The sequence below is a fragment of the Trichoplusia ni genome, chromosome 14, assembly GCF_003590095.1.
Source record: "Trichoplusia ni isolate ovarian cell line Hi5 chromosome 14, tn1, whole genome shotgun sequence".
Taxonomy (NCBI): domain Eukaryota; kingdom Metazoa; phylum Arthropoda; class Insecta; order Lepidoptera; family Noctuidae; genus Trichoplusia; species Trichoplusia ni.
In genome coordinates this window covers 4,708,524-4,944,013 of record NC_039491.1, presented here as the reverse complement: position 1 = coordinate 4,944,013, position 235,490 = coordinate 4,708,524, and the positions used below count along the sequence as shown (strand labels likewise).

The window sequence follows — 235,490 nt, the reverse complement described above, 5'->3', positions numbered from 1 at the left end:
GCAAAACAGTTTTCCGATAGCTTAGGTCTAAGTGTGGCCTCAGCTTAAGCATTAAGCTCGTATTATCTGGAAACAAAAGAAGACTGGTAGAAAAGTTATAAAAGGGATTCATCGGATTCCCGTTGGACACGAATTCACAAAAGCTGGTCTGTTAGTTCTAGGCCGGCCTTTGTCTGGCACGTTGAATTTGAATAGTTACGTGCCTACTGTAGGTACACCATAATTTAGGATCTGACTATGATATTTTATGATCATTCATCTCTTTCATTTTTGTCTACTGGGTACAGATTTCCATTTGGAAGCAAGACAAGTATTTTTTTTATAACTGATTTACTTAGGTCAACGGATCTGTTAATAAAAAAAAAAAACATTTTTTCAGACCTTGATGCATATTATGATGTTAGTAGTACACACAACTTATAATCTACGTTAGTAACAATCTTAAATGAAAACTGCTAATAAGTGGAATAAGAAGAAAATTTTATATAACTTATATTTTATGCATAACTTGCAGAACCAGGACAGTCCATTGTTAGTCAAAAGCCTTTGCTTTTCAAATCTTCTTTGCCCGGCAAATTTGCTATGCAGCCACAGCGCACATACCTTACAGAAAAAGTACAGTACTACTTACAGTATTAAACTTTCATAATGATTTAAGTATTAACCAACGTTAGCAATCAACATTGTCATAAACCATGATAGCCGAGTGGTTGAGGTCACCAAGCCAAACCCACTGCGCGCATCGTGTCGCGGGTTGGATCCCCGCGTAGGACAAGTAGTTGTGAGATCCACGAATGCTTGTTCTGGGTGTCATTGTGCATGTGATTTGTATGTTTGTGAAAGCCCCCGCGACACACGGATTAAATTCATTAGTGCGGGAGTCGTGTTTAAACAAAAACAAATAATTTGTCTTAAGCAATCAGCATCTACCCCAACATCAAGAATGCCAATAATTTACTGTTTATAATTTAACTAACTCAAACGACGGACCACTGATCTGTAACAGAATGCAGTTAAACCTTGAGTCTACAATCAGTTTACAAACAGAACGAATGAGATAATTAAACAAATTCTACTACAATTACTTACATGTATTTCCATCATAACTACGTATATCTTTATTGACATGTCAAACAATAACCGGCTTGTCGTAATTTCAATACATAATGAGTTGTTTATTACAAAAATAATCAACATTATTTTCATATCTGGCACCTATAAGTAGTTCATTAATAAAATAAATAATTCCATTATCATTGTGATTTGAGTAAATTCTTGTTTAACAAAACTAAAGACTCAAAGTATTAAAAGTATATGTTCCATTGTTGAACCAAAGCATAATTCCCATTTCTGGCATACCTCTACATTTTGTTACACTACATTTCTCGCACTAAGGGATTTAATCCTAGTGTCGCTAGGCTTTCACAAACAAAGACACCAAGACTGAGGGCAACTTTTTTTTGATCACACAAATGCTTGTGCCACGCGGGAATCGAAACCGCGATACGTTGCGTCTCAGTGCTTTTGGCGTAGTGACCCCAACCACTCGGCTGACCGTGCAGTCTGAGTTTCATATGTGGCTGATTCGTATATTTATTGGATTGGGTTGCATTGGCTTCTGATGCAGTAACGCTTGGTTGATATTATCTCCTAATATATGTAAGTGAATGATGTAAAGAAATCAAACTAAGAGTGAGTTACAGTTTATAGACAAGGGTCGATAATTTTTAAAACCAAAAAAAATAATAGTAGGATGAAACCCATTAGAAAAGGAGGGGAATATTATAAAAATGAAAGGAAAAATAAATTACGGACGATCTGAGGTCGGGAAGGGGGGTGACGTTTGATGGGTAAAAAACGGTTTATCTCGATTTCCGGCAAAACTAAAAGTCGTATCGAAAAACGTCAAATAGCAAAGTTGTAGGTAATAAAAAGATCTAAAACTTTTGTATTTACACTTTTTCACATAACCTCAAAATTTATGTAAAAAATAAAAAAAAAACTAGTTTTTGTTTTTTTTTATTTTGATCTTATACAAAAAAAAAAAATTTACCTACTCACCTTTTTGTGTCCCAAAAACGCTGTAATTTATTTGATTAAAAATATTTACTTTTTCACTTTATTTTGAATTAAAATAAATAAAAAAACACCCTAATTTTCAATCGAAAATTCACCCGTCAAAATATCAGCTTTTTTCAAAAAGTTGGTATGGTTTCTGTTCGTTGAAATCTCTACTTTCCGATGGTGAAAAAAAAATGAATATGTTACTACAGTAAATATTTATATAAATACACGTGCACGCTGAGTTTCTTGAATATAATTGTGACAAGTTTACCTAAAGAAACAAAAAGCTTTTCGAATCTGCATAGGAAGGTAAATACTATCTCTATTTTTATCTGTATCAATCAACTCAAACATAAAAAACGTAATATTCGTCTATTAAGCCGTTCAGGAGTTCGAATCAAACATAGAGGTCGCAATGCTGGCAAGAAAGTTTAGAAAACGGAAACCTATACATAGGTAGACAGGCAAAGATCTAAAATGTCATTAAGTTCATAATTTGGTATACTCACGGTTGCGAAACATTTTTAAATGAATTTATCAAAGGGAGACATGTGCCAGACAGACGGCTTTAATTTAAACGTAGGTGTTTTATACATTGAATAAAACGTGTAGTTAATGAGGATGCAGCGAAATTGTTGATAATGAGGTAGGAATGTTTTTAGAGTAGTTGACATACCTGCACGATTTATATGGTATTTACAGTGGTATATGACTTGCAAGCCAGAGCGTCATATGACGATTCAAGGTGTAGCTAGCTCTGAGGTGCCGGTTTCGATCCCCGGTCGGGTCAATGTAAAACATTTCACATTTTCTACATTGTCTCGGGTCTGGGTGTTTGTGCCACCTTCGTTGTATCTGAATTCCATAGTACAAGTGCTTCAGCAACTTACTTTGCGTTCACACAAGTATTAAAGACCTCGTATTTCGATTTGGTTAAGTATTGTTTGTTTACCTGGTCTACGGGTGTAAAAGCAAAACTGTGGTTAATAGCTATACTTAGTCAATAATGATAAACATGTGCAATTTGTGTTAAGTCATTTTTTTTTGTCAGTCTAGTCACGCGGATTAACAATTTTTGGCGGTTAAGACTCACGTGATTTTAGATTAAGCTTAAATATTTTAGTTTTATTAACATCCACGATGTAAATAAACGTAAGGGTCATGTGACAGTGACACTTGCGGTAATTATTGTCAATTAGGTGATAATCCTTTACACCTTATTAACAAACTCAATCTGGTAGATACCTAACCTTGATAGAGTTCAAGTTTTTTCTTCTTCCAAGTATAACATTTAGATTTAGTAAAGCTTAAGTACCCAATTTATAGGCATTTAGGTGACGAAGTCTTTATGAGAGTTTTAGTTATGTCTGTATAACAATGAGTACCATACTCGGTGTGTTAAGCGCTGGGGTGGATAAGACAAACAAGTTCCTCACAGTAACGGTTCCTCTATGCGAAAGTAGTTAATACGAAGTAGATAACTGAAATTCATTCAAATAAATATGAGATTTATATTAACAAATTTATTATTTTAAAATTGATCATTTGTGAATAAAGTGCTAAGTGCTAGTTAAGTTATCTTGAGTTTATTGAAGTATTTTTTGTAACTAAATAATAGTTTACTAATGAAAAAGGTGTTACTAAAAACAGTTTTCTAAAATATGAGAATACAACTCCAGCAAATACAAGCACAAATTATGTTCATACATTTTGTTATCATTTCTATTCCAATTTATAACACTTTTACTCAACACACAAAAGCGACATCTCTTAACAATACGTGGTACTATTTTAAAGTTATTCCATCTGCTAACTATCAAGTCTCCACAATAGATGGCGCTGTTACTAGTTTACTAATATTTTGACAAATCCCTTCGGCCACACGCGTACCGCCAGTTCGGTAATGGCCGCCGCCGGGGTGGTTGACTCGTGCCGCTGTCATTGCAACACGCGTTGATTGGTTGTTTACTTTATTTACATCACAATCATAACCAATACAATCACTGTGTGTAGTGTTTATTGTGTACCAAGCTTGTTGAATGCTCGTTGGTAAACGCAAAAGTGATTTTTGGTAAAGTTTTTGTACAGCGCGATGAGCGACGGGTCGCTAAGTAAGCGTTGGTAGAATGCATCGTCCAGTGTAGTGTTGTGTTTACCGAGGTTTGAGGTTCGCTGGCCCAATGCTGGGCTACAGAGGCACGATGTGCAGCAGGCAACACACCCAGGCGTGTCTCAACACGTCCCTGTCCATACGACAGGAGATACAGAGATTCGAAAGCGTGCATCCTTCTATCTACGCTCTATATGACCTTGTGGAGTTGGTACCTGATCCATTGCTGGCCCAGCAGATAAGGGACCACGTCGTGGCTATAGAAGGTTGGTACTGGTTGATTGTTTACATGTTATCGTACGGTTTCTACGGGCGGCTGAGTTGTTTATACTTAGATAAATCACGTTGGATAACCTAATAAAGCACCGCTTGTGTTTACGATTAATACGAGTGTGTTTTGCTTGCTGTACTGCGTAACTTATTCGTTTGATTTATTGTTTAGTTCTTGTAACAAATACAAGCAACCACAAGAATTGGTTTTACGTGAGTAGCTACTTAACTAACCCAATATGATAAATAAAATTATGATACGAAATAAAATAATAAACACCATAACAATTTTGTGCAAAACTCGCTTCCGTATTTATTTTTGTAGAAGGTCTTTGGATACTGGTAATACCGTTAAACTTAATCAGAAAGTAGGAGCTTAATGTGAGCCGAAATAAACAAGTTTCATTTTTAATTTATTACACGTACCTAAGTATACTTATCGAGTAATAACGGAGGCATCTATGAAAACAATATCCTCGCTAATGATATATGTATAGGACAAGTAAGTATGTATATCATAAGAATGTGATACTTTCTCCAGTTAAACAATACTGACTCGTGCGCCCTTGTCCCAGTCTATATTGTCCGGTTATTATACGTTTTCCTTAGTTAATTCGCTAAGAAACTACAAGGCTGTTTGTTCGTACCAATGCCAAGGTTTGTAGGTTATGATCTAGTTAGTAATTGCAATGTCGAGGCACTTATCGTGACTACACATTGCATTACCTATTACGGCAGTAACGTGTCATAATTTAATTGTACCACTGGCTAGGCGTTACGACTTACGGCCACATGAAAACTCGTTTTATTTTTCCTACAAGAAACCTTTTTCGTCTTATGATAACCTTGTGTTCTTTATAGTAAACATAAGTTCTCATAACTGCTCTACATTTTAAATAACTATCTATGGGGAAGTCCTGACTACCTGTTTAAGCCCTTTTATTGTTATCCCTAAAGCTTTGTACTTTTAATATTTATTACTAAGCAGTGCCCCTACAGTGTTACCCGCGCTTAAACGGGGAATTTCTTATTATAAAAGACAACAATACCCAAAGGCAAAAATACGGAAATAAATAGTAATTTACTCAACAAACTATTCTGAACAACGCAATTCTGAGTTGCTATGGTAAAATTTTTAGCCCGCTAAAATTATTTGCTGCCTGCGAGCGCCCGCCCGCTGCAAATGTTCCGACAGGAATACAAAATCGAGATAAAAACTAAAAATGTGTTTATCCAGGTTACAAACTATCTGTGCACCAAGTTTCTTATAAATCCGTTCAGTGGTTTTAAAGCGCTATGTCGCTTTAGAAGAAACCGAGATAATGTTTGTTCTACCAGCATTCAAACCAAAAAGTCAAAGAGATTGTAACTGTACCCGTGAACAGTGTTAATAAACATAGAAAAGACTAGAACAGCTTCAAACACCTAAATGTATGTTGCAATTAAGGTAACAGCTACAGAAGTAAAGGAAATTAATCGTCTGCAACAAGATCACGATACAGTACAGCTCATTGCCAAAATGGCACTTTAATTACTACAGTACGCCTTTGAAACCTCTCTTATATCAGCCGTCGTAAACTAAAAATCGGTTACTGCACTTCCCTTAATTAATGTCTCTTTGATCAAAGAAGATACGAATAGGAGGTTATATTGTACAGACATTACCAAAATTTCTTACATTAACTTGGATGAGTCAAGGCTCATACTCGATCTTCGACAGTCATGAGGTTGTTATGCTGGTTCATGCTCAGCTGTTAAGAGATTGAAGGCTCATACGTTTTTCTCATTGCCGAAAGAAATAGGAATCATCGAATAACAATTCAAATCATAGCATCTCACTAAATATGTTTGGGATAATAATGCAGTGAAATGGAAAAAAAAGAATAAATCAATACTCTGACTTTCTAAGGAAGATGAGAAACCATTAATTACTTAATTCATTTCATCACACACAATATTTTTAACAGTAACGGGCAATAAAGTATGTTCCAAATTAAATGTTAATGTGTCGATCGATATTTGTAATTAATGATCATTAGTGCGCGTGACCGCCGGACCTAGCTATCTCCGAGCTACTAGCAAAACAGTTTATTTCTAGGTTAACGATTTATGAGCAATGTGCCACTCTACTTGTCTGTTATGACCAGTTATTATACGTTTATTTCAAATCAATAAAGTGGCAATCAGTGTGTCGTTTCTCTGATTTATTTTCTTGCCTCTAATGACTTTCGTATCTCAGTGAAATATAGTTATTTGTAAGGTAAGTTACTTTGTCAAGCCCATTGACGGCATTGAGACTTTTCGAAATGGGCTGTTATACCCGCTATTCAAGCAAAGTATCTGAAACTTAATGTTGTCCAATCGGTAGGCGAACATTCATCAATCCATCCATAAACATTTTTACTAAGATGGTCATACCGAGAACAGCAAATGACTTAAAATTTCAGGAAGTGAAGATTAAGAACGCAAATTATTTAATACAAATAGGTAGAAAGGATATGTATTATTATTGGTGACAAATAAGTTCATTAAAAGTTTGTTTAATAATGAACCACCAAAGCATCACGGAACCTTATTTTGTTACCCCAAATTTGCAAAATTCAAAGCATTTACAAAATATTCTGTATCAAATTAAGGTCAAAATACACTAAATAAGGAATCGTGTAACCATTTTCATTTTGCATAGTTTGATACCTCGCATATCTTGAAGTTATGCCAAGAATTACAAACGTTTAAAATATGTAATTTAATTTGTTATGAGAATACTTACGTCTGTTTGAGATCGTATGAATTAATGTTTTATTAAATTGTTACTTGTTTAATGTTATTTGTCGTATCTTACATTCTCAACATACTTGCTAGGTTAACTGATCTGGTAACAGGCGTTTTTAGATTGGTTTTAAAATTACCAGCTCCATTCGTTCTTTTTTGGCCAGTGTCAAAGTTAAGATTAAACCGTCAGCTTCGTTGAAATCAATTCAATACAATGGAAAACCGCAGTTGCAATTCTTTAAATGTAGGTCAGGAAATGCAATCTATTCGTGACAATATAAAATTGATGAATCTATTTGCCCACCTGAGAATAAAAATGAATCTTTTATGTTTGAATGACAAGGAAACTGAGCGAAATAGGTCGTCGGAAAATGAATGTGGTTTCTAACTTTAACTTCCCAAATATTGAGTCGAACACAGTTGCATTGACTTTGCGGTCTGTTGATACAGGTGCTGGTGCACAAACTGGATTCTTTCATACATTTGTGAATTTTAGCTTGATCAATATGCCATAAATTTCCGAAGAATCCCTATTTTCCAGACGAAAATCCGCTTTATGCAAACGTGAAAGCAATCCGCGCTGTCCTCCTGTAATTTAGCAATCTAATCAGCTGCAGCTCCCTGTGTTTTATGGCTACAGTGCAGAGCATAAAAAATTCAACGTTTCTCAGACCAATTTGGACTTGGAATTTGTGAGTTCTAAACATGTTTCGTAAGAAATGTTGTTACCCAAACGCGAAGCGTTTACGATTCCATTTTTGAAACGCACAATAAATTCTGGCTAGCAACTATTGCAAGGTCTCGAAAATTCGCCTTGGCAATCACGATCTTGACATTTAACTTGGCAAACTGCGTTTCGTTGCGGTAGTGTGTTATGGCAGTTAAGTAAGCATCGTCTGATAAGTCGGCAGCCTGCCAGCGCACCCTTAAAAATTTGAATAATGCACTCAACGTTGACGATGAGCCAATTGTGCTTAGGCCCGGGGCTTGCTCTCAAGTCCTGAGTGGGTAGGGATTTTGTTATACGAGTGTTATCTTGGATCGTTGACTCGATAGGCCCTTGAAATTGTATTAATTACGTATCGGTCCGTTGTTTTATGATCCTATCTACTTCAAGATTTTGTGTTCTAACTCTAAGGAAAGACTAAAGCCCGACACGAGAACAATTTTCATTATCACGGGTTTATTATTAGCATTACTTATTAGATTGTTAAGTAGATAAGATTAGTTACCGGTCCCATGCTCCCTCCTTTACTCAAAACGTGACAAATAGACATTAGAAAACGCGAGAAAGTGTTGAAATTTTCAATGTTAGTATTTAGAACTTTTCACACAACTATAACGTTCTCTAAATGTAGTACTGTCAGAAACGATTTGTCAACCAAATACAATTCGCCTAAACCAGACAGTATTTGTTTTACCTAATCCAGAATGATTCACAATGTATACAGTATTCATATAATTTCACAGCGTATATAAGCAAACATCTGCATTATCGATAAAGCCATAAACTCAGATAACGTTTGTTTTGCATCGACAACTCATCCATGCGTCGATGTCACTGTGGGAATATTGGGCGAGTTATATCTAATCAAATCAATAGAAATAATATGAGTTGTACTTTTGAAAGACAGCTTAAGAAAGAAGTAAGTAAATTGTGAAAAGACTAGGAAACTTTGGATTTTAACGAAGAGTTCATCAAGATTATGGTATTAGTCTGAATTTCGATCAAATACTTGAAGAACAGAAAAGCTGCAAGCGTCTATGGCGATTTCCATAATATCAAAAATACCAACAGATTTGCACATGTATTTCAACGCGTATCTTGTTTATTAGGCAATAAAGTCGACTCTAATTGCAACTCAATGTGCCGTTTTGAAACAGACACCAAAGTCATCATTTCTGAAAATATAACTAACTAAACTTAGTTCAATTTTAAAACCGTTTTATGTGTAATATTCCCGTTACACGCACCATTACTCTTATCCCTCAAACACGTAGTTTGTTTGAAAAAGACATCAAACAGAGCACTCTTTGATTTTGCTTTGGTTTACACAGGGTTTACGTGCAATTAGATACACATTTTATTTTCTTAGCATTATTTATTTTCACTTACTCTAAAATGGTTTTCTAATGTGTGCGTATGTATTTTTTCTTTCATTGGACTGCATCAGGTACTTTTAAACTAACTAGATATAGCTAAACACAATATAGTCGTTTTTTTTTTTCAATTCATATCAATAGACTCGCCTTACCAGCACTACATAGCTGTGTAAGTATTGATGTATCTTAAATAACTGCAAATTATAGAACAAAAATGGTATAAAACCTTATGAAAAGCACTCTATTGTTGAGCAATAAACATCTTGAAGCAACTGTGGCCGGGAACTTTCCAACAAGTGCACTATGGAGCCAATAGGCTGACGTTAAGTTGATCTCGAAGTATCTAAGTGCACTGATGTTGCATGGCGATTAGCTCAGATCAAAAGGCCGGCTCTAACTAGCTTTACCCACTAACGTATGTGCATATTGTGCATACATCAGTTTGATGATAAACGCTTTGTACTCTGACACAGGTGTAGTAGGTAACTGGGAATAGATAGTACCTTAAATTGGTTTTAGTCTGACTACCACTGGCCATGAAACGGGTAAACTACTGAAGAAGTCATAGTATTTGATGTAATTTAAAGTAGTACAGATTGTTTATTTTGTAAGTGATTGAAACGGAAATAATAAGTAAGTGATAGTGGCGTGATGTGACTATAAAGAAGATCTCTCCGTTTCTTCTTTGCATTGCATTTCTAACATTTTGTTGTACGCCTGACCTGTTGACCCTTCAAATCTAACGCAGGTATAATGATGATTGGAACTCACCTTTGTTCTTTCCCATTGATTTGCCATAAAAGAGGCCTAAATATAATAATTATTATTATTATTTAATTTTCATATAAAAGTACACATTACAAACAAAACACTATGCATACACCATAGACATTACCTTATTATTTAGATTTCTATGGCATACAATAATACACACATTTTTTTTGAACACTGGGATTCAAGGTAAGATTTAACTTGAGTTTTGAGTACCAGGGTCCTCGCAATACACATTATTCAGACAGTAGGTACTTAGATCATTATGAATTAGGTATTTCAAGACGAATGAGTTTTCACATTTTGATATCAAATATAAAAATGTAAAAAATAAATCATACTAATGTTTCACGTGTAACTTGTTCGTTCCCGCCGAAAAATACGAAATGTTCTATACGATATTCCATTAGAGGTTTATGTCGGTAAGTACCCACTCTACACCAACACTTACATACGAAACAGATTTTTTAATTAAATAAACGCTTGGCTGAGAGCCAGCAAGAGAATTCACTTCGAAAACTTTGATACAAAAGTAGGTCATGTAAGTAAGGTAATTTTTGCACGAGAGCTGTTTTAATATTTAAAATAGAAAACCCGTATTCCAATATCACTTGTTTCTTTTAGCTTAAAGTAACAATATGATTTTGTTACAAATTATCTGTCCGTTTATGTTAGCAAGAATTTATGATATTAAATTCTCTGAAAATATAAATCTCGAATAGTGTGCTCAGAATAAAATATCAGCAAATTCTTGATTTTGAGATTGCCTGTTCCCAATTCCATTCAGTTAATATCATAGCCAGTGAGATCCGCCCTATTCAATTTTGATTTAATATTGAACATTCCGTTGCATCATTAATCTCCTGAGCCAAGGTGAATACGAATCAACCCTCCGGTGGCTGACGTGCAAATAACTAATTAATGTCAAATGTCACAGAATACAATAAATTTTGATTCTAAATACGTTTTAGCTGAAGTAATTAATATTAATTAAATAAACGTTACGCTCACCCTTACACCTACCCAATGCGATGTTATAATGCTATTTTACGAGTTGTTCTTGAAAAATCTGTTCTTCATGACGGTACTATGTATGAGGATAAGCAACTGCGTCTTTTGCTCTAATAACGTTATATGTACTTACAACGCGTACATTAATCCACCCGTATGATGAATATTATCGTATTATGAGGACGCATTACAGGAATTTATGCAAATGTACCTTAATATTGCCTGACGTTTTAAGTATCACCTGCTCGAATTATGTATTACTTAAGTTTATTTAGTATCGTAATAATATGGTTCTTGCGTATTCTTTCCTGGTTAGAAGAAGATTGTCCATCTTTAGGAGGACGACACAGAGTTATTTTGGAGCGTCATAAAATTTTGGTATGAAAAACATTATGGAGTGTTTTATTAAACAAGAATAGAGTTGAAGGGAAAATTAAATTAACTTCAAGTGAACTCTTTTGAAGTTATTAATACCTAGATTGTTGTTTGACGTTTACCTGTCCGTTAAATTTGTTTCGGGGAAGTTCATAACTTATGAAAATATTTTGATTTCCTAATTTAAGTTTTTTTTTCAATATAATTTCCTATCAAACACCATGATTTTCTGTTGTTTTCTATGTAACTTTGAAGGAAGTTTCGAAGTATTGGGGAAATAAATTTTATATTTTTTCAACATAATGGTAAAATATCTTAAACTAACTCTACTAAACTAGAGGAATTTGAAACAAGTAGCAAAAAATTGTATCGCAGAAGCTGTGTGTATGGTACAATGAATCAAATTAAATATGATTACATTATAAATAATACTGGCACGTGGTTCTAAAGTTGACGACTTAAACCGGTTTTTGTTAAAAACTTTAGTACTGACGAATTTCAAGGCCATGTTATATCACCTTTAATACAATAACCTCTTTACTTTGTACTTGTTACATTTGACAAAAGAGGATTTATGCATTGTTTTATAAACGTGGCATTTGATCGGGTCAATGTGATAGTACTAGAATTATTACCTACGTTATAAATATTGTACTAATCCTGAGAGCGATATTCTGCGTGTACAGCAAAACGATTTATATTATTCCGGGGTGATAGCACAAAAAATATGTTACGGTTTGTGCCAAATAATTTTCAAATAAATGTTACTGTACTATGAAATTCTGTTCTAGATACAATTGGCTCTTTTTGCCAGAAAATGTTAACGACAGCTCAAAGGCCGAAGAACGCATTAACTAAGAATTAAGTACAACACAAGTTTGTACTAATATGAAAGGGTATATATAGAAGGGTGATACCTTTACCTTTATACCTTGTACCTTTATAATCCACGTACAAAAGGGATTCAAAAGACTTAACAAAACGTAGCTTTGTACAGATTTCCAGTTCATAGTTTACAAAGTAGAAATAACGACAGCTTATGTGGCATTAATATTTACAGGCTTGGTATAAATATGTGAAATAATAAAATTAAAAAAAGAGTTGACGTGAATATCCGACTTTTATCGGAAACATGAGAATCGTATTGCAGATGTTTTTTTATGCATGGCAGTTAAAAAAAAAACCATTCCGACGCCAGATATCAACGAATCAATACTACTGTCGCACGTCCGTAGCATGAAATACAAAATTAGCACTGACATTCGTAAAATGGAAGTAATATAACAGAAAAAAAAAACAAAATGTAGACTACAGGACATACTTTTTAGTCGTTGCGAAACGGGAGTGGAAACAATAAAAGATCAAATCAAAAATTCCAAGCACAAAACGAACTTCGATTGCAATGTGTATTGAATTTTATTTTTCCCTTCTGTGTTCAAGTAGTTCGCAGGCTTAGAGGCAAAACAAAAGCCGACGCTATACTTTAAATAATCCAATTATTTCCCTACACTAATCGCCTTAGGAAACCACTATAGAAATTTATCTTATAGACCGGCGGTGTAATCCGAAATGCTCTTGATGCAATACGTAACATTCATGTAGGTAAGGATAGACAATAGTGAGAGGTTACTCGTTCGTTGCCAACGCAAACCATAAAATATCTATTACCTTGAAGGTTTAAGCAACTTTTTTCATTTGGAAATATATGAGTTCTGCACTGGTACTGCATCGTATACCGCATTGTGATACGTTTTTGTGAAAGATAAGCGCTATTTTATTTAATATTATTACTTCCTAACTGTTATTGCGAACAAAGGGCTCACAAACAAGCTACAATGTTCCGTGTGCAGACACGTTCAGTAATACAGGGAATACTAAACTTTAATTGATTGACGTTCCTGAATATGGTACTGGCGTATAGTAAAGTTATTTCGTGTCGGACATGTACTGACGTTCGTCTCTGTAATCAATGAAATCGGATCAGACTGGACTGATCCTGAGTGTACTTGTGGAATTTTCGGATTTTCTCTCGTACACTTACAAGTACCCGTGTGGTAGTTACACAGACTTTGTTATTTAGGCACCTTAGTACGTACTTGAAGTACTTTGACTGCACGGATAGCTAAGTTGCGAGCATCACGACGAACCCACAGCGCGACCTGCTGAGGGTTCGAACCACGAAGAAAATTTTTTTTGTGATCCACGAACTCTGGTTCTGAATCTGGGAGTCTTTGTGCATGTGATTTAAACGTTTGGGAACACTAGAAATGCATTTCTTAATGGCCAAGAGGTTTCTTTAAAAGAAATAAAAGTACAGATTATACTGTGATTTATGTGAAATCTATAATTAGAAACAAATATCCGATATAAGTCTGTACTAAATGCCAGATAAACTTGAAAATATTCAGTGTCTGACGCACCAGACGATATAAATATTGATCGTTGTGTGCGGTCCTATAAAATAAATCCTCTTTTCATGTGGAACTCTTTTAGTCGTTATTATATCACCTCACACAATTCGTTTCAGCAAAACTCGAGACCTATCTCGTCATTCAGTGTAACGAACTCGTCGTGTTGAATTATTAACCAATTTGTACTTTTTGCTGCGTCTGATTGACTGTTATGCACACAGACCGTTTTTAATGGAAACAAGATGAACTAAATTACAGTTTACACGTTCACGCATCATATGAGGTGTTGATTATGATTGTGTAGTAGAAAACATGTATTTTTTACCAGAATCTCCGAATGACTTTGATATTAATTAAGATTCGCTGTCAAAGGAATTTGCTGTTAGTTTTCTTGGCTTCTATTTCTCTATACATTTATTGGACTATATTATATACCTACTAACAAACCCGTCGATCGTAGTAACCCATAATATTATCGAATTTGATTCGGATGTCCATCCTTATGACTCAATCACTATCACGTTTATGACGCTCCAGAGTAGTGCAATAAAGTCTGAATCACTGAGATTATTCTCTATGTTTTTATGCTATTTTTCCTATATTATATTAATGATATTTGTTGTCGTGTCAGCGAGTGTTTTAAAATCGAATCCTTTCAGTACATAACCTACCTCTTAAGAGTTTAATTAATGCGAAATCTTATCACTGCTTTGATAAAATACTTAAGCTATTCATTCTCTTTACAATTACAAATTGCCGGGTGAAAGTAAGGGAATGGCGGCAATTAGCTAAGAATATTTGTTTCAAGTATTGTTAAATCGTTTCACATTTATTTAATTGTCAGTGAAAATGCTTTTCGAGATTTTGTTAGGATAAACGTCGTATATTTTTATTTGTTTTAGTGTTTCGATTTAATGGCGACGCAATACTGGTCTAGACAATTTTATTCGTTACACTTCTGCACGCATTCCGTTCTAAACGTGTCTGACAGACAACCGATTCTTCTAAATGTTTCAATGAAATAAGAAAACGGTAGCATTGACACTAGCAAAAAATCTTATAACTACCTAGTTATAAATTGGCATCATTGCTTGCCTCCCATAAAAATTGCAATTTGCAAATGTTCATCCTTGGGGTCTTCAAACATGTTTTCGAAGCCAATTATCGCTTCTTTAAATAAAAACTTATATGTTTTTGTTCAAGGCAACAATAGAAACATGCGTGGATAATTCGTTCCTCCTCCCACTTTAATTAACCATAACTCCTCATTTGGACGCACGAGGTAAACGGTATATTAGCCTACTAATTATAATGTTATTGTTATTCATTAACTTGTTCTTCTGTTACTTAATTTAATTTGGCTTAAACTGATTATGTATTACTCGCTTTTCGCCCGCGGCTTCGCCCGCGTCGAGGACGGTTATATCGCATTTCCAAGAGAACTCTTCAAAAGTCCTTGATAAAAACTATCCTATGTTCTTTCTCAACGCAACTCTATCTCTGTACCAAATTTCATTAAAATCAGTTCAGTGGTTTAGACGTGAAAGCGTAACAGACAGGCATCCAGAGTTACTTTCGCATTTATAATATTAGTAGGGATGTATGTTTGAATACAATTACTCCTGTGAACGAAAACACTGGTGCTTAAGCTTATGTATTACGATTTCAATGTAATGGTTAATTGAATAAATTTCAATGGTTTTATTTTATTAACACCTTTATTTTTTTCTATACACACAACTTTATTTTATCATTTTTAGGTATTGGAAATATGAAGAGCTTAGGACAGCTAAAGCGCTCTAGGAGAGCTGACGATTATGCAGTCGTTAAAGACGAACTCTCAATAAAAATTCCAGCAGGCTAATAACCATGACAGGATAAACCATACATTATTGTTTGCATCTTAAAGGTCTTCAACACGTAGGCGTGTCCCTACAAACATAACACCAGAAAATATGAATACATCTGTTAACAAAAACTGACACAAGCTAATTTCTTCTTTGCAACGACATTCCAAGGTATATTTTAGCATGACACGGATTTCTAACGAAACTAACTTAAGGACACAATTCCGGTTCTGCCCACGTGTTTCAGACTTTCTTGTAAGGACGACCACACAAGTTTATATCCAAATATAGCTTAATTTGTTTCTGTCTTGGCAGTACTATTTTAGCGTACATCACTAGTGTACCTTGAACACTTCTACGGTTTCTGCGTATGCAGTAAGAAGACGGATATTGTTGTTGAACCAACCAATTGAATATTGAACCACCAGTAGTGGCAAGTCTTCTTTTCACTTTATAGGTAAGTACTAGATGACCATTGCCTTCTTTGATGGGAAGTACCACCCCTTTTTCGGTTTAATAAGTAGTCTGTGGCACTCAAAAATAACTTAGTCTGCTATTGGTGATAGTATTTTAAGAATTTACGTTACGATAGCGATTACTACACCGTCACTAGCACACTTTATCTTTTCAGAATGTATCTTTAAAATTTGTCGTATTTCATCAATAATCACATGATTGATTGTAAGCGAATTTAATAGATTTTCTCCCAAAGTGGTGTTATTCCGGGACATTTATTATTACCGTTTTAGCCTTTAATTACTGTTTAATGTTCACCTTCTGTAGAGTTCTAATTAATGAGTGATGGCTCAGTGTTGTCTCGCCTTGCTCAATTTATTTTTAAATGCCTAACTGAAAAGTAGGTAAATGGAAGACTTTGATTAATTTCCTACTACTATTATAAAGGCGAAAGTTTGTAAGTATGGATGTATGGATGTTTGTTACTCTTTCACGTAAAAATACTGAATGGATTTGAATTAAACTTTACCACAATATAGCTTATACATCAGAATAACACATAGGCTACAATTTTTGAGGTTTCTAATGCGAGGTCGTAAAAAAACACATTTTTTGCGCTTACTTTGCAAACGCTGACTGAATCCTACAAGATAGATAGAAGGCAGGTATGAATTATAACTTATATCTTCTAACCACGCGGACGAAGTCGCGGGCAACAGCTAGTATTAAATATATCATCGTCATCATCATCAGCATTATAATCAACTATTGTACTGGGCTGACTTATATGAAAATTATAGTTGTAGTGATTTACCAGACTCGTATGAAATCAACAATTGTTTACGTAACAACTTACATCCAATTAAAGAAAAACAGGAATATATTGTAATATATGTGTGTTGTTTTGTGCGTGTATAATTATTACGCCACTGAAAAATAATTTCAATAATATCAGATGTTTTATCAGCTGCGGTACATCTAAATGTATGGCTGGAAACACAATATGAATCTTCGTTTTGTGGATGCCTGTGTGTTAATACATGATATTAATAAAACCTTGGTCATCACAAATTTAGGTTCTTATATTAGAAACGCCTACGAGCGCCTCAATGACCAGTTGACTCCTTTGACTGGCGTGGGCAGGACAGACCGGCCCAAGCGACTTTTCATTGCCATTATTGTTCTTGCAAAAAAATCTGACAGCCGATCTGTTATAATTAAGATTTAAAAAGCAAACTACTTATGTTGTGATGTAAGTTATCATGAGCATTTATGTATGCTTTAGTTTAATACAAAAAAAAATATGTAAAACTGAAATTTATGTCAATATCAAATAGCCAATATTATCATTTATCACTGGAACTAATGAGACTTATGTAGCATTAAAATGAAAACGCAAATAGAATTAGAATGTATTGGTAGGTGGTATCCATAAACGGGAAAACTTTGTTTATATAAAATTCTGCAGGTAACCTACATAGCGAGCAGGGCTGCAAGCAGCTTTACTTATGCACCATTACCCTCACAACAGTCGCAACACCCAATATGTTGCTGGCTGTTTCAAAATCCCACGTAATTTATGTTAGGACCCCTATTCTGTTCAAAATGCACTTTCTGTTTTCAAAGATAATACTACAATTGAAACAAAATTGTTCGAAACAAAAAAGCATCATTTATTGTAATCGTAGTTGTAAAGCGTAACAATAAAAATAACAAAATATTATGATTCACTTAAGTATAAAATAATATTTCTGCATTGCCAATTAAATCACGAATTTGAAGAAACAATACGTCAGTGCGTACTCTACATAACACAATGAGATTTATAAGTTCGCTATACCGTAATAGCTATGTGCAGTAGTTTTTAGACTTCTTTTATTTAATCGTTTATCACCGTTACATCTGCTGGCGCAACGGTACCACGCCATTTCACACTTGGCGGATCACCGAGGCAAGATCATAACAGATGGTAAGGCACCGTGCTTTATGCGCTTAAACAATTGGTGTGAGGCATTGTGATTAAATACGCTCTTTAAACAATACTACGCCAGAAGGATATTGCCTAAAGATCTGGATCAATATAAAATCAATACAATCAATATAAGTGCGATCCACAAAATACTTCAGTTCAGGAATATCGAACAAGAATGTTGCATTGTGAGGTGAAATAAATGCTCTTCCCGTACGCTATAAAGTATTTTATTCTTGTAAAGGTTCAAGCTGGTGCAAGATACAATGTAATTTAACTTCAATATAAAATCTTGAACAAATACACCGTAATGTGCGATACATAATGATGTGAGTACTTTAATTCAATGCCCTGCAATATAGGTAGTTCAATTACGGTCCTTTACGCCTACCAGAACTAATCTTTCGCCATCTTTACGGCTTTACACAAGTGTAGGTGTAAGTGCTGGTACTTGGTGTACAGTTTAAGATTACCTAGCAAAATGATACGCGTTGAAGAACACCAATGGTTGTAGGCAGGCCGGATGAGAACGGAAGAGCGATGGCTGTTGTTTAATTTGAGATGAACGAGCCAGCTGTTTAACTGATTTGGGTAAGTAAGTTAAAGTATATAAGGCGGCGGATTTGTTTGATTAAAAGGACGATAAATGTTTTGTTATTTGTATAAGGCTCTACATGAACAATATATGCAATGTATTCCATACGATAACCGCTACATTTACTAAAGAAAATAAACCATTAATTTAGAATACCGATCTCTTAAAAACTATGAAGTTATTGAAGCATCAGAATTTGCGATTGTTTAATGAATGCAACTTTAAAACCATGCTTCGCTAAATACATTAGTATGTTTTGTTTTACACAAAACTTATGCTAATAAAATTAGTAAAATAAAAATAACTCACTCAAACTAAAGTATTACGAAGCTCCATAACTTCAGTGCTTTATATTGCAGTGGCTTTTATTTATGAAATGCTTGTATGTGAACAGTCTGACCATAAAATCTTCGCCGACCCGCTAATTACATAGCACTTTCACTAAACATATTGTGTATTTTTTCACAGGACTCTCATTTTCGTTTTCTCGACCTCTATCTTAACTTTCAATGTTAACTGCGATTCGTATTGTTTTATTATTCTCAATGTTAAAGGGTATATGATAGAAACAATTAAATGTTTTCGTTATTGTGTGAAACTTCTCTTTGGGCGCCATTGTTCTACGATTTACTCTCATTTTTAGAACAATAGTTGAATTTTAAATTCAATATTTTGCTCGGTTTGTTAAATATTGTTATTGTTTTTGCACGAAACCCTCATCACGCTGTAAAAATAAACCTCGTTATTGATTGTAAAATAATATCTACGTTATGTGTGTTCAATTTTTGGTTATAAATTGACTAACCGGAGAATAGTCCTTATAAAAAGAGCAAAAGTAGGTTAATTGGCTTTATTTTTCAAACAGGTCGATCGGATAAATTGCCTAGTTACAAAAGTACCTAAAACCTTTTACAAATTTACTGAAGGAATAATAACTTATTCCGAGAATTTTATATTTTACAAGTACTTTGACTGGAGAACTCTGTACAGGAGCTCTTTACGAACATTGTTACAAGAATTTTTATTACAGATGAACAAGCAACGTAACTTCTTAGTCTTTGGACTCCTAGGAATTTTCCAAGCACATTCATTTAATAATATCAACTCTACAAGTCTCAATTTTCGTTAAAAGTTCATATCCTTAGGTACATGTAATACCTAATCCGTACAAGACGGTATAAAAATATCAAAATTTTTGTATGAAAATGTCTCGGTGTACAGTATATTCAACCCGGAGTACCAATTTCTAAAATTTATTGTGTATCTGCCTCTTAATGTAGCAAGATTGCCCAGATTTGATGGGAGTTTCGTTGTTGGCTTCTAATAACATCTGCGGTATATCCCTTAAACAAAAAAGTTTATCATAAGTAAAATAAAAGCCGAATTTTTATGTATGACTGAGACGTGCTGTTCTGTTATGTAATGTATTGATCTGGCAATAAGGTGGTATTTACTCTGACGTGTACATTGTCTTAGATATATCCGAAATAGAATATGTGGCTTGGCCGTTCGTTACTACAAAAGTAATGAACAGTGAATTAATTTTTCACCTATGTGACTGTAGCGAAATGGCCAAGCCACATATTTTGGCTAAGGTGTAGAGTTTGTGAAGTCAGGCCTTGTAGTGTTAGAAGCTTGGCTCTACATGAGATCTGATAACTTTTTGACAGTGCGAGTCATATGGGCTCGTCTTGGCAACATTTTACATGAAAATGTTTTTGTTGGGATCGATTATACTTAAATTAATGTCTTTAATAAACACCATAAAAAAGTGATCGTTAAGTACTTTCCGAAATCATTTATGTTTCCTAAAAATATGCTGATCTTATAAAATTTCACTAGTACAGGTAATATTTTAGTTTAAAAAGTATTTAGTTGTGATAGTTATTTCTCTCTTTGAAATCAGAATCGGTCACCTAGATAACTGTATCTATTTATAGACTAAACTTGTCGTGCGGCAATCGTGGCTAATTTATTACGTAGCTATTTAGGTCATATTTAAAACGATCGAAGATATTTATAGATTCTGAATATATTTTGATACAAGTATGAATCTGGATTTGTTGCTTGATTTGAAAATGTCTTACGTTTTGTTGCGATTTCGACGCATATACATTTTTAAACAAGAAAATAGAGACCTACCAGCATGATTACGGCGTATTTGACTACGGTTTTAAAGATCTTACTTAATTAGAAGTATATTATTTTAAAAAGCTTATAGGTGGTCGTTTATTGTCGTTATTGTGTTTAACGAGCTTTCTCATAAGTTATGTAACATTGTACCAATAGATTACAAATTTGTTTAGCTTTCTTATCGTATGTTTACCTAATAGAAGTTATTTATGACTGGAGATTACCTCGTTGAAATTTATCTGCGTTCAATGAACCGTGCGTTGATAAGCTTTAGTTCAATGAGATTTTAATGCTTTCATAATAAGATGCCTAGTTATTCGAAAATACAAAACAGTTAATAACAATTAAAATTACATGAGCTTGTGACTCTCAGTAGAAAATTACATTGTGTACGTCAATTAGGCTAAAGTTAGAGCCTTATAAAGCTCCCGAGCCTCTTTGATCATACAAAAAGGAATTGGATAATTGAATAAAGCCTTCATTGAAGTATATGCTTAATATACATTAGGTTTGTAGGCCTTTATAAATCATTGCCTAATTTTCTAATAGCGGCCTTTTCTCATTTCATTCGCCACCTTCGCCACCCTGCCCTCTTCGATGGGCGGTATTTTTCGAATTAATAAATACTTTGTTACTTATTTCCTATTCAATTGCGCCCCACTGCTAGAACAGAACCCCTAACCGCCTTTCTTTTCGTAAAATAATTTTCAAAGACCTAAAGACTCTACATTCACGCAAAGCCACGAATTTTACTTTTTACTATACAATGAAAACTAATAGTAAACACGTGTTCGATATCAAATCGTCCATATTAATACTATTAATTCATTACATTTTCTTTTTTTATTTCAGTCTCTCTAACTTGTGTTTTGCACTTTAATTACAGAACAATGGTTGATATTGTAGCTTTGTTTTTATAGCCTCGGGAGGAAAGTTGGTTTGTTATATTATTTTTACACATAAATTGTTTACAAGCGAGTTTCTCATTTCGCTAATTGAACAAAAGTTATGATTGCGATTTACAGTTATGCTTCTTTATATTAACTACATGTTTGCAAGTTTGTATCTAATAAATGTTTGTTTAGTAATATTTTAGTAGGAATTAGACAGTTATAACTTTAACAATAATTTTTAGAAGTATGTAAGGTTATTTTGTCGGCTTCAGAGGTATTCGACATCACTCCTGGACAAGGCTTCTTTTTCTATTTTTGTTTTTTGGAACCCGTACTTTAAACAATCAGTAACCGTTAAAGGGTTACTTGTATGTTATAGATGTTGCTCTGTAATTTTTTAAATTATGAATTATTACTTTTGCGTGATGTTTGAAACTCCCGTAAGGTTTACAGTTACCTGTGCGTCTTAATGATAATGATACCTGTCAACCATTTTACCTATGACTAATTTTATAGAGTACCCATTGAAATAGTACTGCAATAAAAATGCGGAATTCCGGTTCTAGTTTCCGACCGCAGAACTGGCAACGTTTTTGTAACTATTGCAATCAAATCATTCTTCTGTTATCTACAAACCAATAACTTTAAACTTTTGTAATATACGTTTGTATAACGACATTTTTATACAAAAGTAGATCTGATATGAAACTTTTCCGTAATAATGCTTTTTCGTAGAATAATAACGTCAAATATTCAATGTTTTAACTACATCACGACTGCAGTGCTTTTAAGATATTAGTATTCTAACTGTACTTTAAAAGAGTAATGCCTGTCTCCCATGATGCTAGCTTGTAGATAAGAAATTATACAAATTGCGAAAAATACTCAACTCTTTATCTCGAAATGCATATTTCAAAAGCTTATCTTTTTGAGTCATCCGTTTCGAAGTAGGTATCTCGTGAGAATAATAATTTTAAATTAAGCACGCAAAAAATGTCACGGATTAGACATTTCCTGCATTATTTATTCAAGTTTGTCAAAACATCTTTCTTTTGCATTAGGACAAAGAAGACTGGTCACACGATTTATTTATAGAATCATTCACTTGAACTGTAAAGCTTAGCAAAAATTAAAAAGGCTAACTTCTTGGCAATTTTACCAAAATTTTGGTCTACTATATAGTTTTTCAGCTCAAGCTGAAAAAAATATGTTGCTCAAGCACAGAGATCTGCTTATTAGAGTAGTCTGTCCTATTCATATCTCATATATTATGAAGTTTATTTCAAGACAGCTCTTAGCATAATATGGAATACGATCCACGAATTACGGTCCTTTCCTCATAGAGTTGACATTATAAATAGACAAGAACTTTTAGCAATGACATCACTTCGTATTTACCCGTTTAACCCTAATTTGACGGGACTTCAATTAGAGGAAAAACGTCATATTGAATTCTTAGACGTTGAGTCAGTTTAAATATAGGTGGCGTCCAGATGATGACTCCCGATTTTTTTATAGTAAGAATTTATTTTAGTCGTGATAAACGTACTTGAGGTGTTTTTAGTAATATAGTTTTATCTTATAAAAAATGGTAGTGATCAATTATTGTTCTTGCTTAAGGCATATTTATGCTATAGGGGCTATTATATAACGTGCACAATTTTTAATGTTTTTGAATTTACGAATACATTTTTTTTAACAATCCTTTTCAAATAACATAATTTAAACTTTGAGCGATACCTGCACAATGTCTGGCTTGTTCTACGTCTAAAATATACATTTGCTTCACCTAAGCTAACAAGAGTACAAAAGATAGATCTCATAGCCGGGGGCGCCATGTTAATGCTGCCCCAAATTTAGAGGAAGCTTAATTAAATACCGCTGTGCAAGTTGCGTCGAATAATGTGTGTATCATCTCGCTTTTAAATGAAGCGAGTAGAAATAACTGAGGGTGTTGTCACACCCAGCTCTTCTTCTAGAATACACGATGCTTTAAAGATTGTTATGCATAAGCTATGAACGCTGTAGCTCGAATGAAACTAGGCCATCCTCTCTCTTCCCATGGGTGTCGTAAGAGGCGACTGGTGTTGGAAACCTACGTTTGGAATATATCCGGTATTTAGGTATATATGCGGTAATATGGGTTCATATGAATGCTAAACAAGATTTTAAGCATGTCAATCAATCAAATGCACACGCAGGTGGCATTAAAGATTAAAACTTGTCTCATTGCCTTAGGGTTGCATATATTATGTTTACATGTATCCTGTAGACGAATCCGACGAGGAAACGAGTTCTCTATGACATTTACATGCATGCAAAAAAGTTAACACATGTGTTCTAACACTAGCACTTCTACAGTCTAAAATCGTTGTTCCATGGCGTCTTTTTCAACTAGCATGGCAACTTGGCTTAAGAACAGACGATTTTGCCCACCGTTGCCAAACTGTTGCAATTGAGACCATGTTTATAGCTCAAGTTGGATCGTAACTTAACGCTTGTTCACTTGACGGTAAAGCTAGCACCCAAAATAAGGCTAAATAAAAGAAAACTTTTTTGTCTTATAAAAGTTTACTAAATGGTGACAGATTGGGTATTTCATTAATACCATGACCTACTTAAGTAACTCGACAAACGTATTTGATCTATTTTTGCTCTTAAATAGTTCAACCAACCCTCAAGAATATGGAAACGATCGACTTAACAAGTTTCTAGCACTAAAATGAGAAAGTTCCGTTGGACTAATTAAAAGATTTTCAAGTTTTAAAATAGTTACGGCTCTAAGTTAATTAATTCACGCCTTCAACACTCAAGTTAACGAGCTTAAAAATATTATCTCGAAGAGCTGTAAATGTTTATTCGTTTTGAAAAAAACTGAGTAAGAACTACGGTATTTAAAGGAGGTATTTATGTTGTTACTGTTATCTGTCATTAAGTTAAGTTAACATTACTTTGCTTGAAAAATAGATGTGCTTTTTATCGATACAACGTGTTATGACAGCTTCGAAGTAAGTACTCAATTCAAATTTAAGTTCAAATCATTTATTCTCAAAAAAGACATTGTCACTTACATGAGAATACAATTTAAAGTTTATCATTATTATAGGTATAAGTACCCATCACCAGATAATAACAATCGAAATATTTTTATTTACCAGTAATATAATAAAATAACAGAATTAATATTTTTCCCGCAAAATGATGCTAAGTATTTCAAGGTAAATCTTTTGTGGGTAGTGACACTGTAGTTATTAATTAAAGCATTAAAACCTTCTCCTGAATGTAACAAATACATTCCTGAAAACCGCACTTTTAAGATTACGCTACAAAACTGACATACTAATCATTTTGGATTCAGTGCTATGTGACCTTAAGTCTATTTATAAAAAGTTAACCCATTGACCTGCCATTATGCATTTAATTGAACGCGTTCTCTTCATCCACGCATAATGATGTGCAGTATACGCAGTACCTCATAGTAAGATGTTATTCTATCGTCATTGCACACAGTGCGGTTCTGACCTTTAACCTGTCACGTTGCTTTATTGTTAGCTTTTATTTATATCACTTCGAGGCTCACAGCGTTGGTAATAATGCGTTTATCTACCTTTACTATATGAAAAAAAGGAAATGTGATTTCAGTAACACTGTAATTGTTTGTTTCCTATCTCCGTCTTGTGCAACACCATGTGCAAGTTCATGAAGATATATTTAGACATTCTATTATTTCCGTGATGTTGTTTGTTGTTTCTACTTGTGTATTCATTTTCACTACTTTGTAAATTGCAGTTTCTGCTTCAGTCTATGGAACTAGTTCTAAATCATTATGAGAACTCTCAAACTTATATCAAAGACAAAACAAAACCAAGTCACGGGCGAAACTACGGACGTGTGACAGAAGTTTGCAAACAAAAACACACAAGGCAGCGGCTTAAAGCTAGCTATCGTTTCACACTCGATTTGTCGCATGAAATGTGTGAAGCGCTGTACCGCTTGAAGGTCGGAAATTGGCACTGTTCCAACTGACTCTTAGCGCCAATTCTGACGAGTGGAGAGGAGTTATTATTTTTAGTGCGAAGTTCAATAACATCGTGTTAATTTTTTATTGCTTGTTTGTATCTATCTATGTATTGTAGGTACCGGAATATTATTACTGAATAACGAGTATGAGTGAAATTTGGCTTATGTAATGAAAGTGATTCGGTATCTTTAATTGTAATTAATCAGTTTTCTTTATCTTTAACTTCATACTACTAAAAAGAAGAGGACTTAACACCAGGACTGTCATAGCATGGCTGAAAGCTTGCTGCCGACTGTATATACCGAATCCAGTCAATACGTAAATTTTGTTTTCTTTCTAGATCTATTTCAATAGATATTCCTTACGTCATAATAGTCTGTTAAATTCGAAGTTTCCATGAGATGCAGAACGAGCTTAACAAGGTCTTTTGCGAAATAAGAGCATGCCCTAACAAGCACACGAACACTACGAATAGTTCTCTAGCAAAGGAAACAGAAAGCCACGAAGCATAAAATACAGTGGAAAGAAATAAGTTCACATTTTCTAACACTAAAATGTGAATTACTCGACAGATAATGAACATTATTACTTTGTGTGCAGTTTCCCTTTTAAATGTACAGTTTAAGTTAAACGCAGTTGCAGCTTTAAATGTACTTATTTTACTTGCAAATCACAAACTGAAAAAGAGTTTTGTAGAAGTTTTGTCTTGTAAAACTGCACTGCCATTTTAATGTTTCTTTCCACGTAAAATGTCGCTCGGAACATTCTTTCTTCACGAAACATATTTTGTTTTCCACTTATGAATGTCATATCAATCGTCATTTGTGATAACAGTGTTACGAAACTCTAAAAAGTATAATTTTCTTCACAAAAACAAGACTTCATTCAAGGTTTTTCGGCTGCAGACGTGTTTATGACTCTAAATTTACAGGATTCTTGCCAAATCGTCGGTCTTGAAACAAATTTACTTCATTATTATTCTGAGCTTTGCGCCACTGGACCATAAAGATGTGTTTAGAGTTTTATTTGCTTGTCGTTTATCCTGTTCTAATCCAATCCTAGCGTAACCTACATTCTTTATCAATTTCGCCGCTCCACATCCCGCTCTGAATTCTCACGCACGTTGACTACTATCCTGCCAATTAAACGTTACATCATTGTGAAAAAGCCTCAGAACATATTAGAACTTCGTAGGTATCTTTTTTTGGCTTTTATCAAGCTTCACGAGATTAAATATAGAAACGGTTGTCATACAATGTGCAAATCTATTAAGCATCTACATAATTCAAGGTGTTACATTAAACGTAACAAGCTATAGTGAGCAAAAACAGTCTTAAACAATGTAGTCGTAGGCAATTCAGAGCATTCCCGGTTCAAATGCTAGTTGCCAACATGCTTCACGTATCAGATCAGAGTTCCACTGCACAACACACGAATTAGCTCGTCGACATGCCTCGCAGACCTCGCAGTTGAGCTGTTATTGTTTGTTTTGTTAACTGAATACCAATTCTAACCTTGTCAGTTTATGAACATGTAAGTTAATTCTGTTTACAATTTCAAATATAGAATAATGGTCAAAAAATAGTTTCAATTTTCGTAGAACACGTAGTTTCTAAGGTTAACAAGTTTTCTATTTTCTTTTAGCTTAAACCTGTTATTTACAAGTAGCCTTTTTTCTGACCAGAAATACTATTCTGAAATTTTATTTATGCAGGATTTTCTAGAAACATAAAGTGCCTGTTTTGGTGCAGTAGCGCAACAAAATCAGCTGAACGTAAACTCCTCAACGCAGTTCCAACGAATTCTAGTATTTTGGCGAATCGTTGTAGCGGAGTTAGTCCAGATTTCTTTTCTGGACTTGTAGGTAGCAATAGGCAGCCAATATATGCATGACTTGCTGGTACAAGTGTTTATTCACAGACTGGAGGCGTGTGTACGTGACCTGTGCGTGTAATGACATCCATACCAAGTAGTTTGTAAGTGGAGCTATGAGTGATAAACTGCTGTAACTTATTGTATGAGACCTTATGTTATTTGAGTTGAATTTATATGTTAATCACAGGCGACAATTACCGACTGGTAAATGACTGCCAAATGGTGACTAACACATCTTAAAACGGCCCAAGATATTACGTTTTCTTCTGTATGTACTTCTGTACTTCTGTATATACTTCTGTGTGTAATTTCATGAATTAGATTTTATAAATCTGTTGTTGTCCATTTTGCGTGTGCGGTTATTCGACCTTTATTTACTAAACTTTTGGGTTAAGAATAGGAAGATTGATGTTTCTTTACTCTGTATCATATTCCCTGTAGGGTTGGCCACGATTTTAGCAAAACAAACATGTGTTACCAGCGCCAATAGGTATGATCTACGAAATAGCAGTTATTAAAAGGTGTACACCACAATTACAAAATCACTCGATTTTACTGTGTTAAAATGAAAGCTTAAAATCGATAGGTATTGATCATATAATATTAATAACAAAAAGTATCGTGGGTGGAGGAAATCAAAAATTGAAAAGTAAGCTCTCATCATTAAAAGTTTGGTAAAAATGTTGTCGTCATTGGCGTAGCGACTGAAACGGAAACAAATTTTATTCCAACCTTAATTGGATACTACAAACCTTAAGTTTTTTTTTTAACCAATACTAAGGCCCCACGACCCTCACGTTTTCACGGTAACCAGTAAACTAGCTCGACTCCCAAGGGACATCATTCCTCTACATCTAGGTCAAGAAATGTTTCCAGAAAATTTATATTGCAGGATGTACGAGTACATATAATGTACCGCAAGTAATGCAGACATTGAAATTTTCTTGAACTAGACAGTTATTTAGATATGTAAAGCTATACCTCCGAATATAAAAAGTCTGATGTTATGTCTAGTATTTCGTAGACAAAACATTATCAATGACCTCGTGAAAGAAAAGATACGCGATTTTTATAAACAACACAGACGGTAAATCCGGAAGCATCGAAAAGCGCTTTTTCTCTTCCATTTATTGATACCGATAACTGAAGTTATAGACATAATCATAGATTTCCTGTCCCGTTGAAATGGTAGAGAACATTGGAAAAGATATTTCTCAAGACCTTTGCGAGCAAACTTTGACACAAATGTCAGCCGCTAACCTTTTGTGTCTATTAACCCAATTCCAACCAGTTACCTGCTTTAACATTTAATTGTTATTTTGCTTAGATACGCAGCAGGTTGAATGCACAAATTGACAGTTTAGTTTTGTGTCTAGATGTTTACTATTTTTATGTAACGGGGTTCTTTTTGTGAGGTTATAAAGTCACTCTGAATATAAGATTTAGTAAAGAGTATTTACAAATAACATAAAACATATATTATGTTACGCATAGTAAAAAGTAATTACAAGTTGACATTCACAACAAAAAAAAAACGACTCAGATCGCGTGTAAGCTATTTCACAACAAAGAATTCGCAATTTCACGTTAAGTAAACTCAATACGGCCGAAAAATGTGGGTACAAAAAAGATTGATCACGAGCCTATCAATCACGAGGTCTACCGAGATAATAGTCGATAACCTACGATCACTGTATCTCGACGAAAACAGTGGCCACTTCACCATACACATTATAGGACAGTAATAAACACTTAAATTAGTTTTACGATTTAACGTCTCATAAACTAAGCTCATAAACGACAAATTTCGACGATTGAAAACGCTTGAAAAGTTAAGGCACATTTTGGAAGGGGTAAAAACTGGATGTTTCCAACCGAGACTGCCGTTTGGGCCATCGTAAAACGTTTGTCATTTAAGTGCAAAAGTATTAGTGTTGTATAAACGCACTTTTATAACGCGTTTTATTTAATTTGAATTTTTGTAATGTGGTATTTAATAAATTTTGAATTAATTACCGTCATTGTTTTATGATTAAATGCATGTTTTCACGCAATTTATAATCGATGATGGCATGTTTTTACAAAGCTGAAATTTTTTGACAATAGATTTAAACTCGTACTAAGTACTAAATTTTACAAAAATTATGTTTCGTCGTTAATTTTGCGTTTTCCTAATAGAACAATATTTAACTTCTAATATTCATCAGCAACGTTTGACAAGAACATCATTCAAGGAAACTTACTTTTGTTTGCCAAATCCATCGGCTTTAATGTCTGGAGAAATGGGCCAAAATTGATCGATGACTCAAGAAACTTTTGCAAGTCTTTAACGAAGTTTTGCTTTTGTGGTGATCCATTTAATAATGAAATATGGATGTTTGGCAAAAATAAAATTTGAACTAAGTGTGAAAGTTCAAGATTTTCTTCGAAATCTTTTATTTCCTCAATTGTAATATAATGTCGAAATTATCCCTTATAAAGTGCAGTGAAATTATATTTAATAAATACTTAAAATAACTTGTTGCAAATCTCTTGGAAGATCTTCTTTGAGTTTTCAGAGGAAAATAACTTCTCAAACTCGCAATGAAGTTAATGTTTTGTGAAATTAAAATTATAATTTTAGAATGCATAAAACTTATTCATAACTTAAATAATGTTATGAATGATGGTCTAAGTATTATGGACATTAAGAACTAGGTCAGTTATGCTATGAGTGCCAATTTCAACATTTTCCTAGCTCGTGAAAATACGGGTTGTAGACAGCTACGGAAAAACAGAAACGAGAAAATTAAAAATACATCTGCGCTGCTATTTATTGCACTGTGGAATATTTTTTGCCTCACTAGTAACTAGGCAAGACACGTGTAAGTAAAAAAGTTATGAAGATCTATATTCTATTTAGTGTTAAGTATTAACTCACTGACATGACAGGTTCAACAAAAGATAAAAACAGTTTTTTTTAAGAATATCCCATATAAAACGCGGTCCGAAGCTTCGCGGTATTATCCTACCTCAATGTCATATTAGCATATTAAGTATGAAACCAAATCACGGAGGTATTGGAGTAAAAATACCGTAAATCTGATTTAATTCAACTTTTTGTTACTATGGAATTCTAAAGCTACCTTCATTCCGTTGTATCACAAGGCATTCTCTTTAAAACTATTGCAAAAGCAGCTTATACAGAAATATCGATCTTATTAATCTCTGGTTTAGAAGGTAAAGCTCAGATTCAAAATACATCAATTATATCAATCCATAATTTACTAGGATTAATGCTGTGCCTATATTTAGTATTCCCAACAGTCGATATCGATTGTATTACCGTTGTCTAAACATACTGCTTTGGATTATTGTATGCAGTAGGCATGTAGAGACATGTAGACATGGTATTGATAGAATCCATTATCTCGTCTACCTGTCAGTGTGCTTGCAATGAAAAATTACTAATAATGTTATGACTGAAACTTGTATCTCACTTTTTAAACTGTTTTAGAGTTTTTATATCTACTTTTATGAAATGTTTTGAATGATTCATCTGTAACTAGTCATTATTTTATGAATCGTACTAAACGATGTTTCGAAATGTTGAAAATAATACCTTTAATTAAGATAGTTTGAAATAGACAAAAGGCGAATACGTTAGCAATAAATAGAGCTAGCACGATTGATCAATACAGCGACAAAAGAATATCGTAAATCATGCATTATTTAGGGCGATAGTCGTCTACCTTGTCTACTATTACAAAATCGTAATTTTCATACACAAAGCGCCATAGTATCGATCCATCATATTGCCGTTTACCTAATAAAAGTATGTTATAGAAATGTAAGGGATGATGAATCTTTTCTTAAACTCTTGTGATAAAGTGAATTATTTTACAGCCGGCACTAAACTAAGTATTCTCTAAAGCCCTCCTTTTCCCCACTTATTCCCTTGCTCCTTTTAAAGGGCCCGATCAGTTCGGAAGTCGTTTAGTATGCTCTCCACGTCCGGATAAAATATCTGAAAGCTGGATCAGATACGATTGGTAGCGAATAAAGAGGTTTTTAATTTATGTACTGCGTAAGAGGAATGTTTTGTTTATCGCTTCAAGTGGTTTTGAATGTTGAAAGAAGGTTTTACGAGTTTAGTATTCGATCTGGTTTTAATACTGTAGAGTTTTGGTGAGTGTTTTACAATCATTTACTTTTGCTATCGTTGGTAGGGTGTTAAGATTGATTGTATTATTTTTTTACTTTGATTAAGTAAATTGTAGTTTCTTCCTACTGTATATCCTTCTAGCCTGTAGATTTTTTTGACTTACTAGTCATTTGATGAATAAAGGAGGGATTTCCTAATTATCATCTAATCAAAATCTACTAGCTTATTGGCTTTACTAATAAACTCATACTAAACGAAACATTTCAGTTTGCTAATTATCCTTTCATTCGGTCCGGTGCAGCTGAATTTCGAATATTTGTACCGTGTTCAAATAGCATGAATGTTTGAATATAGTGTACATATGTTTATTGTAAATATACTCGTTATTATTCATTCCACGTGCATTCCATGTTGTGGTTATATACTTTGTTTGGTGCGATACCAGTTAAATGCATGAACGGACATATTACCAATAGTGCGTGTTTGTTTATCGATCTGATTTATGATAAAACTAAGTACGATGTTAACAGATTGCATTTAACATATAACTTTGTAGTATGATGTGACGATTGAAACTGAAAGATAACAATTGGCAAAGAAAGATAATTTTGCCAATAACCCAAGGATCATGTACTAGATTGTGTTTTTAAAGTACATTTTATTATTTTCTTAATGTTTTTAATTCTAAGTGTTAACACCATGAGATTTGTCAACAAATATTTTTGCTATGGTTTTGTATTGTGTAATATGTAGTTAAAAAAGATTGAAAACAAAAAGATTAGATGCAGTAGCCGGTCCACACCCCAAAATTTTTGAAGTTCGCACTATGTTTATATTGATTCCATCCATCTTTTTTATTTGCAGTCAAGTCACACGCATCCCACTTATCATTCGTCACACCACTCTACCCTTTTAATATAATAACCAAATATCGATAAATCATAAATATCGATACAGAAACTGATATAGCACCGAGTGAATCGAGCTACCGAACGAGGGCACTCCATAAGTTACCGGACGCAAAGTGTGAACTTTTTAATTTACGTTCAGGCGAATGTGTCGACGCCCTGACAGTTAAACTTTTTTTCTACAACCAAGTTTATGACCGACACGTTAATGAAACAACAATAAATTCAGAATGACTGACGTGTTTATTAGTTATTATTTTTTATCAAATTTTGTTATGAAACAAATAATTTATACACACGCGAGCGGATTTCCTATTTTTTGTAACTGTATAATCGTTTCATAACATGTTAGATTTTCGATATAGAAAACGGCCGTTTGAATGATGAAAAATGTAGGTTGACGTAATTGCTACTTAACACTTAACTATTCGCATTTGAATTAATTTTATGGCCTGTTATCAGAGCTAACTTATTTCTTTCTTAGTTCTACTACAGTCAATATTACAAAAATACACAACACATTTGAACTACTCAAATGTAAAAAGGCATTGTCCGTTGTTTGTGGTATGTAGTAGAACATCGGGTTAACCGCAGTGCTAGGTCACTCGCACCAATGGCGCTATTGCTCGTCACCGGATTGAGTACACCTCGGCCTTTCTATCTTACGTTAAAAGCTTCAAAGTGTACTAAAAAACCTTATAAAAGAAACCTGTTCTTTTAATATTTAATAAAGTAAAACAGGCTGATGATGATTGACATGTTAATAATGTCTATTAAATAATGTAAATATCAGTTATTAGGTTTTGCTCGCTGCTTGGATCGCCTGAATGTCGTCTATCACTGCAAAATGCAAAATATACGTCCACTTCGCGTACTGAACATCAGTCAGATGGAATTGTTCAATTGAAAGTCCTACCTAATATCCTACTAACGATTCTGATAACATGAATTAGGTATATTACTCTCAAAATTACTAGTACCTCAATGTTCAGATCAGCGACAAAGATAATATATTGCCTAAGCTTTACATGTGTGGCTTTGTATAGACTCTAGGCACTTAATCAGTATTTAACGCGGAGCGACCACACCCCACTTAACGGTAATCCCTGCGATATTCTAAGGTAGAACATTTTTACAGATTTCCAGGATTCTGTTTGTGGCTTACTCCTGTGGTAATTTACAACGTAGATGATGTGAGTGAAAATTTCTTCCTATTACTAAGTCTACGCTAGCAAATCTCAGGGCAGTAAATTTTTGCGCGTCTGCCAAGCGAAGTGCTAATTAGCACTTAACGAGATCATCATATGGTACCTATAAAGCTTTCAGTACCTACATACCAATTTAACGTTTTTGCCGGCCATCTAAAATTAGAATCACAATCAAATTCCAAGTCACAATGTGATCATAGGTACTGTGTTTAACTCATTGTTATTTCAATGCTTACAATTGCGCATTCCCCGACATGTTAATATTGTGAACGGTGCCAGTGCTAATTTAGGTGCGTAAGCTGGCCGCATGCATGTGTAATCCCATCAGCTTTAGAATTTCAATGAATTCCGTTACAATTTCCGAAAACACGAAACAATTGATTTGTAAAACCATATTGTACCTATTTACCTGACCATATTGCTCCTGAATCAACCAAATAGTCGTGCAAAAGAAAAAAGGATTTACACGTCAAAGAGAAAAGTATTCATTATGATTCGCTCATTGTTTGATTAAAAAATTCGTTTGAACACCCTTCACATCGGCATTCGAATGACAATGTAGTCCTGTTCTTTTTTATTTTTAATTAAAACTTGTTATTACCCACGCGAACGAGGTGCCATGCAAGAGCAGTTTATTTATTTATTTTAGTGCTTCTCCGTTTGGATTGCACGTGTACACCGTTATTTTTTTAACGACATTTATGCCATTTTATTCGGCACCTCTTATTCGGAGGTAACCGTGTAATTTCATTACCTTCCGGAAGACATTTCAGGAGATAAGATCTCAATATACAAAGTTCAGCCACAGACCTTCATTAGGTATACGCTTTTTTCTCGCTAGGAAACCGTTAGATACATGTAAATGTATCCTGCGCGATTTCTCCTGAAAAGTCTTACTGAATCTTGACCGCGATGTAAAATATGATAAGACTATTGGTATATGCTATGCAATGGTTATTTTCTGATTACAAAAAGGGTCTTATAAGTATGAAAGATCTAATATTCTAAAGTATTATCGCATCGCTAATTTTCTGTCCAAAACGTCTATTCCTTTACCTTAATTAACAATGGCAACGATTCAACGTAAACTCCACGCTTCACAAAGGTAATAGAGACAAAAGCGTTTGACAGTAATCCTATCAAAGGGCACGCGAACAATACACTGACCTATTCTTGACAGACTTTGCTTTTTGATCCACACTATTGTTTAGGTATATTTTTATTTTATTGTAGAAAAAATTTTCTTTTTTATGACGAATTTTTATTATTGGACAGCAAGCTCAGATTTTTTGAAGTTTGCACGTCACTAAAACTCTGCCACATTATGTCACTCTTTTGATTGTTTTTTTTATTAACTGTAGTCTAGCAGACTAGGAAAACTTCACTCAATAATTAAAATATTTTTATGGTACATTTTAGTTGAGCATAATTGATTGAAACTGGCTCTGAAGCTTCATATTCTCGCTTCTAAAATAAAATGCTCGAAATGCCATAGCTGTCGCAAAAAGCGGATCTTGGATGTTAACGGAACACTTTTCATACCTCTTTGTCAGCGTATAAAGTTACCGCATATTTGTGACAAATTAAATTTTACGACAAACGTGACGTGAAACTGACGCAGACAGGCGAGGTAATAAAATATCTAAAATGATACAAAATGGAAACGATGCTAGAGATGGAGGTAGAACTACGGGTTTGGTGTCAGCCGACTATTATTTTTCAGATGAGTGATGTTAAATTTCTACGGCATTAAACTGGGTATGAATAAAGCTTCAAAATAATACCTAATTTTTAGACATTATCTTGTGATTGCTAAAATTGCCTTGAATGATTAAAAACCATTAGAATAAACTCACCACTAGGATGAATAACAGATTGACGAAGGGTCCTGCAAAAATCAATGACCCAATATTTTAAGTTCTTGTTGATTAAAAACGTGAGCTCAAAAACATATTTCATACTTAAGAAATGCTTGCCACGATGAAACTTGGAAAGCCATAATATATTTATTTGGTAAATAAGGTTTACTTGCAATCCTATTTAAGTCGGGACCAGTGATATTGCTCAAACTACAGAACATGATAGATTAGTGCAATCTGAAGTAATCTAAATCAGCTCTGAGACGCATCAGTTACAATCAACTAGGGTTTATGTATTCCTAACTGCCAACCTCGGTCGAAAGGGATCTATCGCTTGACTTTGTTTTATGTCCCACGTCCATCAGGATTTTACGAGCAATAAAATAATTACAGTTTCATGTCACTAGAGACCCAAGTTTTTGCTGAAAATTACCTATTGGAACTACTAGCTTGGTGATTACGTGGTGGATTAGTGGTTGGGTTTTTAGAAATGCAAATGTTTATGTGATGTCATTAAATCTCTACTGTTGATATGTTACAAGATAAAACTTGGTATTACACTGTTATCTTTCTTAGCATCTGACCTTTTTTGCCAGTTCGAAATTTATTTTCTCTTTTTAAAACATTCTAGCCGTCTTGTAGCATGGAAAATCACAGTGCCTTCCTGCCAGAGTAGGGTAGAAAATAAATAAAATAGACATCACGATGCAAAAGTCGCGGTACGCCAGTGCGGTCCAATCCAATTTGTGGCGGATTCGACCAGATATTACTGGTTTGCACCGACATGTATTGAAGTAGAAATGGCAAATATGTTTACCAGGTTCAGGGCGAAATAAGGAAGTCCAAGACGTTTTTAATGCGATACTAAATCATTTGTCGCACCATCACGGGATTGAGCATAAAACATTTTGCATTACCTTAATTTAATAAAACTGTCTTATACTACGAAAAAGAATAGTAGAAAATAAGGGACAATACTCCACATGACGAAACAAAGTTTACGACTGTCGTAGATAATTCAGGGACCCGACTCATAAGGTTTAGTGTCACGAGACGGTTTATTGGCGTGCTGAAGCAATATGGGTTTCCATTACAGTAATAGATGTATAGATAAGCTGTAGCAAAATGGACTCATAATATTATTAAGGGACTGTACTTTGAGTTTGCAAGATCATATAACGTACGCCGATTAATAAACGCTTACGAACAATTTAATCAATTACCTACAACCTAGTTATGTAATTAAATTTGTATGGCACGAGGATTATAGGACCAACCATGCCTACAGTAACGAAATCTTTTGATTTTGCGAGTCGAACTTTATTGATAAATTCTAAACTAATCATGTTCTGAAAGGAAATATAATTTAATATTCCCGTGAATCTTCAAAAGAATTCATTTCTAAATAAATGATTAAATTGTTTTCTTCTTTTTCCAGGTAAATTGGATTTATAACTAAACAAAGAGAGGAATCAACCTGAAGGTAAATAATGCAAAGAATACAAAACGAATAATAAAGGAACGAAAGTTATTTATGAAAAAAATATCCTGAACAGTTTTTAAAACTTTACGCTGCGTATTTCTAGAGATCCATAAAAACTTCGTCCTTTCTAGCAAAGTTGGTTTTTCAAAGTAGTATTTTCCATATATTAGCGTGTAGTATAAGCTGCTGTTACAAGTCTTGGTATTAATAGTATCTAATACATGGTTGCGAATATCTTTCAATCTCTAAGGACGCAAACCATTTAATTAGCTTTAAGAGGGGTAGTAAGTGTGCTGTCGTAATGCGGGAAGCCCACAATAAGCCTTTAATGTTAACGTAACGTATGCTCAACCACATGATATAGGCAACTGGGAATCACGAATATCGACTCTATTACTTTCAAAATAAAGACACCGTAACCTTTAAGTGTTACCACTGGTGTGTAGTCGACTATACGCTGTGCCCCCGTGAGTGAAATTGTGGTTTGCTATCAAACGGATAGCGCTTTGTTTGGAGCCGGTGTAGTCAGATATTGGCCCAGATTACCTACTGACATTCAGTAGTCTATCTCATACATTCTGTTATTGTCATGGATCGAAAATAATAAATAGACCTTACGATAATAAAACTACCACAAACCACTTCCAATATTCCACAATTTTAACACAACGCCATCTAGTCACACAAATCACACAGCATGTAATCATATAGCACAAACGTTAATGTGTGAGATTTACCTTATTTGACCCCCAGGGTATTGAAATATTAGCTAGCCAGTAACTTTATTTTGCTTTCACCTTTGTTCTACAATATACATGATAATCACATTCAACTAGTTACCTCGCGCGTCCTCGGTCAATACTGCGAGTCGTTCGATATTAAACTGCTACTCATTCCCTTAATTTTTCACTACGATCGATCGAAACACTCTTTAGATAAAATGGAAACAGTAATAGCCCTTTCGCAGATCGTTTTAAAAACAAACAATTTAAGCTAGGAGTTTTCGACAGGAACAAATGAAGTGCGAGCTCCAACTGAAGGCAGACATTGAAACATAAGTCGTGTTCCAGACGAGAATAATTGTGTGCAAAACGAAGATTTATTGGTGTTTAGTTTTGTTCTTTGTTAGTTTGTGTTTAATAAATGAAGTATGTATTCAGAACATAAGTTTCCAAGCAGAGGCGAGGCGTCCAAACTGTAAATAGATGCCGACATATTTTCCTATAGAACCATATTTGAATCCAAATATGTAATTCCTCAGGCTTAGGTCAAATAATAGATCCTTCTCGAACTCCAAACAATATATTGTATATTCGTAACGTGATGTGGTCAAAACAGTTAACGAAACTATCATAGATTGAGCCCCTGTCAACTAATTTCCATTTGCAAATGGAACTAAAAGCCGGTATTAGCATTGGTAAGTGGCTCAAGTGGAGACGGGCTTTCGAAAGCCATTTTCAATGCTATTTGATTTGATATTCAGGATTAATTATGTTATAGATTTGAGTTAATTGATTTTTAATGTAGAAACGGTTTATAAATTGTATTCGAGCAAGTAAAGTATTCGCTTTACTTAATATCACTTCTGGAACTCTTTTTAATTTGCCGTGAATCGTCAATAGGTATTGGTCTTTTTCCAAAATTCTTTATTTTCCTGCCACATACATTTTAATCAAACTTCCATCGAAAAATCTCTTTGACGCGCCATCACCGGGTATTGGGAAATGTAGGGAAAAGTTTTTTATTTTATTTTATTAACACACAAAGGTGCGTCGCGTCTAAATTAAACAAGTTGCGCGATCAACAGCACTGTTGACATGTTAAAACAAACATTAAAGGATCGAGATTAAAATTCAAATTGGCTCAGCAGGCCGGGCCTTTTAAAATTTAACAAAGTCTTTCAATATCAATATTTTGTAAAGGGTAAAATGGGTTACGTTATTTGCATGGTTGAATTCAATGATGTGCTCAAACACTTTGTTGGTTTTCATTTTATACTTTGCTTAAATGCTTTAAAAGGTAGGTATTTTACTTTATTTCGGGCTCTTTAGCTGGTTATTTACTTATAAGGTTAGAGTATATAATTATAATATCACTTACAAAATATTCCATGGTATCCGCATTGATAAGTGATCAAAAAAATGTTATCTGTCAAATTAATAAATATAATAATAATTGAAAAAAAAAATACAAAAGTTTTACCTTAAGGAAAGGCCAAAGAATTTCTTTTTGTTTGATGTTGGGGAATGACTAAATAATAAAATAACAAATTCGTAAACAACCGATGAACGTATTTATTCACGAACCTGACTGTACCAACTAATAATTATTTCTAAGAATTCCTTCCCTCCTTAGCTTTGAATATTTTATAAAGGGAGGTCATTTTGCTGGAGATATGGGCTTTCAGGCCTTGAGATGTTACTTTCTAGAAAAACGGTAAAAGTAGCTTACTTATGCATGTTGTGTAATCAAACTGTTGCTATCTTTAGTTTGAGGGTTTATTGGAGCTCGACAATACCTATCTACTTGTTCAAGAGATGTGCGGCGAAATGGGTTGTGAAAAAAAAAAACAATAAAATCGTTTCATTCACCTCGCGTCTGTCAGATCTGGTAGAAATAGTTTAAAACGAAGCTAGATTTTCGCATCTAAAAACAAGCGAGGAATGTGTGCTAGAAAAGTGTTCAGAAGTTCAGAAAAACTTTACCAGTCATTCCATGGCAAAAGAGTTTGTCGCAACGCATCCTTACACCACTCATTATTGCTCATCTTTATAGCTCCGCTATCGACACATCACCAACTTGGTGGAAAACTCAAACATTTTCAAAGCACAGCTAGCCATCCTCGCATGACGTAGAAACGTAGCCTAAAATAATTATAAATCGAATCTTACTTATTAGACGTACCATACTACATTAAGCACTATAAAGTTTTACTTTAATTGAAGTGTTAAGAAAGAAATTCGATGACTTCTTTTATAATCTACGTATTATTGTGAGTATTAAGCGCAATTATGGTTGCGCAACAATAAAATGATTACCTATAAAGATGTCTGAACTTGAAAAATGAATAAATTTAATAGGTCTCGATAAGAGATTATATAAGTAATGGTTCGCTGGATGACGTAAAAGTCTGCTCTAGGTATATTTGTGATAGCCAACGTCAGTTATATTTGAAACAATATGTAAGTAAACGAACATTCTGTACAGTCATTCTTTCTATCTAATACTCGTACCAGGCTCTTGGAAGCGGGCGTGTTTTGCATTATTCTTATATACAAAGCCTTTTAACGTCAATATTTGTACCGTAAAATCAGAATTTTCCTTTCATATTTACTCTTTGAGGCCTGTACTGAATTGCATCGTCGAAATGCTTTCTCAAAAATGCCAGTTATTCGATTTACACAAATTCACGTATACATGAGCTTGTGTTCTCAAGGAAATATTTGAAAAGTTCCTGAGTCCTCTGATTATATTGAAATTCATATTTTCAACACACAAATAACTTAGAACGTACTCGTAGGTACACAGTAAGTATGAAAATAGCTCAAATATCACCAACATGAAATTGTGCACAAAATGAGAATTAAAAGTGCTATGATGAAATTGTAGGGAGCGTAGCGCTTAACATTCACAGCAGCTTCCATCAGGCAGTTGATTACTGCTCTTGTTGACTACCCCTGCTAATTGTGGTACTGAGCTATTGTGACTATTGCAATTCAAACTTCATTACGATTCCACCCGTGTATTTATAGAACCTGCATTCTGGAATAATTTGGTTGCCAGCAATAATACATTTAGAAAGATTTTGGAGTATTCGGTCCTATAGCTGAAAAGTATTTTGTATGCAACAGTTGAACCTGTTGCATGAACTATTCAAGTTAACTTGTGCGAATATACTCGTACTATACGATCGTCATATGTTTAGGGAATATGTCGTTCGCCTACACAAGCCGAGACTGACCAGTTATGCTAATGCGCGTATGTTATGCATTACAATACGTCTTGACATTGTTGTTAAAAAGCATCCATCGAAAAATTTGTTCATTTTAACTTATTAATGCATAACATACGCGCACTTCGAATGCCGTATATGAAAATACCAAACCACAAAAATAACTTTCATTAAAAATATTTCGTGTTGAATCGGGCCACTGAATGGCGGGATTAAAAATAATACGCCTTTCATATCTTCTCGTAATGCGCCGCTGAAATGCTCGTACTTACCGCCGTTTTCAGATTATGAAAAATGTTTTTTAGCTGAAAACTGTTTATATCCTGTGTTCCTCGTATTGCGGGATACAAGACCCTCTTTACCCGACTGCTAAAAGGACTGTTATTTAATATTCCGTTATAGAGTTACCCTGTTTCCGGATTTAGAATAGGTGTGTCTGTTGATTCGATGATGTGTTAGGGTTGTCAAATAGGCAGTGACAGCTTTTCTCCAGTGAGGTATTAAAAAAAATAGAATCTGTCATTTTGATAAAAATCATGACTCAGATCTAAGCTACCCTACCCTATCTACTACTACCCTTTTCCTACGTTTTCTTTATCATTGACCAGTGCCTAGATAATTAATTTAAAAAGAAAGTATACAAAGATATTTTTCAGACGTTCTTTTAAGTGTTTCTCAATGGGTATTATAGAGAGGTCAAAGTATTCTCTGACCCCTAACCAGACCTTCAAAGTTTGAAACCGTTGAGAGCCTAAAAAAGCTAAAAATTCAAAACTTAAATCATTAGTCAGACTACACCAGGCGCGCTCTGTTAGCTTTACAAAACAATTTACATTGAGTTTCAGTTTCGTGTAGGTCTGTGAAATATTTCGATGTAAAAAATGAACTGTACCTACTGCAGGCAGTCGATAAAAAGTTTGAAAAGGGTAATAACATTTAGTTATACAGTGAATGTTGATGGAATAATATCAGCTGATCTTATATAATATACATACGTTTGTCCAATAGCCTTTTTTGAAAATATCTTTTAACAAAAACATCACATGATATTAAAGCGTGAAAAAATCAAAAATAACACACTGTTAAATTATAAAAGCCTTCCACACGTTTTAATATCACTGTTATCGTTGATCGTTTTTTTTCCTCCCTTCCTTTCATTCCAAAACGCAAATGATCTTGAATAAACACAAATCAGATATACTCTGTATATTTGAAGCCTCGATTTCCTTCACAATATGTGCGTTTACCTAACAAAGCCAATGTCTACCCTCCCTCAGAGCTCAGTCTAATGGAAACACGCGGTGTTTCGCTATTGCTATTTTTAATGGTGAAGGGCTGTGATATTTGGGTATAATGATTTAGATCACTCGTGCGAGAAAAAATATTGAATAAATCAGTTTGTGTTGGGTAAACGTAATGTTGGACGGCTACATACAGATACAGCACAGTTATGAAATAGTAATATTTTCTTTTAACCATTATTCCAATATTAATTTTTTTTTTCGAATTTTTCATTTATTTGTCAACCCTATAAATACAATGTAAACTCTAATAAATATATAATCGTACAAACGTGAATAGATACGATTGAAAGATGATTGAAGGGTGTGGGTGCGCCGCTGACACGGCGACGAAAAAATATCGGCTACGAGAAAAGCGAGTAAAGGCATTTTTACAAACATTGGTTGCCTTTGTACTTGAAAATTGTGAGTTGTTTTTACCAATTTGGTAAATAATATACAGAGCAAATCAAAAATCTTCGCTTTATTTACCGTATAAATACAGGCGTACCATTTTCTATATACCGTATAGGAAAGTTCTATTTTTAGTTTTGCTATAGAAAATCGATAGTTTAATCCCACACCTCGTCCCTAGACTAGAAAGGCTAACGACACGGCCACCCGAAAATTTCGTTATTCATTGCGAAATATTGGTCTATTAGAGTTTGTTAGCTTTATTGTTACTAAAAGAAGGAGTTGGACACTTAAGAAGCTAATCAAGGAAACCTATATAAAGAAAATTATTGCTACCAATCAACTTAGAAGAATATCGCTGTTTTAACAGCTCCAAAGTTATCTTTCCCGCGACGCGGAACGCCAATTGATTCGATGCGTTTGGATAATAAACATGTCCTTTCGTGTTCAATCGAACTGTGACTGTAAACATTCCCATTCCGCTCCCATCTCCTGTTCTTGATTTTTTTTTTATGTACACATGTATACAATTTGACAGGTATACATGAATGTAACTTCTTAACTTTTTGGGAAAGTGACTTACAACACGAAGCTAATTCTAACTTTACGTCGACTCGTCCCACTACTGGGCAAAGGCCTCTTCTCGTAAGGTTTGAGCACTGATCACCACGCTGGTTCACTACGTAATTTAATATTTAAGTTTATAGTACTATGCCAAGTCATTTTATAAGACGTTGTTAAGCTCACGGGTGGCAATAAATAATGAATTTAAGTACAGAAGTTCAAAAAGAATCCATAATTCATTTCCTCACGATTTAGAAAGAAATACTTCCCCTTAATCCGAACGTTATCTTATAGTTTAGTGGTAATTCAACGAAAACTGATAGAGCAGTTTTTGATAAACCAGCAATGAATCATAGAACCCTCCTCTATGATTGAATACAACCGACCTTCACGTTCTGGCAACGTCATTGGCGATAAATTAGTTTACAGCCAGTTTTACGGTATAGTAACATTAAAACTAATTTTACGAGCGATTTCGGATTCTTAATAAAATATTACGAGGGGCGAAGTCTAATGAGTTCTTGGTAAATTATAGGGGTTGTAATTTTACTGTTAACCTAAAATATTGTTTGCAAATGGTTACATATTGCCATAAAGGACGTAAAGATATTATTTATGTTCATTTTCCATTACAATTATGTTTAATTTGGTAGTAAGTGCGACGCTATTCTTTTAGGCATAGGCAGTATCTTTTGTTTTCTTTTTCCTCAACATTAAACATTGTTTTAATATCAACAATAATATATGAAAGATGGCATAACTGTATTATTTATTTTTATTTGTCGTAACCTATAAATACAGTTGCTACAACTCGCGGAAACTGTCGTCAGTTAGAACTATCTTGTCCGTCGTGGAAAGTGTCATTTTCTATTAATAGTCCGTATCTTTACTTTGAAAACTTACCCACAGGAAATGAAACTTATGTACTGAAATAAAACCTTTCGCATTTAATAAATATTCAGTTTTTCATGTTCAGATTTTTAACGCTTAACCATGTAAAAGTAGTCGATTAGGTTGAATTTAGACACGATTAATTGAGAGAGCTTCTGAGTTTGATAAAATGATAAAATAAAAACTACATCGGGCAATGTGCGGGAGTTACTAGTCTAACAAAATGTAAGTATCGATGACTGACAACATTAATCGAAAATCTAATTTGAATATTTAATTTCTGCCAGCAAAAATAAAGAATTTAAATGAAAATCAAAACTTTGATTAAACGTAAAAGTTAATATTGTAATGAGAAACATAAAGTAGGGATTACCTTAAATAGCTGGTAGGCACATTAAGCAAATATAATAAAATATTTAACGCGACTTGGGGCCTTTGTCATGAGGTAAACAGCGAACAACCATTAGGATCCCCGTGTTTCGGGTGGTCGCAAACGGGGTGATGAAACGGTACGATTTTATTGTCTTAGGGGCTGCTTTACCTTTATTTAGGTTTGAGACACGTAAATTATAATTTAATCTGAAAGCTCCAGTCTGTTTAAATAGCTACTATCATGATCATTACTTTATTGAAATCGTATTTCAAATACGAGTACATAACATACGAGTCGTAAAAATACACAGTGTGTTAGCGTCTACGTATTTTGCTACGCGGCACGCGATGCTTTAGTGCTACGCGCGCTTGTAAACGTTAGTTTAGTTAGACAGATCCAAAAGATGTGAAGTGAGTGAAGTTGATAAACTTACGTCATTGTATCTTTTACTCAGAGATGTGTAGAGTTTTTGTTGCAATATTTGTCTGCTGAAAATACAAATTGCACAATGTGGAATTTCACTCGTACTTCGAACTTTTCAATAGCGACTGTGCTTGAAGCTATCGTATTTTCTAAATTTGTGCGCTCTAGTCGCAGCTTGCAAGTTGCCTAACAGAACGTTAGGAAGTCGTTCTCACAACAGAAACTCGCCGAGTTTACAATTACAGGTGTTTTTGTTTGCCAAATGTTTAGCAAAGTTGTTGTTTTGTTTCTGCTTTATTTCACTAGCGTTGAGAGCCTGGTGTTAGCGAGGTGACAAAGTTACTTCCCAGACCGCTCCAAATTCATACCATTTATGCCAAAGCAAGAATATTAAATAGGGAGTTGACGACCTGGATTAAATATGAGCCCCAAGATTTTATTTGCAAGTATTTGTTACTGTTAATTTTGGTTTATTTTTCACGTTCATTACTCATTTTTTTTCTACAATGCTATTTCAACATATAGCTCGAGACTTTAATAACCTTCAAGTATGCATTTACTGTCGCATAATTTTACGCTTTGATAAAAAATGAATAAACCGCACGGGTTGTGGTCACCCGGCGATACCCACTCAAAGCCCAAAAACGTCCCACATTAATAACCTAGTTAACGATACGAGAGGTGCAAACACAGCCTTAATATAAGTTTAGTGTCCCGCAGAATATTGGCTGTCGTCTGCAATATCCTGTTTTACTGAATATCTCGTTTATAGCGCGGTAATTCTCGTCCAATGTGCCTGAAGGTATCGTGCTGTTTACTTTGTCAACGGGAATGTAAATACGGTGCATTTCAGCTTTGTTAGTAAGAGAGGTTTTGGTACATTCCCTTAGAGTAATTAATCCACGTGCAGTGTATTTTCTCGATTTTGGACCGATTGATACGAGAAGTACATTGATTCAAAATTTCTGTGGGTCAGAACTTCGATGGCTATATGTTATAAAGGCGAACTGTAATCAGTAAAATATGCAGACAAAGCTACAAAGCCCATACAAGTCTAGTCATTTATAGGTTCTATCTAAAGTATCTAATCATCGATGTTTGCGCGTAAAATACACGTTAAAATAATTTTCGCAATATTCCTGTAATATGCAATTACCAATATAATACAATTTCGGTCTGCGCTAGGTGCACACGTGAAATACGTTATTATACTTTAATAAATAAAGTTATGCCGTTATTATGTTAGCGGCATCCTCGCTGCGTTAACTTAAATTAACTTCAGCAATATTTAACTAGTTTGAAATAAAACATGTTAACCTACTTCGTTGGGATACGGCGGAGTATGTACTTGAGTTTGTAAGCGGTGAGCTTTTAGACTAGAACATAGAAGCTGTCTTAGACGGACTTTAAAATTTCTTAAACTATTAATTTCATCATAATTTTGCACAGAAAACGAAATGAAATGTGTCTTGATAAGTTTAATTGAATGTCAGAACTCGGGCGTCAACCAAGATTTGAATAAACTGGCCGTGACTCGAAAATACTTCTTGAGTAAATAACTATTGAAAAGTCACTAGAATGTACATACCACAGCTGTAATAACATATTTTAAGTATCGCTGTGACCACACTAATCATCACACAACAGATGTTGCGGAGGGTTGGCTTATATTTTTCGTGTAAAATAATAAATAGGAACCACTACAGTACATTTTATGGCGTCTGTTGCACTATTATACCACTTAAAACGGTATCTCGCAGTTGTGGACACTGTTTCTATCTTCACAATTTAATGTTCTGTGAGTTATTTGACAACATGTTTTGCATGGCCACTTACCTGCTTGAATGTTGGGTAAACGGTGCATATATTACCCATATTCACTTCTCTTACTAAAACTGTATATTGTTTTAGTAAATTGCACTCTTCGTGTACACTACTTTAATATTTCCAGGTGTGTTGATAAAATGTGAAGACTTAATTTTAAAACTGCTGGCATTGATTTAACCATAATTTTCCAAACCTGTAATTATGGTATTCTAATATGTAACATTTTGTGCACACTCGTGTTGCTGCGAAAAATAAAACAATTTTCTCTCATTGTATTTTCCTTAATTAAATTCTGAGAAAGGTACACAGCACTACCAATTAGCTGATATTATAAACAATTCGCACGAGAGTTTATTGTGAGAATTTCAAGATGAGTTTCCATTGTGTTATAAAATATGGAGGATGCACTTTTATGTTAATTACTAAAGATACGTATCCACTTGTGAACTACAACTGGTTTGATTAATGAATGCAGATTATCAGGTCCTGAGAATTAATTTTATTTCAAAATACAACTTTTATCAATGTAACATAAATTTATACAGGTATAAAAACTTAGAAAAACTGTAGTTCCTTCTTGTGAAGCTATATATGGTACGTGAAAAGTCCGCGAAGAAATTGTTGGAGATTTAAAACGACGAGTATTGGTACATGCGCTTCTATCATACCATGATGAAAGGTGCAAAGATTTAGTTTGTACTATCATTACTAATATTCCTGCAATATCTGGTATCCAACAGGGAATTACCTGTCATTCCCTTTGTATGTCAGATACATCGGATCTAATACACATAGAATAATAACAGAATACCTACCAATCAATCACATAAGCATACTAATTCCGAGTAATAATAATTTGTTCAATTATAAATACGTCCCTTACCTCATAAAATATTCATCAAAACATTTCATAAGGAGTGACGTCACAGGGGCTCAAGCCCCTTTCCCGCCCTCGTGAATAAGCCTCGGGCGTTTTGGGAAATAACTAAGGATTAGAGCTGTTTTACCCATTACTAGCTTTGCTGCTAGTGATGTTACAATATGATTTTTTTGTGTTTCAGAGTTTTGTAATTTATTATTAAATATATAAATAAGTCAAAAAATCCAAGTTCTTTCTGGGCTATTTCTAGGCTTTCTTTTAATGATTATCGCTCAAGGTAGTTTTTAGTTGCCACTAGCTATCATTGACTAGAACCCAGAATCTTAACATAATTATAATTAAACCGTTCTGATTTAATTTTAGGGAAAATTCACAAAATATCCCTATAACATGGAGTTAAACTGAATTCTCCACTTTAAAACATTCTAAATCAAATTTTGTACCTATCTACAAAGGATTTCCCTTCATTGTAAATGTAAGGATTATTTCCCCCGTTTAGTAAGCACACCATCCGATTCCAGCCTCAAACGCACCGCAAACAGAAACATTTGGCATCCCTAACCTCTACCTTCAACGATTCCCATTTCAGATCGGCAATAAGGGTCTGTTTTGACTGTTATTTATAGGTAAGTCTATTATTGTTTCTTTGATGACCTCTCCCTCCCCTTTGTTGTCAGTTACAGGTGAATTGGACGAAATATTATATTTTTTTCCTTTGTTAATGATTTTAGAGGGATCAACGTGGTTTATTTTAGATGTTCTGTTGAAATTACAAGTATTTGTTTTTGTTTTTGCTTTTAGTGATTGAATGAGTTTTTTTGCCGACGCGCGACGTTGTTCTGGGCACCAAATTGTTTATATTCGAAACTGTAAGCAATTCGATTACAATGATTTAAATTGATAACTGCCAATGACGTGCGTCTACTAATATGATTAATATGTTAACAATAAATATGTAGAATAATATTTCCAAAGGGCAAAACCAAACTCGGAGCTTCCACTTCTTGACCGTATAAGTTTAGCTGCTAGCTATTGTAGTTGACCATGTGTTAGCTGTGTGTGCATAGTTTCCTCTAGTTGCGAAACTTTGATGGATTACTAACAAATTAAGTGGGCAATACGTAATTAGTCCGTTCTAATTTCATCGCAATTAGATTTGCTTACTTACCATAAAGATAAAGTGAATTGGCTTGATGTGCAGTATACTGTAATGTGTTATGTCCAAGTTATAAGTCTATTTAACAAGGAGTTTAATAGGAACAAATATATATAGGAAGATAGAAGTTAATAAAACTGTTCTTTACCTTGTTACCTTTGTAACAACTAACAAGCAATCTAGCAACTAACGTAACGTAACGTAACTTAGCAATCCCCATAACGGCGAATTCAAAGTAAATACCCTAAGTGTGTACAGGCAGCCCTAAGTGTACCCAATCTATTTACCTATCTATAAATGTTATTGTGGCCGAAGTTCGCCGTCTGCGACAAGCCCTATCTGTGATATTAATTAACGCGTATAGTCGTACAGCGTCTGTATCGAACAGTGCAACAATGTCCAACTTGGGAAATTAGTTACTGTAGACCGTCGATGTTGTGTGCACATAAATAATACTTTCGCTATACACACACATGTGATAAAGTTATTCTTGTTGCTTCAGGTACACTAACATATTAACTACTTATACTATCAGCTATTGCGCAAAGTTGATTATTTAATAGCTATAAAGTAATTACGTTGCAAATAATATTAGTGGCAATGAAAACATGTCTCGTCATAATAGTTTCTTTTTTCTTGTAAATTTTACGTATACTAAATAATGATGTTAATATTTTCTAGGTACCAAGTCAGTCTAAAGAAAGATAAATAGATGTTAATCTAAGGTAAGCACAAACTTCCAGACAGTCCAAATATTTGTTACTTGCGCTGGACTTGATCCCGCTCTTGGCAGTCTAAGCTCAAACATATTTAGTTCAGCTTAGTCCGGACGTCCAGACCGGAATACTATTAACGTGCAACTTAGTATTTCTGTATTCTAAGTGAGGATTACTTAACTATTAAGCGTCTAGTAATACCTAAGTCATTATAACTTTGGTTTCAGGAGCGTCTAACTGTCGAGTGAAGCTTTTGTTAACGTTAGACACATTGCTTGGAGCGGAGTTTCAGACCTGTGTACAACGAAACTGGTAGTGAGGCTACTTACGTGATTAATTATGTACAAGTTTGGCCAAAGCTGTGCTCAATTTGTTTTGTCATTGGAAGCGATCGGGGCATTAGGGCTTCAAGTACTTTGTAATTTATGCAGTATTGTGTGCTCCGAATAGAGTACGGTGGTTAATTTAAATAGGTAATGAACTTTATAAGATTTCTTTACAGGAATGTTATTTATTCCTTTTTATTAGTATTTTTTAACTGTAGACATGCCTCACCTTAGGCATTTTTTCCCAATCTGTGTTTCAAACGAGCAGTCTTATTAAAGTCGTTAAAATGCCTTTTTCGAACCAACCTCGAAAGGTCAATAATACTGTACTAACAACACCAGTGATTACCAACTAAAGTAGCACGTACTCCGCTAGTCCAGTATTTACTAAACGGATCTATGTGACTCCGGGGGAGAGGAAATATACTGAGTTGTGTAATGCCACAGTTTGTTTGCTAGAATGACGAACATTGTTGCTGCAATCGTGCGACATGTCAACAATTCAACAGACCATGTTTCAATACAATCTGAGTAGCATCCTGTCACATCTGATTTTAGTTTGAGAATCTTATTCTTGACTTAGACGATGACAGCTGTGGGAATGAATGATTTTGGCCTGATCGCCTCAAAACATTTATTTTGTTCATCAAACAGTAGCTGTCCTAGCTTGATAGTAATGACCGGTCCAATAGATGAACCCGAATCTAAAAGTAGTTTGTTAAGTTGATTCTTAAAAGAAAGATGCATGCTCAAAATCTTTTTGAAATTTCTGTCGCATGACGCATATAACATACTGCAGTGTCACGTGTTGCCCATCGTCCTGCAATCTTTTAAGCCTCGCCCGCGATGTTGTTTATTCTTATTTAATCCTCAAAGGATTTCCACATTAAAAACTCTCATGAAATATTAAGGGATGCGCCTATACGTTACTGGGGATTTGTGGGGATTTGTAGCAATTCTGGCGCATGAAGTACAAAACGTTTATTTATTTATATTTAATAAAAAAACTCACATTATTGAACCTTGTATATCTTAAGTTTAGAAGATTTATTTACCTACTAACCACTGTATAAAAGACGTTCTGAATCAATGTAATTTCTCAAGTGCCTCTTGCAAGTTTTCAACAGTGTACCAACCCACTTCAAGTTCTTCAAAATCCATTGGATACTTAAAAGTTGAACAAGACGAGAAGGATGATACCATTTTAGGTAAAATAAATGCACACGTAGCAGTAAAAATAAGCCCGCGTTTGTTTATTCTCCAGATACTTGAAATAATGAAACAAGCAATTCATTATAGATGGTGAAGTTCATCAATTAGGTTCTCCAACTTTCAGACTGTCCTTGTGAACACTCTTTTATAAATAGTCCATGATTAAGTAACACAGTTCTCTAAAACCTAACATTTCAGTGCCACTAGTCACCCTAATCACCTTGCCCTGCTCACCCCGTGTAAAAGCCTTATATAAATGATACAGACTATTATTAACACAGTGTACGTCAGTCCTGAGCCAAAGACCGTGAGAATCGATGATAAGGTCGAGTGGTCGTGGCGATCGGGTTACGCGGTCAACGCTCGATACGTATTGATATTATGAAAAAAGTATGGTAATTATTACCTAATTATTGTCTGTATCTAAATAATATTATTTTTTTAAAGGATTTATTTATGGGAAAAAATGACAGCTATTTCACGAAAAATCAAGGGATCAAAGAAATCGGCTCATCCAGTCCGAAGTTAAAAAAGAAAAAAAACATACGAATTGAGAACCTTGTCGTTTTTTAAGTCGGCTAAACCTTTTGCTTGATTTTGACTTCGTGCTTTAAATATTGATCTGAAATCTACGTTGATCATACGTATGAACGAAAGTGCACTTTTATATTCGGGACCAAAAAAAAAACTATAGTGTAACATCCAGAGTTTACCCGATGACCCTTTCGTGAAGCTGCAACCCAACGCCAGCCTACAGCGACAAGTTTCTGAGATGTACTTCGACCGCAATATTAGCATCCGACCGCATTATAATATTGACATCTCCTACCAAGTAGCGTAATTTAAAAGCCTAATAGCAAATACATAAACTCTACTAACACACTATTACGGTCATTCACCGTGAGATACGATGATAAGGTCGAATGACTAGATAGGGTTACGGTCATCGGCCCATTCGATTATGTAATCGGATCCACCCGATATTGATGCACGTAATTATGGTAATAGCAATTATGGTAATGACTCGTATCGACTCACCATGAATTTTCGATGGGACCAGTAATTAAGTTGTTGGGTACGGTTAATGAGAAATCATTTTACTCTGACAAGCTGACAAGTCACTTGGAAGTTTGTTCAATGATATCGCATACGATTGGTTTTAATGAGACACATTTCAAAACGCTACAAAATAATAGAATTTAAATAGACTTGTTCAACAAAACTCCCTTGAACGTTTTTACAAAAAATTCTAATCGAAATAGGTGTGTTCTAACAATAATAATACGAAACAGGATTACTCCTTTTTCTAATTTTCTCGAAAAATTTAATCACATAATACTATATCATTGGTGCAAAATGATACTTCAAAACGTGTTACAAAAATGCTCACGAAATGCCTTACGATTATTGCCAAAGAACTGCTCAATATATTTCAGAAATTGCTATTCGATAACCTTATCTTTTATTCTCATACTAGTCCCGAACTTTTACTGTAAACAAGCTTAGGTAACATAAATCGTTCTACAAAAATCCCTATTAATAGGGTATTATCACAAAGTTAGCCAATAGTTTTCGTTTTGGCATTAATACCAAAGAACTCATTACTTAAAACTGTATACATGACTGAGTTTAATACAAACTTAACAAACAAAAATACTTTCACTTTCGTTTTCATTCATCACCATCATCATCATCATCAGCCTATCGCAGTCCACTGCTGGACATAGGCCTCTCCAAGTGCACGCCACTGAGATCGATTTTCGGCTTCTCGTTTAACGTTTTCATTATTCGATACCATTTAAGATACTCTTGAATGACTTTTAAAGCTCACAGTTACAAATCAGCGCACATATACAAATGATCATGTTACAACACTACGATTATGACTCACAACCGTGCAAATGTACTATCATTAAGGCGTACGTTGAAACGTTATGGCTGCACAATTAGGCCTGATCGCAGTAATCAGCCGGTAATGGTGGCGATTGTATTATCATCTGTTTGATTTGTTAATAGCCCAGTTAATTTAACGGCTATAAGTCAGCGATGAATCCGCTCGAGAATTTACTCAATTCGTTATTCGGGAGCAATTGGTATACTTGTCATTGAGTGAGCGTACAATAGTAGGCCATTCAATCTTTCATTGACTACTTCCACCTCTTTGGAACTGATATAAATATCTTATAGTGGGCACTGAAACGTTTTTAGACCCTCGTGACTTTCTAATAACGTAAATCTATTTAAGGCTCTCTTCCAAATTCGGTTTGCTGTCAAAAGTATTTCTTAGTAATGAGCGAAGTTTTAATTCTGAAAGTTAGTCTATCTCGATTTTATTTTCTAGCCTTCGATTTCATCATGTAGAATGTAATCTACTCAATACAGTGCATGGAGTAATCTCGGCACAAGTGCGACATTTGCTGCGGAACCGATCTAACTTGCTTAATGCCCCGTACTTGCTACAGTCTTGCTTCAATTGAGTTCGATTTTACGTTTCCTTGCCGCGAGCGTTTTGCAGGAATGTTGCCATTGTTTGCGATAGAACTTATCTTTTTTATCATAGCTATTTTAATGATAGTTCTTAAGATTACTTTGCGTCAGAGAACGTTTCTTCTAAGGGTTGAAGGTTACTCGTTCTTTGACTCTTGATTTTACTTTGCTCCGTGCTATGAAAAACCTCTCAAAATTGTAATAAAATTCAACATCGGACAATTGCAAACTTGTATCTTCAAGAATTTCAGTTGCATTTCATGAAAACAACTGAGAAGTATTTTAGTTTTATGTGGTTTCGATATTAGGGGCCAACAATTTTACAAAGTTAGAATTTGTTATAATATCGCTACTCGTAGTGACAGTACTACGAGTAGCCGCCGACTCCCCACTCCGTCATAAATCCGCAAAGTTTGAATAACGACTGTTCATTTCAAGCGCTTCCTACTTAGAAAGGCAGCTTGAACCTCATCCAGTACAAATTACAAGAGCCCAGTCACCCCATTAAACCTTAAACGTAGACTCGGTTTAATCTGACGAAATTAGTTATTCAAAAGTAATTTACATGCAGTGTCCGTCGTCCCGTATTAATAGTAATGTTTGTTACAGAACTGGTTTATTGCTAAATGGCAGGTAAATTATTACACGAAGTATTTATGCCTTGTTACTTTCAGCCGTGTGGTTCTTCAATAAACATGTGCCTCGACTTAAGTGCCGCTGTGAGGAGTTTTAAGAAGACGGGATCTGCATACAGTTCAAGTATCTTGACACTAGTAAAATTTTAACAGCACTACCGTTAGTAGAATATTGATGTTGTCAGTTTTCTGCACAGTCATGTTGTACTCTATCTAATACGTTCAGGTATTTATTTCGGAATTTATGTATTGTCTGAATTAGATACAATAGACTTTCTGTATGATAATAGTTTTTCATCCAATTTCCTATTTTTTGGTACAATACCATTAATTCACCAGTCTCCCTGCAATTAAACTGAAGCAAATAAAATAATTATTCTTTTGATTACCTTTCTAAAAAGAAGAAAGAAAAGCAAGTTGTAATAATAAATTTTACGAGTAGTGCTTAAGTTCAAACCATAAACCCCGTTCACCTTTGGCATTAAGAGTTACTGACAGCGTTGACTTTAGTTAATAAAATCTCTCAGCATGTTCGCAGAACTAAATTAAGCGATGTTCTTGAACGTAAAAGAATAAAAGTTATTGGTCAACTGCATCTGTAACAAATTCTAAAGGACTTTAATGGGTTTTGATAGATTAGATATACCAATAAATAAAAAATAAAATACTTATGATATAACTAGCTGTCCCAGCAAACGTTGTTTTGCTATACAAATGAGCTTTAGGGACTGAAAACAGACCTACCCAATATGCATACAAAATTTTATGAGAATAGGTCGAGCCGTTTTGGAGGAGTTCACACAAGAGTTTTATACATTAGATACATGCAAAAATTAAAATAAAACGGTATTAATCACCAAACCGCAATACGATATTATAAGCAGTTACCTGGCGCGGCATTACGAATCATTCCATTGTGCACAGGAAGCTAACGCCTTATTTGAAGCTTACCGTTCGCCATTCTGGTGCCCACATCACACACCCAGGTCGTTGAACTGTTCCTTTATGATAGCTACTCATGACTTAAGTATACTGATGTTATTCCGGCAATAAATGATTACCAAATTCAATGAATGTCTGGCATAAAATAGTGAAAATTTTCTTAATATGCTTAGATTTTTCGTTACTCCTTGTCTAAGAAAGCCTTTCCACATTAACTTTATATCTGTTAAGAGAGTTATCGGCCGCTCAAATTTTGTTCCTACACTAATGTGACAAAAAGTGGGAAGATGACTACATCATTCATTTCGGTACAACACGAAGATTCGAGTGATTAACATGAAAGAACTTGTACTATAATGGGTTCTACTGGAATCATCTGAAGAATCATGCACCCGTACCAGGAAAAACAATAAAATATCTCCACTTTACCAAAATACTCAAAGGACATCCTAAGAACACCCCAGATTCCAATTGACTGCTTCTAGGAAGACTTCAAAAAGGTTCGACAAAAGCTAAATACCGTCTTCTAAGTAAAATAAAGCACAAACGTTTATATTCCTATTATATTGCTATCTAATAAACTATTCACAAGAGTAATAATTCTACTGGCATCCCTTTCATACGAACTGAAAACATCACAACCATGATTTAGTGTCGGCTAAAATAAGTTGTTGCTTACAGAATTTATCTAAAACCTACTAGCCACAGCAAACCGTTATTTATGAGGTAAAGTTTCTACACATTGTAGCTACTATATGATTTATGTTAGGCTTTTGTACAACCCTTAGTGGTGATTATATTAAAGAGACTATTTCGAAATAGGAGGAGTAAATAATTGTGATAGAATTGTCTCTATCACAAACTTTTTGATCGTCAAGCGAAAGGCGATTTTTGTATTGATGTAATAGCTTTAGTTTTTTACAGATGGTCATTTTAAGCAGTATATCCACTTTGATCCATTAGTAATTAAAGGACATATCTGTCGGTAGATGACAATATGTCCGATCATGCATTCTCAACAACAGCGGTGAAATCAAAATTACCACCAAGGTACTAATATTCAAAACAGTAAACCAAAAACAGACTCACCTTTTTCGCAAAAAATATCTGACCGTGCCCGCAATATAATAAAGTTACGTGCCTAACTTAACTACTCGACGTTGGAAAGCCTCAGCTGGTTTATACAAAACATTGTTCGGAAAACTTAATGAAAATTTAAAACCCAATCTCGGCTTTCTAAAGATTTTCAATATAATAGCTCCGTTCTTTTGATCCCATATACGGGTATAAGGGGTTCCTCCGGATTCGCTCCCCCCTGATATTAGTCTAGCTTGCATACTCAGAAATTCAATTCGAGGTGAAACTTTTCGTTACTTAGGTAATATCATCATGTCCTTTGTTGCTTTTATTTTCTTTCTAAAGAAATATTCTCTCACTGTACTGTTGAATTTATTGGGATTGGTTTTTGTTCGGTTTTGTTTTAAACTTTTATTAACTTTACATATGTGCGATATACTCGTATTATTATTTTCAAGTTAAAAGATTTATATTCTTTGAAAGAATGTATGAATTTTGGTAACTTCTCTTCTTACCATCAATAAAATACGAATGATTTTGGAATTTGTAGCTCCATTTCCATTAAAGTTTTTTTTTTTTTGCTTAAACGTTTCACAGGAAACCACATCACAGAATGAAACTCAAACCCCTCGTAGAAATACCACGAAAGAGACTGAGATAGCCTTTTTACATTTTTTCTAATTTATCCATTCAATTTTCCGGTGCACTACAAAGCTTACAAGCGTGACATGCATTTTAATTATAAATGTAATTAAAAAGTCAACGGTCTCCACGTCTGTCCTCGGTGAACGTGGGCCGCAGAATGCAAACGTTTAATTTAGCTTGCGGTCACTTGCAACCTCGTTTCAACGGTCATTTTGGTAAAGTCACGTGGTCTTTGTATGAGATAGAAAGATATTCGATTTCTATGACTGCTTATAGACAAATTTTAGCTGCAAAAGTTACCTCGGCTCAATGTAAATGCTGATTGCATTGGTGAACTTTTTTCTTGAGATCGAACAGATAGATTAATTATTTAGTGATTTAATCTCAGAATATATGCAAGCTCTATGTGGTGTGTTAGGTGGCGTTTGGCATCAAAAATAATTCTTTCTAGTCACTAACTTAACTAAAGAATTTAAGATCTCTTTATATTACCTAACGTAAATGTATTACTAAAATAATAGTTTCTTTTTAAATTGGATGAATCTATTCAAACTTCTTAAATAACTCAGTATGAACTAAAACTTGATACCTAACTTAATAACAGTACGCAACCATTACTAAACATCCATTAACGTAGAGGACTTTCGGACAATCCCAAGTTTCAAACTATTAGGTTAGTGTACAGGAAATTATCGCTCGTAACTTGCGCCAAACGATAACAGATCTGTCTCCGAGGATGGTACTAACTGCAGTCCATTTCGTTTTGAATCACTGTTTACAGTTTACATTTACATTGGACACTTAGGACTTGTTTACAACTATCAACTGTAACGGTTATTTGGTGTTTAACGTCTATGTTTAGATTTAGTATGTATTTGAAGCTAGTTCAGTCAGTCATCAGTTCTTCAGACTGCCATGAAGTGAAGTCATGTATCAGAAAATGTAAATGGCTGATGGCAAACTTTTTTTTTTCAAAAGAGTCAGTTCTGTGAGTTAATCTGTCATCAAATATCTCGGACAATAGAACAGAACATAAAAGAGATTCTATCAAGAGCAACAGTCTTGAAATTCTATAAAATCTCATCGGAAAGGATTTCATTTCGGTTTTATTGGTGCAGTCATTGAATCTCACGGTTCATGGGCTTGCTGCAAGATTGATTTAAGTTTCTTTGTATAAAATTGAAGGAACCTAATGGAACCCTCGTTTTATGGTCGATTTTGAGTTGTTGTTCTGAATGGGGTTATGAAGCTTCCTGGAATATTGCCAAATTTAGTGTCGAGAGCTTAAATGGTCAGGTGATTTACTCCTTCAGCCAGGTAAAGATGGAGGGTTATATTGAGAACTTCTGCTTGTGTAAATGAAATCGTTCAACCTATTCCCGAAGTTTTTATTGGACAGTAGTCGTTTTTCTTTATTCATTATTTTTTAAAACATTGATCCCAAAACACCTCAGTTTTAACGTTTTTTTTAGTTTTCGTCATAGACTAGTATACCTACATAAGGAGTACTAATCCCTTCTCTGGTTACTTTTTAGAACAAAATATATTTTAGTGATTCAATGTTGCTAAATGAATTATATTTGCTTCGTGCTACTGAATTCTCAACATTTTTTACCTAAACTAATAATAACGAAATTCTACCTTTTGTTTCAGGTAAAGAGGAAAACGTTTAAGTTGTCCCTTTATTATAATATTGCTGACTTTGGGTAAGAAAATATATTATGATTACGTTTACCCCATAGCTTCGTTGTTACAAACTCTAATACGGTAGCAATGTTTACGTGATGCTCAGGAAAGTAAGCCCTGTAATAAAATAACCAGCTAAGTACGCGTTGGGCTATGTATGTGTAAATTAATTTAATTTATTCGTTTAGTCGGCTAAATTATTACTATTCCTTTTAATTATATTGGACCTCATTACACAGAACTGAAAAAGAAAATACCCATCCCTCTTTTAGCTTTCTTTAATAATTAACGATGCTATGTTTACTCAAATTGCTAATATAGTAAAGAATACTCACCGTTTACATTGAACAAAATTGATTTTTTCATTTTGAATACGAATAAAAATGTAAAAAAAGAAAATGTTTGATCTGTGAATAAATTACCTACGGCTTGTGCTTTATCAAAACAATATTAATCTAATATTTTGTTATCATAAAATCAAGACGTTTTATAAAACAAGACTTCGAATAAGAAATATTTTTGCCACGTAGATGATTATGAAGACGAAGTTTTAACATATTTTATTTAGCTACCATAATACAGTTTGTAAATTGTGATTTTAATCCAAAACACACACGTATATAATTATAAAACGCGAATGATAACAGTTCAGTGTACTGCGACTTGTAATAATTCAAGTAAAGTCGAGATCCCCATGAGAAATTAGTATAACTGCAACGTAATTGACTCTGTCTCCTCCCATTATTTACCCCGTGCTAATATTAGATTTATGAAATAATGCAGACGACATTGTTCGTTCTGAACAATGTCGCGGTATTCGTGCCGTTTTACACTATATTTACCTAGAATATTTCGTCATACATTTAAGTACTTAAGGATTTAAAGACATAAAACTATTCATGAACCCACAAATAACAAGAGATATGTTTGTTTCATTAATTAAGTCGAGAAATATCGACTATCGATAACTTTGGTCTCCTAAAGATGTTCTTCCTAAAGAAAAACTGGATTTCAGTTCGGTTTTATTCAATTTTGCAGGCGTGGTGGTCTATTGGTATATTAAAAAGAAATAATAATGCCTCATTTCCATTAGATAGTAGGCTTTTCGATTTTGGTATGCACCTCAAGAATCATAATCAAGTTATCTCTAGAGGCACATTGACAGGTCTTTAGCAAGGCTTATTTGGGGTGAAATTGATTTTTTTATTCATCCAAAGCACGTTTATATTTTTACCAATATTTTAAAGTCCGTAATCATAACACACGGAACCACATGATCTCAATATACAAAACTGTAGCACAACAACATGTATTTTATGAATAAAAAACACTCTGGTATGCCAGTTAATCTGCCCGACAAAGTTAAATATGCTCGAGCTCTCAACGCCTCCGCAGTACTGTCATTGTTTTATTAGTACACTGTTTTATTTTTAAACTCTTTCGTTTTTATTAGAACTATGGAAAAGTTCACAACACATTCCTACGTTTATTTTAATTCAGACCTCTCTTATTTATTCGTCTAGACTTAATAGTACCTCTCAGGGGTTATTTGATTAGAAATTATATTAAAGTAATGTTTAATTTTCAATTTGGACCTAAGGTACTTTCTTTGTAATATTTAACTTCGTTCACGGACAAGATTATGAACACCCACATTTTCATTATTTCACAGACCCTAGGTGGTTTTAATAAATCCTGTTAAGATTGTTTAACAAATAATATTATAATGTATATTTACTTCTTATTTTAGCAGTATGTTTGCCACTTTATGAATTTCAGCCGAAAATGTTGTCCTCTTCATTATTACAATTAAAAATATATTTAAGCCTGAAAATGAATTGAAATAATTTATGCCTTTCATTCATTATGCTTCACGTTACACCGTGATGAAAATAAACAAAGTTAGGCTGTTACGTTTATGTGACGCCATCAAAAACTCCATCAATATGATGAGAGGTTTTATGGCGCCCAACGTGGGGCAACATAATGAGTAACATTTACACTCTTATATTTGCACTTCGTTTATTAAAACCTGCAAGTGTGCTATTCTCTGCAATGGCGCTTGATTTATTGCCATATCTTCTTAAATTCTTTCCGCAATTTTCTTAATAGATTTTGCGGCCACCTTTTATACTGCTGGGCGTAAGTGATACTAAGTATAATCGACATATGTATACCTTAAAATAAAATATTCCGTTTTCAATTTGAATTATATTTTTAGTCCTTGCCACCAAAAAAAAATAACCTTTGTGATGATGAAAACAAATAACTGAAGCTTAAATTTTTTTGACAACAGTCAGCGGTAAATTAACTTTGAACATGAAGTAATCCTATAAACGCAGATTTCCATATAAAGTTACCATACATTGCAAACATCAAACAATAGTTAACAAGCACATGCTTACATCTCTCAAGTTTCAGAGTAGGGTACTAAGGAATAGTTGCAAAGGAATTCCGATAGTCCAGAAGCCATTAGTTTTGCCTCCAATATATAATGGCATAGCTCAATAAATAAACAGTTCTTTACTTTGACACTCAATTTATAAAATGTCAACCCGAGTTTTTGTGGCTTAAAAGAAATGCCCTGAACTTTTGGAATGTTGGCAAAAAGTTGGCCATTTAAATTGTTTTCAGTAAAACTGGGTACTTGCTTAAATTTTCCCCGCTATTTTATTTATGTAGAACATACATAATCATTAAGTTTACATAAACTTAAAATTAACATCAATCGAATATAACATTTACTCAACATTATGAATGTTCAGCTATTTGTAAATTAACAACGTATTTCGACCGTGTGAACTGCAGAATAAATTGTTTAAAATATAGCGGTGTATTTTATGAGACTTACATATTCCAGGTAGCGAAACATAAAGTAAAGCAATCACTTAGTTTACCGCAAGTTTAACGCAAACACTATTTGTACAAAAAGGTTCGTATTTCTCGAAATAGATCAAAACTACGCTGTTTCCCTTTTAAAAATTCACAGCACGCCGCATACAAAACGCTTCCATCACTTTATATCGCACTCTGTTTTTTTCCTATACATCATTCATTTTTTGTTTTGTAATATTTATAACCTGGTGTTCAGTCTTATTTGATGCATGTTAGTATGTACCACAGGCTTGATTTATAGTTCTTTACGTATTGTAATTTATAGCAGGACTTACACTGGGACTGCATTCTTGATTCTATTAGTTCCAACAATTAATTTGTATTTTTTATGGTAATTGCCTAATGAATTATAATTATTATCCATCTCAACGTAATCCGAAATCCAAACGAAAATTCGCCGATGGAAACGTCACAGCCAAAATGTAACGGCCTCAAACAAAATTTTATTAAAAATTCAGTAAAACGAGCACTTGGAGAGTTTGGAAAGCTTTCTGCATAACAGTTATTTTTCACCTTTTTTAACAGTGTGTGTATCGATCGAGCATCCATTAAACGTTGTAAAATGACAGCGCACGCCCGCGTCATTAAAACTCAACGTGCACCGGTGCCTTTTAAACTGTGTGGACACCAATGTACAGGGAATGGAGCCGGTAAATGGAAAATACTCTGGCTTAAATAAAAACAAAACTTTAAAGGAAATAGAAAAAGTTTGCTACGGTTTTTTTAAAGCAACAAATAAGTTAGTTCTTGCTGGTTTAATTTTTTGTTTGATATTATTACTGCGACAAAGTGATCGTCTAAGTTATGTATGCTAGTAAGTATTTTACTTAATAAAGGTTTCGTATTACAAGATACGGAGAAGCTTTTTAAAATACTAGTTTGATTAAATTTTTCCTATTTAATTTCTAGTAACATAAAAATATTAAGAAGAAATCCTACCGTAGGAAACTGTAAAATCCGCATTTTCAATTTGAGCACCGTTTTGATAACTACTTTGCCAATAAATCTTAAATTCTTTATGCCCGGGCTGGTTTCCAATCTTTCAATTAATCAGTTCTTAAGAGAAACTCGTGAATCTTAATCCTTTCCTTGCCGTTTCGATTTTTATAACATTTGCACGTATTGCGGATATGAAACCTATGAATCTCATGTTTTATTAAAGTTTTAGGCTTGAGAATATCTTTTCCGATGAAAAAAAAATTCACAGAATGAAATGGGTATTCGTCAATGTCATTACATCTAAATGATCCTATTTTGCAATCTCACAAACAAGTTACGTGTCGTAAACAATTGGCAAAGAATGAATGTAAGTAATGTTAGATTGCTGGAAACCGAAATCGCCAACGAACACAATAGAAACTCGTTTCCAACAATTGAATCTCAGTACCTTCTATGTCTGCAAACTCCTCTATTTTTCGTTTATTGCCAAATGCACGGAACATAGCAAAACGAGAAAAATCAGTTAAAGCTTATCCAGGATTAATTCGGCTTCCGTGTTTAGTTCGCAAGTGAGTGCTATAGACATGTAATATGCATAACAATAGCGGTGGCATCCGTGAAGCTGACATCATGTCATTACCATGATGATAGTGCCTTATCACACAGGAATAGAGTTGAAAATAGATGGACTTCCCTAGCGATTAATTGTACCCTTTTTTGTTAAAGCTTGCAAGCGTTACTATGTAGCGATAATTCACGAATGCAGTAAATACGTCTTTTTTATCGTATGTTGTCCATTTAGTTAGTCAACTATTTGTTTTGACTGACTGTTTGAAATGCTTGTGTTTATTCCACTGTGGCGTTTGTTTTATTTCTATTTAATTGATTTTATTTATGCTATATAGTAATAGCATTGTTTACTAATATATGAGTTAAATAAGGCATGATTCTGTTACCATCATTGAGAATCTCCGAGTTTCACAAACTATTACGTATTTTGGCCATTTTAGTTCTACTCAATAGTGAAGACGTGAGTTCATTCTTCCCAACTGGTCATACGCCAAAAGCTTAATATGGGAAAGTTACTTGCTCCATTCGAAACCATTGCCAGACAAAACAGTGTTGTTTTATCAGACTTCGCACATTGGAACTGCACATATATTTCTCTCTGAACCGCGTCTGCTTCACGGAAATATTCAAAACAAATCCTCTTCATAAATCTCCATTCAACACGCGTTCACCTGTGAATTCGCGTATGCAATATGAGATCGCGCTTCCAGCCATTCTGCCATCAAAGCCCATTCAACTTGTGACTATTTCAAATATGACCCAAATACTGGACGGGTACGTTGAATATGGAATAAACGAACGCTGTAACTGTGGCCATGCGTCCCATGACGCTCGGATGGTACGTGAGGCGTGCCAATGTTGTCTCTATCCGTCATGAGACTTAACAGTTCCTTGTGTCAGTGCCCTTGTTTGATTTTTTAAAGTATTTAGGCAGTTAGTGAATTGGCAAGTTTGTTACAGTTTCCGACATTGGTAATATTTGCATAATGTACGTAAGTGCTTTAGAAAACATATTCGAATAAGAAAAATATAATGTTAATAAAATAATTAGCTGATATGTAATAAGTAATAATTTATTTCCAACAACTTAGGTTAAGAATAAACTAACCGATATTATTACATTTGTAGAGATTCTCAAAATAAACACATAATCTTAAAACATTTTGCCCAAGCGAGTCAACCACAACAACAAAACAGGACCAAAAATCTGGTTTAGCTGGCGTTCTACCCACAGCTTCAATAACCCTTTCCTCCACGGACCGCCAAATGTCCCGACGTCTCGACGTTTATGGCGAACGTAGCGTAACCATAAAAGGAGACCGGTGTACCGTGTAATGCGATGACGTCAATTGCTATGTTTTTGTTAATATTGGTGCTATGCATCTCGAAAAAGGAAATCTTGTTCGGTTGATATAAGATTTTAAGGTTATATGGGTCAGTTGGTATTTGGGTATCGCCCCAGATTTTATTCATTCTATTTTTTAAAGGGTAATTATTCTTCATTTCATTTTTCTAAATAATAAAATTTTTGCTTAGGTTGAGAAAAACGATTTTTAATCTAGTCTGAATAAAACAAATCAAATATTTTTGCACATTGCAACTTTAATATTTATAATTTGAATCTCGTAATGCAGACCGCGGACTATTCCACGACTTGACATTGTCGGAAAACTCATTTCGACTTTTAAATAGCCCAGAACTTAGTCCTGTTCCGCCTTTTATCCTACCAGAAATTCGGTTTTAAGTCGAAATGACTGTTTTACCCACTATATGCAACAGCCTTTGACGATTATAACCGAGGAGCTCAATGAGCCTATTAATTGTTTTAATGTAGGTTTTGTAAATAACTGTCTATTAAATTGATAACAAAATGCAAAAAAGCATACTTGTGTACTCTTTGTAATTTTATAAAGAGGTCCTGATGAGTAAGTTCGGATTTTAAAAAAAATCGGATTACCTCCATATGTGCCAGAAATCACGGACGGATCATGGAGAGGTTTGGAAGAAAAGGAAGAATTGGCCATTGGGAGAGGTTCAATGCCCAGCCGTGGGATCTCATAAAAAAAAACGAAGCTACGTTATCAGTGCTATATATAGTACGTTATAGGCAATACATTTTTGTTTTTGTCTACTTTATTTTGTATTTACTTTTCTTGCTATTGTTATTATTTTTTGTGACACGGTTTCTGTAATCATTTTATAAAATCAATCTTCCAGTCAATTCCTTTACAGCCAAAGAAATGGGCTCCTTTTCAGCTATGAGTACATAATGTTTATTGTTTGCACACCCTACATACATTATATGCAACTACATTTCGCTTCAATTAACAGTTATCTGATTTGAGTGACGTCGGGGATTTCATTAATATGAACCAATCAATCATGCTCTATATCATACCTATTGATTGATACGTTAATAGGCTCAAATCGGCATTGTCCTGCGATGCCGTCATTTATCTATACAATGCATTGGTGCTTATAAATAAGTAGCATTTGTTCAAGAACTTAATATTCGATACAGTTGACGTGTTTCACCAGACAATTGTCTATACTTAATAACTGACAGAGACAGCATGAGACATCGCCAACTCCACGCTTCTGTGTAACCAGCCTTTAGATTCCTTCGTGAAAGCTTTTTCATTTGCGAGTTCATAAAATTCCAGACACACCCCAGCAAGGTACTGTCTAGAAGTTTTATCATTTTTTTTTATTGTTTTGACCAGTATTTGTGAACACGCCTTCGTCCTTTTAGAACTCATGTCATTATTATTTTTCTGTTATAAGTAATGTACAAGAAAATGTTTATCTAACCTACTTATAAACTTGCTCACGTCTCATTTATGAGTTGTTCTACAAGACCACATACAGAAACAAATTGAAAAATGTGCTCGCATTCGAAAGCAATCTCCATAGTGCTGCGCGGATTGCCACTCTATTTTCATACAACAACTTCACCATGAATGAAAATAACGTTCAAATACTATTACCGTAACATATGGATGCCTGTTGGACGGTTTGTGAATGGATTCTGTGGATCCGGAATCAAAGAGCATACCTACTAACACTTCTAAACGTCAACTGTAGAATATTCTAGAACGCAATGTACAAACGTTAAGACACGCTATAAATTATAATATTTATTCGACACAGCCATCGTTTACTGCCACTCGTCTACCGTGTTTCATTGCAATGGAAACAGGTACTTCAGCTGTCAGCTACTAACCATAATGTGGAGATAAAAACATATTGTTATTACATGTCATTACGCTAAACCTGCTTAAGTATCTGGAGAGTCTAAAGTAACGGTCTGTTGCTAACTAGATGAAAGTCTTGTAAAATAGATTGAGTTGAATCTGGAGAAACAGGAAGTTAGCCCTTTAACAAGCTTTTAGTTTTTTTTGCTTTGGACTCAAAGTAGAAAATTAAAACAATTCAAATGACTATTAACTCGACGGTACTTTTTAGCGGAGCTCCCATCAGATCAGTTCTATATCATATTATACTATTGCATTTGTAAAATGGGAAGTGGATCAAATTCGACTCGCAAGATTTGATTACAAACCGACAGGCAGACAACGCGACAAGTAAAACTAAATTAAAACTTATAAAAAATACTATATAGATAAAGGAAGGAAATATTCACATGCCATCATAATACTACATGATTGTACAATATTCTGATTGTACTAAGGTTCTTACTTATAGTCGTTGTGAATTATTTGGCATAGTTCAGTACACGAAGATCAAACTGCTTCGTAACATGCCAGTATCACGTACTCATACATGTTATGTGCTCAGCAAACTATTTGAAGAGCGTTCGAACCGGATTTATAGTCCTGAAAATTGTATAAAACTTTTAAATTTGATACGGCTTGCCGCGAACTTTGGGCACGTCCGATAAAGTTAGATAGTGTATTTTACAATCTGTTCTCAGTTAGGTTTTAAATTGATTTTTATGTCTTCCTGTATATTGTTTGCTCTCTTAACTTCGTAAAACAAATATTCTAAACTATTGTTAAAGATTTTCTATTGTATGTTCAAGTTATCCAAATAATTTTGCGCTATCTAGTCTGGGTTACAGTACCGAAATCAACTATGCATATTAAATGAAGGTGTGAACATTACACCTCTAGCCATTTAACGAAACGAGCTGAAAACTAGAACATTTGACCAACTCTGTGACAAATGTAGTACATTAGCAAGGAAATAACGAGGGTAGTCACGAAATAGTTCCTATGTGGACAATGATAAACAGGTTGCTGAATATTTTACGCTTTATGCGCTAGAAACTAGAGAAGTAGCGGCGGTTTGTTGAAATCCTCAGTTTATATGAGGTCTTTATAAAATCATATTCCCGACTCTCCGTTTGTGCAGCTTTTATAAGACTTCATAATTTAGAACACTGCCTTAATGTAATTGGATTTGAAATATAATTTCAAAATAGAATAGGAATTCAGTGGTTAGTGTTGCTAGTACATTAATTAACCGTGCTTACCGTGCTATATCGTAAATTACAGTTATCTCCAATGATAAGTATTTTACCACTATTTTGCAACGAATCATGAAGGAAATCAATACCAATACACAATAAGGCATTCGAATATCGCCAAAGAATTTATATCATAGTATCTCAGAATACTACAGTGAAACAATTTTGTCAATACCTTCGAGTCTGATACTATTGGGAGTTGTCAGGGTATGTGGCATGTTCGGGTCACATTCAAAGTAAGGCTTGTGTGCAAGTCTTTCAGCATTGTTCGGCTCAATATAAACTTATTTCTTTTAGGTTAGGTAAGATCTTATCGATTATAACTACGTAATGGAAATAAAACCGCTCAAATGCTAGTGTGTTCCGTACAAGTTAGGTAAAAAAAGGAAACGGTTTGCTAAAAAAAAAAAAATTGAATTGTTGTTTCTCTACTAACTTATGATCTTAACACCATTGGTTATCCTCATGCGTTCCAACCGTCTTGCTGTCAGGGTCATGAGATATAGCCTAGTGATAGACGGCCACACAGCGGTGCCTCGTTGGATGGGTTCCGTTATTACCGTTTGGGTGCGGAATCCTAAAAATGACCAGTCCGCGTTTTATATTTTACCGTTAATGATAAACCAGAGCCTATATCAATCAACGATCTTTGTTTAGAATGCAAAATCATTTAAGATTTGATTCAAAATGGCGGTCAGTTCGGTTTTATTATAAAGGTCTCCGTTAATGGAGTCCGGATATAAGATATTTAAACTTGTAATAGACGTTTCATTTAAATAAGGAAGTTTCACAATCACGGCTGACCCCTCCTCTACCAAAAGGCACCGAACGAATAATAACCTAATTATGTTTTATAAATAATCTCATGAACAGTCGTTTCTATTTCTTTAAAGAACACAATTTTCCCTTTGAATTAATTTATCTATCTGAACATCAGGGATATTAAAATAATATACGTTGTTTAATTAAATCGTTTTATGTTATTTGCCTTTAGGCCACCGAAAGATACGACTTTGTGAGCCAATACGTTTTGGCTAAACACAATTTAAGATAAAAACAGCAGAAGCGCGTGTAGAAAAATAAATGGCAATGACTGTTAAAAGACCTTTTATATTAGACTAGCTTGTCGCCCGCGTCCAGGTCGGTTATATCGCGTTTCCAAGAAAACTCTTCAAAAGTCCGGGATAAAAACTATCCTATGTTCTTTCTCAAGGTCAACTCTATCTCTGTACCAAATTTCATTAAAATCAGTTCAGTAGTTTACACGCAGCGTAACAGACAGGCAGACAGAGTTAATTTCGCATTTATAATATTAGTAGGGATAAGATAATAACAATTGTTCAAAAATTTCTTAAAAATATGAAAATCGGCCTTCACAGGTGAGACAGTTATTGTTACGTGCGTGAAAACCTTGCGTTCCGTATAATCGCGAAAGTTAAATCTTGGTATTTCCCGGCCCTTTGTGCCTTTCACTTTCACGTTTATATATAAAACAGTTACTTTATTTGACTGTTGTAGAGTGAAATCACACTAACACGCAAAAATAATATCATACACACGTACCTATATGTAGTTTCTTCTATTAACTTTGGTGATCCATACATAATGTGAAAACTGTATGCTTACTTATGACATTTGTTAACATTTTGATATTGCTTGTCTTCAAAATATAAGAAGACAAGTAACTTATTCAAATTCAAGTAATTGAGACGTAAGCCTGACTGGTAGAAAATGCCTCGAGGCATTTAGTCAGCCTTCGTACCTACTGTTTCGTAACTACATGAAATATTGAAGTAAATGAATTATAGGCCCAGCATTTTGCTAGTGTTACCAACTACACAGTTAAGCTTACGAATTCCTTGTACCAGTAAACAAGTCTTATGCCATTAAAGACGGTAAAAATCAGTTGTTATTTAAAACTTATTATTTCCAGCAATATTTTCTCTGCAGCAATTGTTCGCAAGACGTTAGAAAATAATTATATGCAAAGAAAATGTTACGTAGCCACCATAAAGCATACATGCCGTAAATGTATTGTAGGTACCACATACACTTGATAAGTACGAGTATAGATAATTTGTCTAATTAGAAGTTATTTACTCGTTCCATAACTTCACGAGTATCGGATTACCTGTTGTTACAAATTAATTGGCCTTATTATTACCAATTTATGTTCCAAATTTGTTTCAATTTGGAAATGGAAAAACATTTGATTTTACATTTTAACCTCATTACTGTTTAATTGATTTTTAAACGTCGTACTTACCTTTGATTTTGACGGTTTAAGGATATGAAGTTGAAAGTGAGGAATACATTCGATGTTTGATACAATTTTTAGGCACTGTACTCATAATACAAGCTATACTTAGTTTGAGTCAAAATTCACAGAAGTTCACATGGCGCAGAAAGTCTTGCGTAAAACCACAATTTTTTAATTAGAAAAACATAAAGCTTGGTTTAAACTGCGAAAGTAGTAAACTGGAAACTACACACGATTGTGCCTTTTTCAATTAAGTTAGCTTTTCTTTTAATGCTGTTAGAAAGTAAGGAACTCGTAGCTTCGCTGCAGAGCATGCGATGTGTTAGGTCGACATGATTGTTTAAAAGATATCTAGGGATTAGGTACAACACTTATAACCTAATAGAAAACAAAAATAATAAATTGACCGTCAGGAAATATTTTTGTCATATCAGTATCGCAGTAATATTGTAAACGTGAAAGATTGAATTTTTTTGGGTGTTTTTTACTTGATCGCCTCTCAGACTCAAGTTCAAATAATTTTAATAAAATGTATGTGAGGTGCGACTGAAATGTCTACAGGCTTTTTATCCACGGCTTACACCTTAAAAGTCAGTTTGTCGTATGCAGACGACCTGTTTAATTTATGATCATACAGGGCGTAATCATATTGATTGTCTACGTTTAAAATGCTTAACATTTTCGAAACAATATTGTATCTTTTGATCTCTTAGGCCTAACCTAAAACCTTCAAAGTAATTGCCGTCACTAATCACGACACACATCCTCTATGAACACTCCGTAACATCAGCTACGTAACATCGTGTGAAAATTCAAGCATTTTCCACGAAACCGTACTCTTGGATTTAAGTGTACCTCACGTTTGTGTTAATGTGTCCGTCGTGTAGTTCCTGTGGCCTTTACGACCACACTCCACCTGCCTTTTTTAACTTTCCCGACGTATTTGTGTTAGGTTTTATACTGAGAACTGAAGGTAGCTGAGCCAAATCACTGGGATGGGTAGTAGTGGGTTTTAATGGAATACTTAAACACGGCTTAAGAAATAAAACTGTTGTACTATTTGTAACGTTAATATTTAAGACAAATCTCGGAATTTATTAATGATGTAGGTTCTTTTTCGAAGCAAAGAGGATTTATTAGATACCTATAGATAATCTAGATATTATATATGTTTATAGATATATTAGATTTGATATTAGTTTCAAGACGTTAACATAAAATATGGATACTTGAAACTTGCTCAGCATGTGGGACAAATATAGTATTTTGCTTCAGTGAACGAAATTATTTTTAAATTCAGTTTTGCCTACATTTAACGAATTTTGTTTGTGTGTGACTACCTTTTTGCAATAACCTTAAAGAAAAATTATCCTAATAGCTGCGACATCGCAAAAACCCATTACAGCGAACCCCAAACACACCTTAACGATTAAAAAAACTGTTAGATACAAAAAAAAAACAAAAAAACTGCGCAGACGTCGGCCATGTTGGATTACTGTAGCTGTAGGTGTCGCCACGGGACCGAAGCGGAGATGACGTCATGAGTTTTCCTGGCGTTAATACAATGAAGTGCAAAAAAAATCGTTTTATTCGTTGCTTTCGTCTTTTTTGTGCCTAAATGCCTATGTGGATGAATTGTTAAGGAATGAAAAAAACTACACATATCGTTTAGGACTAAGCTGGTTGATGAATGAAATAACTTGATAATCAATTAATTTATCATGTTTGAATTGGAAACTGACTGATCACTGCACTTTTAAGCATTACTTCAACAGTCTTTACCGAAACATGTTTGCTAAAGCTCATTCAGCTTAAATAATGTAATCATTTTCGTGAAATATGTGTAGTGGTCCACAAGAGACTTGTGTCCTGATACACCGGATTCTGCACATTTACCTGATATAATCTCTTAGTCGCCCCCACAACTTACGAGCGTACCGAGTGGCCTTTACAAAGCTTATGCTTTCAAATAAATATGTTTTGCTAACACGGATTTTTCCACATTTTGCCATGTTTACCAGTTAGCAGTTTAGTTTCTACTAGGTATTTCATACTAATAAGCTTGAAGTATACAATTCTTTAATTTTAATTCTGCTTCATCACATTAGAAAACTTGTTTTTTTTTAGGTTTAGTTAAAAGCACTATCGATAAAGTCCCCTTTGCAACAAAAACAAGATCAGTTTCCCTACTGGGAGCTATTTTGTCACAGACAGCTGCAGGTATACAAATGAACACACACGTTATACTTATCACCCTCCCTTTTGCGTCAGATTCCAAAATATGTAGGTAAGTAAGGGAAACCATTTTATCATGTTAATATTATAATAATCCTTACCATGTTAGCCTACGGTTACATAATGTTTAACGAGAGACAATATCCTACACGCCATTGTATCCCTTGTCTTACAAAGCTCCAGTTCATTAATTATTTTAGATTGTTATTTAACGCTAGGTGGTACCCACGACTTGCGCTCTATTGATTTTGCTGCCCCAGTTGACAGAACTCGACCATTCGTCTCACTGTTGCTAGTTGAGAATACGCCGTAATTAGTGAATAGCTTGAGGGAACTTCATTATATACTGTTTATGAAAATGTGAAGAAAACAGTGCAGATTTTTTCTAATGAGCAGTCGCTTAGTGTGCACTTATTTCTTACCATTTGAAGACGTGAATCTCTGTAGAGCTGTGATGCCTGGGGTGTTTTGCACTCTTGAAGCTGAGTGACACTTTAACTATGGTCTCCCCTCTTGTTAACTACATGTAAATATACAACAATACCTACATACAAGACGATTAATAACAACCGATTCGCGAGTCACATTAACTCCCCACTTAACATTATCAAGGTACAAAGTACAATCAGAATTCAAACCCGTGTCCAAGCGGACGGACGGACGAAACTTAATATCCTGTTAGTGTTTGGGATAACATTAATCTTGCCGTGACGTGTTGCGAACGGGGTTGGGATACAGTCGGGTTTTCTGGGTGGAAATCTATGTCTACTGGGCCCCAGAACAATTTTAACAAAACCTATTTTTGGTATATAGAGTTTTAGTTGTTTGAGTGTTTTGAGTTTGAGATGAGGTCGTGTGTTTGTTTTATTTGTTCCAAAAACGTTTAAATTAGGTGGGTATCCCAAAACTGTTATACTAACAAATGTGCAAATAGATTTTTAAACCCTTTTGCAACTAATATTTAAGACAGGCTTCTTGCCCATTTGAATATTTCCCCATAGCACACCACTTCAGCATCCAAAAGCGTTTAAGCACAACATACTCTGTTTTGCCTAAATTCACGTGGACCATTGATCAATCTTGTTTGACCAGAACGGCGTTGTTTACCCAAGTCCAATATTTTTGTTTCACTTTCTGATCAGCATGTAAATTATATTGTTCTTATGTGATGCGGTGTTTGGAAACATTAATCTCGTAGACGTGACGTGGCTGATGGAAACATTGTGGTTAATATATTAGACTATTTTGCAGGGAGTGGCAGTTGATAAGCAATTTTAACGGTATGTTATTTACACTCTGGATTTAACGTATTAGTATAAGAGATTAAACTATTTGCAGTAAAGAAAGGTTACTGTTTCGGAAATGCTCCGCAAATTAAGTTTAAAGTTTTACAATATTGGTGTGAGTTAAGCTTTTAATGGACAAAACTTTACTAATTGTCTGTACCTAAAATCTACAAAGAAACAAATGTATTTCAGTCTACCACTCGAACGACTGTCTGTAAACCTCGCTAATGTGTGTAGGTACCATTAACTTTGAACAAAGCGCAACTTAACAATAGAAAATGTAAGAGTGCATTAAAGAGCAAGCCACGATAAATAAATGTGAAGGAAAATTCTAGATTGCAGCTAATTAGAGGGTTGCTACACAATCCAATTAGTGCTGAGAATTAGGGCCACTGCGATAAAATTGGCGACCGACGGCTAATACGTCAGTGACAATTGAGTCACTGTTGCACAACTGGGAATAGTACCGCAAGTCTTTTATACGAGAATTCTTGACTTATCTTAACAAACGCATTATGGTACGGATCGATTAATATTATCACATTTTTTATATGAAGTTAAAAAAAGGTCATTCGAATTAACTTTTGATATCTTTCTCATTGCAATATTTGATAAGTAGGTATCGATGATGTAGAAATAGATTAAAGTTCTGGATAATCAATAACTAAGGCTCCGCTGTCTGTCACCAAGCTATGACTTATGATTTTTCGACACAGAAAAACATTTATTTCTGGAAAATAAAAATCTAAGTTGGTATTTTTATACGAAACTCTAGGTGTTACACATCCGACTCGCGCTCGTATGTGTGCAAGTCAGATGTGTGATGCACTTCAATTGCTTTTTTGTATATTTCATATTAATTGAGATTATTGATTCTAAACATGATTGCAAGTTTAACAATGAACGTTTTCGCAAGAGTAACATTAAATGAAACTTGTACAGTTGTAAACAATACTATATGTCCTTGGGTAGCTATATTTTACTACTGTTTTATGTGACGTTTTCCCGTTAGAACACGAGTTTCCTTTTCGGAAAATGGTAGGTTTATTTATGTAGAGAATTAATGTTTTTATTATGATCATCAAAAGTAATAAAAAGGTTTCCCATGGTCAGTTGTTATTTGACAGTAGTTTTAAAATAAAGTAGTTAAAAAATAGTTCAAGACCTTCCATTTGTTTATATGTAGGTATAGTACCAGTAATCTAACTGGTTTCTCCTATAAATGTAATTAGGTAGGTATACGTTCGTTCTAAAATGAATGATTCTCCTACGTTAAATAACAGTCAATGATTCAATCTTCAATTTACTTGGACGTTGGCTGGTATACTGCCAATTAGCGCTGGATACTCGGAATCCGATGGAAAACCGTTCTCCATTGACCTATTTACTAGCATCCTATTATCTGGTTTGTAAGTAGTTTTACTTCTAGTACTAAAACCTAAAGGTTCTACAAAAAAATGGATAAATTTTCGAATATCATTCTCGCTATCCTCAAAATGTCACGTACAGTTATAAAAAAGTTAACGAAAAACAACAAAGTCAACGTAAATCTACATACATCAGAACCTTTATCAAAAACTCCATGATTATAAAGAAAAACGCTTATTTTTCATGAAAATCTCGTGAAAATTGAAACGTGTTACAGTGTACGGTTGAAATATGCGCGGTCACGTATCAGCACTCAGACGTCCGTAACGCCCCGTATAATAATAGCGTTAATATACGAAGCTATTGAAATAACTTCATGTTTACCTAATGCTGCATTTGAATAGGAGCTTATTTACGTACTTTTAGATAGTATTCGTTGGAGAATAAAAGTACGTGAGGTTTTAGCACTGAACACCGAGTTTCTCCCTGGTTTTAAGTAGCATATGAATTTTTATGTTTGGATAATAATATGGTAACCTGAATACACGTTCTAAATAAATACAAAATAATTTCCAAGTACGTTAAAGACAATATTAGTCCATTTGGGACAGAGTGAGGCATCAGTCCTTAAAAAAATCTCACAGACGCTGATATTAACGAAATTTTAAACAATGTAAAAGTAGCTGTAGACCTCTTTAGGTTTCTAAACTGTTTTCAGATAAACTTGAGCGATACAAAACTCAATTTAAAATTAATTATAAAAAGCCTTAAATTAGGGCCTAATTTTTTACCAAACTTCTATCTTCGTTTGTCTTTAAAAGTTCTAAGCTTTTTTTCATCTTATTTTCAGGAGTAGCTTTTAAAGTATTTTTTGGTAAACGTGGTCTTATTGTAGCGCTACAATAAGACCACGTTTTTAATAATTGATTTAATTTAATTTAATAAATTTAATTTTATTTTAAAATATTGGATATTTAAATAAAATTCGTATTTTATTACTCTTGTTCCTTATGAAACTAACGCAACCATTGATCGAACCTCCAAAAAAAGAAAACATCAATTAGGTCTATCTTTGGCTCTCTCTGAATGACACCACCAAATTGGCCTTAATTCGGTTTCGGATTTTACTTTGAATACTGAAATAAAAATACCAGAACATCTACCATCCTACCCTTGCTTTCAAAACAAAGCATCGGAAAATAAACTGATTCCTCCACAATATCTGTTTGTTCCTCACAATCTATTTGAAGTAATTTCGATTGCTTCACTTTTACTGCTGTTTTATCGCGCTTCGCCGCTATTGGAAAAAGAGTGGGAGTTAATCTACAGTAGTCGGATTGTCTAGGGCTGGCACTACATGTTTTTACATTTTGGAGACTTGTTTGTTTCGTCGGTAAAAATGGTGTAGCAGGCTGATATTACACAAAATTAGACAAATGTTAATAAATTGACTTGCTCATTTTTCAAGATTCGTCCAATTATACAAAACGTTGTGTTCTCTTTTAAATAAAACGTTAAAACAAAACCATTGGTTACAACTAAATATGTATTTAACATATGTATTTAGTTGTAACCAATGCTTTTGTTCAAATTAATTTAAACAATGTCCTGTAAATAAAAGTAAAGCCAGACTTTACGTTGTAAGTATTATTATATATATTTACACATAGTTTCGTGCTTCATACATTTCGTTCTCAACTCCGACAACCCTACCGTATAGTGAATAAGCAAATTAACCTCTTTAGGGTACATTTAAATAGGTATTTACTTGTTATATGTTTTGTTAATTCAGTTGAGTGATGCAAACTGAAAAGGCAGTCAGGCATTCACGAGTTATTGGAAATTTACTCAAATAATAAATAAAGGATCATACGGTATTCGAATCTGGGTTGAAAATTGATTAATGTTGATGTAATTCCAGGAAAAGTACTCTGTAATGTTATTTGTTTCGGTTAAAAGTTATTGATAAATGTATTTTAAATTCAATTAGTTTTACTGTGTCTTGTTGGGTGCGTTCATGTCGATGCTCTTGTTTAATGATTTTTTGGGTTTTGGTTTTCTGCTCGAGTTATAATATGTTTGGTTGAAGTAGATTAAACTAGTATAGCATATAATTTTTTTTGTTGTTCGAAACTCGAAGGAATTTCTTATGACATAGGTAGGTTGCCATCCACGGACCGACCGTAACAGCCATGAGCCATCTTGAGAATGTTCCTTATTGTACAACATTTAATTAAATAAGTGGAAATAATATAGGTCCCTGTAGAAACGTGCCAGTAAAAAAAAAAATAGTCAAACTCATGGTCACTTACTTACTCATTAATTTGTCTTCATATTTTAACTAAAATTACGTTGAAAGAAAGAATTATGACTAAAGAGTTTCTGCCAGTTTTAAAATAATATCAAAGTAAAAGACTGGCACAAGTCACCTCTATTTGATATTAGGCACTTGATAAATAGTCAACTCAAGATATTATAGATAGATATTTTCCGATCGTTGCCCTCTGACTTACCTATTACGCGAATTCTTGATATACAATAGGTAAGAATGAGTGATTTTATTTATCCTATACTTTTACAAAGAAATTCACGATGAGAAATAGGTTATACTAAAGACTAAAAGTTAGTGAACTTAAACATTTGTAAAAATTACAATCAATCGCCAGATTCCGCCTTAAAAAAAATCCTCGGCTATTTTTAGTGTCTTCTACTGTTTACGTCCTCTACTTTGTCTTCGAATAAATGACCTTTATTTCCTCGTAATGTATAATACTAGTTAATGTCGATTACATTAATTTACACTATGCAGTCGGCTCGCTATTTGGTATCTCGCTTGTGTGTCACAGCATTCCAAATCATTATACCCAACGGTTGTTTACAGCCCGAAGGATCCCGCGCACCTGTACAGTTTTACTTTCCAAAATTAATCATCTGACAAAAGCCTCCTTTGTCCCTTTAGGGTGATTAATTATTTTGACAAATATCATTAAGAATGGCAATAAACTTGACGGCCTCTTAAGTCTATTGCTCATTTGTCTTCATTCGCGATTATCAAACGGTGATCATTTATGTTGTTTTGAACGTCGTCGGCATGACAAGCGTAATTTTTATATGAGTTATGAACTCATAATAAGCTTTCTCCTATTCTTCCTAATATTAAGTGATGTTCTTTACGATTTTCTTTACACAAATTAATCGTTGCGTGCGATACTAAGTATATTTATTTGTTCTGTAATTGTTCCAGGTAATTAATATGAATGGTAACTGCACAACGCTATGCACGTTTATCATCTATCTTCCGCTTCCAGGTTTGTTTCGATTCTTTCAATTAGTTGGGTAATCACGGTAATAGTTCAATATTCCTTCATTAAACAGTTACTTTAAAAGTCTTCTAAAATCGAAAAACAGAACTCTTTTTTAAGCCATTACTATGTTATATTCTATCTCAAATTTCATAACTCCCATTTCTGTAGGTACATGGAACAGTATTGTCTCGTAATGTTTGCTTCGCTGACGCCGCACTCCTCTGAAGGCAAGCTGGCGGAAACAATCAAATTGCGGTAGTGACGCGCTCCTATTGCGTTGCCATCGCATCGCCCCGAGACAGACACTTTAATTGAAAACACACTTACAAGTAAACTTGTAGCGTTTTCTTTATTACGTCATAAGTTCGTCTTGTAGCTACGGAGCGTAGAGGCTGGAGTAAAGGTACAGTTTGTGACGTTTTGTTTTGCTCTATGACATTTATATTGCAATTTACTATTGTGATTAAAAATGTTAAATTCAATTGTGTATTACTTCTTCGGGTCTGCTGACAGAGATTTCTTGGGGCATAAGCCTTGTAGATCTTATAATATAAATACAAACATTATTAAATAAATAAAAATATATAATACCGCATTTTAATAATTGGGGTCGGGTATACATTATCTTTAATGTAGTGTAAAGTCAAATTAAATGATATGAACAGCCATGCGTGTGTTAAAACGAGCCGATAATTTCTTAAATGCTGCAAATTAGGTCAAAGAAGTTATCAAGGTACGCGATAAAATTATAAGATAAATATATGACTGCGATAAAAGTGCAGTAAATATTATGATCATTTGTGACCTATATAGCATCTAGTCTTCTAATGGTATCCCTCACGGCTCTAACGACTCGCAAGGGAAGTGTTCTATTTTCAACCGAGACATCGCATTGGTCTTGGCGCAGAAAAGTACTTTCGCAAAACGTCATCGTGAGAATTCGCAGACTGTCATCCCCATACCTTCACTTTCGGAATCTTTTGCGAAAATGACAATCTGCGCATTCTCAAGATTAAGTTTCGCGTAAGTGACCGTAGCGTCAAAACCCGTTAAATGTCATCATCATATTTATTCAATTACGATCGTTTACGTAGCAACGTCTTTTATTGAATTAACGTCGCTTAAGCATTTTCAGGCCATACCAGTCGTTCAAATCGGCTTATGCCTGGATCACTTTGGGTCCGCTAATCTTATTAGTGGCCTTTGATTCTAGGACGAAGTGTTCAACAGTTCGCTTTTCAGGGATTAGACGTCATTCAAGTATTGTTGTACTTGTTTGTTTAGTAAGAGACCTAGTTTGCTGGTTTCCAAGTTTCGAACATAAATCAGGCTAAATAGTTTTGGCCTCCATTTGGTTAGTAAAACAAAAAATCATCGGCAGCTGTAGAGAGCTAAAAAAAGTACATACCTATACAACAACGCAAAAGTTTAAAAACGGTAAGCACAATAGCGCCAATACTAGATAATGGATAAATAACAGGTAAAAAAATTACCAACCAGTAATGACATAAAATAAATTATCAATTATTGAAAAAGCCGAAATTACTAATTTTTGTTTGCCTGGCTCTGGCTTCATTAATTTGTATAGGTATATTAGAAAACCTCATTATATCGACAAATTACGTGAAGCTCGCCTTTTATAATGAAACCTCGTATTTTCTTTAATTATTGGAAAATTATGTAAAGCTGGGATCAATTCTGAAAAACAGGACATTTATAGACTATTTTTCAGTCTATTGTACAGCACTTAGTAATTTGACGCTAACAATACGTCTAATATTTTGATACATATATGATACATTTTCTATTTCATTTCAAGTTATAGCACTTGTATCTCATAGAAAACAAAAACGGTACGCTCCTTGCGTACCGTTTTTGTTTATCAAATTCGACGCTGCAGGTAACGTCAAGTCAGACCTTGAATACAATACCCCTTAGACAGAGAAGGGTAGCCTATTCATTAGCTAAACACCGAACAACTGACAGCGTACACAGACGACACCGCAACAAATGACCACAGGCGTGTCAAACAAACTATACATACCTACGTACATACGTAAACGAATCGATTGAACACCTATTTGCACAGCTATACATATTTGTATAGGAAATTGCTAAAGGAAGAGGGAAAGCGAAGCAGCTTATTAAATTGACGATGTATAAATAAAAATATTGCCTGACATGGCTCATTACTTATTCCGTTTGAACGATTCTGTTCGTCGTTGTTATGCTTGTGCGATTTGCAATAATTTCGCCAATGTATGGTAATCGAGTTTTAAAATGTATCTGAAATGTTTTTGGATTATTCTTTTTATGTTTATTGTAACTTGTTCAGTGTTCGTCACATGGTGTCAGGAAAGTAGGTACTTGATAATAATTAGACAGGAACAAAAGAAGTTCGTTAAATAACACGTCAGTGCCGAATCAACTGCATAGACTGAAGTTAAGTTCTACTCCAAGAAAAAGCATACAAACTTTTACTGAAAATATGTGTCCCTCCTACTCTAAGCTCTGTAGCGCTGTATTTAAAACTCAGTATCAATTTAATATAATATTTACCTAAATGGCTAGGGTTACCAGTTGTCGGGTACATGAAATTGGATGACATTTCCCGTGGGCACCATACGTTGTGAGGGGATGATATAGGCATGAATAGTGAACAGACTCGTATTGCGTGATCATTGCATACATATCAATAGCAATAAGAAGATAAAAAGATAAAACGTATAGATCTCTGTAGGTATGTATCTTGCATTATATAAAATAGCAAATTGCTTGCTTCTGTAATCGTATTTATTTTTTGTATCTTACCTAACTTAGTACTAATTGTAGGTTGTATACGCCCGTTATTAATGGTTCTATTGGATAATGTTACATGCAAACGTTCATTAACGCCTATTTCGTATAAAAGCGCAGATTCGTAAAATGAAATAGGCACGACCGAACCTGCTCGTTTCAATCAAACATTTTCGACATTTTCCAGTTATTGAATACCATGTAAACTGCGGAAATAGTTCATCAATTCATATGTATAAAGAGGCTTTTATGTTGTTTGTAAAACCAGCATAAAGTTATTGTAAATATTTGCTATAAATATGTTCACGTTGCTCGCATATCTGAAATGTATCATACTCTCATATAAAGGTATTTGTCCGATTTAAGGTTTTATAAATAGCCATTTTTCATTCCGTTTTCCAAACTCGTCATAATATAGGTTTCCAATAACATTCTGTTGAGGTCTTTATGATTGTAAATTGTAACTAATACTGTCAACAACTCTCATTCGTCTGAATATTAGTTATATTAGTATTTCATCAAACAACAATACGAATAAATTACGACCAGCACAGCACATCCATAAAACAGTAGATATCTATATAAAATTCTATAGTAGTGTATACTTATATAGTTGGAGCGAGGGTGATATATTTGCAAGTGGGCCCAACAGATAGCTGAAGGGTGTATAGTTTTACTCAGTTACTCGTGTCTGCTCGTAATTTATTTACGACGCTGTTTATTTAGAATAATATCAAGGGTTTTGTTCTTTAAGTTCGTATAAACGTATTTATAACTCCTCCAGACGGTTTTCTACTGGGCTTTTATGAAATGTTTTGCTCTTCTCGTGTCACGCCCGTCTATCGTAGGAATGTGAAATAAATAATGTAGCAGCGGCCTCTATCTGTATTTCAGTTTCTGTAAGAATTATTCTTAGGTGAATAAATCATATGATCGTTGCAATACCTTTGTAAATTATTATTTGTGGGAGTACTTCAATTAGATTTCATCGTTCAAAATATACAATCGATGTATTCAGTATTTGGCAGGTCCGGTCGTCGACTCCCTGCCTGTGGGGCGTCACACTTGGATGCCAGGGAGTGCCGCAAAAGGGCTACCTTTTGCCCTGTTGCCTCTGATTTATAGCACTCTTTATAGCATATTGTACGTTTTTAACTCCTCAAGATAAACGACTGTTAGTATAATTGGATTGGGCAATAAAGCGATTAAGGGTTTTACAGAAACGAAATTTATATCTGCTTTGTTGAAAAATTAAGAGTAAGCACGACTACGCTGGGGAATTTAATCATAACGTTTCTTGAATTAATTTTCACTAACAAAATAATTTAATTAAAAAAAGCTAGCTCTAGAATCTAGACGTCTAGTAGAGCTCTATTAAGTAATAGAGCGTGTACTATAGTTACCGTTATTCTTAAAATTAATTGCGCTTTCATTGTTATCCCAACGTTGACGTCCTATCCAAAAGACTTTATTCCATTTTCCTTACAAAAACAGATTCGTTTAAATATTTCAGCTCGCATAAATAAGGTTTTATTTATGTCGCAAAATCCAAAGAACCATTACTAAATATTTAACAAAAGTTTCTGATCCTCAAGCATCTTAATTCAAATTGGATCATGAAACGAGAAATTACCCTAATTTAAGGAAAATATACAACGTTACGAGTCCTTACAAAATGGTACCTTCAGGGGGTAAGAAAAAAGAGGAAATATGCGAAATTGGTAAACGAGGGGAGTATTATGAGGTTCGCAATTTATTGCTGTAGCGATTGCACCTGCCGCGGCTGCTAGACTGAAGCCCGTTTTTCTTTTAGATTTATTTCTATTATTTACGTGTGTAATTGAATTTTCTAATCGATTTTAGACTAACGTAAGTCCTTCTTTACCTCTTAAAAATATATTTTTTTTAATATTGTCAGTAAAATAAGTACACAAAGTGCAGGAACTATCAAAATATAAAACTAAAAGATGTTTACACAAAGTTTCAAATATTTTTCCAGGTAACACGTTTACGAGGTTAGAATAGCTGCGATACTGTGGCTGAAACACAAAGCTTGCAAAACAACTCAAATTAGCTGAATCATATAAATTTATGACACATCCGGGTAAGGTACGAACGATAATGTGTCCCGGGGGTGACGGTTTAATTAAATACGAATTTTCAAGGGTCCGTTATCGCGCGTATTTTATGGTATCGAATTTTGTTGAGTTCGAAAAAGTCCATTTAGAAATTTTACTTTAATGGCCTATTTTGATGGTCGTTGGTTAAATGGCTCTGAAGTTTGTTTTAAATCTTTTGTTCCGGATGGTGAATGCGTATTCTTATTTTCTTTTCGTATCAGTTCTATCAATGGGTTGGAAGTTCACCCCGACATAAAATAGGAATTTAAGGAAACAAATCAGTAAAATTTTTGAACGAGATGATGATGATAGGATGTAGTTGAAGCTATAGTTAAAATGTAGTTTTCTCTTTCTTGTAAACATAAACATTTTCTTGAATCTCTTTAGTGCACTAACCCCAGTAAACTTTTTAATTGGTTGCGACAGATAAAGCGAATACAACATTAATTAAAGGCTCATTTATAATCCAACCTGTTACCAAACTGATAGACGTTTGAGACAAATTTTCATCAATATGTTTCTAATTTAACATTCCAATTAGCGAAAGCTAACATATCCATGGTACATGTACGTTTATTTCAATTAAGGATGAAAGTTAAGCCTGCAGGGCGACGCACTCCGCCGGACATGCAATTTGCGTCGCGAGCCCTTAAATGACACGTCATGACATATTGGAATGGTTTTTGGAAAAATATTGGATTGCTTGCCATACATTCACGCGATTGCAATTCATTGACTTCACAAACATTGCATTTATATGCATGTAGTTTTTATTAACGTGAGTCGATTGGTTTTCACAAGTTACAACAACAAATTCATTAAATAAATGAAAAGAGTCGGATGAGAAGATTTTCGGTGATTTTCTGCAATATTCGAAACAGTCATACAAAGTTGGTGACTTCATTCAGACAATATTGACTACAGAAAATACATTGCAGTAGTTTTGACCACTTTATTTCTTTAACCGCTTGTTAACTTTCATAACAGACACTCATGAATACAGAATTTGATTCACTTCGTTATCCTTATAAACTATTTTCCATTTCCCGCTGATAACGTTTACAAGACTCGTCTCCCACATAAACAAAGCAATCAAAACAAAACAAAACGATTCATTACGTCTGACAAAAGCATAAAGGAAATTTTCGTGGTGATGGTAGATAACTGACTTACTATAGAGATCATTTTATTCGGAAAAATATTATTTTTACGTTTGCTTTGTAAAAGGCGAGTCGATCAACACTTTTGCCTAAAACTCGTAGTTTCGGTTTGACTTGAGCGTGACTGATCTTTTGTTTAATAGATTTAACAAAGAATGTTTGAAGCTCTATTTCTGTCTTTGTTGTCCAGGTTTTTTGAAGTGTTTTGAAGGATCTTTAAACAGCTTCAATAGGTGACGTTTGAGATAAACTGGTTTGATTTTATGTATGTATGTAACTTTGGACTATAACCACTAGTACATAACATGACCGACGTTGTTCTTGTCTTTCTTTCTGGTATCATTAATGAATTAAGATCCAAAATTGATACGTGGTTATTGGATAAGATGTTTATCATTGCTTCGTGCAAGGGATGTTCGAATTTTCCAAATTTTAAATGAAATGGAAGAAATTATGCGCAGTTACGTAGACATAATATAATGGGTTAAATAAAAAGTCTATTGAAGAATATTGAAGTTTTGTATTTCTAGTTTTAACTAAGTATAAATGTCAGTACTTTACAGGAGAATGTTTGCAACTTCCACCATAACACTTAATTGAAAAGCTTAGTCCTTATTACGTACGCATTTGTAACAGAACCCCTATGAGATAGCCTATCTCTATTACTTATGAACCCTTTTCCGTGACAGAGTTGTGTGGCAGTAACGATAACCCTATTCTTACGAAGTTTCGATTGCAGACAACGGACGAAATTAAAGACAAGATTTGCATCTGATTAAAAGTTTTAAATTGAATATACCCCGTTTTGAGAGAATTAAATTTAAATGGAGCTGCAACCGTTTTAAGTTTGTTGTAAAACATTTTATTTTGAGAATCTTTTCGATTTGTGTTTGTGATATATTTTTCTATAGCATTCCAAGTTTTGATGACTGCTTTTACTTGTAGTAGTTTTGTTCTAAACGAGAAGGTACTTCCTTACTAATCAATATATAACTAATTTTCATCGTTTATACGCACCTATTTACTTAGTACATCATAAAAAAATAGAGACAGCTAGTTCCCCTTTAATCTTTGAGTTTTACTTGAGGAAGCCGGCATCACAAACAGTGCGCTTGATGGCGGACATCACTGGGTCTTATCTCGCGGACAGTTAGGGATCCCTAAATGCGAACCCCGACATACCTTGATGGAGTGTTGGTGGTATAATATAAGTTTAGGAGCGGAACGTAGTCTAATCAAACTATGGAAACGCCAGGACTATAAACCTAAATCCCGTAGATTATAATACCTGGAATACTGAATAGAGGAAAGACATTTTTTTATCAATTTCCTTTTTTTTACGGTTGTTGCTACTGGTACTCCGAAGGTCTGCGTAGATGGTGTATGGTAAGGACGTTAACAATACGCTACTCAAAATTTGTTACCTGATAGAAAAAAAAAAACAAAGATACATTTTCCAATTACAAACTTTTAAAAGAATATAGCGTACTCTGTGATAGAAACGGCTCTAAATGATAACTGTTCCTGTAAAGATTTCTCACATATCTTACTTCAAAAAAGCCTCATACATATACTTAAAACTCTACAAAAATAAAAAAAAACCCTAAGCAACTATAAAATAAACCGCTGTCGCTCATAACCCATGCCCCTCCTTACGGCTCAGGCGAGGTGTCCCGCACAGAATCTGACGGACAATGGGGATAGAAATAGGGACGGCGTGGACGCCATTGTCGCCGTGTAAAACTAAACTCGCAACCGTACGGCGAGGGAAATTGGACGGCTCTCAGCTGATACACGGGAGATAACTTATGACGGGCCCGTTGAGGCTTCAGTTTCTTGAGCCTGATGAAGAAAAGGCTGGACGAGTATATCTGCATATCTTATTGCGGACGCGAATCGATTACTTCAACAAGAACTGGAACGAGGTATTGAAAGATCTTCATAACGAATTAGGTATAAATGTTTGATTCTTTATGCAGTTTAATTTAATTAAGCCTGGAATTAGATTATTAAAATGATAATATATTGTGAGAAAAGAATAATAAATAGAACAATGTTATTGCAGTTTATTAAATTGGTTAACTTTAATTAACTCTACTCAAATGAATGTCTTAATTAAGGAGCAAGCAAGTTTGTGCAAGAAGAAAAGTTTTGCTTAGTAAACTTAGGTATATCATTTGCAGAATCGGGACTAAACAACATGAAATATTTAAGTATTCAATTTGGAATTAAATATATTTTGTAAAAATGTTAATAAATTAGACATTAAGTTATTGTTTTTAACAAGCTAACAACCACATTATTAGCCCGTATATTTCCGCCCTTTAATATGAGGAAAACACGCAGTGAATTTTGATAGTGTGGAGACAGTGTAAAATTGCATTACGTCGTTTGGGCCATGAGCACGGTTAAATTTTCCCAACCACTATGCCACCGATGTCACGTGACGCTCAAGGCTACGAAATAATACGATTGTCTCATAAGATAATTATTTTTACTGGACTTAGAAACTGCTTGAAAATTCACTTAGCATCGTAGCATGTTATGTTGCCAATGGGATTAGTTTTCTTGTTGCTTGAAGATGAAACTTTATAGATGGGTATTGTTTGAAGAGAAGGAAAATTTTCGACAAATAATATAACGAAAACGTTCTTCAGCAACCGCATACTTCAACTCCGTTCCGGATAAAAATGGCAGGTTTATTTATAATCAAATCGGAACACGAACGAAAACGTAATCAACACTTCCAAGGATTCTTTTAATTTCTCCACAACCTGATATAGATAAAATATAAATTCCGCTATCTACCCCTGCACGTCGTAAAAATAAACTGCGGGGAAGAGTTGCCATGGTATTCGACAAGGGACCTGTAAAAAACATCGTTACCTAAATTAAGCTGTAAGTGTACATCCTTGCGGTCGTGTAGTTTTTTTTCCAAACGTCCCCCTTCTATTTCTCTTTGGATTCACGGCATACAAAGTGACTAAGGGCTCGTGTGAAGAGGATCGGTGCAGAATCCTCTCCTATGCTTACATACAACAACTTACTTTGATCCCTATCCCGGTCGCCAAGTGCTTGGGGTTTACATTATTCCTTAAACATATGCATTGCAGCTCGTGTTTAGTTTAGAAACGTATGGATGGATTCGTAGTATTTGTTTTCTTGATTATTCTGTACATGTAGATATATCATATTTGTATGTTGGGATCACATTTCTTCGTTAGTCCAGATTAATCGTACACTAGGTATAGGTTCGCTACAAAAGCTTCCCAATTTCTTATTTTTTCCATATACATCGATCTTATTACTTAAAAACTTAATTTACTTGAAGAAAATAATTCTTACTTTCTACTTTATAATCTGCTACAAACATGTTTTATGACAAATCGTTACGAAACATAATATCTGCTTTCTCCGCCGTCGATTAATACGATCATGCCTTATACAACTACAAGATCTATTAATGTAGGAAAAGACAACATAAATATAGCCTCGTCAAGGTAATGAACGGTAGTAGCAATCCTATCTATTGGCAAATTACCTGGGGCGCCCCAAGCGTCTGATTGGACAGGTAATGAAGCTATCGTCGGCTTCGAATTATGCGGCTCGCACACAATCCTGAATAAGAGCAGTTTAACTCTAGTCTCATCTGAATGCAAAAAAACCTTCTAGCTTCGTTTCAATAGTAACACTTTAAAGTTATTGTAAACGTTACAAATGCAAGGTAGATTCTGTTTTCTTCCAGTTTTGTTCGCAAACATTTAGTTGATGACTGATGAAGTGAAAAGTTTATTGTCCTATGTGTTTTACAAAGCGAGAAATGGAAAAGTCCTCCGCTAAGTGGTGCTCTAAGTTTTTGTTTGCAGAACTAGCGGAGCTGGAACTAAAAGTAGAAGTTTTGTTTTGTGTATCACTTAACGACCACTTTGTCCGCTATTTTAAACCTTATACCTGCGTGTTTGAAACGTAAAGTCCAAATACCTTAATTGCTTTACATGCTTACATAAATTGTATAGAAAACAAATTTCCATCTCGTTTTTCATTTCAAACCGCGGTTACCAGACGAAACGTAGTCTGATGTACTTTTACGCGGCTAAGCACTGCGGCATTGACAACATCTTTATTCTGAGAAATTTAAACTGTTTCATATTTTCATCTAAAATCATACCAACGAGTAGGAGAACAAACCTAACTTGCTTGTGTCCCCTTTAAAGAAATATCGCGCTGCAATTTACATTCTTTGAAAGATTGCTGTATGGAGTTAAATCCTTTCATATAAAAGCATTTCGCAGAGGAAATGACTAAACTTTTGTCAAGACTTTCGTATCGCTGTAGAGTCGATCTCTACTGATATACGGCACGCATGAATCACTCGTCATTCATCGTGTCGCTCAACCCTATTTTATAGAGCGCATCGACCCAACGCCAAACGCCCCCAAGAACAGTACAATGTAGAGGTCATATAAAATACACAACCGACAGCCAGTTCAGAAATCAATAGTGTATGTGGCTTAAAATTTTACTCGTGTACTCCATTTTAAAACCGACAGAAAATGAGCAGAAAATTATTTCACCCCTCTATTTGAAACTTCCAAAGGGGCTTTCTCAGTTCTCGTAAATTAACATTGGCCTAAACACAATATTTAACGGAACTCGGAGGCAATTCAATTTTTTTAAGGTATTTACATTTAATTTAAGACGGCTCGTAATTTCAGTGGTGGAGCTCATCGAAGATACCGTATCGTTCGGGGTAATAGGGAGGTACGATGTTTTCCCTAATTTCATGACTTTCATTTTTCTTTGTTTTGTGCTTACCTATGGAGGTAAAGATCTTTTTAAAATTCTATCGATGAGTTTTGAGTAAATCCTACATTAAATAGCTAGATTAAATTGATGTCTAAACTCTTAAAAGATAAGAAATATTTTTTTACTGTTCTTATTTAATAACTTAGCCGTTTTAATGTTTGCTATTTTCTATTGCTGCTAATGCTCTTTCTATTAAAACTATGTACCTATCACTTGTATTTCAATGATTGGCATCATTCAGCAAAAATAGATAAGAAAGAATTTTAATAAATGTTCCAACAGTAAGCAAATTAACGATTTGTTATCGTTCCTCACGATAAGCCATAGTACTGAAGTTCCGACATTGACACGGGCGCCCTATTCTCGCTTTTTTCGACTCCAGTAAGTAATTGTTATTTGTTGGAGACTATCGCTTTTGTGAGATTTCCCTTCTTTTCGAGATAACGCACCTGAAAAATTTCGTTATTTTTCCCCTCGACTTTGGTTTTGTTGGAAGAATGTTTATTTTGTTTCCATGTGATACCGGGTTTACTGGTATCCGACCTTATATTACGACTTCTTTGTTTTAGACTTTCTTCTACTTTTAAAGTACATTATATGTGCATGTGTTTTTGGCGTATGGCTTTGATAGTAAATAGTTGATAACCCGACTAAGAGACTAGAAGCTGATACTATCTACTAATTAAAAAAAAAAGCTAGAAGGAGATGCAATTAAAAATAATAAATACCTTTCTGGCTAAGAAATAAATAAAGAAATAAGAAAATGAAATAGCTGGAAAGTTACCTATAAAACTTTTTTTGAGGCTCTGTAACATCAAATAACCTAACCAAGCATACAACAATTACTAGACGATATATTAAGCCTCTGGCATAAGAAGCATAAATTCGCCCCCATGCAAACGAGAACCGTGCATACTAAACCATGCTCCACGTATTCCTTATTTCATAAGTAACGCAATAGACAACTAACGAAGCTAACGTCTGTATACGGTTCACATAATTCTGAGTATTGTGCGAGCGGCGCCGGAGCGCAATCATATGGTAAATGGAACGAATGGGATCGTTCGAACCCGCAACCTTTGCTGGGGCTGTATGAGCTGTATCTCATATAGAGTTGTAAAGAACAGTATTGAGGAGAAATTATATTTGTGTGTCGGATCGTGCTTTGAAGTATCAGAACGAAATATGTGGGGATGAATTTTAAGTTAGAGAGATGCAAAGAATTTAGCCCCGTTACTTTTGTATTGTATAGTTTTTGGAATAGAATTATGCACTCAAACATATAGAAATTATTTTAAAAATATCTTGGTTTCAAAACTTTTTCAGCATAATAGACTATATTTGCACACGTCACTTCTCTCAATTAACAAGAGGAACTGTTCTAGCGTTAATAACACAATTTGACTAAAGAAGCGGAAATTTTAATTAATTATACAGGATACAAGCAATTGAAGAAGTATGTTTCTACGTTAAATTGTTGGTGGTACACCTAGTTATTTAGTGCTCTCGTTGAATATAATTATGTAAACGGTATTAAGATGATTATACCTAAAGCACGCTGTGAGCTGTCGCTTTTTAATGATATATGCGCGTAACTACCTGTCAATAACTGTAGTAACCAACTTTTTTGTAATTCGTATAATTTTGCTTTCAGTGTGTTATTGGTTATAAGTCATCGGTAAAGTATATCCAGGAAATATGGTGGTGAATTAAAATTATAATTATACTGTTTCTTAATTTGATTTTTAAATAGTCATAGTAAGATAAGATATAATATCACTTAACTAAATAAAAACACAGTTTTAACCGCTCCGATAAATCTAACAATAAGTGAATTGACTAGGTACCTCTCAAGTATTGGGTATGTAAAAATATGGGTTAAAATTGTATTATAAGTTGATGTACTGATTTTAAATTAATTAACAATCTATTCATTATTTTTTATACACATTCAATTTTAACTGTTCGTTCGATCGAAACTATTTTAATAGTCTTCCCTTAATAATTTTGTACTTTCACTCTCTGAAATCTAATTTGGTTTGATATAGTTCTCACGTAGTTTTCTAAGTTAAGACAACTTGTCTAAATGTAAATTACAAAAGTCATGAACGCAAATGTACATATTACAATTTCTAATCGAGCTGGCAAAGGCGAAACATAACAATGTTACTTAACATCCATTGTAAGTGTCTCTTACGACTTTAGTTATGCATTTTCTATTTAAATAGCTTTTTCCATAAATACCGGGCAACTGAGTTGAGAAGGTTAAACGGACAATCGCTCTAAAAATACAACTTAACTGCAGGTTAGACTAGAAGTCGATTCAACATTGTTAAAAGAAGGTTGGGATGATGTTGACGGTCAAAGCGTGACTGTTGACACAATTTTTTATATTTTTCCAGATTCCAAAGGAAGCAAATATGTGCATTCTTGCATACAAAAAACGTTTTATCAAGATTTTTGCTAAATAGGTGATGAAGTTTAGAAAGACAGGTAACAATGATATTGCTAGCAAAAAAAAGTTACTATTTATGCAGAGAAACCTCAACCGCATCAACAATAAAACCCAAACAATTCCCTTTCACTAAATCCCCATTGAGAAATAGGTAATGAGTGATCACGATAAACAGGTGCATTGTACCATGAAGGTTGCTTGTAACAATAGGATGCATGACACCGTGATGTTTAAAAGCCTGCTATCCATACATTGGTAGAGGTATGTGTTTTATTTATCACTAGTAACATCATCTAGCTGATGGCTGATGCATGATTCACGGCTGAAAGGTACTAATGATGGTAACACGTTTGGTAGAAATATTTGTATTAAGAGAGCTGGAGGTCAACATAGTTTAATTTGATTTATGAGAGTTGCTAGTTTTGGCAGAACATCAGTAGTTGCTCTCAAAAAAAGCTATTGTAGTGACGGTAAAAGAGCCTAACGAAAAGGGCAAGAAAGTAAGTAAAATCAGGTCTTTCATTGTTCTGGTATAAAAATACCCTAATTGTCAGTTGCTTTGCACGGAAAGGCATTTACAGTCGTAAACTCTAATTGAGGGCAACTAGCCTCAGAAAGTAAATGGACTAAATGTATTTAATGATACACATTAGTAAACAATTGTAAAGAACCCGTTGATATATGATGCCATTAATGAGTATTAAATTACAGTAGTCATAAAGAAAGCATCGTTATCGACAATGTTCCTGAAATTATACCATGTTCTAAAACAGATCGAAGTTTGACAGTTGACACAACATTATTCTTTCATGACCCAACATTCACGACACGTGTGATCTTGAGTCTTTTAATTGTTGGCAATAATAATAAACTAATTTACCGTACTGTAACTCTTATCTCCAAAAGCTGCTTCCAAAAACATCACTTATTTCACCTCAACCTAAAAATTGAAGTCGTTCTCGTATTGAAGAATATACTTTTATTACACGTTAAATATTAAATAAAATTTCCGTACCATGAGCTTACGTTGCGACTACATACGTTGCGGTATCGAAATGTAACCTTGTTACTACCACACGGTCTTCCTATGCAGGCTATTACGAACCGAACGTCATGAAACCTCTTATAATGCACTCATTCTATATTGGATATACGTATAAGACGTGAAACGTTTAGCGAAGGCATCCATGGTACAAGGACAAGATTCTTAAATTTTCAATTGCAGTTTTCTTCAGTAAGAGTAGAATGACGTGGGTATTGAGATGCTAAGCTAGAAATTAAAATTCTGCACTAGATAGCATCCTGTTTTATCTCCGCCATTTAAAAGCAAACAGCATAATAAAACAATTTTATTTCTCTAACATCCTCCTGCATTTATTCAAACCGTTTTATTTGTTTGTCAGAAACTGAAATTGAAAATTTGTTGTACGTTGTAAACAATTCCATTAATAAGTAATTTCGTACCATGATTGACTTGTTTGAAATGTATTCAACATTATCACATTTACATTTGACAAGCTTTGTAGCTGAACCTTCATCAATTTTACACGTGGAAGAGGCATTCAATCGCGCCGGCCACGTAATTGGTAAATGCCAATAGAGTTGTCCCCAATCGAATTAGATCCTTATAGCGAGCAGTAAACTGACGGAATAGATACAATGATTACCAACAGATTTCCCTTAAGGAATATATGCTCATAAAACATTCAAGTGTTTTTAGAAGTATGTATTTTGATTTTTCTTCGATTGCTACATACAGTAAAAGCTTAATTTTCTGGTTATTCCATAAGAGAACATTGGTCTTGATTTCTCCATGCTCCATGCAGTTATACATCAAAGTTTTATGATCAACACCTCTTTTGCCGGGAATCCCAAATCTACATCTTTACATTTCTTCACGCTCCCATTTTTCCGCTCTTACATAGTTAACCTTACAAGCCCTTAGCCCTTAAACGAGACGAGAAATCCCACCCTTAGGGAAATACCGGAGTAACGCACTCATACAATTTGCATGTAATGTTCAGGGGATGATATAATTGCCTGCATGCTTGGAATTCAATGTTCTTTAGCTCATTTGGGGATATGCTTTTCATATCTAGGGGGTGAGAAGTATGGAAAGTGATTTTTTTTATTGTCGACTGGCAGAAAAAAATGATAATGTTAGATAACATTTTGCTTTCTATACCATATTGTTTTTAAAATTATATTCTATATCAGAAATATATTTTTCTAGCTTTACCATATTTTTATCTATACCCAGAGCATAATATTATTTTACTTAGTAAATCAGACGTAAAATTCAATGTCCCAGAAATAAAAACCTGATTGTATTTTTTAGTTGTGTAAAATGGATGTTGTTTATAAGCTGAAATAAAAATGGTATTTAAATAGCTGTTCAGTTTATTTTATTTTTACAAAAAATATGCTATTCTATATGTACCATTACCATTGTAAATAAATTCAGTTTTCATATAAAATCATTGTATTACAGTCTAGATTTCGAATACGAATTTCATCAACCAGAATGTAACGTAAATTTATAAGGAAAAAACCATTTAGTTATCAAAAACTCATAAGGGCGGGGCGAGAGCTTCACCAAACGAAATTGAATAAATTTATCCCTTCTTGATATGAAACAGCAAACCAGGTGTTTCTTTGATCCGCCAAAGATTGGATTGTTATGAGTTTCCTACGATTTTATTTGTTTTCATACGCTCTTGGGTTGTGGAATGATAACTTGTTAGTTCTTATTGCGTATAAGTTTGTTTTATTGTTTCGAGCTACTCGAGAACTATCATTCCATACATTCTTATTGCTAGGCCGAGAATAGAAGTCACAAAACTCATTTTATTGTTATATTTATTGTCTTTGCTTCTCGTAAAAGCTGAAAGCGGTTGTATATTATTTAAGAAATTGCCTTTGAAGCGGTCTATTACTAAAACGGAATTCGTTTCGGAAATCCTTGTTTAAATGTTGTTACGGATATTTCGACATACAGAAGTAGCACGAAGCACGTCCATTGACTGATGATATTTGCAACGCTAGTACATTTCCGTTTTGTTTTCTGCCATTTACGGCGTACATTCGAACTACGGGCCCTACATAGTTATCAATACGTGTAGTGTCGAATAAATTGTATTATATGAGCAGTTCGTTCATTGTGTAACTTTCCTGCCACCTGTACGAGATACGTTTAACATGCGGTTACCCAAAATTCGAATATTCAAATTGAATTCGCTTTTGCCATTCGAATTATTTGTTCGATGTTTAAAATCATTGTTAATAATTATTTCAATATGCACTAGCTTTTGCTTATGGTTAAGCAGAGTTTAATTCAGCCTTATCGCATTTTTTTTTGGATGTTCAAAAATATTAAAAATAGGCTAATATTTCAGTAGAAAAAGCCTAACGACTAATTAATTTATGCTTGCAATCATTGTTTTTTTAAGGTAAAATTACTACACACTTTTATAATTTTCCCAGTTATTATAAATCCGACCTAAGCTTATTTAGACTCTGTGGGTTTAATTAAAACCCAGATGTAGCTCTATATTTTTAACAAAATGCTTTCTTTGTTGCAGGTAATGAACAATTTTGGCTCTCCGTCGCATCTCTGCCTTTCGTAAGTTTTGAGTGTCTTTAAGAAGGTTGGTAATTAAAAATCTAGCTTCAACTTAAAGAGCTTGTAATGTGAAGTTCTTTTTATCCAAGTTTAATATCGATACAAGTTAACACAACAAACAGATTATGAGTGAGTGAGTGTCAGTAAAATATTTTTTCTTGAAATTACTTCTAAAATTAGGCTTTTCATTTCATTTTTCCTCCACGTTACTTGGAGGTACGTTGTGACTTCTATTCTCGGCAGTGCTAAACCAATACCGATATATTATACAACGAATGAAATCCAAAACAAACGATCTAATAAAGTGGTCAGTATAGAAATAACTCCCAATGATTAAACAGAAGCAAACATTCTTCGCAGTAACAATAGGGACATGCCAGCCACAGGCTTTCTCTATAATTACAATTACGGCGAAAACCAAAATCCACAGAGCGGCATAATTACAGTACGACAATGTCAATCCTCGCTTAATACCTTACTCATACACCTTGCTAACCTCAGCGTGACCATTGATACACTGGAATTATACATTACTGTGTAATTATGCTGACCTGTACAATACAACATATTGTTCTGTGTATAATATATATGTATTTTGTAGAAGTTAGATTGTGTTTTGGAATAACTACTTGGAGAATATTTTTGCTTAGAAATCTAAATGCATTAACAAGTTATAAGTACTCGTCAAAATATTTAACGATTCTCCGTTTTGATAGGGATAGCAATCCCCTTCTCAAATGGTTACGTGGAAACTACTCAAATCTAAAAGTTAGAAGTTATTAAACAATATACCCAGAAATATTAATACAGCTTTATTCCTTATTATTCAACCGACGGCCAACCATTACCGTTAGGTGGAAGCCGACCCAAACCTCCGAAACCAAACTACGCGAACAGGTAACTACTCTATCAATTTATAAAGTATACAAATAGCGCCAACATTGGCCATTGAATACTGAATACAGGAGCCATTGTTGGCCAATGCTCGCCTAATTCCAAACAACATTAAAAATGCAGCAGGCATACATGTAAGATTACGCATAACTTATGCAGTATTTACCTTCGCCGAGGCGGCTAGATTGTTTTCTTTGTTGCGTAAATCAAAGTAATGTACAGGGAAAAGTATAGGGTTTCTTTATGATACGGCTTAAAGGCTTACTGGAGATATTATTCGTGTTGGTGTACCTACACCGCCTCATTAGAGTACACACGTACCTACCTATACAAATGTAGTATCTGAAATATTAATTACCAACTACGAGTGTTGTTACGCCTGATAACAATTATATTGGGATAGGAATATCTAATGATACCTAATAACGTTCATTTTCATGGGGTCGTAAGATCTTATTTTTTATTTTATTCCTTTGGCTGGATACCTGTAGAAAATCCGATTACGAATTCATAACTTTCATGAGCAAACATCAAGAATCTAAGTGACAAAAGATAAAAGAGAAACGTCTATACGTCTCTACGAAATACTGATACAAAAGCATTTGAGTGATTCAATAACAAAAGTCTACAAACCCCTTAATATTCTGATTGACGTAAAATAAATCTGTTACATTTACCTTCCGTTAGACCTATACAAATGGGACATTATATTGATTGATTTGGCGCGCGCTGTCACGCCTTTCAATCTTTAAAGGGTTAAGCAAGGTTCTGATGGAGGGCTTTCGGTATCATTCCAAGTCGAATTCCGGGATTAAGTGGAAATTTTCTAGCGGGAGTCCAATTGCGAATTGTTTTCGTTCCACACCTTACACCTTACTAAAACTAACTTTTGACCTGTTAGCTATTACGTTGCAACGACAATAGTTTAAAGTTTGTAACATTAAATACGTAACTTAATCATTTGCTTTCATTAATTATGTTATTGTCCTTAATAAATCAAAAGCAATTATTACCGATTATTGTGTTGCATAAGACCGAATTTATATGCTTTCATTTTCCAATTATAATATTCTCCTCGAAATACAGAGTAAATTAAACACTCAAATTATATGTATTAAAAACTTCTTTTTTTAATTGTTTAATTCTAATGCGTGTAAATTATTTATAAATCACCTTATAAAGTGAGGATTTCCTGCCAGTACTCCGAGTGCCATGACTTTTTAATTGTTAGTCTTTGAATACATTCGTTATTAATTCAGATCTTTTTTCATGAAACTTTTTTCGCAACTTTCTGTGAGTAAGCCGACCTTTTGGTTAAAAGGAAATGTCATTACCGGTAGCTAAGCTAAGGGCCGCTGTCGAATAATTAATTATGTTATCTTTGATGGAGGGTTTGCGATACGAAGTGCAAACAACATGCATTATGCTAACAGCATATACAGATACGACATACTATCATTAACGGTGTCAGTATGCCACCTTATCTGCATAATGTGCTTCATCCATTTAGTCTTCGCGTTAGTCATAAAGCATTATAAAAATTGGTTTGATATAATGTCCTACAGTATAATAATACTGGTAGTCAATGCCGCCTGTGGTCATTAAATTTCGAATGGAAGAATTTTTGTTTCAGAATTTTACCGTTTTACAACTTAATAACCGTTTAATAGATGAGAATCTGTCATAGTTTTTTAACACAGTATAATAAAGTTTATAAGGAGTATTGTACATAGTTGTAGCGAAGGAACTAATTGCCAACCTAACCATCTATAAAATTATCTAAGAAGTATCAATAATTACTTTCATAATATTATCATACGGCACCACGAGTTAGTTCTGAAGTACTGCATGTATATTATACAAGGCTGTAGCTACTGCATGAGGTAGCGTTCTCAAATTCACAATAACACATGCGGACTACCTTGACACCTGTGATCTCCTAACGACCACTTAATGGTTCGCCTTAATAGGTGTCTGTACCATATAACTTCCGCACTTAAAAAATAAACTTCCGTCTCACATTTCTGCAACTATCGTTAAATGTCGAATAAATTATTTGAAGCGATATTTTGCTTCACGTTCGGTCGTTTAGTTCATGTTTTTTGTCGGCTTCAGTGAAAAATTATCACTGACCGTTAAAGTATGTTAAAGGTTAAGTAAAACTGACGGTATCGCAATTTCACAACGGTTTTAACGGTCAAACCGAGGTTTGCCCTAACCCTTACAAACCTATTTGAAGTACAAAATTGCTATTGTATTTTTTTCAAGTCATGGCTCAGGTAGAAAAACTCGGTCCACTAGCAGTTCAATGTTTTCGTAATTTGGTTCATATTACCCATATGAGGCGGGATTGTAGGAGCTTATAGTAATGGATATATATAAGTAATGGATCTTATTATTAAAGCTAAATATTTAGTTAAATCAGATGAAAAACGAATCTTGCTTATTACGAGCTGTTAATTAGTAATTAGTAGATGTTTTAAGTAATTCATAGGCTATACAAGACATCTACATAGTCGTTTCTATTTGTAAATAAACTTCTTATTTCTCTGCCCCACCTCTTGGTTGACTTAGTTGACTAATAGAGAATGCCTCTGGCTTTAAATCCACCATTTTAATTATTTTTATAAGATGTTAGTAAGTATTAAATAAAGAGCCCTATTTCTTGTTCAGGTTTGGCCATCATGTAATCAACAAGTATCTTATAGTTGTCTCATAAAGCACAGATTCCGATGGACTAAAACTTTCGTAAGGCCGGTACCTGGCAAACTTTCATTGGCTTAACGGGCGAGTTAGTAGTGCCATCTAGCTGGCAATAGACAAAACAGTTACGTTTAGGAGACATCTAGTGTAGAATAGCTACAACATAAATGCCGTCTACTGAAGCGCCATCTGTTGAATTACTGGAAAATTTATTGCGATGGTGTCGCCATCTGTGAGATGTAGTGAGAACTATTGCAAGAATAATGGTGTCTTGGTACAGCTTGTGCTCACTAGGTGGCAATTGATCAAAGATTCTTTATAGTTGTTCGATTACTTGAATAAAATTGGCAAAAAAAAATTGGAAAGATTCAAAAAGATGACTCCGCCATGACAGTGTTGCACACTGCCGTGACCAGGATTCGAACCTGGGTTACTACGGCCACAACGTAGGGTCCTAACCACTAGACGATCACGGCTATCGGAGCACTGGAAGGTGGCGCGAAATATTGAACTATAATATTTGACTTGATAGAATAAAGATTACACAACAAAAAAGTATTTTATCACTAAACGTAAATTGCTATTGCCTGAAAAGCAACCTCTAATAATTATATTTTGGCTACGATTTAAATATTACTCAAGGGTTTTGGTTTATTTGGGTTTGGGTTTAGAAAATTGTCACTGTCACATCGCTTTCTGGAATTTGCTTAATTACTCTTCTCACGTTCGAATTCGCTAGCTTTATTTACAGAACATAACTAACCTTATTGCGGCTTTTTGTTTAAAAGGGCAGTTTAAAGATAGAATTTGACTAAAAAAAATATGTATATAGACTACCAAATCAATCATATTACTGATCTATACCTATCAGTCGTTTATTGATTTATGTAATTGTAAGTACTTATAAAAAGACGCCAAGATTGTTTAAATTTTGTAATCTCCTAGCTACGTTAACCAATACGCTTAAGAAATACATAGGTACCACACGAATATTAAGAATACTATTGAGTGCTAATACTACATATATAATATATATGTCTGCTATACTATATCTATAACTAAGTAAACAGATTAAGATAAGTCGTATCAATATCCGTATTATAAAGTCGTGTCCCATTAATCGTTTTCTGATGTATGTGGTATAACGTAGCGATAGATTTAAATTGTTCAGAAAAAGTTCTTTCACCATCGGTAGGTAGTTTGATCTATTTATGTGTAAGTCGTGCTCGCTTAATCGTTTTGTAATGTGTGCAGTATAACGACATTAAATATTGTAGATACCTACAGTGAAAGTGTATTTGATGACTTCCTCTTGTACAATTTACTTCATGAAGGTTTGTTATAAAAGTGTTGATTAGATTATATTTTTTAAGAATAATTACGTACACCCAACTTCAAGTAAAAACTACAGACTTAAATTTAATTACATTTTATGGGACCAAATTATACCTATTTAATTTAAATGAAAAAAGAATCAACAAAATCATATCATACAGTCCAAAGTTCGGAGTTAACAACCGTAAAAAAGAAAACAAAATATTAACGGATTGAGGAACTCCTCCTTTTTGAAAGCCGTTAAAAATGATATAAAGTGCAACCCACCTCGATTTACTACACAATTTGACGCTATAGCTATTTCTACGTTTCTTTTAAAAGTGGGAAAGACGACATGAAGGTTAATGGTGATTTAATACTGATTGACGTGTCAGTATTCTGGCACGAAAGCTGTGTTCGGATTTTGATTTTCTCCGGTCGCGCTGGATAATAATCCCGTGGGGATCGGATTATAAAAGAGTGGTAGAAAAGTCATGTCAGAAAAAAACCTCTTTTGTAGCAAGTTAGCAATCTTTTTTCACACACACTCCTTCAGCTTTCATTTTAAATAGAAAAATGATAATTATAAGAACTAAGTCACTAACCTTTGTAGAACAATTTCAAGATTATAAACCAAATCACGTAGACCGAATAAAAAAACAGCAGATGTACCGGTTACTCCAAAATAATACGCAAACTTAGCTTCTAAGAAATTTGGTAAATCACAATGCGACGTATTACCTATCTGTCAGCGGGGAACAAGTAACAAGTCAGTTGAACAGTACCCGCCCTTATATAATAAATATAAATCACAATTCGAACATCGAAAAACCAGTGCGTAAGACGGACATATTTTTTTGCGCAAGTTCAATGAATGGGAACAATTGCAGCGCGTACGCATGGACCCTCGGCGGACGCAAATTGGGTACGCTAACTAGCCGGATTATGAGATACTCGTTTGTCTGCTGTGACACTGAATCGAGTATATGACTATAATATTTTAACACTGCACTGCTGTATTTGCAATATTTTTTGCATAAGATTTTAAGGAAGAGAAATTTAATAACTTGTGCACACAATAAGGATAGTATGACATGACTTTCTCCTGTTCTTCAGTCGTTAACTTTATTAGGTATATCACTTGTAACGAGAAAACTAACTTCACTTATTTACTAGGTATTAAAATCTCACTACATGTGTCGTGTTTTACGAGTGCTATCTTATAAGATTTACCACACTAATTGCTTTTCTTGTTTGATTATATTAATTTCAATAGCATGTAATCTTATAAGCCTTTTCATATCAGACTTAGAAATCTTAAAAGGTAATCATAAAAGTCTTATTGAAGCGTTATTCCTTATTACACCGAACACCCATGACAATATTCCTGTAGCTTAACATTTCAGTGTAATATTTAGTAGTAACAGAGAGTGAAATTAAATTAATAATTCGTAATGGTCAGTTACCCGTTTCCAGAGATTCGCAACCCTTCCTGTCTGTTCATCTCAAGGAGTTATTCATTCCTACTTGTTTGGTACACAATGCTCTAATAAAATATTTCATTATAAATGCGGGATCATTATCGTTATACGTTACCCAAACAAGTTTGGCGGCTTGTTCGACATTCATACACTGTCATGTAATAAGAATTACTTCTGTAATACACCAATATACATACAAACTTGAAACTATTCATCATACTTAACCAATTGGACTATGTTTAGGTTCTGGGATAGTTGTTTCATACGTAGAATTGGTACTGAAATACTTGAATTTATAAATATAAACAAAAAATAATCTGGCGAAATATTTTTTTAATTTCATATTCCATTGTACACGATTGCCACAATAATAGGTAATTCAATTCTTGACTTCAGATCGTTGTAAGAAGAATGCTATCCATGAAAAACAAGCAATTGTTTCCGATAAACACAAAGCCTGTTATTTGACAACGTTTTGCGTTTAACTGTGCTTACTGTCGCTTACAACTGGATGAGAAACGATCACTTTTGTTATCATCATAAGAAATCGATGCGCCGTCCTTCTAGCAAGAATTTCAAAGCAAAATAACTTGTTGATCTTGCACTTCTAGTTAAACTGTTTTTAGATAAATCCAATTTCAAATTCATTATAAACAAGTTGAAAATAGATGCAAACGAAGAGATTACAACTATTTTTATAATTTCCTGTCTAGGAACACAACGGATGCTAATGATAAAGAAACCCGTCTTGCAGCCACTCCAGCCAGGATGTGAATAAGCGCTTATCACTAGGTTGTTTGCATATCCGCTAGATGCGTAAGAAACGCTTAGGGTTACACCCTTTAAGCTCCAAAAGCTAAACAATGTTGGCGTAAAAATCCCTTATGCGTCAGCTAACATTTCTATTGCCCTCAAGCGATAACAGACAATTGGATTCAACCTTTTGTTACCTTAATCCTATCTAATACAGTTAATATAATAGAGTTATTGTATAATTGCATCTGTATCTTTTTTTACCTGATGTTATCCTAAGAAATCAGTTTAGCAACAAGGAACTATAACGGTCATAAGATGAACTAAAAATAATAAAGACATGTACAGCAGTGTTTTTGAAGCACATGAGTTTAAGATTTAATTTAAACGTGGAACTTTATGAAATACCCCAAACGAAGGGCAATGTAAATTATAGCGGTCCAATATTTACGATTTGAGCTATTTTTCTTCACTCGAATTCACATTGAATACCGCAAGCCCCAACATTATCCGGCAATTTATTAGATCAAATAACACTGTCGGTTTTTGTTCCCCCCTACGACCAAAATCTTGTGATAGTCGTCTTTAAGACAAGGCAATACCGACCAATTTATTATATCAAGAGCATACCATAAATATGTAACTTTACCAACATTTAACGGAGCAGACTTGGGATTGTTCAAACAATATTTTGGGAAACGACTTTCGGGAAAGAAGAAAAGACAGTTCTTTGACGAGATGACAGCTTCCTGAATAGACTGTGATATTATAAATAGACAGGGAACAAAGATTGCGTTTGTTTATCTCAAAGTTTCAAAACAAAATTGACAGATCGTAATTTCGGAGCGATGGGAACTGTCTCAAAAATCATATGCATTATGAATATGAACAATATCCTACTTCATAATTCTTGGGTTCCTGTTTTTTAAAACTCATGGTGATTTAATAGTGTATCCAAGAGATATTGCTTATTATTTCGGTAATTTTATTATAGTGGGAACTTCACTTAAGACATTTTTAACAATTTCACCTCTTGCTTAGGCCTTAATGGGAATCTATCAATATTTAGAACCATATTGTAAAATGTCTTGAACTTATTACTATTAACTCTTTAAAACATCTCACCTGTAGCCGCTTTGTTTGAAGCTACCCCATCAGGGAAGTAAGCGATACACCACCCAGTCGTGTGAACGACATCACTCCTTGCAACGCATTCATTCGAACCTCATCAAACTGCATTTTTACTCTGACATAACATGTCATGTTGCAATTTCTGACATCGCCGTGACAGGTAAGGGTAAGTGACTATGACAAGAAAGGGTGCAGCACTACCCTCGAGGTCAACAATAACATTTCATAACTAAGAAACGTTTAGGACATTTTGTTATTTGAGAATATCTTTTTGTTAAGCAATTTTATCTTCCTTAGATCAAACGGGTTAGATTGTAATCTTAATAGCATTATCGATAATCATATTACTCAATATTAGATTACGGTAGACATTCTGACGATTCAAAAGGTCACTTAAACTATAGGAATGGGTTACGAAACCTGTCAAAAATTAAGCATATCTTTAAATCTTTTGAACTCAACTGCTAATTGTGCGTTACGTGTCATTACTTGCATATTGTTAAATACTCTTCAAAGTTGCATAAGTTTGTTACAACTACTTCTCCTATGTCCATTATTACTACTACATATTACATTGCGGTATAGATGATTTATAAGCCATTTATTCGTCAAAAATTCCGGATACGGCTGAAACAAAATAATATGGAATTTGAATAAAATTATGAATAATTTGTTCTGCATGGAGTACTCGATCTAACCTCTGAGCTAGCAACAAAAACTGGAAATTACCATTTGCGCAAATAATAATTATTTTATACGACGACGTATAAGACAGATTTTCTCACAATCCAAACGTTCGCAGTGGGCCAAATTGTTAGTGTTACTTCCTAACATTATTTTTAACACCAATACCGGTTTTGCAACACGGAAGCTTAGTCGCACGACGATTACTCGTATTTTTGACTAAATCTTCAATACAACATCTGTCGGTCCGGCCGCTATTTGTCGGCAGTCCCATTGTAATTGAAAATTCCCTGTTTGCAGTCTGTTGCATCTCTGCAACTTTTGTACGAAACGTCAGATTTGACGTGTTATGATTGAGTTTCTATAGATCCGGTCAATCTCGAGTTTGGGTTAGTCTTTATTTATTTTGGATTTTATTTTTTCTTCTAAGAGTTTAACTTGTATGCGCTAATACTTGCTGCTAAATGAGGTATTTTCTCCTCTATCTACAAGACCATAGTTAATTCGACCTGACATTTTATTACTATCCTTGACTAAATGTACCATTATTACTAAGATTATCTAGAAGGGACAAAATATCTTGAACGCACATTTTTGTATTACACGATTCTGTCAATTTACCAAACGACCCGTAACCAAATCTTAGTAGCGAGAAATTATACTGTTACCATAGTTCAACCATACTTCTCCTATGATTTATTGTGTACGAATAATTCTAATGGGTTTTACGGCTCATAAATTTGTTTAACGCCTTTGATAGCGCCGTCTTATGTCATTGATATTGAGAAATGCTATTGTGCATCGGCGTACGCGCATGCCGTGACGTCATTGTACCAGCACAATATTTTGATTTATTACGTCTTTTGTTTTCTTGGAGTAGTAGCTTGAGATAGATCATTTAAATTTAAAATTAAGAAGATTTTTTTATTCTTTTATTTTTGCATCAGCTTGTCTTTTCATATTGTAATGATGGCGTGAAATTTTTATTGTACCTTTTATAAATGAAATGAGTAAATAAAGTATCTGCATAATAATAGTAATTACTGCGGGTAAAAATTCAATAAACGAAGAACTGCATCTTTCAATTATGCCTACTGCTCTAAGCACTCCGATGAGATCTTTATGATTTTTGATATAACATTGTCCATATTTACTAACCCTAGTTATTTTTCTACTTAATAAGTATTCAGATGGCGAAGATTGCAGTATATCTATGTATTTCTGTTTGAAATAAATTGATATTTTGGCGCATCTAGACTAATAAAGGTATCTCAAATAAACTCTTAGCTTTAATCCCCAAGTATAGTGCGTCTTTAAAAATTAATAATCTCTCACAGACCTTACCCTTACACGTTCCGCCCTTTGCCATTGGGTGTCACCCCTAGCCATTTCTGTCCAATAGCAACGTCTTAAAATTGCAACTTTATTTTGCACCCTTCTTGAATTACATAAAAAATACAACAGGGGTGTCCCTTCTTGCTTTCGTGTTTTTTTCCCAAACTTGGCTTTTTATTTTTTACCATTTTGTGCGATTTTGTGGGATCTTATTTTAGTTACGCGGTCTCGATTTTATTATTTAGATGTTGTTGTTTTTTATATTTTTTGTACAATAGAGATGTCACTTTTTTAATGGCAAATCCTATAAATCTGATTGTTATGGGTTCTGGTGTGACTTCATGATATAATATCCATGTTTGGGTGGTTTTAATCTGATTTCATCTCAAATGTGATGTGTTTGTAAACTTAGATAGCGTAACATTGCGATTATTGCGAAACTATTGTCAGTTGCACAGTAAGTTTCGTCATCTGGTTTTCTTTACTATAAAATATGACTTTGGCAATACCTGGCAAAACAATTGCAATCTACGCCTTGGTATTTTGGTGTTTCGTTAGATGATATTGTTCATAACATAACAATGACTAAATGTATGGTGTATTCAGCGTTATCGACTTACAATAGTCGTCCAGCATACACTCTCTTCAAAACCTATTGCTCCGGATTTAATTTTTAGTATATGCGTCTGTAAAATAACACTTCCTATTGTATCCTTATTTAGATGTTTGTCAAACAAATACTCAAGGTTCCATTTTTTACAGCATTCACACAAGCAACAACCGTGTAACCAATGTTAACCTTCAAATGATGTAACACAATAAGATCTGTCGGTTTCAATTTGCTAAGTTTGTTACTCGAATTTATAATCATCATTACTTATCCCGAAACCCTTACTACGATTATGAACCGTGTTCGCTCGACTTAAAATAGTTTTTTGCATGATAGACGGAACATACAGTCCTCAATACAGTCTGTTGTAGACAGCATTGCAAATCTTATGCAAATATTCAGTAGCTTTTTGAAGGGTAACATGAGCCCATGTTTTCGCGTGTTCCTTGGAGGTCTAGTTTTTATGAGGATTAGTTTTCTAAATACATTTTAATTGGGGCCCTATTGTTGACTCTTCCTTTCATGTCAAGTTCAAGTTTGATGTACTTTGATGTGACGTCATGTCGTTATGAGTGATGGGAAATATTGTCATTTGTGGTCGGTATTAGAGTTAATCCTTAGCTTTACAACTATTGGTTTTGGTTTTTGTAACCGCGATGTTTATTCATTGGCGGAACTTTTGTGTGATATGGATTAAAATGGTTTTTAGAATGTTTGATTTTAGATTTTAATGTTTTTTTTTATAAATCTTAAGATAGATGAATACAAACTACAATTTTGTTTGTCAATCAATGCTGGAACATGTACACTAGCAGTCTAGTAACTCCAGATATATTCCTTGAGCCAAACCAAAAATATGGTTAATGTTAGTTAGATAGATGTGTATAAGTAGATAATGTTACAAAAGAAGAAATTCCAGACTTAGTAAAATGAGAAATATTTCCTAGAAATTTGTAATATATTTATTGCTTAAAAAATTGCGTAATAAAATAATTGTCTGTTTATTCTCCCCTAACTCCGCAAAGCAATGATATCGAAATCATACTTCCAATCATTCCAATAATAAATCATTTTCCGACGTCCATTAACTTTTAACTTTCCAATATATTTATATATGGTATCGTATCATTAATCTAAATCCCGGCACACAACGCCGCTGACATAAATGTAGCGAAATCGTTCGGCGACAAAACGCGCGTATCATTAATATTATGGCGGACTCTTTTAAAACGTGTAATGACGTGAATGATGTATTTTAGTGCTATTTATGTTATTCTTCACAAAAAATAGAGTATTCTACTATAGTCTATTTTAGAATTTGGAATATTTGTTTGGTTGACATAATAAATCTTACTTACTGATTATACTCATTTACTGCTGATTTTCTTTCTTTTAATTAAATTAATATTACGATGATTTAATGCATGTACTGTCAAAGTCTTACACCTAAATTTTATTTGAATTCGAACTTGCATTAGATAAACCTATTCCTGTACATATAGTTATAGATAGTTTTTGTTAGAATATTGTGTATAGCTTTTGCTTAAGTAAGGATTATTAAAAGATCATACCTACACGAAAATAGAAATTGCATCATTTTATATCAATGACCATTGAAAACTACAAACCATGCAAAATTGTATCAGCATTTTTATAGAATGATAAAGCATTCGTTTCTCAGTTCATTGTCCCGATATTTAACAGACACTTATTTTTCTTTCTCTTATCTGACAATCTACAATCATCCTTCACGTTAAGCGTTACACACACCCCCGCAATATAACGTCATCCCACGCAATACGCCGATCGATTATGTGCAGTGAGTACACCCCTTATTAATATCAATGCGACACAAAAGTGTGCGTCCTATTATAAGGGTCATAGTTTTCTGCAACATTTTACTAAAGATTATTTTAATTTATAATAATTGCGAGTGAATGGATATAATTATATCGAACTTGTCTAGTTCCAATGTCTATGAAAAAAAATATGAGGAAAAAGATGTCGGAAAATATTTATCAAGATAACTATTACTGGCATGAACTCTGATCAGAATAACAAACACTTTGTCATCATGTGGTACAAGACTTGCCACGTTACGTTGCTCATAAAGGACATTACCAGGTTTGCAGCTCACCACATTTTTATAACACTTTGTCATCATGTGGTACAAGACTTGCCACGTTACGTTGCTCATAAAGGACATTACCAGGTTTGCAGCTCACCACATTTTTATAACACTTTGTCATCATGTGGTACAAGACTTGCCACGTTACGTTGCTCATAAAGGACATTACCAGGTTTGCAGCTCACCACATTTTTATATTTTTGATTAATCCTAAGAGCAAATTCTTACGAAGACATAAATTCAATACATTAATCATATTATACTTGTTTATTTTATTTAATGTTAAATAATGAACGATAAATAATAAGTTCTCGTGTTCGCCGAGTGTTTCCTCATTAATATGCAATTGTACGGGCAGTATATACTTAACAGCTATGTCAAGGACGAACAATGCTCATGCATGGATGCGCGTGTAGCATACCTACATAGGTGTCTATCTAGCAGATACCGTTCACCCTTTTGTTCACGGTTGAGATTATTTATTAATCGTTATTTTTTTACTTTTTCTATCTTTAACAAACAAGTTGATTTACAGTGTACACAACATATTCCCATATAATTTAATATTCACTAAGAACCTTTGAATTATTGACTAGCTTGATGAGAACAATATATTTGTAATAGCAATGGTAAATAACAACTTTGTACCACGCTATAATTAATCCACAGCGGCCATTAATAGATCCTATGAGAATAAATACATAATCAAGTTATAACCAATCCACATAGGGAATCTAGCACATTAATCAACAAAGTCAACTTAGTTATGACTTCTGACATTGCATCACTAGTTGTAATTTGCATCGCTAGCTAAATCCAACATGGGTTCAGACAATAATTATATTTCCATGTTCATTGGCACGTATTGAGTACAATTGGAATCGTGGGGTTTGCACCGACCGCTGCCGTGTTAATCAAGTTATACAATATTGATTTTATCACCACATGCAATATTCATACACTGGTCATGGTGTACAGTGTTTATATTTCTAGTGCTATAAAATCTTCTATCGCAATTCTACCGGGCGTTTTCCAAAAGCGATGTTTATGACAGATTGCCTTGCCGTATTCCTCGGTGATCACCATTTTTATCCTACTTATTCCTACTTCCTCCAACCTGGGGATCCTGGACATTTATTTGCACGTTTATTATGACATTGGCAAAGTCACAGTTTTTTCTTTCAATGGAATATTACGTGTTAACGTGCTTCCAATATAGATAAAACCACCTAAAAATTAATTCGATATTTACCTTCAACACGCGGCACTAAACGTGCTGATAAAATGTTCGTCCATTGTCTGAATAATTTTGAATGTACGTATAATGAAGCAGTTAAAACAAGCTCATTCAACAATTACGCGTCTATTTACCAATTTTAAACTCATCGGAATTCTGAACATGAGTGTTTGCTCGTACGTCGGATAATTAATTACTATCAAATTGTTTTGCCGTCGGTGATTTTAATATGTTTGTACACCAAGCCTTACAATTTGCATAGATCTGTAAATAAGGATTACATCACCGACTAACAAATAGCGGAATTACGTCGCAATCTGAGTATTGTATAAAAAGTATTGTGTTGGTAAATGGTAACTAATGATTCGTATGTCATATTGCATAAGTTTTTGTCTTTGAATAAAATGTTAAAAACTTTTGCCCTCTTTGTGTGATTCCTTGGAAAGATGGTAGCCTGCCATCAATAGAAAGTACTAAACCGAAAAACATTGCATAACCTTCACGTTGACTTCAAATATACACAATACTCTCTTCGCAATACAGACAGTTTTTTTTCCTAAAGATGACATAAGCGGCAACTACAAACAATATGTACTCGATTGTGAACACTGAATAAAGAATATCAACCATCCGATAAACTCGTGCAGCTCGTGCCAATATCCTATTTAACACTCAAGTGTTGCAATAGTGGCAATATCGCAATATCTCCTTACAATCTGATATCATTATGGAAACAGCCATGTTCAGTCGTATCATGCTTGGTTATCATGTATCCAACTGGCAATAAGCAGAGATATTTCACGGATTAGACAGATTATTCTGTCCTTTTTTTGTAGGTTATTACCCCTGCTTTAGTCCTTGGAGTCGCCGCTGTGAACATAAATAAAATTACATCAAAGTTAGATGGGATTCAGATGTAATATTTTGCGTACGTTGTAGTGAGGGAGGCTCAGCACGTGCGTAAAGAGGGCTGTGTAGTCAAGGGTTCGTTGCATGAATGTTATTTTTAGAGCAATAGGTTAAAAATGAAATATACCCAATAGCCACAGGGTTTTAATTGACTACACGAGAGATCTTCTAAATAAATAAAGATCGGTATGTTTCGGTTATAAGTTCGTTGGATTTACAACCTAAAGTTAGACAATACTCGGAACAATATTTAACACTTAAAAACTTCGTATTATGACTGAAGTGCATAATCTATTTATTATTACAATCAGAACAACATGTTTTATGCTTTACACAACCCTGACATTTTAATCACGCTTTTTATCCACCCACAATTTTGTCCCCAACATTTTGATGACGTCAGCTGCACTCTCGGCTTCCGAGAGGAGTCCCCTCCGGTTAGGGTGCCATGTAATGTCTTCATTGTTGTACAGTGATGTGTCTTGAAATTGATTTGATGGATTTACTGGTTGTGTTTGTGGACCTGATTACTAACACCTAGTATCTAACAAGGTTCAGAAGCTACTAAAAAAGAAACAATTACTTCTGACCTTGTAAAGAGAAAAATAAGCCGAAGTACATTCTAAAATTTGATTGAGAGTCATACTCAAACTAGCTTGTGTTTTGTTAAACAATATTCACTCATCGGACTCATCCTACGTATACTTGACATAAATTCCATAAATACCAAGAAAACGTCTAGAACTTTCGTGACGCAGTATAGCATTAACTCAGCAACTTTTCAATAAGCGTCTACACCACATAATACACACCTTCGGCCCCATCATTTCCCGCAATATCCGATGTCACGGTTCTGCCACATATAATTGTGCAAACAGACAACTTTCCATTATTTCTACTGATCATCGAGGAAGTGAAAATGTCTAGACTTTCACTGTGATCCAAGGGTTATGAACTTGTGGGTAATGTTCATAGCTGAGAATTACTTTATTAAATCTTAGTTTATTGCGCTTAACTATTATAAACCATTTTCTTAAGAATATCTTACACGACTTGCTGGAGATGAGAAAGTAAACTGAACCTATCATGAATTAAGCTGAATAACCATAGCAATAAAAGGAGTTAGAAACCCGTGAGTACATTTTCAAGGAATATTAAAAACAGAACCCTATTTCTCCAAAAATAACGGTTAGAACTCAAACCATATTACCATAATAATGACGTAGTATCAATATCAAACCAATAAAGACTGTTTATTCAAAAGCGGCCTATAATTTTGATAAAAAGCTTATGCTTAAAATGCAGTTCCTGTATCAATCAACCACGGTAGGCTATTTAAAATAATATTTAAATCAATTATAAACAAATTGGGGTTCGTAGGCGAGGGTGTTCTGTCCATAACTGTTGGGGACATCTGGCGCTATTTGGGTTACATTCCAATTCACATGCGACTCACTTCTACATTCTCTATCTCTTTTTATACCTATTTCTTCCACGTCCCAACGTCAAGTAACAGTAACAATCTTTTTCGCAATCTATCTGCAAAGCTTTTTCATATCTTCACGTCCGTGTATTTGAATTCAAAAGATTCTCATTACGTTTACGGACTTTGCTTCGCGACCATGTGAATACAAATGTTATCTTAACTCTTTGAGGATCTTGAAATGCAACAAGAGTACTCACATTATCCTAGTACGTATCATCTGTTACTTCGTATAAATAACTGACGTACAAATTCGTTTAATTTAACCTAGGAGCATCATCGTTCGTTAGGTTTACATCATTACTACTTCATAAACACGACATAAAGTCCACTTGATTTAACATTGAAGCAAGATGCATGACGTAGTCTGTGGTTTAGCAAAAGATGACAAAAACCAGACGGATATCTTGATTCGTTGGAATTAAAAGGAACTTAAGAAAAAAAAATCTTTAAATCAATATCCAATATGCCTTGGTATATCGTTAATGTCTTCTCACTTGGCCCATTCACCAATATTCTTAGCTCTAATACTCCCTGGTTCCTGCAGCATTAGACCGAGAAAACTGTCACGGTTAACTTGTGCCGGGTGTCGACCACCTACGGTATTGTACTCAATGCGTACTTTAGGGTTATATTGAAAGTCGTAAATTATATTTTTATTTCTATCTACATAAACATCGGGTTTGGTAATTGGGTGTCTTGTTGCCATAAACGATATTTATTTTGATTTATTAGTTGTAGTTACTTGTAGAGTTATTTTTAAGATATGAAACTTCTTATCACTGGAATTAAGAGCAACAATCTGTTAAGCTATAGTAAATTTAAACACTTCATTTTGATAAGTATTTTTATGTAATGCATCTTATCTCGGGTTCGAGTCTATATTTGTTTCATTGTTAGCTAGTTTTCACTGGTACTATCAAGAATTGTGTAAAAGAACATCTTTACATAGGATTATTTTTCTTTATCTTAAAACCTAGCTATTTAATACGAATGCCATGTAAATTGACTTCCTTGTGTCTCAAGTATCCCAGTAATCGTAATGGTATTAAGATTCTAAAAGAAATTAACTTTACAGAGATAAAATGGAGCACTAGAAGTTCAAACTTTGAGTGTCAATTAACTTGGCAAGTTATTAGCAGTCAAGCACTCTTCACACACAGAGTTCTCGAAAGTCGTTATAGTTGGCAAACTTTAGTTAGCTCGAGTTACCGACCACTCAAACTCCAACTAGGTAAGCTTGAAATATTCAGTTAGCGAATAAGTGGCAAAATTAGAGCTAAATTTTCATGGAAAGTTTCTAATATATTATAGAGCGACGTTAGTGTCGTTGGGTCAGTAGAATTTTTAAGTTGTTCTACAGTAATGATGATTAAATATTCATCTAATTCATATTCAATAACTTAAAAATACCAGATATTGTTTTCCAGAAACAAATAATAAAGAAAAATTTAAATCAACATCATCGATATTAGGTTTTAATCACTTCATTTGTCAATGTGATCAGATCAAACTTCCTTTTGGGAAAAACTTTAGGGAAACTTAATGGTTAATCCAAGATGAAAGTCGGAGAGACAATTACGAAATGGAATATCCTTACGTATTCTCTACCAATACCTGCTTTTATGTTGACATGATAAATGTACAGACACACTTACTTAAACTCGTCTATTATTCAAGCAAAGCTCCTCACCTCGGACCTAATGAAATAGTCAAGAGCGTGAATAAAGCAGCGTACATAAAAATGTTCTTAATAATTCACATTTAGATTCGAGCAAAATGTAATGCAGAAAACCTTTTAGACGTTAAACAGCTTTTAGTCAAAATCATAATCGAAGGCAAACAAGATGAAAGCGCGGTTTTCCTCAATCAATTTGCACTACGCGGATATAAACAACGGCTTCATTCAATGTTGTATCAAATAGTTCAGCAAATAACAGGTTACTCAGTCTAAACATTTATAATATAGGTGTGTGTATATGTAATGTTTTGGCGCAGCTTTCAGCCTATTATACAACAAATGGGAATGAAATGGAAAGCATTTGTTTTGCAAACCACATGTAAAGGCAAATTGGCAGCAGACACATGTTTCGCAGCACGAAATTCATGTTTATAGTTTTCATTTAACCCTTTTATAAAACTAGGCCCCGCAAAACCACAGGGATATTACGGCCCAGGTTACGTATCAATGATCTTATAACTCTACCTTGAAAGTTTTGTGGACTGTGACCCATTTTCTCATTCGCGATTCAAGTCATAAAACTATTTTTGTCTGATATGACGTAGGGGGGCGGTCAGTGTCATGTTACTTTTGTCAAGGTTTTTTTGTTATGTTGAATGCTATGTATCTGAAACCTAGCAAACCTTGTTGAATTATTTTTTTAGCTTTCGGTGAGACCGAAAGATATGAAAAATAAACAGATACTATTGGTTATTGGCAAGATTTGCGAGTAGATAATGAATGGAAAGTCTATTTCACTTTTTCAATATAAGTTAATTCAGAAATAGATGACAACTAATCGTGTGATCTTCGTATGCTTTTTCGGAGTCTGGGTGTCTTTGTGACTGTGACTTGAATGATTTTACAAGCCCCCGCGATACAAGGATTAATTGGCTAAGAGCAGGATACGTTTAATTAGAAAAAATGATATAAGGATACTGAGACATAAAAACATCATCTTAGTAATATCAACAAGAAAATATGAATGAGGTTAAGAGGAAATCCAGTTACGTGGGTGTTTTAGCGTATTATATAGCACATGTTGCTTCGGTATTTAGATCAGGATCATATAGCGTGCGTCTTATTTATGAGTTTGTTGGCTCTGAATTTACGTCACTCGCCACCTAAATTGTTATTTACGTTGTTAGTTTACACCAATGTTTGAAACCTAGCTTCATGTTTAGTTCACTTCTGTCTGGTTCTCATGAATCTGACTAATGTAGTACACTTAATTACTGCTAGAGTAGGTGTTGAATTGATATCGTGACGTCATTAGCCGCTAAATATTTATCCCTGTTCCTAATTTCTTTCACGACCTACTGCATCAGTGTTCTCAAACAAGTGATATTTTAGGATTTCAGAACACGCTTTATAACTTTTCTAGATTGCGATTTGGTCATGTTTGTTGCTTATTTGCCAGATTGTTGGCTGCCAGCTGACGTCATTGGCCACCTATGTTGTTGGACGCGCTCTCTACCCTTACGAGTTGGGCAGCAATCCAAGTGGTGTCCATTACATAAACTGGACAATTCCAGCAACACCGCTATGCATTTTAATGGTTATCCATGGCGTTTTGGAATAGGCACATTGGGTTAGAGATATCTGTGTGTAGAGGGGTCTAGATTAAATAAGTAAATTGTGCTTCCCTTAAAACCTCGAACAAAACCTACGTGCTACGTATTTGAAATTTAGACTGACCTAGAGAGCATGTTAAAATTTACCAAAAATACCTATTTAAAGAACAAACAATTAAATATTTTAACATAAACCTGTTATAGTCATGGTACATGCTCACAGGACTTAAAATCGTATGTGTTATGTTTTATAACCGCTGCCAAGCCATTGTTGCTTGTAGGGCTATCTTACGAAACAATAGCGACCACCTACTATTATAAATTACTATGAATACCAAATAGCTGAGAGCGTCTTCATATTATGGGAAAGTAGTATAATGTCGTTTGGTTGGCTGCATAGTCCGTACTTCGTCCTTTCACCGAACCTACATGCATATTTAGAAAGATAATAGAGCTGGTCTATTTAGCTAATTGAAATATTAACGAGCTCTTTTTGGACGACTGATTAAAACTTTCGTGCAAATATTTATGTATAATTCCATTTACGAATTACCGTTTAGTATTAGGTTGAAGTGGCTTCGTTAGTATTTTTGTCTTCGATTAGACAGAAAGAATGAATACAATGATCTGAAAACTGATCAATTTACTACATTTTGTTACGGAACCCCTTAAAATCATCACAACTGTAGCAGACAGCTCGCAAAGCATCCAAGAAATACTAAGCAATTTAACTGTGAAAGATTGATATGGGTAACCGTATTCATGACTTCTTTTGTACAAGAAGTCGGTAAAAACTTCCCCTTCTAAATAAATATCAATACGCCACGTACCGCCAGGGCCCGAGTACTTTACGATCCAAAACTAGATACAATTTACGATCGAATACCTCCCATATTAGTTACAAGTGGATGATTTTCGATCGAACCGATTATTCGATTATTTATTGTATCGATACCGTTGGCGCGTAATGTGGGATACCGATTACAAATACTAGTGACCCAATAATGTTCCTTAACCGCTTGAGCTAAATAAGAAAGTCCTTGTAATAATAAGACTTTTGTTAATTAGGACCAAATTTTAAATTTGCCTTTTTTCATTACTTAGTTTTGTTTATTCCAGTGATACAAGTAGATAAAGTAACATAACATATTTTCATTATTTTTGTATCGGGACTTGGTAACTTAATATTCTGGTTAGTAAAGTCTTGTATATCAACCAATTTCAGTCGGTACATAATTGATTAGTGTTATCAGAATGCAACGATAATTTATTCAAACCATGACAGCCATGGTTACAAAACTAAATATATGCTTTGCTTTTATAAGTAGTGACTGCTATATTAAAATGTTTTATTCTAGACAAACGGCGTTTGCAAAAGGTCACACGTGAATAGTAATCTCATTTGCTGTAAATTCAAATTTGCACTCAACTTTACTTCAAAGATTAAATTCTTAGAGCTCTCAGACAAGATTTTCAGATAGACACCATTTAAACCTGTTAAATACTTGATGCAAATTTAACTACGCTGAGTAAAAACCTGTGTTAGCGTCACAATATCAACCTGTCTCAAATTGAAATGAATTATTTGTTTGGAACTTGGAAATAGGTCGCCGAGGATCGATTTGTCGGATGTATTCTGGCTCAGAGCTTTATTACGGTGCTTTCTACCTGGCTGACCTATTAAACTTTTGTTTCACAAGGTATTGTTAAAATGGAACCGTCCATGGACTTCCATTTTAATTAACTTATTAACAGCATCACGTGCTTCACTGGAGTATGTTTGTCTAAATTTTATAACCATCTAATGGATGCTTCAAAGTTTCTCTGCTATTATTTCGGGAAAAACAAAACATTAAATTAAGCACAGTAATTCGTAAACGATGTTCTTCTGTTTAATGTAGGCACGTCGTTACAGCTCTCCTAAAACAGTTTGCGGCTACGTATGACCACATTGCACGGTTAATGACTGTCATTATGATGATGATAATAATCGTTTGTGTCTCAGAAGGGCGTGGGAAAGTTAAGAGTCATGGCGAACTAAGCGGACAACGTAGGATGTCTCCATTTCAATTTGATATATGTAAGCAAATCTCTTTAGAAGCTCTTAATAAAATATCTGAATCTTCTAGGTAATCTTATAAGTAAAAGTTTAATTTTTCTGAAATTGCAGTAGTTACAGCAGTATTAAGTCCATCAATGAAGTCAGGTGTCGAAGGCCTTAGCTCAGGCACTCGTAACTATTATCTCATTACAGTACTAGGAAACCTTACGATTCAGGGTAATGCATATAAAGTAGGTAGGTACCTGTAGCCCATTGACCTCAATCCGGGCCCTGTGATTTTCTCATCATTTACTTGCTGCGAGTATCATTTCCATGTAATAATAATGCCCAGTTATACTTGGTTCTTCAATGTTTATGGTATTAATGACCACCAATGCGGAAATGATATTGCTCAGAGGCAGATTGTGATTGTAAACCTAACGATCAAAGCGTTGGCAAATCCGATCCATAGAAATAAAACTATTAATTCGTCTTAGTTCACTGCAACCGGAATTTGCAATAGTTGTTGTTTTATAGGACTAGAAAATAAAATCTAACAAATAAAATATCATTACTGAGTTTGTTCTACTTGCGAAATGTATATAACGTACATAACCGTGAAACATCACATATTTCAATTTTTATTGCATACGAGAGATAAAAAAATACCATAACCTTCTCTATCACTTTACAATAAAGTACATTTTACATTAATTGACAATGCATTTAAAATTGACGGCTGTTTCCCTAATTTCTATCGAAAGGGATTTTTTATACCTCAGTAAAATTTATCTTTATACGTACCTTAAAGTCGTAAAATCTTTCATTGCCTTCTGTGGCTAGAGTCGTAAATTCATCCTTTGTAAAAAATTCATGACCACGTTTTATACTATACTTATATCTATTTAAGAATCGTAGATGTTTCTATTATTCTGTTTATGACGTCGTAATCCTATGTATGGCGGTCTGATGGTGTTCTAATGGTTTTTAAATGATACTAACATTATATTTTATTGTTTCAGGTAATACTTTGGCTGAATCGTAGTTGATGGAGGGCAGAAGAAATTCGGAATGCTAGAAAAGTACTGCATGAATATTATAACAAAACTATATAATGACATTATAAGGCAAATTTGACATTCGGAAATGACACACTTGTAGCATCGTTGCATTTTATGATTAAATGGAAATTACCAAACTTCAGAAATATGTATACGTATTTTCACATATATACCTATTTAGGCAGCACTGGGTAAAATATAATAGACGCTATTATTCCAAGAAGTTAACTAGAACTACAGGGTGCCACGTGCTACAGTGATCAAACACCTTTTTATTACCTTTATTATTTTTTGTGTAATCGTAGGCGCCGCGTAGTAACACGCACCTGACCTTTTAAAAAGTCAGATTATATCAGAAATTAAATACTTTTTGTTAAACTCCACGGTGTAATTGATTCAATAAGTTAATAAATACGTTATGAATGATAAATAAACACTGTTCCTTCATAAAACAAATGAATAAAATCATAAAAATAGTTTCAAGTTCGTCCAGCTCTTGTACTTATATGGTGGGCGTGTAATGGCATAACGATAATTAACTGTGCCGAAGGCTTATACCTTGAATATTCCTTTTATACTTTATCTTTATAAGCCGTGATATTTGCACCCCCACGCATGATAAGACCATCTTTACTAAGGACATTTGCAAATAAAATAGCTCAAGGCGGATTAGTTTAGCCAATATCTTTGGCTATTGTCGGATTGTATGCTATCTCGATAAATGCTGTATTATGAGAGTAAGTTATTGCTATATTACAATTGACGTAAATACTACAAGTATTACTTCATCCCATGCCGTCTGCACGCGATAGCTTTGAGAGAGGCTAACGACACATATTATCATTAAAAACTCAAAGCAATTACAAAACTCGCCCAATGCTTCAATATCTGAAGACCTTAGTAGCGTAGGATGAACAATGTCACCTTCTCGTACTAGTTTTTGACGTGACGGTACTTATATATCACTCTGCCTACACGGACTACTGCAAGGTTCCATTATAGGTCCTGTACAATTTAAATTAGCAATAGCTCGTTCCACTCCCAATGATTAGTGACCATAACATAATTTAACATGTTTAATGTCTTAATGTTAGGTATTTTATACTGTCTTCGAAGTACAGTTGTGCTGTGCAATTTAAGATTCGATGATTTCGCTCTTGATTCTATCTAATCTAATGATGTTCTAGTTTCCATAATATGATGTTCTTAACATATGAAACTGATTAAATTATCTTTCTGGTTCTCGTATTCTACGATTGTAGAGTTCCAGACATCTAAATCTGAATATGAAGCACAAAATGTATTATTTTATACAGTATTATTGGTACTTTCCTATGTAAATAATACAATATACACAAACATGTTTTGTATAAAATGAAGCTTGATTGTCAAGTCCTGCATAATAAAATCTAATATTTTGTTAGGATTGGAATAAGGACTCGAAGTTGGAGAACAGAGTTTGTATGTAAAGTCTAATAAACAAAAGACGTAGTACCCGTTTGGTAAACATGTTTGTCGGTTTGCCCTTAAAGTGTTTGTGTAACAATACAAGTTGTTTTTCATCGTAATTACTCATTTTCTTCAAACAATATTCTCCTAAAATCACAATAGTCTTGACCGAGCTTCCCTTTGTTTATTTAAGTTTATTCATTATATTAATAATACTCTCGACCAACTGCTAGAACAAATGGAAAATCTGTGGTTCTTTTTATAAAATCTAAGGTACGATTTATTTTACCAAATAATCGAAATCGAGATAAACCTTATTCTATATTTGTTAATTGCTTAGTAACCGTGTTTGCTTTAGACTCAGTTTATCATTCCTCCAATAGTTATCGTTCGTTAAATGAGTTACTGGCATTTATTTTTTGTTTGAAATGTTAACGAGGTCTTCCGATCTAGTTACACTGGTCTCGTTATAGTCTATTTATGGACATATTTATGCTACAACCTTCAATCAACAGTTTACCTTTAAAACGCAACAGCGAAACCTAGAGCGATTTAGACTGGTCCTTTTTGTTTGACTACGGTAACAATGTCTTATATTTTCAGTACCAATTTACATTTAGATATAGTAGAAACTTTTACTCTTTTCTAATCTACATAGACCCATTCTAATAGAGTCTGTTGGGTCGGTCTTGATATCAAGCCTTTATTTCACAAAGCCTGTCTCTTCTTATCTGACAGACGCAGTATTGAGGGAAGCACTATATCGTGAGGATTCAACCGGTTCTATTCCCAGTCCTACTTTGACGTGGGCGAGGACAGCATTCCCAAAACGACCTGAATTAATTGAGCTTACAATTAAACGGACAGTTTTGACGCATGACCAGTTGTTGTCCTGTGCGTATGTGACCATTTGGGATTGTTTCAAATAAATGTTATTTAATACTAAGTAAGGGTTCAGGGTTAACACTCCCTTGAGTTTAAAATTATATTTAAGTTTTTATTTTATTTAGTTTCTCTTCAACTTTTTAGTACCGACATTAAATTATTAACTAGGCTTCTTAACACACTAAAGTTAATTTATTGTTTCTATACTTACAAATTATTCTCAAAGTAATGTAAAAGGTTTTGTATGTCCACGCTCGGTACAAATGAAACCGTTTATTAACAGTTGGAGCGACATCAGTTAATAATACATCAAGTTCTATAGTATTCGTAGTACGACAATAACAGCAATGTGCACCTGCTAGTCTATAGTTTTTCTCACATTCTTACAACAGGCATCCTACACTACAACCTATGGTAAGCGTACTATAGCGATACAAAAAGCTGAAGAACCTCTTGAACAAGATTATTTAAGTGAACAGGAGTACTGGTGAATATATTTGTCATGCCTTCGTAAATTAGCACGTTTATTGCTATAACTATTGTTAAAAAGACAAAATATGCATACAAACTTGTTAGAACTCTTGCATAATCTCTATAGAAGATTTCCGTTTTAACATCAGACTAAAAATAAATCTGCTAGAAATACTAAGCTCAAACACAAAACAAAGTACAAGTTGAACATCGTCCAATTTAGCAAGACATCTCAAGAGGCATCTTTGTTTACATTTTAGTTCCTTTTAGAGGAAACAAAAGAGGTAGTGGAACGTCAGGTTGTATTGGTTGGTGATGCAAAACGTGAACCGCAACGTGCAGCTACGATGCTGCGATAAGAACTTGCACGATACTCAGTGGAGTTTTGTAAATAAACCGATGCAGCGCTTTATTATGCGCTGTTATAAATTTTTATAATCACGCGTTTATTCCCTTAAGGATAAAATAAGTTTCAGATTTACTTCATCAGCTGAATATGCAAGCTAAGCTTTGAGACAGTCACAATAGTTCTTGCATATTTTATTATGTCTCTAACTAGTACACGATCTACTGTAGACGTGCAGGTGTCTTGTTATTCGATATCTGGCAAATCTTCAAATATTATGACATTTACCAAAACAAAACCTTGTTCATCTACTAGAATGAACTCATCGAAGAAAATCATGTGTTCATTTAAGATTTAATAAACTTAATTTTTTATTATATTTACTGCCATTATTTCTTATTCGTTCTTTTATTGCAAACTATTTGAACACACTACACAAAAAAAAATGATAAGATTAATTTCATACTTTACAGTTTGCCGATTATATTGTCCTCAAATCATATTTTTAGTCTTCTACCTCACAGCATGTGTTTCGGAGAAAGTAGATACTGTTATACGTACTATGATAATATAACCTGCATATTTTGACGCAAAAGCGTTCCTCGCAGCAATTCCAGGCATCTACTGTAGCTATTCACGGAATATCATCTTAAGCATGATCTCAGGTTTAACAAGGTACCGTATATCTTTGAGATGCTGAGCTGCCCAAAATGTTAATACCACCATTAGCATTTCAATTGTAGAGGATTATTCTTGGAAGCTTATACTTTGAACGTTAAAGAGCGAATTTTCCACATTGTCGACGTAAGAAGATAAATTTTCATGAAAACGCTTTTTCACTTAACGCAGATGTTTGTTGCCTTAGATTGAGTGCGTTAAGTGTTTTCTCTTTATACTTGAAATATTTGTCTTGGTTGGATAAAATGCATTTCTTTGTGATGTTATTTAGATTTTCTAAATTCACAAAATCCTTACAAATCAGCCATGTAATTGATACTGAGAAATTAAAACAGCAAATGGCAATAACTCACTTTGATAATTCCATGCTTTAATACCAATAACGTTAGCGTTCATTTGGGTATTCCAAATAACTATACCTTCTAGTAAATAAATCTTTCTTCGAACCCTAACGAGTTCATCAAAAAGGTAAATTAATTAGCACACTAACAACAATAGAGGGAGTGGGTTCGATCCAGGCGTGGCACAAATGTTAAATGAACGGAATGCCCGTTCTACCATAATGATGATGAATGTAGGTCAATTTATATCACTCGTATGAGCATATTTTAAATTAGCGGTTTAGCGAAATTTTAGGCGTTTATGTTCCGGCACGGTACAACTTTAATGATATGCCATAAATTTTGGAGAGAGACACATTTACTGTTCCAATACCTGCATGGTTGTAAGCGTGTGGCAGAATATACTCATTACTGAAAGGTTCGTTGTAATATTTCATAAATTCATTAAGAAACCGACTTTGCAAAAAAAATCGTCCTCAGAATACAAAACCTCTTTTCAGATTTTTGAAAGTGGAAATATGACTCAAAGTACCTACTGTCTGTAACTAAATAAGGCAAGATCTTATGGCATTTCGCGTGGGCGTTTAAAGCCCAAATTGCCGGGAATGAAAGAAATTATGTTCACACATTCCTGTTTCAAAGTGGGTACGGGTACGTAACAGACGGGAAACGGTTATAGAACAAGCATTTATGTATGTAGAGATGTATAAACAATATTGCTTGCTATATATGACTACGAGGGTAATGATGGTTAGAAGATTTTCCCTTTAGAGAATTCATTCAGCCTACTGGCTATTTTTCCAACTCAATTTGTGAATTTATAGACGAGCTACATTCATAAGGACGTCTTGTTTTAAATTGCCGCAATACACACGCAATACTTAAGCGATTTAAGACGTATTGGATTTTTAAGCTAAAAATAAAATTGTGAGTAATATGATGGTAGGTCCAAGCCTCATAAGGCACTGCAGGTGACACAGGAAACGTGTATGAGCCTATATGGGTAACGCTCGGCGCTCTCTGTCCACCCTGTAAGGAAACTAGAATGAGGATAATGTATGCACTCGTATGATTCATAACAATATAAATGTATTCTATATGTGCGGATTGTTTACTTCCGCTGTGCAGAACGAAAATAAATCACGTGTAGGCAACAAATCTATAAACAAATCATTCTTGCGTAATAATAATCGTGTCCAATTTCTAAAACATTGTAAGTAATTATTAACTATGCCTACTTGATTATGGGCATCGAAGGTCTTCTGCTACTTCTAATTACACCTGTATGGATCATCATTAAGGTAATACTTAATGATTCAATACACGCATTTCAATGTAACAGGTTAATTCGCACTCTTCATTCATTCAGCACACGACCTTGTTCTCGGTTATCAACTTACGGTAAATTTAATGACCGTATTGTTCAAAGACTAAGTAAATTCTGATAAGATAGATAACATTCGCAAACCCGTACGACGAGCCTTGCCCCTCCAAGCACACCCAGCCTGTAAAGCCAGTTCACCGCGCGCTCTGTCCGTGAGCGGACGCATCGCGCTCCCCCAAAAATAATTACGACCACCAAATAGGCAAACAGGATGTATTTACTCCGCTTCGGGAATAGTGATGAGAACAAATAACAATAGCTTCTAAAAGGAACACCTACATTGCGTTATCGATCAACAGCAAATTAATGTGAAGTACCTGACCTTGCGAATCGACTACGAATATTAGATTAGTCATAGTTTTATTTTGTGTTTACAAATCGAACGCTCGATTGAGATAGTGCGTTAATTGAAATAGAGATGGGATTAAAGTAATCCATTTTTACTTCAATATTTGTGCGAACTCTTTGGATTGTTGAAAATGACGATGTTGGCGGTGAAGAACTTCTTCATGCCGGAGAAGAGAGTGGACTCTCCGAGGTTTTCGAGGATGCCGGAAGCATTAATGAGGTCCATAAGACGACGCTCTCTAAGAGTAAAGAGAACGAAATCGCTGGTCCTCGTAAACGAAAAAAGAAAATCCGGTGAGTGGTAGCGTATGATTATTTCCATCACTTTCTTTTTTTTAATTTTTATTATTTATACTCGTACTTTACTTAACGTTGCCACATACAGTACTCTTACGACAAATCTCTGTACTTAATCTGTATTACATAAAAGTTAGACAATACATAGCTTGCTTAGCACAATTGCCATAATAATAGCCTCTATTTTTCCCAAACGACTCTCCTTTTCTCTTCTAATGGCACCTTTTCCCCAGTAATTAAGAAATCCCAAGTTACCATTAAGTTAATCATCAAGAACGTCGCTAATGGTAGCGATAACTTGGCTAGCTATTGATTTTTTGCGACGTCAAATCGGGGAATAGCCGATAAAAAAATAAGACATTAAACTTCAGTTAGAACAGTAGTGGTGATTAGAAAACTATTCAGATTGAATTATTCATAGCACGAACATATTCTGCAATACATCGTAATATTTAATTCGTTGTTTGCTATTTAGATTAGTCTTCCGTAAAATTACTGCGAATTGAAACAAGTTCATATATGAAGTGGAAACAATATTTACATAATGGACGAAGAGGTACTCATTACTTACCTATACTTCTAGGAGGATATTTTAAATAATTATTACAATAAATATTGTCTATCGTCATAACTAAAGCAACGTAACAACAGCGAATTTGTGGTTTTATTAAACCTTCTAAAATGACGTATTGGTAAATCCTTATTCTTCTCAATATGGTATTTTGATGATGTTTTGTTTAATTTTTTTCTTAAAGCTATCCTGTTGCGCGTCATTCGGTTACAACGTCATAATACGTGACATCATTTTAGGCATTGTTTCATGTTCTTCTATGTCATATTAAATGGTCACTGGCCATAAAATTGAGCTTAGTTATTCCATAGTTATTCTTGATAGTACCATTGTTATAAATAATTGTCGAGTGATACCTGAATTGTAGAGCCGAATCTTCAATGAATTAATGCCACGTAATTTTTTAAAGCTGCGCTAGGTTCTTGGCCATAGGTTGACAACTAAAATTAAGAAAATATAGGAATTTATGCCGTACAACGTTGTACCAAATATACCCAGCGATATAAGGAAACAACTTAGCGCTGTGACCTAAGAACAATTAAAAAAAAATTGCCTGGAGATATCCTTAACGCGTAATGAACAAATACGTTCCAAAGCAGTTCTATTCAAAATGAAATAATTACTACGAAAATCAACAAAGAATTTGCTTGAAGTAATCCTAGTTTAATAATAAATTGTTTCAATGTGCCAAATCCATTCGAATCGATTCGATTTACTCTTTGTTACCCCACATCGCCGTAACATTGTAATTAAACTGCCTGATACAGATCAACTGATTGTTATTACAACTGTTTCGTACATAATGTTCCAAGGTTGTTATAATGTCTGGTAATATCATACTTACGATCTTTGATATACTAATGGCAATATTTTTTCAGTACATTGGCTGCGAAAAGTCATCTGTTTTACACTCATGGTTGATTTTTAGGTCACTCTTGTTGGTATAAAAAGGCGTGTGAATTCTAATATCGATCGTACAATACAAACTTTTTGCTCTTAATTACTTGCTTCTACACCAAGGAGTTGTCAATTGAATGAAAGGCTTAATTCCTATGGAAATTAATTTTAATGATAATTCGTTTACATTTTGATCAAACGAGAACAGGATTACGCTTCCTCCGTATGTATAATATAACTAAAAGAAGAATACAGCTAATCAAAAAATATAAATACAAAGTTTCGTATAGCATCCTTACTTTATAACGTTTAGCCTGTAGGTAGTCAAGTATTAGGTAAATGGAAAAGTAAATAGGTTGTATGTATACAGCTCCAAGATCGATTACTTCCGGACCTATAAAATAAATAAAAGTTGAATATATTTTAATGAACAACCAACTAATGAACACATGAGCTGAAGTCAACGATAACGTATATTTTCTAATCTCTAGTACATTTTATCGGATGCGTTCGGGGTTGATTAACTTTTAGATCGATGAACGCAGCGATAAAATCTTTTAGGTATGTAAAGTTAATTGGAGGGCAGACATGCAACGACCGCTTGTCCATTACGAGTGAAACTGGTTGGCTGATAGTTTAATTCAATTAAGTAATTATTACATTTAATGAAATATAAACATGTATTACGTATTGAATTTCAATTGAATCAAGCTTTTGATACTAAATCTGGTAGACAGCTATTCAAATTCAATTATTTAATAGCATTTGTTTAAATATTTTCAAATTAATTCAGAAAGGACAAAAAAGCTTTCACTATCTGTTAAATATCTAATGGACTCTCAAAAGCCTATAAAGCAGCCGATTATTTTTAATCGAACCCACGAGCTGCTTTGTAAATTTTTCAAATCAAACTGACATTAAATAAAAATGAATTAACACACTAATTTAAATAATAACAATAAAAATCGACTAAATCTTTATTTCCGCCGCAACGGACAACACTAATTACTAGTTTGCACCTGGCAAGCGCGTGCCAACCTAAATGTCACACTTGACGTTATATATATGTTACAACCAATTAAACTTGACCCCTTTTAAAAACAACGACTTACCATTTAATGTGTTCTTTTATGTCGGTTATAACGATTAGAAGTTTTTGTTCCGTAATTGAAATTCCCGCGTAATTATATTGCAGGACTTTAATTTTATACGAATGCCTAAATAGTTTGTAGTACTCGGACAACGATTTAAATAAGGAACATATTATTTTTAATTCGGTTTTGTAAATGGCGTGTTATTATTGTCTATATTTGAATGCCAATTAATTTATTGATAAAAAGAGGTTTTATTAAAATTATAATTTTAATTATAGTAAAATAATAATAAAAACTAACGGTAACTTCAATGGTGTCACGATTAAAACTTTGTTACTTAAGCTAGCGTTTCATACTTCTTTTCCCACGTACAAATGCCGTCGGTAAATAGTTGCAGATGCGCCAAACGAATCACGTGTTTAGACTTCGAACTTGATAATGTAGAAAAATAAGTTGTATGTCTACGCAAGAACAAGACAAAGTATAATGTCTTATGTCTAAAATCAATTAATCAGTAAAGCAAAGCAAGTGTGGCGTGATTTAGGTATACTTAGTTGCAAGTTCTATCAATGTTTGTGCTAAACAACTTTTAACACCTAAATTTTAATTTCCCTGTGGTAGTATTTTTTGGTAGTATTCTATTTATAATATAATATAGCATAGCAGGAATTTATTTATAACCAGAAAAAAATTGTAAGTACATTATATTTTGTAAAAGTATTCTAATTTTAACTTTTCTTCTCTACAAAGGAAGAATAAATTGCAGATCGGTCAAAAAAAGAATAGCGAATATTTTACTACTGGCCACGACTTTCAGCCTTGGTCGTGAAGAGAAAAAATAACAAACGCAAAGCTCACGACCTCGTGAGAAACAAGCTCGTCAAAACGTCTCGCTTTATTTTTTAAAATTATATTATTTTCTCAGTTGCCATTGCCAGACGTCGTTGGGAATAATTATTACTTTGAAATTGTTATTCTTATTGCTGCATATTAAAGTTTTAATTGTTTATATTTTTATGTAAATTAATTTATGTAGCACACGAACATAATTAAAAATTGAAAAATAAGTTTACATTTTACAAGTTACAAATAAGTGTAAAATGAAATGACGGTAGCATGACATAAATCGTTTAAATATTTCCAAAATATTGTAAGCATCCAATCAAGCAATACCAATTTCATAGCGGAATATTCTCGATATACTCAGATTTACTCTCGGGCCATTCCAATCACTACGGCTTAATATCCTATGCCCCAAAGCGTGAAGGAACATAGGTTACGTAATATGGGCATTGAGTGTTTGCCTAGATCCCGCATCAGTATTGGACCTCTTCCAAATAGAAGCAACTTCGAGTCTGCAAATTTTCTTCTATAATTGGTGCATGTGAAGGTGAGATTAAATCTTGTTGGCCGATATTTTAGGCCTAGAACTTTGATATCAAAACAAGAGTTTGAGAATATACCGTAGATTAATTCTACTTACTCATGGTAAATTACCAGAGATAGGTATTTAGTTGTAGAAGCTAATTACAAGCATTATTTATCAAAATGTGTAAGAGACCACGACAACAGCGGCTACAGCCTTTACAGAAACAAGTACCGTGACAAATGTAAGATTTAATTTGCTCAAAGCATGAAATCATAAACACGAACCGACTATATCTAAAAGCTATTACTTGCCATATAAATGCAAATTACCTAATCCAGTGGCCTGAAGTAGAATTGGGTCAGGCCAGACAATTGGATGCAGTCCAATTGCTGGCGTACCGGCGCGCCCCTTTTACATCAACCTTGACTATAAGTGACCTTTCTCACCTTCTATTAAGAAATGTCTCATTTCACTGAACTGTTATGTTCTGTACTAAAGTTTGATGTTATGTTGCTTGCTGTGGTAATAAGACTTGGCTACCGAATGTGTTTTCGTGAGTCAGATGTGTTTCCACTGAGAGTGAAGTAGGTGCTATGCTTATGTCTCCCATGGGTTCTAATGTAGGACGCACTTTAGGGATTCTCAATCTATAACACTAGATTAATTGACACCTGTAACATTTCATTAGTAAATATGTCCCTTGCTGAGCAGTGTAGAGACGTGATTGTACCTAATTTTGTTAATACCTTATCGTTCATTTCCTCGGCAATTCGATACATCCCTACTATTAATATTATAAATGCGAAAGTAACTCCGTCTTTCTGTTACGCTTTCACGTCTAAACCACACCTGACTGATTTTAATGAAATTTGGTACAGAGATAGAGTTGACCTTGAGAAAGATCATAGGATAGTTTTTATCCCGGGCTTTTGAAGAGTTCTCTTGGAAACGCAATATAACCGACATCGACGCGGGCGAAAAGATAGTGTAATATAATTGTAAGATTCGATTGAATCAGAGGAACAATCTGTTTTCGTACTCCGCTTATCAACAGAAGCGAACTCATTTTTTTCCGAATATATCGGATTTGTGACGTCAATGGATTAGAAAACCTCTATTTATAATACACGATACATCTCCCTCTCACAAGCGCTCGCGGGCCTGATTGACTAAGACAAAACGACAATGTATAAAAATATTGGTAGCGAACTATCAAAATTGCAAAAGTTTCTCGCGCCGACCCTCCGTGCTCATAATAAATTCATTTAATGTCGGCTTACACGGCGAACGCTTGCATAAGCTCAAGTTTCAAGCAGTAGAGATGGCGAATGGGTTGCACTATTTCAAATACTCAAATAAATTACGAGGACATTAGATTTTGAATCAGTAATCACGGCATTATGAGCTGACTTACGTATTTATCGCTCATTAAATTTTGTGGGTAATATCACATTTTATTGAGTTATAGAAACTTTATAACGTGTTCTATAGGTTCAGTTGTACTAAAATACCATGTAAGACACATATAATTTAAACCGTAATAAGTTATGCCTGCCAAAGTTCTCCTGCTAAAATTAGACATTATTTTACGATAATACTGCTAAGAGATTTTATTCTCTGTTGAGGCACAAAATAATTTTAATATTAAAATTTTAAAAACATTGGTTTACTTATTCATTGCACTATGCACAAAAAAATACCTAGTTAAGGTAATTTACGAGACACCCGCTACATTCCATCACTTAACTCAGTTTACTCGAGACGACTGCGCCTCTAACAATTTATTGGGGTCAGCACAAGGGGCTTACGATATTGAAAAGGCTCTGCAACATATTGCGGCCTCACATCCTGTTACCACGACACTCCTGGGATCAATATCCGTATCAAATAAGTAAGTAGTACACAGGTCTTAAAATAACATGATTGTACTTATGGAAGCGGGACAAAGCACCACACTGTAGAGCGCTGTCTTTGTTCTGCAATTGCATTAAAATTATATCTCATTAAAACGTGGCGGTAAGCCCCCAAGCTTCACTTATCTAAGGTGAAACACATTCTTAGGTCAACTGTTAATTAAATCAATATCGTTAATATTATGATTAAACGAGAACTTTGTATCCGGCAAAATACTGATAAGGATGGCAGATACTGCAATTAATATCTTGAATCTTAAAACAACAACTTTAAATGTCACATACCTAAATTCCATTAAAAAAGAAACAATTTAATCACGTAATGATGTAATCGATTAAGTCTGTTCTATTCGTCATAATTGACTCGCTTGAATCTAGTTACGTGAGTCATACGTGACATTGATTTTGACCTCAACTCAGTGCATTGTTAGTTTCAGTGCACAACTTGATAAGAAATTATGTAGTGACTATGTGTATGTATAGTACGAGTACATGCTCTGTTTAGTAGACGTGGACCGGTTAACTGGCATTTTTCTGGCATCTAATATAACCATTCTAACTTGAATTGGAAAATATTCCATTAAAAGACTATAATATCTTGGTATCAAAAGAAAAGAGTGTGTCCATTTCTGAATACCGAACGGTACAGCAATAAAAACGTTTAAAAAGTGCTCGAGCATGAACTTTAAAAAAAAGAAGCATCTATCGATCGTAACGGCATAGAGCTGTTCCAATTTCAAAACCTTAAAACGAAGAAAACAGAAAATAGGCAGCTTTTATTGTCTCCAGATGAATGAGAAAATCTGGATAGACTCGTACTAAAAGGTAGAGCAATTAATGTGAAGTAGGTAAAAACATTTTAGCACAACGACGAATCGATTTAAATGGGGTTAATGCGAACACGTATCTAATGCGCTTTTATTGGATCCCTTGTTTTCCCCTCAATTCGTTTATATCGTTTGTACATTTGAATGTACTGTTCTACAATAAAATCAGTAGAGATACCATTATCTGCGTGTAAAAGCCTTTAAACGGGAATATTGCCCTATCCTCGACACATTTACCAACTCTAGTGGCGAAGTGCAATCGGAAAAGCCATTTGCTGAGCACAGAGGTCGCCATGACAGCCGACCTAGTTGCACCGTCCCTTTTTATAACTACAATAGAAACTCGTTAAGTCTCTGAAGCGAGGAAATTGGTCATAACTTTATGGTATGTTCAGACTTTTGTCTTTATATCGTCATTTGAAATTCTATTAAGACTTAGAGTGCAGTTAGTGGTGTTATACAACTTTTCTTATAAACATGTGGTAAATGCACATGCACAAATCCGGTTTTAGTTTAAAGAAAACAAAATCTAGTCAACGTCAAGAACTGATGTACAATTTCCTTATTTTATTAAAATGCATTATGTGTTACGGTTAATACAGTAACGACATAACAGATTGGCATATTTTAATGCGTTGACGTTACGCAAGCCGTCCCGTCAAAATGAAAGCAAATGAACGCACGGCGGATACTGAAAGCACAGGAAATCAGGGCTGACCAAATTAAGTTGTATATTTATCGATCACCGATAGAGAACGCAATGAATCCATATAATTATATATTGCTTAATCTTTCTTCAAGCAAAAGCGACAAGTACTAAATGTATGATTATATACTACATACTATATTAAGTTTCTCTACGATAAAAAAACTATCAAGAGGATATAAAAAATCTCAAACAATGTTTAGGTAACCTCAATTTTAAACCAAACCCATGTAGACAGAATCGATCGCCGATAAAACTGTTCTTGCGAAAAATATGCGCGGCTGTGCCCTAAATGGCGAATGCTTTAGTGCTTACACATCACGCCTTTTTATAGTAACAGTCACACACATGTTTGTACTAAAACGTTACAAAAATAGACATCACATCTTAGTATTTTATCCATTTCAAAGCATGTCACCCTACGATATGATTATTTCACGCAATAAAATGTGTCGGTCTTTAACTTAATTGAACATTGCACAATCTCCTGCTGAGTTGATTTTAATCCCTTTATCCGTACTTACCATATCTATAAATCTGTAATTACGTGTCAACCCTAACGCTGATGTAAACCGACAAATGAAGCGAGATATCGGGTACATTTACATATAGATAGATATGTATTATTGGACTTATGTAGTGTGTAGTCGATGACTGTCTCTGACTGTACTTAAATTCAATACAAATAGTAACAATGTATCTACTGAGTAATTATCACATATATTTATCTAAACAAAGAAGTAAAGTCTGTTTTAACGGGGTATTCAAATCTCGGCTGATCGTCTATTGTTTTTTATATCGGTCATTTTCATTTTCTGTTATGTGCGGAGAGACAAATGAACCTCAATACTTAAGCAATTGGAAACAAACGCAACAATGATTGAAAAGCAAATAGCTAGTGGTAATTATGCGTACAGCAAGAAGTGTGTTGATTCTCATACATTGTGTGCTGAAATAGAAAAACATGAATGGAAATCTATTCAACTGGCACTGTATTCTAGATCTGCGTCAAACTTGCTTGATTATACAAATACTTGAGATTAGAATACTTTTGTTTAGGATTTAATCATACTGAAAAAACCTTGTTCAATTCTTGCACGTTATTTCTATTTCAAAAGAACAATCTGTATAATATCCGTGATTAGACTTAGAATTACGAGAGAGAATTTACGTAGCGCTGTAATTATTTTAACGCTTCGATTTCTAAACGTTTGTCGATTATATTTCTTTACAGTTGTTGCTGGGAAAATAGAGAGAAAATAAAATATTCCATTTTTAAATAAACAAATAGCTATTGCCAGTATTGGCACGCTTACTCAACATGTCATAAAAATCAAACGATATTTTCATAAGAATATGTTTTCTTTACATTTTTGAGTTTGAATATAAAACTAGAGATAATTTATGCGTTGTATTCTTTGTTTGCATTCAATATTTTTCGTTTCTTTATACAATCTCCTTTGTTATTTTATCGATGTTTCTTTGAATTATCTTTTCTGAGATATTCATAATTCTAAATTTAGATATGATCAAAAGCGAGATGCTAAAAAATAACATTATGCACTGGCTTCCTTCAAAAAGTATTAAGATGAAGTCAACTTCAACAGTCATCCCCTTAATTACTAAAATCATGTCCTATAAATTAAAGTAACGTGATAAATAATACTAGTTAGTATAATAAATAGCACATACTTTCCCCACATAACCATAACTTGATTTTGATCTCGTCCAATTACGTGAATTCCTAATTCAAATGTTTCGGTGCGCGGGCGCACGTGGCGGGCAGGAAACGGAAGCCATTGTTTAGCCGCCGCGCACGAGCTGAATCGTAAATCGCGATTCCATTGCGCTATCGATATTTATATTTTATATTTGTGGCACAACCCTATTTTTATTTTTCCATAATGTGCTTTTTTGTTTCTTTTAATTTTATTTCCGTTATTCAAAGGATTACATTCCAAAGCGGTACTATGCTGTTTTTTTCCGACGCATGTAGTCAGTTAAGAGCTTTTTTTGTGACTATGGGTTGGGTTAGTGGCACAAAAAGTACTTTTTTGCCTATCTGACAATAGATTCTTATTATAGTCATAGATGCGAAATTGGACAGATCTTTTTATTAGCTCCTGTAAAACTGTTACCGTATTAACAGTTAACTTAATCATTTTTATTATATCTATGTACCAACTAGAGACTATTATTTCAGTATGTACTGAGATTATAAATGAACGTCTAATTACTTACCTATAAGATCAAATGTAAAGTTTACGTCCAATTCTAATCGACCTTTAATTGATATCATAATTTTGCACAACCAAGAAATACGAGCAAAAATAAATAAATTACTTTCTCGTGTGAAACACCACTTATTTATAAAGTAATGGGTTCGATCACCTAGCGATTTCATGACACCCACTGGAAAATGTCACCATAAATATTTTTGTCGCCTATTCCCATGTATTTTTAATTTCATATATTAATCTACCAAAATACTCGGTACTAAAATTGTTATTCCAATCTACTTATCACAATGTCCATTCGCCCAAGTGGAAGCCATAATATAAACTAGTAACAGTTTCCTGTCGCCGCTTATTCCTTGATAACCGTCGCTGACTCGCCGCAGGTGCTGTTTATTAGATCTAGCCACGTTAAGGGTGGTTCCAATAACTCTACATTTATATAAAAAAATAAGTATTTTTTTTCTCGGACTCGTGTACGTCAAACAGAAAGCAAAACGAATCCGTTTTCTCTCAGTCTCACGTCGACGTCACACTCTTTCCCATGCATCAACAATCCAACGTCGTCTGTCATAATATAAAATCAATTAACGTCATAAAAGAATTATTTGCATCATAAACACAAACAGATCTCTCACTTGTTAAACACAGCGGGGTTGGGGTCTTGTTTAAAATAGTGGGCGTTACCATAGCAACCGCCGGTAAATTGTTTAATAATGATCGCGAAATTCACGTATCAGGAAACATGTAATTACGCTTTCAAACGTTTGAAAAGAGTAAGAAGTGGTTTGAGGGTTGCGACTATCAGCGCAACAAGTAAAACTCGATAATAAAGTGATGTAGTACCGTATCGATTTGATTAATCTGTTTTTTACTTTTTTCTATTTTTGCTTATAAAATCAACCTTAAATACTATTAATAATAAAAATATTTTATACTGTTATCTTATCTCAAAGTACACACAGGTTTTAATCTGGCTATACATTCTGCTAAGTTTTGCTTACTTAGTAACCCTCAAAAACACAATACAAATGTTTACACGACTAAATCTTGTCATACTACTCTACTTCCTTATTTTATTTATCGATAAAAGATAATAAAGGTCAATACTCCCTCGCTGAGAACTTTGGTGACATTACTTATCGATCGCTGCAATATAGTTTTGTAGGACTTTGATATACTTTTTTTTGTTTTATTATCGTACTATGCTCTTATTTTATTGATTATATTATCAATAATTTATAATCTTCAATTAGTAGAATGCATGAGTCATAAAATAAATATTTGGAACGACATGATTTTAAAACTATACTATCACTCATTTCTAAATAAAAAAATTCGACAAATACCATGAATAAAATTTGGTCAAGATAAATGATAATATTATTTTTGTTTAAATCACAAAATAAAATGTTTACTTTTAATTTATCGATGTTGCTATCGACGATGTCCCACCTCTACTCAAGATTACGGTTTCGCAGCACACAAAGCTTCCTTAATCTATTCGCGAAGGGCTCAATGCCACATTATTTGGTGGGCAGATGTTTCTCAGGTAAACTGGGGCAGATGCTGCAAGAACAAAACCTCAACCGAAGATATTGTGTAGTTTAATTTAATTATTTTTCAGATTGTAAGAGTTTCGACTTTCGTTTTTTTTTTAGTAGTCTCGTGACAATCTGATTTGTGCTTTTTACGTTGAGTACCTATTTACTGCGTAAAGAGGTACGTTAAAACTGCTCAGAAGTCACGTAGTGTCTAGCAATTGAAGTTCGTGCATGAATATGACCTGAATAGTGTTTTGACTTAATCGCTGTTTTGAATCACGTTGGTATTTCTTTAGGTATAGGTATGACTCATTACTTCTACATCTAGGAGTTGATGCAGTTTAATGGGGGTAAATATAAAGCAAAGTTTACGGCTTTTGGGTAATGTATTTTGAATTATTAAGTGTGTTAAGTAGTAAAGAAATTCTTATATAATAAATGGTATTTACGTATTGTGTAGTAAGTATTGCCATTATATCTTATTTTTTTATTTTATTATCCAACGACTTTCGCGCGACATCAGCTCATTTCACGGTTTGCTGAGCATTGCGCAAAACACGAGACTCTTTTTTATCCAACCCCTTTTTACCATTGAATACAGTTCGTATGAAACCAGTCCAAATCACTTTGATACACCGTAAATGCTTTTTGTGACAGAAATAAACCACGACAGAATGAATGGAGATAAAAATCTGACAAGAAATACATTTATCCTTTAAAGAAATTACTTGAAAATTGTTTTTATAGTGTTGAAGTTCAAAATAAAGACTCCAATTTTGAAATTTGAGAGCACAGTTTTCCAATACTTCAGGCAGGATTTCATCTTGTTTTAAATAGGTTTTGATATTGAAGACACACTTTGCTTGGATATAATTTATGAGACATCCATTTACGACAAAAATAGTCCACAATTTTGGCGACTTGAAATTTACATACCAATTGCCTTACTGGCCTATTAGCAAAACTTGTTTATATAAAAACGTGGTATTATCTACCAACAATTTTATGCTAATCACCTATAAATCTAGTCTAGAGCCTCGTATTCGCCTCAACAGGAGTGGTCAGCTCGTTATTCACTGGTCATAACTGTTCGCGTGATTATAACGTGTTTATTTATTTATAGAACCTTTTATACTTTATTATTTCCAGTTGCCTATCGCCTCGCCCTTGATACTAAACCCCTTTTTTCATGATCGTAAATTAATTTGTAGCGTGCTTCGCCTATGTTCTAAATCATGTTTTACCTATTAATTTATTTAATTTTGAGTCCGATTTTTTTGTTGATTTATGTGGATATTCTAGGTCCTAAATTAGTTGAACTTGTTTTTAAGTTTTGATCCGAAGTTACAAATTAATCTAGCAAGAAATTAAATGTACAAGGAAAGCCTATCCCTAGTGGGAATATTTTACATTTCCAGTGAATAAAATACAATAACTTGTTATTTTTATTTTGACTCAGACATCTTCTATTTCCAATACATTATGTCAGTTTATCAGTAACTTATCAACGTATCTGTCCGTATTGTATTAAAACAAAGACAACGCACTATACTTCACACCAGTGGCGGCACTTGACAGTATCTTGTGTTACTTTAATTAATCAGTGTCCAAAACGACATGCCATGTGGCGCCGAATGATGCAAGCCTTTTGGTACAAGTTACAGACTTTATGGCAATAAAGTACTTGCATACATGTGCATGAAGTTTTCTCATATAAATTTACACGTTTCCTGCAATTTCTCATTTCTAAAGTCTTTATTTAAACAGGAGCCACTTTTATGACTCAACATTCGCTTATCCACTGCCGAATTTAGTTATTTACTTTCCGAAACAACAGTTTTAAAAAGAGAAAAGTATGCATGGTTGTTGTTAACAAAACCTTTATAGGTAGAAAGACATTTTGCTTCGAATTATTATAGCAAATGGGATAGAAAACTGACTGACAGTGATGAATGAATTAAGTAAATTTTTTGACACCTCTTAGGTTATAAAATATAACAAAACACTCACATAATAAGGTACAGACTTTATAATCAAACTACGCGCAATATTGCGTTTAAAGGCGACGTTTCGTCGAGCGCCTGACGCTAAATTAGCGCGAAATTGCGCTTATTATGCCATTCTTACTAGTTTCAGACTTCGCAATGTTCGTACTACGTATTACAGTTGATTATTTCTTAAGATGTGTGTACTAAGATTCAATTTAGCTTGTTTTTAATGAAGATTCATTAGCAAGAGTAGTAGGGTTGGCAGCATATCAACGCAGTCGGATCTCATTTTATTAACATCTATTTGTAAAATCTTTTTAAGAATCCTGAAAGGTGTATTATGATCAACAATAACGATTCAGAATAGAACTTCTATCACTTGAAGACGAGACCGCAATTCATAAAAACACACATCCTACACATTTTCCTAAAACTAGAGAAATATTACAAAGTGTTGCTTGAAACAATGTAAAATTATTAAATCAGCATGAAAACCAGCAATACAGAACATGTCGTGTCAAGGATGACGGCTGACAACCTCGAGACTGTTAGACAAGGTTTTTGAATAGAATTGTTGTAATTTCTTTTGTCTATTGTGGTTTAAATGGGCACTTATTGTGTTTACCGTAACGACACTGATCTTCAGTAAATATATATAAACGATCGCGAGATTTCTCAAATTTAAAACAAAGACGTTTTCTCAAGAAATTAAATACTTTAAAATCGAATAAAACCTTTTTAATTAAATGTACAAGAACAATGAACAGAAGTAGGTACCTGCCATACAACATTAATTGAATTTCATCCGCAACGCTGTTTGTTCCGCAATTCTAAAAATCTTGTAACTCGCCATGGTTTTTTATTCACAATTCACATAAAACGCGAAAAAACTGTTGGTACTCAAGTATCGTGCCAAGGCCGAATTCAACATAAAAATATTACATAGTTACAATAAGTACAATTTAAGTAGAACGTCATAACAGCTTACGTTGTTGCTTAGCACTTCATACATTATTTTCTACCAGACACGTCCCATGTTCTTTTCAACTATGAAATTGATTATTTTATTTTGACTTTTGTGTTGAAAGAATTATGTTATTTATTAATATGTTTCTGTAGGAGACATCCTTAACAAGTCATGTTGGTCAACGCTAATGTTATTATAGCAACTTAATTTGAGATGCATCAGCGCGGCGCCGGCGCCGGCGCTCCCGATGTGTGACGTCACAGGCTTTCAGACTGTGGTATAAGAAGAAGCGATATAGTTATTTCGTACAGAATATTTGCAAGACATGTTGATAATTGTGATAATGTTGATAGTTTTATAAAAACAGACAAATATCGTTCTCCTTGTAATACGATGGCATATAGTATCGCAACCTCTATAATAAAAAGAGTTTGACTACTGTATTTTTCTCAAATTAACTGCAACCACCTTAGATCAGGTTAATTTTTTGGTCCTTACTTATTTAGTTATTTTGGATGGCATCATCGGCCATTAACTCTTTCAACAAGTGTCGATAAAAGTGACACTATTTCAAAATCAGTACCATCAAAACGCAATCAAAGAAAATTATAACAATTGAATGACATAATGCCGTTATTAAAATACCATTTAAGCGTGTCATTGGAAATAAATGTTCTAGTTGTAACAACAAGGCCGATACGGTCACGCACCATTGCTGTAAAGGTTAAAAACTTATTGTTTTACATACTTGAGCGTTTTAAAGGAAATCAGACTCATGGGCCGTGCTTTGTGGCCATGATGGGTTCGACAACAAAGTAACAAACGTCTCGCCTGATTGAACCCGTTGTGTATTAAGGTTTGGGTGAATTTGTGTAACCATAATTTCGATTGTTGCTGGTGGGAATGAAATTGCTGTTGACCTGTTGGCATAATAATATAATTCAAAATCCTTTTGGGAAACATTCGACCAAGATGCAAAAATCTGGATATTTCATAGTACTTAAAAACATCAAAATAAGGAACAATGTTGAAAAATACAGTCAAAGCTCGTGAAGATAGATCCACAATCTTTTTAAAAATAGAATTTAATGTTCATATTCTAGAGCAGAGAAGTTTTTACATTGGCAGAAATACAATCCGAGCTAATTGTCCATTAGTAATTCAATTTTACATTAGCTCTTGTATAAACGTTTACAAGGTTACAAAAGAACAAAATAATATTATCATTCGAGATTCCCTTGCTCGAATATCAAAGAGTATTTCCCTTTGATCTTGACTTTCTAATTCAAACGGATTAAACTGTTTGCGTAGGTATCTTTTAGCCGCTTGTTCCCACTTCACTTCTGCTGGTGACCTTTGGTGTCTGCCCAAGGTTTGCCAGTGGGCGGAAAGATCCTTTGTAAACACAGGCTTTTGTCCTTTTAAAAGCTTCAGGTTACCGTTGTTTTATCTTTTCAAAAGGTCCGTTGAAATAATTAGGCGGGCTTAGTTAAACAGTTTTGTATTTCAATCTCTATTTTACGCTCTCTAAAAACATCGGATTTTAATTTAGGGATAGTCGTACATCTTTATCATTTGAATGTCATTTGGTGATCGTAGGCGGTCACGAGCGTGCTTCAAATGAATGCCCAAATAACCATCACAGCGTGTGTCCACTTCAAGAAAAAAATCTTATTCATTGAATTTGTACTAAATTTTAACTGAATGAAATGAGACAGATGCCTCCTCCATTCATGTCACTGTTCCTTAGCAAATACAAGGCAACGTACGATTTACAACTATGAATACACTGAAGTATGCTTTTGAATAAACATCAGATTTAAGGATTTTGAACTTTAAGTTACTGGAATAAGAATTACCAAACAGTTTGAAGATGGTGTAATCTTCTTGGGTCAAGAATTTCAGATACAATGGGTCTGATATATTTGACAGAGCGGAACATCTCTTTTTCATCATAAAGTTGAATAAATTCTAAATTAGGTTTAGCTACTGTCATTTCGACATCAGCTGCTGGTCATTTAAGTAAAAGGTCAGAAAGTGGAAATAAATTTTGATCTATTTAGTTTAAAAGCAAAAAGGAATGAAATGCGAAACCTTATTAACTAATTAATACAAACTTGAACAAAATGTACTCTTATGCGTCATCTAACTGAAACGTTTGTATAGTGAAATCCTATAGAATAAATAGCTATCTGGATACTATTTTAACAGACAACTGCACATGCCGTCTCCTTGGCAACCGTGCAAATTAAATGCCTCAATCCCGCCTCTCCAAAGCCGTAATCCAACACTGGCACTAAAAGCTCTCAGCAGTTTTGTGTACCCAATAGAAACCCCTCACTTTGCCACTATCTCCCAACTATCATGTTACGGGATTGATCAGATTGTGAGGGCTGTAGACTTTCTGAATTATAACAAACATAATTGTTTTTGAAGAAGTTGTATTATGAACAAAACGGTTAGCGCATATTGAGCTAAAGGTCTCTTAAGTTTAGGATTATGTTATTGTCCTACACTCAACAGAAAAAGTAGATACTCATGATCAGACATTTAAAACTAATGAACTTAGTTCGTATCAGAACTGCGTGGCGTCGAAGTGATTAAAAAGTATGTGTATCGAAGTACAAGCCAGTCCAATAGGTACATGGGAAAAAAATTGTTCTCCGTTCCTTATTGAATTTATGAATTCGATCATGTACTTTTACTAATGTCTGTACAAAGATTTTTTTCTTTCATTCTAATGTACGTTATACAGCATGTTTTTATTCTCTACATTTTAAAGTTGCACGTTTTACTTAACAGTTCACACTAAACGAGAAGTATACAGGATGTTTTAATTATCTACATGGCAACAGTAAATGATCTCCGCTTTAAGCGATGTCATATGCAAATTAAACCCAGGAACAACACAAACGTAATTTGCAATTACAATTTGTATTGTTAATTATCTACGGATACGAATTTCTTGTTAGTTATATTTTCATAATATGAGGAGTTAATTTTCTTAAACAAACGGTTGCCAGTCGGTTCTCTCGCTGCCATTGATGTAGGCAGTGATTTAGCGACGGAAGGAAGCCATATCGTCGCTTCCCATCACACGATACACGTGTCCCCCTCCCCCCTGCGACGAACAGGCAGTGAAAACAAATAGATGATTCATAAAATCATAACTATAACTATATAGAGCACTGTACATGTGTTTTGTTAAAAGAGGTTGGCAAATGTAGGTCCGTGTGTTGTCGGATATGTAGGTTTTGTTTGACGATACGGCTTAAAAAAACAGGCTTTTGGCTTAAAGAATTGTAAATATACGTTTAAACATATTTCCTTATTGTTTTAATTACTCTGGTTAATCTGTTTTTCTAATAAGATGTGGAGTTAAGCTGTGCATTTTTTAATACTTTCTTATTTGAACTAAGTTATTAGTTTTAATATATTTTTGGTTTTTTTGCTTGAAGATGAAATTAGTTAACAAAAAAAAAGGTTATCTGCATAGATTTAGTTCTTCAAAATGACCATATCCATCAATATGTTGTGATTTAGAAAAATGCTCGCTAGAAATTATGTACTGGCCACTAAGAGAAGGCCACTTAGAAATTATTATAAAGTAGAAAAGTCATAGTTTCTTAGAAATATGTTACAATGGTTACTTTCCAAGAGAAAACTTTCTTCTATTTAAATGAAATATAACGAAGTATTATTGCTTTTCACATAAACGTTTAAATGGATAAATTTATAACTTCATCATTACTCTCACAATCGTTGCATTTCTTGATTCTTTTAAATTTGAAATAATTGTTTTAGAAAGTGGCTTAAGGATAAATATATCCATTTTATTCTTACAACTTATAACTAGTCTAAGAAATATCCCATCATATTTTTTTTATTTTACAACTACGTTTTTAGTCCTAATGAAACCCCATACTGGTTAGCAATAAATACGTAATTTTTCAATTGAATTCGTTTATTTGATCGGAGATCAATTCCCCATACAAATGGGAAGAGATCTGTGCCCAGAATTAGGACATGTATTGCCAGTACAAATACTAAACGGTCTTTCCTTCTCCAAAACTTAATACAAAAAAAAATTGGGCTACAAAATTTAAATCTCAGAGTAGTTCTATACTAGACAACTCTACAGATGTGTAGGCGTCATACGTCACTGTCAGCCGCTCAGGTCAAGGTCACAACAAAATAACAAATCATAACGCTTTTCGTGCTGTGCTCTAATTAACGCTAGATTTAGGTAAGGTCAATTAGTTAATTAAAAACTGTCGTATGACCAAGGTCAATTATATTGTACAAATTGTACTTAATTTTTTACTTGTGTGTTTAACATCTCTTTGTTATGCGTAAAAATAACGTTCTACTTATATGCTTGTTATTCCTTTTCCCGTGTGTTAAGGTTATTAACCTTTAGAAGTTGAACTTGTTTATATAATTAAATCGATAAGGATATGGGCAATTTATTTTAATTGAGTTCCTAAGAATTAATACCCTTAATAATCGCTATGTTTTAAAATACAATTTCCGTTCTAGGCAACGCGTTCTTAAGGTCTTACATGCGAACCTAATGAATTTTTATAATAATTTTAAGATATTTTCTAATTTTTTAGGACTAGATTTATTTTCAAAGACCAATGACTAATTTCTGATAGCATGTAAATAAATCAGGCTAACCTACTCCATTGACTAATACTTCGATTTTTTTGATAGATCAAGGCTTTTCAATGTCCCAATATTGAATGCAGATTTTACAGGCGGTGACTGATATATATACCAAGTGAAATACCAAGTAGTTTATTAGGCATCCTTCAAGTTCTTATATCGATTTCTACTACGGTCGCTCTACTCCGGTATTAAAGTTTATTTTAGCTTTATGAATTGAAATTGTAAGTAGAAGAAAAGTTAGTTGCGTGTTTAAAAAGTAACCAGACAGTTTTTGTTTAATAAATCCGTAAAGTAAGTAAATACTTCCGAACTCCTTATTTATTTGAACACGGAAACAGCAGTACAGCTAATTTAACGGGCCATTTAACCGTTTATACTTCTCATTAAACAAATACAAGGTTCAATTTCGTTGAACACAAATCCGAACCGAACCGGACATATTATTAAAGGCCCTCTTTCTTTCTAAGAACCCCCATAAATTTCGTAGGTACATGATAAACCCCATCGTTTCAAGTGCCAAAAAACACGATTAAGCTCTCGTTTCACACCTTGACGACGCCATAAAACCCCGTGGGCTCAACCCATGAATGTTAATTTAACCCTATGCGATTGGCGCGGCATAAAGGACCCATACACAAAACTGATTTATGGTCATCTGGTTAGCTATAAAAGTAATTTAGTACGGGAACATACGTTAATGATGGCGATTCCTTTGCTTGTAAACATGTCGTTAAATGTCTTTTGAGTGCTTGAATTTTTGTTAAGCAAGTCCCATTTATCGTTATTGTAGTGATCGTAAAGACTAGTAATACAGGGTAAAGTTCTTGATACTCTTCTACTTATCAATTTTGGTTCTTGTGGCTTTGGTAAAAGTAAACATTTTTCAATAACAACCCAAGCAAAGTAACACGCAGTTTATAGTTGTGTTAACTATAAACTGCTTACAAAATCTCAATTTTAAACTGTCAGATTATTTAAAATGGTACCATAAGTATGCCTCCGAAATTCAAGTAAAACTTTATGAAAAAAAGTATTAGTTAATTGACTTTTAATGGCATCTCCGGGATCTTAATAGAAAATTAATTACAATGTTGTATTTACGTTTACGTAGTACGTTACAAAGTCACGTTTATCTACACGTCGTTGCTCTTTATTCATTAAGTTGGTGATAAGGTGACACAAACTAATTAGTTACGTGAAATCGTTTGTTACACGTGTCTGCACTCACTGGTTTTATAAACATCGTCATTTTGCGAACTTGAACACATACACAGTGTTATCAATAACACTTCTGGTTTTAGGATTTTGTGTTTTGGCAACATGTGTAATTGATACACCTATGAAAAAGCCTTTTTATATTTTCTATTGCAGTAATATCCAGTGCACCTAAAATTTGAATTATTTAAATTAAAATAAATAGTCCACTGGTAATTCGCCATTTTAATGCAAAAGACAAGGAAAATCTCAACTATAATCACATCATCATACAAAAAAATATATTTCAACAAAAACTACAACATTATAGAAGAATGTTGCAATTTTATAGCAAAGTGGTTGAAAGTATTCCAAGCGATGGACCATTAAGTCCCTTTGTTGGTTTCATTCGATACGGAAAATGTCACATAATGGTAGTATCAGCGTTACTTCGAGGTTGTGGCCATGATAATAGCGATTAAGAGGCTTAAGAACTATTATATGTTATGAAAATGATTGTCAATGACTGTAATCCTCGTTATTAAATAATGGTCTTGATTTCTACCGCTATTTTGAGCACCTAAGCGCCTAAGCCCGAATCGACGTTATAACAAATATGATGCGAAAAGGAAATCATTGAACAACAAGTACCATCATATCGTTAGAAAATGTATATAGACTTGACTAGAGTTTAGAGTTGGAGTTTAATTTATCCAAGAATAAAGTTACGAAAGGATTTGAAGTTCTGTTGGAAACCATCTTAGTTCTACTCTACCAAAATCTCTCCTTTTGAAGCGATTAAGGATTAGTTTCTATAAGAATGCTCTAGCTCAACTCACTATCTAGGCTACAATTCGGCCTCGATGGCTGTAGGAAGAAACACTAGCCTATAACAAGAGAGTTCCAGCTACTAAAATTATTTTGTCGATGATATTAGCTGGAACTCTCCAAAATATATTACGAACGGGGAGAAACAACGAAATAAACGAAAACCAGTTTACTCAGTACTAATAACAAATCTTAAGACAGAAGTGCTTTTTCCTTCATATTTGTTAATATAACGCTTCTTGTAGTAAGTAACACCTAAACGTGTCTCCGAAAAAATATTGACTTAGTATCCTTATGCTAATTTATTACGTCCTTGCGCAGGAGCCTTAACAAGTTACACAAGCTTACACTTTCTGTGGAATTTTATATAATACTAGCTGTTGCCCGCGACTTCGTCCCCGTGGGTAGAAGAAATAAGTTATGATTTATAACTGCCCTGTTTTTTTCACATTTTCCATTGTATCTTCGCTCCTATTAGTCGCAACGTGATGGTTTATAACGCAACGTGGTGGCCTTCCTCGATGAATGGTCTATTCAACACAAAAAGATTTTTTCAATTTGGACGGGTAGTTCCTGAGATTAGCGCGTTCAAACAAACAAACAAACAATCAAACAAACAAACTCTTCAGCTTTATATATTAGTATAGATATAGATTTTAACGATTATTGTTTTTGATGCTTTATTGTTATTTCTTTTTACTATTACTATAACACTATCTAAATTCATTTATTCTGGAAGTATGTAACTGTTTGCAGTATTCGCGTTTTCCTTCACTATTTTGAAATTAAGTAAAGCATTAAATATCGTCTCAACTTCTGTCTTGATATATTATTATGCCGTCTACAATAATATAAACTATGAAAAAAAAACTTAGAGAGAGTGAATATTTTATGCATAAAGCGGAACATTTATGAATATCACCAAGGACCGCGAAAGACTTTGAATATCTCTAATATATGCTACTAAAATCTTCCTAATGCCGTGCCTACATAGTATATGTACATATAGACAAGTCTTCAATTCAGCACACAAATCGTATGCACGAACACCCAGCACCCAGACTGTATAAACATCTGTGGGCCACACCAAATATTTGTCGCGCGGCCGGAAATTGAACGACCTTCGGAAGGTGAGCAACAGTCTGCTGGCACTACTACGATTTTATTCGCAACTAAATAAGCGAATTCAACGTTAACCGGTAATATTTGTATTGAAGTTTTTCGTGCTACAACTACATTTTTATTAAATCGGTATTGGTTTTCTGGGTCAAAGTTAAATTACAACAATCATCAGAATTTTTATAGTAACCATCGTAAGAATGATTCATTCAGGACTTAAATTTATTAAATTTAAATATCAAAATAATATTTATAGTCCAGTAATTGTAAGGTAAAGTTATACGAAATGAAGACCTACAGGAGGCGGTAAAAACAATCTGAAACCCGGTCATTACTTAGATTTATTTATTAACTCTAGTAACTGTTACTAGTTTATTACCAGTCTAACTGTTCTAAATATTTACTAAATATAAATTATATTAAGTCAGCGACATTACTCCACATTCTTAGCCACGCTCTAGAAATAAATACGTCGTGTATTGTAACGTAGTACACACAGATTCAGTACTACAAAAACTGTTTTACAATCAAATCATAACATCCAATGCTTGTTATGTATTTGTAACTACATGTTGACTTTTCATGTTTTATGGAAGAAACTTCAAGCAATTGTAATTGGTACTACAAACGCGACAAATTTGATTTAAAAAAGCATCTCCTACTAAATCTTTCTATGTTAACTCTAGATTAATTCAAAAAAGTATACTACGATATAATCAAAGCATATGTAAAAGATTTCTTCAAAATATTTGACAAATAGAATAAATGAGATACCATAATTTGTTTTGCAAATTCTCCGATTATCACTTTGAACATTTTAAACACTACAGTAAAACTTGTTTTCACACATACACAACAAAATGTCCTTCATCCTCTTTCATCCTCTAAATCTAAATCTAAAAATTCTATACGTAATATATAAATTACTTGAAACTTAGAAAACTTAGAACCAAATAACATTCCCATGAATTCGATCCTTTCGTTCCTGTCTACATTGTAGTCAATGTAGAGTCTATTTAACCGTTTACAGTTAATCGCATTGCTATTTTTATTACTGTTCAGTGTGTATATCCTCAAGTGTATTCATGTGAAACTGAAGAAAGATTTCTGTCTGCAGTAATTTGTAATATAAACTCTTTGATATAAGAACATAATAAATGTATGTGATAAAATGGAAACACTTTATTTATGTATATTTTACGTCCGTTCACACACGACATGTTTATGCATACAATAGTCAATCTCAAAATTATGTGTATCCTTTGAGATTTAGGTAGGCACTAGTCAAAACATTAACCTCATTGATCATCATTAAGATGTTTGCATTATGACATGATGACCCATACACAGCTCCACCAAGATAATTATCATTCGCTAAATCAATTAGCATATCAAATGAGGTTAATCAGCTAATGGATTAGCGAATATGAGATAACTCTAATTATGAATATTTATTAGTGTAAATAAATGTCTAAACCGGTATTGAGTTACGTCGGTTCACGGTTGATTGGGACAATGAGGACTGGTTCCACGGTTTATCTAACCTTATCCAGGAAGTAATGGGATATCTCGTAGTGAAAGTTGCTCACATGAATATTTTATTCAGTTTGTTATTCAACTCCTTAACAAATTGAATTTGTAAGGTCATATTTTATATTAACAGATTTGATGATGTGATGAATTACGCTGTATTAAATAATAATGCTTTTTTATTTCTTTCGTATTAAAAAACATGTTATGTAATGTACCTACGTTGATAAAATCTGTTTCTTTTTTTGTAGTAATGAGCGATAAGTTATTTCTGGTTAAAGCGCCATCTAGAGGCGTAGTAAAAAAAAATAAGACTGCATTATGAGCCACGAGATGGCACTTACAGAGACGAATTTACTTTCACTGAAAATTTAAATTAATTATATATTTTCTTTATTTACAGATTCATTTGTAAATAGTCAAGAATGGACTGCTGCCCGTGGTGTAACAGAATTACGAGTAGGAGTATTGGGCTCTCCTGACAGTGGAAAATCGGCTCTTGTTCATCGGTATTTAACTGGGGCATATATGCAAGAGGAAAGTCCCGAAGGTATTTATAAAACAACATATATGTATTTAAATTAATAACAAAGCTTAAATGATTTGAAATGAAACTAAATTTATTGTGTTTCTGAATAATATAATGTTGTGTGTCAAAGCCATCTAGCGGCTACTAGTGAAACTACTACAAATGTAGTTTTATGCATACATCATAGATGGCAGTAGTTGTTAGTTGCTGTTAACACACAGTTTTCATCATAGATGGCGTTATGAGTAAGCTGTGCTTCCAACTTGCCAACCAAGTTCAACGAACTGTTGAGGGCGTTTTTGCACTGATTACACTCTGTTCAAGGGTTTGATTAGTGCGTGGGTCTGAAGTGCTGAACCAATATATTAAACGCCCATTCCACACCCATTATCACCGTTACTGAAAATTCAGTTATGATTTGTTAACGTACCTTCTATAACTGGAACTTTTTTATTTGCTAAAATCTGTAACTAAAGTTCTGAATCTGTAACTTCTTTAAGGTCTTCAACTTATTTTTCTGCATTCCAGGTGGGCGCTTCAAGAAAGAAGTGATTATCGACGGTCACAGCTATCTTCTACTAATACGAGATGAAGGAGGAGCACCAGAAATGCAGGTCAGTACTAATTCTATTAAACCTTCATTGAACTTACCCAATGTTTTCTTAGCGACTCAGCTTTCGATTTATAAGTATAGGTACATTTATGAAGGATAATATTATAAAATGTTCTAGTTATGTTCTTTATACGGCAAAAACCTTCTAGAAAAATTCTAAGATATATAATCTTCATTCATTTACCTCTATAAAACTATTTATGACCTAATTATTGGCTAGAAGCGGTATCCAACCTCGTTTATTCGATCCATTAGAAACTATACGGGGGAATGACTTGTAATTGTAATTACGATATTGAATTCAAAGGTTTCTAAGGTTTTCGTATATTATAAGGTATACTGTTATACTTTATCTATTCATCAAACGTACATCAAAGGTACGTCATCAATAGATGATATATCACTAGCGGAAAAGCTTCAATTTCATTCATTACAAACTGTGTATGCATATATAGTAAACCAAGTCCTTGCAGACGCTCTATGACACGAATCGATAGTATTTCAATGAAATATTCAAGAACAATGGTTTTCGCGTGTAAGGCCACACTGTGGGTATCCACGCTCAGAAACAGGAGCCTGATGTACATGTATTTCGAAATAGGTAGTGACCTACTCGAATGTCTCGTCCTCGTTGCTGTATACGGCACGAGATTTTGGCTTAATTTTGGACTATAATGACAGTTTTTGAGATGTTCTGGGAGCCTACTGTCAAGTTGTAGCTTTAGAAGCATGACAGTGTATAATAGGTCGTAGAGAGACGAATATCACCCGCAACTGTAGAGCTAGCTGCACGTCATCCGGCAAATTCATTTTAAGATGTATCCTTATCTTTATTTAAGCCGTCTATTATTTCTACAGATATGTCTACTTATTAAATTTATTGTGACAAAATCAATCACATCAACATATTTAAACTGTGTATTAGATGTTACGTATGAGATGTATCGTATCGTATGCAGCCGCGTACACCGCCAGCAGCCAGGATGCCCCTATCGATTTGCGCTATAAAACGACGAACTCGAACGTTTTAATAGACATTACATTTTATTTACGCCGCACCACACCACAAAAGCCCGTACTTTTACGAGACTGTCGTATCAAATTTACAAGCCGCTTAGCTCTTTTACGATATTTACAGAAACATCAACTTTTACAACGACTTGTATATGTTTGGGGAATTTCTTCTTGGTATGTTTGTTTTCTTTTTCGATACCAATGTTTTGATGTCAGATAGTAGGGCATCGTTTGTGTAGCAATGCAATGAATTGCCCAACAGGGGTACATGTTAAATAGGGGATATTGGGACTTCTAAGTAGGTTAATTGAAGAAGCAAACACAGCACACAAAATAAATCGGAGTCCTTGTGCATTTGTTTTCCAAATGCTCTTTCCTCCTTTTATAAATACAATTAATCGTAAGTCATATATGAGAATCGGTACACGAGAGGTGCTAAATGTATTAGGACATCAGGCAAAACCAATTGCATGGTCTAAGCATTTAATCATCGTTTTAATTGACACGAGTGCCAGCGACAGATCGTTTGACCTCCACAGTAATAGATTTGTGATTAGTTTACCATTGTTCGTGAAATGTCCAATTGTTTACTGTACAAAGGATATAGTAATGAGAATTGTGATTACTGAACATTTAAACTGAGGTCTTTAAGCATCTCTCGTGAGTGATCGATATAAATGTGACAAGAGATGTACGAGAATTGGTCTGCGTGTATGTTTATTAAGACTCGAAAGTAACTTGTAGAGGTTTCTAAAGAATGCTAAGGATGTTTAAAATATTACATTCTACAGATTTGTGTACTCTGACAGTCGAAAGATATTTCAAAGTGCCTTTATTTTCTTCTTGCCCTGAAACGGCGCGATACTTTTTTTACGGGCGAGGATTAAAAGCATAAATCATGAATATACCTTCGCTTATAATCATCAATTAAAACTAACACCGTCCCGAATAAGGTCAAAGCATATAAAACGGATTACAGACCCCAAAATCTTAAAATACCCCAACCAAACGTCGATCACGTAGATTTACGGTCACGCAAGTACGTGCTGCCTAACCCTTCCGCTTCCAATGTCCATTGGATCACGGCGTGACGTCAACGCATTAGGTCGGATTGACCCGCGACCCGCAGCCCGATAAAGCCATCTTAATATAGCACGCGTCCCCATGTTGTGGCCAACTTTGGGGCAAACATGGGACATTAAACAAACATTGGCTTTATCAGCGATAAGGCGTTAAGTGTGAATCAATCATGTCAACAACCTACCTGATAACTGCACAAAACAATAAAGAATTGCTCGTAAATAAAAATATATACAAATAGAAAGTCTAAGAGGAGTATATCGTGTGTGAAACCTGGTACGTTTCCTGCATAATGTAGATAGTCGTAAGTCGCTTTAGCACCATACAGAGTGAATCGAGTGTGTAACAACCATGTTCATGTTTCTGAGTTCTTTGCAAAAGATAGCCATTTATCTGCTACGTATCTTAGCTGTCTCTAGATTATACTTGACCTTTAGATATTACATGTACCTGCCTTCCTCCTCAAAATAGAACAGATAGCCACCCTCCTAACGCACGCGCCGTGTGTCGGCACCTCGTCACATCAATTCGATACAAATTGGTCTAGTATTGAGAATGGAAACCGATTCTAAAAATAAAAATAAAAGCTTCTGACCGCTGCCCCTCGAAACGAATTTCATACAACGTTTTAACGGAAACACGAGCTTGTAAATTGAAGTATTTTTATTTCGAAAAACATTTTTCTACGCTCCCTTAATCCGGGAAGCAACGATGTTTGTTGTTTTTGCTTATTTAAAACATTTTAAGTGTATCATAAAATGAGCGACATGTTTTTAATATTTTAATATTGCTTTTGAAATGCTGACATTATCTGTCTCACGTAACATTCAAAAAAGCAAAAAGCTTCAATGTTTTTCTCAGTTCTAAAACATAACAACAGCAAAGTTTAATAAAAAATCATAATAATCTCTTTATTTTTCGCTTCCGTTGGAAGCTGCATTCCTACAATTCCCGCAGTCTTCCGAGTAATAGTTTCCAATTGGAAAAGCCTCGCATTGTTCAGGTCCCGGCGAATAGCTTCACTCGCAGTTGCCCTATTTTCAACGAGGCTTGCCTTCCCGGGAAACTTGCACGTCGACTCTTAATTGCTCTACTTGCGATGGCTTAATCTCCGTTTTGATGTGAGAGTAAACAGATTAAAGCTCATCGAATGGGAAGATACTTGTAAGTGGAGTTTCTGTGGTGTAGCAAAAAGATCTCTTACTACCTGAAGCGGATTTAATACGTTGAGTACAAAGTTTTGGTTCGTTTTCACTGTTGTCGAATTAAAAAGCACAATTGCAACACTTTAGCAATTTGTCTTTTTCATTTTCCTGTCAGCGAAACTCAATTTCCTAAAAAAAAACACATTGTTGACAATTTCTGCCATCCTATCCCTTTCTTTCGTGCGTCTTGTTCCTATAAATTTGAAAATAGTGTCCAATATAATAGGACGAGGATATCTATATAACATCCCACCTAGCTTCAAGCCGAATACACAATTTAAGCTTAATCCAACGTACCATGGCCTTATGCCCAAGTGCACTTAAATTCTATAGGCCTCCTTGCTTGGAAGCTGCACGTTGTACAATGACGTCACATATCCCAAGGAACGCTTGCAAATTGTTACGTCACGCGTGTTCTCGTCTATTGTCCTCCAGGTAATATGAAGCTCTGTACTGGCGTTGAGTGCTGTTGCATCACGTATATACATATTACCTTTAGTTGTAGATACTGTAATAGTGGGTGTTTGACGGAAATTGCCGGCTTTAATCATCGGGAGAGAAAACTGAGCTTCCTTACTTATTTTTAGACTGGTTCTTAACATGTGTCATTACGGGTTAGAAAAATAAACTTGTTTAGTATATCCATGTTTTTATTAAGATATTAAATATGCAAGAAATAAAGGAGTATCTATAAAGAAGCCGTTTGGAAATCGACGCAAACATTTAGTATTGTATAAATATTTGAATTCTAAAATCGCATATGATGATGTCGGATGGTATGGCGCGCATTCCCTAGCCTCTGCCGCTCTCGCCAGTTCAATTTACTATTGGATCGATACATAAAATCCTGTCATATCGGAAAATTGGCTAGCTGACTGTAAGGAGGAAATATAAACATTACATACTCTACGTTTTCTTGTTTCCCGTTTACTATGTGTATTGAATTCTCTTTGACATACCTCTGCAATATTGGACAACGAATTATTGAATTAACTTTTGTAATAAAGGAATGAGGTTATTTATTACACACTTTACTGTTAACTGCTATGTGTAAAACGTGTTTCTATTGTTCCTTTTCCGCATGTATGAAGGATCTAATAAAATATCAATAATACTGGCGTCTTAGAAATCAACGTCACGAAATCACTTAGTAATTATTTTCCTTCCATTATTCTAAACAAGCTCTATAATACAAAGGATAACATGTTCATAACGAATGCTAGTATTATCCTTCTTAGTGTAATTAATAAGCACAGTCGAGGTAGCTAAACTTGTTATTTATTCACAAAGGTAAGAAAACTTCAGCAAGTTAGCCTTATGAATAAATTGTAACTCCGTGCGGTTGCTCAGAAGTCATGATTGCTTCACCCCTTAATGAATACTCGATTGGTAACGTAACTTCGTATCGAGTGGAAACATTTCACTTGAATTATCATTTGATTTCAAATGTCTGATATCTGTTTGTTATTCATTATCTTCTTCATATTCCGACCTAGTTGTTTTAGCATTTTGAAGTAGACTTACGAATTCTTGGTTTATTCAGCTACAACATTTCTGAATAAGCCCCGAAACTTTAATATTAAATTAAGTTTGTTTCTCTTGTATTTACATTACCCTTGTCTTGAGGGTTTGTGGTTTGTAATAATAATATACTTACCAAAAAGCCGTCCCACTTCAAAGTTATAATTATAATATTATACACAAGTAGTGATCGCGGATTCACTCGACTAAATCTATCTTTTAATGAGAAAGAGCTTCAGAAATAATCGTGTTCACAAAAAAATATGTACGTATATAATTTCGTTATTCAGTATATAGTTCGCATTATTCTAAAATTTATACAAATAATATTCCAGTGTTATTACTTAATTGTACCTACTCAGGCATTCCGAGCACTATTTTATGTTAGACGTTTCAACAATAAATCCTTGTCGAGCAGAGCGACGAGAAAAGTTTTCTTAACAGAATTTGCCTGCGATCTAATTATTTTGATTTTGAGATACACATTAAATATACTTAGTAAATGTAAAGTATTTGTATACCTTTCTTATTATTTTCTTGCTTTAATATGTCGAAGAATATAAGATACGTACATAGCCGTTGGCAAGTAAAGAAATTGTTTCCAATTCCCTTGTATCTGGTAAAGGATAAATATTTATTTTATGATACTCTCTTTTGCCTTTTATGAAATATCGCCTTAAATTCTCATCCGTCGTGAAGCTAATTTAAAGCGACAAACACTTTTATGACGAACAATTTAGACCAAATAATTTCTACCTTGCTCTTAGCCGGTAAGCAGGACGGACGTAGCCCAGGGTCGAAGTGAAAATATAGCAGGAAATTCTTGATTAAATTATTTCCCTCGCTAATTGATGGAAAAACACTGCCCGCCTGTTTAAAACAAAGACATTTAATTCTTGGATGTGGCATAAATAATATTTACCGATGTCCATAATAAAATGTGGCTTTAGTGTGAATTATATATTTGGTGCTCATTTGCTTATAAATTGCAGACCTTATTTAGAAACAAAAAAACAAATTGACTTGCTGATGACATAAATCAGTGGAAAAGTTTGCATCGTTTCAAATTGGATTCGTTAATTGGTATTGACATTTAACATAAATAGCATAGACTTTATGGTTGTTTGTACCGTATTTTTTTTTGTATCTATACGTACTGTTTACCCTTCGAAAAATGCGACGATTTAACATACTTTTCACGCGAAAACTTTTTAACCACCTCCATCGATAACCTACGTCTTGTACAAATGACTTCACACAATACTGCACCCTATCGTCGTATTTTTAAGGGTTTATTCGCTTAATGATTTTACAACTTTATTAGATCACGATGGCTGTTGTAGGGTAGCGCGACAGTTTGGCGCCTTGTCGACAAATTGTTTGGCATTTAATGAAAACTTCGAAAAGCAGCTTATCGATTTGAACGTTCAAGCGTATATCGATACTGTTTTTGATTAACTAGGAGGTAAATAGTAGCTCCAGTTTAGTACACATTATAACAATCCATTAATCTTTTAGATAGGTAAGGTAAACGATGTCAACGAGGCTTCAAAGCTAGTTACTCAACTCTGATTAATAGTATTTTGTACTTAGTCTCTGTCAGAGCATATTCACTTAGCGCTCAGGCGACCATGCCTCATTGAAAAACAAAAGCAAATAAAGTACACTGATATAGCTAGAATTGCATATGTAAGGTCTATGGGACGAAGGGGATGTAAAAGAATAGGGTATTGTGTTCCCTTTTTAGACGAGTCACGAGACTCGTGCGACCGGGAGCAAACAATATGGGTAAAGCCACAGAACAAAATAATACAGAGTGAACAAGTCGACACCGACGTGTTGTTATGTTAAATCATTCAGAACACTTTCTCTTTTACTTTTTAGGCCATGTTTCCACTCGCACGAAAACTCTTTGAGTAATGTCTGACGCACTGTCCAATATTGCTCGCAAACTGCGCAGTAAGTGCAATAAAATTGCGATAGGCAGACTGTAATTTTAAAGTCTATGCAAGAATTTTGCGACGATATTTCGTTATACAAATTGTTACTTTTGCATTCTTGAAACTTTGTGAATTATGATATCGATGCCATCGAGAACTTGTTACTATTTCTTACCAATTTCAAATTAAAACAGCTTTTAAAGCACGTCGAATTCTCCAAAGAAGCAGACATTGTTGAGGACCATCTGATAAAAAAATCATAACATTTCTATGTAAATCGCCGCGGGCTGCTTAAAAAAAGATACCCGTAATAGCTAAAGCAATTTTCTTGTGAAACAATGAAATTATTATTACAGGACACGACAGAAAATACATGTAATTTTCGTATCATTCTGACTGAATGAAATGAAAGACCGAATGATTCGAATCATACATTATCTGTCATCAACTGTCATTTGTACTAGGGTTGAATTACGTAGGGTGAAAGTACTTGTAGTCGGGGGGTGAATCGCGTGTGGCGCCAGTCCGTCGCCACTTGGTATACAAAGCTGTGGTGGGGCTATAATTATAACCTGTCAATCGTCAAGCGAACAATGTCTAATAGGCTGTTACCTATACTTAACAGGTGCGGCTGAAACTTCTTACATGCCTATTGTGTTAAGGTTATTGACTATTCTCCCTGACAAATGTAGTCAATAATCAATACGATATCTGTTTTCGTAGAAATTATGTGAGAAGGGTTAATGAACTGTGTTAATATGACTTTTGTCAATATATTTCAGCGTAATTAGAAAATAAAAGAACTTTGTACACATGCAAGCTGTGTCTCCAATCATCCAAATGGTTGAGCATTTTTAACAACTGTTTTATTTTTGAAAAATTGGAGTACTAATCTTGTATTGTATCGACCTTGTAATCAATCTAATCTGAATGTACCTACTGAATTCAATAAAACGTTGTGTACTGACTGTACTTAGTGACCTAGTGTGTATGTAAACTTGTTATCTAAATATATTTCAATTGTTTTAATTTCACCTGAATACATTATAATACGATGTGTAGTTACGAGTATAATGTTAATGTAGTTTCTACTGAATAATATTTTTACATACATAGGTTCGCTGTTACAGTGTCGAATAAATACAGTTACAGATAACGTAAGTGCCCGCATGATCATTCGTTTGAAACAAAGGATAATTCACTTGTTCAGAATTCAGATAATATTGCAATAACATTTAAATGAAAGCAAATATTTCATTCTTATTGATACAAGCTTGATAATACTCGAATATTAAATTGATTCTTATGTTTTTATTTATATTGAATAATCAATTTTTGTCATTACAATAAGTAACAATCTATTTATTGCACAATAAGTACACATTGCGGCGCCCGACGTGCTGTAATCGTCAAATTTTATTTCATGTTTTATATAAACTTATATGAAACAAAGTAACATCCACGGGTTTGGTGGAACGGAACTCTTGAAATTTGCCTTTAAATGAGAACTAAAACATTTGACTTTTAAAGTTTCTAATATCTAAAGTTCTAGCTTTTAAAACTACTTATTCTTGTTTCTATCACATAATATTAATATTTTTTAAAGCTCATTATAAACTTTCTACATTTTCTAGCAGTTCTCAGCTTCAATGCGTTTTTATCTAAATCCATTATTCTATTCTCATTACTTTTTTGTTTTTCTTAAAAAGAAAAAAGCACGCGTGTGTAAATATCTTTACTAATGAAAAACTGGTAAAATGTATTCATAAATTCGGACCCACGAGCGCGTGTTTCTTGCACCTGTGCGAATCGTAAATAAGTTTTATGTATTTATTATTTACATACAAATACACTCAACAGGGACCTCGGTGTGATCATACAAAAATGCTTTCGAAATGAAAAGGTAAACTGTACAAATTACTGTTCTGTACGTAGCTTTTTTTAAATGGAAACACCGAGTCTAGTATTTACTCAAAACTTTCCTCTTTACATGAAGAGCAGACCCTTCTACTTGTCTAGTAATTATATGCAGTATACACCCCACAACTACCAACCAGGCTTTAGTATAAGCTGCTTTTAAAACAACCCTACCTACTTAGTCTTCCCTTACATTTACTACATTCGCGGTCTGACAGTATCACAATAATAGATTTAAATTGACTTTGTAACGTTTGGGCACCAGAGGCCGTTATTTCACATTGAAAGTGCGTTGATCTCATAGGTCACGCACATCGATTGACTTACAAGTTTGGGTATTGAAGGTCACATATTTGAAGATGACTTCGATCAGATTTTGAATTTAGTAAACGTGTTCTGAATTTTAAAATCACTTACAAGTAGTTACAAGGAAGGGATGTCCCGTGGTGAGTTGTTTAATGTTGCCCAATGAATTGTGGTGGGACTTTTAAGATACTTGCCAGGAAATTTTATTTTGTGTCAATTTGATCATTAACTTACATTTGTCCTGTCTAAACTATATGGATTTGTGTTTTTTTATTTACATGACATAAATCTCGTATAAATACAAACAAGTGTAATTGTTTTTCATATTGAAAATATTTTTACGTAACAAGTAATAAAATACGCCAGTATAAATAAATGTTACCCATACCACCCTCAGGAACCCACAGTTTTCCCCTAAATTGATCAGAGAGATTTTCCTATTACAAATTGACTGCAATACATTTTGTGTTATCTAATTTATACATTTCCTACTTTGTATGTCCCATGTTGGTGTTTCTTGAAGAAGTTCGTATGAGTAACTTTTTGGGGCTGCTTTTCGTAGGCAACCAGTTATTGTATTTTCAATAGAGTATCAAAATGAGGTCCTTATTACTTTAGATTGTGTGTCTACACAGTGACTAAAATAATGTTGGTTAGACTTTCCTTAGTCCTTTGACTTTCAAAGTAATCAATTTACCAATCACTACAGTTTGATGCCTTAGTTAGTTTACACTTTTAAATTATTTGATGTGACGTTGGTGTACTGTCTTACCTGCTTGTTAATGGTGATACTTGCAGGTTCTATTAAAGTGTATAATTTTTTCTCTCTTACTATTTAATCTCGCTCGTATATTCTATTTACTGGTATGAGACACAAAAACGCCCAGACACTGGACAGAAGTCCCAGTTTTGTTCTAGAGGGTAAATATATTCAATAAATAGTACCTTTGGTATATTTATCTATCCACCTATAATAATGTCATTTAAGTTTTATATCTCACCCATACGTTTTCCACGCAAGCTCAGGTGTTTCTGTCTTCGTATACTCGTAGATACAATATTGTATTCGTTTGAAAAGTGTGAAATGAACGTGTTTCTTTGTCTCAAACCTGTTCTAATAATAACAGTCAAGGAACGCGGAGTTACAAAGGTATTCTGTGTTCTGCCTACTTGTAAATAGAATCTATAAAGTGAACATTTGAATAATGTTTATGAATGAGATGTAACAGGTCTTAGGATTGTGTAAAATTATTAAAAAGTAGGCACTTACCTTTCTGCGTAGGAGCGTAAAACAAAGATAATAAAATATCTTATTGATTTCCGTTATAATTCAAAAAGAACACTTCTTTATTTGAATTTTTCATTTTTAATCGATGTCACTTGTAATTTAAATAAAAAATAAAGTTATGATGCATAGAAATAAAACCTTATTATCTAAAGAACCTCGAGGGAGGCATGGTAAAAGCGAAATAAAACTTCACAAGAGCTCGTAAGTAGTTGAGAAGTGTTTATTTTTTTAAGTGAACATTATTGTTCGATATTTCTCGGGCGTAGCTAAGGTGGTTACATATTTTTTAGTACTTAAGAATTGTCAGCGTCACTCTTTATTTACAGCACGAACAAAACGAAGCTTAATAATTCTTTCGTCTACTTACTTGATACACAAAAGCTTTGAAAAAAGACCATTTTAGTGAACGATTACACCTAAATCATTCATTTTTTGAAGTACCTATCTCATTTGGTAATAAATATATCACTTTTTTTATTAATATAGCTAAATGATTAATTGTGAATTATAATTATGTTAAGTAAACCCACGCTGAACATTATAATTAAATTTGATTGTCAATAAGGTTGGATAGAACAGAAATAACATTACTTGACCACGGACGCCTTCTTCCCTGTCAGTCGTGAATAATTTAATTAGCAAGGGGTTCTTTAATTAGGTCGTAATTTTCTTGTTCTGCCGGCTTCACCCCCCACTGTGTTCGTTAGTGTTGACCAGAAAATAAACTCTATTAACATTAATGACCGTAACATTTTGGACAAAATGGTTTGAATTTAAGTAACCGTCGCTTAGTTTCTATGGCGATGGTGTTGCGATAACCGCTTTTATTGTGTTTTATTACGCTTTTGTTAATTTGTTATGTTTAAATTGTAACCTCTACTTTATAATTGTAAATAAAGTGATTATAAGTTTTGTGTATATAGGTACTATGCTCGTCTTATGCTTCATACTTTAATACACACGGAAATAAATATTGAATAAAAATTGATATGCCTACTTGCCTAGAAGTTCAAGAAAGTCCATACAACTGAAGTCTTTGAAAAAACAAATGCTCGTGATTATTTAAGAAACAGGGACACTTATACCTTTTAATTTGCGATGGGTCAAACTCATCATGACTCGTATAACATCATGAACATTATTTATCAATCTATATGTAACAACAATTAGTCCTTGAGTATTTAAAACGTTAACAAAATTTATTCAGATAACTCACAGCTTTCTCGGTCTTTCAAAAAAGTCTGTCCCAACCCAGTACTGCTATTCCATTTGTTGTTTGTATGTTACTCTAGCTGTCATGGTTGACATTTAAATAAAAGGTATTGGAACTGAATGATTTCCAAGTGTCTTGAAAAATAGAACTTGGTCAGCCTCATTCATCTCTCAGTCTAATTAATGACTGCAAAGTGTAAACGAATTTATCAAAACACAGTAAAGTACAATTATATGCTGATGATCCCATGTGCGGAAGTTGGCACCGCTGAGAGCCACATCCAGTTGTTTTAGTAAATGATTTCATAAAGTAGTGAAAACTTGGCTCAATGCCTATAAGCGTGACAGTTACCCATTTCTGTACTTTTAAACCTGTATTTTTCCTTTCATTTTCCATTTTAAAGGAATTAGTTGACTGCAATTCCAAAGCTGTCTTAATAACTTTCTTTGACCTGTAGCATAATGCGCCAAAAGCTATTTATAACAAACTTGGACTCAGTTAAGATCAATGTTTGTATAAAGAAAGAAAGAAAGGTTTCACAATGTTTTGCTCCTTATCTCGTAATACAAATTTATTCTATTGAGCGTCTCAAGCCAAGTTGTCAATAACCTTTTAAAGGGCGTTCAACGTTACAACCTTGTACTTGCAGAGGTAATTAGTGATTTGAAGGCTCTAGAGAAAGACCTGGAGGTCGATATAAATATAGTAACGAAAGCACATGTTAAAAATTACGTTTTTTTATTTCCAGTTAAGGTTGCTAGTTAATGTGATGAATTTGCAATGAAACACGTAAAGCTACGATGCCCGTGAGAATCGCTACAAATTTTGTATTCATCAACGTTTTACCAACCGTAGCTCAAATGTTCAGTGATTTATGCTCGGTCCAGCAAAAGTATCGTATGGCACGAACAATGTAGGCGAGAGCGGGTCACGTCTCTAGATCGAGTTACCTGGCCGGCGCTATTCACTCTTCTATTCATGTTTTGTAAAAAAAGTGTGACTAACATGTTTTTTCCTAAGGGCTGACGGAAGTAGACAGTGGTTTATTTAAAACATTGTAATCTGTAAATTTCTTTCGATTTTTAACATTAATAGATCCTGTGTTATGCAACCCAAAAATTATCATGTTTTAGCAGTCCGATAGTTACCGGTAGTCATTGACGTCAGAGTGTAATTGTTATTGATTCAATTAATCACGAAAATAAAACAGTTACAAATATTTTAGAGTTATACTTCGTAAAAAGGCGCTTGGCAACAGGAATTCCTAACATAATAGACCCTTTTGTTCGCTTGTGTTACACCTTCGTTTTGTGAAACGTTATTATAAACCGGTTTGTAAAGTGCTCTATTTTCTATGGCTTGATATATGGTCCAACACTAAATTACGTCAACTGAATAAGAATAAAAAGTTTGCTTTAAATATGGGCATAATATTAAAGTTTGTTGTCAATTGCAGTTTTTTAAACCGGATATGTTATCATAATGATTAGCGGACGTACAACCGCTTTTCTGGTACATTGGCCTCAAAAGATAAAGAAAGATATGACCGGAACTATATCAAATGGTCTAAACAGTACAATTAACATAATTATAATAGGTCGTTTTAAAACTTTTCATGCATGGTGCCGAATACCGCAAAGAAACTAAAGTTAAGCATTTGGTTCATACCTAGTTACTAAAACCTATAGTTGGTTGGCTGTTACACCTATGTTAGGGTAGATCTATGTTTGAAAAGTAATGGAATGCTCTTTAGGTCACCTTAGTATATCTACAAAAATTTAACATCTCTTGGCATGACTTATATTTTTTATGTTTAATGTATGTTTTACCACGACCTTGCTGCGAGGGCATTCAACCAATCAGTTAAGCTTAGGCCGTCTGAAGCAAAAGGTCTAAAAAGTTTGCTCCTAGAGTACGTTCAACCAGAGGGTAGAGCACCCGAAGCCCTGTACGCAACTTTCAAGTATTTCAATTGGCTGAGCTAACTAAACCTAAGTTGGTAACGTGAAGTTTTCAAGGGTAGCGCAAATATAAAATAATAAAGTATTATGAAATAACACTATCCGTTGATCAATACTTTCATTCGTAAGAAATGCATTTAGACTTAGGCACGGCTGTATTATAAAATTGTTTGCAATGCCAATAATTGTATCATACAATGTTGAATGAGCTACTACTTACTGCATAACCAATGCTAAACATCCAATGAATAATATCTGAACTAGTACGAGTAACCGATGACTTCACAATTTAGTAATCGTTATAATTTTAATTAACTCGAATGGGTTATCCTGGCGCTAGGAACAAGGGTTGCAGTTATTGCATCGAGGTTGCATTCAGTGTCTCCGTCTCTTTTTGTGGGGCGTCGATAGGGTGTGGGAGTGAAATGAAAATAAGCGGAGGCTTCGCCGCCCAAGCTTGGAACCGCCCGCCCGCCCAGTTGCCACCAATACGTCGCCCTGGATACACTGTGCTCACGTTTTACTCAGACAAGTTTTAATGTCATTAGAGTAATATTGAAAGAAAATGGACCCTTTAGTTAAAAACCGTGAAATGTTGTAATTGGTTACAATTAATGGTTAAGTGCTGAGTATGGGCAGGTAAGATATAAGTAATAGACTTGTTTTAGTTTTGTTTCAGAAATAACACTTTTGTTGTCCGTATTGTGTCAAACTATTTTTGTCCGCGTAAGGAGATATTTTTAGGAATTGCGTTAGTGTTTGCATAGAGTTGTAATGCAAGGAATTTGTAGACGATAAGAGCCAAAAAGTTTCAATTGCTATGTGCGAATCTCGAAAATGAGTTTTATGTGTGTCAAATGTATGTCATCAGCAGTATAATTTCACGCGTCGTTTAAACTATTTCATATTTTGCTGGCTAAACGCAATAACCTCCACTACCAAATTTCACGGCTATGATTTCAATATGACATGCAATTCAGTCGTAATCCTTTATTTATTTGAGGTGGTTTGATGTTAATTGTATGGCATCTTAGCAAGATAGCTGCGATTAAGAACGTTTTGTTATAATTCAAACAATCCTCGAGATACTGTGATAAGTCCTATTTTGTTAGTCACACTTGAACAAGAGAATATACGCTTAATATCGACAATTTACAGCTGATGTTACCTGAACAGAACTTTAATTATTCAGATTTATACAATTTTACCGTCATCGATTTGTAGATGGTCCTCAGTCTAGTAGGTAATATACATACTTGAGTTGAAAACTATAAAAAATAACTTTGGAACAAAAGATCCTTTTCCCAAGAGTTTTCTATTCGTGTCATCGTCACGCACTCCGCCGCCGGATGACACTCCTCGTGCCGCCAATTGTTGTTCAGAGGAAAGGGGTGACACCCTCCTACGCACGCATCTTCATTCAAGTGGAAGTTGAGTTAGTCATACATTTTGTGCTGCTGAGAAAAATGGAAGTCAGCGTTTTATTTAAAGAAGAAGAAGCTTTCTTTTTTGATCCTCATTGGGGCGAAAAAATCACAAAGTTTCTTGTTTATTTTGTGATGTCAGAAAACCACTGAACATGTTTTTGATCCATCATGAAATCAGCTACATTAAAGTTGAAACTTGTCAGTGATATCTTTTAAAAAAATACCTTAAAACGACGGTATTCATAGTTGGCCTTTAAATACTACATAGATACTAATTCCTAACATTGTGCAACTAATGTCACCGCACGGCACGCATTATGTTAACATAAACAGGTATCACGTAACCCTTCCCTTTTATACCCTACGTCTGCATGAAATTACCCCATGTAATTATTATGCCTCTCCGCAAGGGCGTCGTCTTTCCTTACGGCATATTTTGCAATGGGTTCTTACTGCATTAGGGTTAGACGAAAGAATATTGGATTACTTAATAAGCAGCAAGAATGGTTAAGTCCTTATTCGTCTGACAAATATAAATTAAAAGGTTTTTCCTGTGTATAAATAAAATATTCTTATCGCCAAAGTGCGTGCAATGCTTGGTTTTCATATGTCTCAGAAATGAATCCACCCAAGTCTTATAATTAATATTGATTTTCAACCCAAGGCCTTTTGAAGTGCGGGCCTAAGACAAGGATATTTATATTTATAAATCCTTTGTCGAGTCACTTGCATAAAGACCGTTCTGAAACTGGGCTTTTTTCACTAAAAATGGACGTCATTATAATTATGATATCTGATTAAATGTTTATGATTAAAAGATATTCCTTCAGTAAAAAAAGATTTGAGGAAAATCAATGTAATAACATGTTTGTTTTGTTGCAGTTCACGGCCTGGGTAGACGCTGTTATCTTCGTGTTCAGCCTGGACAACGAGATCAGTTACAATACGGTTTCGAACTACTTTAATAAAATGTCCCATTATAGAAATTCCGCAGAGATTCCAATCATATTGGTCGGAACCCAAGGTGAGTTTATTCAGGTTATCGGTTCTTCTCGATGTACCTATTTCCATTACCTATATTATCTAATCTTGAATGTCTATGCGCTTTATCGAAGATATGTTTAAATGGGTTGACATTTTGATTTTGTATTTAGGTTTTCATCAAAAATCTTACTTTTTAAAATATTGATTATAGTATTTCTACATAAAACATTCAAGATTCCATACTTTATATCATCTTACTTACTTAGTTACCTATTTAGGCAAGGAAATTTCAGGCACTATTGAACACCTACGTTAGTCAATAACGTTGATTAATAAAATCTGTGTGGGTTAATTCTGTGCTTAAAGACAAGATCATAATATCTAATATAAGTGGTATTTGACAAGATAAAAAAATGGTAAAACGGATATATATTACAATTTTTTGGATTTTTCGTATCATAATTCAGATGATAAATATTATTTACAAAAACGTAATATAAGCAATTTGAAAACACTATTTTCCTTACAAACCAATGTATTATTTTGATTATTTACATAATTACGTACATGCATCCGATAGACTATTTCCTATTAAGTTATTGTGTGCTCTTCCAGATGCCATAAGTGAAAGTAGTCCACGCGTGGTAGACGACAACCGCGCTCGCAAGTTGTCGAATGAGCTGCGAAGATGTTCTTACTATGAGACTTGTGCTACGTATGGCCTGAACGTGGAACGAGTATTCCAAGATGGTAAGAGTAATGATTTTTAACGAACTACAAATGGTTCTGTGATGATGTCAGCCGCAACTGTTTTTTTTTGCTACGCCACGGCTAACGGAATGTCACTGACTGTTTTAATTTGCATGAATAAAGTCTCAAGTAAATGTGGGTAAAATAAACACCTTTATTCCGTTACATGTTCAAATAATGACTCCAAATTATTCCAAAATTTTACGCGTTGTATCTTGACTGGTAAACCACACCTCGCAAAAATTTGGATACGACAATAAATTATATTTTTTAATTTTCAATGAGCGAAAGGCTAATAAAAAATAATCTAAACAAGTACAAGTCAAATAGGTAATGAAAACTTTTATAAATCGTTAATTGTAATTTTATCAACATGTAGATAATGATTAGCTAGTTTTATTAACTAATCATTTTAAATAATCAGATTAATTGAAATGTTTCTGAAATTGTCAATGTACTCAATGTCTGATTAATACAGTAGTAGTTATCAGCCATTTAACCGTCTCAGATCGATAGAGAGTTACAAAATTACATAATACAGATTTTTTACGATCGCTTCGTCTCGCGTGATAGTACGATGTGATGAGTCTTCAAGCGTACTTATTAACTAGTCTGTGGATCTCGTTTCGCTTGTCGACAGGGGTGTTCTAGCGCACGCAGTGGCAACACCGGCCCCCAGTCGCGCGGTCGTTTCGTTCGTTCTCATTCGTTTAGTCGCGACATCACATTGTTTACATTTTTTTGACGTTTTTATAGCGTCGTTTGTGTTAAATTTCGCTATTTTGAAACGTATCCTGAATGGAAACATGGAAAGAACACTTATATTTAAGTCTAACATGTCGCCTATATCAAGTTTGAGGCGTCGCAGTTCGTGCTACAACATACAAAGAGCTGAGGAACGCGATCGTAGGAAATCGTCGAAATTTGAATGTGCGTGAAAATTTTATTGTTCGAATTACCGTTTAAAACTAGTTGTCGTGCTTTTTGAATATCGATAGTGTGAAAGTTTTTGGTGGTATAGTGATAATATTGGTGCTTAATTTGTTTTGCAGCGTGTCAAAAGATTGTGGGGACGAGGCTTTCGGCTTCTTCACAATGTTTGTCTGGAGGCTCCAGGCCTGTGACTCCACAGCCGTTGGTAAATTCACCTAGCCACAACCACTCCACATTCCTTTACAAGGTAATTATTACGTCAATACTTCCTTAATTTCTCTATTTAGAATGTAAAACTTTGCTTTCTACTACATTTACAACGCAACTTAAAAAATACAAACACGAAATTCAAGGGCAATAAAAAAAAAATCATGAAATCATGACTCTATTAAGATGTTCTTCTTAATTATAAGCTGCTGTAAGGCGACAATGTATGTATTAAAAAAGTGCAAGCTCTCTCATAAACAAGTGTGCCAACTATTTATAGAGAGTTAAATACCACATGTTTCGTGATCAAGGATTCCCTAAACAAATGCTACACAATAGGACATCTTAAATTTGTACCAGTTGAGTATCCACATGAGATGAATAAATCATCATTAAATACAATTAGGGAACTGAAATAGGCCTTGTAATGATTTAAATTGTACCTACGAAAGTGTGGAATGAATATGAAACATACTGTTTATTTTGCAATGTTCAGAAATTGACATTGCCAGAATATTAATGTAAACTTTTATTAAAAAATACAATGAATATGACATGCATATAGAAAAAAATTCAAAATTCATCCAAAAATAAAAAGCATATTTAGACTAAAAAAATATCAGTTTTTAAAAAAGATATTAAAACACTTTCAAACATTAGGATGCCTAATTAATTAGAGAATGGTTATCCAAATATAGATAAAAGCGGGAGTCTGTTTTTTGTTAATCCATCATAAATTAACATATCATTTTGAGAGAGAGTTTTCTATAATCTTTTCTTCCTCAATATTTGAAAGCTGTCTTGTCTATGCACTACTCTCAATCTAGCCAATCTGGCTGAAAGTAGTTTAGAACAAATTAAGAATTAATTTGTTTTGGTGATATCTTACTAGTTAAATACAGCCGCATGCCATGCATAAATATTATGATATTATATTAGTAAAAGTTAGTAAACTCCTGAGAATACTCGAAAAACTCATTAACTTTACCGTTTTGAAGTCTTTTTGACTACTAACTATTTGTAATTAAAAAATAAAAATCACTACATTGTATCAACTTGTTGAAGGCTATTTGTTTCTAATTTATCAACATCTAGGTAATGATTGTATGCTTCATTAGTTCTGCTTAATAGTTTAATTATATGCTCTGCTAGTTTGGACGCTGAATTTTGGTTAAGCATGATTAGTGTTTAATTAATTAGACAGAAAAGTAAAAGTAAATCCAAACCATAGGGAAATTATGACTTATTAATTCTTTAATATAGACAGCTATTTAATTCATGTAGGCCCTGAAGTCTGCAGTTATATCTGCATTATTTGTAGATTCTTTTCAATCATACAAATCTAAGGATGTTAAACTTACATAACATTTTTTTGGTTTTAGTTCAGTCACATTTTCAGCACTATTTTTGGACATGGAATTAAAACTTTATGCTAGAAAATTTATGATGGGGGGTATTGTATTTGACATACTAACACAGATTTTTGTTTCTGATTGTGGTTTAACAGCAAATTGTATTTTAGAAAATACTCTTTATAATCCTAACGTCTAAGGACTGATTACCTAGGCTTTTAGTTTATTATCTAACGCAAACAAGTTACATTGGTAAAGTCAATCAACTAAGTAACATCAAAGTACTGATTACATAGATAAATATGGACATGTTTCAAGTAGTGTTATTTCATGTTACTGATAATTTTGATCCTATTAATCCTCCATTACATTTAGACTATATACTTGTAATACAGTTTTTTTCCTACATGATATTATTTTAGTATAGTTTCCTTTACTAATACCAAAACCTTCAATGATGCCAGAAGGATGTTAAGTCAAAAATACATAAGAGTTAACATATTTATATTTGGTATTACTGATCAATGATTTTAATTGTGACAAAACTTTGGTAGCCTCTATTAGTGATACTTGTCAGGTTTTCTGATCGCCAGTTATACATACAGTAGGTATATTCAATTTTTTTGTGTGCTATGCTTGCCAGTTGCTACCAATATTCACCTACATTCATTTAGTTGGTTCTTATTCTAAATTTAATTCTACCTATCAATATGTAGTTTGATACACAGATCCGTAATCCGTAGTAATACATAAACATCAGAACTTAAGGTACAGAAGTTTCCAATACTAGCAATAATATCTAATCTCATGATATCAGATACTTCATTGCGTAATATGTAGGTGACCGGCTACACTTCAGAATTTAAGAGTGAAAGTTTTTCAATATTAATACACGTAATAGCATAATCTATACGAATTTGATTATATTTGACGATAAATTATTGATTTCCTATTTATTTTGGTATGTGGGTCAATAAAACTTGTTTAATATTTCCACAATAAGGTGACTTCGTAATTTTTGTCTGTTTAAAAGTTCTTGTGACAAAATTATGTCAAATTTAAAAACAACTAACTCTTTCTTAGAGTTAACTTTTACTACATGACCTTTTCAAAGCGTATACAAAGCGTTGAAGAAAACGTTAAATATTTGTGAACGTTACGTGATTTAGTATTATGCAAAGGTGTGGCATAACGCGATATTTATATGGATTAAAAAACTGTTGATATTTCCGATAAACTAGTTCTTAGGCATTTCAAGGTTAATGAAGTAGGCGTTAGATAATATATCGTTTTTGTTTGGATTTAAGTGAAAATCGATAGTTCTTAAGGAAAATGGGTAGGGTGTATCTTTTTCCTTAATACGTAAAGAGAAGATAACATTTCATTTGATAAAATCCTATATTTCCTGTAAGTTGTACATGCTAGACGTTATGTATTTCATGATTAGTTTTAAAACATTTGGTCCTTTTAAATTATCCCAAGTACAAAGTGCCCCAATGTTTTCAAATATCTGTGTTCAAAGTAATTTAATAGAAATGAATGAACGTTTTGTAAGTACTTAACTAAGTTATTTATAAATTTTGCACGATGCCTGCGCCTGCCGTATTCAAAGAAATTACGGTAAGGATCGTTTGGGCCTTGCTGAATATTGAGCCTTACCTTATAAAAGACCTTACGCATAATTACTGCTCTTTCATTGTCATTTATTGCTTCCCTTGATATTTGTTGCCCTTATCGGACGAATTTATTGCCTTAAGAAGGCAATATGTATTTACAACAAGGGCAAATTGTTTAGTAATATCGATTTGCTTTTAGATACATTAATATAATTTAAAGATGGGTTGACGTTATTTGAAATGTTTCAGTTACATGGGTATTGCATTATCATTATCATAGTCACCATAAAATATAATTTATTAAAATTAAGATATATTTAAATGCAAATTGACTATCGGTTGTCATTATAAAGATGACAAATCACAATGCTAACTGCAGTACAACGTGTCATACATTAAGTGATACTATTGAGTTACATACAACTGCAGACGGCCATTCATTACAAATTAACTTCCATCACACAATGCAATCCAATTGATCACAATGTAAATATCTCTGATAGTTTCAATGACGTGCACATCCTAAATTAGGGCGACAATAGCCATTGTACTATATATGTCCAAAGAAGTGAAGGAAATGACTATCTCTTGCCTATTGAATCGTATCTGATCCACAATGAATACATAAGCAAGAAACGTTGACTAAGTCAAGGTAACATAAAATCTTAATTACTGATTACATCACACCTACGTATTATATTGTCTTAGATGTTTTTGTATTGGCTTATTTGTTCACTAACAAACCTGTCTTTCCTTATGTTGCGTCACGCAAATAAGCCTGTAATCTTTCACTGATGAATACGGTATCGATATCCGGCCATACACGGAAAGAATGAATTGCTTCTCCGAATATCTATTATAATCTATGTAAACAAAAACTTTTAATTGCGTATTCAAATTACTTATCATTTGGTGTATAAAAATAAGCGAAACTTTTAATCAAGTACACACTCAATCAATAATTCGTGATGTTAACAGCAACAAACATCAGTTCCCTAACTGTAGGTTACTACTTTTTTCAGGACTCTCTACCACGCGGTCACCACACACTGTCTGCCTCATCCCACCACCTGCACCGAGGCGCCCAGTCCTTTGACGCGTCATCAAACAGCAGCGGGATTTCTTCGACCCACGTCGTTGAAATTCACAGCACAAATGGATCTGATACGTCATCACGATGGGGCAACTCGCTTGGCAGTCATGGCTCATCATCAGGACTCGTATCCATAGCGACAGAAAACAACAATGTCAAATTTACTGCTCCTCATTGCCTTGACAACCTTCAGGCCCCCAAAGATTCCAAAGACCTCCCGACACCGTCGTCAACGCCCACCACGTCAAGAAAGTCTCGAAGGAGATCGAATCTCTTCACGCCTTCCAAAAAGGGCGACGATAGGCTTAAGAATGGAGAGCTCGGCTCAGGAAGAGCTATTCCCTTAAAACAGGGCTACTTGTACAAGAAAAGTAGTAAGGCATTGAACAAAGAATGGAAGAAGAAATATGTCACGTTATGTGATGATGGAAGGCTAACTTATCATCCAAGCTTACATGTAAGTAGACCATCGCACAATTCTTTAAGGCGTAAATTTGTTTTATACCCTCCAAAATCTTGAACACCTTTCAAACTTAAATTTTAAGATACCATTACAATTTATGAATTGGTTTTCAGGATTACATGGAAGATGTAAACGGGAAGGAGATCTCTCTGCAGTACGTAACTGTGAAGGTTCCGGGTCAGAAACCCAGGGGCTCCAAGTCTATCATCACAACTGTGCCCGGTTACAACGGGTACAGCAGTCTTGACATACATGACAGCATTGGAGGTCTCTCAATTGGTATGTATCTGTGTCAATAGAAATGATTTCAATAAAATGTTTCAATTAGATTTATCTTGTCTGCATTTACTTTAACTCGAAATACTCAAAAACATGCCATGAACTATACATGCTCCCTTCCTTGGGTACCTATTTGCAATGAATATCAACAAAAAGTGTACAGAATCAAGTTATTTAGTAGCAGTAGCAGTAATATTTTAAATTGTATGTGAAAATAATTTTAAAATTGTCAGGCTACAAGGACAAGCCAACGCGAGCCACGGACAAAGCTTTGCTCTCAGCATTTGAAACCATGAAGGAGCCTGCTACTAGCCGACAGTCTCTTGCATCGGAAGTCGAGGTCGGATCCACTAATGGACAAGATAAGGATACACCACATGTTAAGAAGCGACATCGACGGATGAAGAGCAGTGGCGTTAAGAAAGATGGTGATGAAGGTGAGTTCTAGCACGAATTATTCAAATAAAGTGGACGAAAAGAGATAAACTAATCTACCATGAATGCCTAAACGTGAAATAAAAAATTCATTATGGTTTGAGTTTGGATGAATAGCACGTTTCGTTGCAATAGTTTTTTCGTGTTATTAGTGTGTGTCAAACACCATTTATAAGCATGAAAGTTTAATCATTATTTCGTTACAGACGGCGAATACGCGACGTCGTGCGAGTTCACGATAGTGAGCCTGGACGGCAAGCGCTGGCGCTGGGAGGTGTGCGGCGGGGCGGGCGGCGCGGCGGGCGCGGGCGCGGCCGCCGCCGAGCGGGACGCCTGGGTCGCCGCCGTCGAGGCGCAGATACTCGCCTCGCTGCAGGGACGGGTGTGTACCTACGTCATTATCACATATTTTTCCAATCAGGGGAAATCTTCAAAGAGCTCCTTCCATACCGGAAAAGACTGATTCAGACCTGCTTGTTCATTAAAGTTCAATCAGGTTCTAAAGCTCGCATCAGTGGCAAGGAGAGGATCCAATTAAATTAATTTATTTTCTGAAGTTGTCGATGGGATTAGCATGATCAAAATAACAAATTCAGTATTTTAACACATTGCCCTCATAGACTCGGGATAACTTGTCCCTACAGTGATTTTTCAGTCTTTTTACTTATGAGTTGGTAAAAAGCATTCTAAAAATAACGTAATTTTATGAACACCCATCCATAACATAACCTGTGTCTTGCAGACGTCCCGGCAGCCGATGCCGACGGGAGCGAACTCGACGGGCGACGTGCGCGCCACCTACTACATCCGCAGGGTGCACGGGAACGACAAGTGCTGCGACTGCGGAGCTGCCGGTAACAACTTACTTTATTCTTACAAATCTGATATAAATGTATTGGTTAGAGATTCTATATAAAATTCTTCTTAGAATTACTTCGATCCGACAATCGCAACAACTGAAGAAGCTAAAAAAAATATGAATAAGCCGTTTTATTTGTTGGTAACAAGCACAATAGCTAAATTTATTTTTATTTCCAGATCCTGACTGGGCGAGCTTAAACCTAGGCGTTCTGATATGCATTGAATGTTCCGGCGTACACAGGAATCTCGGATCTCATATATCGCGAGTACGATCGTTGGATCTCGATGAGTGGCCGTAAGTATCTTGATATAGTTCCGGGACTCAACTTATTTCTTGCAAGCGAGCAGTTTACTAGGTTTTACCTAAATTAATATACGGGTACACCCTTCAAACTATAACAGACAAACAGACAAGTTACCATAATTGAAGTATGGGTTTAATATGAAAGTATTGGTTATGCATGACCAATCAGGCAAGTAGTCGACATTTTCTTAATGTATATGTTTTTATTGCTACAGATTGAGTCATGTGAGCGTAATGGTGTCTCTGGGGAATGATCTCGCGAATTCGATATGGGAGGCTGATCTGAGGGGCCACGTGAAACCCATGGCCACATCTAGTCGGGAGGAGAAAGAAAGGTAACTATCGTATTATTATAAAGTCTAACCGGCTCTTTGGTATGAACCATGTTATCAGACTATTCGTTATATATTCGACAAGCTGTTGCCGATCGATGGCCGATTGCATTATAGAGCGTTCGTATTATTGATAACGCAGTTGCCTTAAGCCGATTCCGTGTTATCGAGTTTGGGAACGCCCGTACTCAAAATAATATATTATTTTGTTACTTCTCAGTATTCACTTATCGGGTATCAATCAAGGTGAATTGGAAACCCAATTATATTAATGATTAGTGATAATTGATAACGATTTTTTATAGATTATGGAACAGTCACTTGTCTGAATAAATATCGTATATCAATCACATCTACATAACCAGTATATGGACAAAGAAAGTAGCACAACATTTATTTGTTATTTAAGAAAATAGTGAGGTGTATGAGAATGTTACTCATCAATTTATGTATTGAACACTTAGAAACAATGATTATTAATTGTTTTACTTATTCATTCTTACCATGGAGGACATTGTTTATTTATACATGTGAATTTCATGATTTTCAATTTAAACCGTAAATTCTATTTCATCCTAAGCAGAAACGTACAAACAATGTAAACAACACAGGAAATTGTTACTTTTATTTTTGTATTTTTTGCTTTGTTATTGTAATTACCTTCGCATGCCAAGAAGAAATGTATCATGCTTGATATGTCAGGTGAATATTGGTTGAAGTTTTTTGTAACCATGTTAATTACTACCCTATGCAACGTACTGTTTTGATTGGTCAGACAAACATGGTTTTTCTAGGATAATTTTGTTAAACACGATGTTATAAAAGAAAGTGGAAACATAATTAGTAAAGTATAGTAATTAGTAAAACATTGTTGTTTACTTGCTACTTATTTTACTTTTAGTTTCGTAATGCCTTGTCTTTAATGTTTGTCGTATACAGCTTATAAGTATCGATAATTCATAGTAGACTCTTTTTTTTTCGGGGTTTATTATTTGCGCTTAGTTGTTGCATTTGGGGCATCGTTGGCAAGGTTTCAAACGGTCGATAATGGACGGGCACTTCAGGCAACGATAATGGTATCATAGTTTTTAATTCGTTACATTTGTCTCCAGGTGGATTCGCCTGAAGTACGAGAGGCGAGCGTTCATCAGCAGCGAGGTGCCTGCGTGTGGCGCGGAGGCGCTGCGGTCGGGCGGCGCGCGCGGCGGCGTGCCCGGCCTCATGCGCGCGCTGGCCGCGCCGCCCCCGCGCGCGCCCGCGCCCGCCGAGCGCGCGCTCGCCCTGCGCGCCGCCGCCGCCGCCGGGGACCTGGCCGCCGCGCAGCTGCTCATATGGGTGGGTTCACATCAACATAATAATATCATATCAACAGTCTGAGCAAAAATATCGGGGAAAAATATCTATAAACATTTAGGTCAAAACTAAACTACCAGCTTAAAATGAAAAAGATGCGTAATATCTTTTACTATCATTAACGATTTGGATATCCAATTAAGTCGATGTTTAAATACCCTGGCAGTAGCCGCAGTAAACTGCGTCACAATGTTAATTATGATTATTTTTTTAAATAAGTCACTCTATCACTATAACCTTAAATTCATCTAAATAAAAAGAAGAGAGGACTGCTGCCACGTCTTAAAGCAATGTATTGCAGGTGTGAAATAAAGATGTCACTCTTCGCCATATATTAAGCTGTTACGCTTCGGAAACCATAATAATATTACCTTGAGACGTGCTGGTAACTATCAGGTTCAAAATTAAGGCGATACAAACTGATACAGAACGCGAACAAGACCAAAATCTTAAGTCAAAAATATTTATTTACAGCACAACGGCAACCCGAACTACCCGGACGCGGACGGGCACACGTGCGTGTTCTACGCGCGCGCCGCCGCCAACCACCTGTCGGGCATCCCGACGCAGTACCCGAAGACGCTGCAGCTGTCCTGCCCGCTGCACGCCAACCCGCCGCTCAGCACCAACAGCTCCAACACCAACTCCACCAGCTCCAACTCCAGCACCAAGAGCTCCCTCAAGAACCCCGAACCGGAATGCAACTGCATCATCTTCGAACTACTTAACGCTCAATCCGCGAGCAAGGCCCTCGTCGAGCTACTCATCGGGCTACAAAACAATCAGTACATGAACGGGTATGATTCCTTAACCTCCCACAATGGCGGCGGTCTCGCCGGCTTCGGTCACAACACGCTCGGCCGGCCCTCGCTCGGCCCTAACTTGTCTCTAACGAATGGCAAATGCGGTAGCGTGGTGTAATACGTTTTTTTTTCTATAATTCTATTGATGTCGGTTTTGAAGTAAATGTTATATTGTGACTGAAGTTATTACCGTGAAGGTATAAATTATACTGAATAGTCTTGTGTACTGCAGTTTTGTAGGCAGCGATGTTCACTTATAGAAAATTAATGTGATTTTCGGTGTTTAAATGTTGATCATTTTAGAAAAATATTAGGATGACATTTTATTGCTAAATTAGTGTTGTTTTATTTTTATGCAATCCCAGTGATGAATGATTAGTTACTAAAGCTAAAATTCATAATATTTTAGAAAATTATAACTGTAGGGGTTTATTAGAATTCGAAACTATACGAAAAATATGAACATATGAACAATATATGAAACTAAATTTAAAAAAATGCACGAGTTTGATGGAATTTGTTGTGCAGCTTTAGTTCGAGGTGACAAAGAAAACTTTATCATTTAGGGTGCTATTTCTAGTCCTATTCAGATCTTTTGAAATTAAGTTATTCATTTTACATACAACTGAGAATTACAAGGGCTAACACATAGCTTTTTCTTTTATACAAAGTTTCATCTACAAAACTGCGGTCCACATTTTTGTATAATATGTGTAGTGTTTTAATATGTTAAATGTATACATATTACACACGACTGACGGTACTCTTGACGTAATCTCTGATTCATAGAAAAAAATATTCAAATTTGTTAAAATTATGTGTCTGTCAATTTGAAAGTTAATTAAATTAGACAATTGTTAGTGTAATAAAATGTGTATATTTCTGTCTTTGTTTAGTCTGTGGGCTGAATAGAGGTAGTTAAGGCTGGAACCACTTACTGCAACGTTTAAAAAGAAAAAACTGAATCACATACTAATGGTTAGCAGATCGAAAGTGTTTAATTGTGACGCGATTAACCTATAGTCTGGAAACTGGTATCCTATTCATAAAACTGCAAAAAAAGAATAGATTTTATGTTTAGACTCTTTTAAAATACTCTATTGGAACTAGCGGTAAGTGTGTACAGCCTTACTATATTTTTTTCATAACGTATTACAGTCTACATATCCGGTGTTTATAGTTCAAATTTTTAATACAATTTTTTTCTAGTGTTCTAGATTAGGTACCAATTGTATTTTAGATCACAATCATTGTTCACATTACGCAAACCAACTAGGGAAATTGTTACAATAATATTCGAAAAAAAAAATAGGTGTTTCAATTTTGTTTTCAGTGTAAAGTTCGTAATAAAAATCACTGTCACCCTTTACTTTTGTATATTTAGAAACTTTATACTTTATAGACAATTTCCATCATTGCAATCACGGTATTGTTACCGTTATAGTGTGCTACCGATAATATAAGCTAATGCTATCACAGGCATACGTAATTATATCTAGAAAAACTAGTCTACGTGACACTACGGATTTAGTACCAAATAAGTACCGTATTGACTATGCGAATGTAGCGACGCTCCGATTTAGGTTGATAGTAACCTCAACTCTTTCGAAGAGCCTGGTTTAGCTAAATTCGTTAGTCGACGTTTAAATATAGATTTATAGTTATACATTTATGTAAAGTTGCTGTGGAAATGCTACTGGTAGTCTTTTAACTTTATAATAAATGCTTACTGATAACCAGGTATTTTAAGACGACAATTGGATGTATTAAACACCAATATCATTTCCTCAGTTAACTAAGAAACCGGTACTTATTATAACCATTACAGTTTCCATAAAAGTCACAGTTTAGTATAGATACTAATCGTTTAGAAGCGAGATCTCAGCTCAATGCTATTTGTAGGGTATAGGATAATTTAGATGTAATTTCTCATGCTTTACCCTAGAGCCCTTGGGAGTGGAGTCTGTTGCTCATTAGGTGGTGTTATCAACATTCATATAAATGTTTAGTACTTTTGCTATATTATACTAATATCTACGTATGTATAGTTTGTTTATAACATTATCAGGAAAAAACAGTCATTGTTAATAAAAAGTTGAGTTATCACCTTTTACCAATATAAAATGTAACTATCATTTAATGTCAAAAGATTTTTGTGACATCATTAATGGGTAACGGGCATTTAACATTCCATTTGTATAGTATACAACACCCCAAGGGCTAAATAGTCGATGTGATATACTTAAGGTCTCCCTTAATAAACCAAAATGTACTGACCCTTCTGTGCCTACTTTTAGGTAGTACGCTTTTCGACTATAGGCCAGGAGCTATAGTACACTAAAAATATTTTACATGCATCACAAGCTCCTGGACTATTGTCTTATTTCCAATTTGTAAAGTATTTCATTGTAATCGCGTTTTAGGGTTAACCTTTTAGATGTTCGTGCTTTCAGTTTTTATTATTACAGTTGTAATGAATTCGGATTTATTATGTTTCAAGATTTGACTGATATTGCTTGAAGACCGCATACTGATAGCAAAATGTTGATTGATCACCAAACTTTTTAAATAATAACTAATGCATCTTTAAAAATGTAAATTGCTTGCAATATCAGTTTAATTTTGAAGCTAACGTTTTTAAATATGAGAGTTAAACTATAACTTTATAATTGCAAATGTCGTACAGAAATTAGGTCTCGGACTGGACTACCCACGAGGCTTGCTTAAGAAATTTATTTGACATTATACAAACAATGTAATGTAATTTATTCGATTGTGTAATAATTCTGTTGGTCACTTTCCCGCTGTTGTAATCATTGCCTTACGGTATAAAATTCATTCTATTTCAATAGTTCTTTATCGTTGAGGCCATATTTTGTCTGGCACCGCTCGTGGGCTGGATTGTACATTTTAAGCGATACCACATAATTCTTGGCTATCTCTAAGAGGGCTTTGTACAATTAAATCTACAGTTAATTATTACTTATTGATTATTTTACTTAAAACGTTACATTTCTCGTAATCGTCTTGTAAATGTTACTTACATAGAAAATTTATAATTATAATTTACGAAATGAGAAATTTAAGTTTGTTTGTACATTTAGCGATAAATTCGTTTACCGACGCAGTATTCGACACAATTGTAAAAAAAACACATTAGAATTTCTGAGCACTTTGTATAGTGAATTTTAACATTATTTTATTTAAGTCCTCTGTTGAAAATTTATTGATAATTTTAAATTATGTTATGTTGCGTTACTTGGTTCCGCAAGTGTATTAAGATTTTTTAAAGTTTTTTTTTGTAAATTCTTTTAGAAAGCCAAAGAGCTTAATTGTAAATATATCGTATTATGCAGCTGTGTTCGTTAGCTGTGGATAATTCTTTCGTTATTGTAATTTTTAAGAGATCCGTTAACGTTTTTTCTTGTGAGAATAAAATGATATGGACGTATGAATTGATTTTATTTCATTTACCTGTGTAACAATCGCTAGGTACCCCAATAAGCGCATTCATATAAGTCACTGAAATTATTTTGTCATAGGTTGACATTAGGTTTATTTATTAATATTCTACTGCTAATAAAATTTGCCTCAAACTCCTACAAAGGACTAACCGACCGATAAATATTTTATTTAGCCCCTTATAAAGTTGGTATCTGTCTATACTTATTCTTATGGGTTATTTGCTGAGTAAGAACTGACAAAAATAACATTTATATTAGGTACTTATTTACAGCTTATTTTTTTCATTAGAAAAAAGTTAAAAAGGTGTAGTTAAAAAAATTAATTACAATTCATTCAGTAGAGGAAGGCCTGTCGCTTTAAGAATCAAGGCGTTAGACGCTATTATACTGACAACTTTAGAACGTGTAACATAGATGTTACACGTTCTAAAGTTGTTGAACTTGTTTAAACATTACGTTCTAAAATGTACTGTCTTATGTTTTAACCTGTGTATTTCTTCACGCACTTCCGTTTTTTCTTGCGACGTATCATCCAAACATCTTTTCAGAATACCAATCCGCTTTGAACAAATTACCCAATTTTTCGACGGAAATGGCAAGAGATTGAAACGGGGCAACAGCTCACGGTATCAAAGGGCTCTAAGTCGAGCAAATTAACGCAACACCCATAAAGTACCTCTTTATAGCAATCTACGTTTCAAACCACAAGGCGGGTACACATAGCATGCATACAGAGAATTCAAAGGAGGATATTATCCGAGAAAACATAGAGAGTGAAATTCGTGTCGTAAACTCTGTGTCAAGCGTTTCGTGGCTAATCCTAAAGTGATTCTAGAGTTAAGCTCGGTGCGCGGCCGAGATCAAGAGCTTTAACTATAGAAGTAATCAGGTCTTTGTGTCCGACCCTTTGTGTTTACTAGTGTAATGTTCTTATGTTAACGAAGCGACTAGGCAAGTATTGTTTTTGTTAGTACATTTGTTTTACGTAGGTGGCGTTCGGTAGCGTAGCTTTCACATACCTACCTACTTAGGTTTCGCTTCCTTATATAAAAAAGAGACAAAAGAAATATGTACATTTTGCGTTAAAAAATTACCTTCTTAAATTACTAATTTACTTTCCCATAAATATATGTATGTTTAATAACTAAAGTCATGCTGACAATTTCTAAAGTCGATTATTTCATCTTTCTAAAAGCTTACATTTTCTTTGAAGCATTCATCGCTTCAGTCTGATATTTGAATATGGTTGTGTGCACAGTCAGACGTCAACTGCAGGTAACTAAGTTTGCACTCCCTAGTTCCTTATGAAGAGTTAGTTAGATCCGGCGTTCTAGAGACGAGAGAGGTAAGTACCTATAAAGTTTGTATTCATCAAATGGAATTTGTGTTTTAAATATGAAAAGAAAATAAAAGCAAGAAGTTGCGGTTAGTGGAAATAGGATCGTAATAGCAAGTCTGCCTACTGTGTACCCACTACTAAGAAAATGGCTCCTGCAAATCCTTACAAGATTTTCTATTCTGAGCCACTTGGAATCATTCTACGCGGTATGTGTTTACCTACTTCCATCGAATGGTGATTTTTGCAGCTTTGCCCAGCGGTCTGCGCTGCGGATTTTTATCTTGCATGAGACTGACTGATTATTTCTTTCTCCACTTGCATCTACTTTTGAACATAGCCCTCGAAAAGTAGTAAAAAGTGCTACTCTCAGTTAAACTAACTAAACTCTGACTATGTGTCTGACTCATATATCCATAAGCCAACATATTAAGTATGTACTAAATTCACAGATAGGCAGGTAGTCCAATTATTTCTAGAATAACTCCGTAACTTTAATTGTTTATACAGGAATAACCCTCGTGTCAGTTGCAAGTATTTGAAACTTGGCTCTCAGTGCAATGTTTGGTAGTTTGCAGAGCATTCCCAACGGCCAGGAAACACTAATTGATAAAGTATGTTGGCGTGGACTTAGATTCCGCTGGTCTGAAGTTCATTTTAGCTGCATCAATTGTTATAGGCTTTTAAGGGCCATGAGAAGTAGTTTGGTAACCAAGGTTGTATCAGGACTCATATTGCTTGAGATCTAAATACGATAAAACAAAGCACTCAAAACTATTACAAAGTTCAAGTTATTTTTTGATCTAATTAAGGGCCGGAATGGCCGAGAGCCCGTGTCCTATACTTTACTATAATAATTCGTCTCTAGTAAAGTAGGTTTAAGATCTGGAGAGGACATAACGACTTGGACTTTTAAAATAACCCATCGTTCCCGAGAGGTTGAAACGAGGTAATATTTCAGAAAATATTTAACGGGCCATTAGATTTTAAAATTAGGTAGAAGTTTGATTCAATGAAATTATCTAAGTTTTATAATTAACTTTTATAAGGCTTGACACGCCAGAACCAAATTACTTATCTTCTTCTCTAATATATAAAATTTCCGTGTCACGATTATAGTTACCGTACTCCTCCGAAATGGTTCGAGCGATTTTTATGAAATTTTGTACACATATTGGGTAGGTCTGAGAATAGAACAACATCTATTTTTCATACCTCTAAATGATAAGGGTTGCTCACACTAAAAAATATATTTTATTTTTTTGCACGAAATTTTTTGTTTTTATTTTTTTTATAATGTGGCATTAAAAATACATACAATAGAAAAAAATATATTCGGCAAAACAACGTTTGCTGGGTCAGCTAGTTATAGTAAAAAATAAACTGTAAATAATTGAATAACGGAACGACCGATAAATGTAAGGTTCACAAAGGATCACGCATTTGTGAAATACATAAAATATTTATAAAACTACAAACTTATCTTTACCGGTTAGAGTGCCGCTAGTAGCGCTATTTTTACTTTAAATCCTGTTAAAATTCGTCCAAATTTTAGTTCAGAGTTTCGTCACAGGCAAAAATACATTTGCCTCACTTTACTTGCGAGATTGTGCCGTCAAATACCCGACCGATTGCTGAATGAAGACGGCCAATCACATTGTCTGGCACTTATTGAATTTCCATTATCCCGTTGCTCTCTGCAGTACTGTCTGAAGATATTCTTTAAAGCTTATTTTGTAGATATTAAAGTTATATTTGACGTTCGCTAGAAATCCATAAAGTAAAAATAGGAACGAAAGAGGAGAGATCCAATTGAAAATTCTTTTTCTAACCTTAGGAGCAGTAATAAAAGTCGTCTGTAGAAAGAGTTCTTGCATGAATAAATTGAAACTTCAGTTTATATCAAAGAGTTTTATCTGCTTTAAAATGACTCTAAAATTAAATGTGCGCATTTAGAGTACTAAACTTAGCCAACTATCGATTTGGCAATCGTTTGAAGATTAATCTTTGGTTGCAGTCAGCTGTCGACTTTTGGAGTTTAAAACCTCGGCTGCCAGATGGTTTTTGAATGGAGATTTATTATTTTTAAGCAGAAAAATAAAGGTAACAAAACTCCTTTACATTAGAAAACCTATTCTTAGAATGGTGGCAGTGTTCGTAAATAAAGAATATAACAAGTCCGTGAGATTTACAAGCAATCTAGTCTGTCAGTCAGTCTTATTACGTAAACAATTCTATCACTTCTAAGAAAGGTTGGGGCGAAACTGTCACTATACCAAGTACAGGTATTATCTGGCTCAATCCTTAACTACCCGTTACAATATTCAGACCCGAACATTACGTTAGAATGGAAGCTCATGAATTATTTACACGCTTTTCCCTTAGTTCCTTTCTTCCTTCACCTGTGGATTTACCACCAGTATTGTTTCAGATCTGGAAGCGAGATACCGCTCTAAAAGACGTAGTCTATGGTGCCTTTTCCACAAATACCCCGTAATACTTTTAGAGGTAGGCAACTTGAATCATGAATGTTTTCGATGCATCGCTGAGGTGTTTGGTAATCGATTTGGAAATCCTCAATGATGGAGATTGAATAGGCGACATTTTTTCTGTCGAATCGTTTTGTTTTCCTTAAAGAATAGTTTGTTGAGGAAGCTACATCAAAGCGAATATTGATAGCGACTATTCCTTTTTCTTATTGTTTTTACTTTAACATGTTTCGTTTGTTTTGGGTTTCTATTGAAGAATTTATCACGATTGGGTAGTTAGCAAACTTAGTCTATTTGTATATTTATTTCTCGTTCACTTTACCAATACTACTAACAAAATTTGATGTCAGAATGTATCGACTTAAAACGAAATTTTAATTTTGCATTGTAAACCAAAATGAAAAAAATAATGGTATTTTTAGTCGAGTTACGTGGGCAACACAGGAACTAAGAATGTTTTTCACCTTATAAAATACGTTGTTTCTTTTGGGAAATTTCAGAGAAATAACGAAGGAGTATTTCATGCCTAGTACGGTTATAAAACTATTTTTACACTCCAAAGCTGACTGAGCGATGTAATAATATTATTGCAAGATTCAGAGTTCTAGTCACGTCTTAGAATGATGTGTTGAGTTTAAAAATTGTACTCTAGTGTAGTACAATCTACAAGTAGTGTATCCAGCGTACAGCTTTCAGGAGAATTTATATGGCAAACATTTCCGGAAATTGTCTGCGACGGTTCAGAACGAGTTTCCACAACGTTTTCCTAAGGAAAATATATTTTCATGCACTTTTGAAAGTATTAAATATGAAAAGTTTTCACTTACATAAATTTATATTACGAGTAATACGAGTAACTGTGAATGGATTTAATACTGAGTCAGACTTAATAAAATTCTACGCATGGGTTGGGTAGGATAATAGGTTTACGTTTGTTCGAAACATCCGGCGAAGTACCAGTGTGATCTTTTCAAAGTTATTTGTACTTTCTTGCTTCTGTTTAGACACTTCTGATGAACGGAGATGAAAAAATCGTGAGGAAGCCTAGTATCCAAATATTGGAATCTGAAATCCACCGTGAGCTAGCTTGGTCATCAACGCTCAAACTTTCCCTTCACTTGAAGAGGCCAGTGCCCAACAATGGGACGTATACAGCCTGTTATTATTGTCAGGAAAAGTCTTTATATTTTATTTTTAGTTTGAAGTCAAAGTAAATTCATCTTTTATACCGAGAGAATGTTTATAACCCCAATATGAATGCAAAAAGATTTGGCGTATCCGAAGCGTTATCGAAATCGCATGATACCGACCTAACTCGCGGAAAATTGAAGTTCGCATACTTGTACTATACGTAGGTACCTATTCTGACGTAATATCGCTGGATTTCCATAGTGATTATGGAAGTTAAACATACCGTTCGTTGCTAATGTTGCTACGTATAGTATGCTTTGATATGTTAATGTAATTTTGATGACAAACGAATATCAGGTCGTGAGATCATAATCATTTTGCTGTCTGTCTTGTTTACCTTGTAGCTAATTTTGATTGGATGCTTACATATAACATTAAATTACATAGGTATTTATGAGAGGTGTTGGGTACGTAGAAAATCCAAAATTAAATTTTTTTCTTACTTAATTTCAGAACAATTATTAACTATGCATCGAAAACATTACCTTTGAGTTATAATTATTTTTATAGAAGTTGTCTTAATGTTGTCAAATGTCAAAAAAAAATTGAGAATACTGTTTATTCCTCGCCTGTGTAATGGTACTAAGCCTATAAGTTTGTATTTTTTTGGTTATCCTAAAACAAAGCGAATGCGGCAAAAGTATGAACACACATATATTCCATAGAAACATTTAGGAATTTCAATCTTACATGGAAAGTGCCCTGTAACTACATACGATACGAAATCATTTATTTCCTCTTTGAAACTGTTATGAATTGTCCATTGAAGGTCTTTTCCGTAGAAATGTAGGAAATGTGTAAGATTCAGAAATCAAAAAGTAGCAAAATATTTTGCCTAACTTTACTCTTTAAGTACCTATCTACATTCAATTTTAGAACATACAAATGGCTTATCGCTGCAGTGAAACCATTAGCATTGAAGGGTTTTCATTCAAAAACGATGTGGTTCAGACATAAGGTCATCTTGTTCAGGTTTAGTCTGAATACGAATCTGACGCTACTCACTCCCTTTCCCAAGAAAGTGGGTGCTCATTTGGGTTTATCCACCTTCCCAAAAAAATATTATTGTGAGACCCACAAACAAGCCTGTCTTATTGTAACCTAAATAAATATATCCTGAAGCTCTAGTCATTAAATAAAACGCTTGCGTTGCTAACATAATGTAATAATGTGTTCGTTAACGACATACATAAATACTAACGATAGTAATAAAGTATATTTTATTATAGACTAGCTGAGGTCTCTTTCATTCCTAAGGAGGTTGGTTATCAAAGCTAATTAATGTGGAACCTCTATGTAAGAATGTGAAAATAACCTTTTCGGTATGTTCTTTAAGAAAGCACAATAGGAAGGAAAACTTTTCTTTTTTTTTATTCTAGCTATCCCAATACCTCAACCCACTTACCTTAGACCATAGAATACGCGAAAAAAAAAAAATTCACATTGATAATAGGCAGTAGTCTGGATATACCCACAAAGATAGGACTTCGTTATACAATAACGGGTATTTGATCCTGTCATCTTGCTAACAACGTTACGTTTCAAAAGTATTTTAATTGACGTCAAAATACTTTTGGTCCAACGTGACGTAATAACCTACGTCACAACATTAATATGAAAAGAGTGACATTTCAATTAACCTAAAGCGCTGGTAAGCAGATATGATTTTATTCAGCCATTTTTAAACACGGCTTGCGAAATAAGCACACGTAATACAGTAACTGTGGGTGCCTATCAATAATCATTGTTAATGATTATAATCTGAATGCATATTTGTTTATGGCACTTTCTGGGATAAAACGCTAAACAGGTTTTGTTAAAATTTGGTATCTGCGTAATTTAGACTTCAAAAAAGAACATAGACTCCTTTTGACGCAAATAACTGTGATTGCCGGAAGCTAAACTGCGAGTAATAGGTAATAAAACATTTGGAAAAAAAACCTCTAAAAGGAGAATAATAATGGTCCGGGTCAGGGTTTTAAAAATACGAAATAAGGGTTAGCACCAGCTAGCTATTTTAATATGTTGCTCGCCATATCAAAGCATATTTTTCCGTTTTTAGAGTCAGCTTTTTCACGTCAAAGGAAAAAATAATCACCAATACCTGTCCACCCCGTCCTAAGCGTTAGAGGAAACAAACAAAAAATAACACATATTCGAAATTTGAAAACTCTTTAAGTCCGAAGTAGGTTGAAGATAAACCTTAATTTATCGAAAAAAGAAAAACACACTCACAGTTAAAGTATTCATTATCGGTATAGCTAGGTACTGACTATTCACTAAAAGCTCTAAAGCGTTTGACCATCTGAATTGCGTAACAAAAAATAAGGGACGAAATTACAAGTATTATGGGCCTAGTCCGGCATTATGTCTGGCCTAAAACGGGTTCTTTTTATGACGACATATCATAGACGTCGTAATGTCATTATTTTTCTTCAAGGCTTTATTACAAGCTGGCTTATCACCTGAACTAAGGACGTAGTTAGTATAATCACGGTATAGCGAGGTATAATCAGTATCATTTGATATAAACAGGGATTCCATTTCAAATCTCTCTAGTTGAACGTAATGTCACTGTAGTGTGGTAATGTGTTGCAATTGACGTGATTGATTGCACCTATCTGGAACTGTGCTGCGTTTAATCCGCTTAATATTTAAGTGATTGGTCCATCTACAAACAAACATGTTTTGAATATTGTGATTTTGGTCTGGTTGATTTTGTTGCTTTACCTTGTTCCGTGTGTCGTGAAAAGCAAGTCTAATTTAGAACTACGTACTCAAAACTGGTTGAAACAGTTTTTACTGGTCAGTTGGTCTAGAAGTTAGTGACTCTGACGGCTATGACGGAGGTTCGATTTCCACCCAGGACAAAAGTTTGTGTGATGAGCATGTTTTTTTCTGTTTCTGGGTATAACGTGTGAATGTTGTAGTTGCAATCATTCGTTTTTGTCATAACCACAGAACTGAAATACAAAATCGTATTCTCTTTTTGAAGCATTTTCGCAAAAGTAAATACAACGTTTACTTCACGCTTGTTTTGTTAACAAAGGGAACTCGCTCTGTGTTGCAATAACGTATAACAGAATTCCACCACTACGGATGCTTGTGTATTCAAATGCAGGAAGCAAGCTTTGTGGCAAAACACACACACATTATTAAAGCTTAGTTCGTTTATGGGTAACAAAAAATACGAAAATGAAACCTACTGCGTGGGTATAGACGATTTTTTTGTTTGACTGTAGGTCAAATAACTTGAAGGGAATAATAATACATGTATGCTATGAAAATAGGTAAGTGCTAGTTGTAGATTGTGGATTACTAAAACAGCTTATAATCTTTCTCTAATAGGCACTGGGTACTCTCAAATTTAAAGAGTAATCAGATTAGCTTTTTCAGGGACTTTTGTATTTGAAAAAAAAAAATTCTTTATTGTTACTCGTATGTTTTAGTTCAGTTTATAAAATATTACGTGAAATGAACACCTTTTGAATACATAATAGACATAAGAGAGGACTTGAATTTGAAGTTTTTATCGGGAACAGTGCCAAGCCTTCAGCCTTTTGCTAAAAATTTCCCACAGGAACAACCCAATTACACTTAGCAACACTTCAAATCGAACCCAGTGGGACTGAAAAAAGACAGTTTTACGTAGAAGAAAAGTGAACATCGTAAGGAAAGTGCAAAGTAATTGTATTTGAATAAATTGCTTTAAATTATGTTATTTACTTGTTTTTTTTCAACAGGTTCAAAGCTCATATGAAATCAGTGACAAATATAAATGTAATGGTTAAAAAAAACAAAGGCTAAGAAAAACATTCTTTTGTCAATTAAATTTTGATGCTGATGCTGATGAAAAATACCCGAAAACTCTGCCTTTGTAAATTACTCCAGACAAATTACAGTATAGTAAAATGCCATTGAAATTTTAGCCATTTTAAGTCTTTATTAATTTTAGCAATTCTTCCTCATCGTTTCAACAAGGAAAGTAATCAAAATGTAAATTCGCTTTTAGTAACAAAATGGATGATTTCATTAATTTGATATTCTTCCATCACACTAGAAATTGTAGGAGGAGCTCGTGGCTAAGCTATAACCGCATAAGTAATTCGATCGCAGGTTAAGCTATGCTTGACGCGGTTGGTCCGTAGATGGGTGACCATCTTTGTCATAACGAGTTCCTCCGTGTTTCGGAAGGCACGTTAAATTGTGGGTCCCGGCTGTTATTCCTACATCTTTGACAGTCGTTACAAGTAGTCAGAAGCTTGAAAAAGTCTGACAGCCAGTCTAACCAAGGGTAACCAAGGGTCTATCGTGTTGCCCAGGTAACTGGGTTAAGAAGGTCAGATAGGCAGTCGCTCCTCGTAAAACACTGGTACTAAGCTGAAACCGGTTGGACTGGTAGCCGACCCCGACATAGGTGGGAAAAGGCTAGATGAATGACACTAGAAATTGTATTAAGAAGTCAAGAAAAAAATATTATTATAGCACAAAAACTAAAAACGCTTAATAGATGTACTGGTGTCGCTCTATGCTGCGTTTTGTTGTGTTTTTCTACAATTAGGTACTCCTACAATAACAGGTACTACAAACCCGTACTACAAAATTTTGTTCTATTATCAATAGTTTCAGTTCTATTATAGTTTTAGCAGCGTACGCAGAAATAGTTTTTTCATTTGACTCCTTGGGTTACGATATCGCAATTTTCTTACGGAACGCTAATACTTTTGAAAATAAATGATAGCAAATGTTAACCGGATATAATGTAGCTTTTCAACAGTGAAAGAATTTTTCAAATCGGTCAAGTAGTTTCGAAGCCTATTCGTGTCAAACAAACAAACAACCAAATCTTTCCCCTTTATAATGTTTGTGTAGACTTTGAGTCGTGATGATAGACCCATCCAAGCTATGTTGTAGAGCCACCTGTCCAAGTGTTGTTGTAGAGTTCTCTGTTGTTCTTCACACATCGTCATTAAAACTGAAAGTATCAAAGAAACTCGTTTGTATGATAATGGTAAACTCATGTAGTACCTGTCATTAAAATGTCAGTTCGTATTGATTGCAGTTTAGATGTGTGGAGATAATGAACGAGTACTCACTTCTGTGTAGGCACGCTTCTAGGTACCGAACGCAAAAAAAAATACATTAAACGAAATTATTTATATTGTTTTCTATTTTTATTACAAGAAACTGACACGTGCTGATAATGTCTAATGATGCCTTAAGACAGGCAATGTGGATTTCTATTGGTAAAATAATTACAAATAGCTTTTTTTTAATAGATCTACTAACTACTTATAGTGATCACACAATTTGTTTAGAGGATAACAGAAGTCCTTGTTATGTGTTGAGCTAAATATCCCAAAACATAATACTTACAGTTTGCAAGATCTTCTTAAAAGTAGATTTTTTAATAAAAAAATCGATAAAAACATATCATGAAAATCTTTAACGTGTTCAGATATTAATGCAAAGGAAACTTCGTGAAGATACCAAGACTTCTTGTCCATTACACATTTCCATTAATTCATACTAAATCCAGGATAATATAATTTCACTTGTGAAAAGAAGTATCTTAAAACGTTACAGAAAAAGTGATTTATGTTTCACATTTTTGAAAGTCATTTACAAAGTAAATTGAGGGAAAATAATATAAAAGAAATGCTCTAACGCTGTGCTTGAGATAACGATGACCAGTGAATTCCTTTTAGATCAAAATGTTTTATAATATTTCGACTCTCGGTTTATTTTGAAGCTCGCAAAGTACTTAAGATACTTCAGATTGAATAAAATTGATGGATCGACTGTACTGTGGACTGAGAAACTAAAAATTACCTTGAGTAAGGGGCAAAAAAATACGAAAATATCTTTTTAGTTTTTTCTGCGGACTATACCTACGTATAATCTGGGTTTTATTCAGCGTGCAAGAGTGTAGTAGGATTCATTAGTGAGCCGTGTACCAACACGATAACACACAGCCCGTATAAATATAATGGCCTATAAGGGTTCCGTATGAAAATAAAAAGTATCTCTGACCTCGCTGTTGGGTAGATACAGGCTGGTGTTATTAAGTCACGTACCAGGACCTTATAAAATTAGATGAAGGCGTTGACTGCCACCTGATTCCGCGATAGTACTTAAACCTTGTTTGGTTAAAGACAAAGTTATCAAGTGACCGGTAAGTTTAAGAGGGGTTGGGCGGTGGGTATATCTATGCTGAATAGTGAAGTGAGAGAAGATAATTACTACTTACTTCGTGGGCTCTTAACTTTAAAAAAATATATATGTAAGTTTTTGTATTGTCGACTTTGCCCGAATGAATGTTAGTCGTTAAAAATCAGCCCATGACTTAGAGGTTTTAACCTTATAGGTATGTATATTTGTGACCTATACATAACAGGTCACAAATATACATACCTACACAGGAACAAACTGTCGCCTTAATTATTTTAGTGTAATATCCTTCCTCCTTTGAAAGCATAATATAATTTAGGTCTTCGTATATTACACTTACTAAGGCTGTTCATTTACTATTCATAGGTGCATAGAACACAAATATATACTGTTAGTATGATTTTATGTAAATTAATGTTTGCAGTTAATATTGCCACGGAACTACCAGCTAACAGTTCGTGGGTATGCATTTTTATAGGTAACACTGACACCATTTGCGAACGCGTTGAAACTACAATTTTATGCACAAAAGTTATGGAATTTGCAATAGTTTGTCATGCAGCGGAAAGTTTTAATTTGTTGCTGTTATTCTGAATATGAATGCTTGGAAAATTGGATGGGCCATCAGGGGTTTTTAAAATGAACAAATAACGGAATATGTTTTAACGTAAACCATTTTTGCAATCAAAGCTTTTATTTTTAAAGTAAGGGTATATACTATATCATGTGTATCCTTATTTTGGTGAGGCAGGGGTATCCTCATGGGAAACCCATCACCTCGGGGTAGGAATCGGTTGGAGACAGACTTTTACTGACTTAACCTGAACCGTCGCCGCGTCGCACAACGTCTGCGGCGTTTTGGCCGGTGCGTGGTAATGTGTAGCAATTCATCACGCACCGATAGCGGGGCAACATCGGCCTATAGGGCCTGTAAGCTGTAAAACAAAAAGAAACGAGACCTTGCTCTACACCGTTATAGTGATGTCTTGATTTGACAACTAAAGCAATCTTTAACCAGCTTGCTTTAAAAGGTAGGCCTAATGAACAAAAAGTAATCACCAGTTTTGATAACGTAAAGAATTTTTGTGTCATATTTACTTGGTAGTATTTTTTCTCCAAATTAGCATTTCGTTCTCTAAATAAAGTACACGTATAACACCTCTTAGCTACTGAGCAGCCTAAAATTAACTTAACTGTGAAAACGTTTGTATACTCCGATTTACTGCGAATCAAAAGATAATATGTTTTTATTCTTAGAAGTAGAATAAAGCATTAAAGAAACCTCCATACAAAGCCATTTTCTGGAAAACCCGAAGGTTGTATGTTTGTTGCTGTGACTACATTTAGTGTAGGATTAACCACGTAACAAGAGTAGCAAATGCTACGGGCCCATGCTTCAACGCCTTTCTGACCGTAGTAATAAGCTCTCCATTTTCCCACGTTTTTAATACAGGCACTATTTTTTCCTTTAAATTGAACTCTGCCCGCACAATTAATTGTTTGTACTAATTACACTCAAGTTGGAAGCACAGCGACACTAACAGGAGAACAGGGTATTTAACTGAAAAAAAAATGAAAACGTATTTTTTCTTATCACACTTGATCTTGAACACTTTTGTACTTTTAGGTTTGTTATATGTTCTTTGTTTTTAGGGGATTGGCGCTGTATGTCGAGATACAGGTTCTTCCTAGTTCGGCTACATAGGCTCTCACGTTGTTTTATACCATAACTACTAGCCGATAAGATTATGTAACTAAATTTTGTATCTTTTTGTGAAATAAATATTATTATTATTATTTGTATCTCTTTTCATTCACGGGTTAACTTCATGAGGAGAAACCTAGTCCTTTGAACAGGGACAAAGGTCTAACATGCAGAGGAATTCTTGAGAACTTTAATCTACAATGTTATGGGGCATCTACTAGGGATCATTCACCTCCGCTGTATGGGAGAAGGGACATGAAGAATCCGTTATTATTATTATTATCTTGTAAATAAAAAATTGAAGTTATTTAAAAACTCGTGTGACGTCACTTACCAGTACGGTTTTTACTAGTAAGATTTAAATTTATAGCTCCCACTACTAAGCTTAATTAGTGCTTGACAACTAGAGCAATGCTATGATAGATTTATATTATGAGATTAAGTCAAAGACCCTATTTCAGAACCTAAAGCAAACCTAAGGGCCCTGTTGGTCCCCCGCTGGTTTAATCCGTCACTGTATTCATTTTACCTTTTCTCTCTGCATGGTGACTCAATTAGTTAGACTTAGTTCAGTGTGTCCCGTTAATTGTGTAGTTAGCTACTTCCGATGTCGGATTGGCCACTGTTTTTTGTTTGTCGCCCCTATTCCGAGCTCTGATGGGAAATTCGTTTTTGTTTTTACAGTCGTTTTCGTTTTTTGGCAGAACCCACATATGTCGGGAATGAAAACAGTCACCTTTTCCTTTCCTGTCGTAAATTGTACCGTGTTAAGTTCGAATATTGTTACTTACCTATTTATTTAATGATTTTTATTTAAAAATGTATGTACACAAAATAGTAAAATCACAAGATTACAAAATATGATATACAATGGTGTAGTTTATTCCTAAAGAAATCACCAGCGACAGACAAAAATTATACAAAAATGGGCAGTAAATAAAACTTAGGTATGCAATAAAACCTCCTCCTAACGTCGATGTCGGTGCTCCGAGAAACTTTGAAACTCATCTTTGAATTTTAATTCGTTTTAAGGAGCTTAAGGTAGTAGGTAAGTTAGGTCAAAGGTAAAATGAAAACTTAGACGGAAAATCTTGTACGGAGGAAAAGCGAGTAGTAGAGGAATTTATTTATAGTTTAATTTATTGTTTTACTCGACGGTGCTATTCAAATACTATGCTTTTAGCAAAAATAAACTGTCCTATCTGGTTTTTTTTCTGAAGAAACAGTCCGTTCTTAACTTGGTCGTATTTTTGTTGCACTTATTTTAAGACACGTTAATATTTCATTTAATTCCTTTGAATTATATATTAAGACGTTAGCCGACATATAAAATGTAAAAGGTAGATTCTATAAATTTTTAATAATTAACTACCAATTAACACGTTTACTTTAATTCCCAAGACACCGCGTAGACGTTTTATTATGCATGGAACGGTCACTTACGACGTGACCTTATTAAACTCTCCCTATGGCATCGATTGATGCGAATTGTAGATATACAGAATATAAATTGGATAAAATTCGGAATTTAGAATTTTGTTGATAGGTGCAATATAAAGGTTGCTACTAAAAAAGGTCAAATATCTTGGTGTGCATTTAAATTAAATAAAGCTAAAAAAAGTAACAAAATAATGTGAAACAACATTGAAGATTACCACTGAAATATATAAGTGTTTTTATACAACGACACATCAAGATTGATTATATTTTTTATACATCTAAACTTATGCGAATTTCCTGATCATAGTTCATGTTAGCTTACCTGGAAATCAAAACAATTTCATTTATTTATTTACCATTTATGTACACAAACTACTTAACACCTAATTCGAAAGAGGTGTACAAAGGTACTGTTTATTTCTTAAGAAATCTCTTCCAGCAGACCAGCGCAAGGTCAAATATATATTTTTTTTCTTACCCTCCTTGTCACACAGCAAGGCAAAGCCACCTTTCTTATCTATTTCGTCCATTTCTCTGCTATGTACCAAAGACATTTCATGTTTATCATGTCTATCAGATTTATTAAGTGAAAGCACCTAATTCTATACATAAAGATTACAAAATATAACTATAGCCCCTTCTGTAGGATATCGCAAAGGACTTGAAACTTCATCTAAAGGTCGGCGTCGCGGTTAGATTGAAGATACGAAACTTCGTTATCTACGTTTCCTTCCATTAGACTTATTTAAATTGTATTCTGTGAAAATTTAAGACCGTTATAAAAGCAAAGCAATGGGTGTATAAATTGCCTTTAAGTAATTAGAGTTTTTTGTTCTCTTAAATTGTGATGTTCTCCAATGTGACTATTCAAAAAGGGTTTTTTTAACTTTGTACGAGTATGACTCAGAATTTGCGATGGAGATAACTGGTTTTAATTTGTGATTAATAACTGTGAAAACCTTACAACGGAACTTTTAATATCCGAAATATTACATTGAGGTAGGAAATTTGCGAATACCATCTATTTTGTTACAGAAATTCTCAGTTATTACATTTCTCTGTAAAATATTCTCAATTACATCTTCAAATTTTCGAGGGCGAATAACTGCGAAAGTTTAAGATATTATTTTCCCATTTAAAGATGGATGAAATTATTAGCACCCTTAACCCTTCCTTTTCTATTTTACTGATCAATTTTGTATTTTCCCCCGCAATAATAAAACCTTGTTATAAAAATATTTTCTCTTAAACGGGCACGGGTATCCTGTTGCGTGAAATTTGTAATGGATATTTAGCTTAAATTTAGTTTATTTTGCATAACGATTTACTGTAGGAAATTTAGTTACCCATGAGGTGTAAAAAGGTTGATAACCTATTTTCTGAGCGTTTTTCACAATAGAAAAAGCCTGAGCCATATTTTAAATTCTGGATGTTGAATGGCCCAAATTTCACGGGACGCTGTCAAGGGGTCTGGGGCTAAACGTCCGAAATACGCTTTATTGACTGATAGATGGAAAGGGGATTTTTTGTAGAAAATTGGAAATGACATTGACAAGACGAAATTCCGGAATTTATCCATATATGGCTTGCGTCAGGGCTTTAATGAAAATACGAAAGCAGAGTAAGCTTTATCCATGCGAACAAAATAAAATCGTCACTTAGATTCTTTGTTATGGTAAAAACAAACCAATGTTCATTTGTTTCAGCGTAAGGTCTGAATTAAAGATGGCACGTGATTATACACAGGAGATTATCAGTAACAATACAAATAAATACGTATTTAAAATTATCCGAAAAGGCCGAAACCTTCGGATACTCTTAAATTATTTTATATCCGAAACCTACATAAATGATGTACTTACATGTCATAAAATCTACTTATATATCATACGAATACCGAAATATCACACCCACAACAACCCTTACATAAGTCATAACAAAGGCTGACATTTGATAGACAGTGCACAATTTCGACAAGGATGCTCCTTCGGGATAATTATTATCTTTGATGTTTGTCTAAATAATGTATTCAAACTCAACACAACCGCGTATAATTAATGTTCACTGCGCATATCCCACCTGTAATAAAGATTTCACTTGTTTTAACAAATGGAACGCGTGGGATTTATTAGTAACATAAAAATGAATAACAAATTGCGCAGGTTCTTTGCTTGTAATAATTTGTTCAGTGATGTTATTACAGTGTTAATTGATTCTTATTTTGTTATCGTTTTATGTATGTGTGTAGGTATGTATGTTTAAAGTATGTACGTACCTACCAACTTCATCCAATTGATTTACCAGCTAATGTTCATGAAAAGTTCGCTTTAACAATTTTGTCATCACAATGGATTTTACAAACAAAAGAAGATCAAATATTTTCAGCATCATGTTGATATAACGACGTGCCAGACAGCCCTTTTATCCCATATCACAACCATTATAAAGAACACAATGGTTTTCAACACCGGCACAAACCTCCACAGCAATGGTCATTGTAACACGCAATTATGGCCTTTATTTTCTAGAACGTAAGGACTGAGATTAAGCACTGTAGGGGAACGTTTGAGAAATTGCAACCATTTGTCAGAATCTCGAGTCGTTTAAGGCTATTTTTATCGCTTTACTTTGTTGAGAAATGCGAAAAATTGTGGGCACAAGTGGAATGTCTTACTAAAGGAAGACATCTCGGAAAATACTTATTTTTATTTAAGATTCAAAAATATTACAATGATTTATTTAACTTTAGTTGTAGACGGGGAACGTAGACGACAAAATATTATGGCTTGTCGCCTTGAAACACTGAAAAGTGTTACTGTAAGGAGTTTATATTATACTACTATTTTTGAAACTTTGCAACCAAAATTCGTTTAGGAAATAGGAAAACAATCAAATCAAACCTATTTGATTGTTTTATACTGTCACTGTCCTAAAGAACAAGATGCCAAAGGGAGAGATACAATAAAATCTCATTCTTTACTCGAAGGAGGTTTCATTCTGGCGTTTAGAATTTGTTTACATCTTAAATACTGATAGTTACAATGACTACATATTATGTCATACAATATGACACGTGCATAGTGATTAACAACAAAACATTTACGAAGGTAATATAAGTGTCAACCTCAAGGACACACCGATAATTTTAATTAATTTACACGCTGCTGTTTATGTTTAAATTTTATACACCTGAATGCATTATGTTAACATTTTTTATGATTGACTTTCAGTAATAACCTATTATGTTTAAGTAAGTATTAAGCAATAACAAAACATTACATCACGTGTACTTTTAAGTATCTAAGAAAATAAAATTGGTCAAGTGCTAGTCAGACTCGCAACCCTGAGAGATTCAAGAAAAAATAATTTGCAGCTGAAATTTCATCACACACTAAATTTAGAACAGCAACAACGTTGCTTAACCTGAATATTTTTAGGTTTTTGTTGTAATAACAACAACTGAAGTACAACATGTGTGAAATTTTTAACTATTTGGCTATCGCGGTTCATGAGATTATAGCCTGGTCTCAGACGGGTGGACAGACAGTTAAACAGACTGACAACGGTTATTCTGTACTATGATTAAGTTATTATCCTTTAGGTATGAAACCCAAGAAACATTAAAAAAATAACATATGATGTAGTTACTGCATAAAATCAGGAATAAATAAACTAACTTAATATTATTAGACGTAGCCGAACATTACATATTCATGTCAGACTCGTCTAACGGTTGGTGATTGAATATTGAATCGTCCGGGTCACATGGGATTGAGGTAGGGAGGAAATATCTACCCTTACGTCGAAATAAAATATTTAGCAGTCAAGCACTCAAATCTTTTTATTTAAACAGATGTACCAGATGTGATGTACTACGCAACAACATTAAGTTTTGTTTACCAGGCCTTAGACACTTTTTTCGTAAAATTTATATCTCGATATCAAAGCTTTCATTAATATGTCCCTCTTTGGCCAGTTTTTTCTGCTCTAGGAAAGGGAGCGTCCAAAACCTTTGGTTGCTCGCTAATTTCTCAGCATCATCAAATGTATGGGGCATATCTTTACAGGCAGTTTCAGGCAATCCCAAAGCTATTAGGACTCCTAATCCAGCTACAGAAGCTACCACTACAAGAGGTAACCAGTAAATATAGACTTTTAAAAATACAATATATGGTGATACAACTGTTGCTAGGCACCCACAAATATGCACGAATGAAACACCAGATCCTCTCACAGATGTTGGTAAAATTTCCGCTGCCCATTGCATTGCCGCACTATACGACATATTTACAGCAAACCTCGCAATCACAGCAAATATAACTGATTGTATACCAGAAGCAAAGACTGATAACAAGCAAAATATACAGCTTATGGTCATGACTATTATTGTTAACCATCTCCTGCCCATCCAGTCTAAGATAAAAGCTACGAGGATCATCGATGGGAATTCGGTGAATGATACCATTGAAAAGGATGCAAAAAAGTCGAAGTCCAGCTGTCCGATACTTCTTACTAGTCCATCAAAGACGATAGTACAGCACATGTATTCAATACACACCAGTATAAACATTTTTCTTATCACTGGTCGCTTTAATATTTCCAAACAACCTTCAGATTTTTCCTCCTCTACATTTGTTACTGAATCTTTAAATTGATCGATCAGTTTCGTTGGGATTTCTTTTTTATTTATTCGACCTATATAAAGCACTCTGTTAATAGCTTCGTCGATTCGGCCTTTTGATAAGAGCCATCTTGGACTTTCTGGTAGGAACAATGGTGCAAAAATAGCTAAACCTAAAGGTATGCTAGTGACTAGAGAAATGGTTTTCCAATGTCCACAAGCTAGTGCTATCCAGGGAAGGACGGTAACGACTAGAGAGTAAAATAGAGCAAATGCCATATTTGCCATTAATGTTCTATACTTCGGAGCGATGTATTCTAGGACCAGCAAGTAAGCCATTATCATACAGTTGTCATACGCGATACCCATCACAAATCTTGCAATTGAAAATTGGGTCATATTTTGGGAAAAAGTGCTGGCCACACCTCCCACAAAGCCAAACAGGTTGCTGACTACAGCGGCTGGCATTCTTCCATAACGATCAGACATCCATCCGAATAAGAATCCTCCTAATATGGAACCAATAAAGAATATTGATTGAGCTGTTGCCTGGTAACTATTTTTATCGCATACCCATTCAAAGTCACTTGAAATAGTAGGATATGGTATCTCCGTTTTGTTGAACTCCCATCCATATTGACATGGTACTATACTCCAACTTGGATCAGGTTTTTGTCCTGTTGTCAACACCTCGCTCCAATTTACCGAATACATTGCACACTGTGAGTATCCAAATCTTGCATTGTCATCTTTAGGTACACCAAGATCCCTTCGTTCTATATCCGTCAAGTTTTCTAACTGTGGTATTCTGCACCAATGATTTGGTGATACCTCTGTCATAAACATCTGAGAGAAGTATACGAACACTCCAAAAGCGTAGAAAGGAAAAGTAGAAATGAAAAGGATTAATTGATATTTTCCAAATTCTCCAGCAGACGCAAGTAAATCATTGTATTCAACAGTGTCTTTAACTTTGTTTTCTATATTTGTTGCCTGACTGGCCATTTTTGTTTTGTTATTATTTCTATTTCGACTGCTCTCTTCGATAAACTAAATCTCACTGATTAAAGTCTTTTCGGTCACATCTTTTAATATATATGCACTGATGTTTGCAGAGATATCGTTCTAAATTTGTATTTAGTGTTTGTAAAAGGTTTATTTAGTACACATTGTCTTGTCTTGACGCCACAGTAGTAAAATTAATACTAGAGATTAAGTGATTTTCCATAATTAATACGGTAACTGTAATGATAACATTATTTAAAATATCTACGTATAAACAAATTGCTCATCAAATTAAAAAGAAAATAAACCCAGATTTTTCCCTCCTTTTATTTCATCATGACAGTTTTTGCTTGTAGGAAACTCCATTTTAAGAGAAACTCCACTTTAAACATCATTGTTTGAGTATGTTACAAAATAACAAGGATTTGCAACGTTACGAACGTGAGCAATGTCAACAATGATGTCGCAATTTGACATATTCGTCATTGGGGAATGGCTCAGATTTATGAGCATACGTTTGGTAAACATGGAAATATGCTATTGTTAACTAAGCAATCAAGAAAATGCACGTGAGTTGTAATTATAGAAAACAACAAATATTTAGTACCTGCCTACACTTTCTTATCTTCCTCTCTTGGAACTGAAGTATGATATTGACAAAATATATAATAGTTATATAACTCGGTTTAGAATGTATAAAATACTGCAACATTGTATCAATGACGAGCCATTTCGGTCAACAAACTTATTCAAGCGATGTTTTTGTTAACATTATTTGCTTTGGGGAATAATCCATTAGGCGTCGGTTTTTCATGAAATAGTTTGTTAAATGTGGCTTGCTTTTATTTATTTAACTTTATATTTTGGCAGTACTCGCCTCATTTATTGAGAAACGAAAAGAAATGAGTTTGCAAAAATATTCATTTTATGTCTATACCCATCAGTAACCTGAATGTTTATTATTTGTTTTCTCAGCGTATTACATTTTATTTCTACAGTAGTACATAATATCTAATAAAAACAATTGTCTAGCTATCAGACAGACGGACGGACAGATGGACAGACAGCTCAACCTTTGTAATATTGTTCCATTTGTACCTTTGAGTACGGAACTCTAAAAACATCTTTTCACTATCTTTAAACTTGTAATAAAGTGACTTTCGATTTGAGAAATCAATGTACAACTTCTAAATAAAAATCTAATCCAGTTTCCACTTACTGCCGTTTCGAAAACTTTTCTCAGGGGAAATACATTCCGGTCATTGATTGAAGTGCTTCAATCGAAAACTATTTGTTAGTTTCAGTTCAAAATAACATTTATCTTAAAGGACAGGTGAACCCAAAATTGTTTTAGAAGTTACTAAACATTGTAAGACAGATGTGAGACATTTTGAGTTAAGACTAATGGATAAGTAAAATGGAGAAAAGTTAAGAACTATTTTTCTTTTCTTAGTTGATATTAAATAGTTGGCACAGAGGAAGGACGTGCTTGGAATAAGATATTGCAATCCTCGATGTTGAATGAAGAGATTCCGATTTTAAATAAAGATATATTGTTATTTTTATCGAGAAAAAATGTGAGGGCTTTTTATTTATTAGGTCTTTTTTTACTGAACTGCAAGAAGAGTTATATTAATTTCCTAGGTTTTAAATATAAGTTTTTACAATGACTGCTATGACTGGTAATAACTGGTATGTTTTTCGCGGGTATGGTGTATGTAATGCTCTTTTTTACCTCTCTTCTCTTTTTTTATTCCTTAGTGTTTTTATGCAGATGTTTTTTTTCGTTTAATAATTTAGGCTTTATTTAGTAATTATAATCAAATGCTTATGCTATAACGCTCACTATATAAAATTTTAAGAAAATTTCACTAGTTTTCCACTTTTATTGAGAACGAGGTTATAACAAAAAACACTATTTATGTAAATGCAAGGAAATCGGTTTCCTCGACCTACTCTGTAAAGTCTGGAGGCTTAAATTTAGGGTTGACCGCTAACAACGCATTTCGGGACTTTATTTACATAAATGTTGGCAACATGTTCATCGATGGCCCTCCAAAGGGTGAAGGGTGTCGTTAAGCTTTAAGTCTTGGCAGGTTTAGTCTCGGCACTTGTCATAAATTAGATTAGTTGGCGTTCTTTGATGTTCTCGTTTGAGTAAGTTTTGACAACTTTATTGGTTCCGAGTTTTGAAGTATTGGATTGGCAGTCAGGAAAATTTTGTATGTTTAGGATTCCTCCTGCAAATTATTTTGGAAGTTCTATTTCAAAAGTAAGTGGCACGTATTTATTTTTATGTGCTAAACTATATTTAGGGTCATTTCTGATCATAATTAGTATCTGTGTCAAAAGATTTTCTCTAGTAACCGGAGATTATAAAGAAGAGTAATTTACGAAATCACTATATAGTGGTTACTTTGGAGAAAATGAGTTTTTCGTAAATAAGTAAATAGAACACGCGATATTATCTTTTGGGTAGGTTATTGTGATCGGGCACAAATGTAATCATCTTTAATCACACGAGATGTTATTATACATTGGTTGCATTCGATGGCTAAAGTGTTTTTTTTGCAGCTTTTTAATATGCAGTATCCAGTTCTTAGGTGACCTACTACTTTTACATACTGCAAGACTGAGCTGAGCAAGAACGAAAGGCCCGATGCGTGATCAAAACAAAATTTAGGCAGTCTTCTTTTATTAAAGCTGTCATAAATACTTACTAACATTACTTAAGCACACTTTACATTACTTAAGCCTATCAACATTTAATTAATTTCAAATCAAATCTAAACATTGTGTGCTTTTTTTTTGGTTGACAAAAAATAACTAAATTAAGTATACTGAGAGCTAGTATGTCTTAAAAAGAAAACTCTAACACAGTCAAATTATGAAGCAACAAGTTAAAACAACGAAATAAAAATCTGAACATCGTAATTCGAATCTCCGTTTAGTATTAACATGGTTAATGTGTACTCACACTACGTGATAAATGGGTAACAGAGTACAGCGTGTTGCTTTTCCTTGTTTATTTTCCAGGCTGGCAACTTTCTAATTACGTGCAGGCAGATTGGCCACAAACCTCAAGGGCCACAGTAGTTCGCTTTTCTAAAGGGAAACTTTGTTAGTTACCTTTGCTCATTTTATTTAACAGAACAGGGCTGTTTTGAACTGTTAATTTAATTATTCGAATGGAGGCAGTTTTGGATGATGATTTAAAAATGTTTTGAGTTTATTGGGTTGACTGAGTAATATATTTCTGTGACAAGTCTCCCGTAGCGATGTGATTATTATTAGATGAGGTTATTATAATCTTTGATTATTTTTGTTATTTCTATAGGCGGTTTTTCCCACCTGCATAGGCAGTTTATTTTAAGAGGGAGTCTTTACGTACTTTTTTGTCCAATGTTTGTTTTGAATCAATGTGTGTTAGTGTCGAATACCGGACTCTATTGTAAATTTTTAGGACGTGAGTACAATACGCTTTTGTTGTAGAATTCAAATAGTATTCGACGTTTGAATTCTGTTTTGGCGAATTTCAACATTGCCGTCTAGGCGCACCTGGTCTAATCGTCATGACGTTTGAAAAAGGAACAGTTTTTTTTAAATAGTATTTATTATTTTTAATATTGTCTGTATTGTGTACATGTAAGTTTAGAAATATAAAATGGCTGATAATTTTCACAATATTCTGTGAAACACGTTATCTCAAAATTCAGGTTAATTAATTGTGACGGTACTTGTTTGGTTTAATTGCTTCCTTGTATGACTTCAATATGAGTGTTGTACGGCTTAGCTCTTTTCACCATTTTCCTATTAATTAAAACAAATATTAATTGAAATGAATTGCTGTTTCAGTATTTTAAAGTCAATACCCTTTTTGTTCGGATCCCAAACTATTATTTCGATTAATGATTACGTCCATAAATCGGCGCATTTCAATAGCACTTCAATCTAGTTTGAACAAAGGCTGAAAATTGAGAAAAATATCTCTCAATTTCTTATTTAAACTCGTTTAAAAATTAAAGTAAAGTTGTTCATTTACATTGCAGGCATTATAGAGTGTCATGGACACCCGCTCCCTCAGTGGACGAAACGGGTAGTATCAAACCTCTTATTGACTAAACCTAACCGCCCTATTTGACATCAGCCGATATCCTTACTCTTCAACAACTATAACAATCTTAGTTCAATAGGTTTTCCTTTATCTTACGATTATGGTATAATTAATTTTATCTATTAAAAATATTAACTGATTACGTGGTAGTCTGTTAATTTATGTACTCTATAATGCCTGCAATGTAAATGAACAACTTTGCTTTAATTTTTAAACGAGTTTGGATACCACTCGGCAATTTGTGCTTGTTCGGTCGAAGCATCTTGAGCATTTGGCAAAGAGTTGTCTATTGTTGTTTGACACGCAAGCCATCCTCCTAGCTAAACGCCATTGTGCTGTTCCATAGGACTACATATGACGACCAAGTAAGGCTTACGCAGTCTAAATTGTACTTTGCTGCGATGTCTTTAGAGTTGCAATTTATACAACCTGTTTAACGTAAGTGGGCATTGACTGGTTATCACAAAATTTGTTTATTGCTCGCACAGCACAATGAAAAATTGTTTTTACAAAGTGGACCTTCTGCACGTTATTATATGAGTTAATTCTGTGATGAATGTGATGATACACCTACATAATAATTATATGCTATTCTTAGCAGTAGACGTTTACCCTTGTTTCTATGTACACGCATCGCAACTAATTTGTTTACCAAAGCTAACAAGGGTACCAACTATATGGTAAACAAAATAGAACCGTCAGGTATTTCGTTTGAGTAAATTGTCTCTATCTAGTTGGTTCAGTCTGTTTATTTTGTCAGTTTTAGATTAGAAACTGGATACTTTTAAGTAGATGTCTAAAAGCAGAACAGAACTAGAGAATTGCGTTTTATTTCGTTAATAGGGTTGTTTGTTTATTTTGTATTTTTTTTAAATGTTTTGAGAAAATTTTAATTTTGAAAAAATTTACCAACCATTATCAAAATTTGTCGTTCTTTCTTCTTTTGTCAGTCTATAACATTTACTCACCTATATTTCGAACGCAGCCCAGCAACAATATGATCTTATCCATTGTATTTAAAGTATTTAAATAAATAAATAAAATAAAATAAATAAAATTGAAAAAAAAACTATAAAATTTATAATAATACATTATACATTTTAAATGCGTAAGACATTTTTTTTAATGTGATGTTTAAATTCAGCCGTATTTAAAAATTAGAAAATAATAATCTAACGACGCATTCTTACTTTAAGCGTATTCAAACCGATTATTAAAAATATATTCCTATATTCCTATATTCTGATTTCCTATATCACAAATACAAGGTAAAATGTATGTGTAGTCTTCAAAGCACATTCCTAGTGACCCAGTTTCTTTGATCTTTGCAAATTTCAATCTTGTGGCTTGTTGCAATACATGCCTTAAATGAAAGTGTTGCCCTTAAAAAACACTCCAAACTTGAAGTCCATCGATTGTATTTTTATTTTATTATTCATTCGTTGAGTACGTTTAAATACTTCTAGTTAAACCTGATAATTTCTCAGATAGTTTTTAAAGACTTAACATTGACATACACAGATGAAACCCAACAGACGAACCTACTCAATTTAACTAATATATGCACCTATGTTTTAGTCTGAGAAGAACCCTTCACCCATATAAGTAATAAAAATAAATAAATATACTCCATGAACCCAAAAGAAATACAAATTATATCTGATACTTACACGAAAAATGAATTAAAGAAAACCAATATATATTGAACTCTGCTAATTCATTTTCCTTTTATTTTTATGGGGTTTACCTCAACTGGATACAGTCAAATCTAATTAGACCTCCATATACATTATTTTTGCATTAACGCAGATCTTTATTTTCGCCCGAAATGTCAATAAGGAAGTGTTTTATATCTGAAATGCTTCTGAAAGTAAACACGTTATTTATTGTTACATTCGATTATGAAGATTTGTTTACGAGTGTTTATGTTTTAAATAAGTAAATATGAAGTCAATGACTTACAATATTATAAAAGTAAAAATATTTTTAAGAGGTCATTGTTTTATGTTTTTTGTACCATATTCATTTAAATATTGACAGTTATAAGTTTAAGAAATATGGAATTAATTAAGCTGAAATGATCTCTGACCCAAATACTGGGTAATATGCCTCAAATTTTTTTTAACCCTTTTGATTTTAAAGTGTTTCACATTCAAAGAAAAAGTGTATATTGTAGTTTGTATTTCAAGAAAGTAATCTGCTTAAACGAGTGATTTAAAAACAGTCTGACCTTAGCACCCACACTGAATAACTTAGACAAAGTCTAAGCTAGTCGCAGAAAACTAAATATTTAAGTAAATTCAAAGCGAAAAGGGTAACTCTATTTTTCGTAAGGCGCTTCGCAAACGTAGACACTTTTTGTATCTTAGCATTTACAGTTTACGTATGTGCGGGAGTAGATGATTTCCCGCATTTCAACAGTGCGTGATAAACTGCAATATATTGCTACACAAAGGCCAAACGCGGGAGACGTAGCATGGCGCTTTAGGTTCTGTCAGTAAGAGACAGGACACAATTTCTCCCCCGACAATGTGACAAAAATTAAGCGTAAGAATGACCTTTTTCTGGTTCTCTATCCACTTCCATGGATTTTGTTCCTTTTTAAAGCAAAAACACTGAAAGGATTTTGACAAAACTTGGTACACAGATAGTTTATAACCAGGATTAACACATAGGATAGCTTTTATCCCGATGTACGATCCCGTGGGATTATTTTCGACCGGGCGCCGTAGCGGGCGGACCCAGCAACAGCTTGCAGATATTAAATATTCATCGGATGTACCTGAATCTAGGCATAAAAGTGTCCATGTTTGCACCCCAGAAAACAGAAGTGCCACTTAATCTTGACCGTCGTATAAAATTTGATACCAAAACTTTTTCAGACACCTTTTCGATATTGGATATTGAAAATCAATATTTCAGTAATAGTTATTGCTTTCAGATAGTGCTTTGACGTTTTTATAGCAGACTAGTTGTGCTCGACAAAGACCCGACTTCGTCCGCGCGAAATGATGTATTTTTCTCATTATTTTCTAAGATTAGCATTTACAAATGCATACATGGATACAAGCAAGCCTAAATAAAAAAAATATTTTGTTTTCGGTAACTTCTGTAGACAACGCAGCAAGTATTCTTTAAAATAAAAAGATTGTAAGTAACAATTTTATTTTCTACGATTTTTTTATACGTATAGATTCAATTTGAATTCTAATACCATTTACTTTGGTTTTGAATACAATTTTAAAGATTTTTATCTGTAACAACTTCAAGAATGTCCATCGGTAAGTGCATATAATCAATTCATCATTTTTGCGCACGGCGCCATGTGTGGGCAATCCTGTGCTATCGTGTACCAATAAGCTTACACCGTTACATAAATTAGAACTGCCATATAAATCGATCGCTGTCAATCGCACGCATACAGCACCGCGCGCAGAGATGAGATAAACAAGCGTCGATAACTCGTCTTTGCGTACGGTCACATCTACGAACTGTTAATATTTTAAGTCAAATTATGAGTAATAAAGAATTCCCAAAATTTCGACGCAAGTTGTGTTTTAAATTAAAGCATGATGGGCTTGCTATCTTGTTTATTGCCTTTTATATTGCGTTGACGATATACTCCCACATACATACGAGACCGTAAATATAAATATGTAGTTTATAACGATAAAAATATCCTATCTAATAATAACTCGACTAATGGCCGAATATTTCATGGACCCACTTAAGTTGCGGCGAAGTATCAGATGATCCATAAAATAAGATAAGCGTCAAATGTGCTTATAAACTACATAAATCGGTAGAATTATAGCGGCCCTCGACCGCTATAGGACAGGCAACACGTCATGTACTTGGAAGGAAATAGCTATAAATGTCAAATTATTTTTCACTTTTCTTTTGAGCTACTACAAAAATCACTCCTCAATAGTTTTTGTTCGAGTTTTCCCTTTTTCAGGTCACTAATTTTAAACTTCGAACTTCATATACACACTATTTGGATGTCAAAGTTTTTTTTTTATAGTTTTTTTTTCACTTGTAAATGTATCTATACGAAATAATTGAATCTTGTTATATTGATCGTATTGATGTTGCTTCACTAGACTATAAAAAAATAACTAGAAACTTAATAATTAAATTGATTTATTATAATTATTTATAATAAAAACATGATAAAATCTCTGCGACATCGCATTTGCTTACTAACATCATTGCTATGCAAAATTTGTTTATCCCAAGTGTCAAACGGCATTTCGCTGAAACTAGTTACGAACTCTTTTGAACCAAGTTATGACTCGAGATGGTTACGTAAAGTTTTTTAAACTGATGAAGCAACCAGTCTTCACTGAAGAAAATAAAAAATATATACCGTTTATTTTACACTTTCTTTAAATGAAGTTTTAGTATGTTCCTCATTTTGAATGTAGAGTTGGTTGTGTTTGTGTCCTCGGCTCGTTAATTCACATTAATTTAAAATATCCCAGTCTCAATTTAACCAGTCGGTTTCAGTATTCGGTATTTCAGTAGTACGTTTTTATTTATTTCGATAACCCATGAGGTTCTTTCGACTATTTAACGGATTATCCGGATTTTCCCATTTTACACCCGATTATGAAGATACCCAGTTAAAAAAAGTTTAATTTTCAAGTTTTTACTTTGATCATTTAAAAATGTCGAAGTTTACCGACCGAATGTTGAATACCAAAAAAAAACGTCTCGTAGTAGATGAAGCAATTCAAGTAGATACTTTTACATTTAAAATAAACAAACAATACGGCACTGAAACGCCAAGGAAATTAGTTTTATAACTTGTTTGCCAGCTCTCTAGTGACAGGGGAAAACATTGATAACATAACCTATACGTATATACTTTTTTATGTTGGATATGGATGGAGGAAAACTGTGTGTATTTTTGGGGGCAACACTATGAATGAAATGGCAATATTACTGACGTGTATATTGTGTCGGTAAACTGACACCATTACTGTTGAGAAATAGGAAGGAGGTTTTGATTATATCACGTGCCCCAGATGTGTTGAGTACAGAGGTTTTAACAGGAAATTAATATAATGTGTTACTCAGGTACTGCCTAAGTACATAGTTCAATTATTTGTATTTATTTGCAAATATTATCCGTTTCGCAGGTTTTCATGCGTATTGAATTAGTAAGGTACTTTATTTTTTGTTAAGGCGGGGGAATCCTCATGGACATCCCCTCCCTCGGGGGAGGAAATGGCTATTGTCCGACTCTTACTGACTAAACCTGAAGCGCCGTCTACGTCATCCGCGTTTCTGTGTCGGTGTATGGCAATGCGTTGCAATCCTTCATACACCGACCGGGGGAATTAATAAGATACTTACCAAAAGTCGATGTTTGATAAGATTAAACACTGCACGGATAGCCGTGTAGTTGAGGTCACCACGCCAGAAACACTGCGTGCGTCGTGTCGCGGGACCGATCCCCGCGTAGGACACGTATAATTTGTTTGATTTACGAATGCTGGTTTTGAATCTGGGTGTCATTGCGCATGTGATTTGTATGATTGTGAAACCCCCCGCGACACAAGGATTACATTCCTTAGAGCGGGAGTTGTTTTTTTTTTATTAAAAAAAAGAAAATAGACAAGTACCTATGTTACCTAAAGCCAGTTACTCCAGACTCAGTCAACATCAAAGGAAAGACTTTGATACATGAGCTAAATTGAGTAATATTGGTAAATGCTCTAAGTATAAGGGGAATCCAGTTTAAATGTTCCGTATTGTTCCTGGGAGAAAGCATCAAGTGAGGTATTGTCGTCTAATCAGTTTACGGACGGTCTCTAAGATTAAATCCTATATCTGGGTCACATTGTGAAGACACGTTCGGAAATGAAATGTCCGGATTCTCTCGTCTGTCAAACGACAAACTGCGGTCATGAATGTAGTGTACGATTGTACTTCTAAATGTAAGATATACATATTATTATATGTATACTATATTATGTACTTGCACGTTAAACATTACCTCGTACTTTTTTAGAGATAAATTATACTATACTATTCATAGAAATTGGTCATAAGATCTTAACATAATTTCATCAGTAATAAATAATCCATCCATATTGTGATCAAGTGTAAATATCCTAGCTTAAGTCTGTTTTTGTTTTTCACGTGTATTGTATTAAATTAATTATTTTTATGAAATATCGAGTGCGTCAATATTTGTCATGTGGAGCTTCTAACTACATTGTACTATATCGATTAACTTATTTGTGTAGAATCTAATAGGTACTATTAGTTACTATAACGTATTTGGTAAAAGTTCAGAATGTTTTGAATCTGCGTTCCTATCCTGAACTCTTAAGGTAAAATTTGTAATTGTAAAGGGAGACAACGCACTGCAGCAGTCTGATTTTAAGAGATGATTAAAGACGTTCTGGATTTTTTTAAAAAAACCTATTGACGAAGTATTTTAAAATGACAGCTTAAGGGAGTATTTTCGATGAATGGATGGTGAAGGACCAACAGTAGTAGACCATGCCTTGATTCATAGATCGATTCACATATAAAAATGCCTAAGTGTTTCTTGTCACCCGTAAATTCTTTGTTAGCGAAAGCGAGCTGAGAACGTATCACCTTTCTTATCTTTTATTTAAGAATACCTATGTCTATCCCAAATCCCTTTTGTGGGAAATTCCGTGTCTCGCAAGGCATCGTAACGTAAACGTCGAGACAAGAAGTATCAATGTTTTATATTTATGACGGGAGCTGAACGTCATTACTTGGGAATAGCCTGAAGATGTTCACAGCCATTGGTGCGATGCTCTTGTATCGTCGGATACAAAAGTCATTGAACAAATCAGAAATATAAAGTTAAGGGTATCAATAGTTGGTGTTAAGTGTATTTAAATTGTCATTATCATGTGTCACGCATATCTTGTTACCTAATAGCAACAATTAATAATTGGTATTAAAAATTGGATTGTATTAATCAACTTTTGTTGGTGACTGTATTTTGATGAAATATGTAGCGAAAGAATCGTTATATTATTTATAGGGATCGGGTCGAAATTATGAAGATAGAAAGAGAATTATGAACTGGCTTCGTCTTCGCATGTATTTGGAAGTTTTTTTTAACAACTTATCAAAATATGATTGTTTTTATATTTTTCGACAGGAATACAAATAGTCCCTTGATTTTAGAATAAAATATATTTCTGCATCAATCAAACTATATGCTTGTTTTGTTTCAACTCGTCATATAGGTTCCAAAAACCCTACACATAATAAAGAAAATCCAACGCCTTTGTGACGTTTACACAGGATAAACTGTACCTACTAATTGCGTTGCGTTACCAATTAACATGTATGTATAATTAATCGTATTTGTACCGGTGTTTCAGCTGGGGTGGTAAGCAATTGTTTTTAATTCATGGTTTCTTAAGCTCCTTACTTATATATGATGGTTTTCTTTAGTTTGATCTCATTATATTGTTATACTACGTAAAATGTACTGAAGATCTATAGGTAAATACATATTGTGTTTTGTTATCCCTTTCGACCAACTGTTTTTTTTATGCTAGTTAATTTCAGAACTTCGGACTGGAAAAATCATTTTGTTTTTTTTTCAATTCAACTTGGCTCAGCTGTTTTTATTTGAAGTCGGTTCTAAGTTTTTGTTTTATATTTTATATTTTTTTAATATATTATAATATAAGCGCGTTTTTTTCTTCCAGTTTACATAATTTAATATAAACTTGCGAAGACTCTACCATGGACCATCAATGATGCCTTAAAAATACTTTATTTATACCTATCAGTCTATACCATATTTGTTGCAATGTAGGGATGTAACAAAACCGATTTCTTTTATTTTCAAACACAAACATAAGATCTTTGAATACCGCTAAGACCTCACAGAGAGATCTTTATCGACGTCTGTGAAAAGTTTTGTCGAAAGTGAGTGTCTCACACAATAGGCTTGTCCATAGCACTTCAGCTAAATAAACACATCGAAAATGTACTGAGATATAGTAGGTTTATGTAACGCAAGGGTTTATCTTAAGTACTAATCAAGCTACATCATTCTTCAAAGATATGTGTTGACAAGTAGGTACTGAACATTTCTGCATCAATCAAACTATATGCTTGTTTTGTTTCAACTCGTCATATAGGTTCCAAAAACCCTACACATAATAAAGTAAAAATATGAATTGGTCAGTTCAGTGATATTTTTATATATTACGTCGATTTCTGTATCAGTTCTTTTGTTTTTACATCGATTGCAAAAATCGACGAAAAGCAAAGGAAGTAGCCATAAAAAGAGAAAAACGCAGATTAATCATGATAAATTAATTTCAGCACATTGTAATAGATACAAAATTAATGAATCCATACGTTAATTTATGATAAAAATCATTAATATCTACAATGTATTAACAACCATACTAGCTATGTATTAAGGTCTATTTTCGCTTCCTCTGTTCTACAATAAGATCATTAAGTCCGCCATGTATTGACATGTAGGTGAGTGCTTAAGTGCTGGCTACGTAAGTGGTTTGTGGGTAGGACATTAGCCTCGACAGCCGCAGACCAGGTATGAGTTTACTACATAGGTGACAGGGAGGCAACGGAACAATAGTTTTAATTAATGACTATACGTTGAATCTAAAGGTATACTTCAAAGATCATTCCGAAACTACTAATTTGATAGAAATTAGGATTGGTAATGTAAAGCTATGGGTGCAAAAAAGGCACGAGCGATTCGGACTCCGGTTTCCGTACGGAAATTAACGTAGTGTCAAATAGGTAATATTACGGTGAATTGACAACCCAAATGTTATTCTCTTTCCACAAAAGCTGTTTTAAAATTAGAATGATACTTTTAAACATGAGAATATCTAAATTAACAATTTATTTCGCTTAGTATCCCTAGACTAAGCAATGATTAGATAATTTCTATACATATTTTTTTTATCGTTCGCCAAATCATTGTCATGCTATAACCAGCCCAACATAGGGAAAGCTCTAAGAAAGAGTATTAATAGCTGAATGATATCAAACCTCTTTCAATGAATTAATACTGAGAAAATACCAAAATAGCCGAATACTTGTTTGTGCTATTTTGGTATTCATAACGTATTACATTACACATACATAATATTTTGTCTACGAGGGTGTATAAAGTTTGTTTACGTTTAGGAGTTAAATAAATTCACTTGCGTTAGTAAAACTGGGATATGATAGCTGAATATTATAGTATTTTAAAATTAAATGGAGTTTCCTGAATGGGTGTAGTTGAAAAAAACATGACTCTTCTTTTAATGAAGTTTGATAAAACGTAGCTTGTGTCCCTAACCTATTCATAGAGTCATCATTCTAGCTTCATACAATATCAGTTTAGTTTTCTAATTGTCAATGAAAATTCAATACATCAACAAAAACATTTTTTTCTTGATAATCAAAACAAATACTTATTTACTACATTTATAATTTCATTTAATTGTTCAGAAATACAGTTCAGAAACTTGGATCTATTTAAAGCGGAGCCCTATAAAGGGATGCGAGACAAGATTGTAGATTATCTAGGTGCTGACATTAACTCCTACATTCATGAAATACCTTGAGTAGGAGTACCGTTATATAAATGTAGAAATAATCTAGCCTCTTCACGTGTATGAACGCCTGGTACCTTTCGTAAATCTAACTTTAATACTTTAAGTAGGAGTCACATAATCAGGGCTTATAATTTATGTAAACACAAAATAATAATACAAATCTAAAAACAGAATTTGTTCTACAGGTTGCTGAATATTTCGTAATATAATATCTCCACCAGTAGAGCCGGTATATATATATTTTTGTAATATCATGTGTGAGTACTGAGTATTCAGCATGATGGTTAATAGCATTCGCTCTATACAACTATATGAGGTAGTCATGGGAGCCGATAAAACAAGAAAAGTATCCCAATTGAAATCAAAATTATAAGAAAATAAAAAGTTTTTGTTTAAAGCGACGCGATAATGTCTCTGGGTGCACGGTTCCAGAATATCCATATTACTTAAAATGTAAGTTCCGTTTAAGTTGATACATAACCCTCGTAAACCGTAATTTCAAATCCGAAATTCTCTATCTCCAAAGATACAGTTGGTTCAATTTATGTGCTTACAAACGATTCTCGTAACTGCATCCAATTCTACCTATTTGTGGTCCAATATGGAAACCAAATGGCTTGTATCAGAGCTAGCATTGCATGTTCAGTAGAGTAATTATCGTACGCTTTAGTGGACAAGTGCTTTCGATAAATCTATTGCAATAAGGTTGCTTTTTGGGCGTCAAAGCGAGTACTTCGAATTCTATATTGAAAACAATATATTTTTAATAATTCGTCATCACACCAAACTCAACGCGCACAACATATCATTTTCGATTACCTCGTAGGACAAGACTTTGTGTACCACGAATACGTATCGTGAGTCATCACGCATCTGACTTCAATATTCGTTAAAGCCCCATTACAAGGGTAAAATTATTAAGTGCAGGAGAACCAAAAAATTGGTAAATCATGAAATAAAATTAATTTCAATTCTTTAATACACCAACATTAACTTCTCTAAACTATACTTTCAATATAAGGCTCTTTTCTCCTTCAGTTATTGTATAAAATTTCCATATTTTACGTATAAAATCCACTATTTTTAATCCACTTAATGTCGATACCAAATGTTCTCTATGAAATCAATCATAATTACAGAACAAAAAAAAACATAAAATCTGCTAAACATCAAATAACTGTTTTATAGTGGGTATAGTAATAAAGCCTTTGAAATTATATGTGAAGGTCTTTATTAGAAAAACCATTATTTATTACATTATCGCATACTAAACTTGTCCCAAACGACTTGTTGGATTAATCGTATGTAATCGATTTTCATGGACAATAATTTAGCTTTTCTTAGTAAGGATACGAATGTGTTATTTGTATTCAGCCTGTGACAATGAGATTATTTCCAAACGCGTTTATTCTATGTTTTCTGGTGTTGCTACATAAAACAACTGGTATGTAAAATAAGTTTTAAACGCTTTTAAAATTAGAGTTGTTAGACACCGTGATTTTTTAGTCGTCTTACAAAAGCAGCCCAGTTCATGTATCCAATGACTAGAACACGTTCATGATAAAAAAAAATAGGTATTTATGAGATTTGAATAAATTTAAAATGCAATTTTTATTCAATATTATGATGCAATTCGTAGTTTTTTAGACACACAGCTCTGTTGCGAGCGCGGTCCGAGCCTTGTTACAATGGTGAGGGGCGCGGGCGGCGGCGTTTCTATCATTTTTAAGAGTATTTTCAGATTCCTCTTGTTTAATTTTTCTTCATACTTATTATCTTAGTTGATGATAAAAATATAATTATCACGCCTAGGCGTATTTTACGTCGGATACATGAACTGAGCTTCTTTTGTAAGACGACTAAAAAATCACCGTGTATAATAATTAGCATTTGAAATGTATAATCATGAAATGCTTCTATATTTAAAGCTTTACAAAACTTTTTAATGAAATGAATTGTCTATGTTTGATATAGATAATCAATAAATCAACTCAGCTTAACGCAGTCTATTGCTCGACAAAGGCTTCCATCTTCCTATTTCATTCATAAATTCATTTAATTTGTCATCTGAATACATTTCAAATGGGTAGCGACTGTTTATTAGATACGGACAGGTAAAAAACGGACAGACAACGATGTCTCAGTAATCGTGGTCCGTTTTTACCAGTTTTGGTAGCCTTAAAAGTAACGAAATCTCTAGGGAAAAGTTTACCTTACCTGAAGAGAGACCTTAGTTTCGTCTGTAAAACAACATTTACAGACAGTAGAGTATTTTGTTTTTGCATTTTCAAACAAATGCTTACCAGACAATACTGAATGTTCCGTAAAAATATGTTACAAATTGGTCACCCAAAAAAAAATCACGCACAAAATTTATCACCGTACTAACCATCATCTCTCTAGCTGTAACGAACCTGGTTGCAGACGAACGGACAGACTGCGAAGCAAGCCTCAGCAGTAGGATTCTGAATATACTCTTTGTTTACGAATACTACAAGAAACACGTTAACACTTGAATTAATTGTTATTTATATATTTTTTTAGGTAAAACATGCCGCTCGCAATCACAGTGTCGAAGCATGGGGCAAGGCTGCTCGTGCGACTATGCATTCATTTATGATGGCATGTACTTCGGGTACTGCAACTGCCCAAAGAAAGTGACGAGGCATGTCGTTCATGTCAAATATAGTCCTGAAAGTTATAAGCGTTATAGAAATTTTAATAAGTATTATAAAAAGCTTGTTATACATAGCGATTATACTTAATTTTGTTGTAAATAAATGTGTTTAAATTTTCATAGTGTTTTCAGCTTTTGTTTGATTTATAGTTACTCCTCATCAGACTGTCGTGATGGTCTACTGTCACGTCTAAACGTGTCCACAGTTGAAATAATGCTACTTTAATAGATAATGGTAGGAAATCGTCCAAAGTATTAGGGATTGGGAACAATAGGTAAAATAGTACAATTGTTAATGTAATTGTTGCATATTTACAAATGTATGATGACGGAGGATATCAAAATTCTTCGTATTACCTACTATCAAATTTCCCTGAATATATTTATAAAGTAAAGAGAGGCTGTATTTCTACAAACTACAACTTAGTTCGGAGCGGGTTAATACCTACGATAAACTAACGCTACGGGCGTAGTTTTCTCAAGAAACAGATATTGTTTACCGTCCACTTTATACCAAGAATTAGAATTTGAGTAAGTATGTTACCAGATTTGTAACCTTTCATCGATACTTTAATAAAGTTGAAAACTTTTCTTATCATGGTTACAAAAAATCAACATGTATTTATCATATCAATGATTTCACTTATTTATTATGCTTCAAAACATCCATATTCTTAATCAATCTGCACCTGCATTATAAAGCTAATGCAAACGAACTCAATAATAGTGATAAAAGATGCAGCGTGCACAACATGGTGTAGAACGAAGGCTCTTTTGCACAACAGCAAAAATGTCACTAAAAGACTTTATCTTTACACCTTCGGCTATCATGTTTCCATCAATGAAATGTAATAAAACCAAATCAGTAAGTTCAATTGATTAAGGATGTTTCATTTTCAATATTTGCGTATCCATATTTTTCCAACGCATTCGTGTGAATAATATTGTTTCGAAATTCGACATTGTATGTATAATACCGGAACATTGTAGGAAAACACGTCGGCATTATGGCTGTGTCAAATCGGATTTGTAAAGTAGCCTACTTTTATTCATACTTTAGTTTTTCCTTTCAAAGAAAAGGTATTTAGTATATAATCAGGTCTTTTATTAATCATATTGTGAACTTGTAGGTTGTCTTACTAGATTAAATAATTAAAATATCAAGAAAGAATGGGTCTTTTAAAAATAGTGACTTTTCCTATTTTACTGACTTATATTGTTTTGTTGGTTGAGGCCAATGAGAATGTAGTAAGTAATTCTACTGCTGGTACAGATGTTTATGACATGAGGAAAATTGTTGGTAAGTAACGTTTTTGAATAAAATTCGGTACTAATGTTATTTTACTGTTCGTTGTTATCTATATGACAACCGATGGAATGCAATAAAACAAAATAATTAACTTGAAAATGTTTATTGATACAATATTCAGGATGCAAAATAATTGGATAATGTTTAATTAAAATTATATTTGATTGAAATATTACATTATTATTAGCTGACCTAGCGAACTTCGTGCCGCCAAAATAAGATGAGTGTCAGTCGGTTTATTTTGGATCTTAATCTGCACAAAGACACCCAGACTTAGAACATTTCTTTTGGATAGTCGGCTATCTGTGGAGTTCATTGTTTGACAAATGAGTATGGATTCCATGGTACATGAAATAGGGTTTCTTTTACAGGTAGACCTTGTAAAACAAGTTACGACTGCCGAGGAGATACGGGACCACCATGTTTTTGTACTGTAATGGAAACGAGAGAACTTAGGTGTAAATGCTTCGTACTGGGTAAGTATGAAACATAATATTAAAATTGAAAAAGTTTAATGAAGGGGAGACATTGAAGTGGATCTTAAAAACTGTTCTTTATGGTGAAGTTTTTAAATTGAATTATCACAGCAGATTATGTATGTTGATAGAATGTAATAAAAATGTAGAAAAAAATTTACTAAGAATTTTATGTACTGTCTATGTAGTGTGAGTCGCAGACACAGATTTTCGTCACAGTGCATCATCGTATTTTCAGAACTGCGAATCTGCCATATTATTATGCCTTCATAAAATTCTGAAAGAAATAAGATGGTAGATGAAGATAAAATTGTAAAAGTTGCTTAAAATTAACAATATTCTTTTTTCAGGTCGCGAGTTTCAGGAGATAAACTACGATGCCAGTTTTTACATATAAAACTTCAACACATTAAAGATTATTGATTTTACCTTTTTCAAATAAATAAAATTAACCTTATCAATGATTTTTTAACATTAAAATAAACATTATAAGTTTCACTCATTTAATTTAATATACCTAAATCTCCTAATAAAATAGCATCCAAATAAATACAAAAAGATGTAAATCTTACAGATTTTTTGTAAATTCAACTCTGGTACTTAGCCCATTAGGCATAATTTCATTTTGCACCCTATGTCTGTCAAAGAGATCTCAATGTCTATGTACCAATTAGGGAGAACAAGTTTGTTTAATTGAATAACCGAGTTGCGGCATAACAATCCTTTTGTTATAAATTAGAACCGTAATAAAGGAAAGAAGTAAAAATGTACAAGATTTTGTCATTACTGCTACTTGTAAAGATGCAAGTTTACAATTTTTTAAATTAAATAAATGGTGTTAAACTTTTGTAACAGAATTGCAATGACAACTGGTATTGTATTTCAGTGCCTCAAATATGATTGAACCCATGGTGATTCAAAAAGTAAGAGAAATTTGCTAAAACAGTTTCTACCCATAACTAGCTAAAAAACTTACAAAAAAGAAGAAATACTCTACTTACTTAAGTATGCGTGCTTATCTTGCATGTGATATATACAGTTATACTGCTGGATTCAGTACGATTTTAAGTCTATAGTAGGATGAGCGAGCAAAATACATGACTAGGAGCGGAACTTATTTGCATGTCATAGAATTTTAAGGCATTCAAAAAAGTTTCATCACTAGATCTTGTAAAGCAAACAAACTTCCTGTCCTGTGTACATATTTAGATTAAACATTACAACCAGATAACTTACTAATTAGTTATCATTAGAATTTTAATCGTGCCTAACAAAGTCCAAAACATTGTTAGCAATCTTGATCGGCCTTTTGATTTTATCAAAGTGAACCTTAAAGTTTACGTTGTTTTAAGTCATGAGAAAAGCAAGTTTGGTTAATTAAAATCTCCAACTTCGGGTTGAAGTTTGTAGATAACTATATATATCTTGGTGCAGGGTTTCTAGGTATATCTTAAAATAGCTTGATAAGTGTTAAATTTCGTGTAAGTTGAAATAAATAGTAACACGATTCAATTATGAAAAGAAAAACGTTATCCAGTATTTAATAATGAAAAAAATAACATGAAAATCATGACTGCACTTCATAACTTCAATATACATTTTTACTTTCGGCATTTGTGTGTAACGAAATAATTACATTTATATGGGGATTTATATTAATGGAGAAATAAATAAAATACAAAAAATAATGCTATGGACATTTAATTATTATTTTTTTATTCCTCTCTTTCATCTTATTTTTTGTTTTGCCTATTTTTATTCTAAAATAAAAGTTTATAGCAGAATATCTTTAAGATTTTATCTACAGAAAAAATAAAGTTCAAAGAAAAAAGATGATCCTTCAAAAGTGAATCACTTCGAATAAATTTGAAAGTTGTTTAGACTTGAACAATACGTGCTTGAGTAGGAACATCTTTAAGAATGTTGTTTAAAACTCGGTTTATCTGTTTACTTCAGAAGCGTAGAAGTATTTAACTATGTAAGACGGAGTCTTGTTAAGAATTTGTTTATTTGTTTCGCAATAAACGAGTATTGTTTAAGTTATGCGCATGGTAAAACTCTTAAACATGCACAAAGTCCATGAATTGTGTTTAAGTAGACGGTATTATTTTACCCTAATTTATGAATACTTTTAAGGTGCATTATGCACTTCTTTTGTCTTAATTAAACTTGTAAAACACTTGTACGGATAATGACACCAGACTCAAGAACAAAAAAGGCTTAATAAAAGAGGTCTACGTTTCCTAACTACATAACCATTTTTCGGGGCTCAAACGCTAATAATTTCAACGACGAGGGCACGGCATGGGGATATTATAATGTCGGATTCAACTGCCTGAGCCAGAGTCACTGAAAACTTCGTGAATGCTCTGCTCTGCTATCTGACTAGTCTTTGTCCTATTGGACTTCTTCTCGAAGGCAAGGTATAATACCTACCCTACTTGTTTGCGTTAGCTGATCGGGAGACTGGGTTCAGGAGCCCTCCCTGGCAACCGCAGGCAGACCCTTACACTGATCACAGATCGTATTTTCGTCGCCGAATAAGCTGTATGCGGCTCAAAGTTTTGTCAGTGGCCGATTTCTACTCGGTTACGACTCCTACCTAAATCTAGGCAAACTATTTCAGAAATGTCTTTCAATTGTAAGACATTGAGAAAAATCATCTGTCTCGTGTAACGTGATTCGTTTGAGTGCTTTTCATTACTAAGTCCATTAAGAAGAACTCTAGAACTTAAAACTGATCTTTTCTTATAAAACACATGATTGCAAATAGTAGAATATCTGCGGAACATGGCAAGACAGTATGTATCGATCAGTTCGGTAGTATGGGAATAAATACAATAACGTTGATCTCCTAGCATAATATTAAATTGATAGAAAATTGCAAAACAAAATAGAGGCTTTTACCATCTTGCGAAGCTATTATATGGAATTTGCGGATCCAGAAGCAATTTCTATGCGATTTGTGCCTTACATAAAGAGTAAAGATATTTCTTATAAACTCATTTTTTGTATTCTTTGATAAAAGTGGTTTTTCTTTTGAGATAAAAATTCAAAAAATTTTTTTTTTAATATTTATTAATACTTTCGTCTTAAAGTTTAGTTTTTTAGCCACTTATTTAATATGATTTATATACCAATATGAAATCATTCACTCACAGCGTGGAACTCAAATCTCCGATCACCGCTACATGGCATGGTAACTACGATGTGATAGAGTAGAGGCAACATACTGTCTCGTCTTAGTTATCCTGTCATCACTTTAACGATTCTAACCTCGCTCCATAAAAAATATTTCTAAATTAGTTATAGGTACCTGGTGAATCACAATTATTAATTGACGACTTTATACTTGAGTGCATAGCTGTGAAACAAGGAAGTTACTTGATATCGCTCCATTATTAGTTATTACTGCTGTTGGTACTAAGTCAATATATTATCTACCTGCCTTACGTTAGCGTAGTATATTTTAATAGCATGTAGCAAGTGCAGAATGCCTTTGTGTTGGTTACGGAGTCATAATAAGGTTTACAAAGCAACGTAAAATTAGTTGGTTTTGAATATACTTTTTGCCGATAAAAATATGCGTTTCATATTTTTTGATGATTATTCTGTAATGGTTCCGCGACAAAAGGGCAACAACTTTGTTACGGAGGCTCCGCTGTCTGTCTGTCTGTCACCACGCTGCATCTCATGGACCATAATAGCATCATAGAATATGATGTATTTCTATTACCTCTTACATAATGAAACCTAAAAATAAAGATCGAGATTAGGCAATCATAAATTTGTTGTTGTTGGTACTCAAAAATGTATTTGTCACCCAAATGTTTTTCGTCAGCCTATTTCTACAGAATCCTCAGAGTCATATATTTTTATAATGCAACTCCTTTAAGTTACACCCAGGTTAAGTTACTGTTTCGCAAGAAAACAGACTGTTTAACATTAGATAGATAATAATAATAAATAATAAATAAATATTCCACAACTCTCACACAAAGCCATCTAGTCTCAAACTAAGCAGAGCTTGTATTATGAGTACTAGACAACTGATAAACATACTTATATATTTCTATATACATACATAATATAGATAAATTACACCCAGACACAGAACAAATGATCGTGCTTATCACATAAACATTTGCCCTGGGTGGGAATCGAACCCACGACCTCCGGTATAGCAGTCAGGGTCACTAACCACTAGACCAACAGGTCCGTCATAGATAGATAGATAAACATTAGTTCGATTTTACCAAAAATAGTCTGTCTGAAATCCAATCCACGTAAGATAAATCCGATACATTTTACGGTATCAAAGCTATTTGAAGACCACATTCAAAAGCCTTCAATACAAATGAAATTAGAGTATTCATTCGTTTTATCCGTAATCTCAACAATGATCTGAAGTCGGAAATTGGATTTCTTTATTGTAATCTATGCATCTTTTGATGTCGTCCTCTTTAAACGAATTCCGTATTGTGCCGACAAGCGGAAATAATTGCTATTACGAGTCATATATTTGACCGCGGGGACTCTTAAGACCGCTCATCCAAGTTAAGAAGTTGGAATTATCAATGAAGATATTTATCCTTACAAGAATTCTGAGAATATAATATGACCATAATCTTCTTATACCAAGAAAGTTCGTTTTACTGTAATTGTAATCATGTTTTACACAGTCCATAAAATAATATCTTGTTAACAATTATTCAAGGTTAAAAAATCTTTCGTACTAAGCTATAAAGATATTTATAACAAGCTATTATACGTTATACTTGTACGTTAACAATGAAAACGTGTGGAAATGATGTTCAATCAGTTGGAAAGAGAAAACTAATTGTATAAATTAGTGTAAAGTGAAATTAAATTGGAACATAGATTGGTGCATGTAAACATACCTTGTATAGTAGTACGAGTACCATAGGTGGTTTCCATTAAGTTGCGCAGTCAGACACAAATTTGTCGTCTATTGTGGATATACAATAGCGCGTGTTGTCTCTCTAGGGTCGAGTTAGTTTGCAAGTACAGTGCTAGATGGGCGAGATGCTGGCTAAGTTACAAGAGGTATAAAGAACTAGACTAGTAAAAATATTTTGATGAAGCAAATAAGACATCAGGCTCGTTAATAATAATAAAAAAATATGACTAGTTCATTTTCATATCCTTGAGTACAACAGTTTGAAGACAATTCTGAATATGATCTGTTCTGCTAACTCTGGACATAAGTATCTTCGTCATTACGTTTCCACGACAATCAATGCAGCTAATTTACAGATTTTGCCGCGTCAGCCTATCGGGCTAAGGGTGTCCTACACTGCTATTATTCATTCAAAACTCCAGTCCTATTTTTAAATACACTGCCTCTAGTTCTAGCTTAAACTATTGAATTCATAAAAAAAAATCATTACATAAACATTAAAATTTACTAACAACAATATTGTTCCAACTTACTCTCGCTGTGTCTTTTAACTTGAACTTAAGAAAAAACAGGTGTTCAGCGTAACTTATAGATAGCCGTAAAAGCGCGCGGTTTTCCCAAAATGCTTTTTTTCTCTCTCCCGTGTAATATAACAAAAATAAAACGCAAGATAAAAAGCGATATGTGCCTTAAATTGCTTTCATTTTCCCGCAAGTTAATAGACGAAGGTCGTAGACATTTATGGCATACAACTTTCATGAATAAGTAAGTAGTTACCGAAATATGTATTGTAATGGATGTGAGAAGTTTGGTATAAGATAGTCTCAGAGAACACTAAACCTTCGTGTGAAGCACGTGTAGACTGTAGCATGTAAATTATAAAGCACTTCAAGGAAAATAACAAATCAAATCTGTGATATTAAAAAGAAAAAACAGAATTGTGAAAAAAATATTCATAAAAATCTTTTCATTTATCAAAGTGTGTTAATACGTTCTTCCTTATGACACATGATACGTAAAGGAAAATTACATAACGTATCTCCAAGTCACCATTATTTAAGGAATTATGAGAAATCGAATCTCATACTCTGTATCGAATAACACGAGAGCATGTCACACGAATTTGTCATCCATCAAGATTTCCGGCTTCGGGAGTGATCGGGTCTCATCAGAAATTTTCGTGTCACGTAAGTCTGAACTTCAGAAATTGGGCAAAGTTTTGGAGGTGCGCCCTTATCGAGCTATTTTTCGGCAGATCAAATCTAAGATCAATTGCTTTTGTGGATTGAATAGTTGTTACATTTAATTGCAATGTAGGTAAAAATAATTTCAACGTAAGATCTCTAACATAAAATAATATATAGGCGGTGCAATAGGCAGTGCCGACTCCCTTTCACAACGGCAACACACCTGTATTAATAGTTTACGGTTCAAGCCTGTTTATAGAGTCCATACGTTACGCTGGCTACCCAAGACCTACAAAAGATTTGTATGTGCAGGAAAATTAAAGCCTGTAGAATTTAATAATCGTACATTTTTTCCGCCCTAGGCCTGGGCCCCCTCGTCCTACAGGAGGAGTCCACCCCTGGGTAGTGCCCTTAACGCTACCATAGGTAGACAAGTACTTAAAGATTACATGCTTAATAGTCAGGACAGTTTTTGTAACAACTAAAATCGGCAACATCTGTTTTGACCATACAGAATGTACGTTATGTTGAAAATTGATAAGTTATTTAAATTCTAGACGGATTTGAATAAGTTTTCGTAGCGTTGTCTCAGTCAGGCTTATAATAATGAAAAGCTTAAAATTTTGGAATTTCGAATTTCAGGTCTATTTTCTAGACTTATGTCAAAGTTTGAGATCAAAAACATGATTTCGATAAAGAAAAAGGTTTGAAAAGTACTTTTAAGTTTGGTCATGACGTGGTTTTTGAATTAAAATTTATGGCTATCAGATTATTAAGTTATTCTTTGTAAATTATTATAGGTAATCAGAATATTAAATCTTTTTTTTTCACACTCTTTTGTACATACTAGGTTTTGACCGTTTTTACGTGATAGTTCGTACAAATTGTTGCCTATATCATATCTAGCTTCATTTCGTTTTCATGACGACTTAGGCACATATAGCTTAGCGTCAATTCTTAAATTATTGCAGTTGTGGAAATGTGAAACAGCACATAGATCAGTGTCTTTCTTTGAAAAAAAGGTTGGTTCTTAGGTAAGTCTTGCTATAAAACTTGTTAGTCCCTTATTTAATTATGAAATCCCAAAACAAGTAGAACCTCTGGCTTAAAAATAACATTAATAAATTGTTTTAAATTTATAAAAAAATACATTAATCTTTGTTCAAATTGCCCAAAGGCACTCGAAAATAATTCGGGTCATTGGTTCGAGCCTTCGGTGCGGTCGAAAACAAAATAAACTGGACTGCTAGAACGGTACATACTCTTTGTGGTTTTTCACAGATCACAGGTACGTATAGCAAAATTTAACCTTACTGCTAAGAGTTTAAAGTAGTATTCTGTATAAAATTCTTGTAGATAACATGTTTCTGAGAAGTATCTAATTGGTTAAGTCTGTTAAGGATCAAACACTCGCACAGTTGTTTGCGCATTATGTTCAGAGTCCTAAATTAAAAACCCGGGAAATGTTTGTCGATTGACAGTTTTTTGGGTAACGAATTTACTACTTATTTGCTTTAAGTAATTAATCACATAGGTATCCATATTCTGAGCTTTCTAAATAATTATGGACATACGAGTAAGAATAATGAAAATATGCATAAGGTTTTTTGCTTTTGCTTTATAATACATGCAACACAATTCAAAGGGTAGCACCTCTTAGCAGTAACAATTGTATCCTGCCCTTGTCAAAGTCTGTAAATTTTTTACATTCGACAGGACAAAATAATATGTACTCATATAATATTCATTGAAACGAAATGTCATTTCCATACATTCAGCGTTATCTATTCGTTAACGGCTGTAGAAATGTCAGTCAGCTTAGGAGGGTGGGTTAATGAGTAATGAGGTAATGTGTACAAAGATAATTTTGGTTCCTTTTTATACATATGAAAGACGCCTGTTTGAACCCTCAAAATATCTACTGCGTAATAACTTATCAAATGTACGTCAGTTGATTAAATTAAAGTTCATATGAATAATTTAATTATTACCATTTCTAATTGATTTATTTAAATGATTTTTGTTCTTATATATACGTAATTAAGTTGGGTTTCTCTATTAGTGATTATAGTTATTTCTAATCATGAAGTTTACAGGCATTTTGTTATATTTAATTTTGATGACTTTATTGAATCATGTCACTGGTTTCTACCGCTATTGTAAGTACATTTATTTAATAAGATTAAACATTATGGTAATAAAAGTAGAGCATTTATTAGTTTAAAAACAAAATCCGCATTTTATTTAATCCATGTGTCAACACATCCAGTCGCGTACAGTACGGTACGCGTACAGTACGCGGGAATCAAGCACACGACGGGTCGCGCCCAGTGTTTTTGGCGAGGTGACCTAAATCACTCGGATATTAGTGCCGTAGTTCAATCTTGTACCACTAGGTATTGAAATAAATTTGGCAATTGACTGGCCTGCCACAATAATGCCACTGTAGGCAGTAGGGGCAAAACTAGTGAGAGACCACCAGTAAGGGGTGGTCACAGGTGCGACAAAGATTTTGACATCGCGGATTCCAGACCGGCACTATTAGTCACTTCCACCCTCAAGCATATTATTATACATAGCTTTAGCGCCCCTTCCAACCAACTAGTTGAACTATGAGCTGGGAGTCCCCTTATAGCGATCCCTTGGGGATTCATACATTCTTTGTGTAGTTCGCCACTACCTGTCCTTCAGAAATTTGCTCCTTCATAAACCTTTTGATTTAGCTTTATTTATTTTTCTTAAGTTGATTCTTACGTTTCTTATTATTATGTGAGTTTTTACTTACTAGTTGTAATTGTGCCCGTTTTGAAAACTATGCTTTAATTGATGTGTATATCCATGCGTATAGTCAACGTAATTGGTTACAGATTCTTACTAAGATCCACATTAAAAAATAATGTGACCAGTATATTTCTCCGCTAAATACTGTACTTATAATGGTATCTACTAATATTTGTCATCAGGGGGAACGTGCCGGACTGTTCGCGATTGCCCGACTCGTGGCTGTTCCTGTCTTCGATCTGGTTACGTCGCCGCAAGTCGATGCCATTGTGGAGGATTCCAAAGAGGATATAACATGAATTATTTGTTTGGATAACCTGTAAATATTTGAGTGAAGAATGAACATTGAATTAATGTTCGAATTTTAATGTATTTTTATTTGTTTGAACTATTATTGACCAGTTGGCCTTCATACATACCTATAAGACTTTTGCAGATGTGGAAGCGAAATGCTTCCCTCCATCCATCTCCAATCCACTACATTGCCCAGCATTGCTCCATTTTCAGAGATAGAGTATCAAAGTTAAATTAAAAAAGAAAAATAATCTATAGAAGAACAATGTATTATTCGAAATGTTTAAATTGAAATAAAAATAAAAGAAAATTCTCATTTCAAACTATCAAGCTTAACAAGTTGTTTCTTTGTTAAGAAAAGATAAGCAAAAAACGAACGCATCAAAAACTTCTCAGTAAAACTTATCTTAACTTGTTTAGTTTTTATTAAAGTTTTAACTTCTTCATCAAGATAATCAATACTTTATTTATTAATGTTAAGTCTAGTTTCAAAGATCAGTAGATAATAGTTTTCTTTTATTTAGTTTTTTCACCAAATAAGTCAGTAAGTGCCTAGCATGTGACAAAACACAAATAAGTGCCAGAAAAAACAAAAATACTACAAAAATGACTGAGATTTGCTATTGTAAGATTTTTTCTTCTTCCTATTTTTGTAATAATTTCTACTTGCTACTGATTCATAGATTCATTAATATTCACATACATATCTTATAGAATACCTCAAGAAATGGGCTACCTAACACTTTTTTTAATCATACCTGTGATTAGCTCGATGACTCACATAAACAAACAAACAAACCCTTCAGCCTTATTTTACTAGTCTAGATTACTCAATCTTTATAGACCAACTCTAGAATGTTTCATATTGCGCTAGAATTTAAACTTTCTCCATTGTGTTCTAGGATTATTATTTACTATGAAAGTCTGAGTTTACGTTGTATAAAACTTTGTGGAGACTACTCTTAGTTTCCAAAGACTAAAGTTTTGTTGAAGAGTGTGTACCGAGAACTAAACCATGTACATGTTATGATGTTATCGATTTGTTGCCACACGTTTATTATTTTGAGTTAGTAATAAATATTCTGTGTTTTATGTTAATCAATCGATGTTCCCTAACCGTGGCCCGCGGCTGGATATAGAACTCACTTAAGATACGCCACAGTACTCAATCCGAGCGATGCCCAATGCGAGCCTCTATGCATGTGGATTTTAATAAATCTTTAAAATAGAAAGCTTTTTTTAATGTTGAAAACCTCATTTCAATCTTGGACCTTGTGTACGAAGAGCCTTAAAAGTAAACCTTTCTCATCAAAGTTATTAAAGAGGAGATTACGTTGAGTTTAATAACACAACAACCACCTCATATGAGAGTACGGGTACAAAATTAAACATTTATTAATTTCGTGCAATATCTTATGGCTGCGAAATTAAATCATTAAGTATGTCCCGAGGTAAAATCTTTTGAATTAGTTGACAGACAATATTTCAACCGGATATAGGTTATATTAATCTGAAAGTCATTTAAATACTTTATACACCGTGATTTTTTAGTCGTCTTACAAAAGCAGCCCAGTTCATGTATCCAATGACTAGAACACGTTCATGATAAAAAAATAGGTATTTAGGAGATTCGAATAAATTTAAAATGCACCTTTTATTCAATATTATGATGCAATTCGTAGTTTTTTAGAAACAGCTCTGTTGTGAGCGCGGTCCGAGCCTTGTAACAATGGTGAGGGGCGCGGGCGGCGGCGTTTTTATCATTTTTAAGAGTATATTTCACATTTTTCTTCGTACCTATTATCTTAATTGATGATAAAAAAAAAAAATCGCGCCTAGGGGTATTTTACGTCGGATACATGAACTGGGCTGCTTTTGTAAGACGACTAAAAAATCACCGTGTATTATTTTACTCACATTGAAAAAGGGATTTATATAATAGATTAGTAAGTATAACTACGTGATACCATGACTTTTACCTTTACGCAGTTTCAAAGTTTTCAAACCTGATTTTCATTTCATATTTTTTTGTTAGACAAAATCATCGATAAATTGTACTTCACATAAACAGATACTGATCAAAATATAATCAAGAGAATTGCATTAATAAAGTCACATTGTCACGTACTTAGTCTACACCCACTTATTACTTAATCAAATAGAATAAGGATCGTCAGCCTTGCGTCTCTGTTCAATCCAATCAGATGGTTTTATAGTCTTCTGGCACGTGACATAAGCGTGACACGAGAATGTTTTTCTTTTAGTACTTAGATATGGCAATGTATTCTAGAATAGCGACACTGCAAAAAAAAAATGCAAGACGGCAGGAATAGCCAAGTGTTTGAGATCCCGCGTAGGAGAAGCATTTGTGTAATCCACAAATGCTTGTTCTGATTCTGATTCTGATTCTGGGTGTTTAATTTGTGTATGTGACTTAAATGTATGTGAAATCCCCCACGACACGAAGATTAGATTTCTTATAGCAGGAGTGGTATTTCTTTTTACATAGCCCTGTCTGTAACCTGTAGGTATATAGTATAAAAGTGGACAAGACTTGGTGGCAGACCAGATATAACAGAAGCTGGAATACTACCTAAAATAAAGATTGGCGGATTAAGTAAATTCGACAGTTGACCAATTATTTTGCGTTTTTTTTTCATTCTACGTACGTCCGTTCCAGGCCTTCGAAGAAGGCAATTTGTGGGATCCGTGCAGATCCCACAAATGGCCTTCTTCGTAGGTATTTAAAATGTTTTTCTGAATTTTGCCTTATTTTATTAATTTCTTAAACCAAGCAATAATGAAATTAATACACTATAACCATAAATACTTTTTTAATCACCTACTCATAATGTAATCAAGACGTTTGTTACTAACTTTACTCATTTTTCCTCATCTTTCTTGCCAAATAACATAAAGGTTTTACAACATATGAAAGAAAACCGGTGATTATTGCTTCGAAGCAACTCATCGGATTAATCAAAGGGAAGTCGTTAGTTGAGGACTGGCTGAGATGTCTCGAGGCGGTTAAGCCTATTAGAAACGAAACCAATTATACCATCAAACGTTGTTAAAGGCACTATTAATGGTGTATTATGTTAGTGTACTAATAGGCTAAATATAGGGAAACTATAACACTTCATTTCAATGATAAAAAAGCGGTCCAGTGCGAACCTAAAGAAAATCGTATTAGCAACAAAAAAATTATAACCCATTATTGTTTTGCGGAAAGTATCTATGTTATCAATAATCGATGTTTATTTAAATAATATATTGTATCAGCGGTAATAGAAATACAACATTAGAAAAAAAAATCAACTTCCTACATATAGGTCTTGAAATATAACCCGGTAATAGACGGCTAGGCAGCGGAGCATTAGTAATAGGGTTTTTGCCCTTTTGCGTATGGAACCCCAAAAATATCCATAATGATACCAGTATTGGGAGACACCGAACATGTTACGGCCCCAGAGAAATTAGATATCATATGTGGGCAGAAGTGTTATTTTAAGAATAGCCTATATCCGTTAGAACCTCCATATGTGAAGGTATATTGTATGTATAGGAAAATTTTCTGAACTAAAATGATGTTCTGTTATTTGTTAATTAAAAATGATATAATTATACTGTTTAAGGCAAATCTTAAAACAAGATGGCATGCCGTGTCTCGCTTCCCATAAGATATTGGAAGACAGACGCCGCATTTCACGGTTTACGCCTCTCGTGTCTCTTTCAAAACTACCCAATTTATTTGCGAATTAAATATAAGGTATATGTTTAACTATTATAACAAAAGGTAAGTTTTTAATACATTACCTTTTATTCTTTCCTTCCGTTGGTTATCGAAAACTGAAACATTAATCGGGGTCGATTAAATGGTTCATTTCGCATTTAATTTTGTCACTTTAAGATATTGCAAAGGAGAGATGAAAGTTCGCCTGAAATTGCTCTTAAAATGGATTAAACAGACCATCTTACTTTAATCCATAATACGAACCATTAGGCACATAAAATTTTTGTGCGAAATCTGAAGATTTCAATAAAATTCTTAAGTGTTTCTACAAATTGTGATTTGCTAAATTAATTTCCATTTTATTCCATGTCACAGCAGTTAATAAGTTTCAGTTAATCTCGTTCTACAGAGATTGAGCCTGGGGGCCTACCACCATTTAGAAAGCAAGACTGGATGAGTAAATAGTAATTGCTCACTGCATAACCATCTCTTTTGCTTCCTAACATATCGTTTAAATATGCACTAGTCAGATATGTCAAATTTGACTGTTCATTACACTGTAATATTTTTGCGAAATGTCCTTGTGGCGACAGCGCCATCACACTTTCAATGATGAAGAAGAGAGAATCTGATCTTAGTCGTGTAGGGCACGTATAGCTTAGTGACTACTTTATAATCATTTACAATAACAAAAAACGCTTGAATGTAGAGAGACTCGAATCATTGAAACGAAATGTAATTTCGATACATTTCTGTTGACGTTAACAATTGAAGAGATGTCACTTTGCTATAGGGGCTGTTCTACTTTAAGAGATGATGGTAGGGCCCAATGTTATATTTATCATAATCCTTGTCTGTTCATTTCTTGTCGTTATCCCGTCTTAGTACGGCGTGTAATTTTCTTGATCTCTTCCAATTTGCTTTGTTAGATTAGATTAGTATCATTATACGACGGAAATTTTATTCTTTATTTGCAGGGTCAGGCATTTAGAAGCCTATACTTCTGGGAAAATGGGTCACTTTGACGTTATTAAATTTTCAATTGTTATACGGTTCGTGGAAAAGATCTTCGAAACCTTGTTTTTGCTACTTTACGTTTAAATTGAATAATAAATTATTTCAATGTAATTTATTATAATATTTCTTGAAAAAAAGTATTACATGTGCAGTGACAACAGCCTTAAAATATATTTGTTTTAAAGAAAAAAATATCTATCGTTTTAATTTTGAAAACAAGCATTTGATATTTCAAGTGAACACCTGTTATCTCATAGTGTTATTTCCAAAAGAGTCTTACATTACTGATTGGTTGGATATGATGGATGGTTTAAGCTTTTACTGAACTAAAAGTATGGTCAGAGATTCTTAAAAGTTTTACATGAAGATCATCTTCAGATCTTCTCAGTTTTTCTTAAAGCGGTTCTTAGGGTTCCTTAACCAAAGGTAAAAACGCAACCCTGAGGCACTGCTGTTTATCTGACTGTCACCAGGCTGCATCTCAAGAGCCGTGACGGTCATAGACAGTTGTTGTTATTACAACGAAAACTAATAATAAACATCGGGGTTGAATAACGTGACATTATTATTCTTTTGGGTAAAAATTTTATTGAACCCCAAGTCATCATTGGCCTAGCCTTTTCCCAACTATGTTGGGGTCGGCTACCAGTCCAACCGGTTTCAGCCAAGTACCAGTGTTTTACAACGAGCGACTGCCTATCTGACCTCCTCAACCCAGTTACCTGGGCAACACGATACCCCTTGGTTAGACTGGCTGTCAGACTTTTTCAAGCTTCTGACTACCTGTAACGACTGTCAAAGATGTAGGAATAACAGCGGGGACCCATAATTTAACGTGCTTTCCGAAACACGGAGGAACTCGTTATGACAAAGATGGTCACCCATCTACGGACCAACCGCGTCAAGCATAGCTTAACTTGTGATCGAATCACTTATGCGGTTATAGCTTAGTCGCTTAGCCACTTTTTTGAACCCTAAATGTCAGTGTTTATAGCTTTCGACCGATTTTAGAGCAATGAGAACAGAGAGGGTATCAAATGTCCATATATCTCTTTGTTATGTCAAGTTCATTAGGTCTTTCGACGAAAAATGAATTACTGCAGATCATTTTTAGGTCACAATGCGCTGTTTCGTTTTCATTACTGTAACAACCTCTCTCTACAGGTAAGGGTAGGCTCCCCTGAACCTATTGCCTTCCTGATAAACATTCCAAGAAGGTCTAGCACCTCTCACGATACCACTTATAAAATTAATGTATCAACATAACTCAATAGGTCCTTCATCCTTTGAAATATTATATCAACCGTTGACGATAACATATAAGAGTAATAAATCAAAAGCTTTGACAAACTGTGTACGTAATATAAATAGGCCGTGACAGGCTACGCAATTATGTCGACGATCCGCAACGGAGGTGATACGGGTTAATGGGGTATTAAATTCGTTTACCATAGAGCCCCTTTACACATTGTTAACAGGTTTTTATGTGGAGTGGAAGTATTGTTTGGCTTTTTAATTTGATTTTATTATATGTGTACTTGTTGGAAGGTAAAGTGGATTGATGTCAGGTGAATTATAATTGTATGAATTTTAATTGTCCTTAAAGAGGTAAGCGGTTATCGGTAAGCTTTCGCTGTCCATCGAACGAATATAGAACTGGGATAGGCGGTGAGTTTATTTTTTTACAAATGATGTAGGTACCCTTCTGTGGCCATGGTTAAGCAACGGTTAGCACGATCAAAATTTATTGATGAGCTTTTTTATTTATTTAAGTCTACATAAACTGAAACCTGAAATTACCGACATATTTATTAACTCTTGATAAGACGAACCGCTATCAAAAAGATATACCATGTAAAATAATAATATACCTAAATGCTCGGAGAATTCAATACAGTTCTACAATGAGCGTATATACCACACGCTCGACAATAAACCTTTGATACCATGTATATTATAGTCTACCATCAATTGTGAATGTTCCACAATACCTCATGAATAGGCAGGCCTACTAAACAGTGCTATCGATTGCAGTATCCGCCAGTAATTAGGTTTGGCTGGTCCGGTACATCGCACTGGTTTCCGAGTATTGTTGATACAGATAATCTAGACCTGTTATAGTCTAGTTTTCGTATATATTCGTAGTTGAATTTGCAAGCGAGCTTTTAAAAATGCAATCTGATCTTTTCATTGTATTTGAGGTCTTCAAAGATGCGGTTTTTTTTGTTTGAAAGTATTTTAGGTTGAAAGACGTCTCCTTTTTTTTTAAATGGTTCAGCTTTTTACATAAAATGGGTAAATGTTGGAGTAGTATCGCATGCCATTGTCGGGTTCTTTTTGCTCATTATGAATTCATGTACCTGTAATAATCTCCTTTCCGTTAACGTAGATATTCTATAGGATGTTACAGCACGTATTACAGTTTCTAATATTATTGTGGGGAAACGTGACGGCGCAACACAAGAGCTTCGTCTTTCTTCCACAACCACAATGATTTTAAGGCGTGGTAGGCCAAAATCAAAATCAAAAGTCATTTATTCAAATTAGGCTACTAAGTAGCAGTTTTTGAAGGTCAAATTACATTGGTCAGCACGCAGCTTTGCCCACCCGTCACGGCCCTTAGGACTATAAAGGAAATTAATTTATAGAGACGCACAATAGTGGAAACTTTGATGTCGTCTTTATGTCATTATCAAAGTTCATTCTATTTTCGGTAATAATGTACCTACTACCTCACAGCAGCTCTGCTATAGTTGGGTGAAAGAGATGCCACTCTACACCGCTCTACGAGATGTATCTTTCCGTCTCGCTTGCACCACTGTAGATAGGTAAGTGGTAGACCCCCAGTACCACACCCGACCTGATACGCATTTACGAGGTAATTTAATTACAAACAATCAAACTTTGGGGATAAGTTCGTTACGTCATGACGAGAGTGCGTGCATCGTCCTTTATGTCGTTACCAATCTCTGAAACTTTCCTATAGGGCGAATGGTTATACATATACCTATGTTAGTTGTATACGTACCAACATATGTGTGATTAGTATTTACAGTAATTTTTTTAAAGTGAATGACATAGAAATGAGGGTGCTAAGTGACGTTTTAATGAGTCAGAAAAATTGACAAGTTCGCACAAGTTTCGTCCCTAACTCATATTTTGTTGAGTCAGTGTCATTGGTTACGATTTACTTGAATAGTTTTTGTTTTTTTTTTTAATTTCAAATAAAGATCTTTTTGGGTTTAATACTTTTCACACGAAAAGAAAGTTCTTGTAATTTAATTGTAGTACTTAACTATTATTATAATAATGTGTATACTGAATAATCATAAAGTCCATAGCCTTACTAAACTTTGGAATAAGTAAGTGGTAGTAATTAGGAATGAAAACAAAACAAATTTTCGTTCTCGATTTAATTTATTATAGAAAAGTGATAGTTACGCTAGAAGTTTCTTACAATCTTATTATTTATTTAACTACTAAAATCTACATTAATTACAATGCAAAATAATTTCTAATGAAGATCATAATATACATATACTATATCAATATTTATACAAAATACTCTGTTATTACATACGACGATTATGACTATTCATAAAATTTGCATTGCAACTAATAATGATGTGTCTTTGAAAATACTACAGTGAAACTTAAAACTAACAAGGAAAAATATTCCATTAATTTAGTAACAACAAAAATTGTCATCTAGCTTATCACAATCTTGAGATCTATTTGAAATGTTTAAACTGTACAATATTTACAATAATTTACTTTGTAATGGAAACGGCTTAAGCCAAGCGACATAGTCAAAAGTTCAAGACTCAGACTCTTCAAGAAAGTTGTTTCAATACAAGTTAGTATTATGAAGATGAAAGTTCACTTGTATCTTTTATTGAACTCCAATTTCAGACAAGTCGCCGTGATTGTAGGACAGACCATTTTTAGAGAAAGGCTGGCAAAGAAAAGGCTTGTGAAACCGTGGGACACAGCTAGCATTATAATTTACTTAAGTAACGATATTCATACATAGAAACAAATAGAACATGTCAGTGACTCCAAAATGTTCTAGGTAATAAAGTACATCGTATAGTTGGTAAATATTTTATTTCACAAACATTTATCCGGCCCAGTGAATCTGTGGGAATCCCTCATAGAACAAATATTACACAAGACAGATAAAACCAATTTTCCCACTAATCACCTTGCAAATAATGTCTTAACAAACATATTTTCTCTTTACTCTTAGATTAAACATATTAAATGGGACTAAAGAATTAAGGAATGTTACGTTCTTGATATTAAATGATAAGGAGAATAAATAAATAGGCTTGCGGTTGCCTACCGACCTCTTTGGAGTGTTAAAGGAACTGCATAACCAATGAAAGTAAATTGAGTTGAGCAT

General features: G+C 34.1%; 2 protein-coding genes, 2 long non-coding RNA genes and 1 other non-coding gene across 6 annotated transcripts; 2 read left to right on the top strand and 3 right to left on the bottom strand.

The window, feature by feature from the left end:
- The first annotated feature begins 3,866 nt into the window (after window positions 1-3,866).
- Window positions 3,867-179,013, top strand: LOC113500520 (centaurin-gamma-1A). Of its 2 annotated transcripts, none has more exons than XM_026881351.1 (15): window positions 3,867-4,440; window positions 148,183-148,329; window positions 148,837-148,922; window positions 164,676-164,817; window positions 165,393-165,527; window positions 166,580-166,707; window positions 170,658-171,185; window positions 171,305-171,470; window positions 171,704-171,907; window positions 172,112-172,287; window positions 172,648-172,759; window positions 172,944-173,061; window positions 173,286-173,405; window positions 174,515-174,737; window positions 175,230-179,013. In XM_026881351.1, exons 1-15 carry the CDS (start codon window positions 4,245-4,247, stop codon window positions 175,674-175,676), a joined length of 2,928 nt encoding a protein of 975 aa, XP_026737152.1. In that variant the 5' UTR covers window positions 3,867-4,244; the 3' UTR covers window positions 175,677-179,013. The 2 variants fall into 2 exon arrangements, with proteins under 2 accessions (XP_026737152.1, XP_026737153.1); XM_026881352.1 differs by lacking the exon at window positions 3,867-4,440 and adding an exon at window positions 122,856-124,324.
- Trnah-gug lies at window positions 99,072-99,143 on the bottom strand. The gene has a single exon. It is a non-coding gene; the product is annotated as a tRNA-His (tRNA).
- LOC113500522 lies at window positions 99,722-118,278 on the top strand. Its single transcript, XR_003401213.1, has 2 exons — window positions 99,722-100,001; window positions 118,090-118,278. It is a non-coding gene; the product is annotated as an uncharacterized LOC113500522 (long non-coding RNA).
- On the bottom strand, window positions 125,946-127,549 carry LOC113500523. Its single transcript, XR_003401214.1, has 2 exons — window positions 126,908-127,549; window positions 125,946-126,189 (listed from the first exon to the last, which is right to left on the bottom strand). It is a non-coding gene; the product is annotated as an uncharacterized LOC113500523 (long non-coding RNA).
- Window positions 179,014-197,175: 18,162 nt separating the features above from the next.
- On the bottom strand, window positions 197,176-199,036 carry LOC113500594 (carcinine transporter-like). The gene has a single exon (XM_026881448.1). The coding sequence runs from the start codon at window positions 198,978-198,980 to the stop codon at window positions 197,283-197,285; it is 1,698 nt and encodes a 565-aa protein (XP_026737249.1). The 5' UTR covers window positions 198,981-199,036; the 3' UTR covers window positions 197,176-197,282.
- Window positions 199,037-235,490: the final 36,454 nt, after the last annotated feature.

Excerpts from the sequence above, each read along its gene's own strand:
- LOC113500520 (XM_026881351.1), top strand. The coding sequence starts at position 4,245 with ATGCTGGGCTACAGAGGCACGATGTGCAGCAGGCAACACACCCAGGCG. Across the intron at positions 164,818-165,392 it reads CATATTGGTCGGAACCCAAG|ATGCCATAAGTGAAAGTAGT; the intron begins GTGAGTTTATTC and ends GTGCTCTTCCAG. Across the intron at positions 166,708-170,657 it reads ACTCCACATTCCTTTACAAG|GACTCTCTACCACGCGGTCA; the intron begins GTAATTATTACG and ends TACTTTTTTCAG.
- LOC113500594 (XM_026881448.1), bottom strand. The coding sequence starts at position 198,980 with ATGGCCAGTCAGGCAACAAATATAGAAAACAAAGTTAAAGACACTGTT.